The sequence below is a fragment of the Pteropus medius genome, unplaced genomic scaffold, assembly GCF_902729225.1.
Source record: "Pteropus medius unplaced genomic scaffold, Ma_sr-lr_union100, whole genome shotgun sequence".
Classification (NCBI taxonomy): domain Eukaryota; kingdom Metazoa; phylum Chordata; class Mammalia; order Chiroptera; family Pteropodidae; genus Pteropus; species Pteropus medius.
The window spans coordinates 1,553,043-1,804,820 of record NW_024352783.1 but is presented as its reverse complement, the minus strand read 5'-3'; the positions used below and the strand labels follow the sequence as shown (position 1 = coordinate 1,804,820).

The following is a 251,778-nucleotide window of genomic DNA, read 5'->3' as shown; positions in this document are numbered from 1 at the left end:
CTGGTGTCTTCCTTTTCTTAAAAGGACAACAGCCCTATTGGATTAGGACTCCACCTGGACCCCCAGTTCCTCCTGATTTCTCATCACTGAGGTACCCCACATTCCCTCTGTCCATGCTTTTTTAAGAGTCCTGTCCCATAATTATGTTTTCTGGGTGGATCATTGGACTTTATCACACCTCCTATGTCAGTGTAGTTACAAATGCAAAAGGACCTTAACCACGTATTTGAGAATTCTCCAAAGCAACCTCAGAAACATAAATCATCTCTCCCCCATGCCTAAGTTATAATGCTCTTGTTTTTTTTTTTTAATAGTCTCAAAAATTTCAGACTTCTTGTGAAGGCTTCCTAAACTGATTAGAGAGTAGTGAATGACTTCACTGGGAGGCTGTGTAATTGCAGTGGTTACGAGTCAGAGTTCTACACTCTGACTTTCTAGATTTGAATTTAGCTCCATTACTTACCAGCTGTTACCTTGAGCATCTCTTTGTTTGCTTCCTTACCTGGAAACTGAGAGTTCAGGTTTTTTGACACCGATTGCAGTGCTATTTACCACAATGTCTAGCTCTCTTGACTACAGGGCCAGGAAAGAACTATTAGTGAGAAGGGTGGCATTGTGGTTGAGAAATCTCTCTACTAGGACATTTGGGAGGATTAAATGAGTTAAACGTGCTTGGCGTGCTTGGCACATAGTAAGTGCTTAGTATTTGTTATTTTTCATCATCTGTTCAGTAGACATGGCTACAGTCTCCCAGTGGTTATATAGTGATTCTATTCAATAATATTGGTGAATTAAATTTAAATTTGCTTAACCAACCAATACCCCTCATGAAAGCTATCAAGCATTCATGTTTTATTCCATTTTCTGTCAGATTGCTTTAATCTACATCGAAAATAATCTCCAAAGAGTCAACTTGCTGACCAGGTGTAAGGCCATATGTTTGCGGAGAAGGGTAGAGAGCATGACATTTGAATATCTAGTGGTATCTAAGGATTTGGGGCACAGGAACTGAGGAGAAAATCTTGAAAAAGAGCCAGAGGATGGCCAGCGAGGGAGAGATTTATTAACTCTGCCTCGTCCCCAGGCCAACTTGGAGTAGTCAAGGGGGATGATTTTGCAAGTCTTAGTCAGCTAGAGTCAGAAGTGAGAGCTGCGCTGCGAAGGAGTTTAATGTCAAAGTTAAGAAGGGGGTTCTTTTTAGTTGGAGGTGGCAAGAGGAAACTTCTTCCTGTAGGCCTCAGAATAAAGCATGCTGAAGAATAGCCTTTAACAGGTAGCTAGAGAAATGTATGAGTGCCTTCTTTTTACTTTGTCTGCTGTATGGCTATCTTTCTGAAGTCTGTGTTGTGTTATAAAGGAGACAAGTTTAATAAACAGATTCTATTTTTGTTCTGAGCTATGGCTCGGGAAAGCGTTCTAAATCCCTGAACCAGGAACCAGGAACCCTCTTGGTCCTATGTGCCTGTTACTCTCTCTTCCACCACATGGTGGTGACACACCTAAACTGCAGGGGTAGGTCTTGAAAGCCAGTTCCACTGAAGCCCCACCAACTGGCACCAAGATTGAGATTATGTCACTGACTTTTAAGATGCCTTTGCTCTTAACCCTTATAAGATTGATATGTTTAGTATTCATTTATTTGTCTGAAGTTTTTCTTTGACCATGTAAAGAAATTGCCCAGTGGGCAGGCACAGCATCCATCCACCCCTGGCCTGGTCCTTTACCTCCTGGATTCACAGTGCATCTGCCCTCAACTGTCATGGCTTGTTCCTGAATTCTGGTTCTGGTCTGGTTAGCTGGCAATATCCAACACTTAGGAACACATAGACATATGAGGAAAACAATCCTGCTTCCCCTTAGTTCAACTAAGGCAAGGCTGGAGGATTTCAAAAGGAACTTTTCCCTGGAAACAACAGCAGATATACACAACAGCATAAATAAATGGATAAATTCATGGAGTCTGGCCTGCAGACCAAGACTTAAGGATAAAATAGCAAGCAGTGAAGACTGGCTAGCAAGGCTTACAGAATATTCAAAGCCTAGTTTCTTCTCCCACCTTGGAATTAAGAATCTGGTAGAGCAAACTTGAACAAAGATAACCCAAATTCTATCCCAGGATGGATTTTATTTATAAGTTGTAACCTCTGTGTTCCAAAAAGTATGTGGAGTAGATTACAATAAAGTGTGTGCGTGTGTGTGTGTGTGTGTGTGTGTGTGTGTGTGTGTGTAAAATCTCAAAGGCTGCTAAAGAAATAGAAAATGTTTAAAAGTATTATATACGAGAACATAAATAGAATATATCAAATTGCCAAACTAATACAATGTTTGTGTGTCAAATTTAGCACCAAAAACAGAATCCTGAAAAAACTAACTCAAAAAAAGGGACAAGGGATGTGTTACACAATGTTAATATCAAATGGAAAAGAGAAGAAACATACTTTTTCAAGAAAGGAAAGCTTTTTCCTAACTGAATATTTGTTACAGTAATTAAAGCATATAATTTATCAGTGAATTTATAAAACACAGACATTCTCAATTTGGTTGATAGCAACATTTTTTTGAGTTGATACTACTTTTAGAATTGACAGAATCCTCCAGAATTTGCTCACCATCACTGTACAGCACCTTCTTCTATTGAATGATTATTGCAGCTGTCTTATTTTTGTAACTCTTAAGTTTTCTGATTTTAAATATTATTCTATTCTCAATTCATAAATATAAAATATTTTATTATTTCTCTGAGGATATTAGCGTTCCTCTGAAGTTTTCTTCTGTTCTTTGCACTGTATCTTTTCACTGAATTCTTTTTGATGGCTTATTGTTGTTGGAGAGGGATAATTTTGGGTTTTTGTCTTCTTTTTTGTCAAATATCTAGTGATGCTTGCCTACCCATTAATGTTTAAGAATGAAGCACTAAAAAGACATCTGCAAGTTCTGTATACATGGGTGAGGTATGTTGAATTGTAGGTTTCATAGGACGGTTATCAGACAGGAAAGGACCTAGTCATTTTATTGGGGACCCCAAATGTTAGTATCTATTAAGTCTTTTCTCTTTGTTCAGTCTCTTTCTGCTGAGAGGAGCCCTCCTGTAGTCTCCTGCCTAGTGCGTAGAAGCTTAACTGTTAGTGTCTGGGGGCCTAATTAGGGAGAGGGGACAGCGAGCTCACCATTTCATATGAAAACTGGTATTTAATCCCCTTATTTCAGCCTCTCATTTTATCCCATCCTTCTTCTGAGCCTGTTGCCCCATATTTACAACTCTTCTGCTCTGATTTCTCCATTGAACTTCTTTCCTGAGAGGATAGGGAAGAGGTAGTTTGCCTGGTTGTGCTGGGGTGATGGAGGGGATCTGGAGTGTAACTGATCCTCATATAGTCTTTAACCAGCCCCCTGTTTTTAGCTCTGCCTTCAGAAATACCTGGTACCTCCCATATCTGAGCCTTTCCAGGAATCTAGTGCACATATCAACATCCTACTTTGGATTCCCACCCCCACCCTCACCCCTGTCAGTCAGTTGTTTCAGCCTCCACTCCAAGTCATTTATCAACTCGCCCACTTACTTTCAACATTTCTTTGATATATCTGATTGGATATCATTGTCTCCCCTGTTCTTTCGGTTTGTAGATTTATATTATTTATCCCCCACTAGTTGTAGCTGGGAGGGGACAGAGATAACCATGGCTGTTTAATTTGGTGTGTGTAACAGAATCAGCACATTGTATACATCATCCCCTTCCGTCTTCATTACAGCCCCATGAGGTAGGTAGTGCGTTTCCCATATTGAAGATAAGGAATGAAGACCCTGAGAGGTGAAGGCCCTCTGTCAAGGTCACATAGCTCATCAGGGCAGAGCTGCAATTTGAACCCAGGTATGCCTCTGAAACGCAGACCCTTGTGACCACATCACACTTTTTTCTGGTCCTCTGGCATTGCTCAGGGATTCCTTTTTACCACACTGAACAGTATTAATCAGGAATACATACCACACACAATCCCAAGGGGCCATGTAGTTCAGCTAACAGGGCTTTTTTTCTTCCCTTTGTTCCCTAAAGCAATTATTTCTTTATTTCATTTAAAGACTCAGCCTCTGCAGCTGCTGTGGACAGCTTAGAGTTGTCTGAAGGTTGAAGACGAGAACCAAAGCTGTGAGCTTACAAGCTATCAAACTTGAAAGATGTATTGAGGTGAAATACCGCTGCAAAGCCTCCCCACCAAATTTTTTTTTTAAGTGCTTTTTCTCTCCAAAATGAAAAAGAACCATTTGTACTATACATACATAAAAATCTTCAACTCTGGCAGTGTTCAAGACAGGCTTTTTCTTGTAACTGCCCACCCCAACAGAGCAGACAGCATAGTCTTCCAAAGCCAAAATAATTGTGTGTTGTACATCGATATTTAGAAGTCAAAGATCAGTGTATGTGTGTGGGCCGAAACATGTGCCTTTCCATCTCCCTTTGGAGAAGAATCCTGTGCTAACAGTTAAATAACTTTGTTTTTATACCGAATATTTAAGTTGCAAATTTGAGTTATGTGGGCAGAGGTTTGAAATCAAGACAGCTGAACTGCTGAGGTACTTTTGGAGTTCAACCATTTGGAAGGAATGGAGACTGACTTCATGGGGAAGTATTCAAGTGGAGTTTTTCATCCCATTTATGATCTTGCCCTATTTTTTTTTCTTTTTTTTTTTTTTTCAGCCTTACCAAGTCTGCTATTTCCCTTGGCGTTCCCAAGGAGGTCTGTATAGTTATTGGCAAGTGTGAAATGCAGTAATATGGGGATTCCAGAAAAAGTTCATTACAACTTTTCAGAAGTATTGGGTAAATTAGTCACTTTCGAAGGGAAAATGTGAAAGTATTGGTTGCCTTTAAATATTTGTTTTTCTAAGCACGAATGCCCTAGCAACTGTATGTGAAGACAGGTTTATTCCGACAGAATTTGTAGTAAACAATGTGTTCATTTATGACCAGACGATGGTACATGTAATAGTTTCATTTGTGATTTTCAGGCATGATACAACCAGGCCATGACCATTCCAAAAGATATTTTGCCACTTTGTGTTTTTTTCCCTAAAGCAATCACTATTTGAGACTACCAGCGTTGCACCCATAGGCATCCTGGATTTGTCCCATATAGGGACAGACAAGCACCTCGTTGTCCATGATGTTTTGGGCTTACCCTGGCTTCTGGAAGCAGACCTTCGAGAAATGGCCCATCTAGAGTAGATCAGGAACTACAGGAAGCAGTCTGGGGCCCAGGTAAACCGAGATGCCCCATATGCCCCTCCTTTGTGTCACTACTTCGGACCTCGACATCGGTTTCTCCTGATTCGAGTTGTTTTTATGTCACACACTTACAGAGTAGAGTTTGGTGGCTCGTGTTTCTGTCAACCAGATGTTACCTGAGGTGTTCATTAAAAATACAGATTCCTGAGCCCAAGCCCAGGCTTACTGAACCCGACTCTTTGGATCCTGGGGCCTGAGAATCTGCTTTTCCCTCCCAGCACCAACCTTCCCCTCGCTTCTAATTTTTAGGCAAATCATATTATGTAGGGCCATATTTTCCAAAATTCCTTGATGATAAGGATTACATGATGCTCTTGCTAAAAATACAAGTGCCTGAGCCTCATCCTGAAACGACTCAATCAGGATCTCCAGAGGCTTGGGGCCTGGGAAGCAGGGAAAAAGGACCTAGTATTCCAGAAAACGTAAGATTGTATGGCCAAGGTTGCCTGCTGGAAACCATCAGAGGAAAGAAACAAAGGCCCACCAATGACTTTGAAAGACTTTGCATCTGTTAATTAAAACAAAACTAGCGAAAGACTGAGGAGGACCTAGGCAGTCAAATCAGAATTTTTTTTAGGTGATTGTTATCCTTTTCTCTGTTATATTTCTAAGAACTTTTGTTTTCTAATTCTGCTAAGCCGAAGTCAAGATATAAAGTCCTTATTCTGCTGGCAACTTTATTAGAGGCAACTTTAAATTTACTTTCTTTTCACTATTTCAAACAATACATTTCATTTGCCTTAACTTTTCAAAAGCTTTTTAAGAAAAATATTGTAAACACCTGTCATTTCCTCTATCTTCTGAAGTTTTTTACTTCATCCGTATGTAAACTGTGAGTTTCTATGGTCAAGAATACATGGATTGTTTATCTCTGTATCCCCTGGGTGCAGATGAGCACCTAGCATGTTAAATGAATGCTATATGGATGAGATGAATATGTTTTATTTTCCTCACTAAGTTTATTTTCTTTAGCTAAGACTATCAGAGTTAAACTTAACCTTTCTGGAGTTGTTGTTATTGTTGCTATTCTTTTGGGGAGTCCTCTTATATGTGGTTGACTATTAGTTTACTAATTTGAAGATTTATGGAGGGCAAAATACTGATTTCTCTTTTAAAAAATGTGAAACTGAGAGACAAAACACACAATTATGCATACCTGAAAAGAGAGATGTCCAGATCCCCTATATCCTGCCGAGGAAATTTCATTGCATAAATGGGTTACTATTAGTGGATGGAAAAATTAAGTTAACTTGAATCCCCAGTTCACCAATCGTGCCCGTTAACTGAGGTATTAGTGTCCTGTTTAAACTCTCATAGCTATTAAATTAAATGGTCATGACATGAAACCTCAGAAAAGTCTTATTGTTGTCTAGAAAGATTGTATACAGGTGTTACTAGCCTGCTTTAGCGTAAAAAAGGCTTCAGTATTCTCAAAAATCATTTCCTCTCCTGAGGAAATGCACCATAGTAAAATAGCCTTTTCCAGTACAGTAATTGCTGGCTTTCAGTTTCAAAAGAAAATTCTTGAATATTATTATTCAGGGAACAGTTTCCATCAGGCTTTTCCGGATAGACACTAATAATTTTGTGTTCGATTAATAAAATTCCAGAAAATAAAAGGAACTATAACTTAATCCCTGTAGACAGAAGTTAGTGGACACATTTAGTTGCTTAAGAAAATTGTTTTTAATTTTAAGAGATGCATATGATTTATTTAAGCTTATGAAATGAAGAATATCCTTCCATCCGTTACAAAAGCTTCACATTCCAAGTTGGCATAGTGAGTCCTTTTCTTGAGTTTGTACTTGAACCCCATGAAATGAACACTCTGAGAATTTTATATCAAACACAAGAGGTTGAATATTTATAGAAAGGAAAAAACCTCCTTCATTCAAGAAAAGAAATTTCTAATTCTCCACAACTGTTTGTCAGAGTAAAAGATATTATTTGATGGCAAAAGGTTCAGAATTTACTTTGGGAAGTCGTATGAGCTTCATAAAATACATCCTTTCAAATCCTGATCACCTGGGGTCACATTCAGTTTTGAGGTCTATCATAGCAAACCCCCATTTTTCCTATTGAGGATCCCTGTTTGATGTTCTGCACTCTCTTACCCCCTGGCGCCCTTACCTAGGTTCCACAACAAGCACATAAACTCTCTCGTGTCAGCCTGTGCTGGTGTGTTAGACATCCCTTTGCTAGAAGACAGATACGTGTAGTTCTTAAGTTTGGGTAATGAAAAAAAATTCATCCCCATAAACCTACTTGCTCATTTCATGTATTCAGAGTTCAGGTTTAGTTCTTGCCTGGATACTTCCTCTCAGAATCTTTCTTTCAGTTGGGTATGCTGCCAGGTGAGCAGAGAATCTCAATTCTGCTCTTGGCCAAATAGGTTTCCAGCAGAGTGTCAAATAGAGAAAACGGCTGGCTTTCCTTTGGCTGACCTTTCTTTACACTGTGATAAAAAGCTAAGTCTAAGGATCAGGGTGATGAGGATCTTTATTAAGAAAACAGACACCTGGAGGCACTAATGCTTCATTAATAAAAAGCATGGCTTCCAATTACATGCCTTTCTCTTGAAAACGTTCTTACCATACTTTAAAACAATGTAACATTTGAAGGAATATAATGAATGACAGAACACACTCTGGGATGTTAAAGAGGAAGGATTATAGTAAGAAAATATCATCAAGTACCAACCAAAATATTATCAAATGTTCAAAAACATAAATTGAATATCTGGGAATCTTGGGGTAGAGGAGAGAAAATGGAGAAGTGGCTCGCACATAGCCTCTGACAGGAGCGTTGGAAGAAGACCCCCAAAGCTGGCCTTGCTGGGGAGGCCTCTACCAGCCATTGATGCTAGACCCACAACTGAGCCTTTTTATCACTTTTATAATCACTCCAAAGGACTATATCTGCTTCACATTTAGGATACTTAAAGAAGATGTAGGTCTCACCCCAAACCCTCACCAGAACAGGAAATTTTCCTCAGTGGCTTACCTAGCCCAACAGACAAGTTCTATATAATCCCAGTGGAAGAAAAGCTAATATTATGTTGTCAAAACTTGCTTGAAATAATACTCAAGATGTCCAAAACTGGACCTGTGATCTTCTTTCTCTGTTTGGTATTTTGATGAGCAAGACCACCAACCACTCAGTTTCTCAAGCCAGATACTCAGGATGTGTTCCTGGCACTTCCCTCTCACTTAGCCCCCACATCCAAGCTGATGCCTATTCTTGTCAATTCTCCTTCTTTAGTATCTGTGGAAGTCATGCACTTCTGTCTTCCTTTCCTTCAGATTACTGGATTACTCCCGTTGTTTCCCAGCTCATCTCCCCATCTCCAGTTCTGCTCCTTCCCAGTCCATTCTTCACACTGAAGCCAGAATGAGCCTTGGAAAATGTGGATTGGCTTTTATAAGCCCTTCCTTTCCACCACCGCTTCTCCCCACTAAATAAAAGTTTCCAGAGACACCCCCCACCCATTGCCCAAATTCCTGTGACAATGCTTAGGGTCCTCTGTGATCCATTCTCCTCCTTATCTCCTGCCCACATACGACTGCAACAAACAAATTGTTTTGTGCCTCCACCTTTACCTCTCTGAGCCCTAATTTCCTTATCTGCAAAATGGGAATAGTCTTAGTAGCCTCACAGTAATTTGGCAGGTTCCTGAAACATCCTGTTACTATGTTTAGTATAATTGAATTAAATGTTTATATTAATTAGGAGAGAACAGACATGCACACAGTACTGAATCTTCCCATCCAGGAGTATGGTATGTCTCGTTCTTTATTCAAATTTTCCTTTATGTCCCTCAAAGTTATGGGGTTCTCAAAATATTGATTTGTTCGTTTTTATTAATTCCTTTGTTCTCTGTTCATTAGTTTAGTTATTAATGAACTTTTAAAATTGTATTTTCTATTTGATTATGACTGATTCATAAGAAAGGGATTGGAATTTATCAATGTATTTGTTAACTAGGCTCTTCAGTTCATATAGGTTCTCTGTTGACTGTTCTGTTATTTATAGGTTAGGCATTCTCATTATCTGTAAGTAATAATTTTGTCTCCTTTAGTTCTTGAAGGGAAACCAAGGAACAGATGTAGTTAGGCTTTGAATTCACATTTAAAGAGTGTTGACTTGGGCAGCAAAGGGAAACCTGTTCTGTGGTGAGGAAGACACTGAGAAGGCCATAGCAGTTTAATCTAGAACAGGGAAGCTGGCTGTGGAAGCAGAAAAGATGGTTCGGAAATTGTGTTGTTGCTATCCTCAGGTCTTTTTGTATTTATAGATAGTCTTAACATTTTTGCAAGCATTTGAGTTGGAGCAAGTTAGACCTGGGTTCAAATCCCAGGCCCAGCATCAAAGAGCTTCAGAACCTTAGATAAGTTGCTGAACTTTTTGAGCTTAAGGTTTCATCATCGTCTTTGTCATCGCCATCATCATGATAATAATATCAGTTTGCAGAATTATTATGGGAATTAGAGACGATGTGTCTAAGACACTGGGCACAGTGCTTGGCACACAGTAGGCCCTCAGGAAATGCTGGCTGGACTTGCTACTGCTGCTGCCCTCATTGGATAATGGCAGAGCCAGACTAACCTTTCAGTCCCCTTTCACCAACACTTGGCCCTAGTCTCAGAATTTCCTAAGCTTGGAGTTCCCTCCCTTCACCCACCATGTCCCAGCCGCCTCTTGCTGCTGCTCCTCTCCCGTCCTTGCTTCTTTGCATCTCCCATGATCTTTCATCTCAGTTCTTTGGCCTTTCTGTCTACAATCATCACTGCCATGCCGAGCAAGACCTGTCTTCTGAACTTCAGATTTATACTGCTCATCCAACTGCCTTTTTGATATCTCATCTTGAATCCCTCTGCAGCATAGCTAGAATCCCCTAGTTTTCTCTGTTTCAGTAAATGTCACTATTGACCCAGTTATTCAAGGTAGAAATCTTATTTCCTCTTCTAGCACCACAGCCCCTTTTCTTATCAGAAGGAAGAACTGGTAATTCTATTCTAAAGTATATTTCGAATCCTGTCATCTCCACTGCCACCAGCCCATTCCATCCCACTCTCTTGTCTGGATGCTGTGAGAGTTCTCTCAAGAAGGTCTTGTTGACTTTTCTTGTCCCCAGAGACGGTACCCTCCAGTCCAGTCTCCATACAATAGTATAAATGTCTGTATAACATACATGAGATATTGCTGTTCCCTTCTTAAATCCCTTATACTTGAATAAAATCCGACTCCTCCAAGGCCCTACAGAACTTAGTCCCTGGCTCTGTCACCAAACTCATCTTGATAGTTTTCTCATTGGCCACTTCTAGCCACAGTGGCTCTCTTTCCATTCCATGAAATCCCCACATACTCTGTGCTTACTACTCCCTCCAGCTGGAATGGGCTTTCTCCAGCTTTTCTTGTGACCATATCCTTAACTTTTAGGTCCCAACTTATTACCGCCTCAGAAGGCCATATGTGACCACTCCATTTTAGTAGCTCTTATTGTAGCACCTTGTTTGTTTCCTTAGCTCTTATCTGTGATCTGTAATTACTTCATTGTGTGATTATTGAGATGTCTGTCTCTCTCCATTAGCATTTTAATTCCTTGGGGCCAGATGTCATGTCCATCTTGACCACTGTTGTATTCCCAGTACCTAACGTGGTACCTGGCATAGAATAAGTTAGTAATAGACGGAGAGTGACTGGCTTCTTGTCTCTCTACTCAGCCTAGACCCCATCATGAGCTATTTAAGTCCTGCCCTCACTAACCTTCCCCCGCTATCATTTCCAGCTGTTACTTCTCTTATAGCTCCATCCATACCCCGTGCTCCAGAAAGCTTCAATATTTCTCATTTGAGATATAGTGGTTGGAACATTCTCCAGAATGACAAGGAAGATAACCAGAAAAGAGTTTCCTCTTTACTCACCTTAAGTTGTAAAGACTTTTATCCTTATTATTCCTGCAGACACTATGGAATCTGGATTTGAAGTGGGAGTGGATGTTAAAAGGTAACTCTGACTTAAAAGGTGATCTCTGTCTTAGATATCTCACTGATGACCTAAAAAGTCTAATTTCAAAAGTAACAGAAAGCCTTCCACTCATCTTGCTGAAAGCTCAAAATTTTGCAGCTAGAAATTTATGCCTTTAGTCAAACTCTGTCCTTTGTTTAAAGTTCATAAATCTGTATCTGAGATATATATTCATTAAACTTTTATTCTTTTGGAGTTCTTTTGGTTGGGAGAGACAGACTCACATTATTATAATAAAGATGTGTTTACTATAAGGACACCTGTGACCATTGTTAAGAAGCAAGGCACACCTGGCAAGCTGGCACTGCTCCTCGTCTTCTAGGTCGGCTCCAGAGAAAAGAACTCATTTACCCAACGCAGCTTCATGAGCCGAGCTAAAATGGGTCAGAGGCTGCTGGCCAACCTATGAATTGGCTGACCTCTCTGTATGTCCAGATCACATGGCTTGATGGGTGGGATCATGGGATATAGACCACAGCTGCCTTCTCACCCCTTAATCAGAGCTTGAGTTAAAACAAATCTTATTTGATGGGGTTGTAAGAACACCATGAAATGTGTCTGGTAAAGCCTTAATAATAAGAAAAGTGAATGTTTATTTCCTGTGTTACAGATACTATTCCCAGTACATTATATATACTGCTGTTACCCCCATTTTATAGGTAAGGCCCAGACAGGTTAAGTAGCTTGCCCATAATCACACAGATGGAAAGTGGGGTAGCCAGGATTAGAACCAAAGCAGTCTGGCTCTAAAGTCATAGGCTTAACCATTCCTTACACTGACGCTGTCTAAGATAGGAAGATAGCATATATAAGTAGGTCAAGGTAGAATGATGAGGGAGAAGGCACTAAAGGAAGAGGCAGAGACCAGTGGTGGTCTCCCAGCGTCAGGTGGGCCAGCGCTCTATATAGGATTGATAGGGAAAGCTCCAAGGGTAGAAAAGTTCAGCTTAGGAGGTAAGAGCTAAGGAAGAAAGCCCTTATGGATGCTTGGAGTGAGAATGGAAATATACTAAGGAAGAAACCCAAGAGGTCTGGGTAAACCACTCAGTCCTGAAACACTGGATGGAGTAAAGAGGATGTCTGTGTCATCAGAGGCAAAAGAAGTGGTAGTTGTAAACAGACCATTAACTGTAATAGTCAAGCAATGAAGATTTTTGTGGTTCCTGTGACCTAGGGACATTATAAAGAAATTGTTGTATTTTAGAATACTTTGTTTAAATGAATGTGGATATCATGCATAAATTTGTGGAGTTTGTTAGGACACTTACTGGTGGAAGTGATGAACAAAGCAAAGCTGGTATCAAATCCCTTCTAGAACGTTGGTCAAGACCTAACTGTCACCCAGTCCAGCGAGCAGGTGATTGCTGAACAGGAAGGCATATCTGTCCTATAACGAGACCAGATTAGCTTGAAATGCAGAACAGTAGAGTCGTGAAGCTAGATTAGTTGGCAACCTTGACAATTTTAATAAGAAAAGTTACTCTCTTGCCTGATTTTCTTATAGAAAAGTCTCATGACCAACCAGCTGTGATCATTCCCCCAGAACCAACATGAGACTCTAATGATAAAAGATGGGTTGTGATTCATTTACTCTAGTCTTATATTCAGTGCCATTCAGCAAGAATGGCAAAGCAGCAGCACCTCACATCCAGGAAACTGTCAAAAAGGACCACTTAAGAGCATGTTACTGAGCACGTCAGACTATACACCATCGGAGCCGCTAAATTGAGGTCTAGCCACGTAAACACACGCCTGCTCCGTGGCAAGGCTGAGTAGCTTGGATTTCCAGGGCAAGATTCGGAATAAGTGGGGAAGTCGCCAGAGCAGGAAGGCCTCAGGCCAATTATGCAATTAGCCAATAGCCTATGCTGGCCTCCACATTTGTTTAGATAAATTTTGAAATCATCAGCGAGCTCTTGAGCCAGATTCCCTCTTTGTGAGGAGAAAGTCAGACTGTATAAACCTGCATAGCGCCACACATAATGGGTGTGGGACACGTTCCACTTCCCACCCCCGGGGGCAGGAGCAGAATTGGTCTGTAGCGAGACCTCTGGCTGTGTGTGTGTGGCCTGCTATGGTCCTCACTGGTGGGTGGGGAAAGGAGGGTCACCGCCGAGTGTGGCCATTGGAGCAGAGACCTCATGGCCAGGCCACCATAAGCACACTGCCTGCCCGGGCCCTGCCCTGTCCCCTACTTCAAGGCTCACCCCTGCCACATTTGGGCCTGTAGAGGGGATGTTAATTAGCAAAGACTGGGGCCCCAGGAAAGGAGGAGGGCTCTCAGCCTCTCTGTTCCAAGATGGTTTTTTTAGACCTAGGAAGGAGAACTGGGCTCCAAGGTTGCTTTTATTTGAGGCACTCAGAGTGCTTCCCACGTATCTCATTTATCCTCCTGACACCCCTGAGAGGTAAGTTTGTTTGAGATTTCTACAAAGTTATGATTATGCCTATAGATTTGAGTTCCTGACTCTATGTCATTCTAAACCTTGAGTCTCATCCCCATCTCACTTTTCCTAACATAACTAAACCCTTCGGGTAATGAAATGTCTCAGGCTTTAGCCTAGCCAAAGGGTGATTTTTTTTTTCTCTCTTCCTTTTTTGTTGTTGTTAAGTTTGATTTATTACTTAGCATTCTAGCCAGACTCGATGGATGTTCAGAATATTATAAATAATGTGGATTGAAAAGATTGTGCTGAAATGTTTATTGCATTCTTAGAAAGAGAACAAGGAATGGTGTGGAGAGCGTGGCCGTGGTGAAGGAGGGGTGTGAGGAGGGAGGGAAGGCAGGGCTTGCTCCTAGGATATTTTAGTGTGTCAATAAAAGACAGTGCTCTGAAAGGAAAGAACTTATATTGCAGTCCTGCTATCAAGAATGCAGAAGTGTTCCAGTGGGTGTAAAGAATATACTTCAAGAATGTCAGGACCATAAGGAACTAATCATTAGACATTCCCGCTCTCATTTCCTCACCCACAGTGCTTGAAGAAGGCTGTTAACGGCGAGGTCTGCCCATGCTTTAAAACTAGCTCTCCAGCATGCTAGCTTTGGGGGACCCTCTGGGATGGCCAGCAGCTGTGGCTAGCTATGTGTGAGTGACAAAGCACCTCCTTTTGACTTATTTTGCACCCGGTACTTTAGCATCCCAAATCTTCATGTTTCAGGTACACTACCAATACAAAAGTTATCCAAGATCAGGACCCCTGACGCAGAGAAATAAACGGCACACTAGTCTGTTTACATCCAGCAATCACATTTTAAGCTGAAATCATACCAATTTCTTCCTGTCACGTAGTTCTCATCGCAGGTTCTTCTTCCTGTCTTGGGCCTTTCCTTAGGCTTCTGTAACGAAGAAGACAGTCAGAGTTCCTTAGCAGCTAAGACCATCTGGCTCAGCCTGATGCTAAGTAGAAAAGTCTGGCAATCTGGTAGAGATGATTCACCGAGTCTCTGTTCTAAGCGAGAACAGTCTTTTGGCCTCTCCAGCTGCTGCTATGATCTTGTGGACCTTTTCAGAACAAAACTCTCTCTGTCAAGAGGAAATGAGGCCAAGGTAATATCGGTGTGAGACTGGGGATTAATTGTGGCAGCAAATGAGTTTGTGTGTCAAACACATCCCAGGCTGCTCCTCTTCCTCACGAGGCTATTTGTCTCCAGCAAGGACAGTCATTGGGTACCTATTTTGCCCCCAGGACAGTGGCCTTCCTACCAGCTGGAGACTCCGACCCATTATTAATGTTGTGCCCAGAGAAAGTCACAGCTCTTCCTATCACAGTAATAGATGATATTTGATTTTATGGTGCAGAGAACTTCTAATGAACTTTTGATCCTAACCTCTACAGCAGTGGTTCTCAAACTTTAATGCTAGAAGAATCTCATGGAGGGCTTATTAACAAACACCCAGCTTCCTGGGCCCCACGCCCAGAGCCTCAGACTCAGTAGGTGTGAGGTGGGGCCCTTGAAGTTGCATTTCTAACCAGTTCTCAGGTGATGCTGATGCACCTGAGGTCACATTGCGAGTAGTACTGCTCTGAACATAAACATAGCATTTCTAGGTACTTTTCCATAATAACTTCAGGAATATCTGTGAATAGAGGGTGATAAAAAGTTATAGGAAATGAATGGAATGTGAACTGGGACTTTTGGATTTGATACAAAAAGGGGTCACTTAGCTGAGAATTTCGAGTAAATCATCTGTTAGAAAGAAACCCATGAGCGTCTGGTAAAATCCCACCATTTCACTAAAATGTAACTCTGTTCATTTATTTGAAAAATACGTATTGAATATATTCTCCTTTAAGTTTACATTCAGATCACTAACTGCTAATGGGTAATAAATATATTGATTTTGAGTTTGGCAATACCAACTGTACTTACTTTACTTGTATCCTTTCATTGTTCTTTAGAACAATGTTCCTTAATAACTTGTTTATAGGTAGTATATATTCTTTCATTCATTCATTCACTCACTCATTCATTCATTTAATCATTTATTCATTTTCATATTGATTGAGTACTTACTATGTGCCAAGTACTTCTAGCTGCTAGACTATCTCCACATTAACTACCATCCAGTAAAAATGTCATTTGAAATCCATACTACTGACTCAATATCCAAGCAATGTTTGATGATGCAGTCGTATTAGCCTAAACAGTGAGCTGCTGTCCAGTCAACTAAAACACAAATACATGTTGAGCTTGTATTAAATGACATCTGTGCTAGTCACCTATAGATAACATGCTGGGACACAGATGTGGAAACGCATGGTCTGTCCTCTCAAAGAATTTACAGACTATCAAGGAAAGTAAACCATGAACCCATTCATTAATTTACCCAAGTAATAAGCCCATTTCTGTAACATATGTGTTCAGTATGCAGAAGAAGCCTAGGAAAAGCATTCCTAAGACTGCCTTGGGCTTGAGAGACATGTCCCTGGAGAGGGAGAGTTTCTGAGCTGAGACTTAAAGCTGGTGTCGTGTGCCAGGGGTGTAGAAGCCGGCAGCAGGCTCTGAAGCAGTGTGAACAGTCCTTGCCAAGGCACAGGGTGTGAAGGAGCACAGCATGTGAGGGTGAAAGGCCTGGGGCGGGAGGACAGGCATTGGAACTGGATCATTTTGTTGAGAATGTGTCATAATTCAACTTTTTAATTTTCTTTTGAAATGATTTCTGAAATATCTGAAAGACCATGTAAGTCAACAAATAATTCAAAGCCAAATCTGACATTTTGAATGATCTGTTTTACTTTTTTTCAGAGAATGGATAAGGAGAAGTCGATGACATCATTTTAATATTATCCTCAAACACCTTTCTTATTTGCACTAACAACACACATTTGAAAGGCAGATATTTTGTGGTTTTGTTCCTGGTATGTGATAGGCAAATACCTGGTATTGGCTGGAACGGGCTAATGTTTGACCCATGACACTCAGTTGTGGCCATCAAAGTGCCTTTTTATGACTGTATTTTTATGGTCTGCTTAAGCCTCTTATATATCGACTGCCTTCAGAGGAAGGGAGAGAAGAGAAGGACTTCTATCTGGGTTGCCTTATCCTTGAAAGTGATTTAAGCCACATTTCTTAGGACAGTACTCCAGGCTGGATCCCTAAAATGCAGCTGTTTCCCAGTCTTTCAGCTCTGCTACAGTGAATCCTTGGGCCTCAAATGCTTCTAGTCATCCTTCTTGCCAATAGAATCATTGCTCAACAGTTTTTAGGCCGATCATATTCTGGAATGTATAGCCAGAGATCTTGTCCCTTTGTTTTCAGTGGGTTCATTGGTGATGTCATTGAATCTGGGCACAATGTCAGATGGGTTTGGAGGGCACCCAGTTTCCACTCGAAGTTTTTTCTTAGAAACACCCACCATTTGCTGCCGTACTGAGGTCTCCACTACTGAAAGTGGAGCCCTCCCTCTGTGAAGGTCAAGTCGTACAGCTCCTCAGATGATATGCTGTTCATAGAAGATGACTTTGGGGGTGTTGAGAAGTATTTGAGACTAGTACTGAAGGGAGGTGACATCGTCGCAGCATTCCCCGCAGTGCAGGGAGAGACTCCTTCACGGTGTGACTGTGCCTGGAGTGATACCGTACATTTGGTGTTGCATCCCTGCAGACTGACTATCTCTGCATGTTTCCTAGTTTGAACTGCAAGCCTGGTGCTGCCCACGGGGCTCACAACTCTGACGGCTCTTTTCCTGCCACTAATAAAAAACTACAAGTTGACCAGTGCGCCAGGTAGTTTTCACTCCATCCCTCCTGTGAAGCATCTCACTGCAGCAATATCATTAGTGTTTCAGGGCCTAAAGAGGAGACCATTGGGGCATTCTGGGTAGATGATACACTTCTCTCTTCTGATAGAGCAAATAAGAATTGCATTTTATTGAAGTGCTCTTAATTTAGGTATTTTGATACATTTAGGTATGCAGGCTGTTGGAGAATTTTATGTGAGCATAAATTTCAAAATCTGTTTTCATGATGGAGTCTTTGAAGAGTGAGATAGGGAAGATTTTCAAGACGAGTATGGCACCCATGTTGGTTACATTGAGGGTAGCCGAGCCTAAGGGCAGGGCTGGCCATCTCCTTGGAGGTCCCTTGCTCCTGAGCTGTTAGCATTGCGCAGTGGGTTGCACACGGGCAATGTTGAAGATGTAAGGTGATCACAGAGAGGAGAAAGATCGAAGTGTCTTCCATCCAAACACTGATGAATGTGAATGCCACTTCCGTAGCAAGAACAGCTTCCAGTAGCTAATAAGAGCAGCTCATGCCAATCGAGAACGTGCCATGTGCCAAGAAGTATATTCAGCATTAAGCATTTTACTTTTTTTCTCTTCTCCATGACAACTCTGAGAGCTAAGTGTTAGTAGTATTCTCTTGATTTTAAGCTCGGAAGATTGGGTCCCTTACCCAAATGATAGCACCATGATTTGAATGCAAGCCATCTGGCCTCAACCCGTGGTACAACTCTAGTTGTTTTGCTACACCGCCTCCCAAAGAGGGGAAACTCGTATTCACGCATACATGCATCTGTTCTCATCCACCGTCATTTTGCCACACAGTTGGGAAGTGGCATTCACTGTGCTGGAAGTTAGAGGGACGGAGAGCTTACAGTCACTCAGTGGTGACCACTTGAAAGCAGGGGTGACCTTTTGAACACAGTAGAGCTAATTTCTCTGCCTCAATGATGGAGATGGGCTTCACAGCCAAACCGAGTGATCATGACATACGTTCTGGTTATCTGGGAAAAGATTCAGCTCTTAAAAGTGAAAAGACCACGTCTGGCTGCTCTCTCCAGCCCTTATTTTTCTTTTCTCCCACAGCTCTTAACAGTCATCTTTCTTCTGCCCTCCCCACTGTGGCTCTTGGTTATATACAGTCCATGTCACCTTAAAGGCCAAAGGAATGGTGAGATTAAGTGGGGGCAGATGTGGCCTCCAAGATGACAGAGTGGCTCCCCACCCAAAGTACCAGAAATGATGCTAGCAATCCCAACTTTAATTGAAATGCATTTACCAGGATTCTTGCAAACTTTTGGTGACATCTTGTGTCTACTATTTCATCCTACTTCTACCACCACAATCTGGCTTCTATTCGATTTCAGCAACCGCTGGTGGCCCGCACTTGACGACTCAGCCAAAGCTCTTATAAAGTGAAACAGCCTCCAATACGGGCAACAGCCATCAGTTTAAGAAACACGCTTTTCATTTGGGAATAGAACTGTCAAAACAGGAACGGCTGCAGTGTGCCACTTCTTTGTGTTAGACCATGTGTCCCCATAGACCAAGCAGGTACAGAGTTCGCTGGCCGGGAGGATATCTCTTCCCTGGAAACTGCTGGGAACCCATTCACAAGTTCTTCTTCTCCAACTCTCCTTTTCTACACTCCATAATAAGTCCCCTTTCTGTTTCCAGTCGTCATTACATCACCCTTCATTCCAACAAAGTTTCGTAATGTGTTATTTCTAAGCTTACATATTATTAACATTCAGGGATGGCAGTTTCCTGATGCCATGTAGGAAGGCACCCTAATCTCACCCGCAATATGTTTCCAAATCCCACTGTGGGATGCTGGTTTCTGGAAAGTATTAGCATTCCTTCCCCCCATATGCTGCTAGAACCTGAGAGAGAGAGAAGATGCATGCTTTTGAGCTACAGCCTGGCATTCACAATAGGAAGAGATAAGTTGAATTTTTCTTTATGGCACTTACAACCTTCTAGCACACTACACAGTTTACTTATTTCGGTTTTTGTCTGTCTTTATCCATTGCACCCTTCAACACACACAAAGCATGCACGCACACACGCACATGAATAGCAGCTCAGTGAGGTTGAGGACAGGGATTCTCTTCTGTTTTGTTCATCGCTGTATCACCAGTGCCTAGAACAGTGCCTGTGACCCTGTTCCATGCTCAGTCAATATTTGTTAAATCAATCAAAAGCCAATAGAGATGCAAATCCAGAGATTATAAGGATGGTTTTTGTTTTCCTAACAATATCATGAGTGAGGACCTATTCCATTTATTAGTTAAACATTTAGTGAATAGTTCATTGTGTAATGTATATAAAGGGCCTAGTACCACTGGTAATAGTGGTAGTTGCGGCTTTTATGAAAAGCACTGTGGTAGCAGGAACAAGGTACATTCACCTGGGACCTACTTAACCCAGACATCTGATGGACCCCTACGTGGTGTACCCTGGGGGAGGAGGGAGTCCCCAAGGGAGAAGGTCCAAGCAACTAGTTCAGCTTTCTTTACAGAGGGGGAACTCTCCTGCCCTGGTCTTTGCTCCAAATACCTCTTTCCCAGAACCTGAGCACATCTATTCACCTTGACTCTTCAGGACATCTGTAGCATTAATCAAAGAATACTTATAAAATAATAGGATATATGACTGTGAAAGACAAGAATTTGGTATCTGAGATGGCTTCTTAATGGTGACAGCTATTTCAGTTGGAACTTCGGCCCATTCACAATTAGGTGCTGGATGCAAGTCAGGACTATGCTCAGAGAAGCAACACCCTTGAACTATCCTTTCAACACTAAACCAGTAAAGTAAAATTGTTCTCATGTTACTCATATAGTTTTCCAAAAAATAATTAGAGACGAATAGTTACTTTTGCTGATGGTGTCTTTACTGAAAGATCTTGGTTACAAGGAAGAGGAAATGACTCTGGCTCATTTAGGTTAAAGAACATGTAATTTATTTGAATGATGTCGGGTTACTTGCGAGAATCTAAGGGATAATTGGGCCCGCCACATCTCAGGAAGAGTCGGAACAAAGGCGCGTCCTGGGACCTTCCAGCCTGATTTGGGGACCACCTCTCTAGAGTGTCACAATTACTGTGGCTGAGCCCCAATGCTACTTAGAGAGCCTGGTTGGCCTTACTTGGGATCGACTGCTGGACCCATCAGCTATGTATATAGAGGCAGGGTCAAGTTGAACAGACATGGCTACTGCCTTCTCCCCCCGACCCCAAATAATATGGTTGTTTTGAGGTTTGGAACTCAGAGATTCAGTTCTGATCTACCACTCAGTAGGCTTTTGCATCTTGGTCAAATGTTTTGCTTTAAAAAAAAAAAAAAATCAGATGGATTAGCATTTGATATATTAAAAAACATTGATGGCCGTACCTCTCTGCCCTGCCGTTCTGTACCAGAGTTGGAATGTTGGCAGTGGCGCCCTCCTGCCTTCTTGCCCAGCATCCCTAAGTGATGCCCGGCGATGTTTCCCGGTCCATACGGCACAAATGAAGGGTTTGTAATGGTGAATCCACAGCCTGACTGGAGCCATCCAGAAATCTTTTGACACTCAGTCAAGAGGGAATTGTCAAAACAAGATATCCATAACAGAGTTCCTGACTGTCTTTTCAAACACACTTGAATTTCTGCCAGACTCCAGACAGATTCACATTCCCAGGGGTAACACACAGCACAACGAGGGGATATTTCTTAGCAAATATTGATGTGCCAAAGAATTGGCATTAAATTATTGACTTGACAACTCATCATAAGCTGCTTTTGATTGCTGATATGAAGAATTATCTATTTACAATTGAATTCTGCTGTTGAATTGTGGTGATTGCTGGGCTGAACTTATTTCAAGGAAAGGAAATGAATAACACTTTAAGAACACCGATGGAGCCTAGAAACTAGTCAGCACTTTCTGTGTAGGAAGCAACAGTAATGGCTGAGTTTTTACATACTTTCTCTAAGGAAGGTATTATGTGCAGAGCTTTTTTGTTTTGTTTTAGGGAGGCAAGATGGATTGATTTTTTTTCCTTTCTCATGAGACTGGGAGGCCCTGAAAGAGCTAGTGTGTATCTTTGCATCCCTTGGACCTGACCACCAGTAGGCATTTAGTAAACATTTGTTGAGTTCGGCTTTGGCGTGAATAAATCTAACTCTCTCGGGCAAATCTTACCTAGCACAGTGCCCTTGGTCAGCTGCCCATTGGGATAGCTTGACCAAGTCTGACCCCTTCATTATGACCTGATTTGCCCTGGGCTAGTGAGATGAGCTCTCACATTGGGTCTCTGTTGACTGAGTATTGGTCTCACCACCCTTGTGGCTGTGACAGAGCCACCTGACGCCTAGACCCTGAGAACCTGCCTTTCACTAGGCCTCCATCCAGTTCCTCTGACCTGTCTCTTGCAATCTTAATTCCTTTTAATTTCCTGTTTCTAGGCAAGTTCTTTTTTTCTCATCCCAACCCCCGCTCCTCTCAGGTCACCTTCCCTGATTCCTGCTTCCTGCTGAGAATGCTCTCCCTCTCTCTGGCCCCCAGATGTTTTTCCCTACACCTTCCTCTTTTCCCACAGTTGGCCACCTTCTCTTTACAGTCGATTCTTTTCAAGTTTATCTATTTATGCAGAACATTGCCTCTTGTCTGTGCTGAAATGGGTTACCAGCCCAGGGACTAGGGAGATGAATTTTTTCCAGATGGGGCCTGGGCCCTCAGAGGGCAGGGCTGAGTTGCCAGTGTAAGGAAGGTTCCTCTCTCTTCCCCAAGTCACCTCAGCACAGATCCAGGCCAGACCTCAGACACACTTGGGGTACCAGGCTTGCCACTCCAAAGAGTCATTTCAGAGAAGACTGCAGTTCTTACGTGCAGGAAGCTTGTACTTTTCAGAAGGGCCAGTGTCTGGTCAGCATCGGCCATGTGTGGCCATTAGGAAATGCCACGTAATCCCCTGCAGCCTTGGGAAGTGTGTATGATCCCTCCTGAGCCTTGAGGAAGCAGATGTAGAAGAGCTGGGTAACTTGCTCACTTGGGCTAGCCCGGGCCAGGCCCGAGTTTTAAGTACTGCCTCTTCTCTCACTCTGTGTTTCTCGGCCACATCTTGTCAAAAGACAGACACAAATACAGTCACAAACACATTCCGTCAGTGTGACATAAAGCCAAGAAAAAGTTATGATCTGTTGAATTCAAGTTTTCTTTGTTTTCAGTCAGAATCAAAACCATAGGCACATTCTAGGCTGATTCTAGGCCTTCTAATATATTTCTTTGAGGAGTTACACTATCAGTTCTTCAGCTGCATTGTCATTTCTGTGTCACAAACCATGGGTTTCTACCTTCATTCAGCCAGAGTTCCTCAGGTTGCCTCTGATCCTGGCTCCCTGGGTCGGGCCAAGCGCCACGATACTCCCTCCCAGAGAATGTGGCCATTTGCCCAAAGCCAGTCCTGCTGTTGGCCTCCTGCCTCCATGGGGCTCTCTTCAGGGCAGTGTGTCACAGTTAACCTGTGAGCCCCCATTTTCTCACCTATAAACTGAGGAAAATTGTTGCTCTAATCACCTTATTGCCTTATAGTGAGAATAATATGGAATTTAAGTACTGTAAAACGTTTTGAGCATGTGTACCTAATGGCATAACAGTAGCTCTTATTTTTTCACCTCTGTTCTTGTTCCGTTACTGTGGTCATTCTCATTCTCACTATTAATTGTGCCATCACAGCTAACGTGCCCCCAGCCCGAGTTCCCCTCTGCCCATCCTCCCCTGTAGTTGAACAGGTTACGATGCTGGGCACAACTTCAGAGCTCCCTCATTCTTCCTGCAGATCTTCCAGGTCCCCCTTGGGTTTGCTTTAATCTTCTTCTCTTGCCTGCGACCCCGTCCTCAGTGTGTGCCCCTGCCCTGACCTTCCCTTCCTCAAAGGCCTTTCACATTTCGGTTTTTCACAGCTTCTCTCACCTGGTGTCCACTTGGCTGTGCTCTGCTTGCCTTTTGACTTCAGCCAGCGTCTCGCTTAGCACAGCTGCCCTTCCTGTGGCTAATAACTGAAACGGATGCTGCCAGATATTCCACTCTGAACTTCCCACCTTTCCTGGACTCCCGTCATCACCACTGGGCCTCGGCTAGAATTGGGCTCTCTGTTTCCAAACCAAATGCCACCCAGGTGTTCCTCTGCTTTTGCTCCTCTTTCTTCTTTTTTGGAATGAATGACATTTTATTTCTGTTGTTAAACTGAGACACCGGCTCTCTCCCAGGCTGTTTATGGCCATTTATCTGTCGTACACAAGGCACCATTCTTGGGCAATGGATTATACAAGCAATAATAATTATTGTCATCATAGTTACCATTTATTCAGTGCCAGTTCTGTCCTAGAAGTTTCATGTACTTCATCTTACTGCACCCTCACGACAAGCCTATGTAGTCAGTATTTTTAGGCTTGTGTTCCAGATGGTGGAACCAAACTCAGAGTTAAGGAATTTCCCCAACGTCTCATAGCTTGAAAGTAGCAGGTTTAAAGTCAGGTCTCCCTGACTCCCCCCAAACCATGCCCCTTCCACCACATTAGAGGGCATGATCCCTGTCCTTGAAAATCCTATGACCTAAGGAAAGAAATATTAATAAATAATATAAGAATTTAAAGATGGAGGACAGTCAGTTAAGAGCAATAGCCTGGCTATAAATGCTTCTCTGACTCGGGGGAGCCATGCTTCAGTCATGGGCTGAGCAGTCTTCCTGGAGGAAGTGGCATCTGAGTTGAGTGTTCAATACCTTGGTTCTGGGGGAGGGTGAGAAAGAGATGAGGGTGTGTACACATAGGAGGTAAGAGGGTGTGAGATTGGCCGAGGAGATAAAGGGAGCCCACTGGAGCTGCAGAGGAAGCTTGGAGGGATGGGGTGAATGCCAGGTAGGAACAAAACCAAACTCAAAAAATCAGACAAGACTTATGCACAGTGTTTTAATGAAAGTACTATTGGGGGAAATTAAAATGTGGAACTGCGGTGTGAAATAGAATAAGGCACTAGATGCCCAGTTACCCCACCACCCGTGTCTGGGCAAAAACCCCCACGGTGGTTTCCCCAGCCCAGCAGAGCTCCTAGGAGGTTGGAGGAAGGCGGCCAGTGCCCACGCCCTGTGGCTGACTAGCAAAGCAAACACAGCCCCGGAGTGGGCCGGTCTAGGCCAAGGGGTGATCTCAAGGGTAACTACAATTCTCCAGCCATTCAATCCGGAAATCAAAGTGTAAATATGTTCACCTTCTCTGCACAGCATCTACTCTTTTCTTAGCTTATTTGCCCAGTAATGAGATGAAAGGGAACATTTACATGAACTTTTGAAAACAAATATTTCAGTTTTGTCTTCTCTCCTGTTCATTCCCCACCTCTACTCAGGAGTCTGCTGCGAAAAATCTGTTTGATCAGTGAGAACCAACCGGTTAATACATAAGCAAATGTCACCTATTGATGGGCACAACTGGAAAAAAGAAAATAAACCACAGGAGCCTTTCACAAATGTCCTATGTGGATCTTTAGAGGTTATTAGCTCTGACTCTTCCAATGTGAAGGACCAGGCAGACAGAGAATATGTATTTTGGTTCAAAACAACCAACAACAGATAACCAGTATGGCTTTCCATGTGATAAACAAAACCAAATAAAAAGGCTTCCAGGTAAAATTGCCCTTCATATCCCCCTACGTCCCACCTCCTCACCCCCTAATCCCCCCTGCTCTCCTACCATCCTCACCTCCCACATTTCCTTGCAGCTAAAAGGGAGGCGTGCCAATACAGAGTTCTGCTCTCATTCTCTCAAGAAAAGCCCAGCTCCATATTTTTCTCCTCCTCATCAGTAAGTGCCAAGAGTGGTTACCTACTACGCTCAGCTGTGGCAGAGGTGTTGGCAACACAGCCTCCATAATTTGCAGGTTTCCAGTGTTTCACTGGAAAAAAAATACGGACCATTAATCCAGATGAACAATCTTCAGAAAACACAGCACTATGCCTGAGAGACTGTTTTATATCCTCCTCAGTTTGAAAAGGAGTTTGTTTTCTTACATCTTTTTTTAATTGCTATGAGCTGGACTTGTAAATATTGTAAGTGGTTGAGTAATACTCATCTGGTAAACTGACCAAAGGAAATGGACGTTTTTTTCCACTCATAACTCTGGTATCCTATGCCTGCCCCTGTAAGGGGCACTTGGGTATTGGAAAGGAAAATCTGCCGTGCCAGGTGCCAGCAATACCAGTGCACGGAGCTGAGTGAAGCGCGGGGGAAACGATCCTGTTGTCAGGAGCCTCGCCAGGTGTTTTTGTGCTAGGGTTGGGGGCAAAGAGCATTCATTGTTTCAGAAGTTGGCAGGCTCCCAGAAATTCAACTGTCTTTCCTCGTTCTGAAATGTCAAACATTTCCTTAGCTGGGGGATGGATGACTAGACCCCCTGAGGTTTAAGCACTACTCTGAGGCAAAAGAAAGAAGTTCTCTCTTTCACATGTGACTGAATGCTATTCAAGTTCTTCTCGTGGCCATCCGGCAGGATGGTCTCCTGCGTCCTCTGGCTGGAACCGCTTTCTTATGTCTGAGGTATTGGAGGCTCTTCCCTGCCTCTGTCTTTAAGAAATAGCAAACCTTCTGTGCTTATGTGTGATAGTGATGGTGGTGGTGTATATTTTTTAATGATGCCTTATCTTTTAATGAGACATACTGAAGTATTTGTAGGTGAAATATATCCGGGATTCACTTCAAAATAATATATGGGGGAAGGGGGCAGGGAGCAGGTGAGGGTGTAGATAAAACCAGATTGGCCATGAATCAATCCTCGTTAAAGCTGAGTGATGAGTTCATTACAGTTCATTGTCCTCTTCTGTCTACTTTTGTACTCGTTTAAATTTTTCCACCATAAAAAAGTTATAGGAAGGAAGGAGAAAAAGAGAAGGAGGAAAAAAAGAGAGAAGAAACTCTTTATCCCAGTTTTGCAGCGCAAAGAAGTTTGCGCCTCTCTCCCAGGTAAACCCCACATTGTGTTGGGAATCAGGAGCCCCCTGGTCGGTACCCCCGGTGCAGAGAAAGGGTAAGAGCGTGGCCCAGGGTTCAGTCCTACCTGGATTCCTCTTCCCAGCTGTAGTGCCTTAGCTAAGAGAGCGAGCCTTCCAGAACCTCAGCTCCCTCGTATGTGAACCAGAAACGAGTCATCCGTCGCTGAGAATTTAGCGAGGCAATTCACCCATGGCAGTCAGCATAGAACCTGGCATGTGTGAATATTCTATGTGTGCATGACTTAGCTCTCCCAGCTTTCAGAAGATCCTTGGTTACTCTTTCTGAACCATCCTTCAGAGGAGAGAGCCTCCATTCATGAAGGGTACCAGAGGTGTAATCACATTCCAGGAAAGCCACACTTCTTAAAGAAAGGATTGCCATGATAAGGTCTGTAAACACCTACTCTTTGTCTGAAAGAATCCAAAAGGCTACAGTTGGCTTTTGCTTATCACTGTCACTTGCCATCTTAAAATAACTTCCTCATTTGACCCTCAGTGCACAACAGTTTTCTTAAACCTGTTGAAAATCTCCTACCCAAAGGACCCCTGTTTGTTCTGAAAGGATTTAAAATGTAGAAGCCTTATTTGCCATTGCTTTCAAAGTCCCCCTTTTCATCTTGGAATAAGAACCTAGTTTTTCACATATTATCAAGTGACACTATCTCTGGTGTTAATAGCTAAAATGCATTTTCCTTTTTTACAGGTATTGTATACCCTGTCACACCTTTACTGTGGCACAATTTGTATTATTCACAGTTTCTGTGATAGAGCAATTAGAAGCTTAGAGAGGAATCACTGTATTAATAACAGTTCCAGTAGACCCACCCACCCTTCTGCTAACACTGCTATGACAAGTCTCTGAAGCCCAGACCTTTTTTCTCTGTCTTCCTGGAATTTCTGCGGTGTTTATAGACCGGTATTGTCCACTGTTTGAACTGTTTTCTTGGCCTCCTTGACATATCTTCTCAGCTTCTCTCTCTCTATTGTCTATTCCTTCTCTGTCTTACAGGCTCTTCTCTTTCAGATATTTGATACACTTAATCACTTACATAAAAAAGAATGTGTTGTGTCTCTTTTGTGAGCCAGGGTCCAGTTTTGGTACTGGGGATATGGTGGTGGACTAGACAGCCACAGTCCCTGCCATAATCGCTCATGTGCCAGTAACTGAGGACATAAATCATGATTTAAGAAGGGTCAGTGCAGAGATATAGAGGGACAACAAAAGCATGGTCAATTGGAGATCTAAAAGGAGTTCCTTGAGGAAGTGACACTGATGCTGAGTTTGGAGGACGAGTAGGGATTAACTAGGCCAAGAGGGAGCAGTGCTCTCTGGGCAGAAAGGACGTCATGAGTAAAGGCCCTGAGGCAGGAAGGAGTGTGGTGTGCTGGAGGAACCAAAGGCCAGGATGGCTGGAGCACCGATACAGAGTGTGGCTTCAGGGGTCGCAAGGGCCAGATTGTACAGGGCCTTCTAGGCCACCATGAAGAGTTTGGATTTCAGTTTAAGCATTTGGAGAGTTTTAAGCCAACAAGTAACCCGATCTGATTTCCATTCCAGCTAAATTATGGAAAATGGATTGGGTAAAATGAGCAGCAGGTCAGTCCACTACAGTGGCTCAAATAGGAGCTGGTGGTAACCACTGATGCCTTGAGGCCTCTTCCCTTGGACTACAAGCTTTGTGTAGTCCTAAACTAAAACTGGATGTATGGTTTCTTCCCAACCAGTTATTATTCTTGATATTTTTGTTGTTATTGTTCTCATCACTTGTTCTGCTATTCTTATAATCACCTTGATTTGAAAATTCAGGGTCACTTCTATCAGCCTGTCCTTTGGGCCATCACAGCCTCAAGCCTGAACCCTTGCTGTACAAGGAGCGTCTCAGCCTCAAGTGCTCTCCCAGCTCTGATCCTGCCTGAGCATCAGTGACAGTACTTCCTCCTGAAAAGTCACTCATTATCTCCCTTCTTTCCTCAAACACTTGGTCTTCCCCGCTTGTCTTAGGGTAAGCCTGGGCTCTGGAGGGCCAGCAGTTGCTCTGGAGGCTCCACCTCGGTCTGTCTGCTTCTCCCATTTGCATTATTTTTTTCTTGACACCAGTCAAGAAGTAGCGGGATTCCTGCCCAGGTGAAGCTTTTGGTCAACCTAAAGATGTTTCTGGAGGAAGAAATGAATGAAAAGATTTGTTCTGATTTTGGCAAGAAGATGGACTGAGATAATATTCAAACACACACATACCCCCCTTACTACAACTGTCTTGAAATGCTAAATAAAATATTACAACACCCCCTAAAATGTTAATGCATAGCTGAATTTACAAGGAAGAAAGGAAATCCCCAGATGAAACAAATGGAGAGAGAACTGGAAACCAGAACCGAAATGAATGAACTGATACTGCAGCTGGGTCATTATCAGCTATAGTGATGTAGAGCAGAAGCACAGTTCTGTAAAGGCCAGATAGCAAATAGGTGAGGCTTTACAGGCCACAGACAGTGTGATATCTTCTTTTCTTTTTCTTTTTTTTTTTTTTACAACCCTTTAAATACATATAAAGCATTCTTAGCTTCTGGGTTGTACAAAAACAGACCACAAGCCAGATTTGGTCCATGGGCCACAGTTCGCTGACCCCTGATATAGAGGCTTGGGTTTACGTCCGCATGAAGACAGGAGAAAAAAATCCTAGGTCCCCAAGAGGGAGTACTCTCAAAAGATTGGATCACAGGGAGACGACAGGGAAGCTTGCCATATATTTTTATCTTTCCTCTGTAGTTAAAACTGTGGACATGCTATGCTTACATGAGTTGGGTTTTAAATTTATACTATATAAACTACAGTGAACCCTGGGGATCTGTGAATAGAATTCAAGGAGTCTGTGAACTTGGAGGAGAAAGCTAATTGCATTCCACTAACCTCTAATTGAGACTTAGCATTTTCTTCAATTAAGAAGGTAGTCAGAAGACTATAGTTGTATTAATAGGACTTGTGACTTTGTCACCAATAAAATCACAGGTATTTTCACATCAAAATATAGTACATATATTATTATTTCAGAATTTAAAATGTATATATTCTGATAAGTATGTTTCCGCATAATTGGAATTTTTAAAACACACCTCTAAATACTTATTGGGCCAAAGAATTTCTTGATGAAATTTTTTAAATTTTAGAATTTTAAACTAACAACATTTATTTCACATCAAAACTTGTTAGGTTTAGAAGGGTAATATTTAGAAGGAACATGGAAAATGAATAAGTTAACTTTTAATTCAAGAAGTTACAAAACAAAATAAGTACAAAGAAAGTCTGTTAATAGTAGGATTAATAAAAATAAATGCAGAAATTAATAAAAAAACAAAATACGAGATGATCAACAAAGTCACACTTCTTCGAAAAAATTAATAAAAAGGCACACTCGTGGCAAGGCTAGTCAAGAAAAAAAAGAATGCACAAATAAGTGGTGTTAGAGATGAAAAGAAAGATATAGGGACAGCATAGTGTTTAAATTTTAAGAGAATATAATGAACAGTTTTATGCCAATATGTTTGAATACTCAGAAAAAAATGGGAAATTTCCCAGAAAAATGTAATTTAACAAAACTGACTCGAGAAGAAGAGAAAACAGAATTCCCAATGTGGGAAGCTATCCAAGTGTGGAGTGAGTGTTGAAAAGACATTGAGCAGCCATTCATTCATTTATTCAACAAATATGTATTGAGTCTCCACGCCAGGCACTGTCATGGAAGCTGGGGGTGCAGCAGTAAATGAATAGTCAAAGCTCCGTACTCTGTCAGTTCTGTCCAAGAGAACTTTCTATGATGATGGAAATGTTCTTTATTGTCTCTGTAATATGGCAGCCATAGGCCACATGTGGCTCTTAAGCACTTGAAATATGGTTAGTGCAACTGAGACACTGAATTTCTAACTTTATTTCCTTATAATTAACTGAAATTTAAATAGCCAGATGTGGCCAGTGGTTATCTAGCTAATAAGATCAATAATGTGTTAGTGGCTTCCTATGAGAGAACAAATTGTTGAACTTTCAAGACCTCGACCTTTCCAGAAATAGCTCCTCTGTCTGAGGTGGGCAGCCTTGGTGGCCAGACAACCTTGTGATCCTGTTACTTTACAGAGCATTTTCAGGCGCTTTATCTTACCTGCTCCTCACTTCCCTCTTGAGGCCTCAGGAGCTCAGGGATCCTTCAGTAAGAAAACATTGAGTACTTGCTTCGTGGTAGCCCCATCCCATATCTGATATATGCCACGACCATGCTGCCTCAGCTGCCTGGCTTGGTAAACACTCATTACTTACTGGGTAAGTGTAGAATAGAGTGAGCTCATTGAGTAAAGGGGCTGTGTTCACTTTGGTCTGCTTCATCAGCATTGCAGGAATAGGCAATCCTAAGTCTGGATGCATGAGCTAGGGAGATGGAGCAGGATTGGTGGGCGGAGCTGGGCACAGGGAGCAGACTGGCTGGGAGCGCTGATGCTCTCCTTTTTCTTCCCCCGCCAAAAATTTTAGGAAATAAACCAAAAAAAAAAAAAGTTTACTAATATAAAAAAGTTACACATGAATAAAAAGTCCCTCTATTGCATATTTTTACAGATGGATGACATAAGTATCTTGGCTCAAGAAGAAAAGGCAAAGCCATGTGGATAGTGGAGAAAATGAATTCTAGAATGAATTTCTTTTCTAAAGCCCTTTGCTTTCTTGATGTCTCATCAATGCAAACAGAAAATAGGGCCAGGCTGCACACAGAAGCTATACTGGAGGGGCCAAGCGTGCACATCCCTCCTCACCCGAGTACTGAATAAGCAGATGCTACCCAGGTCCCAACAGTCTTGCTGTTGGGAGTGATGGCACTTCACTCGCACAATTATTGAGGTGGTGGGGGTGGAAATTGACCAGTGTCCCTGGAGCCCCTCCCTTCTGCACCCACTGGCCTGCAAAGCCAGAGCTGAGCAGCAGCAGTGCCCTGGGGCTGCTGACACTCCTCCCCCCGCACCCCACACACACACACACTGGGGCACAAACTGAAGCCTCCCAGGAAACGGATATACTGGAGAACTGCATCTGCTGTCCTCTCCGAAGATACTTAATAATGTTCTTCTGTTGTGTATCATTCAAGGGGTCTTTTATGCTTCTGTTTTTCAGGGATGATAATGGTGATTTTATTGCTGCTTGTGGCTATTGTGGTCGTGGCAGTCTGGCCTACCAACTAATGGCAATAAAGGGACCACCAGCTGTGACACCTGCCAATGATGAAGAAAAGCTCGGCACTCTTTTGATACATGAAAGCTGCTCTCAATAAATTCCCCCAAAGCTCTGAACCCTTGATGTATATTGCTTCAGTGAAAGAATATTACATGGCAGCTCTAGAGAGCTGCTTGGAGTATCAGGCTCAGTGTGACCCTTTTGGTTCCTTGGTCATTTTGGTACTAGCCCAAGGTTCCTCAACTGCCCATGACTGCCAGTGGATTCCAGCCACCCCTTTGGGCACCCTGCGGGCTCATACCAAATTAATAGATAGTTCGTAACCTTGAATGTCTGATCTGGGAAGTCACTTGTCCGTGTAGGAAATAAGCAAACAGCCCAGGCCATGTTGTCCAGTCAGAGAAGGACTGACATGAGGACTGTGACATGGGTACACATCTCAGTGTATAACCACCGCCCTGCCCGAGACACCCTGCAAGGCTCACCACTCCTTCTAGTGGTGCTTGCTGCCATTGCTGAGACTATTTCTGGGCTCTGCTTGGAAGCTGCCTTCAGACCTAAAAGCACATTCTTTTTCATTTCCTTGGTGATAGTAAACCCATTTTTCAAGGCCAAAACATCTTTATAATATAGCAGCCAGAATCAAGTCTGTAGAATAAGGTGGGTGGGGTGGGAGGTGATTAGGCTGGAAAGTACTGTTTAGGGGGTCAAAGAAAGGTGTGATTATAAAGTCTAGAGAACAGTGCCTTTATTTGGCTTCTAAACTGGCTCTCATAACCCAGTGTATGAGTGTGCGCAGTGCATGCATGTGTGTGCATGTATGGAAAAAGGCAGACAGGGGGAGCAAGGCCTGCAGAGGATCTCAGGCCCATGGAAGCATTGGTGAGTTCCAGGTTAGAGGGGCAGAGGACCCATCCTAGTACTGTCTCTTCTATCTGGACCGAAGGCAGGCTGCCCAGCTGGCCTTGCTTTGCCCCCGCTGGCAAAGAGGGGAAGAATTCAGATTGACCATGGACCGGTTTCTGAAGTGCAAGATTTCACTGAGGAAAAGGGGAGAACAGGCCCAAGGCGGGGAGTCCTGGGGGGAGTCCCCTGTGGATTTCATAGGCACTGCGGGTGACTTCTCTCAAGAGAGTAGGATCTGACCGACAGAGACAGACATAAGAGGAGAAGCACGGCACAGCCTGGCATGGTGGTATCCCCACGACCCCGAGGCCTGCGACCTGGTGTGTTCGGAAGGCCTGGGTCCAGACACAGGGCCTATAGTCAGAGGGGAACCATGACTTCTTGTGTTTGGTAACACTTTGTAAATTGTTGCAAAGTGTGGGTGACCCTATTTCCAGTAGCTCTTCCCTAGAGGGGCTGGGTCACCTGAAGGCCTTGCCTGGCCCTGCTCTACCTGAGCCGTCCTGCTTCTCTCTGGTATGTGCATGTGGCAGTGACATACACATCTCTCCCATCTTCACATGGGACTCTGCTTTACGCTAGGAGACAGGGCAGTGCTGCATTCACAACCACCCAAATCGGAGCAGCCTAGATCCACCCCAGAGGTAGGTGTCTCGCATACTGTAAGTCCATCTGAGGTCAACTGGCTCTGATGACATCTCCTCGCTCCAGAACCTGGGCCGATGGAACAGCCTTCATGGGCTCTAACAGAGGAAAGAGGATTCTGGAAACGCTCACACTAGCAGTTGACTGTTCTGCTCAGAGGTGAACCCGTTGCCTCTGCTCACAGCTCACTGGCCAGGACCAGTCACCTGGCCCTGCTAAACTGCGAGGGAACCAGGAAGTGCCCAGAAGGCAGCCTGAGCTAGGTGGTAAACGTCCCAGTGACAACCATACCACTTACCAGCTATGTGACCACGGGCCTGTTTCCTCCTTCAGAAAATGGAGAGAAGAATATTTCCTGCCTTAGAGGGCTGTTGTGAGGATAAGGTGAGTTAGCACAGAGCACACTGCTTGGCTCAGCTGGAAAAGGATTCTTCCTCTAACCCAAGTCTAGACCCAAATTGGGCCCGATGGTCCCCAAATCCATACTCAGATTCTATCGCACGCCTCCAACGTAGGGCAACAGAGCGAACCGTTGTGAGGACGTGCGAGCGAGCTGGGGCAGAGCAAGGCTTTATTTGGACCCTAGTGCCTGCCGACCTCCAGGGTCTGTGAATACATGCAGACCTAGGCTAAGCCTTGGGACGCTGAGGCCCTGGGCACAGATTTAGTGGAATAGCCAAGCTGTGTTTAGTTGGGAGGTGGCGAAGGGATGAGAGGGCAGGGAACGAGCATGAGACATGCTGTCGGAAAACTGGATTGCAAAGTGAAGGAGAGGAAATGGAAGCAGGCTCGTTTCATGATGGATGTGTTCCCGAAGGAGAGGGGCCATGCTGCACAGGGGGCCGAGGGCTTCTGGATGGTACAGCTTCCTGGGGTGCGTTTTCCTTGTGGGGGGGAGCAGGGCGGTTGCTAATGGATCACCGAACAGAGGATCAAGAATCCAGAGAGCCACGTCTTTCAGTGTTGTCGTGCAAAACCCCAAATCTGTACAAACAGCATCTCCTCGGAGCCCCCCACTTCGTGGCTCATGGGAGGTGGTATTGAAGGTCTGTTTGACTTTCTCACCTCCTCTTGACTTGCTCAGCACGGAGCCCCGGCAACTCATGGGGCGTCTTTGAACCAGAGCCACAGCATCCTGGCTCAGCCACACAGAAAGCCTTTTTCACGCCAAACACTGAGCTGATGTCTGCACACAGCAGCTTCTGTTCTTTTGACGAGTGGGCTCAAGGCCCAGCCCAGCACAGCTAGCTGGGTGACCTGGACAAGTGACTTCACTTCTCTGGACCTGCAGGCAGGGGAGGGGGTTAAAGAACTGGCCAGGTTAGACTGCGAGGACCTGCTGTCCTAGCCTTGGGCAGTGCCAGGCCTGGAGGGTGGGGCAGTGCCCAGCAGGAAGGCACCCCTTTCCTCCAGCTTCCTCAGGGTGGGCTTCTCACAGGAGACACCCACCCCACTCTGAACTGAAGGGCAGATCAGGGAGTGGCAAGGCATACCCAAGCCACTTGGGGGATCTGTTGCACCTACAGTAACAATGCTAATGTAAAGGTGGAATTTTTCTGGCTGGGTTTGGTAAGGCCTGCTATCCCCTTCAAAGGTGTCATGGGCTGCAGCCCCGGGTGGGCCACAGTATTCTGAGTTGGTTATATGAACAGTAAGACCTTACCTTAAGCATAAAGAAAAGAGGCAAGACAGGGCTTTAGTACCCATCACCTTGGGTGCTTTTTCAATGAAAACAGACTTTATTAAAATAACAGTATAAGTATTGTTTAACTTAACCGATTATTAATTATAATCACTTTAAGTCAGGATACCATATAAAGAAATCCAGATACCTAGTTACAACTGGTACTTTCGTTCCGTTGAAACTACATTATTATTAATAATTGTAACTAAACCTTAGTTTTCATTAGCCCCGGGTCAGTCTGCTCCTTTCAGGACCTCCTGGGCCCCAGCAGCGCCCTGGAACCTCCTTCCATGAGGCTGCTGCTGGGTTCCCAGCTGCCCCTCTGCCTCAAGCACTAGCAGGGTCTCTCCTGACTCTAGTCAAAAGGAACTGCCGCCTGGTCGAGAGCTACCTTTTCCTTCCCTGTCAGCAAAGCGGGCCTCGGCTTCCTTAGCACCCTTATCCCCTACTTCTTCAGCTTCGGGGTTACACTGAGAGCTCTTTGTATAAAGATCATCTTTTATCTAGTTGGGTTTTCTAACCTAGCCCCCCTAAAGTTAAGTGGGTTTTTCCCCTTTTACAAAGTGAGCCAAGATTCATCTTTCCTCTAATTGTTTTGTACAACTGCAGACTTTCAACTATGTGCCAATAACAAAAAGCATTTATTCTTTTCATAAGTGACTTGCTGTCCTGTTGAGTCTCCTCCAGTTTGATGAAGCAATGAGTTAATCCATCTGTATACAGTATTTCTCACTGGCTCCATTCGTCCTTTCACTCCCGGTTTTTCTTGGCATATTTCTTATGTCTTTATTTAGTCTTAAAAGAGCATGGAAAGAGATGTCTGTGCAACAAAATCCGAAACCTGGGAACGTGTCTGCCATGAGTGGGCAGTCCTCATCCCAAGGCACTGTCTCTGGGAAAGGCAGAACAGGGGGGTGGCAGCGGGGAGCTTTATAAATGAGTGTGCCTCCCTGAAAGTCAGCAGACCCTGGGAAGCCCTCTCACCCAGCATGGTCTGCGTTTTTGACTAGACTGCAGTGGACCGAGTCCCTCATGGATATCAGTCAGCTTCCTTGTACCTCAGCATCCAGTCTCCAAAATGGACTTTTATGCATCCACCTTGGGCCAGTACTTAGCAGCAACCCAGCTTATTTTCTGCACTGAGTTTGGCAGACGTCAGTGCCTTCTCTCTCTGGCTAGAGCGTGCGGCCCTGAGAGGCAGCGGGGCTACTTACAATCCATGTTCTAATGTGTCTCTTGGGCCTGGGGCTAGAGCCACCAGCACAGGGTCTGGCAGTGGTGGAGACCCAAAGGAGATGGCACTCTCAGGCACACCATTTTTATGGACAGAAAAATGCCGCATCCTGAAAGTCCCTGAGAACTGGACCCTTGAAAAGAATGACCAAAGCTGAGTGTCGGATTTCCAAGTGCAGCACAAACCTCTTAGCCCCAGTCTCTCGGGAGGCCTTAAATCCTGCAAATGCTCCAGTTGTGTCTGAACTGACCTTGGAGAGAGCCTGAGACTGCAGAAAGGCTTCCTTGGCCTGTCCAGCCACTTGAGATTTGTATCCTGTCCCTCACCACCCAGTGTCAGGCATTGCCATGCCAGCAGGGACTCACACCCAAGACTGATTGGGACACCCCTCTATCTACCTGCCCTGGCTTTGATCCCCGGTTTTGAAAACAGAGCTCCTATTCCTCAGAGCTGGACCTCTTGAGGAGGCTGAGCTGGCCCTGTTTCTTCTTGAGGAGACGCTAAAAACACCTCAGCCAGCTCCCCATGCTGCAGGGGAAGGGCCTTCCATGCCTGCCAGTTGAATCTCCTTCACCGAGAGGCCAGACAAAGCCCATTGCTAAGACTTGTCTTCAAAACAGCTGGGTGCAGAAATTATAGCTTCCTGGTGACGATCGGCTCCACTTTGCATGGCAACACAACATGTTCCTAATGACTGAATTGTTTATTTAATAAAGAAATGACAACCATTTGGAGGTTTAAATATAGCCTCTCAGAAACTCAATGAGCTCAGCTCCTGGTGGCTGCGTGGCACTGGCAGGGGCCCAGTCCCTACACCACACGAAGCCTTTAGCAATGGCTTGAAAAAAATTCTTGAGTTTCGCTAACCATTATCTTTTCTCTCGAGTCTCCTCTTGGCTTCAAATAGAAGTAACTAGTTCTGTGAATCAGGTGGGGACATTCAAAGGTACTCTCGGCCCTACTGTTGAATTTGAAGATGGGAAGATACCTCTTTGCCTTTTTCCCTGTAGTCCCCCTGGCGTAGGGTCCCAAGGAGTGGCAAGGATGAATCCCAAGAATGGTTCTTGAGGACTGAAAGACAGCATGTCCCATTTGAGAGCTTTTTAATTTAAAATCACGTTTGGAGCCAGCAAGCCCTAGGACTTTCCAAGCAAAGCTGCCCTTTTCCTGTCTTTTTTTTTTTTTCTCTTTTCTCCCATAATTTGAGGTCTGTCTCAGGTTTTGTGAAAAACCCAAGGCTCTGTCTTGCTGGGAGCTCTTAGACCAGAATCCATATTCCTTAAGTGGCCTGAAGCCCCTCCATCCCTCTCTCCCCCCGCAGGCCCACCACCCACAGCTCAGACCTCCAGTAAAGACTGGGAGACAAAGAACAGTGTACAAGAGTTTATTTAATTGATATCTGAATTTAGTTCTATCATGTGAGGTGTGAGGCCCACGTTACAATTTCCATCTGGGTCCATTACAACTCTAACAAAAAAAAAAAAAAAACCAGAAACAAAACAAACAAAAAAAACCACGAACCTTAAAAAAAAGAAAATCCACAACTTCTTCCATGTCATTAAATATATTCATATATAATAACCATAATATATTAGTATGCATTGGAAAGGAACATTGACCCAAACAATATGTCATGGTCACAACTAAACATTTACAATTCCGAGTGAACAGAACTCTGAAACGCAGGAGGGAGTTGAGGGAGGATGGGAAGTGCATTTGAGAGCAGGGGATGGGAAGAGATGGCCAACGACACAAGGAGTGGGGCTGGCTTGGTTTTGGTGTGGGGGGGGTGGGGCGAGGCCCCACAAGTACACATTTTGATACCCCTAGGGTATGGCATGGCTGCAGCCATGAACCGTGGCCCAGTAACCCCATCAGTGAGTCTAGTTTGTCCACTCTCGGTTTCTCTCGTAGGGTGGGATGGGGGGCTTCCTTTAAGTGTTGAGACCCTAACATTTTTGTTTCCTAGAGGGACCATTTCCTAACCCCTCAGATTCTGCTTGATTTCAGTCTCATTCCAACCTGGGGCAAACCCAAGAAAGTCTTTACCCATTTTTCTGCACGTTACTATGGAGGCAGAGTTTCAGGAGGTTGTTAAGGGCATTGGGGCAGCTCATGGTCTCCCTGGCTTGGACCAAAGGTGTCCCTCCCTCCGTTTCTGAGAACCTGAGGATGCTGCCCCCTGCCCTGCTTTCTCAGAACAGAAGCCACAGCCTGCTGGTAATCCGGGGGCCGCCCCATATCCTTCCCCCTTCTCTCCACCCCAATCTTAAGCTTTACTGTGTGTCAGTAAAGCAGGCACTCTGTTGTCAGAGGCTCCAGACCACCTAGAAGGTAAAAAAAAAAAAAAAAAGGACAACTGGGGAATCTTTTTTTGTTTTTTGTTTTTTTAAAAAGACTAATCTGGTATGTTTTTCTTCAAACACCTACATATCACAACTCTGGTTAATACACTCTTCGAAATCAAAATCTAGTTGCATTTTACATCCCTTCTTAACTGTACAAACCGGCATACCTCAATTCCTATTTCTACCTCCTCCCCGGGACGGAGACAGTGGTGGAAGAGGGTGCTTTCCCAAGGAGGGGTCCTCACTGCTGAAGTTGGTGGCTGGATTCAGAGGAGCAGGGGGCTGGGCTCTGGTTGGGTCTGTGATATGGGGAAGGCAGCCTGTGATGACTGAAATCCCAGCAGTGTCCTCACCCCAACCTGGCTGATCTGGCCACCCTGACACATTCCCCAGGGGCCACGCCACTGGGTGGACTAGATGGATTTTGCCTTGGGGTGCTAAGGTGGGTGAAGCTGAAGACTGGTTGAATTGAAAGCAAGATGTATTATTGCTTTGTAGGCTGTTGGCTCCAGAGCTGAGGGGACTTGGAGACTACCAATGCCAGCCCCTCGAAGGACCTGGGGTGACTCAAACCCAGGGTAGGAGGTGGTAGAGCTGCCATGCCCTTCTGGGCAGGGGAGGGGAGCCAGGCTGGTGTAAATAGAAATAGGAAAAGTGAATGCCTTTCAAGGACTGTGGGCCAGCAAAATGCCAAGGCCTCTGAGGTGCTAATGGTGCTCAGCAAACCACGGTGGGCACTAGAAGGGCTGACTGCTAGGAGAGAGGTCCCTATGCTCCCAGCCTTGAGTCTGGATTCAGGAAAGACAAATACCCTTTCTCAGGGCCACTCTGTCCTCTCCCAGCCCACATGGGCATCTCTGCTCACCTCTCCTGGAATCCCTCTCAACAACCCCAGACAGCCAAACTTCCTTTCTACTATATCTTAGATCAGCCAAGGTCTGCCTTTTGGAACCTGGGGCTTCCGGACTGCCCCGTGGCGAGTTTACAGCCAGCCTCACCCACCACTCTTGCTCTACCTCTGGAGACGTTATTGTGCCCCCCCACCCCCCTCCCCCTATACACACACGCTTCTATTCTCCGGGCCAGTGGCAGTAACCAGGGCCCTGGAGAACCCCCTCACAGCCTGCTACAGGAACTGAGTGGGTAGGCTACAGAGCTAGCGTGCAGTGAGCGAGGAGCAGCATGGCCCATGGTCAGAAAGCCTGGCTTTGGAGTGTGAATCCAGTTCTGCCTCTTATCTGCCTGGTGACCATGGGCACATGTGCTTCATTTTCCTCACTGGTGAGTCTGGGGGTGAGAATCCCTGTTTCACAGGGTTGTCATGAGGATAATAATAGATCATGTGGGTAAAGTGCCAGGCACAGAGCAGGTGCTCATTAAATGGCAGCCGTGACACGGGCTGAAGCAGAGGCGGCAGAAGGAAGCCTGACCACTTACTTGGTGTCACCCTTCTGAGCAGCCAAACTCCGGTGGGAAAATGAAACCAATTTCCTGACTGAGAAGGGAGCCAGGACTCTCAGTGTGCCGGGTGTGAGGATGTGGGCCAGAGGCCCTGGGAAGTGCAGAGCTCAGGAGGCAGGGAGGCAACAGGCCCCCAGGAACAGGTTCTGTGTGAGGCAATCAGACCCAAAGATCTGGGGCTGCCTGCTTGGGGACAGTGTCTCTAGGAAACTCTGGAAAGTTGGTCTATCCATGCCCAGGAGCATGGGAGGCCTCCACAAAGCCGGCAACTGGACCAGTTTGGATAGACGCTGCCCAGACTAGACCAAGATAGCTGGAGCGGACAGCCCCAGGGTAGGGGCAGCTGCGGCTGGCTGTCTTGGCCTAGCAGCCTCTGTCACTTCCCTTGGAAAGCCAGGAGCGAGGGCAGCAACAGGAAGTAGTCACGGCTTCCTTAGTTCCCAGGAACCTGGTCACTTCTGCCCCTGCCCACTCATAGCTCAGGCACTCCAGCCTCTTGCGGGGCAGGGAAACCCAGTCCTGACTCCTGCAAGCCCCTTCCCCGGGCCGGGCCTAACCACCTTTGCAGCCTGCATTCCATGCCCATCCAGGCCCTTCCCAGCTGTTTGTTGACACTGCTGAAAGGCCTTGTGGGAGCTGATGTCATTACACAAATAGTGTCACTGCCATAAACCCGGGCAGTGCCCCTTCCCCCTCCCCTGGAAAATGTCATAAAGGGGCTGCCTCCAAGTTTCCAAAAAGGAAACTCTCAGGGAGGTTTTGCCTTCGCAATGCCTCCTCCAACAGGCAGCTCCAGTATGAGGCAGTGACCACCCGGCTTGGGCTTCTCAGGGGTGTCCTTGGGGCTACTGCCCTCGGAATGGGCCAGAATCCTGGGCCTGCACCCAACCCCCAGCTGGGCAGGGGCAGGCACCAGCGGAGGCTTCCGCTTCTCTGGCTCCACAGATTGTAAACCCCTCACCCCACCCAGGAGGACCAAATCGGCAGGTGGCAATGGAGACCACAGCCTGCACGGGGAACGCTGGTTGCACAGGCTGCTTCTGCCGCCCCCATATGGTAGCCCAGCCCCTTCAGATGGGGCCCACGTTGTCCCAGACAAGGGTCCTGTGACAAAGAAGGGTCAGGGGAAAAGGGAGGGGATTTTCGGTCTTTTGTGTCTGGGGTGGTGGTTTGGCCAGGCTCGCACTGCTCCCCGCCCAACTGCGGGCCTAAGAATTCACAGTTCTTCTCACGTTCCCCTCTCTCTCTAACCATCCACCGGCCGCCGCGGGTGCGGCCCCAACTGCGCGGTTCTGCGCCCATCCTTCGGGCCCCGGTCAGGCTGCCCCGCCCCCGCCACGGAGACCCCCCGCCAGGCCCTAGGGAAGCACATCCCTGCTCTGGAAGGAGCCCGTGAGGTAGCTAAGTCTCGTCCTCATTTCTCCAGGGCCAGGCCTGCTGCGCACCCCTCCCCGCGCGCGGCTCTCACCCAGGGCGAGCAGGGTGGGGCGGGGGCGGGGTCGACAGAGGAGGGACCGCCGAGGGCCCCGCCCCCGCCCCGCTCCCACCCCTCCCCCCACCTGGGAAAGCCCTCGCGGGCCAAGTCCACGCGGCTGCGGTGGCGTGGCCCCCGTCCGCGCTCGCCCGGCCCGCGCCCCGCCCGGCGCCCGGCGCGCCGCTGCCTCCGCGCTAGGCCTTCTTGCACTTGCCCTTCTTCTCGCGCTGCTGGAACTTGCGCAGCCGCCGCGCCCACGTGTCCCGCCACTGGATCACCAGGCTGCTCTTGTCCGCCACGATGCCACTCTGGTCGGGCGAGTCCTCCGCGTTGCCCAGCAGCAGGTACTTCTTGAGGGGTTTGATTTTGGGGCACTTGCAAGCGATGTCCCGCGAGCGGATCCACAGGCTCTGGTCACCGCGCCGGATGCGGCTGGTGCCCTGCTTGTACACGGAGATGATGTTCACCGTGAACTTCCACCAGTCCCCCGCCTTGTCTGCCTTCAGGATGTGGATTTGGACGGCTGCAAGGAAGCACAGACAGGCGGTGGGCCACAGGACTGGGAGTGACGCCTGCACCCCCAGCTCCTGTGGCCAGGTCTATCCTGCCTGCTCTCACCCTCTTCGAGGCCGAGGATGGGGAAGCCTGTTTGATGGAGAAGGGAAAGGAGACCCAGTGCTAGAAGTGACCGCACTAGGGAGTGCGTGAGTGGTGGCAAAGCTGAACCTGGAACCCCACCTAATACCTGGGCTAGGGCCACCGCTTCCAGAAGCCTTACCTCACGCCTATTTTGAAAGTGCCACCCAGCACTGCCTTTGGGGATAAGCCCCCTCTTAGGGTCCAAGAAGGCCAGAAGAAGCCTGTAGGAACTGATCCTACCCAGCACTCTGAGTAGAGTCCATCTGCCTAGAGCAGGTGCCCTCGGAGCAGTGCAGGCTATTCCTCACAGGCCTGGAGGGATGGGGAACCTCCTCAGGTGCCCCCCCGCCCCGGCCCCCAGGCATTTCCAAAGGCCCCAATCACATAACACCAAGCCTAATGACACCTCCATTCACACAACCTTGCCCTTGACCCAATCTCAGAAAACCATAATGGGATCTCAATGCCCAGGTGCAGTACACCCTGAACCTGCCCTTCAAGGTGGCCACAGCATCTCTTCCAGAGTTCATTGTCCTAATACTGTCCACCTCCCATCCCTGCCAGGGCTGCCTCCCTCCCTTCTTCCCTTTCCTCCCCGTTCTCTGCTAGTATTTACCTTAGCACAAGGGTTCACAAACTGCAGCGTGCATCAGACTCCCGCTAGACAACTTGTCAAAACGTAAGTTTCTAATTCAGTAGATCTGGGGTGGGGCCCTAAAATATGCACTTCACAAATTCCCAAGAGCTGCTAAAGCTGCTGATCCAGGGAACACACTTTGAAAATCAGTGCCCTAGTAAATGTTACCAAATGTTATTTCTGCAGGATATTAAGAAGTACTTTGAAAATAAGAGGAAATGCTTTTTTTAAAAAAAAGAGAGGGGGGCTTGCTCAAATATATTTGTGAAATACTGGATTAAATAAAGTCAAGAAATTTCCTCACTGCAGGACTTTTCAGAGCTTTTAATCTACAAACTGTGTGTGTGTGTTTGTGTGTGTGACACACTCATGCATGTGTGTTGGTTTCCCAAATAATCCTGACTGAAGAAATTTTTGACTGGTGCATTTCAAGTCATCAGAGCCCCATGGGGCCTACTTGGGGAACTCTCGGTGCGGGGACACATATTAATTCCCCTCAGTCTAGGGAATAAATCAAGAAGCCTCTGCTGCAATGACTTCCATTCAAGGACTCGGACTCTAGTCTATTAGGGTCCAGGAGGGCTAGGGGAAGTCTGTAAGAACTGACCACACTCCCAGCACACTGGGCCGGGTCCATCTATCTGCCCAGGGCCATCTTTCCCAGCATGCCCTGTACCCTTCACCGCTGGACCAGGCTGAAGATTACCCTGGCTGCTGAGTAGACGTGAGCCCTTCTGAGAGAGAAGCAGCATCTCATCCCTCCAGATACAGGTGAAGAAACCGAGTAATAGGAAGGCTAGGGGTCGCCAGCAGCCATGAAGTCACGGTCATCACCTGCCCACTTACAGTGCCAAGCACTGGGCCCACCCACAGCTCAGCCTGGCTTCTCATGCTGACCGGCTTCTCTCAGGGCTTCTGGGGCCACTCCACCACCCTCGATCCCAGGGCCCCCCATGCCCAGGGTGTTAGGGAGGGGCAGAGATGGATAGGCTCAGGGGAGCATCAAACACCATCCAACTCATACTTCTAGGGTGAGAGAAGTAGCAGATTTTCCCATATTTTCAGTTCAGCTGTTCCTGGGCATCCTGAACTTTGCACTCCAGTTTGAAGGCTCCAAAGAATGGCTGCCATGGCAACCGTTTCCATGTTTTTGTCACTAAGGGACTCAACACTCAGTGTGAACTCTGATGGGGGGTGGGGAGCCCTCCGGCCCAGAGAAGTGGCTGGGCCATGTGTGTTTGACTGTGCAGATGGAGGTCACCGTGGCAACTGAGTGCCCCTTAGCTAAGCAAGGGGGAGCCACCCCCAGCTTCCCCGAGAGCCCCCATTTCCTCTCCTCAGGACTGAGCTGAATACAGAATGAGCCTCCCTCAGGACGTGGCTGTTTCCCCGCATGGGACCTCAGACCCCTGGCCCAGCCACAGTGTCTCCCAGCTGGGGTGGGCATTGGTGGTCAAAAGAGGATGCTACAGAAGGCACCTCTGGCTGGGGTCCCTGGAGATGGCAGCTTTGATCTTAGGCACTGAGCACCTATTGGTGTTATGGGCTGAATTACGATCCCCCAAAATTCGTATGTTGCAAAGTTCTAACTCTCCGTAGTTCAGAATGTGATAGTATTTGGAGACAGAGCCTTTAAAGTGGTAATTAAGTTCAGATGAAGTTATCAGGGTTGGCTCTAATCAAATATGGCTGGTGTCTTCATAAGATGAGGAGATGAGGACACAGACACACAGAGGAACAACCATGTGACGACACAGCGAGAACGCGCCATCTGCGAGCCAAGGAGAGAGACCTCAGGAGAAACTAACCCTGCCGACACCTTGATCTAGTACTTCTAACCTCCAGAAATGAAAGAAAATAAACGTCTATTGTTTAAGGCTCCAGTCTGTAGTGCTTTGTGCCGGCAGCCCTAGAAAACTAATACAATTGGAATCAGTGACTCAGGGCGTTGAGTCTCGGCTCAGGGCCAGGTGGGAGCCAGACCTGGTGAGGGCCCCCAGCTGTGCTGGGAAGAGCTGGCTGGACAAGGTCAGGCCTTGGGCTGACCCTTTGGGCCCCCAAGGGCCCTTCTAAGTCCCTGGACTTACAAGAGCATGGCCAATCACAGCAGGAGGACTTCCCCCCGGCCCACTTTCCCTGGTCTGGAGCCCTCCCTCCTCTCAAGGAATGCCCTGGGACACCAGGCAGGGCATCCGAAGCAGCCTCCACCCCATGTCCCCAGGCATGATCAGCACAGGCCTGAAGGGGACCTGCTTTACACTGGGGACACAGCCCAGAGGGGCACCCGCCCCTGGGTACCCACTGTCCTCGAGAATCTAGGGGTCAATGTAGGGGATACCAGTCAGTTGGCACAAAGCACTGGCCCTTTTCCTCCTACAGCCCCAGCAGCTCCCGGCAGCTCCCTGGCTATTGAGTGAGACAGCACAGACCTGGAGGCAGGGGCAGTGGAGGGTGGTGGTAGGATTTGTGTGATTATGCTGGAAAAAATCCACATTTCCGCTGCCCTTGGCAACGCCTCCGCACATTACACAGCCCACCAAGTATGAGCTGCACACGAGTGCACGGGCCAAGTCCCCGCAGTGCACATACAGCTGAAAATATTCAAAATACACACTGAAACAGTGACCTCAGGCAGGGCTGCTCAGCATGCTCTGGGTGCACTCGGCACGGCACAGCACGGCACAGCGCTGGGGCTGCTGCCACCTCTGACGGCACTGCTGCTGGGAGCCAGAAATAACCTGAGTCTTCTGGGGGCCGTACATCACCCAATCGGGGCTGGGCACAGTGGCTGTGGGGAGCTCTGCCCATCCCAGGACCATGGCCCCCCACAGCGGGCCCCTTACACCCACACAACACTCACTCCGGAACCATTAGTCTCAGACCTTAAGATGCCTAAGCCCCTACTGTTGTCCTAAACTGACCTCAATGAGGCCAGAATGGGGAGCTCTGGTGAGGATCCCCAACCTTGTATTCAGAAATGAGGGAGATGAGATGACCGACCCTCAGGAAGGCCAATCGTGAGATCGGACCAGAGCGATAAGAGGTGTGCTGACGCCTCTTAATTAGAGACTGGTGTGCAGGAAGAGGGTCCCAGGGTGCAGCCAGGGTAGATGTCTCTGAAGTGGAAATAAGGAAGTGGTTGAGGCAGGTGCTGGCCAGAAAGGGGTGCCTGGCGCCCAGCTTCAGACCCCACTTTCAGTGATAAGCGGCCCCACCTCAGGGTCTACACTGTGAATGCACCTTCCTTTGAACCCTTGTTCACCTAGAAAATGAGGGCTCAGGCTGGGTGGCTGCTGTGAGTGAGCGCTGCTGTGCTTGCTGTTCCACAGGGCTCTGCTCTTGGCACAGACAAAAGCAGGCGTTGGGGAGTAAAAGCTGGAGCCTACGAGGTCAGATGGGTGAGGCAGGCTCCAGGGGTGCCCCCAGCAAGCTGTGGAGGAAGCACGTCTGCAGCATGAAGCAGACACACACAGAAAAGCAAGAAGAGAGAGTTCAGGCTCCAGAGAACAAGGCCTCGGGTCCCAGGGGCCAGGCTGCGCCTTGTCTCCTGGCCTTGGAGTCCCTGGACTGTTGGTATCGGTGCAGCAAACCCTCCTTTCCCGAAGCAAACCAGTTGCAGAGGTCTGATAGCAAGACTACAGGCGGGCCAGGGCAGCAGCCTCCCCCTCAGCAACTCCTGGGTTCAAAGGAAAGCCTTTCATGCAAGGAAGCCTTCTCAGCCACCGAGTACTGACTTCCCTACTCTAACTCAAGCCTGCTGCATTGGCTGGCAGGGGTATATACTTCGTTGTCCCTCGGCAAAGGCCTGTGCCTGGCTCTAGAGAAATGACTGTGACCTCAAATGGGTGGAAGGGACTGAGGGCCAGGTTCATGGAGGCCAGAGTCAGCAGGAACAGCCAGTGACATCACTGGGCTGGTTCTGGCTGAGGGGCAGGGAGCTAGGAGGCAGGCTCTGGACAGAGTGGGGGCCTTGCCCAGCCTGGGGGTCCTCAGTTGCTGTTTGCTGCATCCCCTACAAAGGTGTGAGGCGCCTGCATGTCTTTCCATAGACGCAGACCTCTAGCCATCCTTCCCAGGGTGCCTCAACCTCTACAGAGCCTCAACGCTGTGATATTATCAGGCCATCAAAGACAACCTGAAAAGTGAAAAGCTCCAAGTCCCGTCGTGCACTTGGGTTCCTCCAAAGGGGGTCATGTTGCCCCACGGCAGCCCTGTCCTTGCCCATAGCCCCATTTATTCAAAGCCTGCCTCCTTCCCTCCGCAGCTCCAGCCCTGGCCCAGGAGACCTGGAGCCTGTCAGCCCTGGGCCCTCTGAGGACCTGCACATTGCCACCACCTTGAACGGTTAGTGCCAGGAGGCAGTTCCCAGCGGGGATCAAAGCTCCCAGCAGAAGCCAAGTTCTAGGAAAGCTGCTAGATTAGCTAGGAGTATACAGTTGTTGCTCATTCATCTGTTGGTCCAGCCTGCCTGAGACAGACAACCCGCTGGGCTGGGACTGAGGGAGTGGCCTTGGCATAGGCCCGGGGGGTGTGTGTGTGCGCGCGCGCGGTGTGGGGGCAGTAAGGGGTTTGGGGGTGCCGGCTGTCCTCCTCTCCCAGAAAGCCCGGAGTGCTGGGACACCTCTGCAGGGAGGCTTCCTGCCTCCTGGAGGTCTCTTAGATTTACGGGCTGCTCGGGGTGGGCCCCCAGGAGCTTCCCAGCAGCTGCCCTTTCCAAGGAGGCTTGGGTGGTCAGCCCCTGGCCTCCCCCGCCCAGCCATGCCTTCCTGTTGGGCCAGTCTAGCTAGGAAAGGCTTGTCACCCATCTGCCTCAGAGACAGCGGCCAGAATGAATAGGGGGAGGACACTAACCCCACAGAAACCATTAAAACCATGCAGCCCCATAAATCTCCCGGCACAGAAAGCATGTCATGAGTTGCAGCTGCTTTCATAAAATGCAGCTCTGACCACATGTTCCCCAGTCTCCTGTGAAGGTAAGAAACCGCTGAGCAGGGCCAAGCCTTGTTCTCGGGGAAGCTAACCTGACTCAGGACTGGGTGAGCACAGGAGTGAATGTGCTGAGTTGGGGGGTGCACGGCGGCAGGGCAGGGCCAACACACCCAAGACGGGGTGTCACAGCAACCCACACTGTTTTTATTAAATGAGGTGGAGGGCTGGAGACTCACTGGGCCACCAGTCACAGCCCCCCACACCTCCCACACCCCAGGAATCCTCAGGAACCCTGGGGGCTGCCACCTTCTGCCATACCTGCGAGGACTGCCTCAGACCTTGAATAAGGTGGGGACAACCAACTTAGGGCCAACTAAAGGTCTCCCCCTTTTATCCCCTCAACCAAAGGAGGAATGGTATGCCCCTCTCTCATGGAACCAAGAGCAATGTGGAGGCTGCCTCAGTTTCCCCTGCCAGGGCCTGGTGCTTAGGCTCTGTTCCTGGGAAGGAGAGGGGTTAGGTGCCTGGGACCATCTGACTGCATGGGAATCTCCTGAGTAAGGGAGATCTGGGAACGGGAGAGCCAAACTCAAGAAGACACCAGCCCCAGTTGCCTGGGAGATGGTCATGGTCTGGCCACAGCTGGAAAGCAAGAAGAAATCAGGGGACTGGCCACCCTGCCATGCAAGAGGCTCGGGTAGAAGAATGGGCCTGGGCCCTGTCCTGCCCCAGCCGGGTATCCTCATCCCTGGGGCTGGTTCCTCTCACAAAGCAGCCCAAGGGCGGGAAGAGCCTGCTGCCCAGGGATGACGCCTCAGGCTGCCTCCCTCTCCCAGTCAGGAGGAACTGAAACAAACAGCCTGGGAGACTCCTAATCCAGTTCTTGTCCCCCCACCCACCACGGGCATAGCCAGAGCTGCCAGAGTGTCATCCTAGAGGACGGCCAAGGCTCCCCTTCCTGGACAACCTAACACAGCCTCGTGAGATGCGCCACTTCCCACACCTGCCTCCCAGGCTGGCTGGAGCAGTCCAACCTACCCCCGCCCCCTACTCCTGGCAGCACACACACAGAGGGCAACAGTGAGGGCAGGGCCTGCTGGCTGTGCCACTGGGGACCACCCAGCTGGGAAAGTCAAGCAATGAGTGCCCTCCTCCCCCTCAGCATCAATGGGGACAGAACCCCTGGAGGAGGAGAAGGTGTGGCTTGGCCTTCCCCAGTGGGGCCTTGGTCCAGGCCCCTCATCACTCCCAAATCCCTCAAGGTCCTCTGGCCTCCCAAATTCATGGAAAGCCTGGTGCAAAGGGAACTCTGGCTGCAAATTCCTACCCACTCCACAGTGGGAATGTGGCTCATCCCAGAGTTCTGCAAACAACAGTTTGCCCACAACCCATTTCCCCAGCAAGGCTCGGGCCTCCAGAGAGCCCCTTCGCAGGAGAGTGAAGAGCAGACCCTCCTTCCCAACTGGGCTGGCACTTCTGGCCTCCTCCCAGGACACCATATGTGAAGCCCTGTCCAAAGAGGGGTGGGCACCCAGTAGCTACTCAGGTCCCCCTCGGGTGCCCTCTGAATAGCGCACTTGGCTCTAGCTCCTAAAAGTCAAACCACTTTCAAAGGATGGAACTGTTTCTCCAAGGAGACTCACAAAAAGGGCCTCAGGCCCAGAAACAAACCAAAGCAGGATCCAGACAGGACACCAGCGCTCTGCTGGGCGAGGCCACAGCACTGAGGGGTGACACTTAGATCGAAACGTTCACCTGGGGGAGATCGATTTAGGTGCCATGAGCACTTGCCTCTGCAGCTCTGGCAGGTTACAGGGGAGGGTGTGGCGGCCTTGGGTGTGGTGGCTGTGGCCTGCCCCGCATCTCTTATCTCAGGCCTGAGCCCCACATAGGCAGGTGGTGCTGGCAGGTGTGTGAAGATTGCGGGCAGATCTTGGGGAGAAGCTTCATGGACAGCAACTGGGGGGCTGGGGTCCTTGGTGCCAAAACACTAGTCCCAGGGAAGGGGTGGAGTTGGGACCCACCAGATCCACCCCACTGGGGAAAATGCCCATCTGAGTTCAGTGTGCTTGTGAGAAGTGCTCTGTGATCCTGGAGCCAGGTGCCTGATGAGCAGGGAAAGGACAAGTGTTGTCTGGGTGTTGGTGAAGCACAGCCGTGTCCCCCAGCCCCGACTACACCAGCTCTTGGATAGATCCCCGACTCCCTCAGCCCCACTGAGCCTCAGTGTCCCCATCTGTGAACTGGGAGGAGATACCTTTAATTAGATGGTTTCTGTGATGCCTTAGAGCCTTCCCCACCCACCCCTCCTTTCCTAAAAATAGGATGTTCAAAGGAGGAAAAATAGCATGAGGAATAGGCGGAAGCTCCAGGGAGGAAGACAGATGAGGGCCGGAGCTGCCAACCCCCCAGAGCAGGCCTCTCTGGAGCCCACTACCCTTAAGCCAGATGGGAGGGGCAGTGTTGGGGGGCCTGATTCTGGGAGTTGCTGTGCTGGGAAGGGCTGCAGTGTATCCCACCCACCCATGGCAGGAGGCCCCCATCAGTACAGCATCCTGTGAGATTAGGGGCTTTTATGTCAAGCTGTCACTGGGGCCCACCAGCCCTCCCTACCCAACCTGGTGGTCACCCACATTCCATGACCCTAGGCTGACTCATGTGGACCTAGCTCCACATCTGGCCTCCATATGGGGCTGGCACTCCTGGGGGGGAGGTCACATCTGGCAGGGAAATCGAAGGAACCCCAGGGGGCCAGTGACCCCCAGGGAAGGGTCAGTGAGCCTCTGCAATACCCCGCCATGTGCTGATGGCTGGTTGGCGTCCTGTTCTCTGGAGCTCAGGGTAATGCTGGGTGGTGTGGGGCAGCCTGCACTCCCAGCCTGCACCACCAGCTGCCTCCCAGCCTCCGCGGGGGCCCTGCCACCTGCCTGGCTCCCTAGGCAGCCCTCCCTTTGGGGGACAGTCCCCAGGGCACTTCTCTAACATCTGCACTCTTACCCAAGGCCCAAAGTCACAGCATGCTGAAGACATGAGAACTTCATCCTTTGGACATGGTTGGTAACCATCTGTTTCTCTGGCCTTGAGGGGACTGATCCTGATCAGGAATAGCTACTGACCCCCAGATCAAGAAAAGGAAAGGGAGCGGGTGTAAAGAGGGAGAGAGGCCAACATTTGCTGAGAGGCCCTATGTCCCCACAGCTAGTTGGAGAAAGAGAGGTCTGAATGTGAGACTCTCCCCATCACCCTGCTCATCTGATTCCTAGCCCGAGCCGCTGGACACGGGCCGGGCAAGGGCCAGGCATCATTTGCCGTCTCCATCCATGCCATGCCACCTTCACAGTAACCCACTGCCAGCATCGTCTCCACACCCACCTCCACGGCTAGCTTGGTGTCCCCATCCTCCATCGTGGATGTGCCCGTGACCCTTTGTCGCATGGCCATGCCCCTAACCAGAATAGTGCCAACCTCACCTCTGCCACCATCAATGACATCCCCGCCATGACGCCCACAACCTTGGCTCCATCTTCTCCAACAGCCCCACCACTGTGACAGTCACCCTGACACCATGGTGATCCCAAGAAGATGTCTCTGTGGCCTCCCCTCTAGGGCTTATTCTCTCTTCTGAGGCTTTTTGAGAGTTGAGTTCGGGGTCCTGTGAGGGAACCAGTTCTCGAGCCTTCTAAGGGACTGCTGTCCCCACTCTGTGCTGCCAAAGGCTCAGGGCCTCGGCACAGGGGAGGAGAAAGACCTCGGCCTTGGAGTTCTTGATCTTGGGCATGTTATTGCATCTTACTGAATCCTGACATCCCAATGACAGAAACAAATTCCTGCCTCACAGGTGCTTTTGAGGACTCAATAAGGATGTGAACAAAGGCTGTGAGGTGCCCGCTCAGAGGCCTGCAGAGGAGGGAACAGTCACTGGCCCAGCGAGCCTCCTCTCTTGGGTTTCCACTGCCTCAGGAGGTACCAGAGCACTCTCTGTCGCTATAAATCAGAGCTCCACAGAGGTCCACCTCTGCTGTGAGGCCACCGAGAAAGCACACACACGCGTACCACCTAACGAGCCCAGCTTCTCCCCACAGGGGCCAACAGGATCTCCCCTTTGAGTTGTATCCTCACAAATAATCCTTGTGGGATCTCAAGAAGGAATACTGGAGACAAATCATCTTGTGAAAAGCATTCTGATTTTTCCATCCGGTGGTGCCAAAATGTCTTTCAACAAAAGAGGTGACTAATAAACATTTCTGGGAATAAATAATTTTTCCAAGAACTGGCAAAAGTGAGATGATCTCACCTTTCAGAATGTGAGCTGTCTGTCTTCCCCACTCTTTCTGAAACTCAAGAAGGAAGAGGCAGGGGCAGCAACTAGGCCACCTGAGGCAGTGGCTCAGCAAACACGTAGGAGCCCTGGGGGCCAGCATGAGATAGACTGGCTCTCAGTGGGGTCAGAATGATTTCTGGATATGAGCACGGACATGGCTGCTGAGGTCCACACTAGCATCTCCCCGGCCCCCACCCCCGGCCCCCAGCACCCCATACATGCTCTTCTTCCATTTCCTTAGCCTGTTTCCACTTCTGTGCTTAGAGGCCTTTCTGCCTCTGCCTGGGAGCCCTGCTTTGCCCAGTGAACGACGGATACTGGGGCTCCCTCCTCCGGGAAGCCCTCCCTCCCTCCCCTCTTCGGAGGACAGGCTATTCCTTGCTAATGGCCATCTCAAGCTGGACCCTGGCCGCACAACCACCATCTGTGTTCTCATCTGTGTATCTGTTCCCCTCCTAGGCTGTAAGCTCCTTGGGGGCTAAGCCTGTGTCCCCTCCACATCTATAAGGTTAGCATCCAAAACAGAATGCGGCACACAGCAGACGCTCAATGAGTGTGCAAGGAGGAAATGGCTAGAGGTGGGTATGGGTGTGTGAGCAAGCAGGACTTCTTAGGATGTGCAGTGCTGTGCTTATGTATGTGTGTGTGGGCGGGGAACGAATGCCTGCGCACGGCGGCTATGGGATGGGGGAGGCTGCGCAAACATGAGGAGGTGAGTGAGGACCAGACAGTGGTCCTCTGAAGGAGCCCAGAGACAAGATGGAATAAAGAGGAAGGAAAGTAGATGGGAAAAAAGAAAGTCAGGAGGCTGAGTGGCAGGGCACAGGCCTGGGAGGAGTGGGGAGAGGGCCTTGTGGGGCTAGGTGGGCTGGAAGGCCCAGTTGGACAGGCTGAGGGCATTTACTACAGAAGGTCAGGGGAGCATGAAAGCCAGGCCCCCTTCTGCCACTTCCACGCCAGGTCAGTGGAGGGGGCGCAGCAACGAGGGAGCATTTCCCATACCAGCTGAGGTGCCTGGCCCCTGGTCTGGCCAGGGCCCAACATCCCCACACAAGAGATGCTTGGGAACAAAGTGTCACTCTACCATCCTCATCGCCCTGACTCTACTGGCAGAGGTTCTGGAGCCCGGGCTTCCTGTACATGTGCCACAGAGCGGGCGACTCCAGCAGAGGTGTGCTCTGCCTATATCTGAGCGGCCGATGGGATGCAGACACACTCGCACACACATATTCACACACACGGTCACTGAAGCACACTCACTCGAAGCATTTATACAAAGGAAGGGCTCCTCCAAGGCTGAGTTTCTTGAGAAGTTGTCAGGAATTGCTAATACACTTGAGAATAATAAAAACTCTTATGTGAACAACTGTCCCACGTTAAGCTTTCTCGTGGGTGCTTTTTCAAGCATTTGCAAGGTGAGCTGGATTCCCCTAGAGGGCAACAGAGGACTGAGGTGGTCCCAGGATAGGTGGACCGGCAATAATAGCCTCACCAAGGACCCCTGCCCTTGGAGATGGCAACTGGCGTGTTGGGGCTGTGACATGTCTTATCTAGATGAATGTCAGGTCCCCTTGATCACATCTCCATTTGACAGATGAGGACACCGAGGCCCAGGTTGGTAAGGCTTCTTGTCCAAAGTCACAGAGCAAGTTAGGAATCTGTGTCTTACCAGATTCTGGGGCCAATGTCCCTTTCCCTGTTATAGGGTTTCTCTGGACGGACATGAGAAGCACAGCGGGGCTTGGCCTGAGGCCCTCCCCCACTCCAATTCTTGTCTTGCTGGGCGCCCACCCCAACCCTACCCAGGCTGGGTCCTCTCTCATCGGTCAACATGCCAAAAGAACACAGGGCAGGATCTGCACACTCCAAGCCGGCCCCCTGGGCATTCCTCATTCCCCAGCTTCCCCGAGTCTTGGGTCTACTGGCCAGGTCAGTGGAGACCCAAATCCATGCTCTGCAACCACACAACATCAAGACTCTCTCGTGAGCTGGCCTCAGAGGAGGGGCCTGCTCTTCACCCAGCAGGGACAGCAAACTTGAGGTTCCAATTAGCAGCTCCCGAAACATCCAAGTGCCCTGGCTGTAAGTGAAGGAAATGTGTTTCCTAATTGGCTCCCTGCCGGGGTGTCAGTCACAGAGCAGAGATTATGCAGCTCATCCAGACCTCCCTCCCCAGCCTTCCTTGCCTGGCCTGCCCAGGCCAGCCTCACCTACTCTCCCATCCTCAGGCCAGCACCATCCTCATCCTCTTCTTGCTCATCTTCCCCTGGGCTGGCCCAGGTCTGTCCCCACTATAGGAGGGACACCCCTACTCACACTTCAGCCAGGGATCCAGGGTCCCAACAGGATATAGGAATGATGCTCTACAAGGTCCTACAGACTTAAGCCAAGACCTGGTCCCCCAGCCTCAGAGCTAGGCCTGCAGCTGCTGCTGGACTGGCCTCCTGCTGTGCCAGTGGGCCCAGTCCAGACTCTGTGGGTGCCACTCACTCCCTCCCTGAGGCCTTACCCGCCCCACCCTGCTGGGCTCTTATAAGCTGTCCCTAGGAGCCCTTATTGACACTTTCTTTGTCTTGCTTCCTGCCTAAATACACAGGCCCAGATGCTGACATGGGTGGAGATGTTCTCCAACTTTCAGGTAATCCCAAGAGTATAAGGAATAGTCTTGGGGACCAGAAAACCCCCCAATGTTTTTTGGGGAGTAGGAAGGGCAATGTCCGGCCTGGCCTTGGGCAACAGGCCAGGGGGCACAGTTAGGAGGACATTAAAGCTAACAGCACAACAGCTTCAGACCTCATCAGCGACCTGAGGGGGCACCCCACTTCTCTCCTGCATCTGCTGCTCCTCAAGTCTTGCCCTGCGGCAGAACTGTGGATGATGGGCAGTGCCTGGCCGTAGGTGTGGGGGCAGCAGCAAGGGTAGCTTTGATGAAGTCTGGAAAGGTGGGCATGCAGGGCTGTTCCTAGCTCCTCTTGCCCCAGGACAGGTAGGGTCCTGGGGCTAAATATGATATTGAGGGGGGACCCAGGGAAGGGCCTGTGGAAGGAGCAGGAGGCTGGACCTCTGTTGGGCAGCGGCTGGATGAGGGTCCCATCTGTGACATGAGGGAACTGAAGCCGGTCACAACTGACACTTGCTGCAGTCTGATAATCCATGAGGGACTGAGGTGTGGGCGGAAGGCAAGGATTGAGTCAGGGAGCAGAGGTCAAGTGGAAACCAAAGGCTGTGCCCCACCCATCCTTACCCACAGGAAAGAAGCCCCTGTTGCCGGGGCGGGGCACCAGCAGGGGTGGGGCTCGGGGAGGGCCTGGGGACCTCCCTGGGTCTATGAAAGGAGGGCATCAGGGCCCCTTCCACAGAGACAGGGGGCCTGCCAGCTGGTGAGTGAGGTGGCTAAGGGAGCTCTGAGAATGCCAAGGGTCCCTGAGAATATCAGGGGTAAGAAAGGCAGGATTCCATGGAGAAAAAGAAGTCAGAAGAGAACAAAACAGGAATGAATCAAACAGAATAAGGTGGAAAATGGGATCTGTTTTGGTAACTTTTAAATAAAAGTCCAATTTTTCTTTTTTCATTTGAAAAACAGAACAGGGCCTGCGGGTCGACACCTTATGGAGAGAAAGACTGTTCAGCTCTTCCGTTCTCCTGGCTCTCCCTCCGTAGCGTCTACTTAAGGATGCTTCAAGACTAAAATTAAAACAACCTTCCCCCATATAGGCCACTTATTCCTTTTCCCTCCAGCCTCTGTTCTAGGCAGGAAGAAGGGAAGAGGGGAGGCAGGGCGAGAGGCACAGGGCTCTTCGCTGAGCCTGTGAGGACGGGCTGGGCTCGGCCCTCAGACCCCCAGCCTGGGAATGTGGCAGACTTCTCAGTCCCTCTTGCCCGCAGAAGGCCACCTCGAAGTCCCCAACAGACTCAGACACCTGGGTCTGGGAAGACAAAGCCCTGTACCTTGGGGCCACACAAGTTTCATCCAGAACAATCTGGGGCCTCTCTTTATAGCTGTCACCCTGGCTCAAGACAGCACATCCTTTATCTTGAAACCACCTCAAAGTTTCTTTTCAAAATCAAGGTTTGTCTTCTGGTGGAAGCAGAAGTTTCTGTACTACCTTGGAGTGCAAATCCTCTAAAGGGGCTTTTAGGAACTTACTATGGACCTCAGAGGGGTCTGAGCAGGGATATACATGGCCTGGCCACTTCTGAATCAACACACAAAACCTGCCAGTGGCTTCACCCCATGGGAGGCCAGGCTGCTGGCAGGGAGCGTGGCTGGATCACTGCGAGTGGGGTGTGCGTGTTGTGTGTGCGCGCATATGTGCACACGCACAGCAGAATGAGAAAGTTTTAGAAGTTCTCAAAATTCCTCTGGTTTCCTTTGGGTCTCATCATTCATTTCTTTCTCCTAAAAAGACCTAATCATTGTCCTTATTAAAGGAAAAAAATCCTTATGTTTGGTTAAAACAGCTGGCCGAGTTAGGACCCCCATGGGGCCAGACTTCCAGGGCCAAGCTGCCAGACCCCGTGGGTCAGGAGGGATGGAGTGCATAATAGATGGATCTGGAAGATGAGTCCTCCTCATTAGGGGCCTTTCCTTTTCATCTCACTTCTTCCATCTCCACTTCTTCCTTCCTCCCTTCCTGCCCAGCCTCCTGTGGACTAGTAGAGGTCATTCCATACTGGAAGCCCATTAGACATCAGGCTTGTGCTAGGTGTTTCCCAAGCACACACAGTAGGTGCATTACCTCCATGTTACAGAAAAGGAAACTGAGGCTCAAATAAGCAACTGGGCTTGCCCCAGGTTCCACAGAAGGAGCATTATCAGGCCAGACCTGGAAAACTGGGAAGAAAAAAGATCACTCCATTTTCCCAGATGAGGCCAGAGTGATGCTAGGTTCAGTGGGGCCACTGAAGCCTTGGGTGGGGAATTTGCCTCTGGGGGCCAGTTGGAGAGGGGCAACATCCAGCTGGAGTGGGGCGATGGGCCGAGTGAACTGTTGGGGGCTGGGAAGAAGAGGACTAGCCACAGCCCCAATCAGCCAGACCTGCTGGGTCATGGTGGAAAGCACCAGGCCTGGGTTCAGAGGCCCTGGGCCTGCGTCCAGATTGCAGCTACATCCTGGCTGGGCCATCCGGGCTTCAGCCACCCACACCGGTGTCCTAGTCTCTACACAGGGGCCTTCTCAGCTCTGCCAGTGAATGGCTGGAAAATTCTCTTGGGACTTGTTTGCTTCTCCTGCTCTGAAGTGCCCTCTCAGCCATTCGCCCACACCTGCCCATGGACCAATAAGGCTTCCCCTTCTCCTGCAGGTTCCCAACTGCCTCCCACCCACCATGACCGCAGGCAGGCCGTGACTCTGTGTCACATGTTGTCTGGCCAGTGAGAACATTCTCAGGGACCAGAAACCGCAAAGCCAGCTCCTCGCCTCCCACAGGGTGGGGCCCGTACAAGGAGATTCTCAGCAAGTGTTTAAGCAGGCGGGAAAGGGGAGGCTCGACAGAGAAGGGGTTCAGGGGCTCACTGTCTCCAAGGTTGGGGAGAACAGAACGTAATGAGAGTAGGGGTATTGGGCACCCCCTTCCAAGTTTAGGGAGCCTGAAGGTTCAAGTGACAGGGAATCTCTGCAGGTGGCTCCCAGGGCTGGAAAGGCCCGTGGAGATCCCCCTTTGGCTGTGTTCAAACTTCAGGGGCATTAGAATTACCAGCAAGCCATTTAAAACGCATATTCCTTGACCCACCTCAACCTTGTGGGTTCAACCCTTAGAAGAAGGAGACTTCGGGAATCTGCATTTTAAGCAAACCACGGAGTTCCCATCCCCTTTCCTGATGTCTACAGGACCTCCCTTGAGCAACAGAGTCTCAGGTTAAATGTCCATAGAATGGATGAGGGCACTGCAGACCAGAGAGGTAAAGTGACTGGTTTGCAGCCACACAGCTTCTTGGAGCAGAGTGAAAACCAGAAGCCAGCCTGGAAGTCCCAGCCCTACACAACCCTACTGGCCTGGGTGCCTCCCTGCAGGCTCTGTGGCCCCTCCGAGGGCCAGGGTAGAAGAGATGAGAAATTCCAGGTCATGGGATCTGTCCAGCTCAGTTCCTGTCCAGCCACAGGGCCTTTATCACCAACACTCACTCGGGGCCACTTGTACCCTAACCCCTGCTCCTCGCTGGTCACATGACCCCCTCCCCTCTTCTCTAGACAACGGAACTCTCACTCACCATAGTCCTTCTTGCAGTACTTTTTCATGTTAATCTTCAGCTTCCCTTTGGAGGCCTTGCAGTAGGAATCACAGTCTGCAGGGGAGGGGAGAGCACAGACAAAACCTAATTAGGATGGCGCTGAATAGGCTGGCGGTAAGCGGGAGCCCGCCTCCCTAAATACTCAGAGGCCTCCCTAAATACCCAGAGGCCGGCGATACTCATGGGCCAGGCCAAGCTGACGGCCATTCATGGCAGGCCTGGCTTCTAAAGAGGAGCTTGGGACAAAAGGCCCCTGCCCAACCTACCCCCCACTCTGGCCTGACGAATCCTTTAGCCGCTGCTTGCAGCCCCCTTGGCCTCCGTGAGGGACACTGGGGGCTCCCGCATTGTGCCACCCAGGGCTTCTGAGCGCCACACAAATTCCCCCGTTCTTAAGACGCAAGTGGAGCCTGATTAAAACTGATAGAGGCCTCATTGTCACCCCGTGCCCCGGGTCTGTGTCAGGTGCTGGCTTTCATGGTGCAGAGCCTCTGGCTGGGGTCAGGCCCTAACAAAAGAGGTCACGGAGGAAATTAGCAGCCCATGAAGCATTAGAAAAACCCTTTGGTGTCCACTCTACTGGAGTGTGCAAATAAAATGCCCCCCGAAGAAGAGTTCAGTTCTAATGGGCCCTACTGCTGAGAGGCAGGGCTGCCCGGCCTGCATCCGCTGGGTATCGCTTTGGGGGCTTCCCACAACCCGAGCATGAGCTGGACAGGATGTGGGGGGCCCTGGGGCCTGCCAGCAACCAGACCTGCTTCTCCTGGGGGTGGCTTGTGGCAGCCCACAAAGTGCATACCTCCAACTCCAGCCTATTGCACCCTCCCCCTGCCAGCTCTTTCTGCTCTTTGGACAGGTGATACAATTCTTTTGCCAGGTCCGTGTGTGATACTCAGCATAATGGGCAGCCCACCACACAGGCCCAATTCACCACTCCAGCCTGCCTTGGACTACTACTCAACATGCTGGATCTCATTCATTTCTCACAACCATTCTTTGATGTGTGGGTGTTACTCCCATTCTGCAGGTAAAAAAAAACGGAGACCACCCACCCCATGCATCCCAGACATCTAGCACCAAGGCTAGGTCTTGAACATGGGTTTGAAATGCCAAAATCGCCATACTCTTGGTTACACCATGCTGTGTCTCAGTAAACACCAGTAGATTCCCCCTCAGTGTGAGAGGGTGCTAAGCTCAGAACTGGGATGAAGAGAACCCCATGTTCTAGCAACTCCCAGAATGTTGGCAGAGGAAGACCAGCCATGCTGGCCTGGGGATTACTGGAGGGCTCAGTCTGTTTTAGAAGCAATGACAGCATGGGGTTGTGGAAATGGGTTGGGTGTGTGTCCTGGTGAGGGATGGGGTGGGGGGACTAGAAAGGTGAAAGGGATACACACACACACACACACACACACACACACTCACAAGTGACTGCCCAGGAGCAGGTGTCAGCCCCTCATTCTGCAGAGGGGAAAACCAAGTTAGGGGTAAGGATTTGCATGGGAGCACAGGACAAGGCCAGAGCACAAAGTCAAGCCTCCCAGTGCCATCTTCCCCCACCCCCAACCCATGGCTTAGATCTGTAAGGAATATTTAGAGATCACCCCAGAGTCAGCCTCTGGCCCCATGGGAGGTGGCTGCCTCCTTTGAGGTCCCAGGATATACTGACTAGTGCCTCAATTAAAAGAGAAACAGTTCCATCCCATTGCCCTGGGATCCACAGCCTTGCGGCTCCCTACTGCCTTCTTAGCCAACTTCCTGGGGCACCCAGATAAGAACCGTCTCAGGAAATAGGAAAAACAGCCCCTCTTCCTGCTTCCCTGTGGTCTGAGCCCTTGGATCCCCCACCCCAGGATGCCCTACCCAGGGAGCACCAGAGGCTGCAGTGCCAGTCCCTCCTGCCAGCTGGATGGCTAGTTGGTTATTAGAGTAAAGACTTCTTGAAATGCAGGGACTGGGTCATCCAGAGAGTGTGGCCTGCATTCTACTGTGGCCTGGCCCGAAAGGTCGAGCTGTGAGGGGACGGTGGCCCAAACACAAAGATCAGTGGCACTGGCAACAGCATCATCACACTGCACTTCACTGTTGGGAACAGCCGCTCTCAGCCACGTCTCTGCCAGCTCATGGAGTGACGCTCACAGCAAAGCCACTGCTATGGTTAAACCCAGGCTGTGCGTAAGTCCTTGTGGTCCTGAGTGAGCTGGCTGGAATCCCGCTCTGCTTGCTCCACTTAGGAAAGTGAACTGGAATGCAAGTGGTGCTGGGTGACGTTATTATAGGGACAGCCCTGACTGAACCCACTCTCATCACTTTTTTATTTTTTATGAAAGACATTGGCCTATGTCAGTTAGTACTTGCATTCTGGTCAGGAGGAAACCACCTCCGCCCTACCTCCTGCATGGGTCAAGACACGTCACTCCATCTCAGCCCCGAGGTTGACAAACTGGGTCAAGAGATAACACTGGAGCACGTAAGCTCTTCAGAGCCTCAGAGCAACCCTATGAGGTAAAGATTGCCAGGTCCTATTTTACAGATGAGGAAACTAGAGATCAGAAGGGTTCCAGGGTGTGTGCCCCAAGCAAGCTCTGCACCGCAGAGTAGAAGGGAAGGTGGCTGAGTCCTGTGACGACCCACTCTTGCGCCTTCAGCTCCCACTTCCCCCCTTCCTTTTCCATCACTCTCCCTCCTGGTAACATCTATGGCTCTTCTTTTCAGAGCCAAGTCCACCTGGGACAGAAATCATCCTAGAATGTGTGGCATCCATCACTGCCTAATTAGCTCCAGCTCCAGACCCTACTTGACAAATCACAGCCATCCTTCTGAATATCAAGAGTCTGTGTTTCAATAATGGCAGCCCTCACATGGCACTAACGAGGCATGTGGCACACTGTCTACCCTGCCAATCAGCCTCATTTACAAATGAAGCAGTCTGGCTGCAGAGTCTGTATTCCTCACCCCAATCTTGGCTACACAGTGAAATTACTCAGGAACTTTAAAAAACACTGATGCCTGAGTCTCACCTCCAACACATTCTGATATCATTGGTTAAGGGGGCAGCCTGAGTGGCCAACGTTTTAAAGTTCTCCAGGTGCTTCTAATGTGCAGCCAGGGTTAGAAACCACTGTCTGAGCTAACTGTAGCTGTGAGAATGCGGACAGGGTCTCTGCACCCACGACTTGCACAGAGCACCCAACTTGGCAAAGGAAAGGTCTACACAGGTGAGTACTCACATAAAGAAACTCAAGCTGTCTGCCCCTGGAAAATAGTGTTGGCCTCTGGATATCTGTAGTTGTACTTGTGTGTGTGCGGTAAGGGGGTGGGGCGGAGGGCGTCCTACGTCCTTCCTTTCTGTCAGCCAGAAATTCAGTTCAGGCCAGTGTGCTTGTTGTTGTACAATGTCCTCTACTCCTTTCAGATCTGCTGCTTACAATTTATTGTGAGCTCCGAAAACAGGAAGACAAGCTTGTTAGGATTGTATGTAACACATGGGTAAATAGACTTGGAATGAGAGGCTGAAATGCTCTCCTTTGGGTAAAGTGAATAACCTCCAGAACATAGACACTGAAGCAGCTATCTGGCTGCTTGTGGACTCTTTGTTTTGGTGGTATTCCAGAGAATTGAGGTCATTGGAAAAGTAGTCCCTGGATAAGGGAAAATGTTCCTGTATTTTCTTCTTTTATCAAATATACACAAAGCTACAGAGACTGCTTCAAGATGGACAAACCACAGCTTTAAAATGTAGCTTTGACTCCTTCAAAATGGCATCTACTTGGCAGCCACCCATGTAGCCTCTCCTTGTTTTGTTCCAAAATAACTATAAAGATAATGGAAAAAAATGAAAATTCACACTAATGCCAAAAACTAAACTGATAGATGACCCAGTGTTGGAATCTGGGAGCAATCTCCATTAATTAAAGGCAGATGGTGGTGGAATAAGCAAAACCTGTCCAGGTTTTACCTCCGGACAAAGCTCTGTATCTGACGAATGAAAGGATCTTGAAAAAGGGAACAATGACAGGGAGACAACAACCAGCAAATAAATGGGCAGGAATTGAGTGGGGGCACCAGAAGCAGTGCCCTCCTCCAGGGAGGAGAAGCTTAAAGGAGGGTAAGGACAGGAAGGACAGTGTTTGCAGTGGATATCTGAACTTGCATTTTTATCTAAATCACTGAGGTAGAGAATGAGAAAATTAAGCAGTAGAGGGTATCACCTCCACAGAGCAGAGTCAAGGGAAAAGGCTGGTAAGAATTAGGAACTCGAGGTGGAGCTGCATACACTCCTTCCTCTTCCATCCAGCTTGACGCTGAGATGGGAACCCAGCTGTCACGCTCGTATCGGGGTCTGCAATTTTTTTCTTTTTTGCAAAGTGCCAAACAATAAATATTTCAAGCTATGCAGGCCATACGGTCTCTATTATAACTATTCAAACTTTGTCACCATAGCTGGAAAACAGCTATAGACAATATGTAACCGAATGGGCATGGCAGACTAAAAAAATTCTAAAAAGACAAAGCCTCTGTGAAATAGAAAAAGAAAGCCATAAGGAAACACAAGGCTGAGCTAAAAAGGCTCTATGATGACACACCAAAAAAAGGGTGACATATAAGAGAAAGAAGACCTGGAAAAGCCAAAACCAAAATCTAAAAATCCATAGCACAATTAAAATCCACTTTGAAAGCAGTAAAGAGAAATGATTCCCTAGAAAACTGATTCAGAAATATGGAGAATAAATTGGAGGAACTCTCCTAAAATTTAGAGGGAAAGGATAGAGACATGAAAACTGTGAAAGAGAAAACGATAAGGATATAAGTGACATACGATTGAGAGAGAACTGCAGCAGAGGCCAAATGGAATAGAAATAAGAATCAAAGACAGGATTCCTGAGCTAAAGACAGATCTACATACATGCAAGGAAAGGGCTCACTGAGTATTTGGAAAACAAGGAAAAGAAGCCAATATCCAGACACATCATCACAAAACATATGAAATACCAGGATAAGTAATACTACATACAGATTAAAAATTAACAAGAAGAAGCTGCCCAGATGATCATGGAGCAATATCTATGTGTCTTTAAGAGGGAAAAAAGTCTGTGACCCAAGAATTTTATACCTAGCTAGACTGTCTTACATATAATGCAGGCCATGATAAACGAAAGGCATTTTCAAGAGTGCTAGGGCTCTGAAAATATTCCAATCATGTATCTTTTCTGAGAAAAATACTTAAGAATGTTTTCCAACCAACTATAAAATGAATTTTAAAAAAGAGCTGAAGAGGGGAAAGTCACGGTATGAAGACACTGGTGGTGAACACTGAAACCAGTGAACATAAGAGATTTTAAATTTGGTTCTAAAACTGAAGGCAAATAGCAAAATAATTTTAAAATGTTTCGAAAGGAACATAAGACTATGTATATGTACATACAAATAACTTTAAGATTTTAGTCTAAAACTTTAGATCATATTAACAAAAACTAAGAAGTAGAATGAAGTGGAGACCACAACTCTGTCTTAAGTAGGTAGAATGCAAAAGATGCTATTTCACGCTTTATTCTGACAAATAAGAGCTATTAGATCAAATAGTGCTTTTGAAAAATCCAAAGAAAACCACGAAACACCAGAGAAGATAGAAAATAAACTATAGATAATATGTGAAAAGAAAAAAAACAGGAAAAATGGAATATATAAAAAGCAATTGTGATAAATTAAGATTATATAAGAGCAACTATCTAAAAACAAAACAATGACTATAAGTGGATTCAACTCCACTGAAAAAATGATCAAAAAACATTAAATAACTGTTTCAGAGGGACATAATAAAGCAATTTTTTTTAAAGTTTATAACTTTAAAAGAAGTTGTAAGCTTCTTTAAAGAAGTTGTAAGTTTGTCACTAGGTAACTAAGAAATTCATTTAGTAATAAAAAAGAACGTTCTGTGTGGAAAAACATCTTATTAAAATATATTAAACAAAAATTGTTAGAAATTCAAAACGAAACAGACAGAAACAAATATATAATAAAAGATGCTAAAGTCATTCCAAGAAGCTGAAATTGTACAGGCCATATTTCCTGACCACAATGTAATAAATAGTATTTATTACTAAACAAAAAAGAATGAAAATAAATGAAGTGTATTCAATTCTAGAAGTAACAAATGAGCAAAACAAAAAACCCGAAGAAAGCAGGAGGAAAGAATAACAACAGAAGTAGACATTAATAAAGTAGGATACTGAAAAACTCAAGTTTCAAATACACCCAAGAACTGATTCTCAGTAAAGCCCCAAACTAACAAACTGAAAGAGAGGGAGACAGAGACAGAGACAGAGACAGAGACAGAGACAGAGAGAGACAGAGAAACACTGTCATGTCTAATTTTGAATATAAGAGAGAAAAGAGACACATTAGGAAGTAATGAGAAAAGGTGAGCAGGAAGCTCCCTGCCCTGGCTCTCTCAGGGGACTCTCTGGGGCTCTGATCAAGAGAGCAGGTAAATATGAGAAGATCTGCAGGGGCCCCTGCACCAGGGTCACCTCCACTCCTACCCTCCTGCGCAACAAGATGGGAGCTGCCAGGAACAGACACGGGGACCGCCTGGCTCCCCACTAGGACAGCTCTGTCCCAGGGAGAGCCGCTGAGACCTGGAGGCCGCCATCTGCAGCTCGCAGCAGGCCCATCCTGGCTGGCTGGCATCCTGACTCCTCCTGGGAGCAGCAGACCCTTCCTTTTATTCCCCCCACCTGCTCCCCTGACCAACCCACAGACAAGAGCCAAGAGGGGGCCTTGCAGGCCCAATCCCAGAGGCCAAACCCCTCCCTCTTCTTCCTCCACCTTCGGTAGCTGGCTCCTCTGGTCTGCCTCCTGTGCCCAGGTGCCAAAAACCCTGCTGGGCAGGCCTGTGCGGCAGATCCAGATCGAAGCTCATCTCTGAGCATATGGCAGGCGGGGCCCAGTGTTCTCCGGTTGGGCGCTGCATCTGGCGACTCCCTTGGAGCAGGGCGGGGAGCTGGCCAAGGTCTCACTCTCAGCAGCACCCCTGCCTCTCTGCTTCTGGGCTGTCAGGCTTGGGAAGGTGGGGCTGTACAGGCAATGAATGAGGGACACCCAACCACCGAGGTCCATCTCGGGGCAGAGACCTGGAGGGCTGGGTGGGTTTCCAACTCCACTGGCTGGGTGCAAGGGAGGGGTTCCTGGTCCCCCCTGTCCCGGAGTGACAGAGCTCAAGGGTCTGGGGCTAGCAGGGGTACCCAGCTGGCTCTGCCTTTTTGGCTGGGCCACTCTGCCCACCAGCAAGTGATAAAAGACAGGTTAGGCCGGTCTGCCCAGAGAGAGTGTATTTTGGCTCCACTGGACCTAGAGCCACAGAGCTGCTTGGAATTCCTCATGCCAGAGTCCAATTTTTAGTGTGCGCAATTTTCAAGATGCTGCAGGTGTCCACAGGTTTCGTAACAGCCATCGTAGAATGGCGGAGGCACTCCCTGTGAAGCCAGCTCTCCCCTCTTGGTCCTAGGATACAGGTACTAAACAACTCTCCCCCTGCTACGACCACCTTTTCAGCAACCTCACCTACAAGCACTTTGCCCAGGGTACAGCCACCTCTCTGGGAGAGCTGAGGTCCGAGGCAGCTCTTGAGTGCCCACTTGTCTCTCCAAGCCTGTACTGCTCTCATCCACCTACTCTATCACCTCCAAGCCCTACCTGCCTCAACAGCATAATGCCCATTTAACTTTGGGCTCTGGCACAGAAAGGCCAAGGACCCCCAAATGAGACAGCCTCTAGCAATCAACTGGCAGAGCAGCTGGGAGTGAGGCGCCTTGCAACCTATAGGTGCAGATGACTAAAAAAAAAGCCCAAAGTGTTTGCAACATAGGTGGCAAAGGACTAGTGTCTTTATATGTAAAGAGCTCCTCTCAATCAATAAAAAAAAGATAAGCAACCTAAAATGCAAAGAGGAATCAGACAATTCACAGAAGAGGGAAAAAGGAGTAAAGAGAAGAAAAATGTTCTATGTCAAATATTCAGAGAAACACACCTTAAATCAACAGGAACATAGGACTCCTGTCTGGCAAACCGGCCAAGGCAAACACACACTCATACAACGTGGCTGGGAAGCAAACTAACACACACTTCCCTGAGTGCAACTGGCATCGAAAAGAGTGACACTCCTAAAATGAAAACAATGAGCAGGTAGAGAATTGGGAGTCGGGGGAGGAAGAAGTAGAGAATTACTTAGATACAAAGGCCAGTCTGAGGGGGTGACAGGATGACAAGGAGTCAGCCCTGTGAAGCACTCAGGGCAGGAAAGGGTGAGACAGATGTGAGGAACCAAAGAAAGGGGAGCCTGGACCTAGTAAGGGAGGCTCAGTGAGAGGTGAGGCTGCATGGTTTGCAGGGGTCCCCTGGGGACTTGTCAACTATGGCAGGATTTGGATTTATAAAAGAATATACTATGCACTGATAGGCTGGATGGTGGGACTATGTCTGGTTTTTAAACTGTCATTTTGTCTTATCTATATTTTAATTTTATTGCAATGAGGATACAATGTTGTGTTAGAAATTCTGAGGTGAGTCTCTCCTTTGATGAGGATGGGGACCACATACTTATGGATAGTGGGGATGAATCCCATAATGAGATGATATCTGTATTCAACAAGGTGACACTTGTATTCCTGACCCATGGGGCTTCTGCTGCCGAGAAGTGCTTGTGTGTATGTGCGGGTGCGCGTGTGCGTGTGTGTGTCTGCGTGTTCATCCTCTCCCAATTCCACAAATGTTAATACCAAGGGACAAAGAAAAACTGAGTTGTCAGCCAACTGTGTGCACAGTAAGGTAGTTGGGAGTGAGAACACTGTTCCAGCTAAAGTGGTCAGGGTAAGTTCCCCGAGGAGGTAACACAGGACTGAGACCCAAACGGTGCCAAGGATGGAGGGCCAAGAAGATCTGAGACCAGACAGTTCCAAGCAGGAAGAACAGCCTGTGCAAAGGCCCTGAGGCAGGATCAAACCAGGCATTCTCCAGGGACTGAATGAAGGCTGGGATGCCTTGCACAGAGTGAACAGAGAGGAGCAGAGAGATGAGTCACGCAGCCTTGAGGGATCATGTGGGGCTGGATATGGTTTGGATTCTATTTTAAATGTAACACAAATACCTCTATGTTCTTAGTGCCTCAGAGGATTCTAGCCAGACCTGGAACACTTAGGGCTGCTGGATACTGGGTCTTTAATTGCATGGGCTGAGGGAGGCTGAGGGAAGGTCCTTGGGCTGCCCTCCTCATAGCTGAGGTTACCAGAACAGGATATCTACTCTGTACTGCAGTTACAAATAGCCAGTTTCCTTGCTCTTAGAAATCTACATAGTCATTCTGCCTTATGAGCCTCATCCTTTCTCAAGGACTGCAAATATATATTCCAGTGCAGAAGTATGGATATGTGTGCTTTATGCTGGTGAATTCGGCACTGGATCCTCTTCCTGTATGCAACTGGGGTTCAGCTGGTTAGAGTAGTGGCTTGTGCTCTGGCACACACACACCCCACCCTCATGCCCCCCAGGGAAGCCCTGCTGTATTTGCTCCTTCTCAAGTGTGACCACTTTCACCCAGGGCTTCCCAGGAGATTCCCCTTGCTACACCTGTAGGGGAGGAGGCAGGCTCCTGGCAGGTCCATACACTGTGCAAGGCATATCCATGACCTTCCTTTTTTCCATTAGTTTTCCATAGAGAGCCACCCATTGTGAGCCTCAAACATCAGGCCTGGGTCTGACAGATCTACAGCCTCCCCAACATCCACTCTCCTTTTTCCTAAATAGCAAGCCCCAATGTTTCCAACTTCAAATACCCTTCTTCGAAGACCATGGCCAGGTCCCCAGTTCTGGCCCTGAAAGTATAAGTCTAAGTCCACTGAGAGGGACTCCAGAGAAAGCAGTATTTTCTTGTACAACCCTGTTATCTGGGTCCCTTAACCATTCTGAGCCTCAGTTTCTCTGTCAGTGTCATATACATTCATAGGATTTAGGAAGAAATAACTATGGTGCAGTGAGAGCGATAAAGGAAGTCAGAGACAGTATCTCAAGGAGATGACCTTTCAGCTGGGACCTGGAAAGTGAGAAGGTGCTGCCAACTGGGTATGATGAGCTCAAGCCCCTCAGAAGGCCCCAGCTGAATGAGGGTGAATGGTGATAGAGCAGAAGGAAAGGTGGGGCCTCACTGATGGGCCTCAAGAGGCAAGGAGAGGAGCTCAGATCTGAGTGAGCTGGCCCCGGTCTGTGGTAGAAACTGAAGAACTGACTCAAACCAAGAAGCCAGTTGGTGGGTGGGGTAGGGGCAATGGAGCTCCCAACAGGAGCACATCTGCCTCCAAGATCCTTTCTGGGCTACACTGTGGACCCAGAGCTGCGCAGCAGGCCAGAGAGAGAAGGTGCCCAGATGAACAGGACATGGGATCCACAGCCAAGACCTTGTCTGTGTCCAAGGTCCACGGCCTTGGGACATTTACTCTGTTCACTGGTGGACTATCGTTTGCAGAATGTCTGGAAAGAACAGGCCCAACACCCCAAGGATACTGGAGAAGCCAGAGACTCCACAGAGGGCCATTCACAGGTTCAGTCACCCCACTTTGGCGACCTTTCCCCTTGGCGACCTTCCTTGAAACTCATCCCTGTGTCACTTCCCCACGTGGCCTTCTTCTCTGCTCCCAAGCACAGCTGGGCACCTCTGTATTCTTAGTGCCCATCTCAGTGTCTGGAATTATCTGTCTGCCTCCTCTCCCAGTGGTGAATTGAACCCTGGTCTCAACACCTGGCACAGTGTGGGTTACCACTGAATGCTTGTTGAACCCACCGGAACGTGCACTCTGGGCCATGTATGACCACGAACACAGCAGTGTAAAATAAGCCGAATGCAGTTGCTCCTGTAAGATACCAAGACTGCTTGGACCCACAAACCCACAAATGAAAGACACAGTCAGCTCCCTTTGAAATTCTGGAGACACCTGTGAGAAAGCCTGGGTCAAGGGCTCAGACATCTTTTAAACCTGCTAAGCCCTCTGACGACAAAGAGGGCCTGATTTGGGCTGGAGAGGGCTTGAGTAGCACTAGAAATCAGGGGGTCCCACCACCTCTATCGGGATGTGCACCTGACATCCTAAAAGCAGATTCCTCGAGGTCTGCAACTCAGGGCTTTTCTGCAGGTTGTAGCCTGCTCTCTTTGGGGTGTGGAGTATCCGTTGGACAGTTCGCCTCCACCTGGACCCAGGATACAATCCATTGCACCGGTGGGAATGGTCTATCTCAGAATAGTGATGAACTTCAGGGCTACAGGATGCTGGGCAGCAGTTAGCAGCGAGGCTATGGAGGAACTCAAAATGATGGCCCTGTGACTTTCAAGCTGTGTGTCTGCTGACACCTCTCTGAACCTCAGATTCCTCATTTATTAAATGGAGGTGAGAGTGTGTAATTCTCTGAAGTTCTAGTAAGATGAAGCCTGATACGGTAAGCACTAAAAAATGTTTGCTATCATTATTTTTACTGTAATTTAGGAGCCATGAAAAGAAAATCTTGTTGTAATCCTGGCTTACCCAATTTAAAAAAAAATTGTTTTTTAATTTCTCGCTCAAGTACGTACTGACTGACCTTTAGCTATTCTGAAAAGCAAAGCCATCTTTAGGGCACCTGTTTCCTTCCCAGCACTTGTCAGTTACATCCAGTTATAACTACATACAGTGCAGTTACACATTTTCCAATTTGTTTATTTTCTGCCTCCCTCCCTGAAGATGAGGGCCACTGCCTTGTTCACTCCCCAGGGCCCAGGACACATATAAGCTCTTAATAAATTTTTGTTGAAATGGGGGCTCAGCCGCCACCACCTGTGGCCAGCAAAGTGACCTGTGGCCCCAGCAACTCCTTCACTCCCCTAGTCCAAGGGCGGAAAATACCAGGCCTTGCAAGGGAAACCACCCAGAAGAGCAAGTTTGTGTAAACAGCAGGAAAGCAAAGGCCCAAGGCAGGATTCTGAACGGACGGCAGAAAAAGACAATTTTAGAAAATGCTGCAAACAAAAAGCTGACATTTGGTGAGTGTGCTCCTTGCCTGGGGAGTACAGTGGGAGCCGATAAATCATCTTTCTCCAGGGAGGTTTGAAGGGCTTTAGTGTTTTGTTTGGACTTTAATAACGTAGATTCTGATTCTGCTGCCCTATTATGAAAATAGATTTGCAGATTTAGAATAATGGGCCTGGGATTCTGTGAGCAGCTCCTACAGGAGGAGCCAGGAAGGCCCTGACCTGGGGGAGATGGGGTGTGAGCCACCTTCTATCTACCAAGTCACCTGCCCTGGAAGCCCATCTTGTTTCAGTCTTGCCTGGTCACTGGTACCCCTGAAGGGAAAGGAACAAGCACACTGGGCTGGACTTTTGGAGCGGGGACAACAAGCCAGGGTCTTGCTCCTGTAGCTGATGAAAGTGGTTGACTGGCTCCAGCCCCCTCCCTTCGGGCCAGGGCAGCCTACAGCCTGGTTTGGGGGTGGGGTGCTGGGCTTGGAGAGGTCGGGGCTGCACTGGCCATATGAGGCGGGAGAGCAGCCCCTCTTCTCCACTTGGAACAAGAGGGTGCCATGAGTCCCCAGCATGCTCTTTCTTCTTGCTGAACAAGATGGATTGGAAAACAAATTGGCTCAAATAAAGCATGTAATTAGATTAAAGCCTCTTGCCCAGAGCTTTCGGGGCTGCAAAAAGCCTTCCTGACTGGAGACAGGAGACCTCGGTGGGTTGAACCAGCTCCTGGACATCCAGAATTTTCCCTTGACTCTCAGATGCCCACCCCCAGTCCTCCCCAGCCGGTGTGAACTATGCTGAGGGGAAAATTTCTGCCACAAAGATGGCCCCAGACCCTGCACTGCCACCAGCCCCACAGGAGGTGGGGTCACCTTGTTCCCTGCCTGCAGACCCCACCTCTTCCACAGAGGGTGACCATGTCCAATCCACGTGGCCCAGCTGCAGCTCAGCCCATCTCTAGCGTGAACACCTGGGACAGTGATACATCCACACCTGAGGAGCCCTCGCCGAAGCGCTTCCCACCAATAACACCATTTGAACAGCACAAGGACCTCTAAGGGGATCAGGCAGTAGTATCAGGACTGCCGTTTCCATTACACACATGATAGAAGTGAGGCCCGGAATGTTCAGTGTCCAGGGTCACCGGCCGGTGAGGGCACTTTCACTAACACCAGCTGCCCTTCACTCCAAGTCATGGTCGCCCAGGGAGGTCTTTGCCATAGGCAACCTGATGACCATCAAGCAGTGACTCTTAACCTTCTCTTAACCAACGCTCAAGGGACCTCTTCTCGGCTTCCTGTCCTCAGGAAGATCCTCTGCATAACTGTCCTTTCCACTATCCATCCTCCTGCCACACCCCTTCCCAAAGAGTCAGCTTCCACCATGACACCCCTGCCCCTCCTCCCAGCAGCCAGCCCTTCGGAAATGCAGTTGTGATCGCAGGCTGCCAGAGAAAGGAAGGAGCACGTATGAAACTCAGGGTTCCTAGTTTGAAAGTCCTAATGATAAGCAACTTATCTCCAAAAGAAAAATAAATATGAGGGTCACCTTAGGAGACACTGATGGGGAGCAAGTATGGAAGCAGGAAAAGCAAATAGGCAGGATTATGAGCCACCAGCTTTCCCATCCAAGCTCATGGCAGACATGACTAGTCAACCTCAGCACCCAAGGGAGCACAGAACTCAGTAAGATGCTCCTGGTTGCTCAGTGGGAAAGCTGATACATTCTTGCCATCCCTTGTTTATTCTGTCATTTGCCACTGACTGATACACTGGACATGGGCCGTGCAATCTGCCTTCTCTGAGCTGAAAAGGTATTTGAAGGTTGGTCCACCCCTGTACCTCCTATTGCCATCCCACTGCCTGAATCTGCCTCACCACTTATCCGAGGGTTGGAAAGGACTTTTGTCAGCTGAGTCTTGCCTGTTACTCCTACCAGATGGTCTTAGTTCCACCTACTGGAACTGCTCAGCACAAGCCTACCACCTGTTAAACCAACAGATGAGCCTTCGAGACTTTTGGAGAAAGTGCCCCTCCCTCCCAAGCCTTCCTGGTTCCTTAGACACCAAGGACATGGCTTTTAGCACCCCCATCATGCTGGTCCCTCTTCTTAATCTCTCTGTTCCTCGGTTCTCTGATGCTGAGACTTGAAAAGGCTAATCTTGCCTCCTCTTTACTTTATGGACATCTATGTTGAGTGTGCAAAAATCCTACTTAACTGGAGGCTGCTTACCTGCTTATATCAAGTCTCTGGAATACAGGTGAGAACCAGGAAGGAAGAGATCTAAGCAGACAAATTGCTATCACAAAGGAAATCCCTTCAGGCCTTTATTCACAGCTTAATTATCTTTTACATACAAACATTGATAATAAATGTTGTTACATGCATTCCTAGAACACAATTCTTACCATCTACATATTTAAAGGGTGAGGAGGCTAGAGATTGATCCACAGGAAGGAGAAACAGCTAGCAAACAGAGGACAAAGAGACAGAACACTATGAAACTATGAAAAGCAGATGTAGAATAACTAAGGGCCATTTTGAACAGAGGCAAACAGTCCTGAAAAAGCTCGAGATTATGACTGCATTATATACAATCCCTTTTTGCAATGGCTGTATCATCCTGAAAGGTGAAATCATGTTCCATGTGCATGGTTTAATAAGGCAAGAAAGTTGCTGATACATTTGGGAAAGATTTCCATCCACAATGGTTAAAATAAAAAAGGTACATGGCACATCAATGAATTACACCTCAGGCATCTTTAAAACCGTGTTCACGGGGGCTGCTCATTCCACAACAAAGCAAGATCCGTGGCAGATACTAAAATCCTCCCTGTCAAGACCAGACTCCATCATTTTCTCACATGGAGAACGAAGGTACTGTGGGAAGCAAAGAATTTTCTATATACTTCAGGTAACCGCAGACCCAAGGGCCCCCCTGCGGAAGGTGTGAGGAGTTTTCATATTCCAGGCAGAGGCCTGGCTGTCCTCCCCAAAAGCCACTGCAGGGCCTAGAGGCTGAAGGTCACCTGGACTTCATCCCTGCCCTGTCCTCCCCACCTGGACACATCTAGGGGATCTGTGGGACCCGCAGCCATGCCTGAGCTCCTGAGGCACACTATTCTCTCATTCCAGTTCCCTTTGGTCTGTGGACAGTGGGTGGGAGCCAGGGAGACACAACTCTGAGCTGTGTCCTGCCCTCCCCACCTGGACACATCTAGGCTTTAACGAGATGGCCAAGCTCATCTTTTATACCAGTCTTCTATTTCTTAACTATTGCTTCTGTCTCCAGGAACTCTTTAGCCCAGGATTTCCAACTGGTGCCCCACATCTGTCTCCCACTTAGAGAACAGCCTCAGAGTTGTGTCTCTCTGGCTCCCACCCACTGTCCACAGACCAAAGGGAACTGGAATGAGAGAATGGTGTGCCTCAGGATCTTGGGCATGGCTGCAGGTCCCACAGATCCCCCAAGTGCTGTAACTGACTCACCGCTGGGAAATTCACACACAGGCCCCCTGGACAGGCTTTCCAGGACAATTCTGGTAGAAAAAGACTAACCAGCTTTCACCCACAAAGGAGGCCACATGTGTGGGAGACACTATCTGGCTCAATTCCTGGCACCCAAAAGCACCAGCTCCTGTAAGAACTTGGAAAAGAGCTCCTTGGGCCCCTGAAACAAGTCACCTCAGAACCTTCTGATTTCATGAGCCTCTGCTCTGAGGAGGTCAGGCTTCGTGGTCACCCTGAGGTCTAATCGAGCCCCTTTATCACCCTCCCCACTGTAACATGCTCATCCAAACCTTGAGCCACACAGCAAATTCAAACATCTTTTGTCAGAGTCAAAAATCAAAACTCTTGCACCAGAGATGAGCCTGTAAACTCCAGGAGAGAGTTTAGAGATCTGCTTGCTGAGGATGAGCTGCCTAGCTGAATGAAAGGTGTCTGACTGGGGCGGATGGGGGTGTCCTCAGCGCTGAGAAAAAGACATGGAGACCAAATCTACATCAGAGCCAGAGGAATACAGCCCCCTAATCTTTCTTCAAGGTGCAAATGCTGCCATCCCTAGGGGTTTTGCTTGAGGGCCCCACATTGTTTCTAGCTATGCCGCTGCTTCTCCTTACCTGCCATCAATGTCATCAGGAAACAGCAGCCCATCCAGAAGGGTGACAAGCCACCTTCGACTTGGGGCTTTGAATGAGAGCAGAACAGACACAGCAGGCTCTTAGCCAAGCCTGACATTGGGAGACCCACAGAATGCCATGTGGACACCTGCTGACAAATGTACACCTGGATCTACTCTAATAGGTAACAGTCTGAGTTAGAAGCCATCTTTCTTGCATAGTAAAATCATGGTCCACTGAACTCAGAGGTCCATATTCCATCATTTCTGTAACCCCAGCACCTAACCCAGGCCCTTGGTAAATGTGCAATTGATGAACGAATGAAGAGAAAATGAACAAACAGACAAGCGCGCAAATCTTTGAACTGGAATTGCCAAGGAAGGCTGGGAGTTTGGTGCGGGGAGCGGGGTTGGGGGATGCGTGGGCCCTCAAAATCACTACCAAGCCCAGCTGAACAAGAAATCCCCATTTTCAGCCTGTAGCCCAGACGAGGCCAAGGGAAGGATTTATAGAGCACAGGATCCGTATTTCATAAACCCTTCCAAATTGCAGAAAAGGCTGCACCTGCCTCCGTCAGTCCACGGCTGCTAATCCGCTGTAACAGTTCTGTGCCCTCCATTCTGTCTCCCACTCGGAGGGCAGAGTTATCCCGTGTATTCGCCTTTAATAAGCTGAAGCCATTCGGGCACTGTATTCACTGGTATCTGCTCCCACAGGGCCCGCCCCACGGGGTCTCCTTGTCGGCTCTCCGAGTGAACAGGGGATTTTGTGTTCGGCAGGGAAAACAAAGCTGTCCCAATGGGGATCCGGTTGGCTCCCGATACGCTTCTCCAGTGAGAGCCAACAGTGGACACAGCCTAGAGTTGCTGTCAACACTAAAGAGTGATTCAATGGAGTGGAGGAGGGGGAAGCTAAGCTGGGGATCCCTGGGAAGGTCGTCAAAGGGAGGGATGTTTGTAGCCCCATAGCATCCTCCCAACTGGTTAAGCCAATGCCATTGAGGTCATGCCTTACAACCTGGTGTCACTTTTGCTTCGTTCCCTGGGTGGGCCTACACTCCAAACCTAGGCAGCTGTCATGCAGGATGCACTTCCCTCAGCCAGGACAGGGCTAAACTGCTTCCTTTACAGAGAAAAGGCCCTTAAAGTTCACCATCACTTTCTGATGCCAATAACTGAAGTCAACAGAATGAACAAAAAGGTCTGTGGCGAAGACCATGTGTGGTTATCAAACACCATTTCATTTTCCTCCGGGCCTTACAGACTATTTTACCCAGTACCCCTTGCAGTTAGGTGTTGTCACGTAATAGAGTTCTAGCCAATAGGACATAGGTAGAAGTGATGCATGACGCTTTCAGGCCTAGCCCAGAAAAGTCTCCCATGTGCTCCCCTATGCTCTCCCTCTCCGAACCAGCAATGACACCGAGGCCCTAGGGCATGGCAGAGCCACATGACAGGAGCAGCCTGGATCCTTGACTCACTGCTTAGAAGGGAGCCACCCAACCAGGAACACCTGTGATGGACCGTTGTCTGCTTGTTACAGCATGTAGCCCGCCCTGACCAATACAGGACCAATACCAGAAGTAAAGAGAGTTTGAATTAGGAGCAGCAGCAGCTGCGATACACATGGGAAAAGAGAGAGATACGAAAGATATCATAAGACTGGCATTACTGAGTGACTGGCTGGATATCAGAGAGAGAAAATACCGTACCCCAGAGAATAATCACCAAGGCTTTCTACAGTGCAGGGCTACTAGAGAATGGACAAAACAGAAACCCACAGAAGGTCCCCAAATCCCAATAAAACTTGCTTCCTTGCAAATAATTTACCAAATAGAGCAGATGTGGCTGGTGCCCTCCTCAGACCCCCTCTACTGGGCCAGTACACCCAACTCCAGCTGCTGCAGGTGCTAGCAGCTGATGGCTCACACTTGGACGTTCCCTGAAGGCTTGCCCTTGGCTGATGAAAATTGTTCTGCTTGGAAATATCTGGGAGGTCACATGCACCCCTCCCCAGGGGGTAGTCCATAGCCAATGGCCAGCTACATGGGCAGGTGTAACTGCCCAGCCCTCTGCTTTTAAGAAGGACAACTTCTTTAATGTGATTCCCTCTCCAGAGCTCTCCATGGGCTCATGTTGAGACCAGACTTCCAAACCCACATGTTTCCCTAGCTTCTTCCCTGCCTGTCCTGCTTCCCCGACTCCCTTATCAGTTTCTCCTGAGAACATCCCCTCACTAAACCATCTGCACAAGAATCCCTGTCTTGGGGCCTCTGGGGCCCCTAAAACATCATGGCCCCTGGTAATCCCAATGAATGGCTGGAATTCCATCTCTTGTCCCATCAGCAGTACATTTGCCACGAAAGAAAGAAGGATGGGGTGAAGTCCAGAGCCAGGACAATCCTGGACTATCGGGCCTATGGAGATTACCACCTTCTCAGCGGTCTCTCCGCCTGGTGAAGATGGACGCTATGGTAAAGAAGTCATGGCCTGCAGGGAGATTTTAGATGTTCGAGGTACAACTTCCCAACCCTGGGGCTGAAGGAAGTCCCGATCCTGGGGCTAAAGCAGGTGGCCTCATGGGACAGAAGGGATGGTTGGCCAGGAAACTAGGGAAGTGTCTTAACCTGCTGGGGGTGGGTAGGAAGTCAGACAGATGACAGTGGGTGAAAACCTAACCCAGTATGGCTTGAAGAAATTTTTAAAGCAGCTTCACTAAAGCTGTGGCCCCAAACATCCATGAATTTCTAACCTCTCTTCAGCAGGAGGAATCTTTCCCAAGCCTCCAGGTCTCCTTTCTCTCCACAACTTAACCACCTGAAAGGGAGCTTGCTTGAGGCACTACAGTCAGTGGAAAGCTGGGACACCTGGGTCCTCCCCTCGATTCTTCCATCCACCCTAGGGCAAGTCACTGTCCTCCTCTGGGTCTCAGTCTCCCCCTCTGTCACATGTGGAGCCATACTGGATGATCTTGTCCCTAGGTTTCCTATTGGTATCAAGATTCAAAATTCCACTCCCGGGATGCCTTTCAGGGGGAACGCTGAGAAATATTTAATAGCCAGCTCTCTGGGAAGAAAAAGCATTTGATTTGTAGCATGTGCCAATTTCTGAGGTGTAAATATTCCCATCACGGCCAATTTCAAACTACCAGCAGGATGCCCTGAACACTGAGCTGGGAAGAGGTGCCCACAGTCAGCAATCATGAGCCAGGGTGAGCAGGTACATGCTGGCTTCAGCACACCACTGATTTTCATACACCTCATTGCACAAAATAAATTAATTTCAGACCCTGGTTCATTTCTAGTCTCTGCAAACAAAAAGGCTTTCTCCTTTCCTCAATTCTGCATTACACTTTACTCTTGAACAGAGACCACAAAACAATACAAATGACACCCACCATCATCTTCCCTAGGGAGAAGCTGACCTCCCCAGTGGAAGGAGCAGGAAGGGGGCCACTGAATGAAAGCTCCGCCCTCTGCCTTAGGAGGCAAAGATGCAAGGACCGTGTTCTGTGTGGTCATACCTGGGGTCACAGCAGGAACTTGCAATACATGGCCGTACCCATACTTGTAGCAGCAGAGGGACAACACAGCAGACAGCAGCGTCCCATTTAATAGTAGGTGGGGGTTGGGGCTGAGGAATGTCTGAGCATCACACCAAATGTGGTAGGAGGCAACTGGCAGCCTCCCTGGCTTCAAGGCCAAGTTGGTCCTCCCAACACTGAAGGTTCATGTCCACACCTGGAAAATGGGCAGATGACGTCCCATTCCATTCTCCTCTTCTCCTTTCCGTCCCCAAGTCTAGGCACCTTCTTGGTCCAAATCCCCCCCATGGTCCCCTCAACAAAGCCTGGAAAGAGCCCCTAGGGCAAGGGCTCTGTGGCTACCAGCCCTGCAACCACAATCAGCCTCCCGACCAGCTGGGACCAGAGAATTCTGACTTGGGAGGGAGCCAAATCAATCATTGAGCCCAACTCCTTCATTTCCTTGAGAAGACTGAGCCTAAGCTCTCAAGTGACCTTCAGGGCACTTTAATTGGGGTGGAGGACTGTCACAAAATACTCAAAACCTATGCTCTTAAGTAAATGATTGTTTTTAACAATGTTGCTATGACCACCTGCTATGGACTGAATTGTGTCCCACCAAAATGCCTATGTTGAAGCTCTAACCCCCAGTGTGGGAAGGAAGTGGGGTTAGATGAGATCGGAGAGGTGGGGCCCATGAGGATGGAATTAGTGCCCTTACAAGAAGAGACACAGAGAGCTCTCTCCCCACCATGTGAGGACACAGAGAAAAGTTGACAATCCACAAGCTGGGAAGAGGGTCCTCTCTAGAACCCAACCATGTTGGCACCCTGATCTTGAACTTCCAATGTCCAGAACTTCCATCTTCAGAGAAAACTAATTCCTCTCATTTAAGCCACACAGTCTATGGTGTTTTGTTTTGGCAGCCTGAGCAGACTAATGTATTGTAAGTCTGGTAGAGTATTTAAGATATCAGAGGGACCACTGCGGTGCTGCCCAACTCCCAACTCTGGAGGTGGGGACTTTATACCAGTTCAGTGGCTAGTGGGGTTCTCCCCCAGCAGAGCTGACAGCATTCTGGATGGGAGAGAAAACTGACCGTACTGAGGGCTTCAGGCCAGGGTGCCTGGCACAGCCTAGTTACTGTGCACCCCTTCCCACCAGTGCCCAGCCCAGGACCTCAGCGAGAATCCCCAGGGGAAGTATCAAACACAGCTCTGGGCAGGGGCCACCCTGGGGGTAGGGTGCATATCTCTGCATCTACCCTGCCTCAGCCTAGCAATGTAGCCTGCAAACACTATTCCCCACCCCACCCCACCCCGCTGCCTCTACCAACAAGGACCTTATGACATCTGTGTGACACAGGGGCGGGTCCTGGAGATTCCAATCCTCTCTCTCACTGACACCTGTCACTCATCCCACTCCCATCAGCCATTCCCCTTGAGTTCCCAGAGGGAAGAGCTCCCAAGAAGGGCTAACTATTTTGCCCCTGCAGGCTCCCCTAGCCCCTAGCCTTTTTCCCCTGGGGGAAAAACAGCTTATGGTTGAGAACCACTGGATTAAACTCAGATTTCCTGACATCAGCCTAGTTCCCCAGAACACGCCAGGAAAGGAAACCAGAGACTGAGCCACGAGAACGTGGGACCTGTGAGTGGAACCTGCTCATTGCCCTGGCTGGAGACTGAACTGATCCCGTTAAGTATTAGGTTGGACTGAATGGAATTGCCATTTTATATGACCGGTTGTAACCCACAAAAATGGCAATTTCACATGGTCCAACTTACTGTTTACTTCCCCTAGGGCAGGAGACGCTGCTCTGGGCAGCCCGTGTGAAGCAGTCTCTCTCTCATTCTTTCTCACTCTCTGACTCTCCTTTCCTCTGCCTTTTTCTCTGTGTCCTCTCCCTCTGTCTTCCTTCTCCACCCCACTCCAGCAGCTTCCTTATTCCCCGACTTTTCTCACTCTCCCCGCCTCCCCCTCATTCTCTCCCCTTTTTGGAATCTGCACAAAGGGCCCAGGGCAGAGGTCAGGGTGGGGGTGAGCAGGGCTAGGAGAACGCTGGTGCTCCCACCCCCAGCCAGAGGCCTCAGTCACCCCAGGGAGTACAAAGGAAGCCATTTGCATTGTGGGTTTGAGGCCCCCATTGTTTCCCTGTGGCAGGGCCTTTGCAGGTGGAGCTGCCACCAGCCTCCAGGAGGATAAAGGGATGTGCAAAGAGGCTAGGGGAGCCTGCAGGGGCAAAATAGCCCTTCTTGGGAGCTCTTCCCTCTGGGAACTCAAGGGGAATGGCTGATGGGAGTGGGATGAGTGACAGGTGTCAGTGAGAGAGAGGATTGGAATTTCCAGGACCCGCCCCTGTGTCACACAGATGTCATAAGGTCCTTGTTGGTAGAGGCAGGGGGGTGGGGTGGGGTGGGGTGGATGTTGATTATCACAACATCCAGAGTACGGAGGCCAGGGATGCTGTGCAACAACCCAAACGCCACAATCAAGGATTCTCCAGCCCTGTTGTTACCAGTGTTGACACTGAGAAATCCTGCTTCAGACCCTTGATGGGCACCTCGTATCACTGCTGAGTGCCTTCTAGCTTCCATACCTTCTTTCCTCACAATGGAGAAGTGTGGCAAAGATTTACACTGGTGTCTCACTCCCTTGTTCCCTAAGCTGTGGAGTTCCCCCTTTCTCACGGACAGTCCCCTAAAGGAAGCTCAGAGCCTGCACCCCTCAGTCCCAAAGCCATTAGGTTGGCCAAAGTTTGGGCTGGACTTGGCGCATGGGCCTGCCTCTTTAAGAGCATGAGATTAAGGATGACAGCAAGTAACATGTGGGTAGCACTTTTTATTTGACACGCCACTCCACATGCATTAAATCCTCAAAAGCAGCACACGCCTGGGGACCCATGCACTTCTAAATATAATGCTTTGTAAAGCACAGTATTGTATAATGCTTTAATAATTAAACCACTGAGCAAACCAGCTATGAAAGACATTTGGGGGATAACCAAGAAAGTTTGAAGATGGACTGAGTATCAGATGATAGTAAAGAACTGTTCATTTTTGTTAGGTGTAATAATGCTGTTGAGCAGATACGGGAAACTTATTTTTCAGAGATGGCATTCTGAAATATTTAGGGGTGAAATGTCTAACCTTTTCTTTAAAATATTTCAGCAAAAAAAAAAAACTGTTAAGCAAATGAGGCAAAACATCAATTATGAAGTTAGGTGATAGGCATGGGTGTCCATCACTCTATTCTCTCCACTTCTCTTTTTCATAATAAAAAGTTTAATGATTAGTTAAATCAAATTAATTCAAAATATAGTAATGTATAGTACAACTCAGAATTTGGGATAAATTTTATCTTAGGATGGGCTAAATTTTAGCATGAAAAAAGAACCAGGCAAACATTTCCTATGATCAGATAGAGAATGCTTGCTGACGAGAAAATAGCTTTCTAAATCCTCAGCTGCAACCATTTCAACATATGTAACTAACAAATGAGATGGTTATCGAAGAATACAACAGTATCTCTCCTCAATACTTTCGGAGAGAACATAAGAATTTTATCTTTGATACAGGAGTTTCTCAACCTCAGCACTGTTAGCATTTGTGGCTGGATAATTCTTTTTTGTGGGTGGGTGCTCCTGTGCGTTGTAGGATGTCTAGCAGCATCCCTGGCTTCTACCTGCTGGCAGCACTCTTCCTCCGACTGTGACAATAAAAAATGTCTCCAAAAATTGCCAAGTGTCCCTTGGGGTCAAAATAGCCCCTGGCTGAGAATCACAGAACTATATGAACACAATGAAATAACTTATTTGAAATGTTCTGTAAACCAGTCCTTTCACCAAAATTGACCCTCCATGTGTAACCTACTGTGTAATCTTTGGCAATATATTGTATCTTCCCATTTCATATTTAAATATCGTCCTACAACATAATTATATGGATCTCCCATAACTGAGTAACTAAAATTCAATTTAGTTGTTTCTCTCTTTTGTTATTATAAACAATGCTGCTATAAGCAACCTTGCAGCTAAATCTTGGCACACATAAATATTTCCTAAATACCTAGAAGTGAAACCAGCAGGTCAAAGATACATTTTGATACATAATGCCAAATCACCTTTCATAAAAGTGGTACCAAGTTACTCTTCCATTACCAGAGTAGGTGTGTGCCTATTTCCTATGCCTATTCTCCCAACCCTTTCAACACTGTAAATTACCTTGTTTTCTAAATGGTATCAGTTGAATAAGGTTTTAAAATGGTATTCTTGTTAACGTTATTTCTTTATTACTAGTGAGTGCAACACTTGAGATGCTTAGTGCCATTTGTACAAATTCTGTAAATTTCTTTCATTTTCTCAGCCCAATTTTGTATTAGGATTTCTCTCTCTCTTACTGAACTGTAAAAGCTCTTTATTTATTGAGGATATTAATCTTTGGTCATCTGTGTCACAAATATTTCTTCAGCTTTTAGTATGCCTTTTATGTTGCTTACAGAGATTTTTGAAGTACAGAAGTTTTCTATTTTTATCAACTTAACATCTTTTCTTTCATGATTTCTGACTTTGGTATCATATCTAGAAAGCCCTCCTTACCCCAAGATTATATTGGTACTGACATGTTTTATTCTAGAACTTTTAAGGATTCATTAAAACATAAATATTTAATCCACTGGGATTTATGTTGGTTTGTAGCATAATGCAGAAATTTAATTTTATTATTTTAAAATAAATAGCCAGTTTTCCCAGCACCATTTACTGACTGATTTATCCTTTTCCTCACTGATTTATAATTACAGCTTTACCATATACTGTTCTTATGTTTATAGTTGAGTCTATTTCTGGACTTTCTACTCAGCTTTCATGATTTCTCTCTGCCTATGCCAATATCACACTAATTTAAATATCTTTATAGTATTTTAAAAATCTGGTAGGGCGAGTCACCCTTCATTACTCGTTTTTAAAAAAGTTATTGGCTATTTTCACTCATTTAATTTTTCTAGCTGAACTTAAGAATCATGTTTTATCCAATCAGGATTTTGACTGGAATTATACTAAATTTATAGATTATTCAGGGAGAATTAACATTTTACTATTTTGTATCTTGCCCTCCCAGAATATGGTAAGACCTTCCATTTCTCTTCATCTTCTTTAGTGTCCCCAAGGAAAGTTGTATTTTTTTTTTTTTAAAGAATATACACTGTGCTTTTATTGCTACATATATTTGTGTAGTTGATACTTCTGTTGCTACTTTAATTGAGATTGTTTCCATTATCATAAAAATGATATGCATTTATTGAGCACTTACTACAGGCCAGAAATCCCATTATGTGCTTTTTACTGACTATGTCATTGTTTTGGAACTAGTTATTGCTGATATATAAGAAAAATTACTGATCTCTTTATGTTAATTTTGTAATGGCCTCCCTGCAGAATTCATTTACAATTTTCAGCTGATTCTCTACAGGCACGTTTTTATGATGCGAGGACTGTCCTGTGTGTGAGGAAGGCACTGTGGATTTCCCCCCTCTACCTTCCCCCATTTTCTGATACCAGTTGATTTATCGGCCTTGTGTCACTCGGGCCACCTTCTGACCAAAGGGACAGAGCTCTGCTAACTGGTTCTCCAATGCCCAGATCCTATGGCCTCAGCCATGCCAGCCCCACACGCCAATTAACCACATTCCCAAAAGCCACTTTAACTGGTACCTGCAGAAGACAGTGGCTTTTAACTGGCTGCTCCTTCATCTCTATCTTGGTTTCAGGTCCCCTATGGATGTGTGAGCTTGTCTTTTCTTGGTAGGATGTTATCACACAGTCAGGAATATAAAAAAATTGATCCTAAATTGACCAACCAGCCTAACGACTGAGAGACAGAATGACAGAGAAGTCAATGCCACTCAGATTCTGAAGCCAGGAGACCTCAGCTGGAATGCCAGCTACTTATTAGTGCTCACTAACCTCTCAGTGCCTCCGTTTCCTCCTATGTAAAATAGGGGTAATAACAGTACCTACCCTTGTGTGAGTGGAAGAGATAATTAAATGGTTAATAATTGAGAAGAGTGCCTAGCACAGAGTAAGCATTATGAATATGTCATCGCCTCCTTCATTTAGCCAGAATTTATTTCTCTTTTATCATGGGTCTGGTCCAATCTCTTTTCAGGGTAAAAATTATCTGATGGTCATTTCCTAAACAGCTAATCCTGGACAGCCTAACGTTCTATTTCATACCACCCTTTGAAAACTAGAGCCTTGGTCAATTAACAGATCTCCTTCTTATAAGTGACGTGGGTTGGCTGCACGGTCAGCAATCCTATCTCTGGCCAGCAGTTTCCCCTATGAATTCACTGTTGCCTTTCTCCTATGCCAAGGGGGTACCAAGGCCCCCTTCCTTGGGGTTCACATGGCTCCAAAAGGAGAAAGAGGCTGCAGGCTATGCGACCAGACCATTCCTACATAACACATGCCCACATGGCCAGTGCTGTATGTCTGGAAGGCAACAGAAGACATCTGCTACTTCCTGTGTTGGCTGGGCTATTCCTGCCTGGAGATGGGGTGGGGGAGGGTGCCAAGAGACACACCCCGCCCTTGTAAGTCTCCCAGTGAGCAAGGGGAGAGGAAGGCAAGCATGTCCCCACTACTCCCATGCCCCAGCACCCAGTCCCTATGCCTCCTGCTCTCCACTCATCTTGACCAGACAAGCCAGATTCGCTTTACCCTTGGACTTTAACTTCAAGCACCTGACTTTTTTTATTTAATTGTGGTAAAATACACGTAAAATAAAGTTGATCATTTTAGCTGTTTTTAAATGGTTCAATTCAGTGGCATTAAGTACATTCACACTGCTGTAGAACTCATCGCCACAATCTAGTTCCAGAATTTTTCCATCACCCCTAAAGGAAAGCCCTGTACCCATCAGTCACTCCCCATTCCTCCCTTGTCTCACCCCCTGGTATCCACTCATCTAATTTGTCTCTGGATTTGTTTATTCATGACATTTCACAGAAATGGGATCATACACTTTGTGGCCTTTTGTGTCTGGCTCCTTTTACTTTGCATAATGTTTTCAAGGTTCATCCAAGTTGTAGCATGGGTCAGTCCTTTATTTCTTTTTATGACTGAATACTATTCTATTGTATGGATACGCCACATTATGTTTATCCATTCTTCCGATGATGGACATTTGGGCTGTTTCCACATTTTGGCTATTATGAAGTCAAGCACTGACTTTTGACTTCCAGTTTTCAACTCTGCTGGATTCAGGGTCTAACATTAGCTGCTAGGATGGCTGTGATGAGGCCACTAGCAGTTCCCTCAGCTGCCCTGGCCTTGGGGAGCCCCACCTGTTCCCTCCCAAGGTCTCCTCAAGAATTTTCTATCTAGCTGACTCTCCACATTTATCCTCATGCTGACATCTGCTGAAAAACTCACCTTCCTGACGAGGAGCCAACAGAGACTTTAACTCATCCGTAATGCACTGTGATGTTTATATTTTCCTTGATGGTCCATTGGTTTTTTATTGAGCACTTATGATAAGCCCATCACTGAATCATCCCATTTAATTCTCAAAACAACCCTGTGAGGCAGGATTATCATTACCCAGTTTCACAGAGAAGAAAACAAGATCAGGCAGAACTCAGGACTCAGACTCCCAATTCAATGCCCTTCCCTCCCCTGCATCCTGTCCCCCAGTACCTGGCCAATATGCATTGAAGTCTTATCAACTTGTTTCCCACACTTACCCAGCCTGTTATCTATCTTGGAAAACAAAAGTCTAAAATGAGAATAATCTGAGTTCATCCAGGTCGCAGGTCTATATAAACCCAATTTTCTTCCACAAAAAAAATGGAGGTGCTGAGAGGCCACCAGGTATGATATCTCTAAGGTCACCTCCACACTCAGACTGGGTCCACTGAAGCAGCTAGCAGAAGGTACCACGTAGGGCCCCAAACAGGGTGAGTGCCATGGGAGGACAGGGCCAGGAAAGAGGACCCGAGATCCTGTTGGGAGATGAGGCACCCAGGAGTTGGCTCCTTGTTCTCGTACCTCCAACCTGAGTTCAGCTTCCACTCAAAAGACTGCCGAGACCCTTCACACCAAGGAGGCCAGCAAAGACCAACAGCCTCTCCTCTGCTGAGAGGTGGCCCTTCCTCCTTCTAGATTTCTGTGTTCCTTTGCCAACACTCCATTTTCAGGGAAGGCTCACGGGCAGTGCTGGGTGGAGTCTGCATACACTGGCCCTGAGAACCAGTTATAACCATCTCTTCCTAACTCTTCTGAAACCTGCCAGGAGGGAGTGTTTACACAAGGGAAAGTGGTAAATGCTAGCGATCATCTCCCCTTCCCCCCAGCCAGGTGTTAATTACCTAACCAGCACCTCTGCCCACAGAGCCTCTGTAAGGAACTGTGGAAGAAGCAGATCATCAGCAGCAGAGAAGAGTGAGCAGACATTTCTGAAGAGGAAAAAAGCTTAGCAGTAGGTCATTCCCACCACAAGAAGCAGGGTGGGGAGGTCCCCCCCCACCCAGAAGACCACTGGTCCCACCCCTTCATTCTTCAAAGGATGCAGAAAGGAGAAGTCTTTGCACGTCCAAGGCCTCACAGCCAGTGGAGAATCAACCCCAGATCGCCTGGCTACAAACCGGGGCTCCTCCCAAGAGGCCTCCATAAACCCAAACAACATGCAAATCAACAACCACCACAGAGCTGATGGAGGCCAAGGGAAAATGGGGGGGCCCTCTCTATTAGCTCTAGGGGTGGAGGTCGCTACAATCAGAAGTAGCTGGGTTTGGAGTGGGTGGTCCCTATCTCCATTCCAGCCCATTCCCCTCCTGGGCCCCTGGCTCCAGACCTCCCACCTCCCCGCCCCATGATGGGGTCCCAGCCAGCTCAGACAGCAGGTGGATAGCATTCCTTGAGTGAGCTGGCCTTGCAAGGGGATGGGTTCAGGGTGAGGTTATGTCCATCAGCTTTCAGGACAAATTCTCGGTTTATTAATTCTCCTCTGTTACACAGGCAAAAGTAAATAAGCTTTTCTCAGGCAGCCTGGCACAGAGGGCTTCCCTATTCAAACACTGCAAGAATCGACAGGCTTGGAAGAACCGAGCTCCCAGGCCCAACTTCCCAGGGGGCCCCTGGCCTCCTGCCCACACCATCCCGCCTGCTGAGACAAGGCAAGCCCAGCCTCTCTGTGGTGGCATGGCCCCAGTTCTGCAGTGCGAGCAGCAAAGATCCTGGGCATCCACAGACCACCAGAGAAGTTTCAAAAGGGCCTGGCCAAAGCTACAAACATCACACCTGCTCGCTTAGTTCCTCTGCGAGCAAAGCACTTTGTGAGGGTGTTTATTTACTGCTTGCTCCTATTTAAAACATGTTTTTAAAGGTTCAGAAGGAAGAAAGGAAATAAACAGTAACAAAACCAAGAGTCAGAGAAGTTAATCAACTAAGAACTGCTAAGGAAGACTTTTCAAAGTAGGATGCTACAAGTGTTTGCAAGTACTTGCTCAGGACTCTTTTGTCTGTTTGCATGCTTTATACCAGTTTCTTGTGGCCTGTACAGAAATCTCATGAGTTGTTTTACTTTTTCCCTCTATTTTTTTTCCCATTTGCCCATTTCTGATTTGAAAGGGAAAAAACAAACAAACAAACAAACGAACAAACACTGCAAGAAACCTAAAGTCAAGCTGCAAAGACTAGAAAAATGGGAGTCAAAAGAGATGATGAAGATCCGTCATGGCCTTGGATTAGTTGTGTGCACAGCCCAAAGAGCTTGTCCAGGTGAGTTCTGATGTGACTGATGTCACATCGTGGAAGCACTGAAGAGGAATTTTCATTCAAAAGGCTAATCAGCTCTCTGTTCTGCTTCTGTAAATATGCTTGCTGCCTGGGCTGTACTCCAAATTGACTAAAGACTCACCTTCCCTTTTGTTTGAGCTAAGCAACAAATGTAACTGTTTGTACCCCCAGCAACTGCCGCGCTTCGTAACACTTTGTAACTGCAGGTAACCCATAGCAACTCCCGCCTTTTGTAATGCACTGTAACTACCTGCAACCATAGCAACTCGCACTGCTTTTTAAAGGTCTGAGGACAAATTAACCAATCAGCCTGTGCCAAAAAGGGTCTATATAAGGAATGTTGCAACTGAGCTGGTCCAGATCTTCAGAGCCCTAGCTCCTCTGAGACTGCCAGCATAATAAACTCTCCAACTCTCTGTGTGCTGCTTGGTTTCTTGCCGGTCTGATTTTGGATCTTTTCTGCAACAGCACGAGTCAAGACACCATTAAATGGAAGTTATCTTCTCATTTCAAAACTGCTCTATCCTAGAGCTGAACTAATTGGGAATGTTTCTTTAAATTCTATTTTTACAGAAAGAGCTTCCTCATCCCCCATGTTGGCTTCTGTCATCCTGCCTCCCAGGTGCTTGCTGTGATGCTTCTTCCTCTGGCCCCTTCTCATCACTATTTCTCCTTTAAATGTCCACTGCACCTCAACCAAAGTTGACTGAAGACTACCTAACAATCCAAGACAAAAACATCTTTGAATATCCCCAGTGTGGCCTCAGCACTCCCTGAAATGTTTTTCTGTCCTTTCTTATTTAAGGGCTATTTGTTGACTGTATATATGCAAGTTCGAAATGTGTTTTCTCTCAAGTTCGCAGTATACTGCCAATACTAAAAAAATTCAGTCTTTATTCTAAAATATTCCGGCAACTGCATGGGTATGCAAGCCTCCCCCACACCTCCCTACAATCCTATTTGGAGAGGAGGAAAGAAGTCCCCAGGGCTGGCACTGATGGCTATGAGAGGCCCCACTGTCACTTTTTCTGCTTCCCATTCCTACTCCTACTCCAAGTACCACTACACAAAGCCCTGTGTGACCCCAGGATACAGGCCTGGCCTGCACTCCAGGTGGCACCCTATGAAACCAGGCTTCCAACCCTGTGTAACCTTTCTTGTGCCAAGGACTTGCAACACCCATGGACCCTTTCTCACAGTAATGTTTTTAAATATGAAAATAAAATACATACGACTACAAAGGAAGCTAATAATACTGAAATACACTTATCCAAACATTTTTGAAAACCAGTATTTATAGTAGTTACATAAGGTATGTGCTTCTTTATTAATGATTATAAATCAGGATCTAGCAGGGGGTCTGATGACTTCCATACTTTTGAAGAAATAGCAAGCATCAACAATATTTCATGTTATTTGCACCGACTCTTAACGGGATGTGAAAATAGCTGTGATTTCTGCTGGTGGCCAAGTCACAGTTGCCGCTGGCCCTGCTGTGGTTGTGGCCCACCTTTGCAACAGAGGAAATGCTCAATTTCAGTGAGAGACAGTGAAGATGTGATTCTCTTCCAGTCCCAGTTCCTGGCCCTTCTCTGACCCAGTGTCTGTTTATGGCCCCCTGTTCCGTTCTCGTGCTCCAGAATGCCCTTTTCGTCCCAGCCACCCATCCTTTTCCTACTTCGTAGCCCCAGGAAGGAGTTACACGCCATCCCCACCCCTCGACTTGGATGGTATTGGGCTGGCCAGAGGTTTCTCACCCTTGGTGGATAAGGAGGAGGAGCGCAGCTTCAGAGGTCCCAGGCTTTGGAGAGAGGCAGCCCACAGGCAGTAATAAACCCCTTCCCTTTTATTCTTGGAAGGGGGCCTCACAGAAAAATGCCCTGTGGCTCGATCCTTCTCAATTCAACCCAGGGGTATCACTCACACTGAGCAGCACCCCAATGGTGGTTCGGAGGATTCCGGTTCCTCTAATCACCCTCCCTTGCTCACCCCACACCACAGCAAAAGCAAGACATGAGCAAGAAGGGGAAGGGCCTACCTTCTGGCTCCTCCACGCTGCTGGCCGCAGTGGTCGGTGGTGCCACGGGGATTTCTGTGAGGTTCAGGATGGGAGGAAGAGAAAGCAAGGTAAGAAGATGTTACTAAAAAAAAAAGAAAAGATGTTACTTTTGACCTTACAAAAGAATCAGCACAGCACAGACCTCTCCCAGCCTTCCTGCCCACCCCTTCAACGCCTCCGCCACCAGGACAGTCAGGGAGGAGAAAGCCAAGCCAGCATGGGGGCCCAGCATTCTCCCTTGTTCTGTGGAAGCTGTCCTTTCACCTGGCAGAGACGTAGATGCTCCTGGCTGTTGAGGAAGGGACCGGAGTGGGGAGAAGGCAGGAGGGACAGATAGCACGAAGAGCTGGCCTTGCTCCCTAGTGGGGGCCTGCCAGGTGCGTGTGCTTGGCTCTGTGTATCCACAGCTTGGCTCAGCCTGAGGCGGTAGAGAGGGGCCTTCCTATGGCCCCTGCTCATCGCAATGTGGCTGCCTGGGCCCTGCCCACCTCTGACCTTGACCTACTGGTGTGGAAAGTGCTCATGGCAGGTGTGGCATGTGAGGGGGCTGGGAGGTGTCTTACACGTGCAGAGAGGGTCTGCACCCCTGGCTCAGATTCTCACAGGTGCATCTCACAAGCTAAGGCACTGTCTCGGTGGGCAGAACAGACTGACAATACAGAAGATCGAGGGGCCTGAAGAAGCATCTACTTTATTGGGATCACTCCTTTTCTATCTAGAATGGCAATGAGTGCCTTCTAGCTCCTGGCTCTGAATCTGTGCTCCCAAAAGGTGAGGGTTCAACCAGTCTCTTGGAAAGACCAAATGTCACAGCTCCAGCTTCCTCTTTCTGAATGAAGGCTAAGCATGGACCAAAAGTCCATGAGGGGCAAGGGCTCGCCTCCCCTGATGAGTGACCACATGAAAATGGGGTCACAGAGGCCTTCACGAGCCCCACTGACTCTGACCACCATCTGACTGCTGAGGGTAAGACCTCCCTTGGATCCTCAGACTCTAGATCACCTGGACTGGAACCTTGATGGATAAAGATGGAACACTCTTAGGCCAGGGGCAAATCTGAGAGACACCCACAGAAGCCAGCCTTTGCACCTCCCAAAAGGAATGGACAGAGGACCCAGCTGTCAATTTGGAGGCAAATCTTGCTCTCGGCCCTGTCACAGCAGCTCATTAAGAAACTGGACCTTGTATCAGGCCTTCTCTTAGCCTTCATGATGAGCTACTTGGTCCCAGCAGAAACATTGCAGAGGGAACCTCTGAATTGTCTGGTCTAATCCTGCAAGTTCACAAACAGGGCTGAGGCCAGTGGCCATGGAGCCGCATTGGCTGCCCAACCGCAGTGCCTTAGGCCTGGCACAGGGGTGTATGCAGAGGGCATGTGGCTTACAGAGCTGTGATGAAACAGGGCACAAGTCCCTCAGCACTGTGGCGCCTGTAGCCAGATGCCCTCAGGAAAAGCTCACGGAAATCCCAGGATGGAGACTCAGGTCTTCAGGTTGTTGGTGGGAACACTCGCGCCCAGCATCAGCCGGCCCTTCGAGAGGACGAAGAAAGTACAGAGCAAGTTGGGCAGCGAGAACTTCCATTTCCCAGGTCTCTGTCTCTGATTCTGAAGCATAGTTCCATTTCAAGGTCTTTCCCCCAGGCCAATGGAAATGTTGGTTCCCGCCATTTTTGAGCAACCTGACAGCTCCTTACTCCCTTTATAAGAGAGACCCTGTTTTTTCTCCCTCTTTTTTCATAACCCCAGATGGCAGCCCTGATTTCTTCCCAGTGTGCTAAAAATGTTCACTTTGCAGCTTTTTGGACAGATGGAAAAGAAAAAATTTTGCACGTTGTTAGACTCTGACGATTAGAAGTTTTCATCAAAACCATTTCACCTTGCTCTGCCCTGGATGGACATAGAGCTCAATCTCCCAAAGCCGAGATTTTTGTTATCTGTGTTACTAGACCCCTGCGGACATGTCTCCTGATTTAGAAACTTGTCAGAAGAGCTGCTGAAACTGATGCAGCCCAATATGTTCTGGGAGTGAAGGCCACACCCAGCTCAGGCAGGTGAGGTATAGTGTGTTTCAGGCCAGTGTAGGTGTGGGGGGATTCCTTGTAAGGTAGGTGGGACTGCTCCAAGGGCCTCAAGGGGGTGCTGGGGTGAGGACTCCCAGCCTCTTGCTGTGCCTAAGGTTGTTCCAAGTCCCTCAGGACTGACTGGAAAAGCCAGTGCCCTCCCAGTGCTGAGGGACACTAAAACCCTAAAGCAGGGTCAGCCAACTTCTCCTGTCAAAGGCCGGCTAGTAAATGTTTCAGGCTCTGCAGGTCACACGGTCTCTGTTGTAACTGCTCAATTCTGCTGTTGGAACTCAAAAGCACCCATAAGCAGCATGCGAACAGGCACAGCTGTGTCCCCATAAAACTTTACTTATGGACACTGAACTTTCATATCATTTTCACATGTCATGAAATGGTATTTTTTAATTTTTATTTCAATCATTTTAAAGAGGTAAAAAAAAAAAAAAAAAAAAAAATCAAGCCATATAAAACAAGGCAGTGGGCCGACCTCCCAGGCTAGGTGTGCTAACTCAGCTCTAGAGAAGCAGACTGTATCCCAAGGTCTGCCTGATGAGCTGGGATCGGCACCTTCTTCCACCCACCTGCTGGGTTTAGACCTGTCTTGCACAGGGAATCGATGAGGCTGAGGCCGGGGCCAGCTCTCAACCAGGCTTGACTTTCCCCCAAGACTAATTCTCCCCTCATGACACCTATGTGATCCTATCAGTTGTAAGATAGTAAAGCCTGGCTGAGCCAAGGCCCCTGAGTGACCCTGCAACCTTGCTCATCCCCTCCCCAAGTTCTAGCATCTAGGGGTAACAGCTAGCCTGATGGGGCCTTCAGGACCCTCGGGGATGCTCCCACGCTTCATAAGGGCAAGGGAGCCCTGCCCAGCTTCCCTCAAAGGCCAGATGGTACCAGTCCCTCTGTTCTGAATCTTCCAGAGGCAGTGGGAGTTGGAATTCTCATAGCAGCAATGGTAGCCCCTGGTGCAGGCCCCCCCGGGTCCAGGCTCAAGGTGGCGTATGGGAACAGGACCTGGGCTGAGCAGGGGGGCTTGTGTCCACCCAGGAACAGAAGACTCACTCTGTGTCAGGACAAACAGGCTGGCTCTGCTGGGCCCTGGCTGCTTCTGCAAGAACCCCATAGGCTTGAGTGTCTCACAAGGGGCCTCAGTGAGCACTATGCCCACTGGATGTCAGTGAGCTGAAAGGGCCCCCCCAACACCCACACCCAAGCCGGAGCCTCAAGGAAGAGGGTGCCTGGCACGTACTTATGCAGGGGGCGATGGGAGAGCGGCTCTGCTGGTAGCCTTTGGCACAGCGGTTGCAGGTGATGCCCGTCACACCATCCTTGCAGGGACACTGGCCGGTGGTTTGGTTGCAGGTTTTGCCAGCAGCACCCACGGGGTGGCAATCACAGGCTGTGGAAGATACACAAAAGGAAGGTCAGAAGGTGGGAAGAGGCCAGTGCACACCCACCCTCAGGGGCCCTCCCCACCCAGGGGCACCCCAGGGACCCCACCCCAGGGGGAAGAGCAGAAATGGGGGAGCAGGCCCAGCCAAGCCCGTACACACATTCCAGAAGCTCTGATAACTGGCCACCTGCCTACCTGGAAAGGGGAAATGCAAATCAGAGTGGACCGACTTGAAAGGACTGTTTTGGCAGCAGGAAGTGAAGCGGGGGGAGCCCTTCCAAAGGCCTAGAGGAAGGCCGACCTTCATGTATGTTTTCGAGAATGCAAAGTCTGATCACAAATGGAGGAGTTAGAATTGAGAGGTGAACCTTCTCTCCGTGGGAAAGTTTGTGCGTTCTCACTGCTGCACCCCTGCCAGCTCCTGGCCCCCAGGCTTGCTTACTGACCCTTTGGATGGAAGGGCCGGATCTTGGAGGCTGATGGAGCCCTAGGGTTTTCCAGGTCAGGGGAATCACCAGGGAGGTGAGACCCCCCACCTGCAGGCTGCTGCCCCCTCCCCCCGCACCTGCTCTACCCACCCACCCTCATTTGCAACCAGACAGTCCAAGGCTCAGGCTCCTGGATCACAAAACCCATAAACTGTAGCACTGAGAAGAGTCACAGTGATCATTTAAACACCTGATGAAATGTTCAAAGAGGGGAGGTGAAGGAACCCCGCCCCTACCACCATCACCACCAGGGTCTTACAGAAAGCGCGTGGCCAAGCTGGGCAGTGGAGTGAGGTCCCAATTCTCAGGCCAGTCAGTGGTTACTGCACCGCAGAGCAGGCCTCACACCACCCCCCTTTTGGTTTACAATGGGCTGGAGAGCTGGGGCTGCCCACCCTGTCACACTGCACCCTGAAGTTCCCTTAGTGTTCTAAGGACTCAATCCTAGTGATGGAATGGCCAGAAGACATTGAGGGGATATCCCCACTGCTATGGACTGAATATTTGTATCCCCCAAATTCATACGGTGAAGAGCACTAAACCCCCAGTGTGATGGCATTAGGAGGTATGGCCCTTGGAAGGAAATTAGGTTTAGATAAGGTCATGACAGTGGGCCCCCCATGATGGGATTCTCGCCTTTATAAGAGGGAGAGAGAGAGGGAGAGAGAGCGGGGAGGAAAAGGAGGGAGAAGGGGAAGGGAGGGAGGGAGGGATGGGGAGAGAGAAAGAGAGGGTGAGAGAGAGCCCGAGCTCCACAAGCACATAGCAAGAAGGCAGCTATCTGCAAACCAGGAAGCAAGCCAGACACTGACTCTGCAGGCATCTCGATCTTGGACTTCTCAGCCTCCAGAACTGAGTGAAATAAATATTTGTTGTCTAAGCCCCCCAGTCTGTGGTTTTTTCTGTTACAGCAGCCTGAGCTGACCAAGATACCCGCCAAAACCGTGGTACCTGGGCAAGAACTGCTGCACCAACTGACACAGGACACCTGAATACCCCGCTGACTCCTGCCTCCCTGAATCCAGCAAGTGGATTCAGAGTGTGTGAGTGGGGAAGGAGAAATGAGATGAAGGAGGCAAATGGTCTGCCTCTCTCCCTCTCCCCCACCCCTCCCTGCAGGGACGGGGAGGGGGTGCATCCTGCAGCAATTTCAATTGGTGCTTTGTGTTTCTGCTTCAAATGGGAAAAAATGCATCCAAGAAAAGAAGTGAGAGCGCTGTTCCTAAAAAGCTAAATTAGAATTTCTCCAGCCAGCACTGCTCATTGTGAGGGCAGGAGTCTGGATGAAGATATGGCTGGGATATGGCCTCTCCCAGCCAGGCGTGGGCCCACGAGTGGCTGATGAGGTGACTTAGGAAGAGGAAGGAAGGAGCAGGGAACAGCAGAAAGGAGAGGAATGTAAGAAATTGTTGAAGTTGTCTGGATACATGAGTGCTCCCAGAAACCCTGGTGTAGGGGTCCTGGTCATGGATGCTCCCTGACAGGTTAGAAGACGGCAGGCAACACAGGCCCGGGACACCAGGCAGGAAGCCTGGTGGACTGTGTCTGGGGTCCTCACACCACAGGCTCCACAGGAGGAAAATGGGCTGTTCCAGTTTTGCCCCTGTAGACAGCAGTAAGCCCTTCTGAATCCTTGTGTTCGGAACTTGTCTTCTTAAATCTACCCTGAATTCGAGCTCATTCCTTGTTTTTGTTTTTGTTTTTCTTTTCTTCTTCTCTTTTTTAATTCAGTAAGAAAAGACCCAGCCTTGATGCAAGCTACAGATGATGATGTAAGGAGACGGTTGGAGAAGACCGCTGACCTTTCCCTCTGGCCTCCTAAATCCAGCCCTGTGATGGGAAGGGCGATCAAGCATGGGCAGCATCTCTAAGTCGGCCACACGAAAGCAGAGGGCCACAGCTCGGGACCCCACCATCCTGAGCCCCTGATGTGGGCACCAGTTGGATATAGACTCCTAAGGCTCCTGCCAGCTAACATCCTCTGGCCTGATTCACAAGTTTGCTGGAAATGCTAAGATTCAAGCCAAGATGTCCTCCCCTCGATGCTGATAGAACACAGCTGTGCTCCATGAGGATCCTTGGTCTTGACTGGAAGGAAGTCGCCAAAGGTTGCTCAGTCACTAAAGAGTCAGACACAAGTCACTCACAGGCACCACTATTGATTCAGGTCATCTTCACCATGGCAGAAGCTGGCCCAGAGCAGGAATGGGGGGAGCAATGGGAGTCCCTCTCACAGCTGGGGACCTCTCAGCTGCCCGGGCTGGTGTGCTACCAGTGAGGAGCCAGGCACCAGCTGAGGTCAGCTGGTGCTGAGGGCCATCCTTGGTGATGGCAGGGTGCTGGGCCTGCTCTGTGCAGCAGGCACTTTCTATAAGCCCGTCCTTTGATAAAATGAGGAGGTATTTTACTGCTTGGTTTCCAAATATTTCTCCCAAGATTCTGCAAAGACTCTGACCAATTGGCCCCTTGACCTGGTTTAACGGAAGCAGCAGGCTGATGTGCTTCCACACAAATCACTGTTCCAGGATGAGAAGCCATCAGAGTCCCAAAGGGTGAAAGGGGGGCCTTGACCTAGTCAGGTCACCTCCAGGGCAGAGGGACCATCACCAGAGGCGGAGCATTCCTCCAACAGAGCGCCACCACCAGAAGCCTGTGAACACCTGAGCACATCCACATTCTCATACAGTTGTCCCCTCTGGTCTTCACACCAGCCTGTGAAATTGGGACTACCAAGCAGAGGAGGAGAACATGAGCTGGCAAGAAAAATCACAGGCAGAGGGAGGCCATCTGGGGGATGGGGGATGAGAGGGCCAGTCACTGAGGGTGTCACCGAGGCCCACATCCTCTCTAGACGCCTTGTCTGTACTTCTCATTCTGCGAGGAGAAATGCATGCTTAAACCTGTTGAAACAAAGGCTATGTGCATTTTCTGTTATGCATGACCAAATACAATCCTCACAGACTCACACTGCACTCAAAATAAGGACTTTCCCCAAAATCCCATGAATAAGGAAGAGCCCAAATTATCCCTCTATGCAAAGAAGGGTGAACATCAAGGTTTGGAGAGAAGTGACAGATGACAGCGCCCTACAGTGGATTCTTCTACAGTTTGGGACAAAGGAATCTGATAAGCAGTGTCAAAGAAAGGGGGTCCGATCCACCCGCCAGTTACAAAGGAAGCCCCAGACCTTGGCCCACGGGGAGAGAAAACCAAAGGGATTCTGCTGTATTCCTTCAAACCTCACCACCCCCCCACGCCCCCCCACCCCCCCCCACACACACGTGCGCAGTGGGGGGAAGGGCGGCGCTGCGTTGGGGAGAACGTGGAATTCAGTTGAGTGGAGGTCTTCTCCTTTGCAGGGCATCTGGTGAGGAGACAAAGAGCCTCCTTGATTCTGAGATCTTGGTCTGGGTCAGAACATCTTCCACCACAGGAAGCTCGTTGGGTGACTCCCATTTCCCTGGAAGTCAGCCGCTTTTTTCAGCGGAATTCAATCCCTTCCACAAAGGTCACCCCATTTGCACAGAGCAGGCAACACCTGGTCACAGGAAACGATCTATCCCATGGTTTTTCCATTGAGAGGAAGGTGAGACCAGACGGAAGCCCAAGGTCCTGAGAAGGTGGCAGGATTAGGTTTCTCACAAACAAGGCGGGCTGGAGGGTCTCCAGGTACAGAGAAGCCAGACTGTCCTTGCTCTGGGCCATGAGACAGGGACAGATGATCTGGGCACGCAGATGGGCACCAGGAGACGCAGGTTCGAGCCTGTCCTGCCAGTAACGCTGTGTAACCCTGGGTTAGTGACTCGCTCGCTCTGAGCCTCAGGAGATTCACCTGTAAGGACAGAGATCTGCACTCCCACAAAAGTCACTTCCAACTTGACAGCCTAAGGCTTGGTGTCTACAGGGCGCCAAGGATCCAGGGTGTCAGCCTGAGCCTTAGACCATGACTCCCATCACTGCAGTTCATTGCAGTGTCCTGACCAAGGGTGGAAGGAAGGTGCTCTCGTGCTGCCAGACACATCAGACCCTCCGTCTACACCCACTGATCACCCTGCCCAACGCCACTGCCCACGGTGTCATGCTGGGATCTCTTTACTGAGGTTCGGTTTCTCTGTCAGTTGAGAGAAGTACACTCAGGGTTTCCGAGAGCCCCAGCAGAGCTGACCTGGAAGGCAGACAGTCCAGATCCTAGGCTACTGGTCCCGAGCCGCTGCCTTCCTCTCTTCCCTCCGACACCCTCTGTCCTGAATCCCTGATGTCCCAACAGCCTTCATCAGGAGGAAATGCACAACTGAGGGTGCCCCCTCTCACCGCAGCTCACACTGTGGCTTTTGGAAAGTTATCCTGGGCTATCAGGTCTGGTGACTTTTCCTGAGGACCTGGCTCCAGGGGCCCTTGGTGTCAGGCAGGACCCACAAATGGCAGTGATCCCAGGGCATATGGTTGTGGACGAGAGGGGGGCTGGCCTGGTGCCCAGACCTCCCTGGATACCTCCAGGCAGGACAGGGCAGACCTCGTGTTCTGGGCTGAATTACGCCCTACCCCCAACGCCCGAAATCAAATGTTTAAGACCTAACCCCAGTACCTCAGAATGTGACTGTATTTCAAGATAGCCTTTAAAGAGGTAATTAAGATGAAGTCATTAGGGTGGGCCCTAATCCAATATGACTAGTGTCCTTCCTGTCCTTTGAGAAGAAAGAGCCCAAACACCAGGTGATGGAGGCACTCCGTTCCCAGCCAAGGTCTGATGGGAAAACGCCCTTTCTAGTACTCACGGGGCCTCCAAGGTGTAGAGAAGTACATAGGGAGAGAAAACACTTTGCCCTGAATCCCGGGAGGTTGCTATCAGTGAATGTGGCTGCTCCCTAGAGCCAATCCTGAGGCCACCTGGGACTCCAAGATCACGCCAAAGGTCCATATCTGTCTGTGGCACAGGGTTAGGGTGAAACATCCCTCTCCACTTTGAGTAAGACGGGGCTGTGTATCTGAGTACCATCCACAGAGAAAGCAGGAGCAGGCAACAGCGTCAAGGCAAATCCTCACAGGAGCTGACCCTGCTTTCCCACGCCGCCCTCTGACCAAGCCCTTTCTTGCTTCCAGACACTGGTGCTGCTCTTGCCTCGATCTCCCCACAAGTGTTCACTCCTCACCCCCTAGGTCTCGTCTCAAACATCCCGTCTTCTGACAGGTCTACCCTGGCTGCCTCGCAGACAGGCTCCCCCTACTTACACTCTCCTTCCATTCCGTTTTTTCCTTCGTGTAACTCGCCGCAATCTATAATAATCGTATGCTTATTTTTTCTTCTTTATCATCAACCTCCCTCCAGGAAGCAGGCTCTGAGGGAACATGTCTGTTCCAGTCAGCACTGTAACCCCAGTTCTTGCACGTAGCAGGTGCTCAATAAATACTTGCTGAATCAATGAAAAAACCTGGGGCAAATCTGCCGCCCTCCCCACATGGCAAAGGCCATCTGATTTACCCTCTGAATCTGAAGGAATGAAGGCAGAGCAAGCAGGGAACATGATCCCCTCACATCCTAGATCACTGGCAACCTGACTACAGAACACTCCCTGCTCCTAAATTCTCCATGCTAATGAGGGAATGGGGATCATTTAAATCCACAGATAATCCACAAACTTCGTCTCAGCTGTCTGTGTCAACCTCCTCCGCAGCTATGCTTTTCCTTCTCCCGGCAGTTGCTAACCAGGCACAAAAGAATAAATGTTTCATATTGCGTGACCTCTCCTTTCCCCTGCCACTTTCGGCTCAAGGTGCAGACAGCAGGAAGTAGAAGGAGAGGGGAGCCCCGTAATCCCAAACTGGGTTATTTGACCCTCCGTGATCTAGTTAACTATAGTCTTCCTGCACCTGATTTATAGCTGAGGCGAAAGGCACAGCTCCTACGGATGGGGGCCGGGGCTGGGGGGAGGGACTGAGACTGCACGCACAGGCTCAGGGCAGGATCTTTCTCAGTGGCACCTTCGGAACCGCATTTATACAACACAGCCCATCCCCGCCCCCACACGCAGCTGCTGGACACTCATCTCTGTTCAACTCGTTTGTCATTTTTGCTCCCAAAGCGTGTAAAATCCTTTATTGAGAGTGTACGACAGCATTAGGGCAGATCCCCAAGGCCCTGCCCGGTCCTGTGGGAACTGGCCTCAAAGTCCACGTCAGGGCTGAGCCCTTCATGTGAGAGGGGCTGGTTCTCCCATACGCCACCACTCACTGAAAGAACGAAAGCGACTGGAGAGCCAAAGGAGGGATCGTCCCCGGGGGCAACGGCAGGGCCTTCTGGTTATTCCACTTCCCTCTACTTGTACAAGTAATCCTAACGGCTAACAGGTATGGGGTAATGCCATGTGCCAAGGACCTCCTCTACATCATCTCATTTAATCTACACCATAATCCTAGGAGGGAGGAGGAACAATTATTGACCCCTCAGATGAGAAGACTGAGGCACTTAAGAGTACATAATTTGCCCAGGGGTGGAATTTGAACTGTGGTCTCACACCCATGCTTTTAAAAGCTATTCATCCCAAGGCTGCTAGCTGGAGCCTACCTGCTGCTCTCCTGGTAGCAAAGTTCTTTCCCAAGTGAAATGCCCTCCATTAACAGGGCAGCTCAGGATCAGGAGGCTTTTCTGCTCAGGACCAGGGACCCCTGAGGACCCTCCCGGAACGTTCATGCAGAACCGGGATGAGAGTAGGCTTCAGAGACAGGGAACTGGCATCCAGGAAGGTGAAGAAAGTGGCCAAGGATGCCCAAGGGAATGAGACAAAGGGCTGGGCCTGAAGATCCCATTTCAGAGCAGGGCACTGTGGGGGCTTAGTCACAAGAGCAGGAACCCTGCGTTTATAAAGACCTTGGAACAAAACCACCTGCACCTGATTTCTGCCAGCTCTTCCAAGTTCCCAAGACACAAACTTCACTGATACAAGACACTATCCTGTTGTTTCAGGGACTGATGAAATTTTGAATATTTAAAAAGAGCATGTGGAATGTAGAATATCAAAGCTGGACAGGACTCGGATTATAAATCTGAATATGATTCACAGATTAGGAGACTGAGGTCTACGGAGGTCACATGCTCTACAGACTTTGAACCCAGAGCCAAATCTGGAGATCAGAATTTCCGACCCCCCACCCTTCCACATTCCCCAGGGAACGGGATAAGGATGCAACCCAGAGAGGCCACAGTCGGAGTTGAGCTTCCATGGGGACTGTCTCTCTTCTGACTTCCTCTCTCCCTGGGAGTGCTGGCCTTAACTGCATCCTAATAGAAGACACTCCTTCAATTGTGGTCTCTGCCCGCTAAGCTGGGAGCTGCACTGAGTACCCTGCCTAAGGTGACCAACCCTTTTCCCTGCCCCCACTGAAAATGACAGAAAATGAAAATGTGACAAGTGACCAACCAACTGAAAGGCATTCCTGAGGTTTTCAGGTTTTTGTGAGCTGCATGAACACTACCTGAGACAGGAAGAGGTGTCCCAGGTTCTTAACTGTGCTATGACCAAACCCTTAAATGGTCAGATCCACACACACACACACACACACACACACACACACACACACACACACACACACACACACAATCTTAGCAGTGATGTCCATCCCATCCCATGCTTCCACCTGGACAATGGACCATCAGGCTGCACTAGCTAAGCTTCCAGCCCTACCTAGCAAGATATACATTTTTAAAAATTTGAAACACACACCCACTCCACCCAATTTTCATGGAGAGTCATAAAAAAGATTTCAATTCATTGATAATAAGTCTCTCCCCTCAGAAAAATAAACCCTGGGGCCCAGGCCACCTCTCTCAACACAAGAACAGTTCACTGTCTTCATCTCTTATTCTCCCACGTCTCTGGTTCTCAGCCTTGGCTACACATTTCCTCTGGGAAGCTTTCCAGGTTCCCAGTGCCCAGGTCTCACCTGGACCCATGAATTAAACCAGAATCTTTCGGGGCAGGAGCCAGGAGTCAGTATTTTCGAATCTCCAAAGTACAGCCATAGGTGAGAATCTCCACGCAAGTTAAAGACAAAGACACAGACACTGTCGATAGCCTCTGTGACTTTAAGCAAAATAACATATAACAAAATCAATTTTACCATGGACTAATTGATATAAGTACCTATGACATCTCATCAACATCATTACAAAATGATGCTGAATAAAGGGATGTTAATCAAGATCCTGCTGTACTGAGGATGCCCTACAGTGAAGGACAAGAATCAAGAGTGAGAAAGACACGGAAAACCACACATAGTGGGCAGGGAGCCACAGGAGGTGGCCCGAGGAGCTCACTTCCCCCTCAACCCCTGACAAAACTGCTGGGAGAAACAGGGGGGAGATGGGAGCAGCAAGTGTGCAGTGGCCAAGATGGTGAGGACCACTGCATCCCTCTGTTCTATTACCACCTGCATCTTCTGAGGACTCAGGTCCTTCTTGGCAGCATGCATTCAGCCACGTTGACCGTAGACTTGAGGGGAGCGGGGCAATGAGTGAAAGGAACAGGCTGCTCAGTGAGGTGGAACGAAAGCCCTTTGTGCAGGGAGGCTAGATGCGGTGGTTAATTTCTTAATTCTCATCGCAATTCAGTTCACGGGAGACTCCTGGAATGTCTTTATCCATCACAGATGGTTTGGGAAGATGATAAATTAATATAATTTAAATGGAGGCATGGCTGAAATGGTTAAATGGCAATGTCTTCTTTACTGGCTCCAAAGAGAAAGCACCCCCCAGTCCATAAAGAAGACAAATGGTAAACAAAACCGCCTATCTTTTGACAGATTCCAGGAGGAGTATCATTCACAAACCATTCTGCAGAGAAAAGGGAGAAATTCATCTCACTGACTTTGTATAGGACAACAGCCCATGCCATAATGAGGCCTTCTCAGTGCTGTGAAATTGCGCTGAATAGGGGGAGAGTGCAGCCGCCTGTTCCCTGGGCATGTTTATTACAGCCCTTTGTATGCAGTAGCCCTGCCAGCCTGGGGTTGGTTCTAAGCTAGGGGAGGGGAGAAAGAACCCAACAAATTTGTTGCTATGAAACTTCCCAAATGGGGGACTGCATAATAACGTTCGGAATCTAATGCCCTTGCTCCAAGCTGTTCTTGTCTAGGTCCACCCCTGCTCTAAAGTGAACAAGGTTGGGAGTCAGCCAATTGCCAGCAATGTATGGGTGGCCTCAGCCCTCAGCCGGGGGCTCCTCCCAGGTCCTGGGAAGTCAAGGGGTAAAGAGGGCCCAGATGCCATTCCCAACCTCCCTCAGGTCAACTGCCTATGTGAGTCAAGAGCCACTGCCAGTTGTCTCGGTTCCCCTGTGAAATGCATCTGAAACACAGCAAAGAAATGCAGACTTCACTGAGGGCTATGATGGGGCTTGCTGAGATCAACCCTCAGGCCAGAGCCGGAGGGTGGCTCCACACCTACAAGATCTTGGAAGCCTCTGAGAGCAAACCATTAGAGATCAAAATACTGGAGCCCAATGCTTCCACAAAAGGAACCGTTACCTTAAACCATCTGCCCTGGGAAGACGAGGCAGCGAACATGGTGTGGGTGATGGAGAGACCCCTGTCTGAAGATCTCAAGGATATACATCCCCCGGCGAGCATCGGAATTCTTACAGCTGGTTCCTACCAAGATCTCAGAGTCTTTCTTTGGTAGGAAGTATCCTGTGGGGGAACTGAGGATTCAAAGTTCCCACAGCCCCTAAGGGAGCCGCACCAGGAAAAAGAGACCTGAGGGGAAATATCTGGGACTTTCAAGAGATGCCTTTCTGTGCCAGTCACATGGCAGGACCTTTCAGGTCATATTCTTTTTGCTCACCAATCAGAGAACAGGTCTCTCAGACAGTGTCTTTTCTTACCAATCATGAAGCAGGACACAGGCAATGCTTTTCCCTCACTAATCAGTGTTAGGAGTGGCCAGGTAGTGTTTTTCCTCACCGATCAGGTGGCAGGATCCTGGAAGCATTGTCTTTCCTCACCAATCAGTACGCACTGAGAGTCCCACCCTTTCCTGTCACATTTCCCCAACAGGATATGCAGGTATCCTTCTGAGCAGAATTCATCCATACATTTCTTTTCTTTTGTGAGTTCTCCCAGGGTTCCCACCAATGCTGGGGGTAGCTGCTGTTTAGGGCTGGCGGGGAAGACCCTAAGGCTGACCACAGTGTTTGAAATAATAAGACAGGACCACACCCTTGTCTACTTGAATTCTGTTCCTCCTGAAAGCCAGCAAAGGAAGCTGGGTGTCTCCACACCATTTAACTGGAGTGGCAGAGCCCCGGAGAATGGTCTGCAGGTTCCCTGTCCCTTCCTGACATCTCACCTAGAACAGTGAGAGGCCACATTGTACCCTTGTCCCTCCTCACTGGAAGAGAGGAGAGAAAGGGGAGGCAAATGGCAAGATGGCCAAGGCCCTGACCCTTTCTGTCTCTGCAGGGGACATACCTTTCCTGTTCTGACAGCAGAAACTGACAGGACAGTACATAACCATTGCCCTTCTACACATGGCCCAGACCTTCTCCCTACCTCGGCAGAGTTCTCCATTTATCCACCTGAATGGCCCTTATTGATTAACATTTCTGGGCCAAATCCCCAAGAAATCTATGTGCAACATGTTGTTTACAAGACCCTGGTTTCAATTTTTTCTGTAAATAAAAGACAATGAACACTTGGGCACAGGCAAATGAGTTGGATACCTTCTAATTACGTTTCTAAAAACCCAAAGTCCTCTCTCCCTGGTCAAGTCCTTGCTCACGCCTTCCTGCCACTGCAGGCATTTCTTGGGTCCCTTCGCCCGGTACCACCTTCTCAATCCCTGTTCAAAGTCTCTGAGGAATTCTCACCTGAATCAGTTGTTTTCTGATGTGGAAATAGCCCGAAGACCTTTATGCTTAAATTTCTCTAGACAACCACCAGAGGCAGCCTTAAGTCCATAGATCTGGAAGGGAAGCTTGCTTGTATCTTGGGAGCCACCCTCCCTGTTCATTGGAATGGAAGAGATTTCTCCTGAAGATACAGACCGGGAACTGTTTGGTTTGTTTGTTTGTTTTTTATTTTGGTGTTCCATACAAGCAGAGCTGGCTTCATGGGCCTTGCACTCATAAGGGCATGTGCTTAGTGAAGCTCTGCTGTTGCCATTTTGAAATTCTTAGTAATTCCTGAACAAGAAGCCCCATATCTCATTTTGCACTGGGGCCTGCAAATTATGTAATCAGTCTGGTGCACAAGTGCCCAACATCTGGTGGATTTCCTGTTAAGATGATGATACTTTGGCTACAGAGGGATTTATATCTACTGTAGCTCATCATCTGGGCCTGAACCTGCCATGGCTTGGGTTTCTCCCGTGTCAGAACTCCGTCCATGCTAGATTGTGGCCCAAGAGCCCTCAGAGATAATATCTTCTTGGGGAGCCACGTTCACAGCAAGCCCAGGCGCTGGGCCCCAAATTCTGAACCCAAAAGAGCCCTGATTCTTGGAATTCCTAAAAGCTAATGTGTTTGTGTGGTGGTGGTGGTGGGGGGGCACTTTCCCCCTTCCCCAACGTCACTAAATTTCCTGGCATTTCATCAGCTCCTCTGAATCATCTCATCATTGCTTCATTTTTGTTACTGGGAGAAAACAAACAACAGAAAGTTAAAATATTAGTGCTTGCTTCAGTGAACGAAAAGAGAGTCTCCGGTCTCCTTTTAATTTTTTGTCCTGAGAAGTAAAGCTATTTGCAGGTGGATTAAATGTTCCTTCTGAGCCCCTGCCCCTGAAGCTGCAACTGTGCGTGTCTGTGTCTGTGTGAATGTCGGGGGGCCAGGGGGCGGGAGGTGCGCACACATCCAAAGAAATCCGTCTGCCTGGTTTTGGTAAAAGAGAGTCCTTTGTGCCGACATAAGCCTGGTGAACATGACCCCCGCCCTGTGGTATGCGGCACACCTGTGCAGAGGGACAGACGCTGGGAGGGGGCGGGGCGGGGGTGGCAAGCCAGAGCCCTGCGCCTGCACAAAGATCACACCTTTTCCTTTCTTCTCCTTGGAGCCATTTTTTCCATTGCCCCTTTGTTTCAGCTTATGCCTGGTCACTTGAGTCGTAAGAGAGAGAGAGAGAGAGGAGGAGGGGAGGGAGAGAGAGAGAGAGAGAGAGAGAGAGAGAGAGAGGAGAGAGAGAGAGTGAGTGTGTTAGTTATCTCGGTCTATGCTGATTTGTAAGTGGCCTTGAAAATATAAAAAGAAAAGGAGAAGCACAGAGAAAAGAGAGGAAGGGCAGTGTTCCCAAAGCCCGGCCGCACCGCCTACCTTTGCAGGCCTTCCGGTGGGTGATGGGCTTGCCCATGTCGCGGTAGTAGCCCTCCTTGCAGTAGTGGCAGTGGCGGCCGGCAGTGTTGTGGCGGCAGTTGAGGCAGACACCGCCGCTCTTGCGCCCCGACAGCTTGTAGAGCTCCATGTTGAAGCGGCAGCGCCGGGCATGCAGGTTGCAATTGCAGGCTGTGGGGGAGGCAGGGAGAGGTGTCAGGGGAGGGGCACTTGTGGGGGCCCCAAGAGACCCTGTCCACCAACACCCCCCTTCTTCTCCACTGCAGGACAGAGAGGCAGTCTTTTCTCTGGGAGCTTCTCCTTGGTTCCCCAGTTTGCATCCATAAGCACTTATTAACCACCTGGCAGTACCTGAACCATGGCTGAGGTTCTTGCTACCTCTCAGGTAGAGACTGTTCATTTCCCTCAACTCTACACTCCTCAGAGTTGGGAGGTGGAGGTGGCATCCTCCCTGTGCCCAAATCCTGCTTGCTATGGGCTGAACTGTATTCCCCCACCTGCATTCATTTGCTGAAACCCTAGCCCCAAGACCTCAGAATGTGACTGTGTTTGGAGACAGGGCCTTGAAAGAGGTGATTAAGTTAAAATGAGGTCATTAATCCCATCTGACTGGTGTCTTCACAAGAAGAGGAAATTTGGACACAATAGAGACACCAGGGGTGCACAGTACAAAGGAAGGACCATGCAAAGACACAGGGAGAAGGTAGCTACCTGTAAGCCAAGGAGAGAGGCTTCAGGAGTAACCAACCCTGCTGACACCTTGAACTCAGACTTCCAGCCTCCAGAACTGGGAGAAATAAATGACCGTTGGTTAAGCTGCCAGGTCCGTGGTGCTTTGTTACAGCAGCCGAGCAGGCTCATGCGCTGCTTCCAGGCATCCACCTCCACCTGCACACACCCCACTCCCTTGAGCTCTGGCCACCAGGCTGTGCTCTCCTTTTCCCATTCCTCCTTGTGCCACTGAGGCTGCTGGGGCCTGCTGCACCACCCTCCTACCCACCACCCACTTGGGCGACTTCCCACGCTGCTGGCTTCTGGATCCTCTGGAGAGGGCCCTCAGCACCCTCCTCTCTGGATCCTCCCGCCCACTCTTTCTCCCCTCTACCTGTTCCCTACATTCTCCTCAGGACTCAGCGCCCTTTCCCCTCTGCTCTGATGCTCTCCCGGTCGGCCTTGTTCACCCCTCATGGCAGCAGGACTGCTTCTGCGCTCCTCACTCCTAAATCCGTATTTCCAGCTCCCACTCTAGGGTCTCCACTTGGACCCAAAGGGGCCTCCCCCAAATCCATTCACTCCTCTCCACCCTACCAGGCCTTGGTCCTTCTGAGCTGAGCCCTCTATTCTGTTCTCAAAACTGTAACCGCAGTAGGAATTCTAAATACCAATCTGAGAGTCTCTGTTAACCTATTGAAAATGTTTCAGGGGCTCCCAGTTTTTCCTCTGGATAAAATCTAAACCATTTCACACAGCCTCCAGGGCTCTGAATGAGCTGATCCTGCTTCCCTTTCTCACTCTTGTGCTTCAGTCCCTAGGGCATGCCCTGGGTGAGGAACCCTTGCCTGCCCTCTCTGTGCCTTTGCAAACGCTGTTCCTTGCCTCCCAGGACCCTCTTCTCCCGAGCCCACTCCTCATCTGCCTGCATCCTTCTCATCCTCCATGTCTTGGTTTCAGTGTCACTTCCAGGCCCATTTTCACCTCCCACCAGCCTGGCTTAGGCACAAGGGGCTATGGGTTCCCCAGGCATCCAGCATGGCCCCCACACAGACCTCATCACACCACACTGTGACTCATGCTACCTGCCTTTTTCCTTAGGCCTCTAACACCAGGATAATTCCAGCTTAGATCCAGCCTAATTTTGCTCACTGTAACACGATTTGCCCTGCTTGTGTGTTAAGCTTATTTCAAATTGCATTTTATGTAATTTCTAAAGAAATACATGTTTAATGCCAGACACTTGAAAAACAAAAACAGAAAGGAAAAAATTGCACTCAAATTTCCACCAACTGCTGTTAACACAGGGGTTCTTCCTCACAGGCTTTAATTAACATTTGTTCAGCTGTGAAACTATTGAATTCTTTCCTACAGACATGGATTGCACTTGTACATCTCACGTTTGTAGCGTATTTTCTCATAATGGTGAACATATTTCAGGGTCAGGTAACATAATTCTTCATAATTTTGAAAGGTTGTCTAGTCTACCATGGTACGGATTTATGTAATGGGCTTGTTGGATCCGCAGTGGGTGCATTTAAAAGCAGGGCCTCCCTGGGTTGGGTGGTTAGGTTGTTTCCAGTTGTTCACTATTGTAAACAACCCAATGGTAGCCACCTTTGAACGGACATATTTACACTCTGCTCTGAGGCCTGCTGTACAGTAAATTTCTCAAGACAGAATTGGTAGTTGAATTTTGGGTCTATGTGTCTTTAACTCGGGATCCAAATTGCCAAATTGCCCTCAAGAAAGGGTGTCCCATCAGCAGGATACGAGAGCTCCTATTTCGCCACACCCTTGAAAAGAATAACAATATTCATTTGGTATCAGCATTCTTTTTTTAATCTTTGCCAATTCGTCTGGAAAACATACACACATGATTTTAATTTGCATGTCTTTGATTACCAGTGAGGTTGGACGTTTCTCCATGTGTTTGTTTTTCTATTTATATTTCTTTTTTTGTGCATTGCCTGTTCATGCCATTTGCCCAGTTTTCAAATAACGTGGTGTGTTTTTTTTCCATGATGTCTAGTGCTCTTATATATGATGGATTAAAACCCATTTGTCTTTCCTACCATACAAGCTGCAAATATTTTTACCAGTTTCTTATTCATATATTACTTTTGTGGTTTTAAAAAAACTATTTGCCTAATTTTCTCTCTGGTGTTATAAGCTTCTTTAAATGATCTTCCTGGAGCTACCCTCCAAATCACACATCTATTAGTCACTTAATTTACAAGTAGAGATGGACAAATACTTTAGAGGAAGTGCTGTGGGGAGACGAGAAGACTCGGCACACCTTACGTCTGGAAGCAGCCAGACTCCATATTAGGCCAGAGAATGATTCCTGAGAGCCTTATGAGCATCCCTCAGCACCTCCAGCCCTTGGGGGCTGAGCTCAACTGTACAAAGAAAGAAACTGCAGACACACCCTGCCTATTAGCACAGAGGACCCTTGTACATACACAAGTTCATTGTCTCTCTGGACTCACTCAGCCAGTCTAGGGTGATAGGCGGCTGCTCAGCGGGGTGAACTGACCTACTAGCCCAGGACCACTGAGCCAGTAAATTGGGCAGGGGCCGGAGTGGCAGGACTGGAATACAGGTCTTCTGGCTCATGGTCCAGTGCCCCAGAGGAAAGGACCCATATCACTGAAAGGAACAGCTGGGCCCAGACTATAGTCTGGAATTTGGATCTTACCTACTAACAGAGAAGTCACAGGGCCTGGCACAACTGCCCAGGGACAAGGATCTGGAAAGATCACCTTGGCCTCACTTCCTGAGGCCTCTCTCATACTGGGAAAGGCCTCAGTAACAGCATCTTCTTGGTCCTTCTTGGAGGCAGATGCTAATCCTTTGTCCTCCATGAGAAGAGCTCCAGCTTTCCTCCATTCCACCAACAGGGCCACCCAGCTTCTGAGCCCCTCCCAGAAGCTCAGCCCCACCTATACCCCAAGGGAAACCTTGGGCTGGTATCTCTCTTCCATATGCACCTTGCGCCAACAAAAGGTTCTTCCCAAACAACTGGTCACACAAAAGAAAACTCGGAGGCCCTAACATCAAAAGGCAGGCCTCCCTTCTCTCCCCGCCTTGGAGCTGTCAGAGGACATCAAGTGGCAATTGCCCACGTTCAACCTTCTGCAAAGTATTTTACAGCTTGTTTTCTTTTCTCTTTGTTTTATTTTCACTGCACAAATGGAAAAATGCATCGGGCAAAGCAGCTCACATCTGGATCTCTTGGCTCCACACAGAGATGTCACCCAGCTCCTTGCCTGTCCCCAGCCCCTTCCTGGGAGAGACATCTTAATCCCTCAAGTCTTCCTGTTTATCTCCTGCCTCTCTAAGGAGGCAAAAATATTGAGTATTCGTTTCATTATCAGATTTCAAGGCAGGAAGGAAAGGGCAGCTTTGTGGGAACAGACAAGTCAGCCCGGAGGCGGGGGGCAGTGCAACTTCTAAGGAACCTGCATAGGCTGCCCTGTGAGGGGTTGCATCCAGTCCAAGGGTCACCCATCCAGAGAGAGCTGCTCTGGTCTAGACCCTGAGCTCTACGCCTACCTAAGCTGTCACATAGGATCACCAAGGATGCATCACATGTGGCTGCATTTCAGATCCATGGGGCAGGAGGGAGGAGAATGAGAACCCCACGGACACATTCCCCAACCGGAAACCTGAGAGGAAATGAGACCCAAAAGATGGGATTCTATTTTCTGCTTCCATCAAAAGTTCTTCTAAGTTCTATTTTAACGTATGCCAGGCACCACTTTTCCTTAAGCTCTTCCAAACCTCTTTCACCAGCCTGGACTGTCCAACCTCTTGCCATTCCCAAGCCAATTCAATTCAACACACATTTAGGCACTCTAGCTACATGCCAGGACCTGTGTCATGGGCCATTGGGAGACAGGATGGACAATGCACTCTCAACTGTCCAGGACTCCCCTTCTGACAAAGGTGAAGGGACAGATGAGACTCTTGCCATCAGTCTCTCAGATAAAGTAAGACAAATGCTCTCGCCAGCTGCGTTGGTCCATAGAGGACAGGAACAGTGTTTGCCCTTATATCTGCCAGCCCAGAGCAGATCTCAATATGTTTTTGTTGTATAAATGAGAGCAAAAAGTGAGTAAGTCAGAGAGAAGATGCATGCATGGATGGATGGATGGATGGATGGATGGATGGATGGATGGATGGATGGGTGGGTGGATAAATGGTGGGTAGGTAGGTAGATACGCAGGACAAATGGAGGATCGTGTGGTCTGCCTAGACTACACCCCAACAAGGCATTGCCTTGTGACACTTGTGACACTTCTTTTGTTGTTGCTTTGAAGACCTTAATACTTGTTTTGCTGCATTAACACATCGATTTAACTACTGTCTGCTCAAGTAGACTGCAGTACTTTAAGGAGAAGAACCCGAATCTAGGATGCCCTGGACTCCTCCCAGGACCCTGGTAGGGCCTTGTACACAATAGAGACTGAATCTGCATCCATTAGTTTGACGAGTTTACCAAACACAGATGTCAGCCCTCTCCCAGAAAGACCCCGATGAACTCACCCCCAGTCTCACCAGGGCTATCCCAAGCCCAGAAAGAATCCAGTGGACATGATTAAGCCATAGCCTGGTCCTGTCTCTCAGAGAATCTGGCCCTGGTTCGCCCAAATGTCACATGATTCAAGGCCTATCCACAGAAGAGGAAGACCATTGGCTACAGGTCTCCTCAGAGGCTCTGTGTTTGGCTCAGGGACCCTCTGCCCTTCCAGAACACAGGATCACTCCCGACATTCTTCCCTCTCTCCCAGAGCAGGTCTTTTGAAAAGGTTGCCCCATGTTATTTCTGCTGCATAACAGGAAATTTTGGACTGACATATGTGGAGCTGAACTGTCCAAAATAACTGGCCCACGTATACACCATCCACAGGCTGGGGACTTTGTATACAAGAAACCAGTTCCCAGCCCTGGGCTTCCTGTGCACCCCTGTAAACACAGCTCTAGATCTGCCATGATTAGCAACCACTTCCATGTGTCCAGGCCACAGGAGCAGGCTGGGGCATGGTGGGCACTTGCAGGGCTGGGGGCAGGTGCTGCTTCTCTCGCCAGTTCCTTTGCTAATTTTATCTGTGGCTGCTGGGTAAGGAACATGAGACCTACTCACTACACAAAGTGTTCACAATTTCCGGGGGGAATGGGGTGGGTGGAGCGAGGATCAGAGCAGTGGTTCTCAACTGGGGATGATTTTGCAACCCCCACCCACCGCCAGCAGACATTTGGCAATGTCTATAGACACTGGAGAGAGGAGCTACTGGCATCTACGGTATAGAGACCAGAGATGCTGCTACATCCTACCATGCACAGAACAGGCCCCCACACAACAGAGTTAACCAGCCCAAAATGTCAACAGCACCAAGTGTGAGAAACTCGGGGTTTGAGAGACTGAGACTTCCCCACCCCCAGGGTATGTGAATTTTTATAGCCCTTCACTGCTGTCTAAGACTCTGCTCTCTAAGTGCAGACCCTATAGCTTTGAATGCTGCCCAGGGAATGAATGACGTTCTCAACTTCAGCAAATGCGACTGAAGCCTTTAAAAGGACCAGATGCCGGTGTGAGTGCAAGCCAACAAGACCGAGACTGCCCTCACGGGGAGGTAGACAGTGCTCTAGTAACACTCTAGAAATCTTTGCAACAGATCTGGAATTTCCAACTGTGCTGAGTGCTGCCTGGACTGACAGTTGGGGAGGCCATTCTTCTGGGCTCTATTAGGAACAAGGTAGAGACAATAGGGCCTGAGAAGAGAATCGGCACAGCCAGAATAGCGTCACCAACTGAAACATGCATAGGAGTCACCCCAGCATCCTGCTCAAATGCAGATTCTGGTTCAGGAGGTCTGTGCTGGGGCCTGGGAGTCTGCATTTCCAACGAGCACCTAAGTGATGTTACTGCCGCAGGTCGGGAGACCAGCACAGGCTGGTGGAACTCGAACTAAACTGAAAAGAAATCGGTTGGAATATAGGGCACTCTCTGGAGAGAGGGTCCCCAGAAAGGGAAAGGGGAGAACTTACAGCGGGGAGTCTGCGATGGAATAGGGGGTGGAGATCTGGTTTAAAAGAAATGTCTCCTTAAACTATTGTTTTAAAATAATAAAAATATTTGAGAGTTATTTTTAGTTTGAGGTAATCTGTATTTCTTTTTACTTACTACTTTGTTACTCCATTTGGTATACTACTTACTTAGCAATTGCTTGACCCTTGTTTATGAATGTTAAGTATCTTCTACCCCCCGCCCCACCCACAGTGGTATCTTCTCTGAGCCCAGTTTTCAGCTTCTCCTGAAATGACCAGGCTGAGGAGTCGCTGCTCCCCATACACCTGGCTCCTGCCAGCACTGGGGGTACACTCTGAGCTGGGCTCTCAAAGGGCTTCTTTTGAGAAACGGGTGAGGCAGGACCGACCCAAGCATTTCCAAGGGCCTGGATTCTCTTGTGTCTACAGCTGAGCTGGGCATAAAAGAAATGATGGTACATGTGGATAAATCTGTGACACAATCAAAGCCTAGACCGTAGGTTTCACTTTACTAATAGAAAATCTGGTAGATCATGGATTTATTTATTCATTCAACAAATATTTACTGAGTACCTACCATGTTCCAGACACTAGGCATGGTGCTGGGGATATAACAGTGAGCAGGACAGATGTGGTCCCTGCCCTCGCAGCATCTTTGCAGATACTTGGTGTGATAAAAGTCTGGTTCATGCTGCTGCCATTGCCACCTCACTACAAGGTCAACCCCTACACCCAAACATGGGGCTTACTGCCTGTGAGCAATCAACATACAATGCAGTGGTGACCCTGCAGGCAACCACTAAGAGACCAGAAGCATCACACAGGAGCAGTTTGGTTCCAGTCAAAGCTCTAGGATTTGCAATCATTTGAAGGGTGCCTGGCATAAATTTTAATTTTACATAAACTGTATTAAAACATCACCTAGACATGGCCAGGAGAACTGGACAATTCGTTCATCTAAAAGAAGAGAGTCGATAGTCCACACTGGGCATGACAGAGCCCAGGTGAGCTGAGGATGTTCTATGGGACTCTCGGGGGTCCCAGAGAACACATGAGGGAGGGCATGGCACCTCAAGATATGAGATGGGGCCACCAATGACATTCCAAACAGGACCTGCTTCTGCAAGACTGCTCGTTTGTTTCCTCATTCAACAAATATTAACGGAGTCCCTGCGACATGTCAGCCTCTGAGTCAGGAAGCACAGCTGCTACGGGGTTAACACCCCAGCACTTCGCTCTTTCAAAACTTTGCCCCCCTCCTCCTTTTCTCCAGCTATGGTTTTCAATTCAAGTCACCACTAACTCCCTCCCAAGACTCCAACATGTGATAGTTCTCAAACGGGTGCCCAGAATCACTGGGTTTGCCTATCAAAAACACAGACAGCTGAGCCCCACACCCAGAAGTCTCTGATCAGTAGGCTGCAGGTGGGGCATGAGAATCTGCACTGCTAACAATTTCCAGGTGAGGTTGAACTGCCCTTCCAGGGGCCACACTCTGAGGACCACTGGTAATAATAACCACCGATAATACAGAGGGGAAAAAAGATGTCTGAGAACAAGGACCAGAAGCCCACATGTGATGTAATTATTATTAAGTAGAATCAAATGGCACACAACTGATATGACAGTATAAGGCAGCAAGGGCAAGAGGAGAACGAGCTGGACCTGACTTGGGAGACCTTGGACTGGGCACTACTCCTGGCCCTGCAATTCACCCAGGTGTGCGACCCTGGAAAGCCCACGTGGCCTCCCTGAGCCTCCACATTCTCATCTGAAAAATGAAGACATTGGGTTTGATGATCTCTTTCTTTTCTGGCCTTTAAAGTCTATAGCTGCAGGAGACCAAAACTCCTGTAAGGTAAAGAGCAGATTCGCGTCAGCAGGGGAACTTCAGGAGGGCACCTGGGAGATCAGGAGAAGAATGCTCCAGGTGTGAACACATCACATGGTGGGACCATGCAGGCAGGTAACAGGACCAAGGAGTTAGACCACCCCCAGCGAGGAAGATCATAGATGGGGCATGATGATCCCACGGCCCTGAGGGGGCCCCCTGCAGGCTTCTGCACTGATGGTAGCCTTCAGCAGGGGAAAGGGGAGTAGCCCATAGGACTGGTGACCACTTGGGTCTTCCAAAAGGAGAAAGTGTGGCAAGGATACTCTCTCTAGCGTACTCAGCAGAAGAAACCATTCTGAAGGAGAAAAAAAATCCCCTTTGGGTGCATATGGGAGGCCCATAGGGCCGTGGGGGGCTTTGGTGAGAGAATTTCCAAGAGAGCAGTTAGCAACAAGGTACTTCCATGGTGGGCCTGGGAGCCCCTGAAGTGAAGTTCTCAAAGCGGGGTGGGGGGGTCCCTGACCTCTCTCAAAGTCTCAATGACGGCGACTCCTCTCGGGAAACAGACGTCTGAAAAGCCATAACTTTGTTCTTAAAAATTTCAACTTGAACACAAAATCCCTGCCCCCTGACCTGTGCTTTATCTCTGATATCAGAAACAGAATTGACAAGAGGTGGATCAAGGTGGTAGCAAAAATGAAAAAAGAAAAAACAAAAAACTGGAAAATGCTTTCGAAACCCAGTCCTGAGTGTCAGTCAAGGAGGCTGAAGTTCCCTGGCCAGGGCAGGCTGTAGATGGTTTCTGATAAAGTCCCTGGAGATAAGTGGCCTGTGTTTGTCGAGGGCTTAGAGAGCTTTAGCTGAGTCTGCACACAAAGGGGCCCTCTGTCAACAGTCCTTCAGGCCACTAATAGGGCTGAACAAACACTAGGGTAACAAGCTCTTCACACCTGTGGGGCCTGGGAAAGGCCGGGCCCTTTTGTCAAGATGTCAGACAAAAGAGCTGTTGGGAGCCCTTGCCCCAACCCAGCCAGACCCTCTGGGGCTTCTGGAAAAGGGACTGGGGGCAGGGGGATAAATCTGAGGTCTGCGAATCTTGCTCCTTCTTCAAGCAGATACGCGAACTCCAACTGGGCGGGGAGACCAGCTGATAATACGCCCCTGAGAACAGGCTGATTGGTAAATGGACCTGAGAGGGCATTCGTGGGGCTGCGACTGTGGCCACAGCACGATTAAGACTACCAGGGAGAGGCCGGCTCTCTCCAAAGCACAGCCACGGCCTGGTGGCTTTCTTTCTGGCTGTCTGGGGCAACCAGCCCCTCCCCAGTTGACTGTGCAGGGCCATCCCCCAAATCAGCTTGACCTCACCATCATATTTTCCACTGACTTTTCTCTGTAAATATCTTAGCCTTTTCTCTCCCTTGCCCTTTTTTGGAGGCTGCGCCTCCCCCTAAGGCTTCGAAACAATCCCCTCCTAACATCTCCCAGGCCTTTCGCTGCTAAGTAGTAACTCACGGCTCCTGCTGCACAAGCATCCTCCTCTCTGCCTGACAGGGAGGCCCCTCTCCCTGAAGGACATGCCAGGGAGGCTCTGAGCGGTCACCAATTCTTTGTCTGCAGCACAGTTCCTAGGATCCTCCCTTTGCAGAGCCCCGCCCCAGACAGCAGGGGAGGGCAGGCCCTGCCCTGTCACCTCCCTCTGGGACTTCAGCCCCGGGCCAAGTGCAGCATTCCCAATTCCAATCAACCCTCCGCCCCAAATCCCTCTTCCAACACTCCTCTCACCTACCTTGTCACTGCCCTGTTCTGAAACAATCCATGGCTGTCTACTGACTACTAGATGCAAACTCTCTTGTCCTCAAGGGTACTGGTTTCAAAACAGAGGTCCAGAGACAAGGGGTCTTGCTTCTCCCTTATGGTGGACCCTGTATGAACACCTCCGCCCCACTCCTACCCACACCCAGGATATCAGCCACACAGGAGGAGGAAGAGTCCTCCAGGGGCTGAAACAGGCTCTTGGGGCTGGTGCGGGCTTCCCAGTTTTCCCAGTTTACCCTCTTGTCATGGAAGAGATGAGAAAAATGAGGCCCCAATGGGCAAAGGAACCTTGCCAAGGACCTGGAAGCACACCTACCTCAGGGCTCCTTCCAGACCTCCCGAACGGAGAGGGTGACACGGCCGTAGGCAGAAAGAAGCCTGATAAACCCCCGTGGCTACTGGAATTCATTTCTGGGGAGGTTGTCCGAGGAAAACTCTGCCCCACTGCGGCTTGGGTTGCCACGAAATCCTCTTTGCCTTGCCGCTTGTCCACCCTGCCCAGATGCCTGTCTGCCAGCACGAGGCTTCCTTCCCACCTTTTACCCCAGGGGCGGTACACACACTTCCTGTGCTTTATTAAACAGACACATGAAGGCTGATGTGCCAGCCATGCCGGCCAAACCTGGCCCCTAGCTCCCTGCAGTCATTCGCCGTAGGTAGTGGGTCCCATCTCCAAGTCTGGCACATGCCAGGCTGGGCTCTAGCGGCAGTGGGAGAGGCTGGCAGCGAGGGAGGTTTAATGACTTGCAATCGATTCTGTTCCTCTGACACCAGGCAGGAAAACATGCAATTCTCAGGACACCTTTTCCACTCTCTTCACCTTGTCCCACAGGTAGTGTCTCTCTGCATTTGACCAGTTATTTAATTCAACTCTTCAGTTAGCTTTGAACTGGGCTTTCAGCTCAGAGACCAACGTAATCTGCAGCCTAAACTGCTCTAGAAATACGACACTGCACACAGGGCCAGGTGAACTCAATAGTTCGAGGTTCTTGCTGAACCTCGAGGAACACGCTGAAACCGGGGTCCCTTGGGCCACTCCAGGTCAACACCAATGTGCCTTCTCATTTTCCTAATTCACTCGCTAACCAGAGTTGTCAGACTTAGCAAATAAAAATACAGGACGCCTAAGTTCAATTAGAAGTTCAGGAAAAAGTATTTGTAAAAGTATACTCAAGTGTTGTCTGGTGATCCTATCTTGAACACCTTCCAGGCCTCAGTCAAATGCGTTCTTTGCTTAAGATATATGATTTTATATGACAGTTTCTAATCAAAAGAAACTCCAATCTTTTCAGCACCCTAAAGTCCCGGAAGAGGTTACGAGGGCCCCTCAATTCAAGAGGACCAGTAGAGAAGAGGCCTGTTCAGGCTTTTCTGCAGTTGAATGCTCTACCACTGAGCTATATCCTGCAGGCCTTTCTGAACCCCAGTGGTTGTCTGATTCTTCAGTTCCTATGTGGTCAGTGACATCCTTTCCTTCCTTAATCACTTCCCTATCTCCCTCTGCTAAAAGAGAACAGAAATCTCTGCCTGAGACCACGTGGAAAAGTGACAGAAGGAAAAGACCCTGCCTATCTGATGACCCAAAAAGTGTTCTCCTTGCCACAAACAGCGCTGTCTGTGCTGAGCAGACAGGACACCTCGCTGTTCCCACCATCTTCTCAGGGGGCCCCAGTATTCCCTAGAACATCTCAATTCCACATGCAAAGATCCCCCTGTGGAATCACACTGTTGTTTATGAAGAAATGGAAGGAGAAAGGCAATTATGATCAGAATGAGCCAAAATCTTTACCCAAAAAAAGTCCATTTTCATCAGGACATGCCTCCTAGTGGAAGTGATCAAACTCTGAACTCCAATTCTGAATCTGGTTATTTTAATCAAACCAGTAGGCAAAATTTATTTAGATATCAGGAAAGTGTTTATCCGATTGCAATTAAAGACTTTCATTAAAATCATACCACTGAAGAAGGTAGGTGGCCTACCAGAGATTTGAGAAAAATGATAGGAAAAGGCAGATTCCAGCTAACCAAGAACAGAATGGGCCACCTCCGAGACAGAGTGATCTTGCCATTCCTGGAGGCATTCAAGTAGAGGGACACAGTACAGATTCTAGTTCTAAGGAGCAGGTCAAACTGGGCTAATATAGCCCCTTCAGACTCAGAGAGCCTCAGGGGAGATACTGCTCCACCACTGGGTTGAGAGCTCCTTCCAGGTTTGAGGCTACGACTGGCCTCGTTAATATTCTTATACATGAGTTTGTGGAGGGGAATCTTGAGAAGTCTTCCAGTCTGTAAATGACCCTCAGTCCTTGGGGTAGGGACTGTGCACATAGAAAGAAGGCAGCAGAACTTCCTTGTAGGCAAATGTGGGGATTCATTTGCAGAAATCAAACCAAATGATCCTTCTGGAAGGATGTCCTAAGTTATCAGCTACAGCTAGGGAACACTGCCTGGGGACTACAGTCCCCACTTCCTCACCGGGAAGAGTCAGTGTAGCGACAGCACTGACAGCGGAGGCTTAGCTCAAAACCAGCCAGTCTTCCAAGGTTTCAAAGGCTTTAGGGCAAACTAATCTTTTGCAGAAAAGCTGTGTGCTGAGGGACCTCTGGGGGCTCTAAAAAAGGGAAGACAGAGAATGAATGCGCAGCCTGAAGGATGCGTTAAGCAAGTGGTGGGGAGCAGAAAGGGCAGAGGCAGGAGATGGGGGCAGTACTGAAAGATGGAATAGCTTAAACCTGGCCATCTTGACCCACTTTAGCCACCATAAGTATGACAGGTGACTTACATGGAGTCATCTCTATACACCAAGGTAAGGACCAGACACCCCACCCATGATAACATTTACTCTGCACGACCTCCCCCTGCGGCAGGGATCGCTGGCGTCCCACCTTGCACCTTCCTACGCTGCTTCCCCCTCACATCCTCAGTTTCCCCATCATGAAGCATGCACCACTGCCTTCAAGGTAAGCCATGGAGATAAGTGAGGGATGTGTGCGAAAGGGTGCAGAGGCCTCCCGAGGGGGGGTCCCAACTCTAGACAGCTGAAGCTACCCAACCAGTGACTTCAGAAACAGAATCTCCTATCCCTCTTCCTCTCTATGGGAGGCACAGATTAAAAACTAGTAAAAAAAAAAAACGTTTGCTCTTCTAAACACCCCACACCGTACGAGTTTACATTCTTCTCATCAAAGCAAGCCATAAAAATTTAAAATGGAGGCACGAGGGGACTACTTTTATATGCTTTATCTACCCAACATTCTCACAGAGAGTGAGGAGGGCACCGTCCTGCCCATTTCACAGGTGAGGGTGGCAGGGCCGCTGGCAGGGCTCACACAGCTCACAGAGGGTGACTGCAGCCGGAATCCTGCTCACCCCGGCTCCGAATCCTGGCTTGCTCCTTCTTTCCCAGCTGCAAATGGTGGGGTTTCGCCCTTCCCCCTGGACCTCCACCAGTGACTTGGTTGACTGTAACCAGAATAGAACTATTTAAGGCACAAGCTGGGCCAGGCAAGGGTTGTTTTATGACAATAGTTCCCCTCAGGTAAAGTCTTTGGAAATGTCTTTTCTTGCCCTAAAATTAGGGGGTTTGTGAACCAGACAGGTTCCTTGTAGAAGCAGGGGGGACCCACATGTGGATGCCCCACATTTCTTGGCCCTGGTGCTTCTGGCTGCTTTGCATTTGGCTAATTCCCCAGGCGTCCTCTGTAATTCCACAGTAATGTGGCTTTAATTGTCCCCAAAGCGAACTATTCTCCCTTTATTGTGCAGTAAATTTCCCTCTAGAGTTCAGATTTCATGCGCCTGCCCAAGCCAGGGAGCAAGGAGCCCCACCAGGCATCACTGTCCTCATGGTCAGCCTCTTGTCCTGGCCAGCCAGACTGTTCTCGCCCCTGGGCCCATAGCTAGGAGGAGCTCGAATGGCCTAGGATGGACGTCAGGGCCCCAGGGGCGGGCACACTGGGAAGGAGGCAGGGACTCAGATCTGTGGTTCTGTCTGGAAAACGAATTAACAAATGCAAACAAGCTGTAACAGCGGGATTCATCAGGCTGAGTGGGGACTTGGTTTTATCCGTTTGCTGGTCTGTTTCATCAGCAAATGCCACTGAGGCAGAAGCAGGAGCACAAGGTGTCAAAAGGGGACTCCAGGACCAGTTCAAATCTTCCACCTGTATGACCTAAGCCAGGTCACCTAACTTCTTCCAGTCTGTAAAGAAAGAGTAATTATAAGCACCCCTTTAGCAGATGAGATCAGGCTAGTAAAACAGTGCAGAGGGTAAGCCTGGAGCTTAATACATGGGTTCAATTTGGTCTGTCACATACTAGCACAGTGAACCTGACCTTGGGAGTATTTGTTACCCTCTCTGTGCCTCAGTTTCCTTATCTGGGAATGAGGAAAATAATGCTGCCCCCTCGCCCTGCCCCCCCCGGTTAACAGCAGCTGACACAGGGGACCAGTAACTGAAGTTACTATTATCAGTTTGACAACATAGTTCCAGGCATCTGAAGAAGGTCTACTGGATGCTGGCGACACAAGGCTGAGATGGTCTGCCCTGGACGGGTTCTTCGCGGGGAGACAGATACAGAAGCGGAGAATAATCCACCCAGAACGCTCTGCCAGGGGAACATCATGAATGGGGGGTCACCTCAGGGGTCACCCTTGACTTCTACATGCCTCCGTCCCTCGGGGAGCAAGGCTAGCCCATCTCTGAAGGCCCTCATGGTTTAAGATGCAACTAAGTTCTAGCATTCGCCTGACACGGTTTGTACCCAGTTTCAAGAGACTCTCGCTATGACAGTCTTTCCTTCCCAGAACCTGAACCATCGAGAACAGAATCAAGAATAGTACAGAAGTGCAAAAAGAAAACCTCTCTGAGCAGCCAAAATGGTGGTCACCAGGTTTCCCCACTAAGATTAACGCTATTTAGCCCCAGAAGCAGCCATCTCCACATTCTTACTCTTTGTTTACATGGAGTTCTAACACAGCAAGAAGGGGGAGCTAAAGTCTGACACTGAGGTAGAAGACAGAACAAGAAGCACAGTGAGACCCAAACACAGCATGCAACGTGAGCGCCCAGAGAAGGGCAAGTCACCGAGCACACCACAGGAGGCCTCTGCTGCAGGAAACCGAAGTAACCGGTATGCACACAGTGGTGGGGCCGGTGGCGCCTCAGAGATGATCCCTGCACGCCTCTCATTCAGTCAGAGATAACAGCCTCCAGTGGATCTCTTCGTCTGTCTAAGGCTCAGGCCTGTCCACCTCTCTCCGGTCACCTGGCCGCATCTGTGCTTTGTCTCCACTCCTCACCCTGCCAGCGTCTTGGGTCAACCAGCATCTACTGGAACAAGTAAGTAGGATGCCCAGGGCCTTGGGTCTGTGGTCCCTTTATCACCAGGACCGTCTCCTCTCCCCCCTACTCCCGTTCAAACAGCCAGCCCTTCTGGAGAAGTCGCACCACAGGGAAGATGAATACTTCCATAAATCCAGGACCACGGAGTCTCCCCAGCCACACTTTACTCCCTCATCACTTTCAGGTCTTGGCTCAGCTGTTCCTTTTCAGTGAGGCCTGCCTTGAACACCCTACTTACAAATTCCCCACCACAGCCCTCCCACAGCCCTCTCCTCTGCTTCATTTTTCTCCATAGCACAGATCACATTACAGCACACACATACTTTACATACTGTTTTTGCTTATTATATTATAGCATATATATACTTTACATATTCATTTATTTACTATGCTCACTCATCTGGAATGTAAGATCCTTGAGGGCAGGGATTTTGGGGAGGTCATTTTTGTTGACTGATACACCCTGAGGGCCCAGACCACAGTGCCTGGTACATAGTAGGTACACAGTAATATTTGTTGAGTTAATGAATGGAATGAATGAAGGACTGGGTGTCCTTAAGACTTGTCAATCTCTCTCCTACTTCCTGGAATGATTCCCTATTTCAAATAGTCTCCACCCTCTTTAATTCTCCAGCCCCTACCATCTCCCTCCCCATCTCCACAACTAAAGTTTTTGGCCTAACTTCCTATTTCTCAGAAAAAATGGAAACCTTTAGTCAAGCGCTCCTACAATCTGCTGCTACCAACCTTGAAACCACCTTCATTAGGGCCGGCACCCTCTCTCCTCCCTCTGTGTAGATCCGGTCCCCTCATTGTGTCTTGGACTTACCCGCTCTGCCTCTTAAGGAAAAATAAACCATCACCTACCCCTTCTCACTCAGATACTCCGCCTCTTCCTTTTGTTCCCCTTTGTTCTCTCATTCTACTACCAGTTTCGCTCAAATTGCTCCCTTCTCTAAAAGCCATCCTTCCATCTCACATCTCCCCCCAGCCACCCTCTCTCTTGGCCTTCTCCATTGTCTTACCTCTGGCTCAATCTTCAATCTACTGCACTCTGCCTTTTTTTGTCCCATTATTCCACCAGAGTACCCATGCCAAGGCCACCCACAACCACGTCGCTGCAAACCCAATCGATGTTTCATCTCCCCCATTAGACATCTCAGCAGGTTTGACGGCGTCTGCCACATCTCCTCTGCAGTCCTTGCTCTGATGTTCATAGCGGCATCCACACCTGGTTTTCCTTAATCAAAGCGGGAGCCCTTCTGGGAGAACTTGGGCCTTCTCTTCTCTCACTTGACTACCTCCCTTGATAACATCACCCAATTCAATTATCATCTTCTTGAGGAGAAATGAGTCCCAGATTGATATCTCCAGTCCAGAAATCTTCTTTGAGCTTTAGACACGTGTGTCCAACTGTCTGCTCCACATCTCAGATCTCTCAAAGGCACTTTGAACTTAACGTGGTCCAAGATCAGAGTCATGATAGTCCCTCCCAAAGCCAGTCGTCTTCTAGGACACGATGCTTTCATCTACTCACAAGTGCAAAGTGGAAATGTAGAATTAACCTTTCTCACCTCCCACTCCCTCAACCCTGTTATCTAATCCATCTCCAAGTCCTGTTTACTTTTAAATTCTGAAATCTCTCCCATATCCTTCTATGTCCTTCCCTAGTCCAAGTCACCATCACCCTGGACCTGCACAGGAGTCATGAAGTTGGGCTTTATACCCATCCAAGAGCTGGCTTGTGATTATGAATTCTCCAGAGACCATCTTTTCCCCTCCATCCAGTGAGAAGGTCAAAACAGGTTGGCCTCCTCATTCTCCCCTTCTGCACAGCACATCTATGTCTTGTGGGCCTTTACACTGAGAGTATAGTGCTTTAGGGTCTAAGCTTTCCGTGGTCGTCTCCTGTTAGACTTCTTGTCTTTACCCCTGGTCCTGAGTCCCTCAGAGCTGAGTTTCTAGGTCACAAATGTTTGACATATACCCTCACATCTAAAGCCAGTCCCATACTTGGTCACCTCCATAATTCCACTTTCACTTTGTGGGCTTCAACAGATGTCTCTACTCTCTTATCAGCTCAGTGATGCATTTTTTTGTAAGTTTATGGTTTTGTTTATCTTTTAAAATTCATCCTATCATTTGTTTCTGTTATTTCCAGAGGCAGGGTATCCATTCCACCATACTGCCAGAAGTGGGAGTACAGATAATCAGTTGGATTCAATGCCACCACCATTGCAGAGCTCTAGCTCTTTATTACGGTCCATGGTGATAACTTCTGTTGCCCATGAACCAGAGCACACACAGCCCGCACCACCAGATAATTATTTAAGCAGCACACAGTTCTCCTAGACAGCCTGTTACCCTGCAGGCTGTTGGTTTCAACTCTCCAGTGTAGCCAGTGCTTAATGAACTGCAGGTAACAACCCTTTAGCAGGTCACGAGATCAGTTTAGTAGGTTGTGGAACAGCATTAAAAACAAAAAAACAAAAAACCCAGAAGCGAATAGAAAACATTGGGGTAGACCACACATAGTAAGAGTTCATCTGGATGAATAGATAGACAGACAAATAGATGGATAGATAAATGTACCAGGTCATGGTTCATAATAGTAAATATATTTTTACTATGTGTCATGGTCCAAAAATGTTTAATTTAAATTCCACTGATTGTGGTTATGGCTGGTCCTTGAGGACGAAGGCCATGTTTTATTTCTCTCCTGTTCTCTTACTGGACACAGAAGCACGCTGGGCTCACAGGAGGTTCTTGGCAAACACCAAGATTCATGGGATTCAGTGAGTTCCTGGAGAGAGTGAGAGAATCGTTTCTCTTGGAACTAAAATCTGTTAGGTCCCAGCATTCTCTCTGCTTGGACCTTGCCAGGTGAAGGCCAAGCCTGTCCTTGCAACAGCCTGATCTTCTACCCTGCAGCCGGGGTTTGGTGAAATCGGTTTTCTTCTGTACTGCTTCAGGAGAGGCTGATAAGTGTGGATGGTTGGTGGCAGGTCTGAAAAATCGAGACTGTCTGCAAGGGCTCGCTTTGCCCTCACTGTGCTCAGTTCCCACCCATGTGGCATCGGGTCTGGGCTCCTGCACCCCACCCCACCTCTTTCCTCCTGTATCCACACCACTGCCCAACTAACACGTCTAAATTGTCTCTTTTATCAGACTCCTTGTCTGATAAGAAACCTGCCCTGGCTCCACAGAGCCTAAAGGACACATCTAGATTCCTGAGCTTGGAATTCGAGGCTCCTCCCATCTCCCCAATCCCTTGGGTCACCCCTACAACTCCCCTCCATTGCAAGCTGTGCTTCAGCCCTGTCCTCCTACTCATTCTCCCTTAAAGACCCCTCTGACTAAGCCCCCTCCACTATGGCAGCCACAGACTTGACCCAGAGCAGCCATCCCAACCTCCTCTACCACACACCACCTCAGAGAACAGCACACTCAGGTACACCCAGGGGCTGCAGCCCAGGACAGTCTGCTTACTACAGGAGGCCAGCCTGGGGCACACCCAGTGGGAAGCTCAGCACCAGAAGGTCCCTGGACGAATCCAAGACTCTCTTCAGGTCCCCATCTTCAGCCCTCAGGTCCTAAGCTCTCTCCCCTATATCCCACCCCTGTCCCCCCAAAGCTCTGCCATTCCCCTAGGCCTGGTACCTAGTACAACTGCTTTGTCTTGTCTGCACTGCTCCCTACACAAGAGTCTTATTTCCTTGTGTCTTTTGCTTCTTCGTCTGCCCATGGCGGCACCCAGCACCTGGCTGTCAGTACCCCGGCTGGCACTCAATAAGTCAGTGCGGATGGATTGACTGATAGGGAGGGGATGCCAGAGTCCAGGTGGGGGCGGGAGTGGGGGTCTGTCTGGCTCTGTCCCCCACTGGGGCAAGGGCCCTTGCTGACAACATGCAGAGAGAGGGGGTCAGGTTAAGTTCAGGGACAGGCGAGTCTGGGATCCTGAGCCTCCTGGAAGCAGCGTGTTCTTGTCTTTCTTGGCAGCCACCCTTGCAGGAGCTCTTGCAGAGGACAGAGGACAGAGCCGAGAAAATCGAGAAAATCGTAGGCACACATGCCTCGGCCAGACTGAGTCCTACCCCTTGACTTTGTTGCCCTATTACAAAGTCTATTTGAGCTTCCTAGGCCTGGGGCAATATCTCACCACTGAAATTTATGCAAATGAAATAATGAACAATTTAGGGAAAGGAATGAAATGCAGAGCAGGATCCAAACCACCCCAGACACCGCCTGCAGGGGTTTTCAAGTTGAGCAATCATTTTAAGACAATTTAAAGTCACTCGCCGGGAAAAAACACTGAGATTCCTGCAAACCAGCAGGCCCTGTGGCTTCAGGAGGCTGCTGGCCTCATTGTGGGAAACTGGGGAGGGAGGCTGGCTACAGAGGGGACATGGAGCCTGTCTTGTTGCTTACTGTTCTTCATGACAGGACTAGTAGGAAGGACTTCAGTGGGTCCCGCCCTGAGCAAACTGCAGGGACCCAGCCTCCGCCGGCCTGAGCGTCCTGAAACACCACCCACCTCCTTCCTGGAACCAGACACGGGGAAAGCTCCAGGTCCCGCCCAGGATACCCAAAATGCTCACCAACTCTTACTAGTAGAGACATGCCTGCCCCAGCAATAGGGAACTCTATGTATTCATTCATTCATTCATTTGTTCATTCATTCACTCAACAAATCTTCATGGAGTGCCCACTGACCTGTGTGGCAGGAAGAGGGGAGGCACAAAATGAACCAGAGAATCAGTCACTGGCCTCCAAGAATTTATAGTCTGGTAGGAGTGGGGACAAAGCACAGATGAAACTCAAATTCCAGGCACTGATAATGTGCAAGGAGGGTTTAGAAAATGCAAAGACCATTTCTGACAGGGCTGACAGAAATCTTCAGGGAGGATGTGTCACCTCAGCCAGGTCTTGAAGAATAGATAGGAGCTGGGTATGCGGGGGATGAGAGAAAGGAATTCTAGGCAGAGGAAATGGCGTAGGAAAAATGTAGAATAACATGGGAGCTGGGATCATCAGCCTCTTTCCTGATCCCTGAAAACAGAGAATCTGCCTGAATGAGACATCACTTTATTTTTTTCTTACCATCCACGCACAATCCTTCTTAAATATTAAAGAGATCCGGGCCTCCCTCACTCCGTCTACCTTCTGCCCACAAGTGAGAAGCAGGGCAAGGACGAGTAAGGAAGGAAAGGTTAGAGGAACAAGGATTCCCTCTAAATGCTATAAGGAGCATGTGGCAGGACTAGAGGAGAGGGTTTGCTCACTGGTTCCCAGGTCTTTTCCCTCTCCCCACACTGCATGTTCCCAGTTTGTAAGACTGGGGTTGGGGGCTTCCTAAAGACCAATTTCTTAAAAAAAAGATAAAGCAACAAAAGGCATAATGTTGCAATTTAATAAAGCTGAGGGGTGGGTATATAGGCATTCATTAAACTATCCTTTTAAAACTGTTATTATCCTATTAACTATTTCAGAATAAAATACATTTCAGTTTGGTTTGGTTTGGTAAAGACTGAGGAACAGAGACCAGCGTTCATTCCACTGGCCTGGTGATGGAAAACTTCCCACCTATTCCTTTCAGGGAAAACTGTCCGTTCCACGGCCTGTGACAAAAGCTTCTCTTTTTGGGGGGTTGACTCTAGAAAGATTCCAGAAAGCAGCATGGGTCAGAGCACCAGGAAATGTGAGGAAATGGGCTGAGAGTTTGCAGCAAGGAGCGAGGAGGACAGGTGGCACGTGCGAGTGCATGGGTGTTTACGTGGGGCTAAGACACAGAATGCATTCTGGTGGGGAATGTTCACCCTCTGTGAGCCGGGCTCAGTCAATACTCAGTTACCCTCGGTCTGGAACAGGTAGGCCCAGGGCTGGAACGCTGGCCTCCCCAAAGCAAAGCCAGTCCAATGCCCTGTAAACTCTGGCAGGCAAATCAGATTGCCAGGAGGGGCTGGGGGTGACCTAAGAGCAAGGACTCCACTGGGACTACTCCAGAACCTCAATATGATGAGACGATGGCATCAGAAGTCAGAGTCTAGTCTCTACAGAAAGAACAAGCTCTACAAACACCATCAGAAACCAATGCCAGGGCTTTACGATTCAGTGGGCTCCAAGGAGCATGGGTCTTAACCCAATCCTCGGCTCCAGGGGTCAAGCGAGAGTCTGACGGTCACAAAGGACTGAGTAGTTGACTTCTGAGAGTGGCTAATGAATGAACACTATCCGGAGCAGGAAACAAACTAAGTCTTCCAAGAACAGGGGACAGGATATGCAAAGGCTCAGAGGCAAGAAGCGACTTTGCGTGAGAATGACATCAGCGAGGTCTGGGTGGCAGGAAGGCTACATGGGGGGTGGCAGCTGGAGACAGGCATAGAAGTAGGCGAAGGTGTGCTGGGGGCAGGGGCACTTTCAGATGCAGATGGCCCCTGTTCTCACACATTTTCCATAGGACAGTTACCCTCTGGTGGCGAGGAAAGACCAGATCACGGGGGTGATGAGTGTGGAGACACAAAGACCTGGCAAAGGTAAGCAAAGACAAAGACCTCAGCTGAAGGAGTGGGGACAGAGAGGAGAGGACGGACCTGGGAGAGCCAGGAGGTGGACACTGTGCCCCACTGGGCTCCGGGACAGATGGGGTTGCTAGTTTCCAGGTAGAGAGCTCAAAGGGTTTGGTCCAGGGTAAAGGGATTAGAGGTGCTGGGGAGGGGCGTGTGGGTGGGGTGCCCATTCAGAAGGCAGCACCTCCTGGGCCTGGAACCCAGAAACAGGCCTCCCGAACTAGACCGTCAAATCCTGGAACAAGTTTGCTCACCTCTCTCAGGACCCAATATTGAGCAGTCTTGGCGAGGTTCATTTCAAGTCTGCAAATACCTAGCAAGCAGCCACCATGAAAAACACCCCAGGCCTCAGGCTTAAATTCTGTACTCTGTGATGCAGGGGCTGTGTCTGCACACTCACCTTGTACCTGGAAGGGTCCCAGTAGGGCAATGAGAACGAGCATCTGTGCCCTGAACAGGCGCCTGAAAGCACAGGGCTACACAAAAGAATAACTGGTTTCAACAGTTATTCTGATGGTTCTCCATTCTTGCCACACAGTAGACTCACGCGAAGAGCTTTAGAAAGAAAGAAGTGTGGTTGCCCTACACCCAAATGGAGTATTGATTAATCTGATTAATTAGTCCAAATGAGGCTCTGGAGTGGGCAGTTTTTTTAAAGCTCCCAGGTAATTTTAACATACAAGACCCCTCACCCCCACCCATGGAGCCAACCTTTGTTTTTCAAATGAGATTCAGAGAGACTGGTCTAAGGGAGAGGTGGCTGCGCCCCCAGAAGTGCAAAGAATGTGGGGAGCAGGGGGTGTATCCAGTTACCAATAAGGAGAAACTGGCAAGAAATCAGTCATTTTTAGGGCAAGAAAAGAGCTACTATTGGCCTCAGGAACAAAGGGGTCCCTATTTTAGGGAGAGCCCTGTTTCTGTGATTGGTGGGGCTTTTAACTGTCACTAGAAAGGCCCTTTTCACAGAATGGAAGGCCATGGCCAGCCCATTTGCTTTTCAGCTCCAACAAGAACGAAGCAAGGGCCTCAGCTCACACATCCCATGGTCACTACAGGTCACAACGGGGAAGAGAGATAGCTCTGCCCGTCCTGAGCTACCCAGATCCTTCTGCAGCACATCTTCAAGCAGGCACCTGACCTCCTGGCCATGGCTCAACAGGTCCAGCAAGTGAGGACTGCAGCCAGACCACCTCTCTGAAGGGCAAGTCAGGCAAGGAGAGACACCTGGAGCTGCCAGCTTAGTACCCTACACCTGCCTTCTCAGAGGCCTCCAGAAGATGTAATTAGCTACACCCCTTGGATTCCCACAGGGGTAGCAGACCTCCCCACTGGAGAAGTCAGTCTCAGAGACCCCTGGAGGGGATAGGAAAGGGACTAAACAGTTGCCCAGGGCTCGGGAAAAGTTGGCATGGCCCTGGGTGGTGAATGTGTGGTCAGCAGTTGCAGGGGAGAGAGAACTCATCTCAGGCTGTGAGCATTTCCAATCTGTGCAGGGATGTGGCCACAACCCCTAACCAATGGCGTTTAAAATACTCCAGGAGTCAGGCTGGACCACACTCATTCTGACCCTCAGTCAAATGGAGCTTTGTATTATCCATGTGGACGTGTCATTCATTTCCTTGCTGATTCTCTAAACGTACAGAACAGCCTCATGCCAGACACTGTGCTAGGCCCAAGGGGCACCACGGGGCACAGGATGTGGTAACTGGTTTGAAAAGTTCATATTGTAACCCAAGAGGTAGGTGTGACCTAGGAAGTGGGCCTCCTGCTAGAGGAAAGAGACTACGGGGTGTGCGCAGGGAATAAGGGTTCAAAGCAAGCGAGGGACTCAGGAGTTCTCCAAGAGGCCAAGGGCATTGCTGGCAGGTGGAAAAGCAGGAGCAAAGGCTTGGAGGTGGAAACGTATAATGTTCATACAGCTTGCTGAAAGCACACAGCTTGTTAGTGGACAAAGTAAGGGAATGGGGAACCCAGAGTGTGAGTGTGTGGGACTGGGAGAGAGGAGAAAAACAGGTACCTGGCTAAGTGATAAAGGATTGAGCGGGTGCTATAGAGAAAGCACCCAAAAAACTGGTCTTTCAAGGACCAAAGTGCCATGCTCAGATTTCTATTTAGAGAGAGAATTCAGAGAGGCTGAGATAATCATTCATCCATCAAAAAGCAATCGAGGAAATACTATGGCCAAAACAAAGACAAACAACCTGGCCATGCACCCCAAGAGGCCAGAACCTAGTGGAGAAGAAGCCAAAATGGACCATTTAAAAATGGAGTAAATGTACTTCATTCATTCAGCAGATATTTATTGAAAGCCTACCTGCCAGGCACAGAGAATTCAGCAGTGAACAAACAGACAAAATTCCCTGTTGCCAGTGACTTAAGAGACAATTGACAGGCACAAAAGAAATCGTATAGCATGTAAGAGGATGATAAGTGTTATGAAAAAAAATAAGGCAGGAAAGGAGGATAAGGTGTGCTGGGTGTCGGAGAGGAATGTTGTGATTTTTAAATCATGGAGTGGTGGTCATGGAGGCCTCAATGAGTAGGTGACATGTGAGTAAAGACCTTAAAGAAGTTACAGTGTGAGCCATGTAGATATACAAGAGAAGAACATTTCAGGAGAAGAAACAGCCAGTACAAAGGCCCTGAGGCATGAGTGTGCCTGGCAGTATGGAGGAATAACTAGGAGACCATAATTGTAACACACACAGGGACTCAGGGAAAGGACAGAGGGAGGACACCTAACCCAGCCTCAGGCAGAAGGAGGACAGAAAAGGTCCTGGGTAGATGTAAGCCTAGCCTGAAAATTAACGAGAGAAGAGAGTCCAAGACACTAAGATAATCGGGATACAATGCTCGTCAAAATAGGCAAGAACATCCCTTGAGCCACGAGATGTTACAAACTTGAGTGGGATAGTGTGGAGCCTAGAGGCCATTCAGGTGTGGGCTGGGAGCCTGAAGCAGGGTGGGGAAGGGGGAAAGGAGGAGGAAACCCCACTGGAGGGGTGGTTGGGCACACCTGGGGTCGTATGCCAGTGCTTGAGGAAGTGGGAAGCATCCGGGATGCCCTGAGGTTTTTAGGGTCCAAGAGATGTCAGGGACCAAAGGGAAAACCCAGAGTGGGAGCAGGTCTGGGAAAGCAGACAGATTCAGCTCTGGGTAGTTGAATTTGAGGGGCAGCGAGTAAGAGCTGTCCCCTCCTGGGCAGCTGGCCAACCAGCTATGGCTTTGGGGGACAGAGAGGTCTCCAAACAAGATCGGAAACTCCTGGTGGACAGGGACTGAGCCACCTACTCAATCTTTGATCATCTTCCCTAACACCTAGGAAAGGGAGGGGACAGGGTCTCCCTGCCACCTCCCTCCGTCCTCAGGGTTACTTCCGTCTTACAGCCATGAAGAGGGGACCAGCACATTAAGAGCTGACCTATGGGAATGGCAGAGCTGAGAGGAAAGCCATGTCTGTCCCACCCAAAAGGCTCTGTCCTTCCCACCCTACCACCTGCCTCCCAGAGGTGAGAAATCCAAACTTGCTGGCTGACTCACGTCAAGATAGAGAGCAGAAGAGACAGCCATTGACCAGCCTGACCCAGGAGTCACCAGGCTCCCATCATGGGTGTCCAAGTAAGCCCTTAATGGCTTTCAGGCACAATGACATAACTTCTCAGAGATTCTGAGCATTGGCACGCCAAGAGCACGCTCCCAAACAAGGCACCTTCTTCTAGAACTGATGCTCCAGCAACGGGATCACTGAAGGAGGTACAGACACAATCACTGGCCCGGTGAGGTCCCAGCTTTCAAACTCTTTATTGGACTGAGATGTCATCAATCCTGAAATGCACATTTTTCTACATTTTGCCATCCCTAAAACCACCACTGGCCAGGCAGCTGGGGTGACTCAATAGTCACCAGCTGCACATGAGCATCTAAAACTGCAGCGTGGGAGGGGACAGAGTAGAAAACACAAGAACAGACAACTCAGAGTCCGCAGATATTCGGGGGCAGATGCTGAGTGGGACATGGTTCGGGAGCATTCCTGATTTCATCGATTTTTTTCCTTTTACTGTATGCACTCAAAAGAACCTTAGACGTGATGAAATTCACTAGGTCGTTCAGAATGCAGGCACTTCAAGGGACTATTTCCTCCTAGAGAGGAAAAGTGACCAGGGGAAGAAAAGTAACTAGTGAGAGACAGCAGTCAGCCCAGAAGGCCCAGCTGAGACTCACAGTTCAGCATTCTTTCCACTGCATCAGGCGGTTCGGCGTGTCCGCCTCCATTTCTGACTCTGCTCTTCTCTCCAAGTGGACTGGCCCTCTGGGGCCTTCCAGGCAAAGTGCCTTTTAATGAGGCCCACTTGCGTCTCCAATGGATGCACTGTAAACCCAGTTCCACGTTGGCTGGAGTGTTTTTCAATTTCCTCAGGTCTGAGCTCTGCAAAGACGTAACTGAGGGTGTTAATCTCGGCCCTCGCTTTTTTGCTGGACTAGGTAATGAAAGTAAGCACGGCACGGGATAGTATTACTGCAGAAAGAGGCCTGGAGATGAGAGCCAGCCCCCTGATTTTGCAAGCAAAGAAGGAGGCCCTGGCCCGGTCACTCAGGGCAACATCCAAGATGGGGCTGCAGGCCCCATGGTTCATTTTGAAACTCTCTTTCTTCTGTTCCATAGCACCTCGAATAAATGTCAAATGGGATATTTTTGAACTCTAGGGACCATTTCTTTCTGTTCTCTCAGTGCCTGGAAATTCCAGGAAGATTCTGATGTTGGTCAGGACTCTGCACTCAGTTTAGGTGAACTTCAGCCAGGCAGCCCTGCAAATGGGGCAGGACTAGGACATTCTAGAGGCCTTGAAGGATGGGGAGAAGGACTCCCTGGTAGTATACCAAAGGGAGAGCCATGCCAACGACCCTGGGTTCTTCCTCCTTCTAAAAACTGTATCCAAGAAAAACATCCAGGTGCAGCCATAACTTTTGACAAAGAACATTAGTCTAAAAAAGGGAATCTGAGGCAAGGGGTGGATATGAGAGAGGATGAGGGGCAGTACCTTCACTGTGCAGTGGGGACAAGGAGAAATTCAGGGGCCAAGACGTCAGGCTAGGGGGCCACCTCCACCTCCCTCCGGCTTGTTCCCTCGGTCCAGGGCTGACCGCCAGGATCATCGTGTTCAGGGCTCATCCTTCAATACCCTCCCACTTCACTGGTGAACCACAGGAAGGTTCTGGAGGGGGTGGATTGGATCAGAAGCGCCTGCTCCTGAACCGCAGAGGCCAGGGTAGCCTAGGATACCTTAGATGAACTTAAACTTTCTCTTCCTGATTCCTAGGAAGATTAACTGCACCACAAGCCTCTCATGTATCATTAGTAAAATCATTGGTGGTAGCATATTTTCTCAGGAGATTTTCCACCGTTCCCCAGGGCTGGGTTGCCAGTACCTGGTACTTTCCTCTCTGGCCCGCTGAGCGCTCAGTGGTTTTTAAGACCAAGTGGTCCCAGCGGCAGCTGAGTACATCCAGGGAAATCAGGCAGTAGAGCCTGGTCCCTTCTCCTCTGCATCTGCCACCCCTTCTGAACATCTTGCTCCCCAGCTTGTACCATGCTCCCCAGGGCCACAAACTGGGGACATAGAAGCCATTGCTCTCACCCTTCTCCACAGGACCTGTGTCCTCCAACAAGCTTTGGAGTCGCACAACCATCTGAGAAGGACTTGGGATCATTTCTTCCCTTTTCCTTCTACAAGTAGGTCACCAAGTGCTGGTGGCACCACCTCCCACAAGGATCCCAAACGTTCCCATTTCTCTCCATCACCCCATCTACACCCAAGCCTCCATCATCTCTGGCCTAAAAACTCCTGAGTCTTCCTTCTGCCTCCTACGGTGATCTTACGAAAACATAAACAGGATCATATCACACCTCAGCTCAACACACATACCCTCAGCTTCCCTTTACACTTGGAATAAAACTCACACTCCTTCTCTGGCCTCACACATCTAGCCCTTGCCCGCCTCTCTGTTCCCATCTCCTCTGAGGCCTCCTTCCTCCCACTTCCTCCACCCACGGCTGACTTTCCCAGGTCCTTCTTCAGGATGTACATGGAACACACGGCTGCCTGCCGCACAGCCCCACCCATCCAGGTGAAAATGAGCTCATCATCTCCTCACATAAACATCATCCTGGCTCTCCACTGCCTAAACACAAGCCCCCTCTAGCTGGCCTGCCACAGTGAGATGCTCTTAAGGCCATAACTTCCGACATGCTGGATGCTTCCCGGTGTGTGCTTGTCCCCTATGGCTCCCACCACACCCTCTGACCACAGACCTCCTACCAGTTGTAGGAATGGAATCCCAAGCTCTCCTCCTTCCAAGAACCCTTCCTCACAGTTCCAAGACCCTGAGCCAGGCAAGCAAGAGTGGGCCAGGCAAGGGCACCCCTGGGGGCCAAAGCGAGTGTCCAAGCCCCTTCACATGCCAGAGGTTTTCCATATCCCCTTGCTTTTCATTTCTTTCACAAACCAAAGACATGAGGTCCACTCATCTCCCATCCTGACTGCCCTTTACCTCTAGGTCACCCATGTCACTAGGGCCTATTAAATTCCTTAAATTCTTCTTGATTCTGCTTTGGGGTCAGGCTGACTGTGGGTGACTCTCAGCCCTGGCACGTGTAGGCTGGACAACCTTTGGCAAGTTACTTAGACTTCCCTGAGCTTCAGGTTTCTCATCTGTAAAATAGACAGAACACCTAACTTAAAGGCTCTTCAAACACCTAATTTGAAGATTAGATCAGAAAATGTGACAATGAGCCCAGCACAATAAAGGGTAATAATAGTTCACATTAGTGAATATTTACTGAGCATCATTCTTTGGAAGGTTGAGTGATGGTGGAAAAAATGGAAAGAAGGCTCTCACGGAGCTTGCAACACACGGGAGGTGCAGGGAAGACATGCACGTATGCAACCACAATAACAACGGCACACACGCAGCATGTGCCCGGCACTGTAAAATATTCTTATGTACTAACTCATTTAAACCTCACATCAACCCCAGGAAGCATCATTCCCATTTGACAGATAAGGAAACTGAGGCACAGAAAAGTTAGGTCACTGGTCCAAGTATCAAAGTAGTGGCAGAATCAGGGTTCGAACCAAGGCAGTCAGGTCCCAGCGTCTGGGAGCTGGAAGCTCAACCACTTGACTAGTGCTGTGGCTAACAAGATGAGGGCAAGCACTGAAAAGTGGTTTTCTTTTAACTCCCCACAGCATCTACTATCATTTAGGGCACAAAGTAGGTAGGTGGTCAGTAATGAAACTATGATCCGTGAACAGGAGACCTCTGCAGGATTTCTACTTTATCCTCCGGCTGCTGCCTGGTCATTACCGGCTCCTCCTCATTGTCTCTATCAATGTCAGCATCACTGGAAAAGAAAGCATGGCTGAGTGTGGTCTGAGGGCGGCACAGGCCCATCGTAGGTCCTGGGTGTGGCCAAAGATCCCTTGGAAGTCTGGGCAGACCACCCAGCAGGCTTCCCACCCACACGTTCCCTCTGAGTTCAGGAAGTGGAATCGGAGAGAAGCCGGAGGGAGGAGAGCCCAGGCAGGACATGTCTGTCCGACCAACTGTCATGGCAACAGCCCAGCAACGGGAGTGAGGAAGGGGTATCCCTGCCTCGCTCGAGCTCCATGTCCTCTACCACATTTCCACCCTGAAATCCCCACCTCACGAAGGAAAAAGCAAGGACTGTGCCCGGCACACCCAATTATGGAAGAAAAGTTTCTAGGAGTCAGAGAACATGAGTCAGCAGAGCGGGGCTGCTGATTTTTAAGAAAAGGGGATGTGATTAAGAGATGCGGTGGAACTGAAGGACCCTTGCTGACACAGACCTGCGTCTCCTGGGTACCGGGCACTATGCAAGAAAGGCTTAGGGACAGGGCACAAGCCAAACACTACCAACAGACCTGAGCGCTTGCTGGTTATACTCAGGATCCCTGGAAAAAAGTTTAAAAAAATACAGATTATTTACTTTCACCAAGAGGACAATAATTGTAAATATACTCAAATATTTGGAATAACAATTTGAACAATTGTTTGCTTTTTGTGTGGTGTTGTGCCATTTACAAAGCTTCCCAAAGTCTTAAAGCGTGTCATCAGCCACAAGAATCAAAACAGTGTAAACTGGCATGAGAATAGAGAGAGAATTTAATCAAATAGAAAGTCTAAAATAAGAACTCTTTATTTCATAACATGGGGGAGAACTGGGGGAAAAAGGACAGAGTAAGTAATAAGTTGTGCTAGGGCAACTAGTTCACCATTTGAGAAGTATAATAGTTATACTCTACCAAGATATTTCAGACAGATTAAAAGTTTACATGTAAAAAGTGAAACTGCAAAAATTACTGGAAGGAAATTTAAGTCAATATTTATATAATCTTGAGGTCGAGAAGGCCTTTCTACAGGCAAAAACTGTAAAGCACATATTTGAATATATGGCAATTTTAAACTTCATTTGTCAAACAACACCACAACAAATTTTAAAATTTAAATAACAATGAAATCAATAACAACCTGAGAGACAAAAGATGGAAAGTTATGGTCTTTAATATATAAAGAATTCATTAAGAAAAAAAAGGTATGAATACCACAATAAGTAATACACGAAATCTAAACTTAAAAAAACTTAACAACCTTCCTTGTTAGTTTTCAAAAACATACAAATTAAAACAACCAAATACCACTTTCTGTCTTCCAAGTTGGTCAACATTTTTTAGAGTAACTAATGTTCGATACATATGAGGAAACAGTCACAAGCATTTTGGAGAGAACAACGATATAACATGTATCAAAAATCTTAACAGCTGCTTATTCTTTGATCTAACAATCCCACATCTAGAACTTATCCTTAGGGAATAATGAGAATGGCACAAGGTCAACTTAGAAGGATGCTCAACACAGCAAAGCTTAGAGTGCAAACAAATCTGAAAACGGCCCAAACGTCCAAATTTAAATGCCTGATTAACTGAGTCATGGTACATCCACAGATGCAATACCACATAGCCACACAAACGACAGGTTAGAAGACTATTCAATAACATGGAAAGATGACAACAATATATTAAGTGAAAAGTCGTGTGACTGCATATTATAGAAACATACGCAGGTAGAAAAAGGTCTACAAGGCGACAGAACCTCTAGGTGTTAACGCAGCTGCTCAGGCTGGTGGGATTAACTGTTACTTGCATTTTCTTCTTTTTTTCCTAAGCTATTATTTTCTAATTTTTCTACAACTAACAGGCATTGCCTTTGTAACATGAGAAATAAAACAATAAAAAAGTTTAATCAGAAACAAAAGCACAAGATTGCAGGGCTGGGGTTATGCCTTGACAACCTGCCCACTCTTTGGTGTGAAACACTCCTGAGACCTACTCATTTCTCTAGGTCAGACTTTACAGCAGCCCCGTCATCTGGTCAGGAGTATCATTGGAAAATTAAAGCCACTGACCCAACCTCAAAGCCTCCCATCCAAGTCACTATTTGCTAGTTATGAACCAAACTTGAGGGGACTTTGGAGGGTAGTAGGGAGTGTTGCTACTAAAAAAAGCGTAATTTTGAAACTAACTCCATAGAACCCCAAATACATACAGATGGAGAAAGATAATACCCTGCTGGCACTGACTGGGTCATATTTCAGCTTTCCCACATCAAGAAGAGGGTCACAGACAAATTGGAGGGTGTCAGGGGAGGTGACTGAGACATCGAGAGAGCTGGAAATGGTCACAGGAAGCCTGGTTTGAGGAAGGAAGTGCAATTGCCTGGGGAAGAAAAGTCCGGGGCAGGGGAGGGGGAAAGGCATTTTGTGGAAGTGGAAGGGAAGCTGTTCTGCAGTGTCCAAGGGTAAATGTGTTACTAACCAGAGTTGCAAACCCTGGGCTGGGACCTTGGTGTGGCTGACCAGATGGGGGATGCTGCAGACCACATTCTTCACAGGCACAGAAGTGGGAGGCAGCAGCGCCTCTGCAGAGTGCATGACAGCAAGTACAAATTATCCCAGAGTTCAAACAATAATAATCATAGGTATGCATAGAAATGCTGAGAGGTGCCGGAGAGAAAAGCAGTGCCTGAACTGAGAGGAGGAATCACCGAGGAAGCACACTTTGAGCAAGCATGGATTAACAGAGAAGATGGGGAAGGAAATCAAAAAGAGGACGAGGTGCAATTGCCAGAAATTATACTGTGGAAGAAAACATTACCCCAGGTAGAGTGAGGGGAAGGAGCAGCTGGGGAGGCGCTAGCTCTAGGAGAAAAAAGTGGAAGTCACGGGGAACTAGAACCTGAATGTAAATGGCCTCTACGAAAAAAAGGAGAAAACTGTCCTTTTCGAATCACGAGTATAGTCATTAACACATTGGCTGCAGGAATCCAGTTCACTGAATGACCAGATCATCCCTCGTGGGAATTTTAATTATGATATCTAGCTATCTTTCCAATGTGTCCATCTGAACCACTTGCATACTAATTTTGCCTCACCCTACATGGCCCTGTATTGAAACAGAGCCAACTTCCCTCCTGGTCCCACCCAACAGGATAACATATAGTCTGGTGGCTTAATTCTCAGGGTCCCTGATCATATCCCCCTCTCGAGGCTTCGGGCAGGTCTCCAGAGAGAGTCAAATACGTCCTCACTTAACGTCGACAGGTTCTTGGAAACTGTGAGATTAAGTGAAAGGATGTATAACAAAACTAATTTTATTTACCACAGGCCAATGGGTATAAACAAGGGTTAAGTTCCTACTGCATGTTTCTGGTCACAAAAACATTACCAAACTTCTAAATAAAGGCTTAAAACACTTCTAATACCAAATATTAAAATAAATGTTGAGAAAGAGGAATAAAAACCAGTAAGATCATTATTTTCCAACCTGCTTATTCCAGTTCAAGGTCGAGGGTGCCTGGGGCCCATCCCAGCAGGTAACTCAGGGGACAAGTAGGGACCCCACCCTAGACAGGTAACTCAGGGGACAAGTAGGGACCCCACCCTAGACAGGATGCTCTTCCACTGCAGGGTTACTCACACACACCCTCACACTCACTCTTACTGGACAATATAGACATGCCGATTCATCTCATGTGTACAGTCTTGGGATGTGGGAGGACACCAGAATCCCCAGAAAAAACAGGTTGACATGGGGAGAATGTGTACACCCCGCACAGACAGTGGCCCTGGCTGGGAATCGATTTTTTTCTCATTAGTGTTATAACCATATTGAACAAAACATTATTTGAGGACCTGCTGTACTTGAAACCCTGAGGGCAAACCAAACCTCTGATCAGTCATTACAAAGGACTGATTGACTCTTTGGAAAATCTGAATATTTTTAAGCAGAAGAAAATGAAAAGGAAAGCTTATACTGAACCAAACAGCCACCTGAGCAGCAAGCAGTTGGTATGGAACGGCATGAGAATGATGTAAGCACGGTGAACCGCAGCATCAGATAAGTTGCTGGGACTCAACAGAGCAGGGTGAGGCAGGACTTGGGATGTCTTGATGGGGCCCTCATCAACACTGCATGTGCCAGCCAACACCCCCACAAGCAGCCTCTTGAGTGAACAGAATCCAAATCCTGAGCAGCACTGAAGTCATCGCCAAAGGCAGCCAGGGGTGGGCTGGCCAGTCCCTCATCATAGGGACCTGGGGAAAATCCAACTGGAAACGGTCTGGTGGGCATCTGGCCTGTGGTGGGGTGGCAAATGTTTTAGCCTCTCCCCAAGTGGGGAACTATTTGAAGAAAATGTAAAGCCACCCACATCCACATGCTTGGTCGGCCATTTATGTAACACCGTCCTTCGCACTGCTCCTGCCAATCCTTAGCAAAGGTAGGTAAGAAGCTGGTCATGCCAAGTCCTGGGCACTCACCCTAACAGTAACTTACACAGCGCTTCCCACATGCAAGGCCTTCCTTCAAACACTTCCGATAACTTATCCATTTAAACGGGCAAAGGATCTGAACAGATATGCTCTAAAGAAGATATACCAATGGCCAATTAGCACATGAAAAGAAGCTTAACATCACTCACTAGTCATCAGGGAAATGAAAATCAAAACCATAATGCAATACCACTGCATACTCACTAGGATGGCTAACATCAAAAAAGTGCTGGAGAGGGTATGGAAAAAGTGGGACCCTCGTGCAGTCCTGGTGGAAATGTAAAATGACGCAGCCACTTTGGGAAACAGTTTGGCAGTTCCTCAAAAAAGTGAAACACAGAGTCACCACATGACCCAAGAATTCTTGGGTATATACCCAAGAATAATGAAAACACATACCCGCACAAAAACCTACACACAAATATTCTTAACAGCATTATTCATACTAGCCAAAAAAAGCAGAAACAAGCCAATGACCTTCAACTGATGAATGGATAAATAAAATATGGTATATCCATATAATGGAATATTACTCAGACATAAAAGAGGAATGAAGTTCTAATACATGCTGCTACATGGGTGAATCTGGAAATCAGTGTGCTAAATGAAAGACAGTCACAAAAGATCACATAGTACATGATTCCGTTTACATGAAGTGCCCAGAAGAAGTAAATCTATATAGGCAAAAAAGTAGATTAGTGGTTGCCTAGGGCTGGGAAAGGGAGTAGCTGGATGGGTAGAAATGGAAAGAGACAGCTAACGAGTACAGCATTTCTTTATTGGGGTGATGAGATTTGATTGTGGTGATGGTTGCACAACTCTGAATATACTAAAAACACTGAACTGTATACTTTAAATGGGTGCATTATATGGCATGTGAATTGTACCTCAATGAAGCTGTTTTAAAAAATAATTAACTTCATCCTCATATTCCTTTAACATAAGCATTTACCCCCTTTCCCAGGTGAGGAAATTGAGGCGCAAAGAGTAACCTACCCCATGTCACCTAGACAATGGCAAAGCCAGGTTTGAGGCTGGTAGTGTGAGCCCACTGTCCACACTCTCAAGCACTGCAGGAAACTGCCTGTCGCCCAAGATAGGGCACCTGTCCCTCTTCACTTGCAACCTGCTCCCTGGAGAAACACATAGACGGGACAAAGGGGGAGAGATTCCACCTCTCTCAGTCCTTTCCAGAAGGGGTCATCTCGGACAAGATGGTTCCCTTTCCTCCTCTTGTGTTTCCTTGTCTCCCACCCCAAAGGTTTGGAGGTCAAGATGGGAGGGTACAAGCCCTGCACGGGCAAGGCTTTTCCTGCTGGGCACAGACCAAGGGGCAGTGGCCGTCTGAAGCTGCCTATCCTCATGCTTCAGAGATGTGCAGGCCTGACTCTTGGCATCATTATCCATCCTGCAACTGTTCTACCCAGATGCTCGGCCTTCTCTGGGAAAGCAGAGCATCCTTTGCCGTTTTCCCTCCAGTCAGTGGCACAGCCCTTGCTGCCAGACAGCCCCTTTCCCCAGCTCCCGATGACAATCTGCTTTATGTCCTCTCTGCCTCCCGGCCCCGTCTCTCGGCTTTCTCTCTATTCATGCGCTGTTTCCTCAGACGCTACATTTTTTCCTATAACATCATGTCTGATCCAGACTTTCCTAAAAGCACCCTTTCACGCCTCGCAGCTTCCTCGGGTGCAGCTCCCGGCTGGGCTGGACCCATACAGAGGCTCCTCCTCCGCCAAGCGGGGGGCCAACCCAGCCCCTCTCCCACACTCCATTCAGGGAGTCACAATACACATTTTCATATCAAAAGCCACCCCTTGTACCTCAGCCACAAATCCTTCCTGAAAATAGACAAGATATCCTCAATCAAAGATAAATAAAATAAATGGGATGTACTCAACACTTAAAAATATTTACATCCCATACTTGAACTTTAAGGGATCATAATATTCTCCAACCTGCTACTTCTTGTCTACCTTCAAAATAATACATTTCTTATCACCTCTTCTTGGAGAGGACAAGGGGTATTTTTCCACGAGTTCTGTGAATGGGCAGTCCCCAAGCAATACAAACAAGACTCTGTCCTGAGAAGCAATTGGAAGTTGACCTTCTGGGACCTTCTAAAGTGACAATGAGAATGTGATGGATGGCAGTGTTTTCTGGCCCCAGTCTTCTAGCTGAGACAAGCACCATCTTCCTCAGCTCCATAAAAAGGCCTGGGATTTCAGCTTTGGAAATAAAATAGGGGGGAGTCAGAGAATGAGGGCAGGGAAGGAGGGGCCTCAGAAGGAAACCCCCACCACCGCAGCCCTCCCTTCACTGGTTCGTGGAATCAAACGGCTAGTAGAGACTCCAGAAATCATCCAGCTTGACCTTCTGGAGCAAAAGATAGGGAAGCTAAGGCCCAGTGAAGTGAGGACTTGAGGGAGGCCACCCAGCTAGTTGTTGGGTGGGTGGCTCAAAACTTGGAGCTGCTTTCTGACCCTATAGGGGTTCTGCCCACCACACCGCACAGCCTGCCTTCACCAAGGAGCACCTGTTCCATCATTCTGGGTTCTGGGTTCCGTTGAGCCACTTGTCTGTGTGAACAAAGGTCTAAAAGGCTCACAGCCTCTTTTCCAAGAACAACAGAGCCCTCGCCACCACCAAGAGGCAATGTGCTCGGTTAACCAGATAAGATGATGAGACCCACAGGCGGCTTTCCAGGCCGCTGAAAAGGTTCCACAACCTGCCCCCTGGAGAAACACATGAAGAGAAGCTAAAGAAAGGGCCACCCAGCCTGTCTCTGGGGCCTCCGCCACGTCAGCTCATGTTTGTTTTGTTTACGAAGGAAATTTCTCTGACTGCTCACAGAGCGAGACATGAGGTCTCTTCCTCTGAGGCTTAGGAGATGGCGAGGACCTCACTCCTATTCACCTCGCAGGCTCTCTTCCATCACACATGGGCTGCCAGGAGCAGCGAGTTCCATCCAAGGCTGCCCCAGAGCCTCCTGGGACCTCACTCCCACCTGTTGTCTCCGGGGGCTGCAGCCTCAGAAAACGTCAGAGCCCTGTGTCACTGCCCCTAGGGGAAAGATGAGTCAGTGCACAGACCTCGCTCCTGCCTGCTTCTTTCTTTCTAAGGCCTCCTGATTGTGTCTGCAAAGCTGGTTTTTAAATTGGCGTTGGCACACATGAGTGGGAGCATTTATAGCTTTTATCAAATCCTTCTCCAGATCTCAGCCGGGATCTGTCCAGCTCCAGGAACTTCTGTGAACAAGGACACCGTTTCAACAGAGACACAGCTTTCTTTCCCTGACTTAAGCTCTGAGAAGGAAACTGTTCAACTGGCCAGCAGGACGCCTGTGTACCCCAGACTGACCCTGGGGAGCTGTGCTGAGCTGACGCCAACATAGCAGATCTCTGTAGAACCCCGCAGAATTACCTCCATCTCTTACATCTCCATCCAAAACTTAAAAGGTTTTCTCAAAAGCCTTGAACTTTCTGAATCTTTCTCAACATTTCTGGTCCACCCAAATGAATGAGCTCAAATTCATTAGTTCTTTGTTATCCTGCTTTCACTGGACCCTCCCACGTGCCACAGTTCCCATTCTAAGAAGCCTGGGCTAGAGGAGGGGAAGGGTCGAGGCAGGCCCAAGAAACAGGAGGATAACCAGGGGCAGAGCTTTCTGATGCGACCCCAGGCCAGGTGCTGCACCCCCGCCACTTCTCCCCTCAAGAATGCCCTGAGCATCTCACACAAGCTGCCCACTGTGTCAGCTTCTAGAAATACAAAGACTGCCCTCAGATGGTTTACAGTCTGAAGAGGGAGATGGACACAGACATAATTGTGGTGAATGCTGCCAGTCAGGTAGGACCAGGAGCTATGAGAGAACAGAAGAGCAAATGCTTCCCCACAGTTCACATTAGTAATGCCTTTTACTCCTTATCCCCACTTTAATTTTTTTAACTCAAGTAATACATCCACACATTTTTTTGTAAAAAAGCAAACACTACAGAAATATATGCATGTTATATACTAAAAGTAACTTTTATCCCATCTTAAATACCTTCATATAGTCATCCAGACCTTTTTCTAAGTAAGCATGTATACCTTTTTAAAAAAAAATTTTTTTGAGAATTTATTATATGCTCATACTATTTTAAATCCTGCTTTTGTCCTTACTTCTTTTAAGTCAACAAATAATACACGATACCTTAATCAAGGAATCATATATATTTCACTATATTAGCATTTATTTAACTAATCTATTGTTGGACACAATTTTTGCTTCTCGCTGTGCGTTATGTGGATTTTGATCCTGCAATTTTTTTTACAGTTTTCTTATAATCCTTCCCTACGTTCCACCTTCATTTCCATCTTGTCATTTCATCTCAGACTGTCCTCCACTGAGGAACGCTGGCTTCGGCTGCGCAGAGAATGCGTCCGCTTTCAATTTGAGGGTGCCAACTTCCTGCCACTGGCTCCTAAACCTCGGGGGTGGGCTCTTTCTTCAGATTCAGTTGCTTCTCATTGTTCATGGTGGTTACAGTCTATAAAGTTGCTGCAAATACGCATTAAGCAAACACTGAACTATTGCTCCTAGGAGAAATTGGGTTCCTGCAAGCCTATGGTCACGTTTTCGAAAACCGATCAATACTTAATCTTGTTTCATGTGTGTCCCTGTTTAAAGACACCTTCTTTCATATACATTGTTGACTCATTAGCATTGAACTCACGGCCAACAGCACTATAGCTCATGCCTGAAGGGAGATTATCTAACACATGTATTTTTTCCATAAGGCACATCACAGCCTTCCTGTGCTTAGGCACTTCAGCACTATGCTTGGTGACCATTTCAAACAGCAAAATCACCAAGAAAAAGCACAAAAATTCAAAAAAAGTGGCACCAAGTAGACTGCAAAAAAAAAGCACTTGTTTATAGTATGAGATGAAACAATAAGGCAGAGGTCACCTTGTTCTAGCTCACCTGGGGACATGCACAAATTCTCTACTGCTCTCCTCATGCCATGATCACTGTCAAAGGGCTATGAGTATTGTTTTGGGGTTACAAAAATGTTAGTGAGTGGGTAAATGCACAAATATGGACTCTACAAATAATGAGGGTTTTTAGTACTATCCTTTTTCCTTTTTTCCTTGGTTCTGCTCTATTTTTTCTGTGGGTCCTGTTTGTTTTCCCTTTACTTATCTTCAAAAGGGCAGGATCTATACAAGTTTAATATCTGTTAACACACAGTGTAGCCTACCCTCGGTCCAATCTTGGCCCACTTTTGCAAAGGTACAGTCACCTGCTCAGCTCCACAGCAGGGAGACAGGTTGATGGCCACTTCAAAGGTTCTGCCTGGCTTACACCTGCTCACCTAAGGGGGTACCTTCCTTGATTCCCACTGCCTGTTTTCTGGGACTCTGAATAGATGGAAAATGTGACAAACTATATGCCCAACACGTACAGCCACTCCTTTCTGGGGGAATGGCACCTCACAGAATATACTGCCTCTCTTAGAATGTACTCTTCCTCCTCTATACCCTCTCAACATCGCACCCCGCTCACACACAGTCATTCTCTGGGATTTGTGGAGTTTTCCAAAGGGGTTGAATAGCCGCCAAAAGATATGCCCATGTCCTAATTCCCAGTGTATGTGAATGTGACCTCATTTAGCAACAGCGTCTTTGCAAACGTAATTAAGTTAAGGATCTTGATATGAGATCATCCTGGATTTAAGGTGGGCCCTAAATCCAATTCTGATTGTCTTTATACGAAACAAAAAAGGAGAAGACACAGAGACACACAAAAGGGAAGGCTGTGCAAAGATGAGGCAGAGACTGAAATGATATGGGAAAATAAACTTCTGTTTTCTAAGCCGCCCAGTTTGTGGTACTTTCTTACACCAGTTCTAAGAAAAGAATTCACCTAGATATGGAAAGATGTATGAGGTAGGGAGAAAGGAAAGGAATTCTGTTCTCACCTCAAGGTACAGTGGCTAAAGGGATTTAGGGTTTTCTTACTGATACAGATACTGACGTTCTGAGTCATGGGGCACCCGGTGGAGAAGCATCATTCTGCCTTCATCAAGCATTTGCATGAAGCAAAACCAAGTCAGAAGATTCAAAGGACGGAAGGGAAAAAGGACAATGACAGGCTGGGAGAAAATAATGGCACCACATATAACAAAGGTCTGTATCCAGAATATATAAAGAACTCCAACAAATAAAAGACAACCCAACAGAACACATACATACATACAAATGCGCGTGTACACACGCTATTTATATGCATGTTACAGAAAACCTGAATAACCAATAAACAAATGAAAAGATGCTCAACCTCACTAATAATCAGACATATGCAAATTAAAACAATGCAAATGCAAATTTAAATAATACACTCATTGGACTGCAAAAGTATACAAGTCTGATAATATCAAGTATTAGCTAAAACGGAGGAATGAAAATTTCCACGTAGAGCTGGTAGGAACTGAAGCAACCATCTTGGACAGCAATCTAGAGAAATCTCACACATGAGTCCAGGAAGGACAAAGCTGCTGATTGTAGCAATGTTTATAAAAAGAAAAAACTGGAAGACAGGCTGAATGGCCATCAGCAGGAAATGGATAAATGAATTGTAGTTTGTTTGTACAATGTCATCTCATATGACCTGAAAATGAATGAAGTAGAGCCCGATGAAGCAACATGGATCCATCTCAAAAACATAGCAAGTTACAAAACGATACATCTGGTGGGAGAGCATTTAGATAAACTCATAAACGACACTCTGTATTGTGCATTGACACACATATGTAGTAAAAGTTGAAAAAATATGGAAAGAAATTAACTATACTATTTGTCTCTGGGAAGAAGGGACTTTAATGGAATTAAAAAGGAGAATGAAAGATTCCTCAATGGTATCAACAGTGTTCTCTTACTTAAAAAAAAAAAAGTTTAAAAAAAAGACATGGACAAAAAAACATGTAAGCACATAACTATCATATGAAGAAGAATATCATAACTTCTTGGAGAGTGGGTAGGTAAAGTATTTGGGGAATGCAGAGGAGAGAGACTTCCATTTTTGAAAGGCGTCCTGAAGGAAGTGTCACTGGAGCCTTAAGAGATAAATAGCTGAGATTGGGAGATGGGTCTGCGAATGACTTCATACCATCTATGCCTACTCTCCTGGGTACTCTAGGCCAATCTCATTTGCTATGCTTATTGAATAATGCCTTTGGTTTTCAAATTTATTATAGAAGTAAAGGAGTTTAACACTCTGTATTTATCTTTCAAGGCAAAACTACTGAGGGGTGGCTGTGTGGCTGTGGATCAATACCCAGGAACCGGAGACCTAGGAACCCTTCTCAGACTCCCTTGCAGCTAGGCTCTGCACATGAATTGGGCTTTCCCAATTAGGCTTTCATGTGAATCAGCAAGGGAGAGAGCCAGGGCCGAGGCAGGGTGGGGTATCCTTTCACAGGATGGGCTGTATGGGCAATGTACTTCTGGAGCTGGCAGCAATGGCTCCACTCCCTGGTTCTGCAACTTTCTGACTGTGGCAAAGGCAGCAGCTGCCTTGGTGGCTTGTTCTGGAGATGGTTTGGGGACTTTGTTTCTGCAAGTCCACCTAGAATCTTTTCTTTAGCCCTCCCAACAATTCTGAGAGTTATCTAAACTCTTAACGAATCCCTTTCTGCTTGAGTTAGTGGATTCTGTTATTTGCAGGTAAGAACCCTGACCAATGCAAGTTCACAGAATGTTTCTTTTAATTAAGCCTATGGTCTTTGGTCACATCCTTTCTCTTCTGAGTCCACAGACCCTAAGCTAAGATTTCTTACCACTATGATCAAAACACATTTGACAAATAAATGAACCAGAGAATGAATGAATTTCAAGCATTTATAACATACATCAGAACAAAAACTTAGGAAACAACCAAAAAGATAACATTAGGCCAGGGTTTGGCAACATTTTTAAATGTAAAAGACCAGATAGTAAATACTATTGGCTTTGCAGGCCATACGGTTTCAATTCCAACAACTCAGCTCTGCTGTTGTAGTGTGAAAGCAGCCATAGACAGTATGCAAACAGTGAATGTGGCTGAATTCCAATAAAACTTTATTTACAAACATAGGTGGCTTGCTGGATTTTGCCCACAGACCATAGTTTGACAACCCCACCATAAGCTAAAAACACAATAAGCAAATCACCAAAGTGACTCCAACACAATAAGCAAATCACCAAAGAGAAGTTGGGAAAAGTCAGCCATCTCCTGGGCATTTAAGTCCTGTTCCCAGCTGAATGAGCCACAAACCTAATCCAATGTCTCCGTGTTTACACAGGGCTCCTCTCCACTCCCTACTTTCTCTTTTTCTTGGAAACAATCATAACTAAGGAGATAGTACCCACATGTTCTTCACTTTTTTTTTTTTTTTTTTGGCAACAGCATAAATCACATTTATTTGAGCATTTAGGATTCTCTCAACTGGCTGAGATATATAGAATTTCTATTTCAGTCTTTATAATTAAAATACAATCAAAATGCATATGGAAACTTAAACTGATACAGACATTAGTGTTTAAATTATAAAATGTCTTCATTTTAACATATGGTAATAATAACTAAACAGATTTGGCACTTGCAGAAAACTTTTGTCCCAGAATTATAAAATGTGGAGAATGTCACAAATATAAAATGTCCTACAGCTTTACCTAAACTTCTGAGTGTAAATAGTGTGATGGTAGAGTCACATGGGCCTCAGTCCAAATTTCATCTCTTCTATTATCTAGATGTGTGACCACGAGCACATTATTTCTCTTTCTGAGCCTCAGTTTGCTTGGTTTTTAAGTAAGATCAGTATGTGGTTGCTGTGACAAGTGAGATTATCTGCATGTCAAGCACAGAGCATAGATCCCACTAAATGCTTCTTAAAGAGTCAGTGCTGTGATGATGATGATGCTGATGGTGGTGATGGTGATGGTGATGGTGATGGTGGTGGTGATGGTGATGGTGATGATGATAGAATAACATATGTTTTGAAATGTCAGCAATCAGATAGCAAATCAGTGATCTGAACCAAGTGCACAGCATCTAGGGTATTTAGCTCTGTGTGTTAAGCCTGACGCAGGTCTCCATCTTCACAGTTCTATCATCTTACCATGATAATAGCTCACACGAAACTTCTGTCCCCAAGATACAAATGCAAAGGGATTCACCCAGGCACAAATCTTTGTACCAAGAGTCAGATACTAACTACTACCTCCATCTCACGTACACAGCATGTAGGAAATCCCACCTCTGTAATTAACCACCTGTGGTATCACAGACAAGCCACTTCGTATCTCTGGACCAGGAAGTATGGCCCATTTAAGTGCTTCTCAAACTTCAAGGTACATCTGAGGTGGAGCCCAATAATTGGCATTGCTATCAAGTTCCCAGAGGATGCTGATGCATCCTGAGACCACACTTTGGGAACCACTGGCCTAGAAAGTCTCTTGGTTCCCCCACTCCCTGACTAGCATGCTTTTAATCAGAATACTAGAGCAAGTCTGCTCACCATTCATTCATTTCGATTTCCTTCTCTTCAACCCACGCCCCCCATCTTTGTGCTGCCTCCTTTTCTATGCCACCCATGACTTGTGGGGAGGGGAGAAGAGTTCCCACAGTTCCTAAAGAACCAGAGGTAGGTTGCTGTTTTCTGTCAACAGGATGGAGCGGGGCGAGGGGGGATGGGGGGCTGGAGGAAAGACACACTAGCTCCTAAGGAACCAAACGAAACCTTTTAGGGGAAAATCTTGTTTCTCCTTAGTGTGGAGCTCTCTCCCCCACCCCTCTCTCTACACAGAAGCCAGGGATAATATCATGAATACCGAGGAACTCCCACATCTTCATAGATTTATAACAAAACCATCGCAGCAGGAAAAATTATTCTGCATGAGTGCCTCCTACATCCACCTGCAGGCTGGGAACATTCTTTCCTCAGCCCAAAATGTTCTTAAGCCTTTCTGGGCCACCATTCACACATACCAGGCTCCAGATGCCTCCAGAAAAAGCCCGGAGAAGCAAGGCAGCTGGCTGCCTAAAAGACAAGCCTGGGTGGGGCAGTGGAGAGGGAAAAGCCGTATTTCCTAGGACCGGGCAGAGAGTGGCCTGAGCTGACCGGCCGGGGCCAGGTGTCAGGAGGCAGCTTTTCTGGGAATCCTGTCCCTGCTGGTAAAAGAGTTAACATCACGCCTCTTGTTCTAAGTGGACACTCAAAATATCTGACCACACAGCTCCCCAGGGTTCTGGCCCAGAGAGGAAGTATGAGTTCTGCCCCAAATGGTCCCCAAGTTCAGGGTGCTTCCCAGGACCCCAGGTGCTGGGTCTCTTGCCAGTCCCACATCTTCAGTGGGGCCTCTGTTGCCACAGTGAGATCTTGCAGCAGGTCACCCCACCCCTGCCCCACTTGGAGGCACTCACTGTGATCCGGGCCTAGTCCTGGCACAGTACAGCCTCCTAGTGCAGAGGAATCCAGCTCTGCCTCTGAAATGTCCTGTGGGCAGCAGGCCCTGGCTGCCATGTCAGGACCATGGCTCCAACCTCTCAGTCCACAGAATAAAGCCCGCATGGGAAATCCTGCCGTTCCACAGGCCAAATCACCTCCTCTGAAGCCTCCCTGTCTCCAGGACCTGACGGGAATGCAGCATCAAGTTCAGAAAACAGCCAGATCAGGATGCTGTGGGAGCAAACACTCGGCCCAGATGTGCCCGCAAGAGCAAAGTTTCATTCCGGCTGGCATGAGCATCCCCAAATGTGCCGGTTTCAACACGTTGGCTTGTTTGCCTGGTGGTTCTGACCTTATTGCTACCTCAAGGTCACATGGGGCCCTTTCTATCCCTTGGAACATTTTCTAGAGCTCCTCTATACTCAGAGCTCCCTTCCTGGGCTCAGCAGCAGCTCTTACTGTCAGAGCTTCCTGTAGGAGCCCTCAGAAGAGCTGGCTTTGTATTGCTAGTCATTATTTGCAATCACCTATTTTTTTATTATGGTAAACAATATATAAAATAAAATCTACCATCTTAGCCATTTTTTCATGTATAGTTTAGTGGCATTAAGAACATCCACATTGTTGTGCAGCCATCACCGCCATCCCTCTCCAGAACTTTTTCATCTTCCCAAACTGATACTTTGTACCCGTTAAACAATAACCTCCCATTCCCATTCTCCCTGCAGCCCCTGGCAACCACCATTCTACTTTCTGTCTTTATGAATTTGACTACTCTATGAACCTCATATAAATAGAATCATACAGTATCCTCTTGTGTCTGGCTTATTTTACTTAGCATAATGTCTTTAAGATTCCTCCATGTTATAGCATGTGTCAAAATTTCCTTCCTTTTTAAGGCTGAATCATAACCCATTGTATATATACACCACATTTTGTTTATCCCTTCATCAATCAATGGACATTTGGGTTGCGTCCACCTTTTGGCTATTGTGAATAATCTTGCTATGAACAGGAGTGTACAAACATCTATTCGAGTCCCTGTTTTCATCTCTTTTGGATACATACCCTGTCAATTACTTTTTAACTTGTTCTTGACATATAATATTGCTCAGAAAATTGCTCCGATAAATGTACTGCTCGTGGAATTGTCACAAACTAAACATGTTCATGTAATCAGCACCCAGATCAAGAACCAGGCCACTACTCCTTCCCCAGATTGCATGTGACCCCCTCCTACAGTCACTACCCTCCACCCAACCAGGATAACCGATATCCTGACTTCTAACAGCATATGTTAGCTTTGCCTGTTTTTACGCTTTACAAAAGTGAAATCATATGGTATGTGTCTGGCTTTTTTTATTCAACATTATGTTTGCAAGGTTCGGCCAGCTATTGCATTTTGTTGTGGGTTAATCACATTCACTCTTATGTGGCATTCACTGTATGATACATCATAACTTATTTTGCTGTTCTATTGTTGATGAGCATTTATGACTAGTGTCCGGTTTAGACTGTTACAGATAGTGTTGCTATGAATTTTCTAACACACGTTTCTTAGTAAGCACATGTATAGATTTCTGATGAGTATATAGACCTAGCCGTGGAATTGCTGGGCCATAAGGTGTATATATATCAGCTTAAGTAGATAAAACCAAACAGTTTTCCAAAATGGTTGTACCACTTTACACTCCTGCCAGCAGAGTATTTCACCAATATTTGATTTTCTCTTTTTCATTTTAGCCATTCTGGTGGATATGTAGCTTACGGTAATGCCTTGTAGCTTTAATTTGCATTTCCCTGACAACTAGCGAAGTTGAGCACTTTGTCATGTTTATTATTTCCTCTTAGGTTTTAAGGACGGGGCACAAAACCTCCCAACAAGAAGGTACAGGGACCTCAACATCTTACAAGGCTGGGTCTCCAAGCTTCCCAGCCAGGGCTCACGATGAAATTCAGGTTTGAGCTGTCTTATATAAGATAAGGCTAAGTCCTCCACTCGCCTGGCCAGGTCACTGTCATGGGCCCTGGGCTGGATTAGACACGGCAGGCCTGCTCCACAATCATTATTCGTCCATAGCACTGTCCCAAGGGCCAGGCCTTTTGCCAAGAGTGCCAGATGTCACTGAGTTGGCACTGGCTGATGTAAAAAGCCAACAAATACAAGTGTGCAATTCTTAGGAACAACAAACCACAAATATGGAGAATTCCGCAATCAGTAAAGGAACTAAGAGTAACCCATGCCTCGTCTTGCCAAAGAGTCATGCCAACCAACTACCTGAGTGAGACCTGATCTGTTGATCCACCAAAGGCAATTTGATTCAATCTTGCGAGTATTTATTGAGGCCCTACTATGAACCAAGCATTGAGTTGGATCATGCTAGGGTCACAGACATGAAAGAGGATCTTGGCCCTCAAAGAGTATATGATCTACAAGAACACAACTATAAAGCAAAAATGTGATAAATCTCTTAAGCAAGGTATGAACATAATGCAGGCAGGATATCATGAATTTAGTGGAGAGAAAATGTCTGGTCATAGAGAATCAAGGAGACTTCTTAGAGGAAGAGAAGTTTGAGATAGACTCTGAACAATGACTAGAGTAGCTCAATAGTTGGAAACTGGTAGAGAAGGCCCTCCAGATGGGGGAACAGCATGAACTAAAACAAAGAGGTTGGAGGAGTAGAGACTGGTTTGCTACAGAAAATTTCAGTTTGAGGGGAGAATGACAAAAGCAAAACCCATGAATAAAGATACTAAATGGCATGACATCAGAATTAACCTCTGGATAAAAACAACCCACAAACATAATTAAATTGCAAACTATTTTCATCATAAGGTAGACGAAGGAAGTTGTTTATATTAATTCTGGCGATCCACATAATAAGCCATGAAAATGATGATGGAGCGCTAACTACTTACTGACCAGTTCATATATTTATGACATATCGCTGAGCAGAAATGTAAGTTACTGAACAACACAGTAAAATATATGCACAACTACACACAGCAAAATGTCTGGCAAGACTTTAATCAAAATTTTAGTGGTGATTATGTGTAGGTAGAAAACAATATTTAGTAAATTTTTCTTATTATTTTTCCACATTGTTTAATTTTTAAAAAATAATGTAGATTATTTTAAATTCAGAAAAAAAGCAACTCAACTTTTAAAATATATGATAATTTGTCTAATAAATAGGCAAAACTTTTAAAAGTAATAACTATTGTGGGTAAGAGTTTGAAGAATTCTCCTTTATTTCTAGTAGAAACATTACTTTGATCTTTTAGAAGAGCAAATTTAAATTTAAAATATGCTTACCTTTGATCCCAAAATTTCACATCTAGGAATTTATTAGGAGAAAATTATGAATTTAGACAATATACATCTAGGATGTTCCTTATAGATTTTTAAATCGATAGATAGATAGGCAGATAGATAGACAGAGAGGGAAGGAGGGAAGGAAGAAGGGAGGGAAGAGAGAGGAAGTAGATTAGGAGCAGAAAATTAGGAAAGGAGAACAAGGCTTAGATTTATACGGATATTCACTGTAGCTGTTTCTGTTATAGCAAAGACTAGGAAAACCTAAGTACATTGGAGACTGTATAAATTAATTGTTACCTGCAGTCAACAGCATAATAAAGGATCCATATGTGCTGATTTGGAAAGATTGTCACAATATAGTAAATGGAAAAAACGCACTTAATTGTGTGAATAGTGTGCTTCTATTTGAGTAAAAAAACATGAAGATATATATTCACATATGTCCTGGTATATGTATTGAATGTATCTGGAAGGATCCATTCTTTCCCCAAATGAAAAAGCATTTGGTATGAGAGAGAGACACTTTTCAGTGTTTGAATTTTTTGCTTTTGAATTGTTACTTTTGTAGTGCTTGAAATGTTTTCCATGCACATGGATTATGACTTCAGTTAATACAATGGTCTAAAAAAAAGAAAGGAGAGAGGGATAACTTTTGGAAGTAGACCCAAAGACAGCAGAAATAATTGACAACAGCTTGGGAATAAGAAAAGAGATACAAGGAAAGTTTCAGTAAATCAATAATGCAAGAGAGAGGGAATGAAAGTAAGAGAAAAAAAGAAGTTTAGGACCCACAGTCAAATAGATATGTAAGACCCCTTGATCTCTGGCAATATTACTATATTATAAAATTATATTTACCTATGTACTAACAATGTCTCTGAAACATCGAAATAAGATTAGGTTAACACTCCTTAAGAAGAGACATTTGAAACACTAGAGGCTTAAGTCAGAATTAAAACAAAGATGCCTGGTATCATCCTTTACTGTTTAAAGTTGTTCTAGATGGTGCAGCCAATGCAATAAGACAATAAAAGAGAAGCAATGGCAGAAATGCTGGAGACAGAAGACGCTATGGGAGTCTCCCATAAAACCCAGGAAGAGAGCCCTTCAGTTCTGTGAGCAGGCATATCACTAAATAAATACACAAAAATCAATTTCTTTTACACAAACCAACAGCAATTAGAAAATATACTGGGAAATGATACCATTCACCTTGGCTACAAGCAATTCAAAATGCCCAAGTGTAAACTTACGAAATGCACAGGGACCTATATGAGAAAACCATGTGAAAACCTGATGGACATACTGAAGTTCCAGATGAGCAGATCCAATATTATAAGGATTCCAATTCCCTCAACATTCAGCTATAAACTTAATGCAATTTCGATCAGAAGCACAGAGGAATTTTTTTCCAAGCTGACCAAATCATTCTAAAACTCATTTGGAAATAAAATGCAAGTGAACAGCCAAGAAATTTTGTAATCATGGGATTCATGCCCTGAAATAATTAAAATATTAAAACAGTGTGGAACTGGCAAAAGAACATAGATTCATATCATTGGACAGAAAGAATTGCAGAAACAGAACTAAGAATATGTGAGAATTAACACATGACAAAGGGTGCATTTTGAACCAGTAGGAGGACAATGTTGGGAAAATGTAAGGTTGGATTCTTTACTTCATATGAGACATCATTTTAGAAAGAGATTCAAGATTTAAGTGTAAAAAAGTGTGAAAAGGATTCAAAATTTAAGTATGACAGTGCTAGAACAAACTAAAATGTAGGTGAGTATCTATAACATCTTAAAGAAGCATGGTGGCTAAGAACAACACCGAAGGCAGAAGTTACAAAGAAAACACTTAGAAATGTCTCTACATGAAAATAAAAGCATTTTTTTTATATATCAGCAGGCACTAGAAGCAAAACTGAGAGGCAAAGGGCAAACTGGGGTAAAACTGTTTGCAAGCGCTAGAACAAACAATTTATATCCTTGATATATAATTCTTATAAATTAATAAGAAGATATTAATCCTCACACGGAAAAAATACACAAAAGGCATGAATAAGTAATTCCCAAAAGAAGGAACACAAATGGATAAACATAAAAAATGTTCAAAGAAATGCATTCTTTTTAAACCAAGGTGCTTTTTCTTACCATTCTAATTGGTAAAGATTTTTTTAAATGACAATACTCAGTATCTGTGAAGGGATGGGGAAAGCTCTTCTGTGCTGTTGATGAAAATACAAATAGGTAAAACTCTTCTGACAAGCAATTTTCCAATATGTGTAAAAAACTCAAAAGATCAAACAACAGATACACCCTCTATCCTACCAACTGTGGTTCTAAGACTCTATCCCCGCAAAAAGAACTAAATATGTGCACATATTTAGCTCCAAGGACATGTTTCGCATGCTGTAGGTAACAAGGAAAGGCTAGAAAAGTAGCGGGAAACTGGTTAGGATATGTGGTATATTCGCGTACTAAAATGCTAAGCAATCACTAAATTATGTTACTGCAACAGAGTCAAGATATCGGTAAGGTTTAAAAAGCAAGTTACAAAATAGTGTACGTTTGTATATAAAATCTTGTTTTGAGAAACTGGATGTATATATGCATTAATAAGTGAAATAGAAGTGTGTATATTAAAATGTGAACACGTATACACCAAAAGTTTCCCTAGATAATGAGATTACATGTGATTTTATTTTCTTTTAAATTGTCTGCATGTTTTAAATGTTTTTAAATGACAATAGTTCTGACATAAGAAAAAAAACATTTTAAAAAAGTTATTTGTAAAAGAAAGCTTGAGTACACCCATATTCATAGTAGCATTATTCCTAATAGCCAAGACTGGAAGCAATCCAAGTGTCCATCAATGGATGGATAAACAAAAGTCTTAAAGGAAATTCTGATACACTATAACATGGATGAACCCCGAGGACATTACATGAAGTGAACTGAAATAAGCCAGTGACCAAAGGACAAATACTCTATGATTCAACTTCTGTGAGGTACCTAGAGCAGTCAAATTCACAGAGACAGAAAAGAATGGTGGCTGCCAGGGACTGGGGGGGAGGGAAGAGTAGTTACTGTTTAACGGGAACAAAGTTTCAGTTTGGAAAAATGAAAAAAGTTCTGGAAATAGATGGTAGTGACGGTTACACAACAGTGTAAATATATTTAACACCACAGTTAAATATATTTAACACTACTGAACCCGTACACGTAAAAATGGTTTAGATGGTAAATTTTACATTATGAGTATTTTACCACAATTCAAAAAAAAAAAAAAAAAAAGCTTGACACACAAAATAGTTCAATTTTTAAAGTTTGGGAGAGGAGCTTCAGTTCTTTAGAAATCACTTAGGAAGAACAGCTTATTCTCTGATAATGCCAAATAAATGAGGTGTTTTTGTAGAAAGTGAGACACAATCAACACTCCAGAGACCTTTCATTTGGCACTGCTGACTCCTCTGCCTGGCATCCAGCGCCCTTCTCAAGCTGGCACTTTTTCAACCCATCTCCCGTCGGCCGGCTCCGCCCCACTGGGCTCAGAACTGAGGGGGTCCCACTGGAGAGTATGGTCAGGGCAGCGGGGCCTCTTCCCGGCCCCTGGCCTCCCCCTTCCTCCCTACAGCAGTCTAAGGATAGGAAAGCACCCCAAATGTGGCCGAGCCTCTGCCAGGCCCCACCAGCCTCCCCGCCTCCTTCTCTTGGCTCCCAGTCCACAGGAGCATTTGACTTTCTAATTCTCCCCTCCTCACAACAAAAAGCTAAATGTTCCCCAGGCACTTGGCCTGGTTTCTGTACCCAAGCAGAGATGGCCGGAGGAGGCAGGCAGCAATAAGCCAGCCCCAGCAAGTTCTTGAGAGCAGCTGCCTCACACATCATCCAACTTTATAAACCAGCATCGATATGCCCATCTTTCTGCTCATTAATGACCAGAGACATTAAATGACTTTTCTAGCTCAGTGTCACAGGGTGAGTCCTCAACTGCTTGGGAAAGTATGCAAAATCAACAGCCAACCTAGGGCACTGGCCCCTGGTTCCCACCAAAAGATGAATCAATGCCTGAAGTTGGGAGGAAGCAGGTGTTAACACCATTCTCTGTTCACAACCCATGGCCTGTCCTGTGTCCTCAGCAGGGCCCCCATGTCCTCAAATGCCATTTCCCCACTGGTCCTCAAAAAGATGGGCAGACACGTGGGCTTCAGGATTTCTCGGTACAGAAGAAAGCAGTGTTAATTATGCTTAGGAACTATGCTGCTGTGTCCAGATAGCTTTGTTAATGTTTAAAAAAAAAAAAAAATTTGTTTGGCCGCTCGAATAAGTGCTAGCCAGAAATTGCAGGAGGCTGGTAGCTGGAGCCAGGTTATAAAAGGGAGATGAAACCCTGGACTGGAAAATGACGATCACGCGCAAGCGGCTGCAGCTGTGAACACAAGTCCTGTCTCCAGCGCTGTGGTGTTTGGGGTGAGTGGATGGAGAAGGTCCCAGCATGGCTGAGTGCACCCAGGCTCAGGGGGTCTGTGCGGGCAGGGGAGGTGGCAGAGCAGGGGTTCTCAGAAGGAGCAATTACCACTTAGGTTCAACCAGCAGCAAGAAAGCCACTAGGAACCTGGAAGAAGGCGCATCAGAAGGACTTAGGCAAAACTTTCATGATGGTGCGTGTTCTCAATGAGAAATTACTGTCATCCAGAACGCTGCTCCAATGTGTTTATCAAGGCATAAAAAGTAAAAATTGGAGAGTAACCAAAATGTGTGCGTTAATTTAATAATAAAGAAAGCGCAAATCAGGATCCTCACAACTGGTTTTCTCAGTTCTCCATGACAGAAAAGAGCCTCTCCCCGGGGCCAGGCCAACCAACTCCATATCCATCATCTCTCTTCCGATGGCGGCCACCCAAGGTCCAGGCATGGGGCTGCAGAGAAATTAATCAGTCAACCCAACCATCTAAATAGTTCAGACACATCACGCTTTGCAGGGTGAACAGGTGTGAGAGAGGGTTTCATGATGATGGCCACAAGGAACCCGGAGAGAGGCTGTTTCTCCAGATTTGAAATCATTCAAACTCTTGATACTGGAAGGAGAAGAACAGATTTTGAACCCCGAGGTCCGCCACGCATGCTTCCAGCCAGCTCGGAAATAGTTACTATGGCTCAGCCAAGCTGCCAACCCTGTCTGAAAACCCAAACCCTGCAAAGAAGATAACTGAAGCAGAAAAATCCCGCATCTGCGACATCTGAACTTGTTCCAGGCTTCCGGGTCTGCCCGAGGTCTCAGTCCCCAAATGCCCAACCCACCTGGGAGTGGCTGAGAGTCCAACCCGGAGCCCATCCAGCCATCTGTCTGGGGCCCCTATTCAGCGCTGGGTCACGGGGGTGCTGGGAGCTCCAGAGAACTACCCAGCCTCTCAGCTGAGTAGGACCTCAGAGGACTTCTAAGGCCAAGCCCTTGTTTCTTAAAAAGGAGACTGAGGCCTGACGAGGGGAAGGGAAAGTTTGGCCCAATGTTACCCAGTGAGCCGGTGATAAACCTGGGCCTGTGACCCACAACTCCTGACCCCAGCTCACTAGAGAACTCCCCAGATCTTTAAGAGCAGGATGATGGGAAATTTCAAGTCACAGAACAGGTGGCCAAAGGACCCTCGAGGCCAACCTGCAGATGGATGCCCACCTGCATGCCCACAGGACCCCCTCAGCATGGCCTTCAGCTGTCCCTCTTGCCTCCTGCCTCCTGCCCCTTCCCATCAGGGCCACCTATTCATCACCAATGCCAGCTTGGTAGAGATGGGGTTCTGGTTCACGCTCACCCAGCCTGGCGGTGCAGCCCTCAGCTCTGAATGCAGCAACCCCATTCTCCAGGAAAGTCACCAAAAGCCATGTTGCAGCCTCAGGGAAGAGGAGGAAAGCAGCTGGGAGCATGGGACGAAGTGGCTTCATCCAGCCTCCCAGTGGAATTGGTGTTTCTACATCTGCTTCTGAGTAGATTATAAGCAACCTGGGCAGGATGCCCAAGGTGCCATCTTTATTACCCTGGGACATAAGGGACTCCTAAGCCTTGACCTTCCTGAGCCAAACACTTAGCCTTGAGAGGAGTGGCTCAGATGCGCTGTACTCTCCCTGGACCCCAAGACCAGGTTTGAGGGTCAAGTGGCCATAGCACAGAAGAACTTGAGGGAGCACACAGATAAATTTTCCTCTCCCGTGTTCTACAAGGTCACAGTCCTCAAAAGGGTCAACACTTTAGGAAGCACAAGTCTGGCTCAATGTGGACCTTTTCTTCAGCCTTCAAAAAGGAACTATATAAAGGCAGAGCTATGCTTTCTTCATCAGATCGTGAATTCATTTGAAAGCTATTGGGCAAATCAGCATAGGCCTGGAGCCTTAAACAAAGGGAGGGGCAGCTCTCCTGAGAAAGGAAAGGGGTGAGCCCTGCTTCCCTAGCTTGATTTGTCCTCTAGACATTTGCAGGAAGAGCACTTTGAGGAAACTCTAAGGGTGACTGCATATGCAGAGGGGTGTCCTTCCTCTTTCGGCCTCAGGCCTCTCACATGTGGAAGGCAGGTGACTTCAGATCCTTCCCCCCAACTGCTGTCTCCCTGCTTCAGTCTCCCCTCCTCAGGTCCACTGTCCCCTTTGTGACCAGAGTGATCCTTCTGCAGCACAAATCCAGTCAAGCCCTCCATCTCATTTATACCTCTTCAATATCTTCTTTCTGTGTCATCAGATAAAGTTCAAATGTTAGACATGGCCAGAAAGGGCTTGTGGATTGGACCCAGCCCCATTGTTCAGCCTTACCTCTCACCCCTCACACAGAGCACTCCAGCCACACAGAGTCTCTTTGGGTCCTCAACTGCTCCAAGTTCTCTGTCATCTCTAGGCCCTGAGCCCATGACTCCCTCTCCCTGAAATGCTCCCGACCCCAACGCCCCTGACCAACTCCCATTTGTCCTTCTAGTATGGTAGGTAAAATAAGGCTCTGGAACAGATACCTTGGGCTTGAATCCGAGTCTAACACTGACAAACTCACTGTGTAACTTTGGTTAAGCTGCTTAACCTTTATGAGCCTCATTTTCCTCACCTCTGAAATGAGAATAACAACGAGACTTCATATGGACATGGTGAAAATTAAATAAGACAGTGCACGCAAAGAGCTTTGCACAGTACCAGGCACACAGAAGGTGCTCGATAAATACGATGGGGACGATGGTGATGATGAAAGTGACGATACGATGGTGACGATGGTGATGATGAAAGTGATGACGATGACGGGGAGTGTGAGGATGACGACAGTGATGGTGGCAATGATGGTGATAACAAAGGTGGCGGTTGCAATGATTTGTTTGATGATGCTTTTATTTCTGCCAGGAAGCCTTCCCTGATCCTGCCCCATGACTAGCCAGGTGCCTTCTCGTTCTTCAGCAGCACCTGAACTAACCCCTCCTGCCGCTCTCATCACCCTCTATTATATTGCTGGTGTGCATGTCCCTCTAAAGTACAATCCCTTGAGGGCAGGGCACACATGGTGGTCTCCACTGTATTTCCGTCACTTAGCACAGAGACTAATATATGAGATAGATGCTTAAGAAATAGTAGCTGAATGATTTTAAAGTTTGTTAGTTGTTATTTATGAAGATACCATGATAACTTATCTCCTTACATCTACTTCCACTTGCTACCATTAAAAAAACAGCCCTCATAAAAAGAACGGAGAAAGTGGTGATTTTTAAAAATGAGTACAAATGGGGTGCTACCTGGTTTTAATTAAATGGCTTTAATAAATTGTCATCAGAAACGCATCTCGCTTAGGCTCTACTGCTAACTGCGAGAAACCACCTGGAAGACTCTTGCAGAGAGCCCAACCTGGAAACCCCATGCGTGGTGACAGTGAGAACCAGGGAGGAATGGGGGCAGAAGAGTTGACAATTGTCCCCAGGTGTATACCACTGTCCTCCCACTAGAATGAGAGTCCTCTAAGGACTGAGGCTTTTGTCTGGTTTGTTCGCTACTGCATCTCCCTCACCCTGAACACAAAACCCATGTTTTGACTGGCTGAATGGAAACAACCAGGATGGCAGCTCCCATTTGAGTACCCAACTACGTGCAGGTGCTGGACAAAGTCTCCTCCCATTTGTCATCGAGGTTTGCACTGTTGTTATTTCCATTTTACTGATGAAGGTACTCAGGCTTAGAGGGGTTGAAGCAAGAGCTGGAGGGACTGTTCATGATCCTGTGGACCTTGTTCTGTAGGTACAGGAACTAAGGCTCTATAGCAGAGAAGCTCACTGTCCCCAGTACCCATTTTGCCCCTTCCTTTTAATTATGGGGACACATGCCACCCAGCTAGAGACCATATTTCTCAGGATACCTTGCAGCTAGGTATGGCCATATGACAAAGTTTGAGATGATGGAAGATGAGTGGACATGATACACAAAACTTCCACATCACTTCCTACAGGAAAATTGCAATCTTTTTACTCTCCTGGCATGCTAAAATGAACACAGGGTGCTGGGGTAACGGTTTCTACCATGAAGATGAGGACAACACCCCAGACGGTGGTGGAGCAATAAGACAGAGGCTGGGTCCTGTCCTGGATAACATCATGGAACAGAGCTGCCTACTTACTCTGGCTCACCCCCTACCTCTGAGCTATTAAGTGAAAGAGAAATAAACATCCACTTTGCTTGAGCCAGTGTGTTTTGAGGTTTCTGTGTTACAGAAACAGCCTACAGCTAACCAGGAGGTCCCTGCCCAAGTCACATAGCTCAGCTCATTTCTTTTGTTTGTTTCTGTAGCATCCTGGTACAAGGGAGAAAAGCTGCTGGCTTCACACCTATTGCTCTAAGTATCAGAAGAAAGTGTTAAAGCTGCAAAGCACAGAACTAGAGCCGAGGAAGCCCACAGGAAGGCTGTGAAATGAGCTGCAGCATGTCTGGAGGTCTCCTTCCACCTACGCTCACAGCGAGGCCAGAAAGAGGAGCCAACTCTCAAGGGATATGCTCCCCAGATGGAAATCTCCTGAGCAAGTCATTCCACACTCCCTGAAGGGCCACCCTGCGACAGCCTCTTGTGAAAACAACACTCTGGTGGCTATTTCCACACTGGAATGGTGACAGTTTGGGGTTTGGGTTTCCCTCCCACAAAACGACTAGACAAAACAGCTTCTTTTTATTCAAATCATCCTGTGCCTTCGTGAAAATGCTCTCTTGCTATTCCCAGCATGTTCATGGAGGCTACCAGTACATCTTATCTCATGCTATACACGCGCTCCTGAAAAGTTAACAATTCCCGTTTCTACAAAACCTTATACTTTTAAAATACATCTGGCGAGCTTCCCATTTAAAGGAGTGCTGTTATGAGTCTAACATAAAAATGGATCACCCCCATCATATATGCTTTTTAAACCTGGATTCCATGTCCCTTCCCCAACCTAGTAGCTCTCTGTCAGCCACTCTTTAGTTCTTCAATGTGCTTCTAAAAGACCAGGACTCAGAAGTAAATGCAATGTTCCAAGCACATGTGTCTCTCCCCGAGCAAGCAAGGGCTCTCAGCTCTGTGGCAACTGAGATTCTCTGTGTGCCAAGTAACAGAAAACTCAGTCAAAATAGCTTAAGAGAATTTTCTGCTTTGGGTAACTGAAAGGTCTGGAGGTAGAGCTGGTTTCATTAAGGATGTCACCAAGAACTTGGTTTTTTCTATTTGTCCTCTAGGTCCCTGGGGTATTGGTATCATCCTAGGGTGGATGGCCTTCGTGGCAGCAAAATGGATGCAGCAGTTCCAGGCTTTGTATCCACATACCATACCATTCAAGGTAAGAGAGACAGGGCTGGCTTTCAGGATCTCCTCCAGAAGAGTTAGGGACCTTATTACAAAACCCTCCGGCCAATGTCCTCTTATGCCTCTTCAGACCAAACTGAGTCACACCTCTATTCCCAAACCAATTTCTATAGTCGGAGAAATGCTGTAATGTTGACTAATTATGTGGCAAAGAGGATGGAGTCATCCTGCTTAGATTATACTAGTCACAGATAATACCCCCCAGGGCCATATATGGCTGTTCACAGAGGACCATGGGTGGAATAAATGTTGGGGAGATGATCAGCAATCGAAGATTACATTAGCTTCTTTTGGCAGCCACATTCCATAGCCGACTCATAAATCTTCTCTTCAGCTAAAATCCTTAAGTCTCTCTTAATATAAGTATCCATCACACTGTAATGGTGCCATTCATGTTATGGACCTATGGCAAAGAGTTTAGATTTATCCCCCCCCATTTTCATCTGATTAGGCTGGCTCAGTTGATTCTGTCATCCGAATACAGAAAACAAAACCTCTCATGATCTATCTCTACTCACTGCACTCTCCAGTGCAATTTACACAGTTTTCATTCTATGAAACCTTCAACCGGTGTCCATAGCAAGGTGAGTGCTGCTCATAGCTGCTAGGCTCTCTGCACTGTGCCCGAGCACTGCTACTCTCAGCAGGCACTTGTGTGGGTTCCCCGCCCATTTAAAACAGCATGAGAAGAGCTGTTTCTATAAAAACTAAACTGGAAAGACTCAACAAAAGCAAGTCGCTACACTTACAAAAGAAGTGCTGTCAACGGAGATGTGGAGGAGATATCTGAGACAGACTGGAAAGAAGTTATGAAAAATATAAGATTCTGAACTCAGATAACTTCACAAGCTTCTCTGAGGACTCACTTCACTTTAATGAAACTGGAGACGAGAGACGACGTATTACAGGCAAGGTTTATGCAAGACGGAACACAGAACCCAACCAGCAGACCCAAACTCAAAGAAAATGTCTTGGCCCTACATCAAAAGCTTGGCAAATGGATGTACATTTACATGTCTTAAGTTAAAATCAAATATTTAAATGTTTATCTGACTTATTTGATTATCCAGCCAACTATTGCCTTCAACTGTAGAACATTAAAGGGCTTCCCCTATGGCTATCCCACCCCACACACACCCCAGCTTCCTGCCATTCATAACTTTATTGGCCTGTCATCAATCTTTTCCTCAAAGGAGTAAAAATGTTGAGAAAGGCAGGCCTGAGCTTAAAATTCTCTCTGTGCCAGCAGGTCTGCTTCCTAATCGACACGTCATGATGGAAGGAGGTACTTTGAGTGTGGACCTGTGGAACAGGTGAGATTTGGTGAGAAGACGGACAGATGAGGAGGTTAGCTGGGAGGTAGTCAAGTCTCCAGGTGGAGAGAATGTGGGTTTTGGCAATAAGAGTGGAAAGGAACAGGTGCAGATGGGACATTACAAAGGGATAATCAAAAAGATTGGTGATTGGTTGAGATATCAAAGAAGAGGAAGGTGGGGCCTCTGGGGGTTCTCCTCAGCCTAAATAGATCACAAGAGTACATTTTGGTTTCTAGATGAGATTTAAAATGTTCTAAGTTTGAGATAACAATATTTGATATTTTCAGAAAGACTAGAACATGGATAATTCAGAACCATTTACATCTCACCTCTATGGATATATGGAATCATGGAGATAAAAAATATAGAAGGGCTCACTTCACAATGTACCCACATTTCAGGAGCTGGAGGAGGACAGGCCAAGGAGGAAGAGAGACAAGGCCTGAGCAAAGATTTGGGGGAGACCTGCTTGCGAAGACAAGGGTGAATACAGTTTCAAAGAGGAAAGAGGTCCATGTGGCCAGATGTCTTGGTGATGTCAAGCAGGGCCACTGGACCTAGTTATCAAGGTCATTGGTACGCTTCAGTTAAAAAGTTTCAATGGTATGCTGAAGAAACTGTGGGGGCCCACAGGGATCCAGATATCACGGCTGCCTGGGGGACCACTCCTTCAGGGGCAAGCAGCAGCTAAAAGGGGCTTCAGGGGAAGGAGATGGTGTTCAAGAAAACTGAAACATTGCTTACCCCTGAAGCCATCAATACAGGAAGAGAGAAGATAAGATCCCAGCCCATTATGCTGTGTCATTATGAAAGACATTTTCTTAAGAAGACTGGGAACAAGCCCAAAGCTCAGGAGGAAATGTTTCAGACACCGAAGAAGTGACAAGGCTGGAAAAGATGGAGCACAAACCACCACGGCTCACTCCCTGGGCACCTGCTGCCCCAAGACTAACCACCCACCATCCTCGAGCAGGGCTGCACTCCAACAGCATGATGACAGAGGTCTGCAGAGGGGGGCTCTTTCATCAGGACCTCAGTTCCAGATTACACGAAGGAGTCCAGGAGCTGCAGACTGTTGAGTCTCTGCTGTTTTCCCATTGCAGGCCCTGCTTCCTGCAACAAGTCTCCTCTCCCAGGGCCCAAGGCTGATCGTGTGTGATGCAGAAATGTTGGAGAGCTATTAGGACCACAGAAGCCAAGAACATCCCTAATTGTGTGATTTCTCTCCAGCTGGGTGTACCCCAGACTCATGAGTCAGTTTCTATGTACCCCAAAGAAAGGGTTCAAAGTAAAAGGGAAGAGATGGAGGGAAGGGCAAAAGAACAAACAATACTCAGTGTGGACAGGAGAGTTTAACCACTGTCTGGGAGTGGGAAAACAAGAACTGAGTAACAGTAATAAAACCTGTGATGGAAAACATCTTCTTTGGGTTGAACTTCACACTCCCAACATGGAGCCCAGGGCCCCGTAAGCTTCCACAAATACTGATGATCACTAGACAACGATTGTGCTTCAGCCTTGCTGCACCCACTCAGAGGGATTCTTAGCTCTCCTGTGTGGCTGAGGTTTTGGATACCTTGTCTAAGGTTAGATAAATGGGTGGTTTATACATCATTTCTTCCGCCTTAAATTTCCTCCAATGACCTCTCCACCACCTTCCCAATCTTCCTAGATATTTTACTAGCAGTTAAAGTTCATCTTTCCAACCATTCCTCACTTCATTTCTATCAGATATATCCATTAACAGCAATTATTATAATTCATATAGCACTTTAAAAATAAAGTATGTCATCTTCGTCTTTTTTTTTTTTTTTCATCTTCATCTTAGCTCATTTGCTCTTTGCAACCACCTTGTGAGAGTTGCGGATAACTGGCTCCATTTTGTAGTGAGGACACTGAGGCTCAGGAAGGTAACGTGCCTTGTTCAGAGTGATAAAATGAGCTGCTGGTATGGCCTGAATTAGAAACCAAGTCTTTTGACTCCCAGCCCAGTGCTCCACCTCCAATATCCTGTTGCCTCTGGATGCCCTCCCTCTCACCTCTAATGCATCTGAACTTACATTCTCTTGGGTCTGCTCCTCAAACAACATGTAGCCCCAAACTTTGTCCCTTTTCCTGGCCAAAAACCACATCATGTCTTCCATTTCTTTTTTCTTTTTCTTTTTCTTTTTCTTTTTTTTTTTAATAAATCTTTCCATTTCCATTGCCCACATTTTGGAGACATTTTATCTCCTGTTGTTATCAGTTCTTTCCTCTGTCTTTTCCTTTGTTAATTCCAAGATGCCCTGAACAGGAAAGAAAACGATAACATGGCTATGTTCACCCAACTGTCTGACCAATACTTGCTGCAGAATAGGGCAGGATATACCCCCAGGAACGACAGGGAAAGGCAGCAGTGTGGCTTTCAACTTCAAAAATGCATTTCCTCCCCTCCGACTTCTATGCAATGTGAGCAAAAGCTCAGACTTACATTCTTGACACAAAACTCAGAGTCAAGGCACTCTAAATCACCATCGCTCAGGAACATGATGATGTTCTATACTGGATTTCCTAGAATAGTGCAGGGGAGCCCCCTAGCAACAGAGCACCGCCAACAGAGTGAAGCCAGGATGCCGGAGTCCCAGCTTAGGGACACCCCACCCTGGGTGGTGGCAGGTGGTTGATAAAGTCACAGAGGAGTGAAAATAACTGGTGGTCAAAATACTTAAATCACCAATGATAACACAAAATGTGTGGTTCTGTGTATTCATCTGGGCCTCTTATTAGTTGGCCCTGCTGAAGGGTGAGAAACTGTGAAGTAACAGGAAAAGGGGACATGTCCGAGCATTCCCATCACTATATCTTGAAATAATTCCCAGCTGCGGTGATTGTGTGGGGATGGGGTGTACAGGGGAATCTTCAGGCGACTCGCCTGGGGCTGAGTCCACTCCACTTTGACACGGGGGCCCTCTTTTGTTAGTGGAGGTGGTGGTTGTCACAGCATTAAAGGACACACTGGGGTTGTGTATCTTCCATGGAGTGAGCTCTCCAATCAGCTTCCATTAGTGATACCAACTGAGTGAAGCAATTGCTTCATCTCTTTGACCAGCAATTTCTAAAATACTTCAAGGGGCCCAAGATTTGATGGCATCACCTCAAAGGCTCCTCTGGAGTTGAGGGGTGGCCCTACCCATGGGGCCTCTCTAACTTTAAGCCAAGCCACCATGCTTTCTTCTGCTTTATCTACTCTGGTTTCATGCAGGATTTTGTCAACCAAAAGAGTCTACCAACCACTGACCACTTAGTTATGAAGTGTTTTCTTCCCCTAGGGAAGGGTGTTTTCCTTCAACTTCTGTCCTGCCTCCTGCCTACAGTACTGGGACTGGCTGAGGGCCACACCTCCAGGTGGTTACAGGCTGCAGCAGGGCCACACATAGCTTTAGCCTGAGGCTACAGGGCTGAAGTCCCTGAGGTTCCCAAGGCCTCCTCCCAAGGCAGCCAAGGGAAGCAATGAGGATGAACTAGACTATGAAAAGCCCTCATCTTTCATTCCTGTCACCTACCAGGGGCAATTCACCCTAACACTAACCAGACAGGACTCAAAGAAAGAGCCCTGTTTTATCTGTGGAAAAGCTGAAGGACAGAGAGAGTAGGCAACTTGCCCAAGGTCATATCATCATTAAGTGATAAGGCTAGAGTTTGAACTCAGGTAGTGTGGCTCCAGGGTCCATGCCCTTAACTACTATACTACACTGCCTCTCAAAAGGACTCGGTACACAAACCAACTAGTCCTGACCGCAACATGGTGAGATCGACTTTTTAACAATCCAGAATATTCTACATCCACATATTCCTTTGAGTAAGACCCCCAGCTGTTGAAGTAGGCAGGGTGAAGACTGCTCACTTATTCTAACAATGCCACCGTCTCTGACAACATTTCTGGGACTTGTCTCAGGGAGCTGCCCTCAGGGGTTTCTGAATACCCCAGGTAGTGGCAGCTCCTAGACCCCAGGATCCAGATAGCACTTTCACATCCTGTCCCAACCTTTGGGTGTCAAATATGTTGAATCCAGGCTCCAGGATCAAGCTTGGGTGATGCTGTTGGATAAAAATTAACCGTGACTATAAAGTAACAACACTGGCTTTCCCCTGTGGGGCTGGTAAAACGGCTCTACAGGCCAGTGGAAGAAATGTCTCTCCTCCCATGGTGGCTACTAAAGTGGACAGGACGCTCATCTGGACCTGTCAACTGAGGTCTGTTTGGTGAAAAACAAAAAAGTCAGCTCCATCCTTTACAGTCACACCTCTGAAGCCAACGAGTCATGAACTTGGAGTTGTTTTTCCAACAACTGAATTTCCACTGATCCGCACACCCATTCACCCGCTCCATGGCTCTGCCTTGTAAGAAATGACACACATTTTCGAGAAGGCTGGCCAGGTGAGGAGTTCAGCCCAAGGCCACGCACAGAGAGACACTCAGTGACCCTTAATGAGAATGAGTCACAGCACGGGGCTCCAACCAGTACTAGCTGGCCGAGTCCCATCCCTAATCCTTCTGAAAAATGCAACTGCCGAACTTACACGCTGCCACCATCACCAACCTGTTTCCTTCCTGCGCTAGTTTGATTTCAATGCCACGAGTGGCTGGCACCACTGCCTTCTCTCGAGGCTCCCTTCATCGCCTAAGTAGTGCCCTCTGGCTCTCGGTGCCAGCGGACCAATCCCCTGAAGTCTTCACTCAACATATTCACCAATTCCTGGGGCTCTGAGGCTGGTTTCTGTCCCCAAAGAGCTCAGGGTGCTAGGATGCTGGCAAGAAAAACCATGCGTTTTCCAGGTCCTGTTTCCAAATGGCTCCCCTCTTTCCTGTCTCCCCTGAAAGACTATTAAAAAATGATGGGGAACCAGCTCAGGAAAACATCCAGAGAAGGGGTACTGAACTCGCTGCACCAAGAACTGATGACCCCAATAGGCTGCCCTGCCAAAGAGACAGCAACAGCCATGCTCACAGCCAGCACTTTCCAAGCATCTATTATGGGCCAGGCACTGAGCAAGCTGGACCACTGTTTTCTGTGTTCCCAGAAGGCACGACTGGGATGAACAGGTGTAACTCCCAGCATCTCTCTCCAAGAAACTGACCTATGAGAGAGTGGACACTCACCACTAGAGGAGACAAAGCAGAAGCTGAGCGTTCTTTGTCAAGGTTAAATGTAAAGGGGATTCCTGCATTGAGTGGGAGGTCAGATGCTGGAGAATCTCTAGAGTCCTCTTGACCCTTAAAATTTAATAAGTCTGTGAAAACCGGATGCAAAGATACACAACACGTGCACAAGCCCCCAGCCTACCACTGATGTTATCATCTTCCTTGAGAAAACTGAGATTTCATCCCGGGCTACTCTAGTGGGAAAGCTGCCCTAAAATTGTACCCTGCCCTGATGAACTCCCAGGGCAGGAGGTGATGGAGACGTCTCATGGGGACTTGCTTTAAGAGTTCAATTTCTTCCCAGATGACTCACTTTCAAGTTCTGCTCTCTGAACCACCCTGCATATGCCTTCACTGGCTCCCACCACCATTCTCTACATTCAGGAGGCAGGTGTCTGGGACCCAGCTGGGGGACCCGACTCCTCTGAGCCACCACCACTGCCACTGCCACCGTTTGCAGAGCTGGGCCCCTGCATGCTGCCTCCTCCTTGCCGGGCCTCCACCGGGCACACTGAAGCGCGGCTGCCAGCCTGCTTTCAATATCCGCTCGTCCCGCGCTGGCCTACCAGCCAGACGGTCCCCCCACCCCTTTCCCTTTGAAGAAAAGTGATTTAATTTCATGAGACTTTGGGGTAATCATGTTATGATCTTCAACATTAACCAGAACCAACTCCCTGCTACAAGAGGGTGGGGAAGGAAAGGGGAAGAAAAAGTAAACAGTCCCATTTGGGATTGCCAGAAATGAGAGGAAAAAGAAAATCACAGCAGCTGCTTTGCTGGTTCCCCTGATGAGGACAGGCCTCTGCCAGAAACGGGGCCTCTGTGCCAAGGTTTCTGGAAACAAGGAAGTTGGGCTTGGCAGGGCCTCCATTTCTACAGGTTAATCAGCTCAATTCTGGTGGGGGGAGATACCGTTTTCATTCCTTAGCCACCCTCTTATTCCCACCCCACACTTTACATGGTGCTCTACAACCCCCACTCCTACCGCAGCTGAGATTACCTGACATCTCTACCTGAGCTTGGGGCCTCCCTGCCCCGTCTCCTAGGCCAAGGCCAGGATGTAGAGCTGTTCTAGAGACCAGGTCAAGTGGCCACTTTAGATTTCCCTAAAAGGCTTTACTACCGCACCCCTGCCGACTTCTTAAAGCTTTTTGGACAACAAAAGCCAGCTTGATGAGAAGATCGGGTTAAGAGAAGGCAAGATTAAGTCAGGAGGGGGAGGAGGCTTTTAAAAAAGGCAAAGAATAATTCAGGGCACAACCCTAGAATAGTGCATCTAAGGGTTAGCTGGAGCCAGCGAGGAATTCTCATGAACAATGGTCCTTCTTGGCAGACAGTCCAAGGGTGTGGTGCTAGCTTGAAAAAACAGCAAATAACCCAGGCTCCAGGGCCACCGGGGAGGGGGCTGGTGTAAAGCTGGAAAGCTAGAGTGAGGGACTTTATGTAGACACCCAGGAAATGATGGGGCACAAAGGAAGGTGCTTTCCTTGGAGTTCCATCCCCAGAGACATCTTGGCAGAGCTCAACTCCGTGAAGGGCAGACAGCTCTGTTTCCCAGTCTTGGCTTCCCTCTCGTCTCTCTGGGTTGCCTGTCTGCTCAGAACCCCCAAAAGCCTATGCCGGTTTTCTTGGACCCTCTGCAGGGATGCTGAAACTACAGCATCTGCTAGAGGCTTGACACACAGGGACCACCATGCCACATAAGGCAACTTCTCACACCGCCACCTCTCCATCTCCCCCCGCATCCATTCAGACTTCAGGCTGGAACTCAGAGTGTCTTAGCCATTCAGGAGGGAAATAAGACCCTGGATATGACTTTGGAGACATATGTTTGCAGTTTAAGTCCCTTTCCAAAGCGTAGGGGAAACAATTCATGTGAAACCGGCCATCATGTGACTGCCACATTGTCCCCAAGCCTCCATTCCCAGCTGCCGTTTGAAGGCCATGTGTATGGGGTCACCCTCCATCTGGGCAGGCAGGTAGGCACATCCTTAGACCCAGGGTCAGCTAAGCCAAGTCCTCTGGCCTCCATGAGGCACAGTAGTCCCAGAAGCAGAAACTATAATACATTTTAATATATTTTTGTCTTTACAAACACATTTTTGGTTTGTTTGGGTTTTTTTCCAACTTCATATAAAAAATCTAATTTAAGATGAAGGTCAAGCAGAATAGAACAGAGGGATTACAAAGTCTAATTACTGAGAATGTGAAGAGATATTATTATATTAGAAAAGTGATCAAAATAGGCTTAGAGCAAGCTTTGGACCATGTCAGGAGCTTAATGTGGCAGTTCCAGAGACTGACCTTTAAATGCTTTTGAAATTCTAAGAGAAATCGCCATTTCCAAGGGCATCCGTGTTCAGTCAATCCGTGACATCAAAATTAGATCTGTGTCCCCCGAGAGAACGGACTCCTCGGGCAGCTGACAGAGGTGAAAAGGGCTCATGAGCCCTACAGCCTTCGTGGTTTGTGGCTATTCTCTCAATACGGAAAGTTCTGAGAGACTGGCGGAACTGAGGTCTGTGGGGAGCGGGGTAAGCTGGGGACCAGAGAAGGGCTCTAGTGGGAAGCAACATGGTGGTCACACGTGGCAGGAATGTTTGGAAGCAGAGTATCCCATAAGTCTTGGGAAGCCCCAGTTGTGGGTCTAGCCACACAAAGCACATGTCTCTTAACTGTGAGCTCCAAACCAGCGGCAACTTAGATTAGTGGTAAAAGCACTGAACAAGGTGGTAAGAGATTTAGGCTTTAATTCCATCTTTTCATCACACTGCACTTTTTCAGATTCTCAGGGGGTCAGGCTAAAGGAGGCGTGATTGCTCTGTGTCCACTCCCTGTGTCTCTATGACTTCTCTAAATAGTGATGCGAGTGTAGACAAAACTTCCTTTCTGGGTGGGGGAAAATGACTGCAGACGAAATTTTATGAGTTATCCTAACCAGCGGCTTATGTAAAACCTACTCAGAAGGCTCAGAGCTAATATTTATTGAGCACCTGCTATGAACCATATACTGTCCCAAGCACCTGAACTCATTTAACTCACAGCAATCATAGGAGGGAGCATTATTATCACCCCCAATAGACAAAGGAAGAACCTGAGTCACAGAGTGGCTGAGACACCTGTCCAATGCCACAGAGTTATTTATCACGTGACAGAAGTGAGGTTTGAGCCTAAGACACTCTAGCACAGGAGTCCCACCTCTTAGGCTACTAGACTCACAGCCTACTAAGAAGAGGCAAATGCAGATTCCCAACTGCTCTGGCCATAAAAGCTCTCAGGCATGTGCCTGGGGACATAGCTAGACTAGCTCACTCTTTTCTCCCAAAAGGTTGCCTGCTTGTGTCTGAGTTACCCACCAATCTCTTGCTGGAAGGATAAGAAACAGGTGGTTTGCTTGGCCTGTGGCATGACATAGGGTCTTGGTACACTCACCAACGGAGGCAAAGACGGAATCGATCAAGGCCACAAATAAAGGCTCAACCCTTCAAACATTTTAACATGGGAGGTCTACCTGAACAGCCTTTCTTCCTTAGAAGCAACAGGAAGCCCCATGCAACACTTCCACTCAGACTCTTCACATTCTTACTTCAAGCTGCCTTTCGGCCCTTCTGTCCCCAAATCCCAACAAGTTAGGTCCCTGAAATGCAGGCAAGGCAAGACCTCCCACATGGAGAACATAGGACATATAAGGAAGGATGTCGCTCAGAAGACTCAAACTCTTCTTGAAAAGGAAATGACCTTCTTGGCTCCATTATTATTTTTTCTAACAAAGTAAAAGTGATTAATCCATATTCAAACCAAAATAGTTTATATTCAGAGTCTGCTGAGGGCTTTTTAATTACGGACTATGAAAGAAAATAATGCTCACTCTTCTGCTTTGGAATAACAAGCTAATAAAGTGGAAATTAAACTGATCTTTAAAGAAGACCAGAAAGAAAGGTTCCTAAAACTTAATTTCCACTCATTTTTTTAATTCCCATAACTATAAACTATTTGAATAGACCTTTAAAATGTTTTAATAGAAAAATTCCTGGGAGGAGAAGTGTCTAAGAGGTTCAAATTTAACAGTTGAGAAAAGTCTCTTAGCAGCCCGCAATCCCCACAGGATTGTGAAATTTATCACCCGGGTCTCTTGGTACCGGATCTTCACCAACGGTGGAAGAAGCCAGGCAGGGAAGCCAGAGGCCATGTGCAAGGACAGGAAATTTCAGTGTCCTACTTTGAAAAGCAGACGAGTTTATTTCTATACCCACATGCATGCATGTCCAGAACACAGGGCATCAATCAGGAAGAAAGCTAGGGAGCAATTGGTGTTGCTGGTGTGGCATCTGGAAACCAACCACGCCCCCTCCTTCATCTTAGATCCCTCACTGAAAACTTGAGGTTGACATACTGTTCCCTCCCAAGGGCCTAAAGTGAGAAAAGGCCTATAAAAAGGGGGGAAGGCTTATCTAGGGAACATAATCTGACTCTATTCGCACAAAAAGGTACTTCATAAGCTCATCAATCCCTTTTTAGCTGGGCCATTTATTTATTTATTTATTTATCCAGCCAATAAACCTTTGTTAAATGTCTCCAATGAGACACTAAGGCACTGTGCTGGGAGATACAACCTAAGCTCTATGGAGGCAGAAGCAAATGTGTGAATTTGTACTGGAAGATCCAGCACCTGGGCAGGGAGCATCCTGGCTGAGGAGTGATGGGCTAGGCATTCATCCCCCCAGCCTGGAGACCCCACCCCAAACTTACCTGTTGAGAGGCTAGACAGAAAGAGATTCCTGGCAAAACTCCAGACCCAGGCCCAAGGGTACCTATGCAGCACAAACCTAATGGGACATGGGAGGTGGCTAAAAAATTTAGAAAGATGGGAGTCAGGGACAGACTGAGAGGGGCCTTGAATTCCATGTGAAGGAGTTTGAACTTGATTCTGTGAAAAATGAAAAATCACAGAAGAAGGGAGCTTGGGTGGCAGTGGGCCAAAGAACAATGGGTATTTGAATGAAAGCATCTAGAGTGTGGTTAAATAAAATATACCTTATTCCACTGAGAAATGTATTTATTATCATGAAACCATTATTCTATAATGGCAGGAAGCTCAAAGAAACTAAGATTCTACTATTTATTATTTTCTATGGCTTACTCTAAATCTCAGTGCACATATACCTTCTTCAATGCTCTACTGAAAGTGTATTCAATAACCTTAAAAGTCACTGCCATGTCCACATCCCCACCAAGTGTCATTTTCAATGCTATTTACTTACACTATCCATAGGTTCAAATCAGCCCTTCTGAATAGCTGCCATTTAATTTCCTGTTTGACCCATGCTAAATGCAACCAATGCGAGCCTATGATGTCTTTAATACAGTTAGTGATTTTCTTAATTTTCTTAATTTTTCTTAATTTTTTTTCTTAATTTTCTTAAGGATTTTGTGCATTTACAGTCAACTCTGTTCATTATAATAATTTGTTTAAATTAAGCTTTTTTTTTTCCTTTCTGGGAACTAGTAGGTAAATGGTAAAGTGTTTAAATTTCCACATACTCCCCTTACAGTAGCATGCAGTCCACACACACTTTGATAGGAGCTCAGCACAGCGTTCAAGTGTGGTCATTCACGCCTTCCTTCTTTCATTCAGTGCAGATTTTTTACCGAATTCACACATTGCCCCCAGAACTGGTCCAAGGACCGGGACACAGAGATCTCATGCAAACTTGGTGCCTGCCCTAATGGCACTTGCAGTCTCGGATCAGGAGACAGGCATTCAATGAGTGAACAAATATGTAAACGAGATAATTTCAGACAGTGAACACAAGACAACATGACACTATAGGTGTGTGGAGTCACTACTAGTCAGGGAAGGACTCTCTGAGAAAGGCATCTGAGCTGAAACTTGAGAAATAAGGGGGGAAAAAAAAAGCACAGGCAAAGAGAGAAAGAAACAGCAGGTTGAAGCTCAGCGAGTCTGAAGAAGGGGGGCCAGGGTGGCTGCAGTGTGGGGAAAACACTTCGAGAGCCAGGGTGGCATGGCATCAGCAGAGTGCAATAGGAGCCACGTAGGTTTTAAAGCAGAGGGCGTGCGTTTGCGGTTTGCTGCAAATGTAGAAATGGATGAAACCAGGAGGGTAAGGAAGAGGCTTTAGCAATAGCTTAAGAAATGACATGAAATAGATGGATTAGAAATATTTTGGATAGTATTGATGAGATTCAGCAAAGAACTGTTTGGGGTGAGGGGAACACGGTGATAGAGAAAGAAACTGAAGATAATTCAACTAGGTATTTGGCCTGAGCAGTTTGAGGTCTCTATTAGATATGCCGGTGGAGGTATGAAACAGAGAATTGTGGGGTTTGGAACTCAGAAGAGAGGCCAGGGCCAGAGAGGTAAAACTAAGAGGTTTTGCAAGGCATTAGGAAGCATCAAGAGAAAGGATGAGGTCATCTACAGAGAGCAGGCATGGAGGTAAGAGAGGCGAGAACTCTGGGGTGAGCTCCTAAATGTAAAGGTCAGGTAAAGGAGGAACAGCCAGAGGAGAAAGCTGGGCAGGAAACGGATGGATGCACGGATTTATATGCAAACAGCCTGAACCAGTTACTGTAATCAGCAAAGGAATAGTGCTATTTACTCAATGAACCACTTTACTCCCCACTGATTTGGTTTCTACATCGCTATAAGACAATATGTAACCTTTCTTTCCTACTGTTCCTAAGCCAGCAGCAGGCTACAACCACCCACTAGATCTTGAACAAGAAATAGCCAAATAAAAGACTGATAACTAAGATATGCTGTATTGCTAACCTAATGATGAAAAAGTACGTAAATCATACTGGAAAATCCTGGATGAAGGGATCCAGATAGATTTCTCTCATTCCCAGAAGCAGTGGGCTATCACAATGGCCCTCTCCTCAAGACATGCATCAGTCTTGACTAAAAGATAATCTTCACTCTGTTAACCATGTGTGCTAACTCCTTTCATAGCGAGGTGTGGAACCTTCGGATTATGGTCTAAATCCTGCCTTTAAGCTCCAACCATGAAGAAACACCATTTTGTGTGTACTGTGTCAAAAATACAACAAAGCCTCAAAAGTCATTAATGATATCTATTAAAGGCTACAGAATGAGTGAAAATTAGTCTTTCCTTTAAAAAAAGGGGGGAGGGTTATTGATAGTTTCATCTCTGGGGCAAGATTTCTCTGTGTTAAATGGAAAAGTAGAAGTTTAAGATGTGCTTTCAGATTTTAGATAGGCATGTAGCAAATTCTGAAAAGGTGTGCCTCAGCCCTGTGTTTTTTTCTAACATAAAGGCAGTGCTGGCAATTCCGTTAGATTTCTACTATGAGTTGACACTGTCACACCTACAGATACACTGGGTGTCAGATATCCTTATCACATAATACATGAAATGTAATGCCTGAACATAATTTAATGTACTATTTTTCTGAGCTTTCTCTTGAAAAGCAGGGTGACTTCTTGGGTAGCAGCAATTTACCTTTCACACTTCTGTAATAATCAAGGTACCTGATTGCCCTGAATAACATTTCAGGCTGTCAGAATATTTCATGGATGTGAATTAGCATTTCAAAACCTTTGAAACCAAGGGTAGGAGGGCTTTTTACCTTAGCTAAAGACTCGGCAGGCTGCAAAGAAGCAAGTATTAAATGCACCCCTGGAGAAGGCATAGTTCGGCAGGATATTAGATAGGGGTCTCAAAAAAAATGCATCAAAAAGCTTGAGAAATTCTGGCTCATTAATCATATAGCCTGAAATTTCCAGAAAGGATCCGAGTTCAAATATTCTGTTCAATATCTTTATAACTCATTAAAACATCCTGAGTATCTCAACACTTTAGACACAGAAACAACATTTTTCTAGATTGATTCTCCAATGCAGGAAGGGGCATAAAAATCTTATTAGGCCATGGCCCCTATATTGGAGTTGGGGAAACTTCATACTGAGAAAGTCTGTGGTCATCAAAATATAACAATGGCCTCAAAGATTTTTTTGTGAGCAGGTTGAGCATCTGGGGCTAAAGATCTACTGAGGTATGAGACTGAGAAACAAAACCACCCAATTCACCGAGTTATTGCTCTCACAGCCATACCGTTTGCACAGTTCCATCAGGCCTTCCCCTACTAAAAACTGGTCCTGGTTCCCCACTGTCTATTAGTGGTTCTCTAACTGTGGTCCCCAGACCAGCAGCACCAATTTAAAAATTAATTTGTTAGAAATACCTACTGAATCTCTGGGTATGTATGACCCTGATGCATGCTAAAGCGTGACAACCCCTTGCCTATGTAAATCCTACATTCATTAATCTGATGGCCACCTTGCCCATACCACCTTTCTGTTCCATCCCCTACTGCTCTCCCACTCTAAGCCTAGTTTCTAGGTGGATTCTCTCATTGACTAGAAGGTCTCTGAAAATGCCCGCTCCACCCCTTCCCTTAGGGCCATCATCACTCACTGAACTCACCTGCCTAGAATCTGCCACTTTCCTCATCCCACTCTCCCACGGCCACTCAAGTCCTCTATTTCTCAGGAAAGGCAATCCTATAACTCAGACTGAGCCCTCCCCTACCTGGTTGGCCCTAAGTATTCTATCCGACAACAGAAGGCGGCGGTCTTTCCTCAGTACAAAGTAAACCAACCTAAGGTGACTCAATTAAACTAATTATAGCAGAGTAACTAGTTGTAACTTTCTCAATTTTATGCTTTTTGAGTTACACATTTCTTCTAAACCTTTGTTGCCAGTTCCTTGCTATCCCACTTGAGTGCTGGTCAGCTAATGACAAAACCGATAAACAGCTCGGTGTTCTGCAAAGAGCACGATGACTTCCTGTGCTGCCTGCTGCACATGTCCCCAACCCCACTGTTAGTACCACTCATTTGGCAGTTAACATATCTTATGTTGTAAAATATACTTTTATCCCTAGGAAGCCTACCCTAATCATAATGGTTAGTGTGATATATAAATATGCACACACGCATTTATACACATGTACCTTGAGTGCAGTGTGTCCCATTTCTTCTGATCGATGTCATTCTTGCCACCCTGATCCCCCCACCCTTCGCCCTCAGTGCTCGCAGACACACTCACTCAGATGCACGTGACCCTGGTGGTTTAGACTTGCCCTCTGGGGTCTTCTCATATGCATGAATCTTTTTTTTTAATTGAGGTGAAATTCATATAACATAAAATTAATCACTTAAAGTGTACTTCAATGGCATTTAGTACATCCACAGTGTTGTACAACCATCACTTCTGGCGATTCCAAAACATTTTCATCGCCCCCAAAGGTAACCCATCCCTGTTAAGCAGTCACTCTCCATTTTCCCCTACCTCCAGCCTGGCAACCACTAGTCTGCTTTCTGTCTCTATGTATTTGCCCATTCTGGATATTTCACATTAATGGAGTCATGTGTGACCTTTGGTGTCTGTCTTCGTCACTTAGCATCTTTTTATGGTTCATCCACACTGTAGCATGATTCAGTACTTCACTCCTTTTTACATCTGAATAATATTCCATTGTATGTATATATCACACTGCGTTTATGCATTTATCCATTGACAGACATCTGAATTGTCTCCACCTTTTTGGCTATTGTGAATAATGCTATGAACACTGGTATATAAGATTCTGTTTGATTCCCTGCTTTCAGTTCTTTTGGATATACATCTAGGAGTGGAATTGCTGGATCATGTGATAATTCTATGTTTATCTTTTTAAGATGTCTGCATTAGTTCCTCAATGTGAATCTGCTTTATTTATCCCCAGGGTTATTTGTGTTCAGGAAAAGAACCTTAGACATCTTCATATTATACCCAAGCCCAGCGCATATAGTAGGTAGGCATCACAATGAATGATAATGTAGAGGACTTACTATGGGCCAGGCATTTTGCTAAGAGCTTTACGTGTATTAACTTATTTAATGCTCATAATAGCCCGGCAAGGTATTATTATTATCCCCATTTTTCAGATGAGTAAACTGAGATGAAGAGAAATTAAGGAACTTGCTCAAAGTCACATGGCCAGTAAGTGGCAGAGCCAGGATTAAAACCCAGGCAGTCTGACTCCAGAATGTGGGCTCTTAAACCACTACACCATCGGTCCCCAACCTTTTTAGCCCCAGGGACTGGTGCTCCTATGAGAATCTAATACCTGATGATCTGAGGTTGAGCTGAGGCGGTGATGCTAACGCTGGAGAGTGGCTATCAATACAGATGAAGCTTTGCTCACTTGCCCATCACACACTTCCTGCTGTACAGCCCAGTTCCTAACAGGCTACAGACTGGTTTTGGTCAGTTGCCCAGGGGTTAGGGACCCTTGTACTATACCACGAGCCTCTCTCATATTCATTTACCCTCAAATCCTAAAAGACAAACATTGGGGTGAGGGTGTAAGGAGGTTCCTCATACCTGGGGATCGAAAAATAAAATCAGATCAACTAGTAAAAGAACTTAAAATGGAAAACATCTAGCCTCCTTAGCATGTATTTTCACCCTATTCTTTAAGCTATTTTTTTTTTTGAGTGCCTACCATAGGTCAAGTATCCTTTGTCATCCTTAATCCTCACCAAAATCCCATGAAATAGGTATAATTATCTCCATTTTATGGACAGGAAAAGTGAGACTTTTAATATACAATTCTAGTTCTTAAGACTTGGTTGGCTATCAGGAGCCATTCACAGCCAGGACATTGCATCTTCTTCACACAAATTTCACCATAATACAGTAAATGATAAACTTTCCACAGGTAACCTGAGTCATTAAGAAGAAGCTATTGTTTAAGAAGGTGGATAAGTATAAAATGCATTTCAGGAAGACTGCTATTCAGAATGATTAAGATGATATAAATGTTGTTACACTTAAAGGAGCCATGTGCAATTTTCTAGAAGATTTTCTTACATGGGAACTCTCAAACCTGATCTTGGCCGGCCAATGAGCCCGAGCACTGTGGGTCAACAATACCACCTGATGGCTTTATGAAGATAAACTACAATCAGAAGATGAATTATAAAAACAAGAAAGAGCAGCCAAAGTATTATGAAATGGAAAATACCTGAGGAATCAATGAAAACAGGGAGATGAAAACGAGGTACATTAAGCAGAGTGAGAAGGGGTCACCAAGAAAGAGGCGGACAGGTCAGACTACTGCCCCTGAAAAGCAGATCAGCAGGAAGAGCAAAAGCAAACAAGACAAAGATAACCCTGGGCCATCGCTAGGAAACAGACTCAAGGGTCACCAGGACTGTGCAATCAACCAGTCATATGTCAAATTGAGGATTAAGCGATGAAATTATTTCAGCCAACATACCTGACTGCTTGTTGTTCACATAGTAAACTCGGTGAGGTCAAGAATGAAAGGTTGTATAACTTGGTTCCAGGCTTCTCTTTACAAAGCTTGTCCCCCAGAGCCCTAGGGGTTCTTTGCCGGGGATTACAGGGACTGGGGTGGGATGAGGATGATGCACTCCAACCAGCCCGCTTCACCAACTCCTCCTTCAGCTAGAGCAGCTCAACTTTTCCCTGTTTTCCCAACTGAGCTTCCAAGTAAGATTTTGTATGAAGAAAGAACCTTGATAAAAAGCACTCGAAAAGCAGGTGGGGCAAGACGGCAAAGCCTATAATATCACACAAGCCTATGATATCTGCTCCACCACTGAGTGGATAGGGCATGCAGCAAGCACACATGCACAGTGTGTTCTCTTGATTGCTTCTCCAGCTTCTCTTCATCCTTGACACAGGAACCAGTCCCAACTCTTATCAGTTTTTCCTTCAGAGGACGGTTCACTTCTTTCCCATTTCCTTGGCCACAACTCCAGGCATGATTGCCCCCTCTCCTGGTTTGCAGCAAAAACTTTCCCACTGCTGGCAGCCACACACTGCTCACCAGCATGGAGCACATTTTCCTGATGTCACCCATGGCCCAAAGGGTCAAAGTGTCCTCACTGGCCTCAGAGTATCTCAGGGGCACTCCAACCGGCTTACTCATTAACCACGGCCTGGGCCAAGAGGATAGTACTCCCACATCTCATATTGCTGATCGTTTTATTTCTCCCTGGTGTCTCCTGCCCCGACAATGAAGAGAATGTGTCCAAGTTACATTCCAACTCTCCATGAAGTGCTCCTAGCTCCTCCCTACTGGCCAGTGGGGGTATACTATAGGGCAGAGGGATGTGTGATAGAAACAATTGCTGAGGTGTGAATATACCCAGAGAAATGGGACAGGGCTGCAGACTGGCCTAGGCAGGTGTGATCATCTTGCCTTCACTTTCAGCAGCGCTTGATAACTGCTCCTACCAAGTTTGCCCTGGGGGATCGGAGGCTCGGGGCCTCCCGCTGCTGCTGCCTTGTCCTTATCTCATGGAGTGGAAATCCTTCTTCTGGACTCTGAGCAGAGCCTGGGCAAGCTGGGTTAAGAGCTCACCTGTTTTGAGTGTCACACTCCAGGACCTGGGCACTGTGGCCAAGCAGGGTCACATTCCCAGTGACCTGAGCTAATGGACGGTGTCCTACACCAAAGAGTGCTCTTCCTCTGCCCCAAACTGCCCTAGGCCGTCACTCACCACCCCACACTCTCCACCTCAGGCTAAGCAAGCTGTGGTTTGGAGCCATCAGGCCAGATGCCCTAAGTGGCCGGTCTCTCAGATGTCCAGCCCAAGCCCCATCCCTGTATTGTTCACCAGTAGCCAGACAAATCATCAACCTACCTGAAATCCTCCAAGAGCTTTCCATGGTCCTCAGAATGAAATTTAATCTTTTACAGAGCCCACAAAGCCCATGCTGAGGGCAGCCCTCCTGCCTTCCTCTTCCCCTTACCGCCTCCCCCACCTCCCACCTTCCTTCCCACCAGCCTTTTCTTTTCTCTGTTCCTCAAACATGGCGAGCTCCTTCCCCACGTCAGGACCTCTGTATTTGTTCTCAACGTGGAATGGCCTTACCTTCAACATCTGCATGGCTGGCTCCTTCTCCTCATTCTGCTCTCAGCCCAAATGCTACTCCTCAGAGAGGCCTCCCCTGATGCCTGGTCTAACACTGCCCTCTAAACAAGTTCTGCTCTTCTCTCCCCATTCGTTACTCCTCTAACGCCTGTCTCCTCCACAGCTTCATGAGAGCTGAGACACTGCATGGCCACGGTAGTATCTGCAGCATTCAAATCTCTGCCTAGACACAGTGGGTATTCAGCATCTGACCGTTGGTAGAATGAGTGGATAACTGAATGAATCAATGAATGAGTGAATGAATGAGAAAATAAATAAGTGAACGAGTGGATTGAGTGAATGAAGGAGTGAGTGCTTAAATGAATGCAGCAAGGCAGGCAGAAGTGTCTCAGATGAGGCAGATATCCACTTAGTGGTCCTCAGCTCCACCTGTTGCTCTTTGCCCAGGGAGGGCTGAAACCCAGCAAACTCCAGTCCAGACTCTACTTGCACTCTTGGTACCCATTTAACCCGACCGAGATGCTGCCAAGAGGACATGTGCACTTTATTCGTCTTTTTCATAACAGATAAAACTTTTACACTGTCCATTTAAACCACCATTGTTTGGTCCTCCCCTAAGGAAACTTCAAAACTAAAATTTCTTTCTCCCCTCATTTTGAGGCTTTGTTGTAAAAGAAATGCTCCATTTAGCATTCCTAAAGGGCCATTAGCATCCCAAAGCCCTTGTTGTGCTGCCCGGCTGGAGGCTGTTCCTGAAGAACGGACTGTGGGCCAGGCGAGATCCTCTGGCTGAAATGCGGCCCCTGAAACCCCCACTTGGCATAATCTCCATCCTCACTCGCCAAACTCCATTTGCCCTCTCATTTCAGATATTTAGTGTGTATTCTCATTCTCTGACTCTTATTCTGAAGAATTTCGCTCTCCCCCACTTTCTTTCTGCCTCATGAGGCACCTTTTGATAAATACTGTATGGACGAACTTTTCATTCCAATGAAAGACCCCCTCCACAAGGCAAGATGAATATCCCCTTTATAGAACAAACAGTGGGGTTAATCCCTCCCTCGCCTTCCCCACCCCTTGCTTTGCCTTCCATCCCTGTGTAAAGAGAAAGCAGAAGCCATTTCCCCATGAAGCAGGTGGGACAAACCTGAGCAGGTCTCTTCTGCTTCCATGCTTTAGACAGGACTGAGTAAGTGATTCCTCCTGCAGTTAACATTTCAGCTTGTCAGGGACGTCACTCTGCGTGGCACATTGTTCTAGATAATCGCCCTGCTGCTGAAATTAGCTTGTGAATCAAGACAAAAAAAAAAAAAAGCTTCTGGAAAGGCTAACACAGTTGCTAGGTTCTCTGAGAGAGAGAACCAAGTTCCTGTCTGCCCGAGTCCCCATCAGACCAGATTCTCCCCTCTCATGGGAGCCTCGCATCTCCTACATATGGCCTCAAAACTGGATGTTGGGCATCTTACCGGGGATCCCTGCTAAAGGGTGTCCACCTAGCAAAAGCATCTCAGCAGCCATGACAAACATGATGGGCACGTGTGTCCCTGGGGCCACGGCATGCAAGGCAAGATTGGCCTGCTCCACGCTGCACCTAGCTCACATTCCACCTTCATAAGCGCCAGTGAAGGAAAGCAAAATGCTCCCTTTTCACCCACGAAGTACTAAACCCAAGCCATTTGCCTGACATTCGTACAGCTGGTTATTTCATCTAGCTGAATGGACTTCCTTAATGTCTGGTAGATACTTTCTGAATAGGCTGTTCCAGGAGCAAGAGACTGAAGAGAACTTTATTTTTTTGAAATACTTTTCACTGATGTATTTATCCACAGTATATTTATTAAGCACCTGCTATGTGCCAGCATTCTGCTAGGCCCTGAGGACACAAACATAATATCTAGAGGCCGGTCCTAGGGAGATGCATCTTGCTGGGGAGGGACGTCGGTGGACTTAGGAAACAAAGCATTTCAGAAGTTCTACAGCTATTGCCCACAGAGGGCCTCCATTCAATAGGGCGGTGCTGTAGGACTTCATGTGCTAGACAGGCAAGAGGATGCCGCTAGTTTCTTAATGATTAATTTATAATAAAGTAACCTTTGGTCCAGTCTTTCACAGACAGCTCTTCCAAACCCCACTGAGGCATACAGCAGCAGCAGGAAGGGCCACTTCCTTTCACTATCCTCCAGGTACTGGAAGAAAGGGGGCTGGTCTGGGAGAAGTGTTTAGGACGAGGTTCAACAAATTCTTTCAGTAAAAGGCCAGATAATAACTATTTTAGGCTTTGCAGGCTACAGGGTCTCTGTTGCAACTACTCAACTCTGCTGTTATAGGGAAAGCAGTCACAGACAGTCCATAAACAAATGGGCATGGCTGTGTTCCAATAGGAATTTATTTACAACACAGGCAACAGTCAGAAATTGGCCCACAGGCTGTAGTTTGCCAATTACATGGTCCAGTTCAGCACTGAGAAAGAATCAATCCTGGGCCTGGGTCTTCATTAATTTAATGAACTGAAATAATAATCCACATAATAATGGCAAACTCAGTTAAGTGACAAATTTCCTGAAACCAATGCAATTGCTAAAGCAGTTAGTGAGGGCCTACAATGTATCAGAGCTGTGACAGGGACAGAGATGAGGAGGATGAAGGCTCTCTAGTCAGGACAGCATTGTGTGCCTGTGATGAACGAGGCACAATTTTGTTTTGATATATAAGTGGTAGCATACTCTGTATATCACGGAGTCTTGTCCATGGGTACACATATAGAATTATGATTTTACCTGTAGCATTAAATTCTAGGGTGTGTATACCCTATTTAGCCATTTCCTTATTGGTAGATATTTAGGCTGTACTCTCTCTGGGGTGTGTGTGTGTGTGTGTGTGTGTGCGTGTGTGTGTGTGTGTGTAATAAATCTATAGAAACCATAAACAGTAAAAGTAATGGAAACAGATCCATCTAGATCTCTATAACTCTGGACAAACACACTCGCACATGCCTTTTTGTGCACGTGTGTGTTTCTTTAGGGTTAGCACTGAGAGGTGGAATTGCTGAGTCATGGGGATGGCACGTTTTAAATGCCCTCAGTCATTCCAAGGTTCTAGGGCTGTGCCTTTAACTCTGGCTCACATTCTTGTGTCCCTTTTGTCATACAGGGGACCCAAGTGACAGAACATGGAGGGGCCTATGTAAAAACACAACTGAAAAACTACCTAAAGTACCTGGCCCAATGGGAAGCCAACACTATCTGCTTTTTTTTTTTTGGCAAAAAGTACAAACTTCCAGTTATAAGAGAAATAAAACATGACGACTAAACACTGCTGTATGGTATATAGTTGTTAAGAGAGCATATTCTAAGAATTCTCATCGTAAGGAGAATTTTTTTTCTTTTCTGTTTATTGTATCTATATGAGATGATGGATGCTAACTAAACCTATTGCGACACTCATTTCACAATACTATATATAAATCAAACCATCATGCTGTACACCTTAAACTTATATAGTAACGTATATCAATTACTGCTCAATAACACTGGAAAAACAAATTAATTAAATAATCAATTAAGAACCAACCCCTAGGCCCACACGCTACAAAGCGGGGAGGAGTTAGAAGTGAAGGCATGTGGAAGCACCACCACCTTTAGGCCTGTCGCCCAGTCTCAGCTGTCAGCAGAAAAAACGCCGTGGGGGAAATTGGCTCTTATTTAACTCTAATTAATTTGGACCCAGGGTCAACAATTAGAGCAGGCCCAGAGGAGAGCTCTACGGTAGGTTCCTGGCATTCCTGGAGTGGGGGCAGGAGAACATCCAGGATGCTCTGGCCTGTCGGTGAGCACCAAGGACTTGGATTTCTGAATTCAAATGCCAAGCCAGACCTGGCACTGGCCAGGTTGAGACTTTCTTTGTGTCTGAAAACTCTTTTTGTTTGAAGTTGGTGTAACTTTAAGCAGCCTGCCAAGGAGAGCCTGTGAGAAAGCTCCCAAGCCAGGCTGCATTCCCCATCTCAACCTCAGTCAAATCTCCCTCTCCCACGATGCACCTTTTCTCAGCTGCCAGGCCAGGGGGCTTACATGGCTCCTGGCCAGCCCAAAACAGCCCAGCCCAGAGGACTGATTCTCTCTCTCCAAGGCAAAAGAAAAACTCTGAGCACATGAACTGCTGGGGAGGGCTGGCATTTCCTGAGCACCTGATATATGCAGACACTGCACTCAGCATTTTACATACACCATTTCATTTAAGCCTCCAACAACCCTAGGATGTAGACATGATTAAAATCCCATTCCACAGATGACAAACAGGCTGAGAGGCTCAAGGTCTAGCTGTAGGTGATAGAGCTAGGTGTCCAGCTAAGGCTTGTCTGATTCCAAAACCAGAGATCTTTCTACAACATCAGTGGTTTTCAAACTGGGAATTCTAACACTCTAGCATAGTAATTTCTTTTTAATTTTTCAATTTGAAATAATTCTAGATTTAGAAAAAAGTTTTAAAATGGTGCAAATAATTCCTGCATACCCTTCACCCAGCTTCCCCAAATGTTTTTATCTTACATACCAATCCCAGAGTTATCAAAATGAGGAAACTGAAAGCTACAAACCTTACTGAGATTTTGCCAACTGTCCCACTAATGTCTTTTTCTGGTCCGGGATGGCTCCGATCCAGAATCGAACATTGCATTTAGGTTTCACGTCTCCTTCGTCTCCTCTAGTCTGTGACAGTCCCTCCGTCTTTCTTCGTCTTTAATGACCTTGATAGTGACCAGTTATTCTGCAGAATGTCTCTTGCAGTTTTTTCATGATTAAATTCAGGTTATATGTTTTTAGTGGGATCCCACAGAAGCAGTGTTGAATCCTCCTCAGTGCACCCTATGAGGTGGCACCTGATGCCAGTGTATCCCATTACTGGTTATATTAGTTCTAATCACTTGGTTAAGATGATATCTGCCTGGTTTCTTCACTGTAAAGTTGTTAGCTTTCCTTTTGAAATTGTGGGGAGATACTCAGACACTTCGTAAATTTTCTATTTCTCATCACACTTTTACCCACTAACTTTAGCAGACATTGCAATCCTCTAAACAACTAGTATTGAGAATTTTTTTTTCCAAATAGTGCTTTTCTATTTCCATTATTCTTTTTACATTTACATGAGCATCTTCCACTCTCCATGTTGTTTTAAAGTTATAATTCACATATCACATAATTTACCCTTTAAAATTGTGGATGAAAAAGGGGCTGCATACTAAACCTGACAAGCTCAGGGGAGGCCTGCATGGTGGGCCTTACAAACTCAGAGACTGAAATTAACCACATAAGATGGTCTGAACATAAAAATTCCTAACTAAAAATGGGTCATGGCGGTAGTCACGTCCTAGGACTGTAGTTTCCTTGACAAAGGTCAATCTTTACCTTAAGTGAGCCTGTCTATGGTCTTTTTGCTTCTAAGATAACATACTCTTGGAATGTCAGAGTAATCTCCTTGTCCAGACCCCTCAGGGCACAACCACCCCACCAGAGCACAAGACCACAGAACCCCTCGTTGTTATCTTGTTCCTCGAATACCATTTCTATGTGCTGTAAGTGTTGATTATTAACTATCCTGTACCCACCAATGTAAATGAAGTGTGTCTCTCCATCTTACTTTTTATCCAGTCCCAGAGATGTCCCCGCTTTGCTTTCTTCCACCCCCTTAATCTACCACCAATGGATTTCATGGAACCTTCCTTACATCTCCTCTTTTGACACTAATGTATAAAATAAGCTGCAAAACTGCCATTCTCCAAAGTATTTTCTCAATCTGTCGAAATTTTGTTTCCCAGCAAATTGTCGTCAGTTTGGCTCAAATAAACTCATAAAAGTTCTCTACAGGTTTGGACGTTTATGTCGACAAAAGTGTACAATTCCATGGTTTTTAGTATGTTTACCCATTTGTCCATCAACAATGCCTAATTCCAGAACATTTTCACCATCTCAAAAAGAAACTCTACACCCATTAAATAGGCACTCCCCATTCACCCCTCTCTTCAGTCCCTGGCAACCACTAATCAGTTTCTTATATGGATTTGCCTATTCTGGACATTTCATATGAGTAGAACCATACAGTATGCAGTCTTCTGTGACTGGCTTTCAATTATAAATTTTTCAAGACATACCCATGTTTAAAAGCATGTATCAGTACTCCATTCCTTTATAAGGCTGAATAATATTCCACTCTGTGGATGTACCAAACTTCATTTATCTGTTCATTAGTTGATAGCTATTTGGGTTGTTTCTACTTCTTGGCTATTAAGAATAATACTGACATGGACATTTGTGTATAGGTTTTTATGTGGATAAAAACCTTGAGTTTTTATTTTCATTTTCTTTTCTCTTGAGTATATACCAGCAGTTTTGCTGGGTCATATTGAAACTCTATATTTAAACTTTGTGAGGAACTATTTCCTAAAGCACTACACCACTTTACATTCTCACCAGCAATGTACTCATGAAGGTTCCAATTTCTCCACATTCTTTTCGACACTCGTTATTATCTATATTGTGATTATAGTTGTCCTAGTGGGCATAAAGTGGTATCTCATTATGATATTACTTTACATTTCTCTGATGACTAATGATATTGACATTTTTCCGTGTGTGCTTATTGGCCATTTGTATGTCTTCTTTGGAGAAATGTCTACTCAAGTCCTTTGCCTATTCTTATATTGGGTTGTCTTTTTGTTGTTGAGTTGTAAGATTTCTTTATATGTTTTTATATATTCTGGACCCTTATCGGATATATGATATATAAATGTTTTTCCTCATTCTGTGGATTGTTTTTTCATTTCCTTGATAGTGTCCTTTGAAGCACAAATTTTAAATTTTGATGAAGTCTAATTTATCTGTTTTTCATTTGGTTCCACAGAAGATTTTGGTGTAGATTGTCTACGGACAGCTCTATAAGAAATACTTCAAGAGTTTGATCAAGATGCTAGAAGTTACACTTTTAAAATTTATTACCATAAAGTTGTTCGTCATATTATCTATTTTTTTAGTCTCTGCCAGATCTCAAGTTATGTCTCTTTTTCATTCCTAATGCTGTTTATTTGTGCTTTTTCTTCTCTCTTCCTGACCAGCCTTTCCAGATATGTTTATTAGTCTTTCCAAACAACCAGCTTTTGGCTTTAGTTAATCCTCTCTGTTGAATATTTATTTCCTAGTTCATTGACTTTTGCTCTTATTTTTACTCCCCCCCACCACCACTTTTTTCTGGATTATTCCATTAATTTTTTCTAACTCCTTAAATTAGATACTTAGCTCGTTAATTTTCAGCCTCTCTCATTGTTCTGGTATCCTGTGAAACACATGCCTCTCTTTAGTATCCCCTCTTTCTTCCATGCATTTAATAATCTTGGCAGAAGAATGAGGAGAAATAGAGGCAGGCATGGAGCTGAGTAACCTGCCTGTTCTATAAGAAGCCACCTATGGAAATGATCTTTCAGAGAGCTGAGAGCTCCTGGCGGGTGGTGGTAGCATATTCCAGAGCCAGATGAAGCCATTAGGGGTCAAATTTCACACAGGAGGTGGCACACTATATCAGTAAGTTCTTGTGGCCTCACCATCTTGTCCTTGCAGACTGAATTCTATTTCAGCAAATCTCCTTTGCCATGCCAAAAGGCAATGAGGCAGATGCTCATGTAAGGGAAGGAATGAGCCAAAGCAATAAACTTAGGCTCCCCACTCCCGCAGCTGTCGGCTCAAACTGCTCACAATTCAGCTAGGAGTCCTTTTCTTTGCTCCTAATACTTGTTCCCAGTTAATTCCCTCCCTGGCACCACTTGGTAGGGAACCCCAAAACCATCATCATGGAATGGGAATGCTGGAAGGGACTGAGAAATCATCTGTCCAACCCCCTCTTTCACCAAGGAGGAGACCAAGGACCAAAAGATATCCATTCAAGTTCATGATACAGTGAATAATTTTTTCTGACATCAGTATAAACAATTAGCTTGTCCTATTTAATGCATTCTGCTTTGAATGTTACACTTCAGATATTATTTTGTGACCCCTACTTTTTATGGTGTTCATTTGCCTTATATGCTTTTGCACATCTCTTAATTTTGAAAATACTGGATGACTTGGTCACTTAATTTGTTAAATACTGTGAGAGTCTCCCATTAATATTGTGTTTTTGCTCCAAGAAGGCAAAACTAAAAATAAGGAGATAGAGTATCTGAAGACTGTAGTTAATAAGATTGATTTAATAAATATATTGATGTCTATATCCTAAAAACAGAATTCTCTATCAGTTCCCATGGAATAGCAACAAAAGTGATCTTACATATACACATAAGATTATTTTTTAAAAAGCTGTACCAGCTGCAAAATAATAAAATTGGAAATTAATAACAAAATATAACTCTAGGAGCAAAAAGAATATCAATGATGCACTCATTTTAAAAACAGTGACAATATGTCTATAGCCATGCCACCCTAAAAACACCCAATCCCGTCTGATCTCAGAAGCTAAGCAGGGTCGGGCCTGGTTAGTACTTGGATGGGCGACCACCTAGGAAGACCAGGTGCTGTAGGCGTAAAAAAAAATTTAAAAAATTAAATAAATAAATAAATAAATAAAAATTAAAACAGTGACAATGAGAGCAAATGCAAATCAAAACTAATGGGAAGTAGTCAAAGCTACTCTAGAAAGGAAGAGTCAGTGCCTGAAATGGCATTATTGTTAAACAGGGATAAGAAAACGATGGTATTAGTTGAACTGAGCATTCAACTAAAAATATTAGGAAGATCACAAAAGCCTAAATAAGAAATTAATAAAGATAAAACAGAAATTAGAAAATGAGAAACAATGAAAAAAATGTTCAAAAATAAGTGACAAGCTAAAATAGTAAATAAGAGCCCCAGCTCTGAGAGCAGACAGATCTCTTGAATTACAGCCCTGGGCTTTATAGCTGTGTGACATCAGGCAAGTTAAATTTCTAAACTTCTCAAACACCTGTAAAATGGGAATAATAGTATTCAACTCACAGAGTTATAAAGATTTTAAAATTTAGTGCACACAAAGTAGTTAGCACAGTGCTTGGTATACATTGAGTGGTCAATAGATATTATCAGGTGTTATTATCAGGTGTTATTATCATTACTTTCAAAAATGTCAAGAAAACAAACAAATCTAGAAAATAAATATTCGCTGTTAGAAATCAGAAAAGTGATAGAGCTACATATGGAGATTTTTTAAAACATTTTTAGTGATTATTATATACAACTATGCTTAAAAAATGAAAATCTGGGTAAATGATTATTTTCTTGGAAAAGAAATTACCAGGTTTGACTCAAAAAGCAGTTGAAAAATTCCTGAATAAACATACAAGCATGGAAGAAATTGAAATGGTTATCAAATAACTATTTCCAAAAATGGCGCAGGGCCCAGATAGGCTAATTCTAGCAAATCTTCAAGGAACCAATATTTCTCATGCTATTTAAATTATTCCAGAGCATAGAAAAGAATGGAAACTTCTCACTTCATTTTGTAAGGTTAGAACAGCCCTGATACAAAAGGTAATATGAAGAGAAAAAAAAAATCTCACTTTTCAACAGACATGAAAATCAAAAACAAAATATTAGCAAAGAATAATATATCACCAAACAGACTTTATTCCAAGAATGCTAGTATAGTTTAAACTTAGAAAATCACAAAACCACAATGAGATACCACTTCATACCCACCAGTATGGCTATAATCAAAAAGACAGAGAATAAGTACTGACGAGGATATGGAGAAATTGGAATCCTCTTATGTTGCCAGTGGGAATGTAAAATGGTGCAGCTGTGCTGGAAAACAGTCTGGCAGTTCCTCAAAGGTTAAACATAGAGTTACCATATGACCCAGCAATTCCACTCCCAGGTATAAATCCAAGAGAAATAAAAACACATAACCACACAAAAACCTGTACATCAATGTTTGTAGGAGCCAAAAAGTGGAAAATGTCCACCGACTGATGAATAAATAAATGAAATGTGGCATATTCATACCATGGAATATTATTTAGCCATACAAAGAATGAAGTACTGACATGTGCTATAATATGGATGAACCATGAAAACATTAAGCTAAGTGAAAGAAATCAGTCACAAAAGGCCACATATTGTATGATTCTATTTATAGAAAATGTCCATAATAGGCAAATCCATGGACATCGAAAGTAGATTAGTGGTTGCCTAGAGCTTGGGTGGTGGTTCGAGGGAGGGAATGGGAAGGGACTACTAATGAGTACAAGGCTTCTTTTAGAGATGAGAAAAATGTTCTGGGATTAATTTTAGTGATGGTTGTACCCTTCTGAACATTACAGAAACCACTGAATTGCACACTTTAAATGGGTTAATTGTATGCTTTGTGAATTATATTTCAACAAAACTATTTAAAAATTTAGGAAATCAATTCACAATATTAATAGTCAATGAAAAAGTACCATATGATCATTTTGATTGATATCCAAAGGATTAACATTCCACACAGTCTTGATTTAAAACATCAAAAACAAAAGGATACCTCCCATTAAACCAGGAATGGAGGTCACTCCACTAAGCACAGTAAAGAGTATCTATCTGACACTAGTAACCAACAACATACTTAATGATGAGACTACTGAACATTCTCGCTCAAGTCGGGATCAACAGAAGGGTTTATCTTACCATTATTATAACCATTACTCTGAAGTTCTATCCAATGTAGTAAGCCAAGAAAAATAAAAGTACAAATAATGAAAAAGAAGATCTAAAATAGTCATGATCTGCGGATTACAGCTGAAAGTGGAAAAGTCCGAGAAAAGAGAATTATCTGAAACACTATGAGAATTAAAAGAGTTCAGTAAAGTTGTAAGTTACAAAGTACATAAAAATCAACAGCTTTCCTACATGTCAGGAATATCCAGTTAAAAATAAAATGAGAAGAAAAAACATCCTTTTCATAATAGTAATCAAAATTATAAATACACAAAAATAATTTTTTAAGTGTGAGCCTAATATAAAGAAACCTATATACTCTGCAAAGGGGATAAAAGAAGACATGAATAAATGGAAATGTTCAATGCTTCTGGATTGTAAGACTTAAAATTGTATAAACCTATTGGAATAGCTAAAATTAAAAAGACCGACCTTATCAAATGCTGGTGAGAAACTGGAATTGGAGAAACCGGAACTTTCATACACTGCTGGTATGAATGTAAAGTGGTTCAAACACCATATCATCAGTCATTCCATTCTTAGGTATTGACCCAAGAGAGATAAAAGCATATGTCCATGTAAAAACATATATGGAAATGTTCATAGCTGCTTTATCTGTAATAGCCAAAAACTGGAAGCAACCTAAATGCCTATAAGCAGGTGAGTGGGTAAATTGTGGTATATCCATTCAATGAAATACTACCAGCAATAAAAAGGAATGAACTGTTGACACACATAACATCATGAATGACTCTCAAAATAATCATGCAAACTGAAAGAAACCAGACAAAAACAATATATACTATATGATTCCATTTATGTAAAAAACCTAGAAAAGGCAAACTAGTACAAAACGACAAAAAGTGCAATGGTGGAAAAGGGCAGGAGGTGGGGGAGGAATTACCAAGAAGCATTAGAAAACATTTGGGGCTGATGGATATGTTCTTTATTTTTATTGTGGCGATGGTGTCATAGGTATATACATATGTCAAACTTACCAAATAACACTCTTTAAATATGTGCAATTTACTGAATTTCAATTATACCTCAATAAGATAGTTTTTAAAAATTATCTGGAAGAACCAAAGAGAAACAAACTATCTGTGATTTTTATCCACACTTACATCCTACCCTTTTGATATCTTAACAATCATAATGGAAACAGTTAAATAATCAAACCATTAAGTAAGACAGTTGTATTGATACAATTACAATCCAAAAAGTGTAAGATTATCAATGATCACCGAGTTTATTTTAACAATACTGCCATCAAATTACCAATGGTATTTGTACTGAAACTTGACAAACTTATCTATAGCCTATGAATAAATAAATATTGCAAAGAGAACAAGTGAAAAAGAACCAATGAAAAGAAATAAATGAGTAAATACTGAGCCCACCAGATTTTGACGTACAGTATCCAAACAGATAAGAAATAGCAAGAAAATAGATGAGGGAAAGAAAATGAAATTACAGAAAAAAGATCCAAGTTTATATAATACTTAAGCATTTAATATATGTGGCATCTCAAATCAGCGAGAATAATTTTTTTTCAATAACTGTCATTGAATAAGAGGCTAAATATTTAATGAAAACAATGGAGATCCTTACCTCACACCATACGTCACAATTAATTCCAGATGGATGAAATATTAAAATATATGACTTTGAGTTCTGGCAACAAGGTGGACTGAGCTAATGCAGAACCCCCATTACTACAAACATCTAAAAATAGTAGATGAAATGTAATTTTAAAAAATAGTTAATGTGTAGCAGCTCTCACAATAAATAAAAGGAAATCTCCAGGTGCTAAGGAAAATAATCTGAAAGCCAAAGTATTAAAAGAAACATTGAGGCCATAGTGATCATGATGTGTGAATGAGTGGGGAGGAGAGGCAGGGAGGAGATAAGGGGAAAGAAATATTGGCTGATCTGGAAATAAATCTTAATGGCTATGAGTTTAGGTTTTAGTACCCACACACAAACATAAGATGAGGCCTTGGTTCTGACAAGGCCAGGAGTTAGAAATGAGACCCTGCATTCTTTTATTTAACAAATATTTCATGAGCATTTACTATATGCCAGGCCTCCTGTGAAGAAAACAGACAAAAATTCCTCCTCTCACATAAATTTACATTCTAATAAGTGTTAGAATGGAACAAGTGAGAGGATGGGAAGACCGTTAATAAACATAACAAGTAAAAATTAAATGGTATGTTAGGTGATAAGTATTACGGGGTAAAAAGAAAATAGAGCATGATAAAGGTGATCATGAGTGTGACTATATATATATAAATATATATGTGTGTGTGTGTGTGGTGTGTCTGTGTGTGTGTGGTGTGTCTGTGTGTGTGTGACTGTGAAAGAGAGAGAGAGAAAGAGAGACAGACAGAGACAGATGAGGAAGCTGTTTAAGGATATTTTTAAATAGGATAGTCAAGGCAGGCTGCACTGAGAAATGACAACTGATCAAAGACTTAAAGGAGCTGAGGAAGCCATCTATTCTGATATCTGGGCAGAAAGAACTACCGGTAAGAACAGGCTGTGGAGTTGGAGGACAAGGGTAGAGGCAAGGAGCCCAGTCAGGAAGCTGTAGCAGTAATCCAGGTAACAAAAAGCCTAGACCTCCAAATGTACCCTCAGTGACAGGGAGACTAAAAATCTTTGTCCATCAACCTAAGGTGACAGCAAAAGTTTAGCTCTATTCAAAACTCTTGAGTAAAGGAAGAAAAAGTCTTCAGCAGGAAAATGAAACCTCAGACCTGCTGGAGCTTAGAGGCAAATGCATACTCCTCATTTGATACAAGAATTTCAAGATGATTAATAAATGGGAAAATCAGTCCCAAGCCAATGGTAACTCTAATACCATAGATTTTGTTTTGCTGGTTCTTGAACTTCATATAAATGAAGTCATAGTGTATGTTCTCTTTAATACCTGGCTTCTTTTGCTCACCATTATTTCCTTGTAAAGAATCTTAAACATAACTTATTCTATAGTCTTTTTGATGGATGATCTCAGCTTTTTTGGAGACTGATCCTCCTGCTTATTTCAAGTGCAAAATCAAATGCAAAATCACTTGATAGAAACATCAGAACTACGACCAGTGGGATTTCCACAACATCCCAAATAAAGATAAGCTCATAGTCACACAGTACAAAACACACAAAGAAATCACTGACCATGAGTGAAGGTCAGCAGACAAAATAAGCAGGAGGATCAGTCCCCAAAAAAGCTGAGATCATCCATCAAAAAGGCTATAGGATAAGATATGTTTAAGATTCTTTACAAGGAAATAATGGTGAGCAAAAGAAGCCAGGTATTAAAGAGAACATACACTATGACTTCATTTATATGAAGTTCAAGAACCAGCAAAATAAAATCTATGGTGTTAGAAGTGAAAATGGCACAGTTACAGTGGAGGAAGGACATAAGGGGGCCTTATGGAAATGTTTTATTTCTTGATGACTGAGCTAGTTAACAGATGAGTGAACTTTATGAGCATCCATCCAGCTGAACATGCATTATCTAAAGAGAGAAGACCGGCTGGCTGACATGCCAGAGGGCAATGAAGGAACAGGTCCCATGTCTTCCCCTCCCCGAATGGCAGAGCTGATGAGTGAGAGGTGAGGAGATTCCCAGTAGTCCTGGAAGGCAGGCCTAAGTGAGGTCCCCCAATCAGAGCCTGAGCAGACTTTTGAGAGAACCTCAATGGAATAGAGCGGGTAGGACATATGTCATTCAAGTCGCAGAACTGCTTCTAGTTGAGATGGGCCTGGAGGGGACTGGGTAATGAGACTAGAAAAGTCCTCAGGAAGGAGGCACGTTCCCCTGGAACACAGAATATCAGAGCTGAAGGTGGTCTTCGTGGCCCGGCTCCTCATTTTACAGGAAAGAAAAATGAGGCACACAGAAGTAAAAGAACTTTCCCAAAGTCACCTCTGCCCGCCCCCACCCCCAGTATTAACAGTTTTCTTTGACAGGGCATATACCGATTAAAGGTGAGAGGCAACCAGGTACCGTGGTGAAAAAGCAAGACTTCAGGGCCGCACTGCGTAGATTCTATTCCAACTCCACAACTTGCTAGCTAGCAGTGTGACCTCAGGCAAGTTATGTATCCTCCATGTACCCCTATTTCTTCACCTGTAAAATGGTGTACAAATCTTTCTACAAAATGCATAACCAATGTATAACCATTATCTACTACAGCTGAACAAATATCTATCCTAGGATCCAGTGATTCCACTTCTAGATACATACCCAACAGAAGTGCATCCATATGAGCATCAAAAGACATGGACAAGTATGGCCACAGCAGCATTATTTTTAATAGCTAAAATCTGCAAATGACCCAAATGGAACAGATAAATAAATGTATACATGTACATCACAAAATACTATAAAGCCATGAAAACTAATTAAAATATGACTACCCATGGATAAATACCACAAATGTACTACTGAGCAAAAGAAGCCAGATCACAATCCAATTTAAAGTTCAAAAACAGTCAAAACCAATGTATGGTGGGTAGGGGGTGTGGTGACTAGAAGGAGGCACAGGGCAGCTTCTGGGGTGCTGCTGTGTTCTTGATGTTAGTGCTGGTTATTCAGGTGTGGTCACATGGTGAGAAGTCTTTGAGCTGTATAGTTATGATTCATGCACTTTTCTGTATGCATGTTATACTTCAATAAAAAAGTTTACTTAATATTAATAACAGAACCCACCTCATAAGGGCATTGTAAGAACAGTAAAGTGTTCAGAACCGGCAATATAGTAAGGGCTATGGAAATGTGTGCTGACAAAAGCCCAAAGTCTAGGATGAGCACTTTGCCTCTGGGCATCCTTCCTATGCCCTCCTCTGAGCCCCCTCCCTAACAAAACGTGAGGGCTTCTCATTCCCCACCCTGCCTCATATACCAACGTGGTCTTAAGCGGAGCCCCCAGGACACTACGACACTGAAGGCCCGGAGAGCTCAAACCACATGCCCAAGCTCACACACTGCAGATGGAGCCGGACTTAACCCCAGGCAGTCTGAAACTGGAGATGAACTAACTCTCAACCATGAGCCCTAATACACAAATCTTGGTATTTCATATATTATTAAATAAAATGCTGTGCTTTCTGATCTTGATTTTAGAACTAAATATTTTCTATGGATCAGGAAAATCTGAACTTGCTTTTCACTTTCCCTGGATCATATTCTTCTGCAGAACCTTTGATTTAAAAAAAAAAGAAAAAAAAAAAAGCTCTCAAACCCTGCTTCCAACAATAAACTAGGGTAAGAAATACAGGGGAATGCCCAGTCCATTCTTCCCTAGCATTTCTGGGTATCATGACAGAAAATCTGCCCAAAAATATGATTTAAGAAGGATTGATTTCTGTGGATTGGAGTGAAAAGCAATTTCCTCCCTCATGGCAGCTGCGAAGGCTGAGCACTTTCTCACCATGAATTCTCTCCGGGCCTGAGCCATGAAGTGAGACAGGGCTGGGTCTGGGAATAAAGAGTTGGCTAAGATCAACCTGCCCACCTCTGAGGTCTGGCTTCAGGCAAAGGAAACAAGTTGGCCGCAGGACTCAGAGCAGGGGGGCCGGTGTCCAACAGCCCTGCCCTGGGGCGCCCAACCCAAAGGTACTTTCATGTTTCAGATGCCAAATTCTGTATCTGTAAACACAATGTGTTTCCTTTTTCATGCTGGGGTTGAGCTGTTATTGTTCAGCACTTTCTGCACCGGCCCAAATGTAAGCAGAGCGCTGAGGGAAGTGGCCTGTGCAGAGTCCTCATTTCTCAATGCCACAAAGACACGGTTTGGGGTCAAAGGCCAACTTTTCAGGTGGGAAGAATTCCGCCCCAACCTGGGCAAGGCCCCAGGAAGCCTCATGTGGGTGGGAGAGGGTGACCCAGGTTGGGGTGTAATTTCCTCCACGTTTTGGGGCAGTAGTGAGCTTATGTTTCAAAAACCAAGGCAGTTCTGGAGCTCTCCCAGTCCAAAGGATCTGCATGGGAACTTCAGAGCTGACACTCCCAAGAAGACCACTCGTTGCAGGGAACTGTAGTCACTAAACAATCTTGGCATGAAAGAAAACAAAAACACCATGACAGAACAAACACAGGAGGAAAATGTTAAGTGGATTACACGCCAGTCCTTTCATGATAACAGGAGTCAAATCCAAAACCAGCTTCAAGACTCTCAGCACCTTCAGTGTCCCTGGCTTTTAGCAAAGTTTCTCACTTTGGGGGCCCTCCCATGTTTATGATTAGTACAAGTGTACAAGCATTCACTTTTTCACACGCACAACCTCCCCAATGAGAGTGTATTCTACCTATGAGGAGGGCATCCACTTCACACTTCCTTATAGCCCAGAACTGACAGAGCCAACCGATCACTAAACACTCCAGAAACATTCACTTACAGGGTATGTCCCTGTCTGCAGGCTGGGGCAGCAGGGGAAGGTCTTCTGGGACTGAAAATGGCATATGGCTTTCATCTCTTAGGCTAATTTTGACTAAGTAATAATGGCTGCCTCGGGTATTATATTGAGAAGGACCTCAATACCCTAAGACCATTTCTGCACTTAGGAGAAAAGAATGCTGTGATTGATTAGCAATGTCTGCCCTAGTTTCAGAAGGGAGCAGTGGTGGTACATTTGCTAAGTACTCACTACAGCCACTCCAAGCAGAAGCACTGATTTCATCCCTGCTTGGATCAAGCAAGCAAGAAGTGTCCACCACTTTGGGATCCCATATGGAACGCAGGACAACATACAGGCCCCCAAGAAAACTAAGAGACATAACTCATTTCCTTGTCACCTAGGATTCAGTTATTCAAATCCAGCCCCTATAAAGGTCCCTGTGGTCCTACAAATTGTCTAACTTAGGTGTGGAGCCTCTGGAATGTGTGAAAATTGGACATGAAAACCAATAATCTCTCCTCTGTAGGCAGAAAAGGACTGAAGGGAAATCTAGAAAGTCTAGCAATAGCACCAGCCAGGAAGAGGCATGGATGGGCCCCAAACTAAAACTTAACCAACTGAAGAGGGCTGAGACCTCAAATAGGTTAGTCTTGAATCCTCCACAGAAACAGATTTCCAGCATCTTCTTCCAGGCACTAGCTGAGTTGGGAAGATTCGTTAGTTATCAGTTAATGTAATGAACTAGAATGTTACTTTCTGCCTTTAAAGGTTCTCACCCAACAAATTTCCTTTGACCTCTGAAAAGCTACCTCTTTAAATAACCTGGAAGTCTAACACATCTACAGAGACATCATTCTTCTGAATCTTTATATGCATAAATGCACTGCAACATAAATTCATGTCAACTTAACTGTAGCTACTATGCTAAACCTGATGGCAGAAGGGTCAGTGATCTCCAAGGATGACTCAGCTAGTGCCTGGAAGAAGACAGAGCACACTTCTCCATTCCTTGGTTGTACTCCTGTACACCTGTCCCCTTGGATGACATCTTCCCTTGTTCTCTGAGTGCCAGAGGACACTTCCGATTGAAATGTCCATTGTAAAGAAGGCTTGGGCCAGATACTTAGGTGTTAAGAGGGAAAGACTCACAGGAGAGGCATTCTGCATCTCATCCATCGCAGGACCACAGTCCCTTCTCTCTGTCAGAGAGTAGAATCAACACAAACTAATGTAGCCAGGGCTAAACACACACCTAGCTAAGGACTCCCCGAAGCTGAGGATGGAAAGAGAACATTATCTCTATAGGCAAAGGACAACTGCATTAGATCTCTGCCATCTGACATGGGGGAATTTCACATAAATTATGCAATGTTTCTAAGGCCGATTAAAATCTGAGTTTACAATAGAGATACATTTTTGAAATAATAATAGGGGAATGCAATACCGAACTATGTTGTGCTACACAAGTCACAACTCTGGAAAGGAGACAATACAGAGGCAAAGAGACATGTGTCCAGAAGACTGTCCTAGACAGTTCACTGACATCAGGTGCTATGCAGAACTGTGCCTTAGAGCTGGTTATAATGGGACACGTCTTTAATGTCGTCAGCCTTCAAACCAATCATTGCCGATACTCCCTGCTCTCTGTGTATACAATGGTGTCCCTGAATAAGCCAAGATGTACCCTGTAGACCTGTCCACACTTAGTTCAGTTTGTGCAAAAACTGCCTTTGGTGGCAGGGACATCTGTTTTTGAAAAGCTTCTGTTCTTTGTGGCAAACTGATTAATTTGATTAATTGAAACAAAGCACACATAAAACACCTAGTACAATGCCTGGCATTTAGTAGGCATTTTTTTCAAGATGCAACCTGACTACCACCTTGGATTTAAATTCTAAACTCTGCAGTTCCCCCGCCACCAAACCAATGCCACACCTTCCGAGGCTGTGGAGACCACAAGGGCTGATGTGTGTCTTTCCAGACGACAGGCAAAATGCTGTGGGCTGCTTGCAAGTATTAGGCTTAAATTCTAAGCATTTCATAAGCCCTCCTACACCTCCAATCTCCCTCTAATGAAAGGCACTGCAGAAATCCAAGGTACGATTATCACTTCTAAAAGGAAGAAGAAAATACTGGCTCACAATATATCCATACTTGTGCATCGACAGATAAGGCTGTTTTATAATCCAGTTCCCTAGAGAGGCATTTATTTTGGTGAGGCCAGTGTGCACAGCAGACGCTTGAGAAGCCATCAAGATAACGCGAATACCAACCCAGTGGACTTTTGAAGTGTAAACATAAAAGTCTATTAAGAATACAATGTTGGTTTAATCCCAAGACAAAAAATTTACTTAATGAAAAGCACAACTCATCTCAAGAAGGAAATATCGATACCAGCTGTGAGCAGAAAATGAGGGGATTCCTTCCAGGGAACATTTGAATTTCAACCCACTGCCTTTCCAATATTTTCTCTGGACATAAAGTCTCAAATACTTTTCCGAGGATCTCATTTTTCTGCAGGAGGAGGAGGTCAGAGAGAAGTCTGGGTATGGCCAAAGAAGAGCTTGGCAAAGCCTAGAAATGCAGAGACCCACCCCACAAGGTTTATCCTGACACAACTCTCTCTCTTCTCTGGAAAGAGTGGGGAACAGCCTTCCTGCCCACCAGGTGCTAATGAGAACGCTAGCAAGACCCTCACTCCAGCCGCCATGGGGCCAACAAAGATAAATGACAGCCCTGTGCTGCTGACATACATAAGCTGCACCTACTAGCACCACACCAGTGACCAGGATATGCCATTAAACTCCTCTCTTTAACAACACTTCTTAGCTACTGCCTAAATTTTTTTCAATATGTTCCAGACAAGCAACAGGATTCTGAACACTAGAAAGAAAAGAAAAGGCTTTATTAAAGAAGATTTTCTAATTATGAGCTCTGTTCTACCCCCTTTGAGAGATCACAGGCCCTGGAATCAAGAAATACTTGGCCATCAGCAGCATCTGTAGGTGTTGAGAACCCACGAGAAAGTATTTAGACCCTCTTCACTTATATTCCTAACTTCCAGCTCCCACTAGGCCTGATGGCTAAAATAAGGGACAAGTTCTTATATATAATTTCATACTTAAGCATGTATGAAAATAATATAATGTAACATAGTATTACATAACATGGGAACCACCTGAAGTTCTAACAGAATAGGTTGTTCCAACCTTCCTCCTATACATGGATATGTAACTGCCATCATTCATCCATCCATCCATCTATTCTATGAGAAAGCAGAACAGAGGATATAATAAAACAAAGCATAAACATCAGGCTGGAGTCCCAGCTCCACCACTTACTAGCTATATGTAGTACTAATAGCTAGCAGGCTTTGGGTAAACCATTTGATATATCTAAGCTATGGTTTCTTCATCTGTAAAATAAAAATAATAGTGCCTATTATCAGCACAGTCACAATAATTAAATGACTAAATTAATGTGAGTGCCTGGCAAAAACTAAGCCCTCAAGAGTTAATCATTATAATGACAATAATTATAATAATTACTATGACTATAAAAACATTATCTACAGCTATCTGCCAGGCTCTGGACTAGGCCGCAAATAATGTTAGCCTTCTGATTCTGCAAGAGTCTTTAGTGGGGCATTGGATTTCTGATGGCAATACCACCAATACAACCTCCCTCTCTTGCTGAGGATGATGGTAGGTCAGAACACCAAAGCCGTTTAAAGCATGAGGAACCCACTCCCAAAGCCATGTTTAAACAATTACGAGCATTATGTTGCAGGTACCCATGACCACAGGAGGCCAGCCCAGCACGGTGCTCATCTTGCAGAGACGTCTTTTGTGTGGGTTTTGGGTTTCAGCTGGGCAGTGCAAAGCCATAGTGTGAGTCGCAAAACGAGTTTTCATAAGCTCACCCTGTCACAAACTAGGCAGGGGTTCATGCTGACATCCCCACAGTAAGATTAAACAGCATGCTTCGTCAGGCACTAAATACTAACACAGCTCCGACGTCAGGGGGACACTGATTAAAACTGATGTCAATAATTTATGAAACACAATATGGTCTTCAGATGCTCTTTTGAAAAAAAAAAAGTAGGAGGAAGGGGAAAAAAAGGACCTAGCAACCCAGGTGGTTTAAAACTGTTCATGCATTTTTCCTTGAATGTACACCCCCTACCCCACCATGCATGGATGCTTCTTTACACCATGAATGTAAATGCACATGTGTATAAAAGCACGTGAATACTGCTGATACATATGGGCGGAAGAAAGTATTTAGTTATTCCACTGAGAGCTGTCGAGGCTGTAACGTTATACATAGTCTTGTCTTTCATATTGTTTTGAGGGGGTTTTTTTTTTCCCCCGGAAGAAACCCAAAATTGCATTTAAAATAAAATTGGGCTTTACAAAAGTTCACATTTATTCCATAGAGAACTCAACCTTAAAACAACACAGAAAAGAAAGCTTGACCAAAGAAAACCTATAGCATATACACATTTCTTAGTAATCTGAAAGTAGCCTGGCCCTATGTAGAAGAACCGTTTAGTCAAATAATAATACCAAAGTTTTTTTAAAGTTTTAGAGTTGTGGGGGATGGTTAACCTGAGGAAGAATGTCATGTTAGTCTATTATAAATCAAGTCTCATTTTATCAGGACTGGGTTTTGGAATAAAAAATATATATTTCTTTACTTTGCCTTAGTTGTAAATAATCTGGGTAGCCTGACTTTGTATGTCAACAGTGTGAAATTCACAAGATGGGATTATGTCAGGGGAAAAAATCTGAGCCGCTGATAGTACAAAAGTTAGTGTTTGAAGGATTTATTAATGCTTTTTCTTAGCACGGTGCCCTGTAGTGTCTCGGAACACCTGTCAAATACTAATTCACTCACATATCTCCACTGTAGGGCCTTTTCATAAAAAGCTCGACCTTTAATTGTAAATCACTTTTAAATTGTCTTTGCTGGCTTTCTCTTTTGCAAAATGATGGAAAAATCGCTAAGACTTCAATTAAGACTTTATGGGAACTTCAACCTGACTTTCCTGGCTGTATCTACAAGGTATCAGAACATCTATTCAAAGAGGAAACTATAAATAACTTTAACATAGTTGAATTGGCTTTGCTTTTTTATAAGATGACTGAATAATTGGCAAGACTTAAAGATACTTCAACTACTGAGAATTAAAATAACTTCAGTAAAAACCAGAAAATAGCCGATTATTTGTCATGTAGATTACGTGCTTATTAGGCCTAATTAAACTTTTTGAGCAAAAAGGCTTACTAATTACATTAGTTAATATGTTGATTGCTCAACTTGGCTTTAAAAAAAAAACAGTCAATCCAATTTGTGCACTTAGTTAATGCTTCGGTCAAAATACAAAATCCTAAATTACAGAGGTTATTTCAAGTGCATGACCATTGTTATAGCAAATGGGGGTTACGTCTCCATATGCAAAGTGACAGGGAGAGAGAGGGGTGGCTGATGACTCTGAAAAATACTAATGCTAAAGGGAATCTTCACACCAGCAAAATGTTACCACAACATCCAGTTTATTTGCCTCAATGTATTCACTTGCATTTGTCCAATGAGACTCTGTTGGTGACAATTCGAAGGTACCTTTCATATGCACATACAAACTAAAACTGATAGCAAAACCCTAGGAGGCCTTCAGAATGTCAATACAGGGTTTTTACGCACAAAAGGAAGAAAAAATAGGAAGAGAAAATAAAGAGGAGATGGGAAAACCCAACATTTCTGAAGGAATTGAGCAGATCAAAGGAATTTTATTCTCAAAGAACACTAACCCGAGGTGTATCTACTACCTCACTGCGCAATCCTGAAAAGTCTCTTCAAACTGGCAACCAGCTCTGTCCCTTAAAGGAGGGGGAAGAACAATTAGGTCTGCAAAAGCAGGGCACATTGAGTGTAAAAATGGAGGCCCTGACATGCAACAGTAGGCACAGCCCTCTGTAGACCAGGACGCCTAACTGGGCCTCAGTGCCCACCCGGCTCTCCAAGACATGTTTTCCATTCACTTGCTCAAAAGTCTGTATCCGCAGTCATGAGGCACAAACTATTCGACAACAACATGACACAATTAATCAGAACCAGATCTCAAAACGTGTGTTCGTGGGGACCAGCAAACTTTGCAATGTGCCTCAGAGGGCGAAGCCATTGAAGAGACTCACACTGGCTGTTTGAGGGTGGGGGAGGGGAGGGGGAAAAATCTATATGTTCACAAAGGATGCACACCAAATGGCACTTTGCGAACTAAATAATTTTCTTTAAAACAAACCGAAGGATTTGGAAATTTACATCTCACACTGGAAAAGTAAAGTATTGTCTTACCATCATCCGCCTGCTTCTCCACACCTCCCCCAGAAACTGATGCCTTAGAGTTTCTACCGCGGCAAATGTACAATTCAGAAAAAGAACGTATCCCTTTTTTAAGCCTCATTTCTAACCCAACGTATTCGCCAATGGCCGTTTTGTCAAATTTCTCTTTCAGGAACTGAAACCCCATTAAAAAGCGAGAATCTAGACTCTTAGTTAACACAAAACTGTTTAATTTCACCAAACCCTGACACTAACAAAAAATCTGGTATACATCTTTTTTGGTCCACGATTGAATTAGTTTAAAATAATTACTGAACTCTCCTTTGTAATCTGTAGATAGTAATTAATTTAAATCACATCATTCTTTAGCTAACACAAACGCTCTGTCCAAAAGAAATTTTTTTTCAAACCGTTAAAGACAAATGGAGGGCGCAGGAATGATATTCGTTGGGCACCAAACTGGCCCCAAACTGCAAATCCCTTTGCCATCTCCCAAGGGATTTGTGGTTGTCGGGCTGGAACTTCCCCGAAACCGGGCCGGGATCCCCAACAGCGCGCCCAGCTGCAACGCTAGGAAAGGAAAGGAGTGGGCAGAGGTGAATCCCAGGGTCCCGCCAGAGGGGAAAGCAATGAGTGTTTGCATTTAGATCTGGGGTTAGGGAGACCAGTCAGCAAATTTTCGGAAAAGCCCTCTCCCCACATTTCTTGTGCTTCTTGGCTTCACAGAGCGCACTGGGCGCAAACTCGAGCGTCCACTGACAGCTCCACGCGAGCAAGTGGACCTGCTCTCTGCCCTCTTCGGCCCAAGCCATCCTGGAACGCGCCTCCCATCATCCCCGCGGCATTCCCCCAGCGAGAGATCCTCTGGCGCGGCCGCCGCCCGCGCTGCGGAGAACCCGCAGCTGTGAGGCCCAGGAGCAGCGGCCCTCGACCCCGCCCGCCGCCCGCCGCCCGCCGCCCGCGTCTCCGCGGCGCTCCACTCACCCACGCACTCGTTGGCCTCGCGGGCGGTGGCGCGCTGCCAGGGCCGGTCGTAGTGGAAGGGCTTGCAGCGGTCACACTCAGGACCCGCTGTGTTGTGCCTGCAGTCGCACACCAGGCTGTCGTCTCGGTCGCGCACGCAGCGGGCCGCATGGCCGTTGCACTTGCAGCGGCCGCCCACCTGCAGGTCTGACACTGCGTAGAAGTACGAGTCGCGCGCCAGCTCCGAGTCGTCCTCGTTCTCGTCGCCGAACGTGTGCAGGCGGCTGAAGGCCACGCGAATGTCGGTGGCCGTGACCCAGTCCTGCAGCACTGGCGAGTTGTCGAAGTCGTGAGCGGAGGGCCGCCCGTCCAGCGTGCTGAAGGCGATAAGGCCGCCGGAGAGCGGGCGCATGTCAGTGTGAGAGTCCGTGCACACGGCCTCCTGCTCATTCTGCTTGGTAATGGGCGCGCGGTGCGGCCGGTTGTACATCTTGCGGCACTGCGTGGAGTAGAACTGGAAGGGCACCCACGTGCGCCCGTAGTCCATGGACTTGTAGATGGCCATGGACTCGGGCCGTGGCGAGCAGAACTGCAGGCTCACGTAGGTCACCTCGAACTTCTTGCCGAGCGACAGCGTGAGCGTGACGTTGTGCGGGAACTGCAGATAGTTCTCGGACTGCCAGCACGTCAGGTTGTGCGGGTTGTTGAGATCCGTGAGGAAGGCTGGCGGGTGCGCCTTCTTGGGGTCCGACGCGTTGCAGAGATGGCAGGAGCGCAACCGCTCCTCGCCGCGCTCGCTCACCACGCAGTAGCGCGCCGGCGGCCGGCCGCAGGTGCTGGACACGCGCACATCCTTGCCGAAGGCCGCGTTGACAAAGTCAGGGATGCAGCGGCGCGGGTGGCTGTTCTCGTCGGAGCACGGGTCGGGCTGCGCCGCCTGGCCCGCGAACATGCTGAGCCCGGGCCCGCCGCGCACCGCGCCCACCAGGCACGCCACTGCTGCCAGCGCCGCCAGCGCCTCCCACACTGCACGCATCATGCTGCGTCCAGCTTGCCCCGGCCCCGCCGCGCCGAGGAGTCGGTCCGCCACCGCAGAAGGCGCCTGCGGAGAGAGGGGAGCTGCGCTCAGCCAGCCCGCCCCGCGCCCTCCACCCCACGGCGGAGCGGAGAGGAGGAACGCCGGCAAACGGCCGGCTTCCTCGGCACCAACCCCGCGGCCGATGCCTGCCTTGCTCCCCAAAGTCCCGGGGGCAGGCGAATCCTGGGGCCCCCAAACCCGCACTGCCGGCGCTTCTTCCCGACCGAGCTGCAAGCAGGGGCCGCGGGCGAACGCTCGGCTTCCAAGCCACCACCGCCTCCACGCCGCCCGAGGGACATGCCCGCGCCCGTCTGCCCGTCCGCAGCCAGCCCGCCTAGCACCCCAAGTCTTGGACGCAGCAGAGTGTGGAGCCCCCCAACCCTGCATGGCCCGCGCCCCTTTCTCCCGCAGCCTGGGGGTCCCTCCCTGCTCCCCCAGATCGCGTCCCCGGCGGAGAGTCCGCATTTGGAACTTTACCTCTGCAGAGGGCAAAAGAGAAAGAAAAGTTTGCGCAGCCCGGGCCGGGGAGCCCAAACGCCGGATGAGGAGAGCCACTCGCTCGCTGCTAGCAGGCGCGTCCTGCCTCAGCGCGGGCTTGCCAGCTCCATGCCCCGCGCGGCTGCAGCTGTCCCAGCCCCAGCCCTGGCCAGGCTGCCGCCGCCGCCTCTCTCGCCCGAGCGACGACGCGGCCGCCCGGCTCCCGCAGCTCCCGCCGCGGTCGCAGTCCTGCCCAGCCCGCGCCCGGGGCTCACACACACTCACGCTCGCTGGCGCGCACTCACACACACGCACGCACGCCCCCGAAGGCTCCGCCGCCGCCGCCACTACCACTCGCGCGGAGAGTGGGGGGCGGAGGGGAGCGCGGGGGCGGGGGGCGGGGCCGCCGGGCGGGGCGCCGGCCAATAACGTCGGCGAGCAGCAGCCTGCTCGCGAGCAAAGTTTTCACCCCGGGAAAGAAGAAAGTTAAAGGGAACCGGCCGGGGACGCGGAGAGAGCGAGAGCGTGAGCGAGTGGGAACCGGGGAGCCCGAGAAAGAGAAGCAGAGACAAAGAGAAAGCGAGAAGAGCGCCCGGGGAAACCCCGGAGAGGGGGCTGGGCCCGCACGCACCCCATAGAGGGAGGAGGGGCGGACCGGGGACTGTCAGCCTCGCGCCGGCCCCGCGCGGTCGGTAGAGCCCCGCAGGTTTCCGCCGGCCCCCACGCCTCGGGCAGCGCACAGGCTGGCGGGAGGGGGCGATTTTCTCCCTCCTGATCCCATCTAAACACATCTGTGTTTGTTTTCTTTGCTACGCGGAGGTCGGGCCTTCCTCTAACCCAGCCTGATGGGCCCGGTGGCACCGCGTACAGGCTGTGCCCTTGTGGGCAAACAGCCTGGGGTCATGAGAAAGAGGAGGAGGATGTAATTTCTGCTGCCTCACCCCTCCTGCCCGAAGCCCCTGGGGTCTGGAGAGAAGAGCCTGCTCTTCGATACTCTCCTCTCCCCCTCCCCCAGTTGTCAATTTGCGCTTGGGCCTATCTATCTGGAACGCGGCTTTTCACGCTGGGGGAGCTGTGGTGGGCTGGAGATGAAGGAGAAAGAAGCCGGACGGCCCCTAGGCACAGGTCTGCGGAGTCTTAGGCTGGGGGATGCCTAGGCCTACCCAAATCCCCTGGGACAGGCTTATAGGTACTTCTTCCTGGCTCACGTTAAGGGGTCCTATACCCGATACTATCTCATGGGAGCCCCTTAGCAGCTTAGCAAAATAGGTATTAACTCTTTTTTGCAGATAACACTGAGGTCTCAGGAGGTGAAGAAACTTGCCCAAGATCTCCCAGCTAGTAAACATCAAATCCAGGAAAAGAAACTTGGGCTCCTTCCTCTCCTCGTATTTGTCAGATGGGTATTCCCACCCAATTATAGTCTCATGGGCATCCTAGGGGCCACTCAGCTTCTCCTCTATGCCTCATTCTCTGCCACCTTAACAAAAAGACTGAGGACAGTGACAGCATCCTTTGACCTTCTAGCAGCCGGAGCCAAAGAGCTGTGGGGGAAAGAATGCGCCGGGCTGAGAGTTTGGAACTAAATTTCTGTTGGTTTGTTACTAGCAATAGATCTGGATTGAAAGCCCAGGGTCCTGGTTCTGGCTCAACGCTGACTTGCTGCATTAGCTCCATTAAGTGCCTCATTTTGTCTTATTGGCATTTTCATAAACTTGAGGCAATAAGAAGGAGCTTGAGGGCTTGTCTGGCCCAACTCGGTCTCCTTGGAAGAACACCTTTCCTGGCCTGCCTGCGAGACAGCCACCCAAGTCTGCTCTTCCAGGCATGGCAGTTCACAGCCCAAGGAAATAAGTCCATTCCACTGGGATCCATCTTCTCCCCTGGGGTAGCACTTTAGCTTTGCCTTCTTGTGCCGTCACCACTCACTACACTGGTTATTTATGCCTTACCTTGTGACAAAGAGGATTTCAGGTGACTTACAGGGGTACTTAAAACACGGGAAAATAACGAATTAGAAGTGAGGTGAAAGGAGATAAATGAAATGTTTAACTACTGTGGACTGTGAAATCCCACTGATATGAAAGGCACTATAGCAGTTAGGAGCCAGAGTGTGATGCTGGCAAGTTTTGCATCTTTCTGTGCATTGTTCTCCTTATTTGTAAAAGGGGAACAATAATATCTACCTCATAGGGTTGTGAGCATCAAATGAGTTAACATATCAATATTATAGCTTATAATATGTATATATTATAATCTACATGAGTATACTTTCACATCTATGTATATTTAAATATACATAAAGCTAGGCACATAGTAAGCGGATGTAGAAATGTTAGTTCTTAGTATTAAATTGCTAGGTCTTTATAGAAATTTAAATTTAATTAATAAAGTAATAGAATGAAAAAAAGTTAATTACGAAACACTATGCCCCAAAGAACACTATGCACAGATGCTTTTATTTGTTTAAAAAAGTATTTCACAAAGACAACATTGTTAATTGTGGTTATCTCTGGATAGTGAGATTAGAAATGATTTTTATTTATTTTTGCTTGTATGTTCTCCATTTTTTATAGTAAAATAAGAAGGAAAACTAAGAGAAGAAATTAAAAACAAGAGGGAAGACTAAGTAGAGATGGGAATAAAGCTAAAATGCACCCTGGAACGCCCTATTCACCTCCTGTGGGTGGGCCACAAATTTGTCCCTACACTTTCCCCGAAGCCAAAATGAAAAGGAGACCATGTCAGTTACACAATTCCCAGTGTCCATGAGATAAAAACAGACCTATTACTCAAGAGAATTACAACTATTCTTGGTACTAAAATCAGACAGGAATTTCTCCTGGGGGGCCTCATAAAGGGAACACAGTGTGAAGTAATAAGCAATCACCCTCTAGAAGAACATCCCCCTAATAGTCATAGCAGTGAGCTCTGTGGGGCCCACATTATAAGCTGATGGCATCGCACCAAAACACAGGGAAAGACATTCTGAAAAGGAGGCTGAAAGAGGCAAATCAGGGTGCCCAGCTCACCACCCAGTCCACTTGGTTCTATTTTGGGGTATATGCAGGACTGGATCACCCAGTGCTTTCCAGGTCTTCCTCCTGCTGTTGTTTCTGTCCACAGAGCTTTGATGGATCTTGCATGGCAGCAAGTTTGAAATCGCTCTCTCTGGAGTGCAGCTATTCTACGCCGCCAGCTGAGCTTAGGCCAGTGGTCTTCAGGAGGGGAGTCGGGGGGAAGGGCTTTCCGCATTTATTGTGGTCACTTAGGCCTAAGTTTATCTTCTTTAGCAGTTCCTGGTGGCAGCAGGATTATCTTACCATGTATCTTGGAGGTTTGGAAAATTCTGGGATACAGTATAACCTGTCTACCTCCTTTCAAACTCACCTCCCTGTTCTTGTACACTTGGTCCAACTTCAACCTCACACAGTAGCCCAGACCAAGGTTCTGCCTCTACAAACTTTGAAATCAGCCCTCTATCATCCCTCAGTTTTATCTCTTCTAGGCAAAATGTTTCCAGTTTTTTAAAAGATTTCTCATAGGACATTGTTTTCTTAGTACTCCGCAGACTCTCCCAATGCCCTCTAATTTGTCAGTGTCCCTTCCTAAAGCATACTACCTTTTGAGGGGACAAATGAAAAAAACAGATGTCCAAGTGTTGTGAGAGCTTCTCAAAGTGGGGGTTATAAATACATACCCACAAAGGCCATGTCAGGCTCTAAGCAGCGGGATCCATGGTACAAACTGGAGTTCAAAACACAACATTGTGACTCTTGGGTGAGAAAGCAAATTCCCAGGTGTTTCTGCAAGAAATGTGTCAAGAGGGGGAGCTGCCATTCTTGGCACCCAGCTTTACCTAAAGCCCAGTGATCACCCCATGAATTGGTTGTGGCAGTTTCAAGAAAACTTAGCAGTAGCCAGAACAGGAGGAAAATAGGAGACTCATGTGTCCTAGAAACCAATACAAGTTTCAGGGAAGGAGGGGCAGTGAGCAGTGTCACATGCCTTCAAGGTCAAGATAAGATCTGAAAGGAGTTCTTTGGATTAAACTACAAGGAAGGCATTGGTGACCTTGACTAGCAGTGATAGAGGAGTGGTGGGGACAGAAGCCAGACCGCCTTAGGTTATGGAGTGGATGGGAGGTGAGAAAATGGAGATAGTGAGTGTAGACAACTTTCAAGAAGTGTGAAAACAAGTGGTAGGAAAGAGATAGGGTGATAGCAGGAAGGTGACATGGGATTGAGTGAAGATTGGGATTTATTATTGTTGCTTATAAGATAAGGCTATTTAAACATGCCTGAATGTTGATAGGAAGGAACAAGGAGGAAAAAGGTTGGAGCAGATAAAATAAGCCTTGTAGAACTGGTGGTCAGGTGGCCTGAAAGCTTCTCTTGTTTCAATGGAACAAGAAGTGAACACCACCTGCTGAGAGTGAGCGAACAGGTGGGAGCATTGGTGGTTTGAAGACAGGGGAGAAGGCTCGATTGGGTCATTACAGAAAAGAGAATGTTTGCTGGGCAGATAAAGGTCCTATTGAAGTTGGTGACCATCTATGAGAAAGAATGCATGCCAGCAAAGTCACGGGACTCCCCTCCCCCCAGCAATGCTCAATAGCCCCCTGTATAGACCTAGAAAAAGCAGAACAGTTGGATTAATCTAGAGTTTAGGGTTCGTTCCAGGAGGTGAGACAGAAGAGCAAGGGGAAGAGCGTGGCTGATGTGACGAACCATGAAGACAAAGCTAAAGAGAGAAGGAAATGAAGACAAGACATGGACGGAAGAGGAAATGGAGAGGCCTGGGGTCTAGAACTGTGCCATTCAATATGATAGCCAGTAACCATATGTAGCTATTTGAATTTCAGCTTGAATGAATTAAAATTAAATAAAATTTAAAGCTCAGTTCCTCGGTTGCCCCTGATATGGATAGTGCCAATAAAGAACATTCCCATCATCACAGAAAGTTCTATCGGACAGAGCTGGTCTAGCGGATTCAGGAAAATAGAAGAGATATGATAGGGAATAACTGAGGAGATTATGGTCCAAAATCAGATGTCTGAATGGAGAATTCCAAAAGTGGAATAGTTCTGGGTGATGATGAGGCCCACTAAGGGCAAGAGGGAGGTTTCTGCTGGGAAGCAGAGGTGAAGGTAACTGGCGATAAGGAGGTCAAGGTACCTGATGGGCTGTCCACCTGGGTATTTAAGACACTCGGGACCAGCATCAGGGCTTGATGCAGAGATAAAAACTGAACAAGGTGCTGGTGTCTTCAAAGAAAGGGAAATGACCTCGATGGAGAGGAGATTCCAAGGATGAGATGTGGAAGGTGGAATAGCTGTGTGGTTCTGGCCTTAGATGAGCAAGGTGTTGTTCTTTTTTAAATGAAGATGAAAGGAACATTGGGGACTGAGGAATAGAATAGCTCTCCTTTCTGGGGCATTGGGTATGTATGGTGTGGGAGAACAGCCATACTGAAGGGGCTGCAGTGTCCGTGGTGTAAGGCTGTGGGCTAAGCATGAGGCAGGTGGAGCAATTGGTGAAAAGGGTGAGGATGCAGGCAAGCGCATATGCCAGGGATGGAGGCACCAGAAGGCACAGGCTAATGGTTTGTGAGGGAGAAGGACAGGAAGAGAGTAAGGGCTTAGGAGAAATGAGATGACCTGAGGGGCCTTCATGTTGGGCATGACTAAGGGTTTTACTTTTTACATTAAGCGTTTACATAATTCTTACTCTGCGTCAAGCACTCTTCTAAGCACTTTATCAATCATTAACTCATAATACTCATAATGACCTTATGAGATAAGTATACTATTATCTCCATTTTACAGAGGTGGAAACAGACACAGAAGGAATTTGCCGGAGGTCACATCTCTGGTAAATAGAGGAGCAAGGATTTGAGCTAAAATGGTCTGGTTTGGAGCTCTTAGCACCTATGGGCAGATGGTCTTGGCTGCCATGACCTTTCTGACACAAATGGGTCTCAGCCATCTCAAGACAGGGAAAAGAAGTCAGGTCTATCAAATATGAGCTGTGGCCTGGCTTGACTGTACTTCTGAGCATGTCTGGTTTGGTTAAGAGGACAGACATTAAATGATTTGACTTCTAGGACTCCCAACATAGGCTGGAAATTGTAGCAGCAGAGGTGATCCCAGCATCTGGCCTCTCCAAAAAGGTCAGTGCACCCTAGACTGATTGTGTTTCTTTAGGAAATGGAAAGAACTTAACTTAGGCAAAGCTTAATTCCAATTCACCACTTACCAACTGTATGACTTTTAGCAAGTTGCTTTACCCATCTTAGCATCAGTTTTCTCACGGTGAAATGGGGTCATCATACTTACCTTATAGGTTTGTAAGGGTCGTTAAAAAGATGTATCTGAAAAGAAAGAAGCTGGAACAGAGTAGATGTTCAATATGTGATAGTTAAGAGCTGTTGTTTTAATATTCATAATCCTCAGATCTGGCTTCCAGATCCCTCACCCTGGAAAATTAGGGGCATCCTCTCATTTCAAGGCTTCTAGAGCCTGGCTCACCTAATCAGCCTAATGGAGATTGCTCAAGGGATCCATCCAGGACAGGATTTCAGATGATATAACTATTCTGGAGAAGGGTTTAGAGCTTAGTAGAACAAGCCTGGATAGTCCGTAGGTTTCCTTGAAATATATCCATTTCCTCAGTATTGTTTACCTGCATCTTCAGCGCAGGCCACCCCTATTGCAGTCTTCTTGGCTGAGGATTCAGGAGATGGGCATAGAAGCCACATAAACCCCAAATCCCGGCAAATCCTTTAATCTACCAGAGCTCTTCGAAGGAGTGAAATGCCCGTGGATAGGGGGAACCAGCAGATGTAATTTATTTTCATTTGCAAACAAAGTTTTGACAAGGTCCCACCCTGAAAGCTATTAAAATAAAGAAAATGGGGCACCAAGGGGGAAGCTTTGTCATGGATAGAATCCTAGCCTTGGAGGTAGGAAACAAAGGATGCAAATAAAAGGAGGGTTCTCTAGGTGGAGAAAATAGTGGGCGGGCCTCTGAGCCCAGAGCTACGGCTCAACTCATTGAACAATTATGACAAAATAGGAAGAAGGGGTGCCTTTAGTGAAACCTCAAATTTTAGAGGTCATACTGGAGTGATGCCAAGAGGAAGGAGGTAAATTGGAGGATCTCAAGAGGTTGTGTGAATGCCCTATGGAACACAGGTTTAGCACATCTACTTCTGCTAAACCTGTGTTCCATAGGGCATTCACACAACCTCTTGAGGAGAGAGAATTTGAAATACTTATAGGATGAATGATTATCAGTTAAGATTGAAAAATACTATTTTAGGACTCAAATACAAACTGTGTCCTTAAGATTGTTTCTCCACAGAAGTGCTATTGGCATTCAGGATCAGAAAATGCTTCACTGAGCAGAGCAGTCCTGCCCACTATAGGATATTTAGCATTTCCGATCCCTGTCCATTAAATACCAGTAGTTTTCACCCCAGGCCAACACCAGTCATTACAACAAATGAAAAAACGGCTCCTCACATTTACAAATTCCCCCTAGAAGAGTCTACCCAACAAGCCCATTCTAATCTACTTGAACTTTAGCCCATAGTTCTAATAAGACCAAAAAGGGCTAAATACATCCTCAGGAAAGGAAACAGAAATTAAAAATTTTACAGAAAGATGCATTTAGGATCATCTAGAAGTTCTAGTCATCACATCTCAAAATATATCCAGAGATAGCCTAGACAGAAGCACCTTGATTATGATAAGTATGATAAGTACTAGGAACACAAAGAAAGCAGAGGAGGAAACAGAGAAACCAGGAGAGGTGGATTTTAAAGGGGAGGATAGTCTCTGGGAAAGATCCAGTAGAGCAGAGTTGAATGAGGAAAAGAGCTGTGGGATATTGGGGGGAGTATTTGAGAATATGCATTCCAGGCAAAAGAAAAAGCAGGTGCAAAGGTCCTGAGGCAGAGCTTGGCTTGTGTAAGGAACAGGAAGGAAGCCAGCTTGATGGGGGCTTGGTGAGCTAGAAGGAGAGTGGTAGGAAGTATGTTCAGAGAGGTAGGTACAGGTCAGGGTATGCAGGACGTTGTAGACATTGATAAGCAATTTGAATTCTTTAGGATCCATCCTCGGTACCTCTAAGGCCCTGGAGTTGCTTTTTCCCTTGGCTCTTAATATCGTATTATTTTCCTGACTAATCTATGAGCTTCTTGAGGGAGGAAATGTGTCTTTTTCCTCTGAATCCCTAGTGTTTAACAGACCGCCTGACAGAATAGGAGTGAACTACAAATTCATTAAAATTAATCAAAGACCACAGATTTAAGGACAATTGATGGTGGTCACCAGCTATTGTAGGCTGAAAAATGCCCCTCCCATGGTGTTTATGTCTTAATCCCTGGAATCTCTAAATATTATCTTATATGGCAAAAAAGAGTATTTGCAGACATGATTAAATTAATGATCTTGAGATGGGATATCATCACGGCGTATCTGGGTGGGCCCTAAATGCCATCACAAGTGTCCTTATCAGAGAGTGGCAGTGGGAGATCTGACAGGATAGAAGAAAAGAAGGCCATGTGAAGACAGAAATTAGAGTGGTGCAGCCACAAGCCAAGGAATGTCGGCAGCCACCAGAAGCTGGAAGAAACAAGGAACTCATTCTCCTCCAGAGCCTCTGGAGGGAGCGCAGCATTTGCTATCAATCCAGTGACAGCAGTTTTGAACTTCTGGCCTCCAGAACTGTGAGAGGATAAATTTCTGTTGTTTTAAGCCAACAGAATTTGTTACAGTGGCCATAGGAAGTTAATACACAACATCTCAGAAATGCTAGAATTAAGAGGATCCCTTGCAAATCTTAAAAGGTGAGCTTGGGATAAATGAAAGGAACAGAAAGAGGGAATCTTAACACTCTGGTCTTGAAATGTTTGTGAAGTCTTCCTTTGGACCTTCGTCTCTTGAGCAGTAGCCACATCTCACTGTTTCTTACCTCTCACAATGCTGAGTTTAGCTCCTCCAACATAAGCTTGCCAAGTGCTTGCTCTTTGTATTACGGTACTGTGAACTCCTTTTTCTGGAGGCTAGGGTTGCAGCACCCTTTATGGTTCAGAACACATTCCAGAAGTAAGTCAATAGTCTCCTGAGCATTTGAGGGAAGAGTAGCCACAATATCAGGGGACTTCAGTCCACAGAGAAGCCAGAAGTTCTTCATTTAGAAATATTTGTAAGCTGAGGTCAGGCATCTTCTATTCTTCCAGAGTCACAGAGAACTATATCCAGGGAGAGAATGCTGGGGGAGTAGATGACTGCTGAACAGTATTACACTGTGAAGTGACAGCTGACAGTAGAATCTACCTCAACCACCACCTAGGGACTCAGGACAGGTTACATGCAGATTCATTACTGTATCAGAGCCCAGTGGAGTTAGAGAAGCATGGAAGCAGCTCCTAAAGAGCATCCATCCAGTGCTCCCCAGTTTATAATTGAGGAGACTGAGGCAGGGAGGCTAAGCGAGTTGCTCAGGAGCTAATGTTCCTAAAGACAACTGTGAGTCATCGAAATAGGTTTCAGTTCACCAATTCAACCACACCTAGGGAACACCTGCTATATTTGATCCTGCTGACTTACATGGGAAAAAATAATGATTTTGATAGACAAAAATCTTTTTCATGAAAAATGACAACAAAAAGTTTCTATACTTAAAGGAATGATTTTCTGTTAACTATAAAAATCAACTATGTGGAACAGTTTATTTTTCCGAAATGTCAGTAAAATAATGTATTACTGGTCTGCACATCACATAAGGAGAAAATTTAGGGGGCTTAGTTCCAAGAGGTAGTACAGGGTGGAAACAGACATGAATCACTGATTCTAAACTGATAGGGTAAGTACATGAATTATTCAACCATAATAAAGTTTTAAAAGAAAGTAGAATTTGGGGGAAGGAGGGGACCTCTCTCTCATTGAAGCTAACATCAGCCAAGGAGTGCCACCATGCTAGCCTCAGAATGATGCCAGAAACTAGACACAGGCTGGATGGACAAGGCCTCACCTCGAAAGATACTTCCTAGCCTCCCATTGGGCACTTGACTTATAGGGTCTCCCAGGGAGCACAGGTTCCTAGCCCTGTTTGCATGGAGCTCCTTAGGTGGTCAGCAGGGAGGGAAAGGCCCACGAAGACTCTTTGGATTGTGCTCTAGTCATACACACGCCCTGACCTTAACACTTGTGAGACAGTGGATGCTATGAACTAAATGACTGTGCCCCCCATTCATATGTTGAAGCCCTAGTCCCCAATGATGGGATTAGAGCCCTTAAAGAAGAGATATGAGAGATATAATTTCTTTTTCTACCATATGAGAACACAGCAAGAAGGCAGCTGCCTGAAAACCAGGAAGAGAGCCTTCACCGGGAACCAAATTGGCCAGCACCTTGGTCTTAGACTTCCCAGCCTCGAAAACTGTGAGAAATGTCTACTGCTCAAGCCACCCAGTCTATGGCATTCTGTTATAGCAGCCTGAACTAAGAAAGTGGGCAAGTCATTTTACTTTTCTAAGCATCAATTTTCTCTTCTGAAAAACGTGGATAGTAATATTTGTTTCCTTCCTTCTTCCTTCCTTCCTTCTTTCCATCCATCCATCCATCCATCCATCCATCCATCCATCCATCCAAGTCTTCCATGGATATCAGGAAAACTGAATAAAAAAGCATATTCGAAAGACCCTGAAGTATCCAAAGCCCTAAACAAATACAATTTTTATAAAGTTGTGTGGAACCAGCTAATCCAATGCCACTACCATCACCACAATTATCACACAGAAACCACGCTCTCGAGAGGATGACAAGCTGCCCTGGGCAATTGAAGATCATGTACAGGGCAATGACAACAAGCAGTACAGCAAAACTGAACTTGGTGTTAATAATACTTTACTATTACTAATTAATAAGTCAATGAGTCTACAGTCATGCCACCCTGAACGTGCCCCATCTCGTTTGATCTTGGAAGCTAAGGAGGGTTGGGTCTGGTTAGTACTTGGATGGGAGACTGTCTAGGAATACCAGGTGCTGTAGGTGTAAAATAAAAATAAAAAAATAAGTCAATAAGCATGAATAATAAGTATCAGTAAAAAATATTTGCTTCAACTTGGAGTCAGGTAGATCCCTCAAGAGTGAAGTCTATAATCACAATCACAGTCATAGTCACAATCACAGTCATAATCACAATCATGGCGGCAGCTCACACTTATAGAACACTATACTACTGGCTGTCAGGCCTGGTCTGGGAACTGATATGTTGTGTCTCAGCCAGGGGGCTCGTAGAGGCAATGGTGGTGGCAGAGTGGCTGGAAATGAAATTGTGAGAAGTTTCTCTTCTTAAAGAAGACTGGGAGGGAGAGAATAAGCCATACTGTAGGCCCCATTACTGGGTGTAACATCTTTATTGCTAATTAGTATATGCCCATAGTAGTCACTCAAAAAATGTTTGCTAAATGAACACAGAGGGGCCCAGTCAATGTGTCCATATATAAGGAATAGGGATTTCTTGGTGTCCAGTAGCATATCTGGACTTGGGTTTGGTGGGTCTAATTCGGTTCTGCATCCATAAACATTCATTTCCCATCAATTCTTCACCCGCATAAAGAAGACACACATTGCAGGTCATGTTGACCTTGTTCTAGAACTTGGATGATCCTTAGAATCATCAAAATCTCACTGTCTGTGATACACATACACATCACATCTCCTGGCTCCAGAATGGGAGCCAGCCCCTTTCAGCGGGAGCCAAGGACCCACCCTGGGCTGGGCACCCTCGCCCTGGATCCAAAGGGCTCAGGAGACAACTGCCTCCTGACTGGGCCCCCTCAGCTAAGATCTGATTTTCTCATCATCTGGATAGTCTCAGCGACTTGCAGCAAAGGGATGAACCAGGCTGACCTTTCTGGAGGTTTGTTTAAAGCCGAACAATGTTTGTCTTGTCCAAACACTATGAATTACTCCAGAGAATCCTGCTAGTTTTACAATCCACAGCTACAAACGGCTTACATAAATAGGGACTTGTCCCCTACCCTACCCCGTCTCTGTTCCTAACAGCTTCTCCTCCCCCCACCCACTTTCTTCCACTCTTCCAGGCCTTCTCCCTGCAGCCTTCTCGTCTCTGAGCCCCAGCATGGTGAAGGGGCAGGTGTTGGATATTCTGGGCCACAGTTCAAACCTGGGTTATTACTGGCATGGATCCCCTATGGCGGGCTGCTCTGTCCCTGGCATGGGCAGGGTTTGCCTTGCTAAGGGTGTTTTGGGCGTATTTTCAATGTCTGTGTAGGGCCTGCAGTGCACAGTTTTAGGTCCAGTTGTCAAAGTGTGTTGGTAAAAGGAAGCCCCTAGGTTTGGGGCTCAACATCCAGTGAGTCTTTGGCCCACTTAGACCACTCTTCATCTGGCAGAGAGCTCATCTCACCTATAGCTGCTCCCTCACAGGCTGCACATCCAAGGGACTCAGAGGTGTGTCCTAGAAGTAGACTCTACCCACTATGGACCTCCAATAGGAAAAGGAGATAGTCGAGACTGTTCTGCTGATCAAATAAGAGCCATAGAAAGCAAGCTGCTGGGCCTGTGGTCCTGGGAGATAAGAGATTGCTGAGGAAAGGGCCCAGTTTAGGCTGCGTTTCCCTAAATATGGTGCCTATACCTCCTACACCAAAATGCTTTTGGCAGGTTGTTTAAAATGTAAATTTCTGCCCCCCCACCCCCACCCCAAGCCTAAGGAAGCTCTCTCTGGGGTTGGCGCCAGGGGCTGATATCCAGAGTCTGAGAGTCGCTACTCTGCTGTGAAATCCACTTTAGTTCAAGTCCAATGACTAAGTAGCTGGATGACACCTGCAGGCACTCCAGGTCTCAGTATCTGTACAATGGCCCTGGAATCTTTGAAAGACCCCTTCCAGCTCTTAGGATGTGTGGTTTCAAGGAGAGGTAAACAAGGTAGGTGGAAGCAGCCTGAGAAAAAATTGGGGGTCACTAAAGCTCTAAGGAGAGATGCTGGTGAAGACTTGCAGGGGTGCCAGGGAAGTATGTGGCTGGATTGGTGGTTGGGGGTGTGAGTGGTGTGTGGGACCTTCTTTGAGAACCTTCACACTTAGAGCCAAATGTAATCTCATTTCATTCTTGCTTTGCAGGCAAGGAAACTGAGACTCAAAGGAATGACTTTCCACTCAGAAGTTGGTGAATGACATTGGATTTGTTCCTTACAAACCCTGGGACACCCATCTGGCCATTCCAGAAACACCCCTTCAGCCAACTGCTCCCCTTGTCATTCCCGCCTCTCAACCGAGCTGAGCTTTGAACTTAGAACCACAGCTCCTTCTGGACCCCACAAGGTGGACACACAAGGTGAGCCCCGACGGCAGGAAAATCAAGTGCCTGGAGCTTTACCCTGCCCACCCGGAGGCCCCTTGGTCCACAGGGTTAGGGCTGCGGCTGCAGTGCACGATCCGGCTTCGCCACAGGACGGGGGTCCCGCCAGGGAAAGGCCCCAGGTTTCAGAGCCCGTAGACCGTTTGTGCCCAACACTCAGGGCGATCTCAGGTCGAGAAGAGGTCAGAGGACAAAGCCGCCGTTGCCCACTCAGCTGATACCCCCGGGCATACCCTAGGGTCCAGGAAGGAGTGATGAGCTAGAGGACAAAGTGTCATCCCCCCAGTCCTGCGGGCAAAAAAGCCAAAATCGCAGGGAACCCGGACTTAAAGGTCTGGTGAGGGTCGAGACTGCACCATCCGGCCCTTTTTCTGCAGTTTGTGCTTATTCCATTTACAATTCGGGAGATCCAGAAACTTGCTGTGTGGCCTACCGACGGCTCTGTGCCACGGGTCCTTCGCTTTTGCGAAAAGCGGGGTTTGGGACCCATGCTCTGAGAGCCGCAGATCCAACGTCCGCGCCTTGAATTAGATGCGCCTCCTTCTAGTTGAGCATTTGATTTTCTAATCAAGCTCTTTGTCCCCTGCGGCCGTAACCCGCGCCCCCTGCTTCCCCGTTTCCCTTCATCCCCAGCCCGGGTCTCGTTCTGGCCCGACTGCCCCGTCGAAGGCACTCGAGTGAGTGATTCCTGGGACCCGGGGCCGAGGCCAGAGGGTCCGCAGCGCGGCCGGGGCTGTATGGAAATGGCCAGAGAAGCCGGCGGGCGCGGCGGCGATTTATTCTGGGAGTGACAGCCCCTTTGAGCGCTCAGCGAATGGCATTTTCTGTCTGTGAAAGCCTTTCTTCCCACCTCTGTTCAGATTAGCCCGGGGGATGAATGCGCCCATTATCCAGCCCGCTGACCATTCTGAAACGCCAAATTAATTACTAAGCACTGAATCAGGCGCCCGGGCCGGGGCACTGGGAGGTGTGAAAATAGCGAGCGGCTGGAGATAGGGAAGGCGAGGGGCGCAGCGCCGAAAGGCCGGGAGGGGTGGCCCGGGGCGCGGGCGCAGCGGGGTAGGGGCGGGCTTGGCCGGCCGCCGAGCGCGACCTGCCGGCGTGACCGGGTGCGACTGCGGGGCGAGCAGGCTGCAAAGGGACCGGAGCGGGCAGGAAGGCGCGGAGCCGAGTGGCAACTCCAGCATGTTGGGGCTCGCCAGGACCGCGGCCAAAGCGCGCCAAGTGCGCGGGGCGCGGGGCCGGGGCTCCGGCGTGCGCTGCGCGCGGGTGTCTTTCCCCGAAGCCCGACCAGGGAAGGCCGCCCCCAGACGGCCCCAGTCCGCGGCCACCCGCGCCATCCCCGGCTCGGCGCTGCGCCGCTCCAGCTGCCCTGCGAGGCCTTCAGAAAACTTGGGCGCCGCCCTCCAACCGCAGCCCAAGCCAGAGCCTGGCGAGCGCGGGGCTGCCCCGGGCTGCCCGCACCGGGCCCCGACTCCGGCCAGCGGACTGCACTTACCTTCCGAGGCGCCGGGCGGAAGAGGGAGGCGAGCTTTCAGCGGCTCCTGCTGGAGTGCGCTGTGCGCGGAGGAGTGCGCGCCTTTAAGACTCTTCCTCGGGACTCCGCCAGGTGGTGTCAGGCTGGCCTGGCCCTTGAGGCTCCTCACCCCCGTGGCCACTCAGCTTCCCAGCCCGCTCCGGAAAGAACCCCAGCCCTTCGCTCCCACTGCGCGCCCTGCCGTGCCTGCTCCAGCAGAGTTGACCCAAAAGCACAGGACAGGAAAGCTATCATTTGGGACACACGGATGCCCAAGAGAAGGCCACCCATCCTACCCGCTCTGGCTTTGGTTAGCCTGGGGTTGGAGGAATCTATTTTTTTGGCCGGATGCTGGAGAACCGGGGGCGGAGGGGTGGTTGAGAACTCTTGTCTAAGGACGTGCGATTATGTCTCCACTGTCATTCCCTCAGGAAGCGCCTCAAGTCTGTGCAAAACTGGTCCTCTCTCCCTTGATTCAAGATGGCGAGTGACTTACCTCCTTCAATCACCACTGAAATGACTGAAGAGATAGATAACTGTCGCCACCGAAAACTAGAGAAATGTGTCACTCACATTCCTGAAACAGAAAAGTGCAGGAGGACCCGAGGGAAGAGTGAAGGAACTCCATATTCATCAGGCGGGAAGCTGGAGTCTGCCTGAGAAGAGCCTAGAGCACCCCTGTCTGCGGTGTGCCTCCTCCAAGCTCGAGGTAGAAAGTCCACAGGCACGCGCCGCCGGCCCCGGGGACACTGCGAAGAGCTCACCAGCTGCATGGGATTGCGCGCGTAAAGCGCGATTCAGGCCATTATTAAAATTGTACGTCATGTGTCTTCTCTTTCAAAGATTAATTTTTAACATTTATATTGAGATTTCGAACTGCATTAATAGTTAACTCAGTTTTTCTGTCTTTGTTGTTTATTGCTATTTCTTTTATATAATCATCTTCCTCATTCCCGAGTTCCTTATCTGATTAATTTCTCACTCAACTGAAATGCTATTTTGAATAATCCTTGAGGGAAGGGCGTGCGGATGGTGCACTTTTGGGGTCTTTGCATGTCCAAGAATGTCTCACAGACACTGCTAGAGATAGGATCCTATAGGATATAGGGTCTAAAACTCTTTATTTACACTTATGACTCTGTAAGGTAGGGATGTTGTCAACGTTAAACAGGGAAGAGAATGAAACGTGCTTACTTTGATCTGAGGCTACGACATAGAGGATCCACGAATTTAACTATTTGTGACTATCAGTTATTAGTTATTCATTGTCTTCTGGGTTTTATAGTTGCAGAAACTTCTAGGTTTTAGAGAATAATATAACTCAGACTCTCATCATTTTTTAGACACAAGAATTTAGTTTTCTTTATCTTTTAAAATAAAAAACATTTTTATATATAGATTCTGTTAATGCCTCCTCTAATAATTGTGACCATGTGTTAGTCCCTTCTCTCTTCACCTTCACTATTTCTCTTGCAAAATGAGTAAATTGGGCTACATGATTGCTGTGGTCCCATCCAGCTCCAAAAGTCTGGTAGTCTATTAGTCTGTGATGAAACACCAACAGCCCTGCCACAAGGAGATACCACTTCACAACGACTAGGATGGCTATATATATATATATATATATATAGAGAGAGAGAGAGAAGAGAGAGAGAGAGAGAGAATAACAAGTGTTGGTGAGGATGTGGAGATATTGGAATCCTCATGCATTCCTGATGAGAATAAAAAAAAAACAGGGTGCAGCCAATGGAAAACAGTCTGCCAGTTCCTTAAAAGGTTAAACATACAGTTATCACATGACCTAAAAATTCCACTTCTAGGTATATACTCCAGATAAATGACACATAAGTCCATACAAAAACCTGTACGCAAATGTTTGCAGTAGTATTATTCATAATAGCCAAGAGGGAGAACAACCTGAATGTCCATCGACTGATGAATGAATAAAATATGGCATATCCCCGTAATGCAATGTAATTCAGACAGAAAAAGGAATGAAGTACTGCTACATGCTACAACATGGATGAGGCTTGAAAACAGTATGCTAATTGAAAGAAGCCAGTCACCAAAGGCCATATATTGTATGATTCCTTTTATAACGAAACGCCCAGAATAGGCAAATCCATAGACAGAAAGCAGATTAGTGGTTGCCTAGGGCTGGAGATAAGGGCTGGGAGAATGAGAGGTGAATGCTAATGAGACGGTTTTATTTGGGGGATGATAAAATTGATTGTGATGATGGTTGCACAATTCTGTGAACAGATGAAAACATTGTATTATACACTTTAAATGGATGAATTGTATGGTGTATGAATTCTATTTCAATACAGATGTTATATGAAAAAAAAATACTTATTGAGCCCTCAGTACTTATCAGGTACTGGGGTAAGTACATATGATACAAAAGTGAACAAGAAGATGTGGGCTCTGCCCTCAAGAAGCTTACAGTATAATTGGGGATTTAGCTATTTCAGGGCTCTACATTCTGCCAAAAGAGTAAAATACCTTCCTCCCACTAACGCACAAAGATTTTCATGGCCCATACAAAGGCAAGAGTTTTCTGGACCTTACCATGCCCTAAAACTTACGTATTAACTTTTATGAAGTACTTCTTCCTCTCCACTGTCTTCTCTTCCCACAATCCTGCTCTGAAAGAAATGGCTGCAGTAGCCTACAGACTCAGTAGTCTTTGACCCTCCGAGTAGTGTCTTCCAAAAGAGGAGCCTTGCAAGCCCGTAGCACCATGATTAAGAACAGCAACTATGGAGCCAGACCTCCAGGGTTCAAATTCCAGCCCCACCTGGAAAATAGTCGTCACTTACCTGCTCTGTGCCTTGGTTTCCTCAGGTGTAAAATGGGAATAACAGTGTATATATCATAAAGATTGTGTGAAGATTAAGTGCGCTAATATATATAAAATGATAGTCTGCTGTAGGCACCTCATAAGTGTTACTTGATAATAATCAGTTATTATTGTTATCTATATGCAAATTAAACTGATTAACATCTCACAGACCTGCTACTCTTCCATGTCCCACTAGGTGGCGCAGGTGCACCATTTCGGGCAATGAAAATGGCCCTTGGGTCCCTTGCGGTACATGCAAATAATTTGCTAGTGCTGTGGCCCGGAGGTCCCATCTGTGATCTATATTTAGCAATATCACCTACAATGCAGCAAATTTCTCGAATTAGTGCCATTCACTGGAAAACGTTTTCTCCAGTCTAGAGAAACCAGTACACGTCTACAAATGAAGAGCTTGAATTAGGTAAAATGTTAGCTGCGTACCAGCTGGTGTTCTGCTATCCAACCAACGCAATGAAGCACATGTGTGAATTTCCCACAGCACTCTTCTCCTTATCACAAATATTTTGTAACACCCTCTCTTATCATCCCTGAAATAAAATTTATAGATGACATAGTTTTCCAACATACCTAATTTCCTCCCCCATATCAACATAATACCTTGTTAGTAATTCAAGGAAGAAATAAAAAAGAAAGTGGCATATAGTAAAATGACATGCATTTCAATATGTAAGTGCTTGGGCACAACTACATTAGATGACGTAAGGAAATAATGGAATGCTTCCACCTATAAGTAGAATTACCAAGATTATCACTGTAACAAATGTCTGATAAAGGTGTGTCACTCTGGTGATTCAAACACCTTAAGTGGCGCCGCACTAAGCAACATGATTTTCCAAAGCAGCCAACAGTTCTTGGTCAAGTTGCCTTCCTGGAAATGTTAGTGTATGCTAAAATTGTGACTCAAGACAAAACAAAATCTTTGTGTTCATAGACAAAATAAAGTTAGACTCTGGGCACAGATGATTTTTCATCTTTGTGAATCTCCAGTGAGACTTTTAAAAGTTGCACTGTGCATGACTGTCCCCTAAGTGCATTGCAGATGCCTGGTGCCTCTGGTCCCTGTCTACTAAGTACTAGTAGTGTTCCTCAATCACTGTGACAGCCAAACCCCTTCATCACAAATGTTCAATTGAACAATAGCATCTCCATTGAGAGCAACTGGTCTGGGGTCAAAATCACTGTGGGTATTTCTAGCAAAGTGGTCACTTGGTCTGCTAAGGCCTCAACTTGTAAAGGGCATTTGCTTTTCTCTCGTCCACACAAATATACTTGTGTGGGACCTGAGTCGGACTCAAAGGGGCTTCCAGAGAGAAGGAGGCTGTGGGATGGGGCCTTTTCCTCTGAGTGTCTCCCTTCAGTTCGCTCTTTGTTTAGAAAGGGGAGGCCTAAGGAAGGCTGGCCTTGCCTGCCAATCTCTGGCATAACCTAGTGTCTTTTTGAGTTTTTTCCTAAAACTCAGCTAGGAAGTAAATGAGCACAGACATAATCCCCGTTTTAGCTAAGGGGGCTGGGGCCTCTGAGCAAACCCCTGGCTTGTGAGAATTTTCTGCTGTCCATTTGCTTGGCATACCGATCTCAAGCTATTCCTGCTCTGCTTTCTCAGGGAGGAGACTGGTGAGACCAAGACTCTTTGGAACAAATTTTTGACAAGTTGGCATGTACAGGCTCGCTCACTAGGCTCCATTAATTATGTCCACCTCCACCTGCTATGGGGCTTTTTCCGGTCCCTGCATCTGGCCCTTCCTTTCTCTCAGCGGTTATGGCACCTCCCCGCCCCCCATCCCGCCCCAACTTTCAGCTTGTTTGTCTTGAGAGGCAGGTATGACATGACCCAATACCCCCACTGGTATTCCTGGAATTCAGCTGCTTTAGCAAACCAAGACTGAATCTTTCCTGAGCAGGGCAGCTGCATGTTTCTGTACACATTCCATCACTTCTGCCAATTGATGTCTCTGGGCCAGCTGGTCATCTACAACACAGGTTTTGATGCCTCAAGAATCTCTTCCAAGACTCTCTGGTCTAAAAAGGGCAGCTGAAGGGCCCAGAAGGCTTCCCATTAACAAACAAGGGATCAGACCCTGTGACTCTATATTTCTGCTCTTCAGATAACAGTCCAGATGGCTTCTCACCCAGGCATAAATGCACCTGCAGCTGTAATCCTGTGTGACTCATCTAGTGCACAGATATTTATTGACTATCTCTTGTATGCCAGGCACTGTGGGCACAGTGAAACTGGGTAGACACATGTCCTGTTCTCACAGGGCTTACAGCCTAGAGGGAAAGACAGATATTTAATAAACTACACACAACCAACCATGTGACTGCAACTAAGGTGAGCATTACAAGGATTCCTATGAGGAATTATAAAAAAGGCTGGGGTGCTCAGGGTGCTGGGACTCCAGCATCACTGAGGAAGTGACATTTATGTTGAAATCTGAGAGATGAGGTATTATCCAGGTGAAAAGCCTGGGGAAGAGCCTTTCCAGTCGCAGGAACAGTATAGATGAAGGCCCCAAGTGATAAGGCAGCTTGATGTGGTCAAGAAATCATAATAGTTAAATTTCATTGATCACTCACTATGTGCTTAACCTGTTCTAAGAGCATTACGGTCTTAGTTCTTCTAATGCCCACAATGCTATGAAATAAGATACTATCAGCCCTGTTTTACAAATGAAGAAACTGAGGCACAGAGAGTTTAAATAACTGTCCCAAAGTCCCATAGCTACAAAGTGATAGAACCAGCATTTGGACCCAGGTCATCTGACTCTGGAAACTATATCTTAAAAAAAATTTTCCCCCTGTGTTACTGAGATGTAATTGACGTATACATAAATATGTTATGAAATGATCACCACAATAATGTTATTTACCACGTGCTTCACCTCACACAATTATCATTTTGTTGTTGTTTTTGTTATAGTGAGAACATTAAAGTTATACTTCCATAACAACTTTCAAATGTACAATACCGTACTGCTAATTATAGTCACCATGCTGTACATTATATTCCTGGAACTTAATCATTTTATAACTGAGAATCTTTACCCTTTGACCATCATCTCCCTATTTCTCTCACCTCTCAATCCTTGCCCACCACCATCTACTCCGTTTCTATGAAGTAAGCTTTTTCAGATTCCACATTTAAGTAAGATTATATAGGATTTGTCTTTCTCTGACATTTCGCTTAGCATAATGCCCTCAGGGACCATCCATGTTGTTACAAATGCCAGAATTTCCTTCTTTTTTATGGATGAATAATTTTCATATAGATATATAAAAATATATATGAAATCATATATATATATATATAATGAACATGGGAATGCAGATATCTTTTTGAGGTAGTTCTTTCATTTCCTTTGTATATATATCCAGAAGTGGGATTGCGGGATCATATGATAATTCTATTTTTAATTTTTTGAGGAACTTCCATGCTATTTTCTATAGTGGTTGCACCAATTTACATTCCCATCAACAGTGCACAAGAATTTACTCTACATTCTCAACATTTCTTACTTTCTGTCTTTTTGATGGTAGCCATTCTAACAAGTATGAGGTGATTATCTCATTGTGGTTTTGATTTTCAGTTCCCTGATGATTTAGTGATTGAGCATCTTTTCATGAACCTATTGGTCATTTGCATGTCTTCTTTGGAGAAATGTCTATTCAAGTCCTCTGCTCATTTTTTAATCTGATTGTTTGGGTTGTGTTTGTTTACTTTTGTTTCATTTTGTTTGCTATTGAGTTGTATGAGTTCCTTGTATATTTATATTTTGGATATTAACCCCTTATCAGATTCCTTTCCATTCTTTTCCTTTTTGCTTCTCTGACTGGATAATTTGGTCTGTCTTATAACTCATTGATTCTTTCTTCTGCTTCATCCAGTCTGTTGTTGTAATTCTCTGTTGCATTCTTCAGTTCAGTCACTGTATTCTTCAGTTCCTATATATCTATTTGGTTCTTTTCTATGTTTTCTCTTTGGTTATTTTTTATGTTTTCTCTTTTCTCTTTGTATTATTTTCTGGTTTCATTAAATAGTTTATCTGTGTTTTCTTGTAGTTCTCTGAGCACCTTTAAAACAATTACTTTTAATTTTTTCCTGGAAAATTCATGCATCTCCATTTCTTTAGGGTCAGTTATTGGAAGTTTACTGTGTCCTTTGGTGGTATCATGTTTCCCTGATTCTTCATGGTCTCTGTAGCCCTGTGTAGGTGTCCACACATTTGAAAAAGCAATCGCCTCTTCCAACTTTATGGATTAACTTCAGAAAGGAAAGACATTCATCTATGGTTGGAGCATGCTGGAGCGCACTGTGACCCTGGGTCTAGTGGTGAAGGCCACCAAGTGCAGTGACATGTGGTGGCTCTGAGTCAGAGAGGGGCATGATGTCTTGTCAGCTCAGGCCACTGGAATCCATAGCATCAACAACTGTGTGGTTCTTAGTGAGTGCCGTGGGGCATCCACCGTGGCTGCAAGAACTGTTGGGGTCCTCAGCAGTGCCTTCAGGTCCAGTAGTTAGGGACTAGGGCAGGCAGCAGTGGTTGCAGGAACCAGTGGTGTCCATGCAGTTGGCTGTCAGGCCAGTGGTAGGTGCTTGTGTAGTGGCAGGGGCCAGTTGCAGACACGCAAGTAAGTAGTGGTGGGAGGCCAAGGCAGCAGCAAGGGCCAGAGCCAAATGCAAGCACACTGGTGGTTGTGGGAACCCTGGCTGCAGCTGTGCACTGCAGTCTCACCTTGGGCATGCACATAGCAGTAGAGGCTGGTGGAAGGGGTCAGGCCAGCAGCATGCAGGTAGGTACACAACTAGAGAGACTGAAGCTTCTTAAGTAAACTCCTGAATGCTCCCAGAACTATTTTTGTTTGTAAATGGCTGTCTAACTGTGAGCCTTTGTCAGGGGATGGAGGCTGGGTTCTCCTACTTTGCCCTCTTGGTGATGTCACTGTTCCCTTAACCTTTATGTCAGAGTCCCCAGTGAAGATAAAAAGTCTTGGTCATAATAGCAATATATCTGTTGGACGTGTACAAAGAGATTAATGAAACCACATCCACAGCGGAAGGGTGAATCAACTATATTTTCTTATTTTCTGTATCCTTGATGCTCTGATATCTGCAGCCTTGCCGACTCTGGAAGGACTGGCCTCCTAGAGTTAGCTAATTCCCAGGGACAGCAAATAACCTCACTGTGAGCATGCCTTTGGTATGCAAATCAACCAATCCAGAACCAGCACCTAAGCTTTCACAGGTTGGGCCACTATTCCTCCAGGGCTAATAACCTTGGGGCCACATATAGGTCAACTAAGCCATCCCCTTTACTTCAGACTAGCCAATTCTGAGCCCATTTGCCCTGTCCTGCCTTGCCTTTCCCATGAAAACCATAATAGAGGCTCTTGCCACGTTTTCCTTTAGTTCCTCTGCCTCATGACTAATCCTGGTGCTTCCCTGTGTGGCCCCGACTGGCATGGGAACTGTGAGCAACAAATTACGGTTTCAGTGGCAGTAGGCTCCTGATCTGTTGGCTTCACCGTACCTGCATAATAATAAAATCTACATTTTAAACCAAAGGGACCCTGGATGTTTAGCTGGGGCTCAAGGAGGAGAAGCACAGAAGCAAGACTGGACACAGGTCTCTAGGTTCCATCTCTAATGTTTGTTCCACTGTCCTCTCTGTATGGAGGGATGGGGCAAGTGTGAGGAAAAAGGATTAAACTCTTAAGAAAGGGGGAAAAACTAATTTCTCAGATAAAAACAGTCATGAGGGGAGGAAGAAATTGGAATGAATATTTGGATTGGTGGAGCTAAGGAGAGAAGGAACGGCTGAAGTATTTTATTTACTTATTTTATAAAACTCATGCCAGTTATTGATAATAGCAAAATCTCGTTTGACACTTATTGTGATCTGGGCACTCTTCTAATTGCTTTCTGTGTAACATGTCCTTTAATCCACATGACAACTTTATGAGGTCAAGACTATTATCTACATTTTATATATGAGGAAATGGAGGCACAGAGGTAAGTAAAATAACTCACCTAAAGTCACATGTTTAGTTGGTGGCAGGGCTAGTGTTTCTGATTCAGGTTGTCTGGAGGCTCCTCTTCCTCCTCTTCCCCATCCCCCTTTACCTCCCCCTCTACCTCTTTAATCTTTATGTTCCTTTTTTGGAGCAAGATTTCTGACCAATAAACAGTGATGTATTTACTAAACAAAGACCTGTGCAGAAATTACATACTATCCATCTAGAAAGGTTTTCATTACACTTTGTGGAGGCTGCTTCTTAACTACCCCATCACACTGCCTCTTCAATGATTTCAAAGGCAGCTCACTTACCAATGGAAATCCCAGGAGGGAAGAGCTGACTCTTCTCTGCTTCATATTTGGAGGATGACAGCATCATAACCAAACTCTGCCCCCAAAGTAAGTTGTTTCCATTCTCATTCTGAAAGGAATTAGGGAAGCTGCAACAAAAGGTGGCCCTATCACAGCATCACAACTTAAGGGACAGGCCACATGCAGATTATGACTCTCTCCTGAGGGGCCCCCCAAATATGAGGAGAGGACTTTCCAGAAGGCTAGTGGCCCTCCAGAGATTTCATCAGAAGCTGCCCCTGTGAGCCCTGGCTCCCCTCCAGCCACAGACGGAAGGATGGCCAGGCAGTTGTTCTGGAACCTGAGCCTGTGATATTCCTGTGAGTTCTTGCTGGATCGACTGACTGGATCAGGACTATCGTTATAGCCAAGGCCCTAGACCCGGGTAGCCTTGAGTGTGGAGTCCACCACGTTGGCAAATCCCCCTGAGTGCTGGTTGGCAGATGATTCAGCCTCAAGAAGCCTCTATTGGAGTTACAGATGATTTTACACTAGAGTTATTCCTCCCCTGTCACCAGGGTGTGTGCGTGAGGAAGGTGGCTGGAGGTGACCAGGAGACAGTCTGGGGCTGTGAGGTCTGAGGCCAGCCTGAGAAAAGGGCGGGAGACTGGCCTGGGTGGTTCACTCTCGCTCAGCTAGAGGCGTTAGCGTCTCTTTCTAAAATACCAGCGCCCCCTCGTGGCAGTAAGTCTCCATTCACACTTCAGGTTTCTTAACCTGGAGTGGCTGAACTTGGGAAAAATATACATCTTAATTTTCACTTGCCTCCAACTGAAATTTAGCATTTCTTTTAATAACGAATGTGTGCAACAAATCGCAGTAGTGTCAACAAACAAATTTGTCACCAATAATTAAAAGATATTTTTATATCCCATTAGTTGTTGCAGATAACTTGAAATATCATTTACATTTATCACTATGTCAAAATTATGCCAGCTGTTAGGTCTGCCACTGGATCATGTTATTTAACACATTAATAGAGAAGCACACATATTACTGGATTTCCAATTTGTTTTCATTTATGTTAAAGTAGTAATTCAGTATAATTGTTTTCCTTTGTAGTCTTATTATTTTATCTTATAGATTTAAAACGTTATTCTGAAATGAGGCTCATAGGCTCCATTAGGTTGCCAAAAGAGTCCACAACACATACATAGTTAAGGACTCCTGCTTTAGAAAGAGTTGATTTAATCAGATCCTTTTCTGTCACTGAGGTAGGGGCTGCTGACTCATGGTGCAGGTATGGGATTCAGGACAGCCATGATCAAGAGGAGAGGGGAGGGGAGGTAGGAGAGAGACAACTACAGTGTTTTGCCTTAGATAATGCACAGTTGACACAGTAGTTTGAGTTGAGACATCAAAAATTAGAATTTCCAAATCCTGCTAGTGTTAGTGCATGAGGGTGGCAGTGGAGGTCCTCCCAGGTGCCAGCAAATGCTGGTGATGAGGTTGCCTTTTGAGAAAAACATGTAATATAGTGAGACAGAGTTACGTCTAATAGAGCCAGGCAGAATTATCTTAAGAAGAAGAAATGTCTTCCAGGTCTAAGAAGAGTATAACATTGCTGCATATGTTGATATAAAGAAAAAAGATGTCTACCTTTAAAAATCTTTAAAAACATTTTATTGTGAAATGCAACATACATTCAGGAAAGGGCATACAGCATACACGCAAAGCTTAATAAATAATTTTAAAACATGTAACTATCACCAAGAAATAAAATATTACGCCCTCCCCCATGAGCCTGTCATGGGTTTCTTTCTGATCGTAACCCTCTCTCTTTCCTAGAGTTAACCACTACCCCACTTTTGAGATTTTAATGTGCTGACTACGAAGATTGTGCATCTTCTAATATGTTTATTGCTTATGCTCTTTTTTTCTGTGAAATGTGAATTCATATCTTTTGTCCATTTTAGACTCACATGTTTTCTTTCATTTATTGATTTATAAAAGTATCTCATATATTCTGGATATTAACTATCAATTATAAGTTTGAGGTTTGTCTTTTCACTCTCTTTATAGTGTCTTTTGATTAATAAACATATTAATCTTAAGGTGGTTTAAATGTTTTAATCTTATTTGATAATGAAGACTTTCTAACATGTTTAAGAACTCTTTTAATCTGTGGTTATAAAGATATTCTCCTATATTTTCTTTTCAAAATTTCAGTTTTGTTTTTCACATTCCAAGTAGAATGTAGTAAATATGGGTAAGCTTCTGTTACAATGACTGGAAACAATTGGATAAGTTACAAAAAATCACATTTCAAAACACATTAAAGGAAACATAGAGGATTAGATTAATTAAAATTTCAGAAAAGGAAGAATATTTCTCAGTGAGCCAAACTCAATAACCTTTTTCTTCCAAAGGACACTTGCACAGACTGAGGATCAGGCTTGTCATAGTGGGAGACTTCTACTAGGGAAAAGAAATTAGCAGTGCTTTTAAAGGCTGCATGGGCTGGCATGATGGTCTGGAATCTAGAGGGTCCTCAAACTGAACCCTGATTTTACCCATGGGATAATTGCTGAGTACTGGGGTGGCACGGAGGATGGGGAGCTGGATTTTAAAGGTAGCATGAAATTTGCAGTCTTGTAGTGTTTGGAAATCAAAGTCCTGATGGAGAGGGTGGCATATAACTACATGGCAGATCTTGCCATGGAGATATTTGAAAGCAGATGCGGACTGAGTGGAACTAGAGCTGTGACCCATTCCTGAACTAGCTTATTTCTGACTGGATTGAGACGGTCAATCCCTTGCTCTACGAACCTAACAGAGGAAAGGACAAACCCTCACTGGCAGAAAATACCACTGACTACAGTTTCAATGGTTCTTTTATAAACATTGTCCAGCATACAATAAAAATTAATGTGACAAGTGTGGAGGCAAGAAAACATGACCAATAATCAAGAGAAAACAAACAAGCAATAGTAGCCAACTTGCAGGTGATACAGATATTGGAGTAGGCAGACAAGGACTTTAAAATGATTGTTACAAGTATATTAAAGGAAGCAGAAGGAAAGACTGAAAAAATGGATGCAAAGATGGAAAACTTCAATAGAGACTTGGATGTAAAAAAGAATCAAGTGGGCATTCTAGTACTAAGAAATATGATAACTAAAATTAAGAGCACATGAATTTAACAGCAGGAGACAGAATTGGTAAACACAAAGAGAAAGTAGACAGCTGTAGCACAGAAGATAGGAAAAGAAATAAAATAGTCTTCATTCACAGACAACGTAATTGTCTATATAGAAATCCCAAAGAATGTACAAAAGGCTAATGGTGCCAATAAGTGAGTTTAGCAATGTTTCAGGATGTAAGCATAATAGGCAAAAATCAATTATATCTTTATAGACTACCAACAAATAATTAGAAATTAAATTAAAAACTATACTTTTTACAATGGCATCAGAAAATATGAAATACTTAGTGATAAATCTGGTGAAAATATTAAAGACCTGAATACTGAAAACTACAAAACATTGCTGAGAGAAATTAAAGAGGACCTTAATAAATGGAGAGATATAACATGATCATGATCAAAAGACTCAATGCCTGTACAATATCAATTCTGCCCAATTGATCTATAGATTCCATGAAATCCCAATTGAAATCCCAGTAGGCACTTTTTTGATATAAATTGACAAAATGATTCTAAAATTTAAAGAACATAGACTAGCAAAATAACTCTCAAGCGTGAACATTTATACTACCTGGTTTCAAGACATTGTCAGACTACAGTAATCAAGACAGAGTGGTATTGGCATGAAGATATACAAATAGATCAGTTAAACAGAACAGAGAGAAAGAGACCTACACATAAGTGGTCAGCTGATTTTTGCCCAAGGGGTAATGCGCTAGAACAACTGGATATCCATATATATAGGAACAAACAAATAAAAAAACTAACAAAAAACAGAACTTCGGGTCCATATCTAATAGAAAAAAGTGAAAATGGATCATAGATCTAAATTTAAAATGCCAAACTTTAAAACATCTAGAAGAAAGGAGAAAAAGCCTTGTGATCTTAGGTTAAGCAAAGAAAGATTTCTTAAATATGAGACCAAAAGCACAATCCTATAAAACAAAAAATTAATAAACTGGGTTTCATCAAAACTAAAAACGTACACAGTGTTTGAAAAGACACTAATAAGAGAATGAAAAGCTATGGACTGGAAGAGAATATCTGCAAATCATGTATCTGGTAAAGCAATGATATATATAAAATATAAAGAACTCTCAAAACTCAATAATAAGAAAACAAATGCACACTCCCAAGTTTGAAAAATATTTGAACAAACATTTCACTAAAAAAAGATATACATATGTGGACAAAAAAGGGAGCTCTATAACAAATCTGGCAAGTCCAGTGACTGAAAAGTAACCTCAGATAAATTCCTAACTGAGCAGCTCATGGTGGGTAATCACACCCCAGGCATATAACTTCCTTAGTAAAAGGTTGATCTTTGCCTTAACCAAGTCATGTCCATTGTTTCTGTGCATCTAGGTTAACATACCTTTGAAATACCTCTTTTTCAGATCCCTCAGAAGGATAATCAGCCTCAGGAGAGCACATAGTCTTGTTAACTATCTGGTAATTCAATATAGAGATTTCTCTGCCTTGTTTTTTCCCATATTCATGTAATCTTCCTTTACTTCCCTCCTTAATTCCAAATGCATAAAATAAACTTCAAACTGTCATTCTTGGAAGCATTTTTCTCAGTCTGTTGAGATCTTGCTTCCAGGCATATCCTCTGTTTGTCTCAAATAAACTCTAATAAACTCATATAAAATTTTTCTACAATTTTGGACTTTCTTACATTGAAGCAGATGGCAAGTAAAAAAGATGTCCAACATCATTTGTTACTAGGGAAATGCAAAATGAATCCACAATTATATAGTACTACATACACATTAGAATGGATTAAAACATTTTTAAGATAATTCTAAATTGTCGACGTAAGAACACCTAAACCTGTAGAAAAATTTTACGAATGTTTACAGAAGATTTCTTTGTAATAGTCAGAAACAGGAAAAAGCCCAAATGTCCATCAGAGGTAAATAAATTGTGGTAAATCTATATGATGAAATAGTATTTAGCAATAAAAAAGGATGATCTTTTGATATATGCAACAGCATGAATGAATCTCAAAATAATTATGCTAAGTGAAAGAATCCAAACTGTGGCTAAATAAGAAATATAGTTGGTCTTTGTCTCCAGTTCCTGGCATGGAGCTCCTAAAGCCCTGGAATTTCCTGAGTGAAAGGAGTGTCTTTTGTTTTAATAATGAGTCCCTTTGATTATACCTGAGTTTATGCTAATGAGGTGACTTTAGGGATGGCCTCAGAATGGGGCTGGTCATCAGAAAGATCAAGTGATTAGAGGAATAAAACTTTCAGCCTCACCCACCAGCCTCTAGGAAGAGGATGGGGGCTGTAGATTAATCGCTATAAAACCTCTTAAACAACAGAATTTGATGGGCTTTTGGGTGGGTGAACACATAGAGATGCTGGGAGAGGATATGAAAGCTCTGGGAACCTTCCTACATATATTGTCCTATGCATCTCTTCTATTTCATTGTTTGTGAGTTCTGTCTTTTATAATAAACTAGTAAACATAAGTAAAGTGCCTGAGTTCTGTGAGCCTGTCTAGAAGATTATTGAACCCGAGGAAGGGGTTGTGAGAACTACCAACTTAGAGGTGGTTGGTCAGAAGTATGGGAACTCTGGGACTTGTGACCTGCAGCTGAAGTGGGGGCCAGTCTTGTAGAGCTGAGCCTTTAAGCCATGGTGTCTGTGCTAACACTAGGTAGTTAATGTCAGATTTGAACTGAATTGTTGAACACCCAGTTGATGCCCAGAGAGTTAGAGAATTGTTGGTGTTGGAAAAGACTCCAGAAAGAAAAAGCAAGAGTAAATATTATATGATTCCATTTATTTAAAATTCTAGGAAATGAAAACTAATATATAGCAACAGAAAGTACATCAGTGGTTGCCTGGAAGCAGGGGATGGATGGGAGGAAGGGACTAAAAAGAGGCACAAAGAAACTTTTGGGAAAGGCAGATACGTGTTCATTATCCTGATTGAGGTGACTTATTTTCACGTATCTATATTTATGGCAAAACTTCTCAAATTGTACTCTTATTTTTCATACGGATAATCAATTGTACCAGCTCCATTTATTGAATGTGCTCTCCTTTTCCCACTGATCTGTAATGCCATCGCTCTCATAAATCACTTTTCCACTGACCTATTTGTCGATACCTGCAACAATACTACACAGTCATAGCTTTATAACACATTTTTATCTTTTGTAAGAAATAACCCACCACCGCCGCTTCTCACCCACTTATTCTCCTTCTTAAGGAGTGTCATGGATATTCTAGCTCCTTGCTCTTCCTTACACAGTTTAGAACACCTTAGCAAGTTCCCTTTACAACTCTATTGGGATTTTTCTTGGGAATATATTAAATCTTCATAAAATTTGGTGACACATCATCCTCGTATTTTCCTTTAATCTTTTAGACACGGTTTTCTTTAGTTCTTTGTATATAATGGCTGGTTTAAAGTCTTTGTCTAGTAAGTCTATTACCTGGACTTCCTCAGGGATAGTTTATATTGACTATTTTATTTCCTGTGTGTGAGCCATTCTTCTGTTTGAATGTCATAATTTTCAGTTGAAAACAGAACATTTTAAGTGTGAAAATCAAATTCACACCTCCCCCCCGTGCCCAGATTTACTGTTGTTCCTGTTCATTGTTGTTGTTTTCGCCTCTGTTTGTTTAGTGTCTTTCCTTCATCAATCTTACCAAGTCTGTATTATTTATTGTGTTTGGCCATGGACGTCAATTAGCGATTAGATAGATAGAGCTTTCCTTAAGTACCTTAAACCAACAAATATCCCAACCTTTGCCAGGGGACTGTGTGTGTGTGTGTGTCGGGTAACACCATCAATGCTTTGACAGTTTACAATTCTGCCTTAGCTTTCACTTCCTGCTTGAGCAGATCCTCGAGGTCAGTAAGAGGTGAATGATTAGGGCCTTCTGTATGCACATGTGCCTAACCTTCTAGATTACCAGAAATATGTTAGAGCTTTCCAAAGCCCCCAGTAGACAGCTCATTCCTCAGATTTTCCTTTTAAGTTGTTTTGCCAGCCTTTTGTCTGCCGCAACTGGTATTGCTGCTCAGGCAACTGGGCTGTTGAATCATTGCTGCTGAGGAACGCCCTGAGAGCAGGGCAAGCTCTGAGTCCAGTCAAATAAAAACAAGCCCTGCGAGCGGGGCTTTTCTAGGGAGCTGCCAGACAGATCAAATAGCAACAGTTCTGGGGGTGGCATTTAGGGGTGACCTGTTCTGCCTCCTTCAGTCCCTGCAGGACTGCTGGTTTTCACAGCTACCATGGTTTCAAGGCGGTTGATTTTCAAGTCTACCCAAAGCTGGGGATAGGGGGATAGAAACAATGCAAGTTAATAACGCCACAAAGCTTGTTGTTATTACTGATGGTCAGACACTTTTCTTGAATAAAAATGCTGCTCAGATTGTTGACATTTGAGAATTAACCTTTGGTTAATTTCTAAAGTTCTGAAAAAGTTGATCTTGACAGTTTTGTTTTATTTTGTTTTATATATATATGGATTTGGGGGGAAGCAGTGATCTTGTTGCTTTTATGGAACAAATTTTTGGGGATTCTTACTCTGCTATTTTGGAAGTGCTTCTCCAGGATTCATTATATATTACAGATTAGTTTGGAAAGAACTGATACCTTTATAATACTTTTTATCTGTAAAAGCAATATATCTTGCCAAATACTTAGGTCCTCTTAAGTGTCCTTTGGTGAAGTTTTACAATAAAAAAATTTGACATATTGTCTTGCACATGTTTTATATTTATTATTATTGCTTATGTTGCCGTTGTGGATTTTTTAAAATATATCTTTTGTTAGTTGTTGGTACACAGAAACAGAATCCTTTTTTTGTATAGTGATCCTACAGCCAGATACTATCTATTCTCATTTCTATTAATTGCTCTGTGTCATCTTAGTTTTCTATGTTAACAATTACATAATCTGTAATGACCATTTTTTCTTCCTTTATAGTACTTTTCCATTGTGTTGCTGTTATCTTAATGTTCTGGCTAAGATTTCTAATACAGTGGTGAATAGAAGTGGTAATATTGTACATCCTTGTCTTGTGCCAGATTTTTTTTGAAATCAAATGTTTTTCCTCCAATATCACTGCTTTTGGCAACATTCCACAGCTCATTGATTGCTTTTTAAAAAACAGCTTTATTGAGATAAAATTCACATACCAGACAACGCACTCAATTTAAAGTATACAATTAAATGGTTTCTGGTATATTTAGAGTGGTGCAATTATCACTTCAATCAACATTTTCATCACAACCCAAAGAAACCCCATATCCATCAGCAGTCACTCTGTATTTCCCCCCAAATCCCAAGCAACCACTGATTTAGTTTATATCCCTATGGACTGGCCTATTCTGGACATTTCATAATAAATGGAATCATACAGTATGTGGTCCTTTGTAACTGGCTTCTTTCACTTAAAATAAAGTTTCCAAGGTTCATCTATGTTGTAGCTTGAGCCTGATTTTAAAGAGGACGATTCCAATATTTCCTCACTAAAACTATTTGTTTATTATAGCTATTTGGTAAATGCCTTATTTCAGGTTAAGGAAATTCTATTCCTCGTTTTCTAAGAGTTTTTTTTTCATAAATTGTGAATTTTATCAATGCCTTCTTGGCATTCAATTAGATAATCACATGATAATCTCCTTGTACACCATTAATATGATGAATGACAGGTAGAATTTTCTAATGTCAAATTACCCTTGCATTCCTGGGGTAAATCCACATGGTTGTAATATATAATCCGTTTTGGCCTCCTAATAGCTCTACAATGAAATAAGATTGTCCTTTAATTTCTTTTACCATCTTTCTTAAGTTTCAATATCAAGGTTATGGTACCCTCATAAAATGAGTTGGGAGCTATTCCTCCTTTAGTTGTCTACAGGGTTAGTACATGATGAGAATAACCTGTTCCTTGGAAGTCTGCTAGAACTCACCTGTAAAATGGGCTGGTCCTGGCAGTGTCCTTGTGAAAAGATTTTAAAGTACTGCTTTGATGTTTTAATAAGTTATGGAATTATAGACATTTTATTTCTTCTTGAGTCAGTTTTATTAAGTCATTTTATTTACCTGTGCTTTATATTTCTAATCTATCTTGTTATATATGTGTTTGTCTTTTCAAAGAACCATCTTTTAGCTTTATTTATTTCTCTCTGTTCAATATTTGTCTTTTTTTATTTCATTGATTTTGGCTCTTATTTTTATCTCCTTTTTGGGGGTGAGGTAGATACTTTTTCTATTGTCCTTTTCCTAACTTCTTAAATTAGACACTTAGCTTATTTTCAGCCTTTCTTCTTTTCTCAGGTTAGTGTTTAAGAAACTATAAATTTCCTTCTACCTGACACTTTTACTGTATCCCCCAAGTTTTGATATATAGTATTTCCGTTATTGTTCAGTTTTAAATATTAAAAAAATTTTTCCATTGTGAATTTTTTCTTTGACCTGGGGACTATTCAGAAGTGTAAAAATTTGTGTTAATTTAATTTTTTTCTTTGTTATCAACTTAATGGTACTATGGTCTGGGAATATAGTCTGTATGACACCAGTTCTTTGAGATTTGTTAAGACTTGCTTTGTGGTCTTGCATGTGATTAATTTTAGTCATTTTGTGTGTGCTTGAGAAGAATATCATTTTTCAATTATTGAATTCAGAGTTCTATATATATTCATCAAATTTAATTGTCTCTGATCAAATCTTACATAACAACTACATTTTACATTTCAAAGTATTAATAATTCAGAGAAATTTATTGAAATCTCCCAAAATGATGGTAGACGTCCCAATATCTCCATGTAGTTCTGTTAAATATTGCTTTATATATATTTTTAGATTTTTAAAATTAGTTTTGTACAAGTTTAGGTTTGTTTTACCTGTTGGCGAATTAAACCCGTATCACTATATAATGACTATCTTTACCTCCAATAACACTTAAGTCTATTTTAATATGACATTAACACAAATCACCACTTTTATTTTAGTTATTTTAGTATTTACTTGATATTTCTTTTTTCATCCTTTTACTTTCAACCCTTTTGTCTCTTCACCTCTTATAAACTGCAAATAATCAGATTTTATTTGTTTTATCTAATCCATTGATCTCCAACTGTTCATAGGTCACTTTATTTCATTTACATTCATTATGATTATTTACATATTTGGCTTGTTTTTATTATTTAAATTGTTTGCTGTTAGATTTTATTCAGTATTTCTGTATTATTGAAAAGAGAAGAAATATTTTCTTTATAAGTACTGTCTGTCATTTTAACTAGAAGCCTATGTATGTATACACACACACATTCATATACAAGAATATTTGTAAGATTAATTCCCAGAATTGGAATCTCTAGGTCAAAAGTTGTATACCATTTTAAAACTACATCTTAAAGTTAACATTTCGTGGGTACCTTTCCATGTCATTAAATATTCTTCTATAATATTTATATAGAATATTTACATATTATTTAATTGCTCATAATATTTTACAGCTGTATGCATTAACCATATTTTAAAACAAATTCCCAATTTTTAAGCATTAATGTTGCTTATAATTTTTCACTGCTTATAATTATAAACAAACTGGTGATCAATATTCTTGCATATACAAGAATGATTTATTTTTTTCTTCAGTTAAATTCCTAGAAGAGTACATGTATTTTAATACATTTTCTATATACAATAATACTAAATTTATACTTATAATAACACTTTATGAAAATTTGGGGTCTTCAAATGTTTTAAAACTCTAGGTAATATAATTTATCTTTGCCTAGTTATCAGATGGAGTTTATATTTCATTGCTTTAATTTACATTTTTTCTTATAAAGTTGAAACATTTTTATAGACTCATGATCACTTATATATCTTTGGTGGATTGTCATCTATCTGCTCAGACCACTTTTCTTTTGGGTATGTACATTTTTAATGTAAAAATACATTTTATATTAAGCATGATATTCTTGTTACTTGTTGCAAATGCTTTGCCCTAGTATGTCATTTGCCTTTTAATTTAATGTTTATGGTGACTTTTCATGTACAGAAGTTATTTTACTTTTACATATTCAAATCAATCTGTTTCTTCATAATTTCTGATTTTGGTGTCATTCTTTAAAAAGTCATCTATAATTTCAATATTGTATACAGATTTCCTTTTCTTCTAAATTTCTCTCATTTTATTTGAATTTTTACATGTGGATCTTCAATTAGTCAGGAATTTTTTGTGGTGTAAGATTTGAGGTAGAAACCACAGTTGTTTTTTCCTCCTAATGGTTAGTTAGTTGGCCTAGCTCATTTATTGGATAATTGACCCTATCTCCTGTATCATATATTAAACTCATGTGTTTGTTTTTGATAGATCAATTTGACCTCATTGATCTGTTACACTTTCTACATCAGTACTACATTGTTTTAGCTCTGTGGCTTTACAGAGCATCTACATATCACAGATGGCAATTCCTTCCTTATTACTAAACCTCAGAAAGAGTGTTTTGGTTATTCTTGCACAATTATTTTTCATAATGCAATGCAAAATCATTTTGTCAATCTTCTACCCTCAAAAAAAAAGTTTTATTTGGCTCTTGATTGACACTATTAAATGTATATACTTAACTGGGGAAGAATGGATAGCTTTTATAATACCATTTTCCAATTTAAGAACATTAAATGTTTTCCATTATGCAAGGCTTCTTTTGTATCTCATTATAAAGTTTATAGTTTTGTAATAACAGCTTTATTGAGATGTAATTCACATACCATACAATTCACCCAGTTAAAGTATACAATTAAATGGCTTTTACTTTTTAAATTTTTAAATGGTTTTTAGTATGTTCAGAGTTATGCAGTCATCATGATAGCTAAATTTTAATCACCCCTAAAAGACCTATTAGCATTCTCTTCCCACTTTCCTCAAACCATTCCAGCCTAGGCAACCACCAATCTACTTTTTGTCTCTATGTATTTGTCTATTCTGAACATTTCTTATAAATGGAATCATATAATATGTGGTCCTTTGTAACTGGCTTCTTTCACTTAGTATAATGTTGTGGCATGTATTAGTACCTCATTTATCTTTATGGCCAATTAATATTCTATTGTATGAATATGCCACATTTTATTTATTCATTCATCAATTGATGTGCATTTGTGTTGTTTTCATCTTTTGGCTATTATGAATAATGCTGCTTTAGATATCTGTAAGTTTTTGTGTGCACATGTTTTCACTTCTCTTGAGAATATACCCAGGAGTAAAATTGCTGGATCATATGGTAACTCTATGTTTAACCTTTTGAGGAATTGCTAGACTGTTTTCCAAAGCAGTCACACCATTTAATTCCCACCAGCAGTGTATGTATGAGGGTTCCAAATTCTTCACATTCCTGTCAACACTTGTTAATATCTGTCTTTTTTATTATAGTGGATGTGAAGTGGTATTTCATTGTGGTTTTGATTTGCATTTCCTGGATGACTAATGAAGTTGAGCATTTTTTCACATGCTTGTTGACCATTCGTATATCTTCTTTGTAGAAATATCTATCATACCCTTTGCCCATTTTTCAATAGATTTATTTATCTTTTTATTATTGAGTTATAGAAATTCTCTATATAGTGTAGATTCAGACTCCTTATCATATATATGATTTGCAAAAATTTTCTCCCATTCTGTGGGTTGTCTTTTGTTTCTTGATAGTGTCCTTGAAGCACAAAATCTTTTAATTTTGATAATGCATACTTTATTTTTCTTTTGTCACTTGTGATTTTGATGTCATATCTAAAAAACCATTGTCTAATTCAAGGTCACAAAGATTTATATTTACTTTTTTTTTCTAAGAGTTTTATAGTTTTAATTCTTACATTTAGGTCTTTGATTAATTTTGAGTTAATTTCTGTGCGTGGTGTGAGGTAGGGACACAACTTCATTCTTTTTCATAGAGATCTCCAATGATCTCAGCATCACTTTTGAAAAAATAATTCTTTCCTCCTTTGAATTGTCTTGGTGCCCTTACTAAAAATCATTTCATTGTAAATGTGAGGGTTTATTTCTGGACTATCAATTTTACTCCACTGATTTTATGTCTATCTGTAGCTTTGTGTTAACGTTTTGAAATTAAGGAGTTTGAGTCCTCCAATTTCGTTCTTTTTTTTTCAAGATGTTTTGGCTATCCGGGGTCCTCTGAATTTCCTATTTTTACATATTTTGTTGCTGGGGTGAATGAGCTCTATTTTCTGTTTGGTTATCGCTGGTATATAAAAAACTATTGAATTTCATATATTTATTTTTGTGTCCAGCTACTTTACTAAACTCTTTCATAAGTTCTAAACATTCCTCAGTCTATTAGCTAGGGTGTCTCAGGTACACAATCATGTCTTTTGCAAATAATCATAAGCTTGACTCTTCCTTATCAAATTTATGTTTTTATTTATTTTTCTTCTAGTGTTTTTTCCTTAAATTTCAGAATATTTTTGACACTATTCACAGTGTGATATCCTTGTTTTCCTCCTTGTTTTTGTAGCAATGCTTTTGTTATTTAAGACTATATTTGCTCTCCATTGCAGGTCATCATTAGGTATCATATTGCCTTTTGGATTGAGATATACACATTTATCATCTTGATGAAGTATTTTTTATTTCTAGTCCCTAAGAGTTTTCATTAGGGTGCATCTTATTGGAATAATTATGCAGTTTCTCTCCTGTGTCCTATTCATATGATAAACAACATTAATAAACTTTTAACATTGATATTCCTTGCATAAAATGTCTCCCGAGACAGTGAGAACAAATTAGCTCACATTAACAGAAATTACTCAGATCTCGCTGGGGCAGCTCCCACCTGAACAATATACAACAGATGTCAAAAACTGAAAGTCAGTAGGTCATGCCTGCTTTGGCCTGCAATGAGTTCTAAAATAGTGTGTTGAATTAGTTTTTAGCATTTAAAGACCAGGAGATTTCAGATTAAGAACTCCTATATTTGTTATTTTTTAAAAGTTATAAAATCTGACCATACCAGTCCTGCATTTCCACATGGCCACAGTGGGCTGGAGCTGGATCCTCAGGGAGGCCCCCTTTTAGAGGTTTCTTAATTTCAAACCCCATGTCTCCAATACCCTATTGTTCCCAGACATCAAGGTCAAGGGCAGTTGCCAGTTTTTGTCTTTGTGCAATTGTTTTTCTTATATTAGAATTAGTTAAAAAATGAAATATTTCAAGTAATCATGTCTCTAGCAAATTTGGAAAAATAGAAGAGGCCAAAAGGAATATATGCTTGAGGAGAAATGGGAGCAGGCATTTTTACTGGTAGAAATTAAGAAAATTCCTATATGTTTAATATACAAAGTATACCTGTTGAAAAAATACAGTGTAAAATACCTCCTGAAAAGAAATTATAAGAAGAATATGGAAAAGCTGTGTGGGGAAAGAAAACCTTATTGAAATGGAAAAAAAAAAAAGGACTAAAATTTCAACAGGGGTTGTTTCAGGAGGCACAGAGTATAAACAATGCTGTCATGAAATGCAATAATACAGTAAGTGAATACCATCTCACCAGATCTGTCCAGGAGTCTGACTTGTTTGGCTCTTGGAGACACCTGAGTTTCTGACCCGTTTCAGTCCTCCAGCTTCCTTCAAAGCTCTCTTCATCGTGTGCTTTCCTCATCAAGTGCTTCCCCACCCTCAACCTCCAACCTGGTGTTTCTGCTGCTGTGTCCTGGGTTTCCAAGATCCTAATGGAAACAGCTCCTTTTGCTGTTGCCTGAAGCTCTTTCCTCCATAAGGTTCAGATGCCAACCTGTGAGGCTGACCTAGGACTAAATCCATTAAATCCCTTCAGACTCATCCAGGATATCTGCATTCCTTGAACAAACCTCACTTTGTTCCAGCATATTACTATTTTAATTAAAAGCTGGCTACAATTTGTACTTATATCAGATTTTTATATTTGTATCATAGAGAAAAGTGATCTGCAGTTTTCTTTTGAAGTTTTAGAAATGGAAAATGAAATGAGAAGTTCTTCATAAGTTCATAAGATTTGCGACATTTATTTTTTGCTTTTTTTGTTGATATTTTGAAATAATTTTGGAGTTAAAAAAGTTGCATAGGGTTATCATAAAACTTTCACCCAGCTTCCCTAAATATTAGTATTGTACCTAAAACATAGTATAATTATTGAAATCAGGAAAAAATATCGATATATTATTATTAATGAATCTACAGACTTTATTCAAATTTTGCCAATTGTCCTACTAATGTTCTTCTTCTGATCCAGGATCCAATCCAGAATCCCTCATTGCATTTAATTGTTGTGTGACAATCTGTGACAGCCTTTTCAGTCTTCCTTTGTGCTTCCCGACTTTCACACCATTGAAGATTTTATAGTATGACCCTTGACTTGGGTTAGACCCATGTTTTCTCATGATTAGATTGAGGTAAGGCATTTTGACAAAGAATACCACAGAAGTGATGTTGTGCTGTTCTTGGTGCATCAAAATAAGAGGTAAATAATGTTGCTATGTCTCCTTATGATACTATTAACCTTTTTCCCTTTTAAGTAAACATCTCAATCATTTTTTCATATGTACACACTGTGTGACCACCACCCAGATCAAGATAGGAAATATACCTATCGCCCAAGAAGGTTCACTCATGTCCCCTTTCCAGTTAAATTGTTCTCTCCACCAATATAACCACCATTCTGATGCTTATCACTATGGATTAGTTTGCTGGTTCTTGAACTTCATATAAATGAAATCATGCAGTATATTTTCCTTTGAGTCTGGCTTCTTTTGCTCAACATAATGTTTTAAAATTCATCTATGTTGATACACATATCAGTAATTTCTTCCTTTTTTATTGCGGAGTAGCATTCCATTATATGAATATACCACAATTGCTTTTTATCTCTCCTACTATTAATAGACATTTGGGTTGTTCCAGAGTTGGGCTATTATGAATAAAGCTGGAATAATCATTCATATATATGTTTCTGTGTGGACATATAAATCCATCAGATATATATCTAAAAGTAGAAATGCTGGGTCAGAGGGAGATATATATTCAATTTAATTAGATGCTACCAATCAGTTTTCTGAAGTAGCCATGCCATTTTACCCTGTTACAAGCAATATATGAGAGTTCCAGTTACTCCATATCCTTGCCAACATTTGGTGTTGTCAGTCTTAATTTTAGTTATTCTAATTGTTGTACAGTGGTAATGACTAATGATGTTGAGCACCTTTTCATGCACTTATCGGCTATTTGTCTTTTGTGAAGTATCTGTTCAAGTTTTTGCCCGTTTTAAAGTTGGATTGTTTGTCTTTTTAATTTTTGAGTTGTAAGAGCTCTTTACATGTTCTGGATATGTTACTTGTATATGGAGGTTTCTAGTGTTGAAATTGAGTGGATAGTGAAGATATTAACTGAGATGGGAAAGGCAAGTGAAGAAGTTTGGGGAAAGATGAGGAATTCATTTCAGGACATGGAGTGATTAAGTTGCCTTTGAGCTATCCAGAAATAGATGTGCAGTAAGTGCTCAGAATTCTAGATCTGGAGCTCAAGAGAGAAATCTGGGCTATGGATTTAGAAGGGATCAGTATGATGAGAATGGATGAGAGTGTCCAGCAAGAAGAGAAGCAGCCTCACATAAAATCTCATGCATCCTCAATATTTAAGAAACAATGTAGAAAATGAAGCCGGAAAAAGAAAACAGAATATTGGTCAGAGGTGGAGGGGGAGAAGTTAAGGGAGAAATTCTCAAGGAGGGTTAGCATCAAATGCTATAGTGAGGTAACAAAATGAAGTCATTAGATTTGGCATTCCTGGTGATTTTTTTTCAGAGCATTGAAGAATAAATGTAAGATGAAGGGGTGGAGACAGGGGTAGACTCATCTTTGAAAATATAAGTCAGTGAAAGGAAAGACAGAAATAATAAATAGACAAATTTGAAGCAACAGGAGAGCTATACGATGTGGTATAAATAAGGCACCACATGAATGACAGAGGCACCTTGAGTCTTACCAGCTAATTTGGGTAGGTGGGAGTAGAAGGTGGAAGAAGGTGCTTAGGTGGCTGTAGTTCTAAGTTCTGGCCTATAGGTGTAAGGTGCTGATGGTATCTCCTGGTTGGTGGTTTGCCCTGGAGGGACAGGGAGATACAGGTGGAGCTGAGGGAGGGGTAGGATAATATGCAAGCTCAACATCTGGGTCACACCTGCTAGGGGAGAAGAGAATACCTACATCTGAGGGGATGCAGGATAGGACTAAGTAAGTGGGCTTCATGGGATGCTCAGATCCCTAGTAGTGAGCTCTTACAGGCAACTCCGCTTCAGCTCTCCTCCATCTTCAGTTTTAGGAATAACAAAGACATGGAAGAAGTAAAGGATGCCATAACCTCTCTAGCATTTTCTTTAGCTTTCAAAGTGATCTCATAACCCAAGATATCAATCTGGTACACACTGTGTCATTCTTGCTACTCAGTTCCTCATTCTAGAGCGGTTCTACCCCTTCCTCCCTAATCTGTCCACCTCTGAACTATCTCCCTGCCCCACTTCTCCTTTTTGTGGTAGAAAAGTAGGGATTGGGGAGACTAGAGTCCTTGCCTACCCTCATCAAGTCATATGACCTTAGGCTTGTCCTCCCACAGTCTTTCATGGCTCTGGTTCTTTATTTGTAAAATAGTCGTATGTGGGGGGTTACTGGTAGATGAGGAGAAATACTAGATGGTTCTGAGCTCCCTTCCATCTCTTACTATAGGCTAGAACCAGTCCTCTATGTTCACCCAAGGGTACTTTCTGTTTCTATGCCTTTGGGGAAGTTGTTTTTTCTTGGTATTTAGGGAGTCAGGAAAAGAAAAGTCATTGGTGTTCACATCTCTCAAAGCCTCAGGTAGGGTTGTGGCTTTTGACCAACATAACGTACAACCTTGTGGCTGATTTTGAACGCCTCTAACAGATATTGTGACACAGAGTCCCATTCAATAGTGGAAGTGAAAATTTCAGCCTTGCCCTTTGTTAACTCTAAAATAAAGTGCTATTCTTTCATTGCAAGGACTGCCTGAAGTAAAGTGCTATTCTTTTCATTGCAAAGCCAACCTTCACATCCCCATTTTGTAAATGAGGAAACTGAGGTACAGGGA

The 251,778-nt window shown here is 45.9% G+C and overlaps 2 protein-coding genes, 1 non-coding gene and 1 pseudogene across 5 annotated transcripts in view; 3 read left to right on the top strand and 1 right to left on the bottom strand.

The window, feature by feature from the left end:
- Positions 1–31,883, top strand: part of STX8 (syntaxin 8) — a 222,975-nt gene extending 191,092 nt beyond the window's left edge. For both annotated transcript variants that reach the window (XM_039847342.1, XM_039847343.1), the window contains one exon: positions 31,708–31,883. In XM_039847342.1, coding sequence (XP_039703276.1) covers positions 31,708–31,775 — 68 coding nt within the window. In that variant the 3' untranslated portion in view covers positions 31,776–31,883. The remainder of the gene's footprint in view (positions 1–31,707) is intronic.
- Positions 31,884–37,604: 5,721 nt separating this feature from the next.
- Positions 37,605–224,358, bottom strand: NTN1 (netrin 1). Of its 2 annotated transcripts, none has more exons than XM_039847341.1 (7): positions 224,257–224,358; positions 207,829–208,909; positions 106,060–106,248; positions 93,129–93,278; positions 89,792–89,845; positions 58,257–58,331; positions 37,605–42,042 (listed from the first exon to the last, which is right to left on the bottom strand). In XM_039847341.1, exons 2-7 carry the CDS (start codon positions 208,844–208,846, stop codon positions 41,714–41,716), a joined length of 1,815 nt encoding a protein of 604 aa, XP_039703275.1. In that variant the 5' UTR covers positions 208,847–208,909; positions 224,257–224,358; the 3' UTR covers positions 37,605–41,713. The 2 variants fall into 2 exon arrangements, with proteins under 2 accessions (XP_039703275.1, XP_039703274.1); XM_039847340.1 differs by lacking the exon at positions 224,257–224,358 and adding an exon at positions 209,363–209,701.
- On the top strand, positions 191,824–191,942 carry LOC120589969 (5S ribosomal RNA). Its single transcript, XR_005649599.1, has one exon. It is a non-coding gene; the product is annotated as a 5S ribosomal RNA (ribosomal RNA).
- LOC120590029 (uncharacterized) lies at positions 220,306–220,424 on the top strand (annotated as a pseudogene).
- Positions 224,359–251,778: the final 27,420 nt, after the last annotated feature.

What these genes read in the sequence shown, in the direction of transcription:
- NTN1 (XM_039847341.1), bottom strand. Translation starts at nt 208,846, where the DNA reads ATGATGCGTGCAGTGTGGGAGGCGCTGGCGGCGCTGGCAGCAGTGGCG. An exon ending in CGAGGCCAACGAGTGCGTGG is followed by an intron (nt 106,249 to 207,828) that starts GTGAGTGGAGCG and finishes CCTCCCCCACAG; the next exon opens with CCTGCAATTGCAACCTGCAT. An exon ending in TCCCATCGCCCCCTGCATAA is followed by an intron (nt 89,846 to 93,128) that starts GTACGTGCCAGG and finishes TGAACCTCACAG; the next exon opens with AAATCCCCGTGGCACCACCG.